At 39.1% G+C, this 288,358-nt stretch overlaps 1 protein-coding gene and 1 long non-coding RNA gene across 2 annotated transcripts; one reads left to right on the top strand and one right to left on the bottom strand.

Annotated features, from left to right (window-relative positions):
* Nucleotides 1–64,395: 64,395 nt before the first annotated feature.
* On the bottom strand, nucleotides 64,396–236,243 carry Fshr (follicle stimulating hormone receptor). The gene is made up of 10 exons (XM_046422258.2): nucleotides 236,089–236,243; nucleotides 157,840–157,911; nucleotides 111,706–111,780; nucleotides 109,504–109,578; nucleotides 88,200–88,271; nucleotides 86,639–86,716; nucleotides 82,936–83,004; nucleotides 82,751–82,825; nucleotides 70,190–70,375; nucleotides 64,396–65,803 (listed from the first exon to the last, which is right to left on the bottom strand). Exons 1-10 carry the CDS (start codon nucleotides 236,241–236,243, stop codon nucleotides 64,570–64,572), a joined length of 2,091 nt encoding a protein of 696 aa, XP_046278214.1. The 3' UTR covers nucleotides 64,396–64,569.
* Nucleotides 98,489–105,599, top strand: LOC124080011 (uncharacterized). Its single transcript, XR_006847553.2, has 2 exons — nucleotides 98,489–98,554; nucleotides 104,816–105,599. It is a non-coding gene; the product is annotated as an uncharacterized LOC124080011 (long non-coding RNA).
* Nucleotides 236,244–288,358: the final 52,115 nt, after the last annotated feature.

The raw sequence follows: 288,358 nt of genomic DNA, 5'->3' as shown, positions 1-288,358 counted from the left end.
AGATTAGGTAGAGGGAAGTGAAGGGAGGGGAAGGGAGAGTATGTCGGGATAGGAAGGACAGTAGAATGAAACAGACATTATTACTTTATGTATATATGTGACTACATGACCAATATGATTTTGCAATATGTTCACTCAGAAAAATGAGAAATTATATCCCATCTATGTATGATATATCAAAGTGCATAAATGCATTCTACTGTTGTGTATAACTAATTAAAACAAATAAAAAATAAAAAAAAATACTGCATGGTAGCCGAGTCTCAGTTTACAAAAGAGAAACCTGCGGTTAGGAGAGAGTGAGGGGTTTTTTTGTGTGTGTGATCAAGCAGCGTGGCTGGAATTCAAATATTCCTCTAAAGCCCCTAGCTTTGGACTCCTGACCACTTTATTCACCAATAAGTGAAAACTTTTTGGCTGTGTTTGAATTTCAATGAATTCAAAATTAATCTCTTAGATAAATTTCTTTCTGGAAGACAGTTGGGAAAGGGAGAAAGTGAAATGATTGTTCCTGGAGCTTCAGGCAGCCAATTAGGCTGGGGCTCTAGGACTCATTCATCCATATCCATCACCTTCTAGTTTTTCAGATACAGTGTAAAGATCTTTTCTAGTTCTTACAGTCTAGGTTTCCATGACTGAAATCTCTCAAGTCAATGCCTTCCAGGATGTGACCTTTATGTTCCATTCAGGGAGGGTATGAGCTGAGTGTGTGCTGACCATCTAGGATTTTTGATTTGTTGGAGCTGGCTCTGTACCCAGCTGTCCTCCTTCCTGTGGAAAGCCTCAGTCACAACTTTCAGAGAATTTCATGCCCTCAGCAAATCCTGCTTGATTTGGCTGAAAATCCAGAGTGTGGGGCATGGGTTCACACTCTCCATTTTATCTCTTTTAGTTTTCCCCTCCCTCTCCATCTCTCATATTTTAGATTTCTCGGATTTGAGTTTCAATGATAGTTAGAGGGTACTTTTCCTAAATACTGGAAATTCCTGATGGTCTGGAAAGACCTAGTGTACTTCTCTAGTTTACTCTCTTCATATATTGTCAACTTTCTTGCCTGTCTTCCTTTTCTTTCCATCATCCCTTCTTCCCTCTTCTTTTCATTCATCATTCATGTGGTTTTTATTGAGAGCTTTCCTTTATTGTGGTCCTTATTGGAGGAAGTGCTAAGCAGGATGGATCATGGGGTCATTCTAGGGGCCATTCTGATATTTTTACAGCCTGTACTCAGTGAGGTTCAGAAATGTTGGAACTGCTAACCTGGGGTGAGCTGCTCAATTTCTTATTTTCTAGGAGAGTATTTTCACTATTATTATTAGTATTCTTATGTTCTTTTAGCATCAGCATTCCTAGCTCCAGGTGACTACCTGATTTATCACCAATATTTTACTTTTAGCCAATTCTGCTATTTCTTTGAGCCCTAAGTCAGCATCCCAAGTCTCAGTATCGTAACTCTGAGAAGAGACGGTGTAGGACATAGGCCCAGGATTTAAGATGGCTGGTTTAACTCACAGGAATTATTCTGTAAGCACTGAATTGAATCTGCACCAACACCCAGCCTCCAAGGTCCAGGATAGAACAGGTTTTTGGCAATGATCATGGACCTCAGACAATAACAAGCTGCCCAAAATTTCAAGGTGGGGACAAATACAGTCAATATATGGCTTTGTGAAGTATTTACTGAGTTTTGAGATACTCCAGGTCAGCTATTTTTCTTTATTTTCCTTAGAAACCCTAGTGTAGAGCTCAGTACTGAGCGTAGAGAGGCCTGAAACTTTGAGTAGCATTAATGAATAAATATGTGCATGGCACTGATTGTCAAGAGGAGAAATCACAGGCTGGAGCATTTTCAAAAAGCTTTTGTAGTACTGAGAAAAAATGACATGGAGATTGATTACATATGGAGGGAAGGAAATAATAAACACTGATTTTAGGTTTATTATTAAAACTTTGGAGAATGAAGTGATTAAGTCTTTAAATAAGAGAGCAGGATTGAGGTGGGGAGGGCCATTGCCAACATTCATGTAAGCTTTGAGATTAAAGTGATACTGTGGCATCTGGTGAACATACAGAGCAGGCAGCAGAGAGAAGACAAGAGATCATGACAGAGGTCAGCTCTGGGGATGGGAATGTTGCAGTGTTCTACTAGTAGGTGATATTTGCTGTGGGAGAAAACTAGATATCTGAGGGAGGGATGGATTTCAGAGAGAATGAAATAAATGACTGAAAAAGTGAATTAATGAGAAACTAATCCTTATATGGAGTTTATGGGTTTGACTAAATAGTTGCATAAAAATCTAAATTAGTTATGACACTAATTTCTAATGCCATATTCTAACTCCTAATGACAATTATTTTAAAATGTTACAGACTGAAAATCATAAATGATTTTTTTCTATGTGGCATAGAGATCCACCAATTCATACTCTTACTTATTCATCTACTTATTCATCCACATCCATCTGCCTCTCCATTCATCATCCATCCATCCGTCGATCTATTCATCCATCCATCAATCAATCCATCTATCCATCCTTCCCCCAAAAACCTCCACTACTCACCCAGCCATAATTGCTCCAATATATATATAGAATGGCTATTCTAGGATAGGCCAAGGAATGGTGATCTTATCATCTTAGCAATGATGATAAATTTAATACCCAAGTCATATTAAAGAGAAATTTTTCTTGGAGCAAAATCGACAATCAACCTTAAACTCTGAAACTGCTATATGCCCTTCCTACTTCTATATCCCTGCCCCCAGGGAAATAAAGCTGAAATGGGATTTTAGAGCCTTCAGAGATCATATGTCAGTTTTGAAAATGTTTTGTAAACCTCAGCAGTGAGCTTTAGGCACTTCCGTCTTTTTTTTTTTTTTGCTCAGCAAATTCCATCCTTTCCTCTTTGTCCCCGGAGTCTAGAACTGTTCAACTCCCGATCCATGAGAAATACAGTGATTGATATTTTTAATATGAGTGGGTAACCTATGAACATGGGAGTCCTATTGTAGTGGTAGGTGGGGAATGAGCTGTTTTATAGGTAGAGTTTTCTTTCCAGATCCTGAAGAGGGTCATATAAAAATGTGCAGGGGTAGGGGCATCAAAACTTAAGGAGAAACTCAGTCTGGTCTCTTACTCAGGTCTGAGATGGTGGGAGGGTTTCGTTTTCTTCCCTTTTTCTTTCCTCTTTTCTCTCTCTTTACTTTTCCCCTTATTTCATCTTCTAATCTCTTTCTGCTGAAGTCAAATCACTGGCCCACTTTAGTTCAGACTTCTTTGGGGCTCAGGGTCAGTTGTGTCCTCTCTTTGATGAGAATGAGGATTGGGTCAGCTGGGTCTCCCCTGTGACTCTGGTTCCTGTCCTGCCACAAGAAGGGAAAGTTTATTATGGTCTGTGCTTATAGCATAGTAAAGCTCACCTTTTCCCTCCCTGCCAATCAATTTAAGGAACTTCCATGGGGGCAGTTCTGTAAGGGCCACATTTATAGTCAGCACATATATGTGTCCTGGTAGCATCAACCCCCCACCACCTATACCTCCTTTTCCTTCCTTCAGATCCATACTGACAAACATGATAGCTCACCATCTGCAGTACCCTTGTATTAAATTTTCCATCTGTAACCATTTCTTCCTTAGAGCCTTCCTACTGGTAGCCAGTGTAGCTCTGTCCAAGTCTGATCTTCCCAGATGATACCTTGGTCTCCAGCACAAACCTCCAAAACTTAGAGTAATGTCAATATCTCCAGAATTCTATTCTCTGGTCATCCTTTTACTTGTTGGCCATGTGCTGATTAGTCAGGGAGGTTCTTATAAAAGGAGTAGACAATGAGCTACTTGACCTTGAGGGGCTAATAGACACTATGATTGAGGCAGCTGGGAGATACTTTGGGAAGAGGCTATTCCCAGAGACCCTCCTAGCTCTTTGTGATGCTTCCTATGGCGATGTTAGCCTTCAAACAAATTATAGTGGTTGAAAGCATGGACTTTTGAATTGAACAGTCTTGGTTTCAATCTGACTTTGTCGGTTCCTGTCTGGGTAACTAGATAACTTCTTTTGCTTCTCTGAGATTCTGTTTATGCATTTCCCAAATACCATGGTACCTGTCTCACAAGGCTGATGTGAGGGTTCAATGCGATGGTGATATCTAGCCAAGGATGCTTAGTGTGTACCAGAAAATGAGTCTAAGTGGTCCCTACAGGAATTGCATCCTTTAGTCCATACAATAACTATATCATACCCATTTTGTAGGTGAGGAAGCCAAAACTGAGAGGAGGTAAGTAACTTGCCCAAGGTTTCATCATTAGCAAGAGGCACAGTGTGTGAATCTGATTCTGTAGTGGTTCTCTCAACCAGTTCACCATATTGCCTTCCAGATTATGGGAGTATAGCCCTTGTTAGTCAATGTTAAATATCATGATATAATCACCCCAAAGCATGAATTTATTCAGCATTTTAACTCATTTATTTACTTGTCCAATTTCCAAAAGGTAAGCTTCATGAGGACAGGGATAGGATTTTTGTCTGCTTTGCTTACTGTTGCAACCCTAGTACCTAGAACAATGTTTGGAATAGAATAGGGGCTTAATAAATTAATAAATGAATGTATCCACTCTCTCATCCATCCACAAATGTATTGAATATCCTACTATGTGTCAGACTCAGTGTCAGATGCTAGGATAAGATAACATCCCTGACCTTGGTGTGCTCATAATCTGGTGAGGGAAACAGATTTGTGAACCAGCAACTCAATTTCTGTATGATGTATCTAAGGTGTTATCAAATTTAGGGCAAAGGGAGGGGACAGCTCTCTTTTCTTTTGTGCTGCTGCCTAATTTCATCTAGTGCTGCCACCTGATATCCTTCTAGTCAGCACGTTCCTGTCTACTAGGATTAGATTGCATTCAGCTGGATGAGGTATAATTTCCTTCCAAGAGGAGGAGATGGCAGGGCTTTGACTGGAAGTGTTTTGTCATTCAAGCTGTGAACTGCATGACTCCAAGGGGTGCTGTTAATGTAGACTGTGATGAAAATGGTGCCATCATGGTCCTGCAATGTGATAGTCCTATGATAGCTGCTTTTAGGTCATCTCTGAATCATTTAGTTCCAAACTTAGGAGATTTAAGATGACTTACATAAAGCCTTTGAGATCCCATTCAAATGCATTTGCCGGGTACCAGAAACCTGGGTGGAGAGCCAAATGTGGTCAGTTAACAGTTGACTGCATTGCTACAGGGAATGAGCTGTGTTGGGTCCTGAGCTATTTAAACCTAGTTGAACATGGGCCACACTGATGTTACCATCAATATGATTGTAATGGTTGAAAGCGTGGACTTTTGAATTGCTCCTTATGCAAACTTGGTCCCCTCTTGTCTTCCATATAATCTCAGTTAGTACTATTTTGGGTTCTGACAAGGTAGGTGTCAAGTTCAGCCCTTGGGCAACTTTGTGGAGTTGAAATTAGGTTTCTTTTAGTTGTTGTTGCCTTCTCTTGTTTCCCAGATCTCTCCTAACAGGGTAGGAAAGTGGAAGGGCTGGGAAGCTTCTGAAACTCATCACCTTGGGATGGCAATATCAGTGAGAGAGAACCTGAGGTTTTAGCAGACTTTGGAAAGCAACAGTGCTTAGCCCCAAGAGGAGGTGGATGCTTCAATAACAGAATTTAATTCTTGCTGACCAGGCTGTGTCCCTTACATTAAAGCATATGGAATTGCCTGGTTTTGGGTATAGGGGCTCCTCCTGACCCCTCTGATCCAGGAGCTAACTCTTCCATACAGGATTTTAAGTCACTCTCAAAGCCTGGCTAATATTTCTCACTGGGCTCTCCCCCCTTTCTTCACATTTGGTTTCTCCCCTACAGCTAATTAGTTCCTGTCTCTTATGTTGGGACTCCAAAAATGGGTCAGAATTTCAGGGTATGGTAAAAAGAACAATGCCCTGGAAAATTAGTTCTCATCTTTGGCTATACTCCTTATTATCCTCCTAAGCTTTGGGAAAGCTAGCTTCCCTTTCTGGGCCAAGGTTTCTCCATCTGTTATTAGTATTTTCCTATCACTTAGGAGAATGTCCTCCTTTTAGAGCTCTTGTGAAGAAAGGTGCTATGGTCTGAATGTATTCCCCCAAAAGTCACACGTTGAAACTAAATCCCCAAAGCAACCGGGTCAAAAGATGGGGCTTTTCAGAGGTGATTAGGTCATGAGGGTTCCACCCTCACTAATGGGATTAGTGCCTTTAAGATTATGCTAAGTGAAGCTAGCCAATCCCTAAAAAACAAATGCCAAATGTCTTCTTTGATATAAGGAGAGTAACTAAGAACAGAGTAGGGACGAAGAGCATGAGAAGAAGATTAACATTAAACAGGGATGAGAGGTGGGAGGGAAAGGGAGAGAGAAGGGAAATTGCATGGAAATGGAAGGAGACCCTCATGGTTATACAAAATTACATACAAGAGGAAGTGAGGGGAAAGGGAAAAATAATACAAGGGGGAGAAATGAATGACAGTAGAGGGGGTAGAGAGAGAAGAGGGGAGGGGAGGGGAGGGGAGGGGGGATAGTAGAGGATAGGAAAGGCAGCAGAATACAACAGACACTAGTATGGCAATATGTAAATCAATGGATGTGTAACTGATGTGATTCTGCAATCTATATATGGGGTAAAAATGGGAGTTCATAACCCACTTGAATCAAAGTGTGAAATATGATATATCAAGAACTATGTAATGTTTTGAACAACCAACAATAAAAAATTAAAAAAAATAAAATAAAATATTTTTCATAATATTAAATAAAAAAAATAAAAGAAGCCCAAATGTGCTAGCTTACTCCGCCATGTGAGGACGCAGTGAGATGGTCGTGTGTGAATCATAAAGCAAACCCTCAACCAGACTAGTTTGCTGGTGCCTTGATCTTGGATTTTCCAACTTCTTGAACTGTAAGATAAATTTTTGTTTTTTAGAAGTCACCCAGATTATGATATTTTGTCACCAGTACCCTAATCTGACTAAGAGGAGACACCAAGAAAATGAATGAGGTATTTGAAGAGGCCTTTGTGTTAGGGGAATGTGAAATATGTTTGCTTGTTTGCTGTTTCAGCACAGTTTGGTTTGGTTGGTTATTTGTCCCCAGAGCTGTGGATATAGAGAGGTGCCTTTTAGTTTCCAAACTCCAAGGATTGACCTCTCATCCTATGTCAAAGTAGATAGTACCAGCAAAGGCTTTATGTAAGTCATTTTAAATCTCCTAAGTTTGGAACTAAATGATTCTCCTTTGGGATAAAGATAAAGATGTTTCATTAACATTGGATTCATGATGGGCTTTGTTAGAGTAATACTGTCTGCTGTAAAATATAAATTCCCAAAGTATCAGTAGCTTAAAATAGAAGTTTCTCATTAACAGTCAAATGTCTGTGTTCCTTGTCAGTAAATAGCTATTCTCCTTGCACTGTTTAGAGACCAGGTTTCTTCCATCCCCCAAGGGCAGTGGTTTTCAATCTTGGCTGATCACTTGAACCATGTATGGACACTTAAAAACTGATGCCTGGATCCTACCCCAAGATTCTTATTTAACTGAATTCTGTTGTGGCCCTTATGTTGGGATTCTTTTTTTTTAAAGCCACAAATGTGTTTAATATTCAGCCAATGCTGAGACTCACTAATGTCTTGAGGTCACAATGACTCCATGCTATAGAAAGGAGACATACATTTCAGTCACTTATACATCTGTGTTCTCAGGGCCAAGAGGTTGAGTTCTTTAGGGCCGAGGACACCTGACCTCTGGCACACACACCCGGAGTAGGTGTTGATTCAAAAGCCTTTTCTGGCCCCTGGGAGAAGAATGGATCTCACCTGATTACTCTGGATTTGGGAAACCTGGCCACTCCACATTCCCGTCTGCAGCTTGGTAGTAATGGGCAGTTTGTTATTTGTTGCAATATAGTGCTGCTGACTTGGCAGGCAGGCAAACTTGGTTATGGTACCAGCAAAGAGCATCTTAAGTCTCCTTTGGGATAAAGATAAAGATGTTTCATTAACATTGAATTCATAATGGGCTTTGTTAGAGTAATACTGTCTGCTTACTAAAAATGCCTATCTTGCCTTAAATAAGAGAAGGTTGGTTATGGTGCTGGAAATGACAGGCACGAAGCAGGAGTGGGATAATTATCAAATATCTCACCAAAGGAAGATGCAGAGGCTCTTCAGTGGCTGGGATTAAGTGAGTGAGAGAGACTGTGTTTCACCAAGAGGCTGAGAAATAGCCCTAAGGCCACACTTTCCTTATTAAATTGGACAATGGCACCGTCTTCCCAACAGGCTGGGACCTCCTACAAAGTTGAGGATCAGTCTACTCTAATGAGTCCTGGGGCATCAAATGGTGGGCTGCTCCCTCTTTCCTCTGTATCTTCATTGTCCCCCAAGTAAGGAGAGCACCCTGCAGTCCTGGGTGAGATGTCCCTTTCCAGAAATAGGACAGGACAGGGGCCCATCTGGGCCTGGCTGGAGGCCCCCACTGGGGTGGCTGAGATTGCTGATTAGGGCTGTTGATAGGGGAGATGTCAGAGATGTAGGAAGCTTTCCTGTTAGTATCAGCGAAAGAACAGCTGGGTACAGCTAATGCAGACTGTCAGTTCTTAGCCTGGAATGTGACAAGACTGTCTTTGTGTGACTCAAATTAATTCTGCATGTGTCTGGTGTTGAGGGAACAGTGGCAGCAGGAGGAAGGAGAGGCAGGGACAGGACTGGGAAATGGATAAAGATGGTCTGGGGACTTCTCCATTCCCTCTATGCCCCTGCCCTCTTCAGGTACTTAGTACCTTTGGACCCTTCTCCCTGGGGGACCTGCATTGAGGCGGGGACTGGGTTACTCCAGAGTCTTCTGAGTGATTGTCTCCTTGGATACCAAGATGGCAAAGGTGAAGCAGCAGCTGTTGAGGGCACTGCCTACAGCTGATGCTACAGGTTTGTCTGACACTCCAGGCAGATGGCAGCTGATTACATCATCATCAGTACCCTAGGGGAAAAGCCTGCTCATCTTATGATTTATCTTTTGGGGTCCTTAAGCCCTCATCTTTTTGCTTCTCTTGGCATGTTGGAGTCTGCAGGGAAAGCTTCTATCATATGAATTGCTGAAAATATCAAGTGCCTAGTGTGTGCCATGTACTCTGTTTGACACATTTTCTAGTGATGGTTCAAGCTTCACAGCAGATACTCAGGGTATCTATTTTTGTCCCATTTTTTACAGATGAAAAAATAGGCTCAGAGAAGGAAAGGAATGTGCCTAGGGTCATGTAGCTTGTTAAGAGGTGTGAAACTGTCTGGTTTCAAAGTTGTCTCCCGCCTGCTCTGATTCCCAGCTGGTTTTCTAAAACATCTTTGTAGATGAACAATGAATTATTATATATAAGAGATGAGACGCTGTTTTATAAGGCAGAATTTTGCAGTCCTAAATCAAAACACATCATATCCTCTATCCTTTTGGGAAAAAGAAATATGGTTCTGTATCAGTGGCTAGAAAATGAAATCCTAAGATCCCAATGCTCCTACTGTGTCTCCTTGGCCTAGATGTCACCTGTTATTTTGGTATAATCTTCAGCAAGCTCTTTCTCCTTCCTCTTTCCTCTGACCAAGCAATACAAGGCGATTTTATCTTTTTTTGTTCTTAAACTATGCCCTCAGCCAGTTCTAAGATGGTATTTAACCAAGAGGATGGTGGGTGAGTGAGCCCTCAGAGATGCAATGGTCCATATTTCTGAACAGCATGATACATTTTTTAAAAAAAATGAATTCAATATTGTAATTTCTTTGATTTATTTTATTCATAATACATAACTTGTGATAATGTACGTAATATTATAGGAATATATATCAAGTGATTTTTCAGTTGAGAAACATGGTTTACAATTTTGGGAAGTATAGAAATATTCAATAAAGTGTGAAAGATGAATATAAAATGTCCCACCTTTCCCAGAATATTTTAACATGTGGCTATGACAAAGGAATGATGAGATTTCTATAATAGGCTAGGCCAATAGGAGAGATGGAAGAGGAGGAATATTAAGGGTAAGAGGGCTCTTCTCAGCACCTCCAAATCATACTCCATGCAGCCCATGAAGGTTTGGAAGCACATCAGGGAGACTCAAGTTTTTTCTGCTCTCCTTGATCCTCCAGCTGGTAACTGACTACATGAATGCTTTTTGCTTCTCAGGCTGGTATGTTTTGGGTGGAGATAGGAGGAGTATGAATGAGAGAAGACCTTATCTAGCATGGGCCCTTTTGTTCTAACTGTCCAGGAGCACTTGATTGGACCAGTCATTGTGATCATAACCAGTATGGGACATGGACCTTTTTTTCCTTGTGCTACTGGGGAAGTGAACCCAGGACCTCACCCTTGCCAGAGAAGCATTCTACCACTGAGCAGCAGAGCCCTATAACCAGCGTGGAAGAAGCAGAACTTGTGTGGGAAAGAGGATAGTACCTTCTCTATACTTAGATTAACTCAGTGGGAGATCTTTCTGTACATCTGCAGACTCCATGGCCTTTCTGCTCATCCTTAGGAGATAGTCTTAGGACCGTATCAGCTCCAGACTAGAGTCAGGAATTAGAACAGCCAGTCCAAAACATGTGTCAAAATTCAGAACTGGACCAACATGAAATACTCCCCACCCCACCCCCAAGAGCAGAGCTGCCTCACTCTGAAAGTCTTTGAGGGAAAATGGGGCTTTGATCTCCGTTCCTCTTCCTCTCCCCCTCCAATCAGTTTGCAGCTATTTGGATCCCCTCATGGACTGACGTGAAAGGTGAGAGAAAATTAGACAGTTTTTATTGGCTGGGAGACTGCATACTTTCCGAGCCTGAAAAGTGGTTAAAGGAAAGTCTTTTTCTATTGAGTCTTGGGGTTTCCCTGATAGTTTCCTCTCCCTGTCCTGCTCTTCCAGGTATTCCCTTGGGATTTCTTACTCAGCCTCTGGACATTGGGTACATCTCTAGTCTCTTATAGGCACCCCCCTCAGGGCCCACAGTGACTTCATGTCTGTTGTCTTTCCTGGATGACTTACATGTGGTCCATGAAGAAGTCTCCTACATCCCTCAGGTATATAGACTCATCTCTGTGCAGCAGCCTCTCAGCTACCACCATGTAGTTGCTCTTTTCTAGACTTGTACATTTCCTAGGAAGCAGTTAAACCTCGTATATGGAGCTTATGATGTTCCTGAGACATGAGCCATGTACCAGTCCTCAATCCCTCTATTGCAGAACTCAGAAGTCAGAAGCAGAGCATCCTGAGGACTTGCCTTGAAGTCCCTTTCTGGGTGAGTTGTTAGGGGTAGTTCATCCCTATCCCTGGAAAAAAAAAGTGGAATGGCAAGTCACAGACTGCAACCATTCTCCAAAGAAATCTCCCAGTCAAGTTCTTTTAAAATCCTTCTTGGCTATAGCCTTGTATCTTGATCTGGTTAAGGGTCCACACATGATGGAACAGGTTCTCTTTCATTCCCTTTGTAAATTCTTACACTGTGTGCCTGTGCCTGGAAGGCCTACCTCCTGCTTCCTTTGATATCCTAAACCATTGTTTTGGTGCTCCCATCAAAACTGTAGCAAGGTGCATTCCGTTCTAACATTCTGAGCATGAGCCATCTGACCTTGGCTGTCAAACTTCAAGAGGAGACATGGCAGACTTGATAGCAACGGGTGCCAGGATGCTCATCACACCAACCATAAAATAGTGGGGCTGGGAGGCGACAGCTGAAAAAGACCAAGGAGGGTAACGTGGGGACTGGGAGATAAGAGGATGGAGAAAAGGGCTCCTGTTATCCCCCAAGAGGATAGAATCCTTTGCATGAGGCTTTGACCCCATTTGAGCTGACAGTATTTTCCTAGGAACAGAATATAATCCTTGTATCCACATCAACCCAAATCCCCATCCCACAGACACTTGGCGAGGACAAACTGCCCACCTAAAATAAGCAGGAGGGAGCTTTCTGTGATACTGATGCTTTGGCTCACACTGCAGAACCTCCAAGCCCTTTCTTTCTCCCTGGCCTAATTTAGCCTTTGCTCAGCTTCTTGCTGAGGTATAGTACTGTATTCTGTTAAAATCAAGAATAAAGATGAACTGAGCTGCCCAGACTTATGCAACTCTCAGGGGCAGGGCCCAGGAAAGAGTGCAGGCTGCTTGACTCCTAGGGCTGGAAATCAATCCCAGGAGATGTTTCCATGGCCAAGAAACGCCTCCCACATTACAGGCATTCTTCAGAGTGAAGGGCTCTGATCTCCAATTAGAATGAGGACCTGTGTTGGTGCAGAGCTCCGGTGGGGCTCGTAAACTTCAGAACATCAAATCTGGGTTCTGCTGGCTCCTTGTGGTGGGAAGCAACACCACACAGTGGTTGGGAACCCTGCCCCTGGAGTGAGGAGACCTAGGTTTGAATTTCTATTGTTGTAATTCCAAATTGTGTAACCTGTAACAGGTGATGTTTTTCCTGGGCCTTGCTTTTCTCATCTGTTACATGGTTGTAATAGAACATGATTAAATGAGATAATCCATGTAAACCACAAGGCACATAATTATTTCTGTAACCATTACTCTTATTAGATTACTGTGACAGCTCACAGAAGGAAAGTACATACTTGGCACTCAAACTCCTGTTTCTGAACTCTTGTTGTAGGCCTCCTATTTCTTCTTTTTCGTCCCTACATTCTCTTTTCCCTTTGGCCTGCAAACCTATTGCCAATGGGTTAGTGGAAAACATTAAATTATTTGGACTGCTAAAAAAAATTGAAAGAAAAAAAAGTATCATGTTTATCCCTCAAAAGAAGAGAACGTATATATATACACGCATGCACACAAAACACTCTATAGTGACTTGATAGTGTAAGATAATCTGTCTTGGGGATAGTTCCTTCATTTGACAACCACAGAATTAATATTCATGCTCTCATGGTTTTAATACAAGGAAGCTTTGTCCCATTGCTTCTGAGTACATATTTTTCCATCTTTCTTGGAATTGCATTTCCCTAAAAGTCACCTGGATCAGCAAGCAAGGAGTCATGACAGGAAATCCCACTTAACTGGACAATCTTGTTTGGGACTCAGACATGGTTATCCTGGCTGATTTCCTTTCCCCAATCCCTCAACACCATCTTGTTAATATATACAGTTGTAGTTTGCTGTTCCAGTAGAAAAAGCCAGAAGTGCCCATGAATTGCCTCATAAAAGAAACTCCATTTAGAAAGTCTTATTCACTAAGGATTTATTAGCTCTTTACACTCTGGAAGGCTGGAGTTTTATTTTGACTCAGTGTTAATTTGCACCCAGACTGGCCAGGGTAATTTCACTGGCCTGGAGACAGCAGGCCAGTTAGAGGTAAGAGCTTTTCAGCTGCCAGCAACTTCCTCTTTGATTTAAGGTGACAGAGGTTATGGGTGTGCATTTAGGGTGAGGGGTCCTATTTCTCCAGGTTACACCCACCCAGGCTTGTCCCTCCACCCAGGCTAAGCCAGAAAGTCCTAAATTTTAACTACTAGAAATAGTCGTTGGGGGTGGGAGTGAGACAGACCTTTTATAAATTCACTGCCCTAGAAAATTTACAGGAAAATGTGCAAGTAATGTAAGTTCTGTGCATGGTCAGAGGGAGGGTGGAATAATGAGGAAAGTTCACATTTGGATTGAATGTCAGCAGAAGGCAACCTTGCCAAGGTGGCCTCAAGGTCGCAGGATCCGTATCTGTGAGCAGAGTGCAGGCAAGGACAGGTCAGGGTGTGCTGGGTTGCTTAGGAAAATCTTCATGAAGTGACAGGACTTTGACTGGGTCGGCAAGCATGGGCTTTATTTGGACAGGCCAAAAGGAAGGGAGACACTGAGGATTATTAAAAAGACCTCCCTTGGCTTTGGATTTCAGCCAGGACTCGTCTGCCATTGAAAAGGGAGACTTGTTACAGATTGCAGAGCTATGCTCAGGCTTAGCTGCATGGGACTACGCTAAGAATTTGGGAACATATGGAAAAAGAATTGCCGGGTATGACTTTATCTCCTCCTACTTTTTGCTCTCCCACCTAAGGCATAAGAACTAAGTAATTAATACAGGAGAAGATGAAAGGTGAAAGTTATTTTTATTTAGTAACAACCACTTCGGGTATCCCCTGAATTTTTTTATGGGGAGGGGGACACTTAAGCAATCTGGAAAACATTCACAAATATGGAAGTCAGATCAAAGACCTCTGAGGATGAAGGAGAGGAGCTGCCACATGCCTGGAACCCTCATTCTGCAGGAGACAACAGCAGGGGCATCTTCTGGCCAGAATCTATTTTGAGTTATAATTTTGTGAAAATTAAAGTTTGCTGAGGCAAAGCCCAAGGAGGAGAGTTATGGGGAGGGCAGGAGAATATGCTGCTCAGAGCTGACACTTGTTCCTGAAAAGAGGAAGAAGAATGAAGAATCAATAATAACCTAGAGCAATGTAAAAACAGTCTTACAGCTTAATTATGACCCTGGGATATCGAGAAAAGGCTGAAAGATGTGATTTCATTCTATTTAATAAGTGAAGGAAGAATCTTATGAAGACTTCTCTAAAAATTGGCCAATGTCCCTGGCGTGTCAAAGGGTGAGTTTAGATGTCCACATGGGGCAGAAGGGAGCAGGTCTCTCCCCATGCTCTCAGCCATTGTGATGTTCATTTGGTCATCTCAGCTCTGGTAAGGTTTTCTTATTCCATTTTTCCTTTGGGGAAACTGAGAGATTAGTTAACTCATTTGTAGTCACACAATAGCTGAGGAAGGATTTGAACCCATTTGTTATGCCACTATAAATCACAACACCATTTATATAGCAACCTTATTTTCTAATAATGTGCATAGCACACGTTTTATTATTCTACTTTGTAGGTCTTTTGCCAGGCTGCCTGAAATAAAACCATCTGAGGACAGGCACTGGCTTGATTTAATGTTAGGAATTGGTACCTTATGGTACTTGATGTTTAATAAGCATTTTTCAAAGCTGGAAGGAGGATGAGATATGGTTATTCATAGACAGTGCCTTGCACATGACAAGAATTCAATACATGTTATCTATCATGATTATAATGATGATGATAATGAAGATGATTAAACAGTCTCTTCCCAAAAGGATTTCCTGTGACAGACTATTGATTTCTGCAAAAGAATCAGCCTAATAGAATACAGATTGTCATCTCTGCATCATTAATTATGAAGCACTTATAAAATGCAGATGAGGACACAGGCTCTGGCTCCCAGAGCTTAATCCGCCTTCTATTGCCTCCCAATGGTGCCAGAGGGCTCTGGTCCTAAGCAGTGGAGGACAATGTATGTTTAGGTTTTGGTTTTGTCAATGAAAACATTAGAGGTTCCTCTTCTACTAGAGCTAACTTGTTGTGGAGGCTTTCCTTAGGAATATACCCAGCCTTCTCTTCTGAGTGACAGGAGTTCTCCTAGCCAGTAGCTAGCTTTCTTTTTTGCATATCCCAGACCATCTCCCCTTGACCAGGCTCTCCTTTCCCTATGTAAAGACAAGATGAGGAAGACTCCGTTCGGGACTAAGGGAAGATGAGGGCACAGCAAATAGAAACACCAAATGGGGAGTTGAATACCAAATACATTCTGCTACAAATAACTGCTAGCAGGCCTCAGGAGGAGGAGCAGGAATTTGTGCCTGGGTTGGGTGGTTGGTGGAATAGTTTTCTTAGAGAACAGGGCCCTGAACTGTTGGGGCCCCAGCGAGTCCTTAGGTACATAAAAGCCAGTCTGTTTAGCTTTGAATCTCAGCTCCACTACTTTCTAGATATATGATCTTGGTAGGGTTCTTCATCTTTTTGTGCCTCAGTTTCCTCATCTATAAAATAAGAACAATAAGAATATCTACCTCATAAGTTGTGAAGGTTAAATGAGTTCTCAAGCACTAGGAACAGTGTCTGGCACCTGGATCTCAGAGACAGGAAAGAGAATTAAGGTCACATTTATGCTTTCTCCTAGCCAGGGCAAGGTCTGACTCATCCCATTTTACTGGTGACATGGCCCAAGGCAAAATGTTTTCCCACTGACATGCCTGAAAGCACATAAGAGTGGCTCCCTGGGTGGCTGCAATCTGGAAAACAATGTTCTGAAGGGCTTAATTTGCAATTTAGGAATATATTTGGGCCTAGGGAGATGTTGGCCCCAAGGGGGAAATTTTTGTTTCTTTTGGAAATTCAGAAGTCCTGTGCTTGGCTTCCCTTTAAGTGTTGCTGGAGCTCAGCCACTGGTTTATGTATGAGCTTTGCAGGGAAGACCTGGGTCTCACCTGAGGTTGCATCTGTTCTTTTCAACAGTCATTAGGCATTTATTGATCATCTTCAATGTGCCATGTTTCTGCCTTTGCAGAGCTTACAATTTATTAGCTGACACAGATGACTAAAGAGGTAATTGCTCTATACTGTGGCAATCGCTGTCCTGGGGGAAGTGGAGGGCTCCTTGTTCGCAAGTGGGAGGAACTAAGCAAATCCAGTCCAGGAGAGTGGAAGGAAGGACATGTAAATTAAGTTCCAAAGGAGGAGGAATTAGTCTAGGGTTGTGGGGTTGGAGGTGAGGGTGGGAGTGATCTGACCTATTGACATGGGCAGAAGATAGTACCATGTACGCACATGTGAAAGTGGTGTGTGTGTGTGTGTGTGTGTGTGTGTGAAGAAAGATGGGATGCAGTAGTCAGGAAAGACTTGAACTGGACTAAGGAGAGAAATAGTTTTTGTAATATTTTACCACCCAACTTTGGGCAAATTATCTCACCTGTGTGAAACTTAATTTCTTCATCTGTGAAATGGAGATTATAATAATATGAATTTGGCCTACTTCCCAAGGCTGTTCCACAACAGCCTGAAAGGGTTTAAACCCATGGTATTCCATACATTCAGGGAGTTGTCTTTGTAATCTTTTGATTTTATTTAGGAAGGTAACTTCTCATAAATTCACAGTACTAGGAGGATGTGGAAGAGATTAGGATCACTACTATGAACACCATCTTTAACATTTCCAGAGCAATCATTAGAGACAGAGCAGTGAAGCCTACTTTTTGGTGGTGATCCTTAGTAGATAAACTAAATGGTAAGTGGCCACCCATGCTGTCCACCCCCACCCCTTCCTTACAGCCCTTCCCCACCTGCTTTGGCACAAAAGGTGGTAACTGACAATATACAAAAAGATGGCTCCTCTGTCTCTCTAAATCTCAGCTGCAAAGCATTCTTTCTTGCTGTTACTTTTCCATTTCTTATTTGTAGTGATTATTTGGTCAGGTGGGACAGACAATAGTGAGAATGCTGTATTGTGGAACAGTATGATGCTTCAGGGGCCTTCTTACACTGCAGAGAGTTGATGGGGAGGACTTCAGACAAATGCTCTAGAGAAAGGTTGTGAGAGTGGCAAGCCCAGTGTAGTTTAGAAAGTTGGGTGGGGGCTGGGGCTGTATCTCAGTGGTACGGGGCTTGCCTAGCATGAATAAGACCTTGGGTTCAGTTCCCAGCATAGGTCTTCCATCCTGATCCCCATTTCAAGTTCACTGTGACCTCAGTAGGTTACTTTTCTTCCCAAAGCCTTTTTTTTTCCTCTTTGTGAACTAGAAAGAATAATAGTATCAGTTTTATAGTGGGGAAATATATATGGATGCATATATATGGATACATATATATATATATGTATATGTGTGTGTGTATATATATATATGTATTAAAATCATGACTTAACAAATATAAACGAACATGTGTCAAAGACTTTATGTAACTCATTAGTTAATAAAGGAACCTGTGAGATGACATAACTGGCTTAAAGGGGAATTTAGAGAACCACAGCTAATGTAGACAATAAGGAACACTGAAATTGTCACCATAAGGGAGATCAAGGTGGCCTCACCAGAGGCAGAGGAGAGTTGTACTCAGAACTTTCAGGCTTTTGATATCACAGAGTGAGGAACTGAAGCTCCAAACCTGGGTTCTTGTGTCCCGACAAAAGAAAATTTAAAGTCAGACATGAAAAGTCAAGCAAGAGAATTTTATTATGAGTAAGGCTCAAGCAGAGACCATGTTGGGGGGTGGGTGAGGAAAGGGGAGGGAGAGAGTCATTTTCAAGCAGAGGATGACAAAGGAAATAATGCTACTTCCAGATTTATTACTGGTTGATGGACTGGGGTCCATTTTTGTCATCTTTATCAATCAGATGTTTAATTGCTCCTCACATCAGGAGGGGAATTCTTGATCATAGTTGGTTTTTTTCTGAAACTCTCATGGGGACCATTCCATTGGGGGTGGGGGTTCATCTTGAAATTCTATATAAATGCAGGTGATGGGGTCAATGATGGGGCAAACTTCATCTTAGTGTACCTGTGCTATTAACAAAAAATTCCCCTCCTGATATTCAGTGGAAAACCTTTGGCCATAAATTGTAACTTTACAATGACCTTAAGCAGAAAAGGTGGTGTCTAACAATATACAGGAGTTAGCCCCATTGATCTTTTTGCCTTATTTTTAATTGGTTCCCTTTGTTTCCATGTAGTAACTCAGTGTTAGTACACCTGTTGTTCTATAAGTCACTTGATTGTTCATTAAAGGCAATTACCAAGAAACCCTGTGGCCCTGCCATGTTATTGGTTCACATTTCACTGCCCATTAGTACTACCTACCACTGACACATCACAGAAAAGAATTTAAGGATGTATCAGGTTTTAGCAAAGAGGAAAGAGCTTTATTAGACAGTGAAAGTTGAGCTAGAAACCTGTGATCCCAGTGACTTGGGAGGATAAGGCAGGAGGATCGTAAGTTGAGGCCAGCCTCAGCAACTTAATGAGCAAAACTTGGACTGGTGCTGCAGCTCAGTTCAATTTTTAGTAGTGCACATATAAATTAAAAAAAATTGGAGAAAAAGACCAATGAAGTTAAAGATACATATTCAAGATACCCAGAACTTTGAGAGCGAGAAGCACCTTTTTGGTGATTTAGGCGTTCATTTTATTTTATTTTTTAAATTGTTGGTACTGGGAATTGAACCCAGGGGTGCTTTACCATGGAGCTACAGCCCTCCCCCTTCCTTTTTTTTTTTGGGGGGGGGGGATACCAGGGATTGAACTCAGGGCACTCGACTACTAAGCCACATCCCAGCCCTATTTTGTATTTTATTTAGAGACAGGGTGTCACTGAGCTGCTTAGTACCTCACTTTTGCTGAGGCTGGCTTGAACTCATGATCCTCCTGCCTCAGCCTCCTGAGCCTCTGAGATTACAGGCATAAACCACTGTTCTGGCTCAGCCCTACTCCTTTTTTTCATTTGTAATTTTGAGACAGAGTTTCACTGAGTTGGTGAGTCTGGACTTGAACTTGTAATCCCACTGCCTCAGATTACAGGTGTGTATCACTGTACCTGACTCAGACTTTTCTTTAAAAGGACACTTTGTGAGGGGTGGGCATGGGGAGGCATGTGAGATAAACTCAGTTTTTTTGTGCATCATAAGATGTTTGCTAAGATCTGGTCTCTTTCTTTTCTTTTTCTTTTTTAGGATCTTTAGGTTGATGTTTTCTGCTCTGATTAATAGATAACTTTGGGATGAACCCATATCAGGTTTCTTAAAATATGTCTCCCTTTGTTTTATCTAATCTAAAGGTACATTGTGTAAACTAACAGAGCTTGTAAGCAAGAAACAAAGCAATTTTCATATATGAGTGAACTTACAGTAAATTTAAGATTTATAGATTTCTCAAGAATTTCAGAGTGACAGCCTAGGAAGAACAGGCCAGGGAGACCCTTGGGGATTTTAGATTTAAAGGTAGACTCCTCTTCCTTTTCTCTCTTTTCTACCTTTTATTTCTTCTCTTCTTCTTCAAAATGAATTTACAAATAGGTGCAAACTACATGTATTCAAGAGGCAATGATCAAGTGCATTCTATTGGCCACATTTCATTTGGATTTCAATGAAAGTTATTTCCAATGTTAACAATTTCTCTTACTTACCGAGTTATACAATAGCTCCATAAATCATAACCCAGAGCATGCCTTGTTTTCCACTCAAGGCATCCAGTAATCTTCTTAGTCTATTTCAAAGTCTTTCCTACATTTTCCTCTCACTTATGTAGAGAGAATGTATACAGAGCACTTAGTAAAAATTAAGTGCTCAATAAATGCTCACTATTATAAAAATTATTGAAATTAATAGTAACAATAACTCTGACAGCAATTTGGATTTTTATCTTCCTGAAGTAAAGCTTTGATTATGATATCCTTTTCAGAAAGTCTCAATAAGGCAACATTGTTTCTGAAATAAATTCTTAGCTAGACATTTAAGGCTCTTTGATCTGTCCCCATCCAAACTTATCAGTTTATTTCCCACATCTAACTTCCTGCAAGGTCTGTCAGGATGCCTGGAATTTCACTTTTTTTGGTTGCGGGGATTGGTTACTGGGGATTGAACTCAGGGGCACTCAACCACTGAGCCACATCACCAGTCCTATTTTGTATTTTATTTAGAGTCAGGGTCTCACTAAGTTGCTTTGTGCCTTGCTTTTGCTGAGGCTGGCTTTGAACTGGAGATCCTCCTGCCTCAGCCGCCTGAGCTGCTGGGATTACAGGCATGTACCACTGTGCAGGTGTGGAATTTCCCCTTTAAGGACGAATCTGGTTTGATACTGAAGAGCTTTGGTTCTCTAAGTACTTCCTCTGAAAATGCAAATGGCATCAAGGGAGGTGTCTGCCTAGACAGAATTTGTAGCAATACAGTTGTCCAGAGAGCAAGTATACTAGTGTGCTCAGGTTTCCATAACAAAATACTGATAGGGGACAGACAAATGAGTGGTGGGAATATGAGGTTAAGGGAATGATTCTATAAACTGGGCCTGCTGTGCTGACTCCCACATGCTCTCACCTTTGAAAAGCAATTTAACTGCAGCCCAGCCAGGCTTAAGTCAACAGAGTATGTTACATTCCTCAGCAAACTACTTGTTGTCTACAGGAGAAATGTTGATTCTGAAATGTCAATGAGAAGCATACAAGTTACCCTGCAATGTAGGGGTACTTTATTGACCCTTACACAGACCAGATCTGGAACTTAGGGAGATAAAGATATTCCCCCCAACCATAATAGCTGTAAGAACAGGTTCCAATGAGAACAGATCGGCATGGGCTAAATCGACCTAGAGTTTTCATGGCTGTAGGAACTCAAAAGTCCTGCAGTCAGTCAAAAGCCAAAAGGTGGACCTGGGCAGGACCCTCTGGAAACTGTCCCTCTCCTCTCTGAGAGGACCCACTCTCTCCCTTGAGAGTACCTACTTTCCTATCCCTTCTAATAAACTCACCCCTGCTACTTGAGTGACATGTCTGAAATATTTTTTTGACTTGATCACAAGAATTAGGGTTTGAAGGGGGTCTTTCTGCTGCCTGTTTCCTGGAAGGCCCTGTAACAATCCCACAGGATTGTTACATCACAGACAGAGACAGACATTTTCTCACAGTTTGGGAGATTGGGGAGTCCGTGATCAAAGCATGGGTGGGTATGTTTTTGGTGCTGTCTTCCCAAGCCACCTTCTTATGTGCTCACATGCTCTTTCTGGTCAATGTGAGGGAGGGAAAGACCTCTGGTAGCTCTTCCTCTTTTTTAAAAATACTTTTTAATTATAATTAACACATTAATGTGCAAATTAAATGAGATTCAAATTATAAAAATTAATGAGATTCACTTTATTCTTTCCTTATGTGCATGTGTCATGCATTCATCTTATCCATCCACTCTTCCATCCCTCCACTTACCTTCCCCAGTCCTCCTAATAATCCCTCTTCCTTTTTTTAAGAGATGTAAGATTTATTTGAGGATAACTGTGAAGAAGCAGCGGGGGCATGACAAAGACATCTTCCCTAGTAATCTCTCTTCTGTCAGGTACTTAGTTACAGAAGATAGCATTGTGTTCTCAGCCCTTTTGCTTTTGTGTGAGAAAATTTTAGGCAAGATACTTTGGTAAAAAGTATTGCAAAGTTTATTAGAAAAGAAAGGAGAAGGAAAAAAAGACAGTATCAAGGCAGAGAGTGGGTCCTCTCAGGGAGGAGAGTGACTAGTACCTTCTTTCTTTCCCAGTTTTATTGGGGTCTTAAGGAAGTTTTCTAGAGATTCCTGCTTAGCAACCACCTTTCAACTTTTGACTGACAGTAGGCTTGTATCAGGTTTTTAATTCCCTACTGTTATTGTATGTTTAGTGGTCTTTACTTTTAATTATTCTGTCTTTCTGAGTCCTGAAATTTTTGGTCTGTAAAAAGGTCATGAAAATCTCTCCTTCAGAGTAATTTATGTTCTTATTGGCAGGGAGGACCTGACAGTAGCTGCAGATAACAGGTTGTTTTTGATGAGGAATATAGCATATCCTATTGACTTAAGCCAGGGCTGGAGTGGCTTTAGATAAATTGACCCCCCCCCTCTTTTTTTAAAGAAAGTATGTGAGGGGGCCAGCATGGTACCTCCCTTACAGTTTCCTGTGGCTCATGTCCATCTGCTACCTATTACTTTCTGTGTCTGGCTTATCTCACTTAACATGGTGACCTCTATTTCCTGCAAATGACAGAATTTTATTCTTCTTTATGACTGAATAATACTCCATTTTGCATATGTGCCACATTTTCTTTACCCAGTCATCAGTTGATGGACACCTAGTCTGATCCTATGTCTTAGTTTTTGTGAATAGTGCCAGAGTAAATATGGATATGCAAGTATTTCTTTTGTAGGCTGACTTCATTTCCTGACTTTATATACTGAGGAGTGGAATAATTGGATTATATTATAGTTTTGTTTTTAGTTTTCTGAGTAAACTCCATACTGTTTTTCACAGTGACTGACAGTTAATATTTGGAATATATAAAGAACTCAGAAAACTTAACAGAAAGTCAATCATCCAACTAAAAAATGGCCAAGTGGTCTGAATAGAAATTTCTCAAAAGAAGAAATACAAATGACCAAAAAAAAATTTGAAAAAATGCTAACTATCATTAGCCATCAGGGAAATTCAACTTAAAACTACAGTGTAGGGCTGGATAAATAGCTCAGTTGGTAGAGTGTTTACCTCACATGCACAAGGCCTTGGGTTTGATCCTTAGCAAACACCAAAGAGGGTAAAATTCAGTGTGATACCATCTTACCCCAAAGAGAGTGGCTATTATAAAAAACAAACCAATGCTGGTGAGGATGTGAAGAAAAAAGAATACCTTTGTTCACTGTTGGGAATGTAAATTAGTACAGCAACTGTGGAAAACTGTGTGGAGACTCTTAAGATTCTCTAAGATTTCTCAAGTCCTATCAGATTAGGGCCCTACCCTGGGATGTCATTTAACCTTAATTACCTCCCTAAATGTCCTGTCTCCAAATGCAGATTTGCTGGGGCTAGGGTTTTAACAATTCAGCGCATAAGTCAAAATATAAGATAAGGGTAATAAAAAATGAAGAGAAAATGTGATGTCTCCTTGTGTTTTTAATTTGCATTTAAAACATGAAACAGTTTTTCATATGTTGAGCAGTCATGTGAATATCCTTTCTGGTAAGTTCCTTATCTATTATTAATTTGGGGTTATTATTTTGTCTTAATTTATATAAATTCTTTATCTATTCTTGATATAAACTTTGCCAGCACTTTGCCACTATATTGACCCCGATTTTCTAATTCCTGTCTTCTCCTGTTAGTGAATTCTCTTTCTAGTCTCCTTTGGTTTATTTGGCTTTAATTAATTTCTTGAGTTCAATGTATATTTCATTTATTTTTAATCTATTTTGCCTTTTTTAAAGTAAGGCAGTGATTATTCTGAATATTATATTTGCTTTTCTTTTGGTTCATATGTAGTGTTTTAATCATCATTATTTTATTTTATTGATTTTTATTGCATTGGGACCTGAAAATAATGTTTGTAGTACCTCTTTTCTGGAAATTTATTGGCATTTTCTTTTTTATGTAATAGATGACCATTATTATATATCATAACCAACAGGAAAAAGAAAGTTGGTGTTCAGAGGAATAACCACAGCTTTATTTATTTTTATTTCTTTATTTAATATTTATCCTCAGACAAGGATAACTCTAGTTATTGCTATTATCTAAATGTTTGCATTTCCCTAAAATGCATGTATTGAAACCTAGTCCCCAGTGTGATAGGATTTAAGAAGTGGGGCCTATGGGGGCAGATCGTGATGAATGGGAGTGGTGTTCTTATAAAGGAGGCATAAAGGAGCTTGTTGGCCCTTCTACCATGTAGGGATACAATGAGGAGCCACCATGCACAAAGCAGAGTCCGTCCTTACCAGATGCCGAATCTGCTGGCAACTTGATCTTGGACCCTCAACCTCAGAACCATGAGGAATGAGAAATACATGTCTGTTGTTTATAATCCACACTGTTTATGATATTTTGTTATAGCTTCCTGAGTGGATTGAGACAGTGGGCTGTTTAGACATGGGGCATCTTATGTGATTGGTTTGGGAGCATATTTGGCCTTTCAGGTTTTCCTAATTGGAAATGGAGGCAAAAATTAAAGATACTGGTGGTTATTGATCCATTTTGTGCCAAATGCTACAGGGGCTGTTTTTTGCTCTTCTGGATTGATTGCTGCAGAGTATGGGTCTCCCAGTTTTTATTTTTCCCTTATTTAATTTTTTTTTCCTTGGGAATTCTCATTATGTTTATTCTACCTATCTATTACTTGCCTTCCATAGAAATTATCTTCTCTCAAGTCCTTTTAGATTTTATTTCCACTTAACTTTTCGTCAGTTCTCGTTATGTACCATTTTTTTTGTTTACTTGTGTTTCTTTTCCTCCTTGATCCTTGATTTTTCTGCTATTTCTGTAGTGGATTTATTTTTATTCTTCTACTTCTTTCCTAATGCTTTCCTAATGTATGTAAATCTCTTCTCATTTTGTTTATATCCTTGAGCTCTTGTATATGTACTTTGTGCTCATGTTTAAAAAAAGAAATTGCTTTATTAAATACATTTAAATTTCCATCACAGTTTCCATTTTATTCATGGCAATGCTGTTGTGTTCTTCATAGCCATTTACTTTTCTTGATACTTTCTTCATTTTTAAACTTTTATATCATTTTTTTTTTTTACAATGAGAAACTGAAGGATTTATTCATTCTGGGAGTTAAATCTAAGCAGAAAATGAAATGTCATAAAGAAAAAGAATTAATCATTTAATTATGTATTTAATAATAAGATTTGTTTTACCCAACAAATTCTAAATAACACTTAAAAATACAATCCCTAGTAATAGATAATACAATCATTAACAATTTTTTTTGCAAATATTATGCTGTTTTTTAAAAAATTACTCAACTTTGACCCATTAGGTGTTTAAGGGAGAAACCAAAATAATTCAGAATAGCTGAATTTTTTGACCCAAGTTTTGTATGTAAGTTCATTTAGATTTTAATCAATAAATAGAGTCATATCTATTACTTTTTATTTATTATTTATTTACTACTATTTTAAAAGCATTTTTTTTTCTTTTCCTCTGATGCTATAGATACAGATTGATAACATGGCAAAATCAGCCTCTTCTGTTTTTTGGATCTCAAAGTGTACTCCCAGCTTTGATAGTTCCTTTCTTCCTGTTAAAAACTAAAATTTACATCACAATATGTGCCCCTCACCTTCAAGGAACACATTTTGTCACAAGTTTTGGAAGGTGCAGTTGAATCTTTGTCCCTAGAATCTTTTCTACCCTGCTCCTTCCTGTATGGATTGTAGCTATTGTGTTTTTGTGTGATGGGGTGGGGCATGGTGAGGGTTGATATCTTTGTCCATTTGAACTATTATTGCAAAATACTCATGACTGGGTAATTTATAAATAGATATTCTCTCATAGTCTGGAGCTAGTCAGATCTAGGATAATTTGTAAGAGTTCAAGATCATGGGCAGATTTGGTATCTGGTGAAGGCCTAGTCTCGGCTTTCAAGATGGTACCTTGATGGTGTGTTCACACATAGTAAAGGGGCAAAAAGGGTCTAGCTACTTCCCTGCAACCCTGTCACCCTGTCATAAGGTTGCTAATCCCATCTACAAAGGAGGGGACCTGATGACCTAATCACCTCTTAAAGGTGCTGCTACTTAATACTATTGCATTGGAATTTAAGTTTCAACGTGCATTTTGGAAGGGCACAAACACTCAAACCGTAACACTGGGGATTGGGATTTTAACTGTCTCCCAGTCTTGCTGAAAATGGAGCTTGTCTTTTTCTCTCTGTTCTTGCTGCTTTTAGATAATTTTGTGTCATTTTTTCAAGAAAATGAGAGGGAAATGTTGATTCTGTGCCATCATGTTCAAGTCACTATTCAAGGTTGCCTCATGGAAGCACAGGGAACAGTAGCATCTGGCAGTGACTGGGAATGATCTTCAAAATTGCTGGCTCAAAAGAAGGGAGCCTACCACTCTGTGAACAGATGAACCTATTTCTTACTATCATCTGTGCCTGCACTTCAGCTGGCTATAACTGACAATTAAGATTTTTAAAAGTAATCAGATCTCTATTGTTTGCCTCTAGGAAAAAAAAAAACTAACCTTTTATTGTCAAATAGTACAAAACAAACTGCAAATTAGTGTCTGAGCTAGTATTTTAGGAAAAAATTGGGAAATAAAATTCAAACTTTGGTCATGCTTAATTGGTAGTATAGTAGTGGAAATATTTTATACATTTTTTCTTTAATTGACTTTTCTTACAAATTATCCTAGATCCAGCCTTACAAGAAAGTTGAAAAGAAAGATGAAAGTAATCTCTGGGATATGATTTTTAAAATTTGCTCTTTTTAAATATACATATCAGTAGAGTGTGTTTTGACATATTATGCATACATGGAATATAACTTATTCTAACTAGGATCCCATTCTTGTGGTTGTACATGATGTGGAGATTCACTGGTTGTGTATTCAAACATGAACATAGGAAAGTTATGTCTGATTCATTCTACTGCCTTTCCTATTTCCACCCTCCTTCCTTTCATTCCTCTTTGTCTAATCCAATGAACTTTTATTCCCCCTCTCATTGTGTGTTAGCATGCACATATCAGAGAGAACATTCTGCCTTGTTTTTTGTGGAGGGGGGGGATTGGTTTATTTCACTTATCTTGATAGTATCCAGTTCGATACATTTACTGGCAAATGCCATAATTTCATTCTTCTTTATGGCTGAGTAATATTTCATTGTGTCTATGTGCCATATTTTCTTTATCCATTCATCTGTCAAATGGAACTGAGATCAGTTCTATAGCTTAGCTATTGTGAATTGAGCTACTATAAACATTGATGTGGCTGCATCACTCTAGTATGTTGACTTTAAGTTCTTTGGGTAGAGACCCAGGAATGGGCTGACTGGGTCAAATGGTGGTTACATTCCAAGTTTTTTGAGGAAAGCCCATATTTCTTTCTAGAGTGGTTGTACCAATATTCAGGATCCCACCAGAAATGTAAAAGGAAACTTTTCCTTCACATCCTTGCCAACATTTATTGTTACTAGTATTCTTGATAATTTCCATTGTGACTGGAGTGACATGAAATCTCAGTGTAGCTTTAATTTGAATTTCTCTAATTGCTAGAGATGTTGAACATTTTTTTATATATTTGTTTATTAATCATATTTCTTCTTCTGTGAAGTACCTATTCAGTTTCTTATCCCATTTATTGATTGGTTCAACATACAGAATCAATAAACATAATTCATCACATCATAAGACTTAAAGACAAGAATTAAATGATTATCTCAATAGATGCCCAAAAAAGTATTTGACAAAATACAGCATTAATTCATGTTCAAAACACTAGAAAACCTAAGTATAGTACACACAACATTGTAAAAGTTATATATGTTAAACCCAAGGCCAGCATCATTCTAAATGAAGAAAAATTGAAAATATTCCCTCTAAAAACTGGAACAAGACAATGACAAGTGGGGATTGAACTCAAGGCAGCTGAGAAGCTGCCTATTTGCTTTCTTGGCTTCATGCCATTGAGTATCCAGGAAAGCGACCTTTTCTATTCCACCATCTTGAAAAAGCCTTCTGGGGTATGATTTTTGATAGTTTCTGGAAAAATCCCTTTGGGGGAGGGGAAAGTGCCCAATGGACTTATGGGCTTTTCTTCCTGCTTGACTTTGCAAGATGGCAATGAACTCCTCTTGAGGCCTGTCCAAAATGCAGATTTCCACAGGTGAGGTAATGTACCAAAGTCTCATTTATCCAGCACTGAGGTGACCTTGGGTGATTCTTCTACTCACTTGATTCTCATCGCAGTACTCTGAGAAAGAACTCCCTGATAATTTTCTGCCTTTTCTCCCATGGGTGATCGTCACTTGATCAATTTTAGATCAAGCCATCAATCCAGTGGATTAAGCTAAACTCAAAGTATGGCAATGAAGGTAGAGTTGTATACTTCTGCCTCTCTCCTGGTCAGGCCTGGGACTTGAAGCCCAAACCCTTTTGTGAAGGATTGGTCAGAACATGAGCCTTTAATTAGGCTTCAAAGGGGAGCTCGGAGAGGTTGATTATGCCTAAATAGATCAGAGCCCAGTGTTTACCTTCTCTTTTATGAGATCAGGTTTTTTTCTCATTCCCAGTTGACATTTATGAACATCTTTGATGCAATATTTAGAACTGAGAGGGAGGAAGTAAAGGGCAGACTTCAATGTGACCTTGAACTCTTAGGAACTTGATCTCTAATCAGACCTATGCACAGCATATCGCATACCTGTGTAGCTAGGAATAAAATGGTGCTGATTTCCATCCTGCATTTGTTCTCCGAATTTCTCCCTAGAATTTTGCTGGGAGGGGATAGGGTGATTAACTGGGCAAAGTTAGGTCATTCTTTGAACCCTGGCCATAATAGCATCATAATGATACCTGGCTATTCTGGGTCTCTTATTTTTCCAGATGAATTTCATAATTGCTTTTTCTATTTCTGTGAGGAATGCCATTGGGATTTTGATCGGAATTGCATTGAATCTGTATAGTGCTTTTGGTAATATGGTCATTTTAATAATATTAATTCTGCTTATCCATGAGCAAGGTAGATCTTTCCATCTTATAAGGTCTTCTTCTATTTCTCTCTTTAGGGTTCTATAGTTTTCATTGTATAGATCTTCCATCTCTTTTGTTAAGTTGATTCCCAAGTATTTTATTTTATTTTTTTGAGCATATTGTGAACAGGGTAGTTTTCCTCATTTCCTTTTCAGAGGATTTGTCACTGATATACAGGAATGCCTTTGATATTTGGGTGTTGATTTTATATCCTGCCACTTTGCTGAATTCATTTACTATTTCTAGAAGTTTCTTGGTAGGGGGTCTTCTAGGTATAGAATCATATCATCAACAAATAGTGCTAGTTTAAGTTCTTCTTTTCCTATAGTTATTCCTTTAATTTCTTTTGTCTGTCTAATTGCTCTGGCCAGTGTTTCAAGAACTATGTTGAATATAAGTGGTGATAGAGGACATCCTTGACTTGTTCCAGATTTTAGAGGGAATGCCTTCAGTTTTTCTCCGTTTAGTAGGAAGAGTGAAACAGGTGGTATCACTATACCAGATCTTAAACTATACTACAGAGCAATAGTAACAAAACAGCATGGTACTGGCAACAAAACAGGCTGGTAGACCAATGGTACAGGATAGAGGACATAGAGACTAACCCACAAAATTACAACTACCTTATATTAGACAAAGGTGCTAAAAGCATGCATTGGAGAAAGAACAGCATTTTCAACAAATGGTGCTAGGAAAACTGGAAATCCATATGCAACAAAATGAAATTGAATCCCTTTCTCTCACCATGCACAAGGATCTAGGAATTAAACCAGAGACTCTGCGTCTAATAGAAGAAAAAGTAGGCCCTAATTTCCATCATGTGAGGCTAGGACCCAATTTCCTTAATAAACACCTATAGCACAAGAATTAAAACCAAGAATCAACAAATGGGATGAATTCAAACTAAAAAGTTTTTTTCTCAGCAAGAGAAATAATGTATGAGATGAATAGGGAGCCTACATCCTGGGAACAAATTTTTACCCCTCACACATCAGATAGAGCTCTAATCTCTAGGGTATACAAAGAACTCAAAAAGCTAAACATAAAAAATAAATAAATAAATAACCCAATCTACCTGGCACTCTTAACTTGTAAAGTAACCTCACTGAAATGTTGTGAAGGCCAGGGGCAGTGACTGCTCTGTAGAGATGAGGTACAATTCACCAGCTGAGAGAAAGAAAGTCCTGGAACACATGGCAGAGGGCCAGGAGAAGTTCTGGGACAGGGGATTTGGTGACAAGACTTTTTAAATTCACTGAATGATCTGGGGAAAGGAAAAAGCCCACAGGTATACCTATTTTGTTTATAATTATTAATGCCTCTTCACTGCTTTTTTCTGAGGGGGAAATCAAATCCTTTTGGCCTGGAACCTCCATCTGATGTGGACCTTGTCTCATGTCATATCACACCTTGTGTCAGTTAGCTCTCTGCTGCTGTAACGAGTACCTGAGATAATCAACTATAAAGATAAATGGTTTATTTTGGCTCAGTTTTGGAGGTGTCCTTGGTGGACTGAGCAATTGCAGTTAGGCCTCTGTTGGGGGAGCAGTACATTGCAGTGGGGGTGCCTGGAGGAGCAAAACTATTTACCTCATAGCTGTGATTTGAAGAGAGAAGGAGGGGATGGGGGTGCCATTATTCCCTTTAAGGGCACCCCTCAATGACTAGAAGTCCTGCCACTAGGTCCTACCTTCTAAACTAAATTTCTACCACTCCCCAATAGTGCCAAGCTGGGGGCTAATCTTGGCACTATTGGGGAGTGGTAGAAATTTAGTTTACAACATTGGCCTTTCAGGGATATTTCATACCCAAACTATGGCACACTTCACCCTGGGCATACAGCATACTGACTTTTAAGTTATTAGGCTAAGCAAGTCTCCCAGTGTTTCAGGGCTTCAATCTCACTTGTGTTGTTTCCTCTCAGAATGTTTGACTCGCCTGGCAGATACCACCTTATCCAGTTATGTCCTCACTTAAACTGTCACTTCAGGGAAGTATTGCAGGTATTCTGGGTTTAAAACAAAACTCAGGTATGCAAAAGAATACAAATATATCCTGTCTAGTGACAAGAAAAAAATACTGTAAACTTGTTAATCCATTAAGCCCAATTGCTTCCAGAATTTTCTGTTTCAGAATTAGATTATGTCAATTTGGATATTTCCCCCACCTTTGGTCTCCATGAGGATGTGTCTAATTTGTGAGGGTGCTGGAAAGTTGTCAAGGAATTTGGGAGGGTGTCAAGTCTTTGGTCTCCAATGTCTGTTTCTGTCACTGCCTTTTGCCTCCTCTCTGATCAGGAGCCTATCCATCAGTCTTTTGTCAAGGTGTGCTCTCTTTTCTGGATGTGGGGGGTTCATTATCAAGAGAATTAACTATGTCCTCATGCCATTCATGGAAAGACAGTCCACCACCCAACCTCAGCTAACATGTGGCTTTTCCTGGTCCCAAGACATCCTTTGGATGACCTAACTTTCTCCCTCCCAGCTAACTCCTAGGATCACGTAAATATGTAAATAAACTTTTTAGTTATCCTAGTTTGAAGAATTTTCTTGGAATAATCTGATATTCTGATCCTCAATGTCTTGTGATTGATTCTCAAGTCCAGGCTTATAGAATTCAAAAAACTCTTATTTCTCAATAAGACCAGCCCTTGCCAATGAAAGCTTTAGCTTTCAAGTCAGTTTGCTCTAATAGCAGATTTAAAAGTCTATTTTGAAACTTAAACACTGCAAGTGGACTATTTTTTTTTCTCTTTATATTCTTGCTATAAAAATTGCTTTGTTTTTTAAGAGTATCAAATACCTCTAACTGTATAGGAGTGAACTACAGGAAATTGGGGGACATGGAGAGAAGCAATTTTTTCAGGAAATGAATTCACTATAGAAATATTCTTCAACATCTGGACCAGATCAGGAGCCACTGCTGAAATTATACTAAAGTGACTTGCATCTCTATCAGTGTAAGGTTCATGTGTCCCACCAAACTCTGAGCTTCATGCAAAATCTGAGACTGTCTTGCTGACCACCAAAGCCTGAGCTCTAAGCACAAGACTTGGCCACAAGTCCCCATTAATGAATGAACAATCTGGGGAGATACTGAGAAAACAGTATGGTTCTGACACCCAAGGCTGGGGCTGCTGAATGGACAAAAGAGGCAAATGGCTCCACACTAGTTCCTCTTGATTAGTACCAGTAATGCTTGTAGGAGCAATGAGAGTTTGAATATTGTATGGACCTCTTGGTCCAGAATCTTTGTACTCTCCATAGATTTCAAGTTGATGTTGAGTTCAGTTAGGAAGAAATTCTGGTTTTACATGTAATAAAGCACAATAGGGAAAAACACCCCATCTATAGGTAGGTAGCACTATTTGCATCCAAATATAGAGGCTCCTTATGTGATTCTAACACTCATCCTGTCCCTCCCTCTAAACATGAGCTGCATGTAATTCTGGCTCTCTACAGAAGAGGCTCTGTGTTACCATGGTGAGGACAAGGCTTTGTAAAGTTCTGCACTCCTATGCCTGGCTCTGGGGTCAAAGGTTCCCTGTGGAACAAGCAGACTTGCTTGAAGAAAACAAACATGGTAAAAAAAACAAGCTGGTAATTTGCTTTCTCATTTTATCAGGTTGTCAGGATATGTGTGTGCTGTATATGTTTTTATAATTTGAAAAGCATATCTGAATCTTTCTTGTCAGAATTGATTATTTTGGGACTTTAAAGGCAATACATTAAATCAGGGAGCAAAACTATGGAAATTCCTGACTTGAAAGCAGATGGCGAAATTTCTTACTCACTTGGCTTTTGGGGGAATCCTGGCATGTTGTTGGTACTCTAAAGAAAGGGCTAACGTCATTAGGGTCAGTGTGTCAATTTATTCTTTCCCAGAGAGGGACACAAGAGGAAAATATAAACAAGGCTTAGCTAAATCTCTGCATGACCCAAGATCCAGAAGTTTGGTGGCATGGTATTGGATTTGGAGCCTGATGTCAGAGGGAATACTTTTATAAAATGGATTCAGAGACCAGGAGAAGACCTCTAAGATCAATGACCCATATCTTACAGATATGGAAGCTGGGGCCCAAATATGCAAATCAACTTGCTCAAAGTGAACTCATTGTAATATTTTACTGCTTCTTCTTTTAATTAATAGGCTAAATAACATAACACGTGTTCACTTTATATCTGTGCAAAAGTTGCTTGATTAGTGGCAGGGCTGTGATATGATCACTTTAGTCACAGCTTCTCAGACATTTTCATACAAATCACACGAGGATTATGTCAAGAATGCAGATTCTGATTCAGGAGAGCAGATACATGGTCTGAGCATTTGCATTTCTAACATGCTTCCAGGTGATATTGATATTCCTGTTCCCCGGGGCAACACTGACTTTAAAAAAATTGGGTAGCAGGAACCTAATACTACACTACTCCGGAGTACTCCCCAATGTGGTTTCTCACTGAGGTAAGTTCAATAGAGGATGATTTGTAAGTCAGGGAAGCAAAGTCTGGCTTATATGGCTCTGTTCAAGTTCTTTTTCAGCCTTTTATTGTTGATTCTCTCACTGTTTTCTTGCTTCTCTCCTGACTCAGGGTCTTACATGTTAATCATGTATGAAAAAAAAATTATGAAAGACTTTGCAATGTCTCCCTCTCTTCTACATGCCCTCCCTCCTGACCTGCCCCTCCAAAAAAAAAAAAAAAAATTCTGTAGATTTCTAGGTGTTGCTGCATATCCCCCTGGATTATCTGATTCTTATGGACTGCTCTTGTTAGGGTCTGTAAACAAGTCAAGATGGTGCCTGGCATTTTGCCAGAGGGAGTGGTTTGTGAAGTAACGCCAGCGAGCCATTAAGTGTGAAGATTCCTTATTGGTTGACTGCTGTATCTAGTTTATGTTAATTAAGATAAGCTGTGTGGAATGTATATATACCCCTCCTGTCCTACAATAAACGGCTCCCACTCCTGCTGTATCAATCTACACAAGTTGTTCGTCACCCCCCGGTTATTTTGCTGCAGCCGGACTGCGGCATGCTCTTCTAATTTTTTTTGAACTTTTTTTTTTGTGATACTGGGGAACTGAACCCCAGGGGTGTTTTTACCACTGAGCTATATCCCCAGCCCTTTTAAAATTTTTTATTTTGAGTCCAGGATCTTGCTAAGTTGTTAGGGCCTCACTAAGTTGCTGAAGCTGGCCTTGAACTTATAATCCTCTTGCCTCAGCCTCTTACATCTCTAGAATTACAGATAGGTGTCACCAATAGTTTCTCCAAAAGAGGTAAGATTATCTCTGATTTTAATATGAAATTTTAGAATTAATGGCTCAGTGACATTTATTGAATCCTATTTATGAATCCAGCCTTTTTGGGGAGCTGTGGAGTATACAGAAATGCAAACATCCTCATCCCTGCTTTTGCTGAATGCACAGTGAAAGGAGAGGATAGTAACAGACCTTGATTTATTTTCAACATTTCATGAAACACTAGTGCCATGGTATCTTGTGGAAACTGAAAGAATCCAGAGTCACTCATGAAGCAACTAAAAGTTCAGGGACGTGAACAGCTTTGCCTAGAGGCACATGGCTAGGATGTGGAGCAAGGACCGTGTTTCCTCATACTACCTTTTAATGACTTGTATATTTGAATGACTTGGGTCTTCACTCAGTGAGTTGGTCAATGATAGGAGGAGAGTATACATGTAAGTGGGGCCTGTTGGAATTGGTGCTCTTTATCTGGTTGAGGAACCCTTCTAGGAGTCAATGAAGAGTCAATGAAAATATGTAGGCTTATGCTTTGCTATGGATAGATTGATATCTCCTATGTCTACCTTGATCTTTGAGCCTGCAGATACAGAAGGAGACCACAAAATGTCTCTCTGCAGATAAAGAGCTCAAAGCCACTACAGATGAGCATGGCTATGTGAAGTGGTGGTGGTAGAACACATATAGAAGGAGCATGTTTTAGAATCAGATTGACTGAGTTTAAATTGCATTTCATCACTAACAAGATGTTTACCCTGTGTTGAGTACCTGACTTTGCTCTCATCAGAACCATATGTCAACTGCATCCTGTATCTCATCTCCATAAACAACCTCACATCTCCTCTCCTTAGAACTTAGCCTCCTTGGAACCTAAAAAAAAAATCTATAAAACAGGCTAGCACAATATCATAGAATTATTTTTAAAAATTAATAAGATACTATGAGAAACACAATGTAGATCCTAGTCAGTATTCATCAAATATTATTTCCTTTCTCTTCATTTTTGCTTCTTTTTAAAAAGAATTTTACCATTTACATTCAACTGTTTACCCAGAAGAGAATTAATGGCTCAGTGACATTTATTGAATCCCTGTTATGAATCCAGCCTTTTTGGGGAACTGTGAAGTATACAGAAATGCAAATGTCCTCATCCCTGCTTTCACTGAATGCACAGTGTAAGGAGAGGATAGTAACAGACCTTGAGCAAGTAAAACATGAATACAGTCGGAATTTGGGGAAGTGAGGCATAAGCAATGGTTGGCAAAAGTGATGCGGGCATGGTACCATCAAAGGCCGGGTGGTAGGAAGGAGCATGTTGTGGGGAAGGAATGGCTTAGCCCTCCCAGAGGGTAGTGTCAAGGAACAGTGGGCCAGATAAGGAAAGCAGGCCTATTCTGTTCCAGAGAAGACCTGTTCACAGAGCTAAGCAGTTAGGGCCCAATGACAGCAGCAGCAGCAATCTCCAGTGATTGTGGAACAGAGGACTAGGGGATGCACTTTGCAAGTCCCTCTGGAGTTTCTCCCACGTGCTCTATTTGCTGCCATTGAGCTCCTTGTGTCTCTGCTGGAGGTTGGAGACTTCACTTGCTCCTCTGAGACTGATTCTGAGTTTGCCTCTGAGGAATGTTGAACACAGCCTTCGTTGTGAGAAGAGATGACAATTTCCATGTCATGTGGAGGCAGCTCTCCCAGATTCCTGCATGTCATGCTTCTTTCTCTGAGTGTTTGTACTTCTGATTACTGTGAATGGGAAGATGTCACCTGTAATCTTTTCATCGTAAGCCTGTTTAATAATAATAATAATAGTAATAATAATAATTATTATTTTGCTCTCTGGAGCCTCAGTTTAATGAAAAGGTACTATTTTGACTGACTGCTAAAAAATTGGGCTTTGCTGTTCTAATCAATATATTTCGTTACCATTGTCATTTCTGGACAAGCCCCTTGGTAATGGAATTGCATATGATGATTTTGACAAACTTCCACTCAAAACCAAGGCAATTTCAATGTCTTGGGGACCAGATGCCAGGGGCCTTTGGGCATAAGGGATGGGAGCAGCCTTCTTTACATGGATGCATAACTTCCAAGGGTTCAGCTATTGTGGGCAGATCATCATGACCCTGTACTCACATTCATCAGTGACTGAAGGGGAGGACCTGATCCCTGGAGAAAGGCAAGAGAGGAGACATACATCAGCCACCTGGGAGAGGAGATGTGAGGTCATTTATGGAAATTAGATGCAGGATGTCACTGATATATGGTTCTGATGAGAGCAAATCCAGGGCAGCTACCAGTCCCTACAGTGACCACCATGATAATGAAAAATAAAAATAAAAGATACCCTGGTAGAGTATTTTACATACACTATTTCATTTTTATTCTCACAGTAACCCTGAAAGGTCGATTTTATGAATCTTATTTTATAGATAATGACAGATTCAGGATTAAAATCCTGGTCTTTCTGAGGTTGGAGACTGAGCTCTCCTCAGCACTGTACTACCTTCCAGGAAGACTGCTAAGTGGAAGGGATCTCGGCTGGAGGTTAAACTGTTCTTACCCTGGATTTAGCATCCCGAGGAATGGTGGGCTGTGCTTGCCAACACTCTATTTGCACAGGGGACAGGGATATAGGCAAGAGCTTCTCAGCAAAAGAGAGAAGTCAGTTCTGTCATCCAGGATGGTTGTCTTCCAGCTGAGATTTGGGACTGATTTGGAATGTGACTAGCAACAGAGAGTCGGGCTCCACTTCAGTGCAGTTCCCTTGTAATAAAATCCAGAAGTTAGGAATCAGGGTGACCAAACAGGCCTAGATGTTTGGGCTGAACAGAAAGACTGGGAGAGGTATGTGGTAAAGACCACCATAAAGCAATGAAGGAAATAAGGGGTTCCAGATGGAGCTAGGAGAAGGGTTTTATGAAGAGCATGTGGTTGAGAGATATTAAAGGAACCTCAGGTGTGAGGAAAGTGGTTGTTGTTGGAGAGGGGACTTCATGAACAATTTTGCCTTTCAGATTCTGATAAAGGCAAGCAAGGTTATTTTGAAAATATGTTTTGGTTTGTTGGACTAAATCTCTTGATTGTGATTTCTCTGGAATGTCTGCTGGGTTGGTGCTGGTTTTGTAGTTTTTAGACCAACAAACTTGTTATTGGCCATGAGAACTCAGGATGACCTGTTCATTACACACTTTAGAATGAGCCAGTATTTTTTATCAGGAAAATGGGCCAGTCCTTAGTTCAAAGAGTTGGAGATGTGAAGTCTCAGCAAAGTTTGGAACACGGAAGTTTTATTCTATTTAGCTTTCAGCTCCTCATTTCTCATTTCCCTCTCATTTCTAATAGTGATGGTAGTTGATGTTGCAGTGCAGTAACACATTCTAGATGTTTGCTGCTGTTCTGAGTCCATTTAATTGCCGATTTCAGTAGCCTCATGGTTCTTGCTATAGATATTACAGATATGAGGAACAGTGTTGTCTTTTTCTTGGACTAACCAAAAATAAGTGAGCAGGACCAGTTCTTTCCAACCTGTTTTCTGAAAGACTTCTAGGTCTCTAGAAAATATAAACTGGACCCAAATAGAAAAAAATTTAAGAGATGCTGGAAAAAGCAATCCAGTATCCATAGCCATGTCTCCATCTGAGCACAAACTTCTGTATTTCTTGACTACATGTCAGGGGCCACTTGTTAGACTTTTCATAAGTAACCACATCAAAGGCAAGAAGAGACCCTGAAAATCATCAGAAGTAACTCCCTTTGGGACATATTTCTGCTTATCATGTATGGTGTTCCTATTGTGACAAATATCCTGTGTTATAGTGAAATATGTAATTTGGGTAACTTAATCTCCCCTAGACCTTGGTTTCTTTATCTAGGCTAGATGATTTCCAAACTATTTGTGAACTTTAATGTTCTGAGAGTCCATGGATTTCAAGCATAGGCAATAGGCAATGAAAGTCTCCCCCATATTTTCCCAATTTATGGAGATGAGATGCAGGATGTCACTGATATATGGTTCTGATGAGAGCAAAGCCAGGGCAATTCTAGACCTGGTCTTGAATCTTCTATTTAATGGAAAATCAAATTAACTTGAGTGAATAGTTCTCCCCCCCTGGAATGTTAATTCTGGCTAAGATTTTTCTGCCAAAACATCCAACTTCCTAAATCTCTCCTGAAACCCTTATTGGGTGGTCACAAAGGCAGGGCAGGTCAACATTAGTAGAATTTAGTGGAAATGATGGGAAATGAGGAGGTCAGCTATTGGTACAGGTTAACCCTGGTCAGTTTCCCAGTAATTCTGGAAGTAGCATAGGAGCAGCACAGAACCAAAATAGTAGAACACATAGGCACTGGGAAGCTGGGATGGGAATGGAGATATCACCAAGGGTTCAGCAAGAATGCAGATAAAGCTGCTGAAGGCAAGTGTGTCTGCTTTCTGCTTTCCTGCCTCCCTGAGGGATAGGGTAACAGTGAAACATAAGCTGGGGTAATTCTGGCCACCATAATTGGTCTCTAGTCTCTCCAGATTAGCTCTACCCATATGGAACATGGGGACAAGACCAGCTCTTGGTTACCTTGAACAGGCTGACACAACTTCTCTTCCTTAGCTCTATGGTGGTCACTAAAATCTGTCACTGGGATACTGAGATGTATAAATGTTGTTTGAAAACTAACACTTATTTTCTGGTGATAAAAGAATTGCCTTTCTTTCATTATTGTTCCATCAACTCCAACTCGCACAAGGGCTCAGGTTTTGATGCACACTTGTGTAATTGCCTGCTCCAGCAATAAAAAAGTTATATTCTCTTCCGTTGTGATGGCAACAGAACATTTTAGAATTTCAGCTCCCCTCTGGCCTCTCCACCTGTGATGTGCTTGTTGGGGGGAGGGATGCCGGATCTGCTTCTTTGCCCATTTTCTAAAATCAAATTCCCCTATAAATTTGCTCCAAATAATTGAGATTAAGGGTGAGATCATATAAACAAATAAAGGGTTGTAATCCTGTGCCCACTGGTCAGCAGTAGTGAAACATCTCTTAGTTTTGCAGAGGGGCCCTTTCAAACCACTTTCTGGGAGAGAGAGCTCTCCAGCTTGGTTTGGGATGTCAGAAACACTTCCCTCCTCTCCCTTCAGTATTACTCTTCCTGTTTGTTTCCCTAGACTGCCAGGGTCTGCTCTCAATTTAGCCTGCCAACCTTCGTTCTTGTGGGTCTACCCTTCAGGAGCAGGCTGCACCATTGCTAGCCTTGAGACTTGGCTAGGTTCCTTTTATTGTGGAGAACAGGTAATTGGAGGGAAGTGGCCTTCCTCTCCTCAGGTTCCTCTTTCTTCTGAGTTCTGCCAGAGAATAGAGAGATCACATAGCTTGTCCAAAATGGGGACAACTTTTAAAATTCCATGTAAACACTATGGATTTACATGGAATATTAAAAAATGTTCCTTTATAATTTATATTTTTACATGGAATATTAAAAATGTTCCTTTTTATTTATACGTGACAGAATGTATTTTGACATGTAACACATACATAGATGATAACTTCTCATTATTGTGTTTGCACATGCTGTGGAGATTCACTGGTTGTGTATTCATATATGAACATAGGAAAGTTATCTCTGATTCATTCTACTGTCTCTCCTATTTCCATGCCCCTTCCCTTCCTTTCATTTCCCTTTGTCTAATCCACTGAACATTTCTATTATCACAGGAAGTCCGCCTGATGGCCCTGACCAGCTGTTTTGTTCTCATGGGATATTTGGTATCAGTCTGGATTGAGGCATGAGGAGTTAGAGTTGTTTGTAGTCCCCACAATATGCATGTGTCAAAGTTTGCTTAAAGTATAATCTATAGATAAGGGATTGAAAACCATTTTCTGTAAAACCCATATAATACATTTTTGGCTATGTGGCCATATGGTCTCTGTTGTGACTATTTGATTCTGCTATCATACCACAATAGCACCCATAGACAATACAGAAACAGCATATCTGTGTTTCGATAAAACTTTGTTATAAAAACAGGTAGTAGGACAGATTAGGCCCACAGGCTGTAGTTTGTCACCCCATGACTTACACAGCCATCTATTTTTTTTTTCATGGAACTTAGACATATATTTTTGGAAAATTCAATTTAGGTACATTTTAGAATGACCAAATTCTTTCTCTTTTTAAAACTTCAGTATGCAAGACTTCAAAACGACATGAAAGTAAAGAGAACAGTATAGTGGATCCACGCATTCCCATCACCTAGTTTCAGCAATTATCAATAGAAGGCAAACATTATTTTTGATGACCCCCCTATTATACAATTTTTAGTGCATGAGACTATGTGTCAAAATGCAGCCCCATTTCAAAAATCATTTAATAAAATAGATCTTTTAATCTGTGCAAGTCAAACATTGGATATTTTAAAAAACAAGCATATTTTAATAAAATTTGACAATCATCAGTGACTCCTGAGAGTCATACATTCTAAGCTCATGCTCTAAAGCATCTCGGCTTCCCAGGAGGGTGGCTGTCCCCACCTTGGTTGTGTGAGGTGGAATTGCACACTATGGATTTACATGGAATATTAAAAATTCCACAGGCTGTGTGCAGCTGTGGCAGAGCGCTTCTGCTTCCCGGTGTTCTTACAGCCCCTGGGCTATTCCTTAACAAGCCCTGTCCTTGTCTTCAGGGAGTGACAGCTGTGGACTGCAAGGCTGGTGTGAACTGAGCAGATGTTCAGATGCAGAACATTCTTCTCCCTCTCCTTGGCCCTTGCCACCCCCACATCTGCTGGGAGAACTCTCATGGTGGGCTTTGTTCAGTAAATAGAAGCTAAGAGAGTTGGAATGGAAAAGGGCCTTCCTGAGCATGTAGTTCAGCTCTCATAGTTTACAGGCAATGAAGGAGAGAAGTGAATGATTTACCCAAAGCCACACAGCTAGGTTGCAACAGAGCAGACCTCCATACTGTTCAGCATTGCAAGAAAACAAAGTGGGGGAGGGAAGTCCTGCTCCAGATCACCAGCTGATTCTTTCCTCTATCTGAGTACTCATTTGGGTCCAGCTAACTCACCTTGCTTTCCACTGATTATTGAGTAACTAATCTCTGCCTAAAGCATGTCACCAACTCAAACAGCCCTCAGAGAAAATCGTTTACTCACAGAGGAGGCTTTGGCATAAAAATCATGCTCTGTACTAAGTACCAAGCAAGGCCTTTGCTTTCATCCTTCCTTCTCACAGGATCTTTCTTGCGGGCTTAGGCCAAGCTCTGTGATTGGAAAACCTACACCTTCCTCCCCAGCATGTACACATACAGACACTGCCCCACTGCTTGAAGTTGAGGAAGCTTCTCCCAACCACAGCATAAATTGTTTCCCAATGCAAATCCTCCCCTCTGCCCCCCAACAGCTGGTGCTTCTGGTTGATGTCACATTTAAACTTCAACCCAAGTGCTTCTTCCTTTTCTGGACTCCCATTTTATCAGAGAATGGATCAGTGAATATGATGATCAGTAAATATGATGAGTGATTCCCAGCACCATGACACTTCTCTGCTTCAGGCCTTTTGAAGGCTTCCTGTTTGCACTGGAGCAGAAGGCAAACTCCTTTACCCTCCTGCTGGGCCCTGCCCACTTCTCCATTTTTCTCTCATTCATTTTCTTCTTTGCAATCCATCTTTCTAGGGACTGACAGGTGTTCCCCATCTCAGGGACTTTGCACGTATTCTTCATCTATATAGAACACTGTTCTCTGACTTGATGGACTAATATCCCTTCTTCAGGAAAGTCTTGATTGCCAGATCCAGAGTTAAGCTGCTGTTCATTGGGCTGTATAAAACATGTGCCCTCTGTGCCACTCATCTGCTTGTTTGTGTTTTTCTCACGTAACACCCTTACCCCCAGACGGTCAGCTCCACAAGGAGCAGGACCACACTTTATGACTGAATACCTAAGCCTACCGTTATGTCTGGAATTTGGGTGTACCTAATAAATATTAGCTAAGTATATTTTTCTAATTGTCTGTGTCCATCTCTCTCTACCTATCTAAACATTCTCTCCTTCCCAGTTTGAGAATTCTGTGTTTAGGAACCAAGATTTCTATTCCTGTTTCTACTATAGGAATCATTCAATAATTATTCACCCAGAACACTGTTTTCATACAGAGTGGGGCTTTTAGCTCAGTGAGAGGTTGTTTCTCTAATTTTGTGTTTATTTTTTTCTATTTAGAATATAATGTCGTTTTTTTAATAGACTTTTTTTTTTTTTTAGAGCAGTTTTAGGTTCACGGAAAAATTGGACAGAAAACACAGAGCTCCTATGCCCTCCCTGCCCCTGCAAACCCAAAGCTGCCTCTACTACCAGCATCCCATCTCCCACCAGAGTGGTACATTTGCTATACCTGATGAACTCACATTGACACATCATTATCACCCACAGTCCATAGTTACATTAAAGTTCACTTTTGGTGGTGCACATTCTATGGGTCTGGACAAATGTATAATGACATGTAACCATTATTATAGTATCATACAGGGCAGTTGCATGGCCCTAAAATTTCCCCATGCTCTGCCTATTCATCCTTCCTTCCCCCTAACCCCTGGGAGCCATTGATCTTTTTACTGCCTCCACAGTTTTGTCTTCTCCAGAATGTCACATAGTTGAAATCAGATAGCACGTAGCCTTTTCAGATTGGTTTCTTTCACTTAGTAATGTGTATTTCACTTTCCTCTGTTAATATGCTTTTAAAAGTTATAAAATGATCTAACCCAGTATTTTTTTTAAAGTGTATGTTTTATGGAAAGTTCCTGAGCCTTTAGGTGAAAAAGTGACTCATGGCCAATTAGATTGGCACCCCTGACTATCTGCTCTTCTTTGGGGAGGGTCAAGTTCACGATAGCATTATTAGCATTGTTGAACCCACTGTTGCTTCCATTTTTCTGGAAAGAGCTATTAATTATTTGTCACAGGAAAGAGTCCGTGTGGTCCTTATCTAACACAGTCCCTCATTTTACCTCCTCTTCTGTTTTAATTCTTATTCAGACAGCAGCCCTATTACATTATCTTTAACTGCTTTGGTGAAAATAGTACCAGAAAGCACCTCATGAAGTAATATTTTAGCAGTACCACATGTTATGTGCCAAATTTATCCATCCAAATGTTGCTGTGGTAACAGCACAAACAGCTGAATACTAGATAACACAAACCTGTAAGCAGAACAAAAATTTCTATTAATAAATTCATGGCTGCTTGGGAAAAACTGGTCACATTCATGATATGTTAATTTAAGGCCTTAGAGGAGTTGTGAGAGGGTTAAAGGAAGAGTCAGTAGTTGAAAGTTTATCAGCAATTAATGCTTTGGAGTAGATCTGTGCATATGTTTATCCATATTGTCTGTATGATCTTTGGTCATTTGAGTACATGTCAAACAAACCAGCATCGGTAACTGGCCAGTGTCTGCTCATTATGTTCAAGTACAACACCATATTGAAGCTTCTGTTTATTTGATGACTAGCTCATTCCACTCTGTTATCTGAAGTAGGGACTCTTTTTATGTCATGTTCTAGAAGTTGCCCACTGGATAGTATCATACTTAGCACATCTATTTCTTTATGTCTGTAATATCATTCTTCATCTTGACTGAAAACACTCATCCTTCAAGACCCAATCTAGTTACTCTTTTGGTGAAGTTTTGCTTGATGCCTACCTGTCCTATTCCACAGAACCAGATCTGAGTTTCTATTTATAGTGCTAAAATCACTGTTTCATAATTCCTTGTTATGCTAAGATACAGATTTCTTAAGGATAATTATAACATCATCTTTCTCTATGCTAAAAACCATCCCATGTCTGGCCCATAGTAGACATTCTATAAATATTCTATGAGTGAATGAAAGAAATAATGGATGAATCAATCACTTAGGTACCTAAGACCTTCAAAATCAGCAGTTAATATTGGGAATATGAACAAACACGAATCTTGTTGATTGCTTTTTAGGCTCCATGAGCATCAATTTGATAAGCTAATTCTTCCAAGTATAATAAGCATAATTTAGATTTTTTAGGTTTCCAACAAAAATGATCAAAACTGGGATGCACTGCTAATTTGCCTCCTAGTAACAAAAACTGGTAGTTTCACAGTTTTTGCTATGGCAAGGCACATGTACAATTTTTTGCCTAATTAACTTCATCTACCCTCAAAAGTTTAGAAGTTGTTTCTTAATTTATGAAAATGACTTAAAAAGTTCAGCAAAGATTTGAGGTTTTAGAAAACAATTTAGGCATTTTCTTTCTTTCTTTTTTTTAATGCCACCAACTATGTTAAATGTCTCCCATTGTCTGAGTTTCATTACAGTTCACTTCCTGGGTAGTCCAGAATAAGATGTGGGATGGGGATAGAGCACTGGGTTCTGTTGAATAAAAAAGAAAAGGGTGAGAAGTGAGAATTCAGCAATTTCTCTTTACGATGTTCCTCATTTCATTGATTTCTCTTTCCAACTCAGAAACCCCATCAGAGCAAGACTGCTGTCTTGTTCGGCCCCTGCTATAGTCCCCGTGCCTAATTAATGCCTGCTCTGTGATAGGTTTTTGCCAAGCCTATTTAGAACAAAAATATGCTGAAATGTGGTCACAATGGGAGAGAGTGAGAGCCTGAATAGACCCTAGAGAGAGACGGGAAAGTGGGATGACTAGTGTTCATGCAGATGCAGAGCCCACTGCCCTTAGATCTGACTAGGAAAAGGGCATTGGGAAAGGAAGGAGTTAAACTAGCTGCAAACTGTGGAGTCTGATGAGTTGAAGTGGTTAATGGAGAGGAGTGGAGTTTGGAGGTGAAGTTGCTGACCTCTGATTTAGGTAAAAGGAAATTAAATTTGAAATTTCAATGAGTGATAGATTCTAGGTAGTTAAAAATATGAAATAGATCTTAGAAGAGAGGCTTCCACGGGCTAATGAGTAGTGGGCAAAAGCAAAACTGCCAGAGGACTATTCAGTGCTTATCAAGGATCCATCATATTATTATTTTTAGTCTTCAGTAGGCGTTCAATAAATACTTGTTTGAAAGAGAAATCAGAATTTGTGTCTTTTTTTAGAAGCAGCTATTTTTGCTTGAGTTATACTTCTTCAATTACCAGACAGTTGCTGAGATTGATCCTACACTAACTTCAGTGAAAGTCTATGGTTACCTGTAATTATCTACAAAGTGGTTCATATTTGGTGTTCACCTGGAAGCTTTAGGCTGCTAAGAGCAGTCTGTTGGCAGGGTAGCACACCACCTATATATGAATCTAGTATATTGACTTAGTGGATGCCCAAATTTCAAAATAATCTTAATTTTTTTTTTTTTGTAAAAAGGGACACATACATTTTGTGGCACTATAAATTAGCATAACCACTGTGCAAATCAGTATGGGGTTACTCAAAAGAATGGAGCCACCACATAACCCAGTAATACAACTCCTTGTTATTTAACCTAAAAAACTGAAGTCATCATACTATGGTGTTACATGCATACCCATGTTTATAGCAGCCTAATTCACAATAGCCGAACTATGGAACCAGCTTAAGTGTCTCTCAGTAAACGGATGGATAAAGAACATCTCACAAAGTTTTATTCAGTCATAAAGAACAAAATTATGTTGTTTGCAGGCAAATGAATGGAACTTGAAAGCATTATGTTAAATGAAACAAACTATACTCAGAAAGTTAAGAGTCATAAGTTTTCTCTCATATGTGTAAACTAGAGATTTAAAAAGGGGGAAAGGGAGAGGGTCTCATGAAATAGAAGGAAGACCAATAGAGTAATGTGTACAGGGGCAGGGAAGATATAAGGGAAAGGTGAGGTATTGAGGCATGAAATTGACCAATTTGCATTACATACCAGTATGAATGTGTCACAATGACCCACTACTATGTATAATTAACATGCATCAATAAAACTAACTATAAAAATACAATTGATTTTTTTATATATTAGAAGATTCTTGATTTCCTTAGAAAAATTATTGCTGGATATTTGCTGAAAACTTAGCTGGGGTAGGGACCAGGGGGTGGGGAAAAGAATCAAGGACGTGCTGCAGTTACTACTTTTACCACTAGATGGTGATCTTGTACTGATTTGGTGGGCCGCCTATTGACCAAGGGGGGCCTTCTGCCATTCTAGGTGATTGACGCCCACTACGGTGAAATAAAGAAGCTTTTTTGATGTAAAATAAGATGATCGCTAAGATTTGAACCAATAAATACTTATTTATTGAGACTTATTTATACAAAATACGATGAACTGAGAATACTGAGCATCTGAGTACGTGGAACGGGGTGGTGAATACTGTTTTAGGAAGTAGGAAGCCTGGGTTCTTGTTCACCTGTTGCCACTTGCTTTTGGTAAATTTGGGAAGCCATTTAACTTCTAAGAGTGTCAATAACTTCATTTGTAAGATGGGAGATGATAAAACCTAACTTGTCATCAGCTGGGCTAATTGTTCCTACAAACTCTCTTGTCCTCTGGGATGGGGAAGGAGAGGTAGAGATTTACCGTTTCCTCAGAGGAAAGATGGCATCACAGTGGCTTGTTATTGTCCACTTAAAAAAAAAATTTAACTTTTTTCTTGGTTAGGTGGATAAAGGCTTAGTAGAAGATATTTTCTTTGTTGGGAAAACCATGAGTCTTTGCTATAGAATGAGAGTACAAAGGGGATGCTATTGTCATTTGTGTGTGTCTGCTTGGGTCCAGGACCATAGACAGGTGGAGAAGTAGACACTATTAATTATCATTGGGAATTATGATAACATTATTGATTTATCAGGACACTCTTAATTGTCACTAAATCCTTACAACAACCCATGATGGTTGAGAGATTTAAAGGAGTTCTTGTAATATATTTTTATTCAATGTTAAGAGCCTATTTTGAATCTCATCATCAACATAATTTATAATGACTGTGTTTTTATTTCATGCTTAATCAAAGGACCTTGCATATGGGATACCTTATCCATTTATCCAGAAATGATTTGGTTTTTAAATTAATGCTATTCCACCAATATGTCTCTAACAGGGCAAACTTCTAGGAGACTCAAGTTACTACAGTTTTTCTCAGTTTTCCACAGGGTACTATGCAAATGCTGAGTTGCATTTGGCAGAAAGAAGGAGCTATCCTAGAGAGAGGGATTCTATCCTAGTAATCCAGAAATTTCCAAAATTGAGCCACAGAAAGTGTCTTGCTGGATCTCAGAGTATTTAGTGCTTACACAGAACTCATTGAAGGAATGAAATAATAAATTTTCTGGGATGTAACCCATGGAAGTGTTTTAGATTAACTGTTATCTGGATCTTCTTACTGGAACAGAATAAATAAAATTAGAGTAGGGGAGGGTTTGCTTTTTGGGGGAAGGAAAGGAACAGATAGGGAGCTATGGAAGTTTGAAAAGATACACTACAAGAAAAGATGAATTGGATGAAGTAGTGATGTTCCTAGAGGGTATGTGTCTATCTGTTCAGTCCTCTTAGGAGTTACTGCCTTTGAGCAATTTTTAAAGGTAGCCAAATATTCTCTCTCTAGTGTCCCTGGTGAGCTTTGATCAAATTAAATTGATTCTGAAATTCTCTCTTTGGTGCGAGGATGGTCAGGAAAGCTGTGTAGCCTGAATCAAGAGTTAACAGTTAATTTAACTCTGCACTAAGTCACAAATACCCTCCTTCGTAGGGCTGAATGTAAAAAATTTTTTTCCACACAAAGTTTTTATTGTGTACCCTTAATATTTCTGGAATCCTATATGGTCCAGTCTTTGCATAGTAGTGTTTTTCCTCCCTCTGAACCTAACAATAGAGATGTCATAGGGGAAAAAAGTAAGATTGATAAATTTCCACCATTTTTTCATTAACTAACACAAAAATGTGAGAACCCTCAGGGAAACGAATGTGTTTGGCTGCCAGGGTGGAAGGAATGATGAACTGAAGAGGAAGAAAGCCAGAGACGTCCAGGGGATTGACCTGCTGAGAGTTCTCCAGCGTGTGTGTGCTTTCTTTTCCTGTGTTACTGTGGGTGTTGACCCCTTGCTGTCTCTGGGGGTGGGGAAGCTTCAGCACCAGGCAAAGTGGCAGGGTAGCTTCAGGGCAGCTCTAGAAGCCAGTAGTGACAACACCTGGATCCCTCCCCTCACCCCAGCATTCTCTTACTCTGGTTCTCCTTCATTTCAGAGTTGATTACAATGGAGCCTGAGTATTCTTACTGAGAACATCAGACTGGGCAATGAGAGAGGAGGGGAACACTTGGTGGTGGCTGGGGGATGGTCGAATTCCAATTGCAACTTTTGAGGCTTTCTACGTTGAAAACCAGCTTCCTTCCACTCCCTTGGAGAACAAACAAGGCTAAAGTATGTCCCTTCTCCAAGGTAGAGATGATTTGCAAAAGCATTTGATATTCCTAAGGGCCTAAGAGATTAGCTTAGCCCCCCCTTCCCGCCCCCAAAGTGTGATACTTGAGAGTAAAATTTCCATGGGAGAGATTTAACAATACATGTTAAACCAGAGGAAATAGATGAACAATCATTAAAAAAAATGTAAGAATATCAATTATCCTTAGAAAGATAAAGGAGAATATTGAAAAGTTAAGCAGGGTGAAATAAACATGAAGAGAAACCAATTAGATACACTGGGTTTACATATAATTGCAGAAATAAAGAACTCAATGGATGGGTTGCATGTCAGGAGTGGCCAGCCAAAGCACATGCTGGTGGACTGAAATCCCAGAACAGGGAACTTTCTTAGAATGCATTGGAAAAGGATAGAAAAATGTAAAGAATATGTTTGTGAGATTGAAGTAGAAGAGTAAATATCCCCCTAATAAGATCACAGAAAAAAGACCCTGAACTGAAAGGATATAGAGAGTGCTGAACAGGAGAGGTGACCCCACACAGATATTCTGTAGTAATAGTAAAGGATATCAAAGAAAAAAAGAGGAAATTCTACACATTTTCAGAGATAAAGAACATGTTACCTAAAAGGAAGAAATTCAGATTACAATCATATGTTTCAATAGTTATTCTAGAAATGGGGAAAACAGTGAATTAATAGCTGAAAGTATTGGAGGAAAAAACCCAGTAAAACTAAAATTTTATAATGGGCAAAATTATTATTTAAATGTGAGGTTGAATTAGAGACATTTTGGGGCATCTAATGTCTCATAGTAATCGCTACCAAGGCATCAATTTGAAATTATAAAATTTCTGAGAAATTAATCTGGGAGGAGGATTCAATGACTCTAGGAATAATGCTAAATAAATAATGAACAAGGACAGAATACATGTTATTTTGAATATACAAAGATTACTTTTTAAAACCTGACAGCAAAGTTAGCTCACAAAGAATTTATCATTAAATTCCCAGGATCCAACCTCTAAACTACAAATAAACAGTTTAGCAATCAGAGATAATTAAGACCAACTTATGTTTTTATTGATATTTCCTAAAGAATGGTACAGTAGTCATTTTCGTATATGTCATCTTATGCATAAGAGAACGACTTTTCCTTGGAGTATGTTCCTAAAGGGTTTTTATTTTTTTATTTTTTGCCATTGTGACCAAAGGACATGACAAGAACAATTAGAGGAGGAAAAGTTTATTTTGGGGCTTATAAAGGTCTCAGAAGCCTTTTATGGTTTCAGAAGACTCAGCCCATAGATGGCCAACTCCATTCCTTGGGGCCTGAGATGAGGAAGAACATCGTGGCAGAAGTGTGTGGTGGAGGAGAGTGGTTGGGAACATGGCACCCAGGAAAAGGAAGGGGAGGGGGAGAGAGGAGGGGAGAGAGAGAGAGAGAGAGAGAGAGAGAGAGAGAGAGAGAGAGAGAGAGAGAGATATCACACTAGCTGTCCTTGTCACTATGAAATATAAATCCCCTAAAGGCACCCCCCAATGACCCACCTTCACCAGCCACACTCTACCTGCCTCTAGTTACCACCCAGTTAATCCCTAACAGGGGTTTAATGCACTGATTTTAAGGCTCTCATAACCCCATCATTTCACCTCTAAACTTTCTTGAATTGTCTCACACATGAGCTTTTGGGGGACACCTCATATCTAAACCTTAACTGTGGGAATTCTAAATCTATGATACATGCATCTTTATTCACAACCAAATTGATCTCTAAAGATTCATAAATCCCTGCACATAAATTAAAGTTGGGAATTTCATTGAATTTACACATTCTTTTGAGAGTGGATTGTTACCTTTACAATACTGAAACTTCATATGGATGAATATATTTAATTCCATCATTTATTTAGATTTGTTTTCAATAAATTTTATAATTTTTTTTTGTCTTGCAAAGTCTTGGACTTTGTTATACTTCAAAATCCCTGGTAGTTTTTCATTATTGGTATGAGAGTTTTTCCCTTCCTCTACTATAATTGTGAATTATTAGTAAAGGAACACAATGGATTCTATGGATTGAAAAAATATACAGATATAATTTACATACAATAAAATCCATAGATCTTAAATGTTCAGTTTGGTAGTTTTTTATGTGTGTGTAACCAACACAAAATGTAGTTACTTCTATACCATGGAGATCCCTTTTCAGTTAACCCACTAAACTAGAGATAACTACTTTTTTATTTTTTTCAGACTTTAATTTTTTCTTGTCTTTTTTTTTTTTTTACTTTATATAGGTGGAATTATGCAGTATTTATTCCTGTGTGTCTAGTTTCATTCATTTAACAATATTTTTAAAGATTCATTCACCATTGTTGTGGTATATTATCAGTAATTTATTAATTTTTATGGCTGAATAATATTCCTTTGTATAAATACACCACAATTCACCCATTCACTTGACATTTAAATTACTTGCAGTTTGGAGTTTTTATGAATAAGGCTGCTATATACATATTGTTTTGTGATGTGTTCTAAATTTTCTCTTATGTAAACTGGAGGCGGAGTCATACAGTAGATATATTTGCTCTCCCCTTTTTATTTGTTGGGTTGTTTATCTTTTTATATGTTAATTTGTAGGTATTTTTATGTGTTCTGAACACGAGTCCATCGTCAGATATGCCTTGAATGTTTTTTCCTCGGGGTTTGGCTTGTCTTTTCATTTTTTTTTTTCAGAGTGGAAAATTAGAAGTTTATTAAAGGACAGCAGAAAAGACTTCTCCCGGAGGAAGAAGGGGACCCAAGAGGTGGAATCCCGTCTTTTCATTTTTTAAATGTGTCTTTAAGTGGGTAAAATATTTAACTTTAAGGGAGTCCAATTTATGTTTTTTTAATGATTAGTGCTTTTTGAGTCCTGACTTGAAATTTTGGTTTACCTAAGGTCATGAGGACAATTTTATGTTTCACCTAAAAGTTTTTATAGTTTTAGCTTTTATTGCTTTAATTTTTATTTTGTTTTATGTCTAGTCAAGGGACTGCTCTTCACTGTTAGCATATATTCTTTTTACCCCTTTTTTAGAGAGGTGGGTACTGGGGATTGAACCCAGGGACATTCTACCATTGAGCTACATCCTCAGCACTTTTTATTTTGTGACAGGGTCTTGCTAAGTTGCTGGTTGGCCTTATAATCCTCTTGCCTCAGCCTCCTAAATTGCTGGGATTACAGGCATGCCCTGCTGTGCTTGTAACATAGATTCCTTTTGTTTCACATTTTTAAATTGATGCATTATAGTTGCACATAATGATGGGATTTGTTATCACACATTCATATGTGTCCATAATATAACAATATAAGTTGGCCAATATTCCCTGAAACATATATTCTTAAACTAAAAAATGTCTTCCATGTCTAAAGGTAGTTTAGTTTGACCATCTTGGTATTGTTTTTTAAGCAACTAAAAATATTTATTTCTAAAGAGTCGGTAGTTAATTGCATGTACCCATGTTATTGTTTCTGTTCTTAGCATTATGTGGCTTTCGTCCATTTCCCTATGGCCTTGTTTTCCAGGTCTGGGGCAGTGGACTCTTAGTCACTGTATTCCAGAAAGTCTGCTCTGACTTCCTAGTGCTGGCAGAAAGAGTTCACAGCTGTGCATTCTGGGTTGACAGCCAAGAAGGCTAAGTTGATTTCTGTTGATAATCATGCTTTGCTGGTGGTTCTTGAGACTGACTATTTCTCAGCTGGGCCCTGACTGTCTCCTGGGCTATTCTGTGGTGCCTGAGAAGTCCAAATTATGTGACGTGGACTCAACTTCTCTTCATTTTATTTTGTCTGTCTTCTCGTGCAGCCCAAAGCTGTAATGCTGCCCACCTGAATGCCCTGTGAGCTCCAACTCCACTTGGTTCCACCCTGGCTCTCATCACCCTGCCTTTCCTTCCTGCACCGCACGAGCCATGTGCCTCATTTCCTAAGGGTAGAGCAATGGCGGGTGGCTAGAGCTCAGCTAATGAAGCCACATTAGTAACTTTCCCAAGCAACCTTTGCCTTTCAGCTGGACCAGTATTCATGATTGTGTAGTTTCTGACATTCTTTCACACACTAACTCACATGCTTTTTAGATAATCGTGCATTTCCCCAAATTTACATGAGAAGAAAGTGACTTCATCAAGGTCACCAAATAGGTAAAGGATGAAGTGCAAACTTCAAACTAGGGCTTTGGATGTGTGTGTGTGTGTGTGTGTGTGTGTGTGTGTTTGTTTTCTTCTCATCACAGTGTGATTGATAGGGTAGTACCATACCCTTTTGGGTTGAGTGTCTCCCAAAGCCCCATGTGTTAAAGGTAAAGGCTTGGTCTTTAAGGTAGCATTACTGGAGATGGTGAAACCGTTAGGAGGTGATACCTTGTGAGAAGATCTTGGGTCATCGGGGGTGTGACCTTTAAGGGAATTATGGGTCCACTGCCTCTTCCTCTAAAAAAAAAATTATGTTTTGATTCCTGGTTCATGAGAAAACTGCTTGTTTTCTCGGCTACACATTCCCACCATGATGTGCTTACCTTGTTAGAGGGCTAAAGAATTATAGCCACCTGATTTTGGGATGGAATCTCTAGAACCATGAACCAAAATATACCTTTTCTCTTTAAGTAAGTTGCCTCAGGTATTTTGTTATAGTAATGGAGAGATAACTAATTTAAAGATAATATAAAGACACAGAGTTCAGGTATTGGAGGACACTGATAAGGAGAGTCTGGATTTGGGGTGAGGGAGAGAAGAAAGCAGAGGGAGAGGGAGCTTTATTCTCTTTCACATTAAATCATGGGACTGCAAGGGATTGTGCATACCCATTGCAGCCTGCATATCACAGTGACCTAACTAATTTATCCACTGTCAGTGGAATTAATCATGCATTTCCTTATGATCCCTCCTCTTTGGTCATACACCGATACACACACACACATCTCTTTTTTATTCTAGGGAAGGTAAGAAGAATTTTATGAATTTTGCAGTATTTTAGGAAAATAATCTGAGGGTCAATGGCAACAGTAAGCTTTGCAAATATTTTGCTGGATTTGCAATTAGTGATAGAATATATGGAACCAGAGTTAGTTGCCACATAAACTGAAGAGAGATGCTAGAGTGACAGAAGGAATTGTGGAAAGAGCTGTGCTTTGCCACCAGACAGAATCTTGACTGTCCTGTCTCAGATAACATCCACCCCCTTCACAGATCCACCCCATTACATTTTCTATTCATTTATTTTTAGCACTGTTCCAATATGTTATGTTGCCTCTTTATTGACTTAGTTGTTTGTTATCTGTCTTCTTCATCGGAATGCAAGCTCCATCTGGGTAGTAGCCACCTTGTCTATTGTGGGTAGGTCTGTATCCAAGGAATCTGGCATACTTAGTCCACACGAGGAGCTCAATAATCATTGAATGAACAAATGAATGAATAAGAGAATCCTGTTTTAGCTAGTTACCAGCCATTTAATGTTGGGCATTTTTTTTTTAAACTTCAGTTTTTGCATCTGTAAATTTGGATGATACTTAAATACTTGCCTTGCAGAATTGTCGGAATAATGATTTGAAATCATGGTGTGAAGTCATAGCATGACATCAGACATATTAAGAGCTGAATTAATATTATTTCCTAAGGCAAACTTCTGTTCAAGTGGTTTACCAATAAAAGAAATCAGATGAGATGTTCCCATTTGGCAGAGAGAGAGAGAGAGAGAGAGAGAGAGAGAGAGAGAGAGAGAATATGTGTGTGTGTGTGTGTGTATGTGTATGTGTGTATACGTGTAATTTCAAAGAAGTAAAACACCAGACAGTTGTCTTTCTCTTTTACTGGACATGGTTTCCTGCCTGGTAAAATTGAATCTGGTAAAACAACAACAACAACAAAAAAAACACCCTCTGATCTAAATGTCCACATAAATGAAAATATGTATTTACTTGTCTATTTCCTGAGCTAATTTCTGTGGGGGAAGGAAGACATTCTAAGTTTTGTGATACTGCTTCCTAGTAAGTGCTTAATCAATGTATGTTGAATTAAAAGTGATGCTTGAGCTGTTTTCATAGATGCAGAAGCTGTCTTGGCAGACAAATGTAGGGAGGGCCTGCTGGGCAGGGGCATGGCATAGCCGGGGGATGAGACATGCTCCTGTAGGGAAGGTGTGAGAAAGTCAGTGAAGTAGCTGGAGATTTTGGGAGGAGAGGGTTTCTAAAGGGAAAGACTTCAGAGGGGTGAGGGTTATTTTAGAAAATTTGAAGATCAGCCTGTGGTTACAAGTTACCAAAGTGCATGAAAGTGTATAACACCCTGAGAATGAATTGGTTCATGCATTGCAGGGCTGAAGTTGAGTCTGGCTGAAGGACGTGGAGTCACTAGGTACAGAAGTGGGGAAGGACATGGAGACTCAGGTGCCAATGTGTGTGACTCAGTTTTCTGTCACTATAGCAAAAAGCTAAGTTAGTCAACTTATAATGAGGAAAAGTTTGTTTTAGCTCATAGTTTTATAAGTTTCAGTCCACGATTGATTGGCCTGTTACTTTAGGCCTGTGACAAGGCAGTATATCATGGGTAGGAGCATGTGGCAGAGCAAAACTGCTCATTTTGTGTCCAAGGAACAAAAGAAAATGAGAAGGGGATGGGAGTCCCTCAATCTCCTCAAAGGCATGGCCCCCAAGACCTCCCATTAGGCCCCACCTCTTAAAGTTTCCATAGCCTCCCAGCAGTACCTCCAGGCCTTACCACTTGGGCCAGGGGGATACTCGAGATCAAATGGTAGCAGATGGGTTTTGATAAATATGTCACAATGAGGTAGAGATGGTGAGATGATCTGGAAGACAGAGCAGGGTCAATGTGGATATGTCCCAAGTTAATATGACAACCCAAGACTGTCAACTGCGCTTGGAGTGATTTTTCTCAGCAGTGGCATTTGCAGGACACCAATTCAGTAGCACTGCTTCATGAATTCCACCACTGACATTCACAGGGCTCAAGGAAGTGCTAACAGAAGTACTGGCCTGTCACACCCCCTCCTTTCCACCCTAACTCTATCGAGCATTCATGAGGCCATTCCAGCCCGCATCTCTGAGACCCAGTAACACCCTACAAACAGCCATCCATAGGCCTGCAGTGTGCATAGTGGGGGTGCCGCCCTCTCTGCACATGACAAAACAGACCTTGGGTATGTAGGCAGATTTTGTATCAGTATGTTCAGTGTGGGGTTGGGTCATCATGTCCCTTTGGCTTTGTGGGCTCCCAGACTCCTTGCTTGTGTTTAGAGCCTGGCCAAAGGGCAACCAGCATGGGCCCTCTGTGCTCAGGTCTAAGGACACTTCTGCTCTTACATTCTTTCATTACCAAACATTATTCATTTAAAAATGATACATTGCTGCAGAAAAATATGGTCAAGTCCATGCAATGGTCTTATTCTCCTCCGACAAATGAGCTCTTTCAGGGTTGAGCAGAGATACTCTTAAATTAAAGGTTATTCTCCTCTTGAGGGAACACCTAGGAGTTTTTACACTCTTAACCACATCGGCTCACTGCCAAGATTGGGCCATGAATTAGGGATCTCTTGGGCCAGAGTACACTTTGTGGTCTTTATCTTTGTCTCTCTCTGGCTTTTACTGAGTTCATCCACATGCCAGCCAGGGGCCCCTGTGCTTAGGATCAGAAGGAAAAATGATATTCCAGGGAGTTAGTAAAAATACTGCTCATCTGAGTGCTGGGTTGTGCTTTGTGACTCCATTTCCCCTGTTCACTCGATGAAACATACTATCAAGGCTCCGTCTGACATGATCGGCGAGTGTCTGTTGTGTGAGTGCCCAGCAGCTGGCCAGCTGTGGACATGTCTTGCTGCCAGAGGGGTCTGATCCAGGCCAAGGCCCTTTATTCTTGTGGAGACTGGAATTTCCAATAGCTGTACTTTTCTTTAGGAGGTGGATGCATTCAGTGTGACAATCATTTAAGAGACAGTTTGAACTGGAACAAAGGGGTTTGAAATCTACTCTCACTCTGCCATTGAATAACTGCATGACCTTGGATTGGTCACTTGACCTTTTAAAGGCAATTTTTTCTTCTTTTGTTTTTCTTTTATTGATTTTTTTTAGTTAGAGATAACATTAGGATATGTTTTGACACAATCACAAAAGCATGGAATATAATTTGCTCTAATTCAGTCCCCAGCACTCTCCCTTGCTTTCTTCCCTCTACTCTACTGATCTTTCTGCAAGTATAGTTTTTTTTTTTTTTAAATCAGTGTCTTGTGGACATACTTGATGTTGAGATTCTCTGTGGTATATTCACATACGTACATACAAGAGTTCCATCAGAGTCATTCCACTGTTCTTCCCTTTTCCCGTCCTCCTTTCTTCCCCTCAATTCTCTTCTTCTATTCTACTGATCTTTCCTCTATTTTCATGAAATATCTCCCCCATCCCTTAGTTTGGATTAGCATCCGCATATTAGAGCAAACATTCGACCTTTGACTTTTTGGGTTATTCTACCTCACAGGAATGTTTTGAGGATCTAATGAGCCAGTGCAAGCCCAAGTCTTCCAGAATGTGTAAAAGCCCATCGAAATGTAAGAGATTATTATTACTGTGGTGTGAGTCATTTATCATCTCCTTTCCAAAATGACAGCTCCACAGGAGAGCGGCTTTGCTGTAGGGAGGCTGGAGGGTTGACTACAGAGGATTAGAGTGGGAGCTGGGACCTCAGGATGACAGGGAAGGGGACGATGAGGCAGAGCAAGCTGTTAGAGGAAATGAAAAGTGACTGGAAGTGACTGGAATTCAAGATCTCCTAGTGTTAAATACTAGGCTACATCATCAGGGTGTGTGTGTGTGTTTCCACTTAGCACCCACACTTTTAGAAATAAGGACATCCTTATTTCTAAAATGTCTTCCCGTATTTTTTGTCTTGCTCTCTTACTACTCTCCCTGACCCACTTTGCTGGGCTCTAGCCCCATGATGTTTTTCTGGAACAAACCAGGCTCACTCAAGCCTGTGAACTTGTGCACCTGTTCCTTTTACCTGGGACACCCTTCCCTCCACATGGGCATGTCTCATTTTCTGCTTCTTCAGGTCTCTAGTCTAAATTCACCTTCTTAGGGAGGCCCCTAATTACCCCTTGATGTTTTATATCACATCCCTTTGCCCTGATTTTTGTCATCAGCACTTGTCACTGTGTAACATCAATGCATTTTACTTATTTATCTTGTATGTCATTTGTCACCCCCAACTAGAATGGAAAGTCTTCCAAGTTTTGTCTCTTTACTACTGTATTTTCAGCAATAGGAATTGTGCTTGGGTTATAGTAGGCATTTGGTGAAAATTTGTTGAATGAATGAGTGAAGTGGAAAAAAGAACTTGTGTGGGCTTCTTCAGAGTTAGATTTGATTTCTGGAGGTGGTGACCAATGATATAATTTATTATAACACCAAATATTTGCACAATTCCAAATGTTAGCCCTTATGTCTTTAGATTAGATTCCCTCCCATAAGTGAGTTGGTTCTTGAATTTTGACCTAAAGCTATTCACTGAAATACATGGAAACCCAAGCTGGTTTGAGCATTCCAGACTCCTAGGAAGGAGCGCTTGGCACAGCAGCCTGGTTAAACCACGACTGGTGTTCCAGCAGATCAAGGTGGATGGACATCTACCTGGAACATTTCCTGAATTAGTACCTTGTATTGTGGTATTAGGGGCCCAGATGGAAGCCATTCATGCTGCACAGAGAATAGATGGGAAGGAGGATTTCCTTGGTGATTCTGTAGGGACATGGTCTATGAAAGGTTTCCATCACTCCATAGACAGAGACAGTCTATTCTTCATGGTATTTTTCACCTTTTCTTTTTTCTTTCCTTTCCTTCCCTTCCCTGCTTCCTTCCTTCCTCCTCTCCCTTCCTCTACTCAATAAAGGCCAGGAGTGTCCCGTGGTGGTCACCTGAAGTCAGTGCACCTAAACTTCCCTCTCCCACTGGAGAATTTTGAGCCACCAAAATGGAAAATGAATACAAACAGAAGAGGAAGAATGTGAATTCTTATAGCTCTTTGACAGTCTTACAAAACCACCCTTGGTATTTAATTACCTAGAGTGGATGTTTTTTAGGCTCGACCCTCAATTCCAGGAGGCTGGCTATATAAGTACGGGATATACTTGTGTCTGCGCATGTCTTTGGGGATGCTACTAAGCCCCTTGACTTAGGACATTAAAAGGAAGAGCTCAGGCCAAATTCCAGTCCTTGCTGTGAGTCATAAAACCTTGGAAAAGTCACTTCCCCTCTTTGTCTTCTCATCTTTGTGTGCATTGGAGAGTACAGCCAGACTGTCCTGGGTAGTGTTTGGGGCTGGTAAAATTCTCACATTTCACAGGCCATCCTCCAGCCTGAATTGTGAGGACAGACAAGAACAACTCTTCCAAGTTCTGGAATACAATCCCTTCTAACTTGGTAAATTGCAGGAAGCAAGGAGTTTTTTGGGTGGCCAAAGTCTCACCAGAGGCCCTGGGTACCCTTCCCTTTCGCCCTGTCCTGACTGCCTGGTTTCCATAATAGGAACACAAAGTTGTTTTATAAATTCACTCTTTAGAAATAGAAACCCTGTGGTATAGCTTCTGCTGTTTGTAAAGCAATTTAAAATCATCTCTGGCCAAACTATATCCTTATACAGCTCATTAATACCTGGCAGTTTAAATGGCCCTCACTAATGATACATGGGGGGAAAATTGCCTGAAAGTTCTCTAAATGTAGAGCCCCAAATTTTCTTTGCATCTTATTATGTGGTGAATACCACAAAAATAAGATGACTTTTGTTGGTATTCTCCTTTTGTATGTATTTATAATGTCTCAGGATTCAGAGAATACTGTGTTGTAAAACAAAAACAAACAAATAAATAAACAGAAGAAAAGGATACGAGACCACAATAAATACAATAAATAGAGCACCTTACAAACCATGGGATTCTATTCATTTTTGAGGCCTGCCTATCACAGAACAGAAGGAACAGGGGCTGTGGCTCATGCTGGAGAGAACATGATGAAGATCTTGGATTATGAAAAGGAAGAAGCCATCTTTACATTGTCTGATGTCTGAGGTGAGGAAGCTTTGAAGACCTTCGGAAATATTTTTCCGTTACGTATCCTTTAAACTAGATCTGGAGACCCAGATGTTTGTATGTGTAGCCCTGGGAAACCTGGGGATGCTGGGCCTTTCTGCTGGGATCTAAGCCTGAGCTCATTCATGGTTGACCTCCTTGCATCAATTTTGCAGGCGTTTTCTTAAGACAAAGATGCATAAGTACTAGCATAATAGGGAGCAGAATCAGGGCTTGGTTTTCTTCCCATGGCCCCATTCCTTGATTTGTCTTGCTCTTCTCTCTCTTTTCTCCTCATTGCTTCCCTATCCCCCTGCTAATCCATTTATCTTATTTATTATTCTCCTCCACCTCTCCTCCTTCCTCTTTCTCCTTTTCCTTTGCCACATTTTGCCTCAGATGGAATTTCCTGGGCAGTGTCTACCTCTAGTGGTTGTCTTCATATCTGGGTTTGTTCTAGAGAAGGATGGAACAGAATAACACAGGGAAGACCGAGCTGGGCTACAGATACTAGGTGGAGGGAAAGGGGAGAGAAGGTGTGAGCGTGCCATATGTATCTTGACCTTGCATCCCTCTCTCTCCTGACTTCCTCCCATGGAGGAGGATTTGGTTTGGTTCAGATTGGAGGATGAGGTTGACCACCCAGCCATATCTCCTAATCCAGCTCCCCCTTCTACCTTCGTAATGGAAGAGCCTGCCTCCCACTGGGGGCTGAAAATGGCAGTCTCACTGTGCCACTTCTCTTGTATCCAGGGCAAGAGTCTTAGATAATGAGTAGGAAGGAATGCTTTTTTAAGGGTCTGAGGGGAGAAATATTCTCCCCATTGAAAAGGTAGATGCATGGAAGGAAAGATCCCTCTTCTTTGTCTCTGGATTTGATCATGACTGCATGTGGCATCGGGAACTGCTAAAGTAGCTTTGCTACCAGGAGGAAAGACATGGTAGAACACTCTGGGGATGGCAGGGCAAAAGGATGGAAAGGTCCCGGGTCCTTGAGATCATTAAGTTTTCAATCCAAGCCAAGAGCATCTTATGTAACTGTCCTTATGTTCAAATTACTTGCAGTTGGAGTTTCTGCTGCATGTAGCTGAAAGCATTTTGATGAGAACCTTCGAGCACAACCCTTATGGTTGGGCTGTATTTTGTGCTGACTCTTAATTTAGTTTATTTACTAGACTAGGTTATATTTTCAACAAACAAAACATTCTATATATTTGTCTCTTCTCCCCAGTGCCCTTCTTATGCAGAAGCTGAAAGTTCATTGCTTGCTTATGCCTTTATAAACTTCCCTAATAAAACACTTTATGAACCCAAAGCTTGAGGCCAAAAATTTCAACAATCTTTTTTCTGATTTTCTAATGAATGTCCTTTGATGCTGGCCTAAATAAAACACAGTGCCACTTGTAAGAGCCGCAGCCTCCTGGTGGTATAATATTTCCTTTGGTTTTCTTCCTTCCTCTATTCAGACTTCCCAGAGATGAGACCCAAATACATGGAGCCCATGGGGAAACAATGCCCTCCAGTGCCCTAGCCCATCTGTCACTACTGCTTCTATATGTGGCAAGATAAAAATGGTTTTTCAAAGTGTGTACCCATTTCATCTCTTTACTTTGCCACCTAGGAACTTCTAGATTTTCCTATTCAGTGTCTTTGTTCCAATCCCTCTAAGAAGGATCCTACCTTGTCCAACTACTTGTTGGGATTCAGTAAGGAAATATCTGGAGAAAAAGAGAAGGGAGGGAGGGAGGTAATAAAGAGGCCAGTCAGGATAGGGCTGAAAGAGTTTATGGGGGTTAATATTTGAAAGAGACAAGCTCACAGTCCATGGTGAGACCAGGGTAGGGGCATCACACAGGGCTGGCATTTACCCAGTTTGTACCATGATGGCCAAATGGAATTCTCACAGCCACTATTCATCCTGAGAGATCAGCACCTGGGTTATACAAGCAGCTGATGTTTTAAATATTTAAATATTTAATATTATGGAGACATAAGTATTTTAAGAAATCTCTGGTTGTTTTTAGTCCTCATCATGGTGTTTGAGATTTGAAATAAAAGCTGAAAAGAAAAAAAAAACAGAAACTAGTATTATTTTGAAACTTCTTGTGCTTGTGTGTTTATGTGTGTGTGTGCATGCATGTGTGTATATGTGTGTGTTTCTATCTGGTTCAATATCAGGACTGGCTCCGCCACTCTGGGGTCACTACTTTGACTGTATAACCTGAATAATCACACTTAGGGGAAGTGGGATTGATATACTGGATTCTAGCAGGTTTTATCGCCAATACAGGAGGTATAGGATATGTTTCTTTTCCTAGAGACTTATCAACAGGGTTTACCAATCCTGAATTAAGTTACCCCAAAATATGTTTGCTTATGTAAGAAGAGTTTCGTCCCTTGCCTGGCAGCATTGTAGTGTCAGAGTGATGGGTAGAATATCTTCTGAGCTTCTCTTGGTGTATATTTGTCTCTGAACATATTTTTGCTTGTCAGAGTCAAAATCTCTTAAACCAGTGTGTCATTAGCAGCTGTGTTGTGAGGTAATTACTACTCAATCATATTTACAATTTAGCTTCTACTTGCTTTTGAGTCCAAATTCAGAAATGTGTTGCCTCTGGCCATAAACAAAGAAGAAGAGAGACAGAAGATGGAGCTGGGACCACCCAACAGTGCTGCAAACTGGAGTGCAGAGGCTGGGGAGGAAAGTGCTAAATAAAAATCCTTTGTTTGTTTGTAGAGCTTTAGATCATTTCTCTCCAATAGAAATGTAATGCAAACCACATATGTAGTTTTAAATTTTCTAGTAGCCACATTAAAAATGTAAAAAGAAAGAATGGAAACTAATTTTCAATGTTTTATTATGTCCTAGTATGTCCAAAACAGCATTATTCCAGTACATAATCAATGTAAGAATTATCAAGCTCTTTTATATTCTTTCTTTTTTCCCCATTTGTATTAAGTACTTGAAATTCAGTGTGTACTTTATACTTATAGCAAACATCAATTCAGGCTAGTCACACTCCAAGGGCTCAGTAGCCACTCGTGGCTGGTAGCTACTGTACTAAACAGTGGAACTCTAGACTATTTACAAGGAAAATTATTTTTCACTTGATGCTCACAATATACTGAGATGTTGCCAAGTCATATGGGCAGAGATGACTTTTTTTCTGGCTCTATAAAGACTTCCTTCTTAATGCATTTGGGATCAACTTTTGAAATGTTTGCCAAAGGGCAAGAGGAGGAAGGACTGGCTTTGACATTGAAAGACGATACTGAGAGAGGAGACTCCGAGCTTTATGGGCTAGCCAAGGCACAGTGCTTGGTGAAATTTATGGTGGATATTTATGATTCAATTATTCAGATGGGGTCATTTATGAGAATAGATGTGGGTAGTATGGTTATTTATCAGGCGCTATATGCTGTAATGGAATGAATTCTAGACTGAGGGTCATGACAGCTGGTTATTAGTCCAGGCACTGGTCTGCGAGGAGAGAATGAACTAACACATACCAAACCAGTTCCAGAACTACTAGGTAGGATGTAACCATTTTCTTATCCACTCATCATCATGGACCCAAAAGTTAGTTAGATACACACACACACACACACACACAGTCACACAAAGAACCTGAGCTTGAAGAGGTCGAGTCCTGCCTTATTATGGAGTCTGAATAAAACCTCAGCTCTGTCTGATTCCAAAGCTGATGATAATGTTCTTAACATTATAATTCATATGCATATCAAATATTAGGTATATCTTCTGTTGGGGCTCAACTAGAAGAATCAGTCATATATATGTATGTATGCATATATACATAGGTGGTAAATATTTGTTACAGAGAATTGGCTTGTGTAGTTGGGGGCTGGATGAGCAATCTGTAAGAATGTTATATTCACAGCTCATGCCGGTGCTTAAGTCCTCATGGCAGGCAGTCATAAAAGACAGATCACGAACATGCTAGAGGCCACAGCATAAGGTGCAACCTCATGAAGACAAACTGGGTCCTGTTTCCATTCGGATTGCCTCCGAGCTTGGCAATGAAAGAATCCTGAAGAAGTCAGGCCCTTCGTCATGGACCTAAACCCACATGCAGGGCCCGGGAGTCCAACAAGAAGGATCCATGGGAAAGTGGAGCAATTATAAACCCAGCTGCTGCTTCAGAGTAATGAGCTGAGTCAGCATCAGCAACAAAATATATTGAATTGCAAAATGACTGTTTCTTTCTTCTGACTTCCCATTATCTCAAAGAATTTCCTTGTGACCCACCCTCACTGGAAATACATGAGAAAGAGAATTCTGGGAAATGCAGTTCAGTCTATCCAAGTTGATCTATTACGAAGCCATCATGGGTGCTTAATGAACATTTTTTGAATGAATGAATGAATACTGTGGTGCATCCCTCCGAAGTTCTGTGGGAGTCACAACACCTAATCCTGTCTCTACCTCTTACAAGCCAAACAGTCATGAGTTCTTTGAGTCCTGATTGCCTTATTTGTAAAACTCAAAGAATAATCCCTGTCCTGCCTGTTTAATAGAATTTTTATAAGGATCAGTTGAGATAATCTGAACAAACCACATTGAACATTATAAAGCATAAGACAAATGTTATGTAGTGTTGTATTTTAATTTTTATTACTAATAATTCAGTTTCCTAATGTGTCACATGAAATTAGTAGTTCCTGACCCATTTACCTTACAGGTAGCTAGGAATTCAATTAGATGAAACATGTAGAAATGCTGATAGCTATTCCTTGGCCTCCTTGGTCTTCAAAGGAAAATGTAATTGTCATGCATCAGGGAGATACATTTTCACATTGGCTTTTACTTCTGGGCTAAATGGCTTAGAGGGACAAGAGTGTAACTGGAGCCATTGGCAACTCTTGGAGCTGAAGAGCAGTGGCCATTCCTTGGATGGCAGTTGTGGGCAGTGGAGGAGGTTTCTGTCCTGTAAATTTGGGCTTGCATTTCATAACAGCCAAACTTGCTCAGTAGAATAAAGAAATCCCTTCGAAAATTCTTAGTAAAGATGGCATAAAGGAAAGGGTTGGCACATGAGTTGATGGGGTAGAACAAGACCAGGAGGATCTTTGCCTTGGACACAGTGATGAGGGGTACCTTGAGGGAGGCCGAAATGGCAAAGAAAGAAATGGGCGCCATGCAGAGGAAGTCGGTGAAGATGAGTGTGGCCATGCGCTTGGCAATCTTGGTATCGCTAGAGGAGGACACAATGTTAGGATTCCTCACTGTGAGGTAGATGTGGGTGTAGCAGCCACAGATGACCACAAAGGCTAGAACATTGAGCACAAGGAGGGACATGACATACAGCTGTGACAAAGGGCTGTCAATATCCATGGGCAGGCAGATGCTTACCTTCATATAACTGCTGATGCCAAAGATGGGAAAGAGGGCAGCTACAAAAGCAAAGATCCAGCCCATCGCCATGACACTGGTAGCATGGCGGAGCTGCACTTTGCAGTCCAGTTGCATAGCATGGGTAATAGTATGCCACCTTTCCAGGGTGATGGCTGTCAGAGTATAGACTGATAGCTCACTGGCAAAGACAGTGAAGAAGCCAGCAGCATCACAACCTGCTCCAGTTTGCCAGTCAATGGCATAGTTGTGGTATTGGCTCTTGGTGTGGATATCAACTGATGCTATGAGCAGCAAGTAGATTCCAATGCAGAGATCGGCAAAGGCCAGATTGCACATAAGGAACCGGGGCACTGTGAGTTTGTACTGGCTGGTAGTCAGGATCACCAGCACTATGATGTTCCCAGTGATGGCCAGGATGCTAATAAACCATATCAAGACTCTGAGGATGTTGTACCCCATTATATCTTCACATGGGTTGAATGCATCTGGCTTAGGGGAGCAGGTCACATCAACCACTTCATTGCATAAGTCATAGTCAAATTCACCATACATCATGTCAAATCCTCTGCCATAATTGGACTCATCATCTTCTGTCAAAGAGACTCTCTGACCCCTAGCCTGAGTCATATCATCAACTTCTTGTCTTAAAATAGATTTGTTGCAAATTGGATGAAGCTCAGAGCTAGAAATAAAAAAAGGAATAGAATCAACATCCTGGATCCAAAATGGTAAATATATCACCATCTTTGCACAGGGTAGAAATAATGGGTTTTCTTTTTGAGATTGTTTTTCCTTCTAACATTTGTCTGCCCTTGAGGCTGAGCTCATGGGTTAATGCTGCTTACTGTAAATGAACAGAACAACTTGTATATATATATTTTCCTAGAGTTGGATGGCCCACGGGGGAAACCATCTGGCCACAACCTGAATGTGGGGAGGAAGGCGCCTGGGACTAGCTAAACCTTGCTGTTAAGTGCAAATAATTTACAGACTTGGTATCATCTCTACCCTTTTCCTTCTTTGATCTCTATTCAGCTATATATTAATATGCCAGAGGAGGACATACTCTTATTACTCTACTCTATATTCCAATCACTGGAAGACCAGGTTGCTCTCTAACACAAATGAGAACTTGTTTGCTTGTTTTATATACACAAATTAGAGAATCAGAATCTGTAGTTAGTTCTCAGTCAGCCCCATCCCTTAGCTCATTGGTACTCAGGCTACTGGTAGGCTAGATAATTTGCCTGAAATGTTACCAGGATCCTGTTCTTTATTATCTCTCTCCCCAGGGACCACAAGAAGTTTCAGGCTTGTGTTTGTCCTTCAAGGTAAGCCTAGTTCTCTCATGTTAAATTGTTCCCTAGTGGATATCCAACAGAGCAAAAGAAGGTTGCAAAGGGGCCTGGTTGATTTCAAGATTATAACATTTCACAGGGAAGCTGGCATTTCTTGGGCTCAATATTCTGCCTTGATTTTCCCCTCAAACCCAAACATACAAGAGTTCTTGTCAACAGGACAAAGGCACTTACACAAGGCTTTGAATAAAGTCCAGAGGATAAATATTCAACCCATGAATATATCAGTATATGCATAAATACTCTACCAATTCTCTGCATGTAGTACTTCTGTTTTGAAGCAAAGGTTTAAAGGATGAATATGGTTCATGTTGGAAGTATTTTTTAATGGAAAAAAAAATTACACATGTCTGTCCCTTCTTCTCTTTCCTGGTTGGGGGATGTTTACAGCAATGTTAAATGATGCATTTTCTCAAAAGCGAACATAAGTTCAGCTAGGATATGAGTATTAAGACCCTTCATAAAGCCCTCAATGAGCAGGAGACAGGTGACTGGAAAAGTAGAGGAGACACAGACTCCGTTTGCTTCTACAGGAGCAATGCTTGCTAAGTGCCTGACACACACAGACTGCACCTCCCCGCCTCAGCCCCGCGAGAAGGGGCTTTAATAGGGAGAAAAATCTCTCTCCTCTCCTCTCTCACCTCTGGGAAGTGAATTGAATCATCAGGAAGTCATTATCTCTTGGCCCAAGGGATTCTTTTTTTGTTTGTTTTTGGCTGAAGAAAGTGCCATCTTTTAGTTTATAAACAGTTAGGGTTTCTCAAATCAGTCACAGGTTGCACTAAGCAGGCTAAACATGCAACACATAGGTAGCTAAAACTGAACCACAGTTCAGAAAATCTTTTGGTTCAGCCAGAAATCTTATAAGAAAGTGAATCAAACTCTGAGATGAGCCCAGAGGGGACAAGAGGGCCATTCTGTGGTTCTTACTCTAACTCCTAAATCTTGTTCCTGATTAGCTACAGCCCAATTCTAGGAACAGAAAGTAAGTAACCTGTAGCTTATTGTAATTTGGTTCATTGGAATGAGATTTGACTTAACTATCTAGAGACAGCTAGCTCTAGGGGCTCACGGTTGGCTTGTGTGAAGATTCCTACTGTTGACGCTGCAACCAACATATTCTAGATATCGATACTTCCTGTTCCTGAAATGGAAGTGACTCACTGACATGAGGTAGGGAGTAAGGTAAACTATGTGTGTTTCTGAGATCAGAAACAAAATTGGAAGCTGAGGGAAATATAGTCTTGCCTGTGCAATACCTTGGTAAACCCTAAGCATGGCAAAGAGCTGGAAATTCATCTCAGGGTCAGTTTGGCATTTGTGAACTACAGTCAGTCAATGAACAGATGCTTAGAGGGTAGCATAGCCAGTGTTCCAGAGCCTCAGTTTTGGAGACAGAAAGAGTAGAGGGTTTGGATATAAGTTTGGTTGGTGATAATAATTTAATCAAGTGATTTAATATCTCTGAGCCTCAATTTCTGCCTCTTTGAGAAGCAAACGATATTAATAATGATAATGATATTACCTTTGTAATATGAAATGAGCTAAGTGTGATTGTATTATGGCACCTGGCTGTGAATACTCAGCCGATGTCAACATTATGAAGACAGATGATGGTGGTTACTTATTGAGTTCTCGTTGGGGTCTCAGCCCTGTGCAGGTACTTAGAAGGATATGCCACAGTACATCAATTTAAAATCTAATTGTGAATAATTGGAATAAATTCACAAAAAACTGAAGAATAAAATAAAAACAAAATGATACAAGCTGAATATAGAACTATGATAAGAAAATATCTGGTTCAATGACAAATAAGGGGTGTGGTGGATCCACCTAGAGTCCAGGAGGACCAGCAGCCAAACCTCACAGTAACAGGGGCCTCCTGTTTACACCATGGGCATTATTTCCAAATGAGGATCAGGAGAACAATCTTATCTTACAATTGTAAACTTGAATCTCATTACCAACCATACCTCCTATGGTATATAATGAAACGACACTAATTCATGAATAAACCCCAGGATTCTCTTTTGAAAAGCATAATTATTTTATATCAGGTTTGTGCGTGTGGATTTGTTAAAAGTAAAAACCAAACCCCACATTTTGGTATGTTGTAGAAGAAATGTGGGTCTCCCCTGGCTGTACCTTGACAGGCTCTGATGTTAAGTTCTACTAGGGACCTAGAGGATAAGGACCAGCTGGTCTGGAGGGATCAGAGAAGGCTTCCTGTCATGAGACAGTGTAAGGCAGAATGGAGAATTCTGGTTGGGAGAGCCCTGAGGCTACGTCTACACAACCAGGAGGTGGCAAGACCGGAGAAATCTGAGTAGCATGGTAAGATGATAGGTTTACTGTAGCATGTGGGCTCAGGGCCAGGCAGCAGGCCATGAGCAGCTCTTACAGTGATCTTGACATCCTTTGAGTTTCCTCCTGAGAGGTATCCAGTTGCAGGGTCTTGGCAGCAAATTGGAATCATTTTTTGGCCTGACTAGGATAATTCCTGTCTGGAAAATAAAAGAGACAAACCTTTTGCCCAAACCCAGGCTCTTAAGAATTCTAGTTGTCAGGAAGAAATGCTCTGGCTTTTTGAGCTAATCTGTGAGGACTGCCCGATTCTGGAGAGTTTCCAGAACTAATTCTGAAAAGCAGCCCTGTTTTTCTGCAAATCTTTCAAGTGGGTCTGAGTGCTCCTAAGTTACTTTGAAATATTCTGGGGTATGGACTGCTGTGTTGCTTTTTGTTTTGTTTTGCTTTTGAGCAGGGGGTATTTCCACATTTGCAGCTCAATATATGTTGAAGCTTGAATTATTGAGGAGTCTGTTAAACAGTGAGATAATATCCCAGGGCAGCTGTCTTAGTTCTGGGCTACTGTACCAAGAATAGTGAAAAGGCATCATTTGATTGAGTACAACTACAGGGTGTGAGTTTTATCAGTGAGCTCGGGAGAGGATGAGAGCTTTGAGAACTGATATTCAGTGAGTTCTTACCTCCAATGGGTCCTTTAAATGTCTGAAATGTGTGTAATCTCCAAAGTCACTGCTCTGCTCTCTCCAGATCCTGTCTATGGTTACCTCAATTTTTTAACCAGTAACCTACTGGGTCTTGCCTGTGTTTAGGTTATCCTCTTTAAATTGCACTTCCTGAAGCTGCTCTTCCTTGAAAGCCTCAGTGAAGAGATGTCTCCATTTTTGTCCTCTCTGTGAGTTGCTAAGATCTGTAGGTGGGTTGGAGAGGCTCAGAGTGGTCGGAGTGTGTTACAGATGTGCACATTAGTCTCTGGTATGGCATTTTTGCTTCTCACCTCCAAAGCTGATTTTGATGTTAGCAGGATGGGACATTATGGGGTACAGAGTTTGGGACTTGAAAGGTAAATACATATTGGTACAAAGAGAAAGAATATTAAGCATCTATTATGAATCAGGTGCTATGCTTGATGTTTTTCATGTTTTCTTATTTAATATTTGGTAGATGCTCTGTTATGTGGCTGACCCTCTCTTATGAGCCCATTTTCAAAGAAATTATGAGTCCAGCCCTCCCTAACCCTCCATGAAACTGAATCTTTCATCCGGAACATGCCTCGGGACTTTAGTCAGGGAGCTCTCTGTGTGCATGGATTCTCTTCATGTCACAGACAGGTAGAAGGTATGGACTGCATTCTACTCTGGGGAAATGCCCAAGCCAGGCTCCAGGGATGGACACAGAAGACTCACATTTGCCGTCTCCAGTTTGCAAAGGCACAGCAGTGGCTGGGGTAGGTGAGGCTGGCCTCCACAAGGGCAACAAACTTTTCCAGACTGGGAAGCTTTTTTAAGTTGTAAGCGGACCTGGCCCTCAGCTTCTTAAGATTTTCTAAGCCATAGCTAGGCAGAGAGTGGATCCTTGTTCTCGAAATATCTCTACAAGAAGAAAAGGTAAATATAACATGATTACTATGGGCCTAAGTATTTCTGCTCTCAGCAGGCTAAATAGCAGACATTCTAGTGTAGTGATATTCTTACGTGGATGAGAAGGAAGTTTATCATACCTACCTTGGTCAGATCAATATGTGGCTAACAGGTTATCTGGTTTGGATAGGATCTCTGATCCTGGTGGGAGGAGTTAGATAACAGGTTGCCCTGCCTCCTGGATACACTTGCTTCCTGGCTGATTTGGGGCTCAACTCTTGCTGGTGAGTAGAATCAGTCACCTTCTCCTCTGTCATCTGTCTGTTTGTGTCCAGGGATTTACACAGGTCTGACAGATTGAGGCCATTCCCCTCCCCCATAAAACTAGCTATAAAAATCTTTCCAGTGAATCATGATGAAATCTGTGGCTAAATTTTAGAAAAAGGTGAGAAGAGAACATACCTAATGGGAAGAGGAGTCTGGAGGGCAGAAGTGGCAGATAGAGAGGTAGTTAAGAGTTTGGCCTCCATGGCAGGCTTGCCTACCTAACCTATGCCTGTTAGATTTGTGACTTTGGTCAAGTTATCTCACTTCTCCATGTTTCAAATGTAAAATGAAGGGGTAGAAGTCATATTTACTTCAGAGGCTGTTGTGGAAATTAAATGAATTAATGAATATAAGGAACTTCCAAAGATAGTACTTAATGATTGACAACTATTATTAGTAAACATCTCACACAGGGAGATTGGGGTGAAAGATGGGAGAAGGGAGAGAGGGGAGGAATGAATGATTTATTTATAAATGAATGTTTAGGGAGAGGAGGACAGAGGCAGTTGTATGGTGCATCAGCAGAGGTCTAAGGGGAGCCAACACAAATGCACAGTTCATCTGGGTCCCAGTCCCTGCAGGGATCTGAGTTCCATTCTTTTTGGCAGCAACACCATTGATGCGGGTACTTTTCTGGCAGCACCAAAGGCAGCTGCAACCCTCAAAACTAAGACCAGGTGTTGAAAATGAGAATATTTAAATGGTACCACCTTGGACCTGTTGGGGCCAGGATTTGGCTAAGAGTGGGTGCTTCTGATGGGGGTGGTAGCAGGTGAGTTCATTTAAGCACCCTTAGATATACTTGAGGAAAAAGAATCTTTTAATATTGGCTTTCCCTGTAAGTCAAAGCTGTAGGCACTCAGGGCAAATGAACCTTGGGGGTGTGAATATATATCTTCTATTCCATATGTTCTCACAGTCTGGTGAAAATTACATTCTTCAAACCTTTTTTTTTTTTCCCCACTGTCATTCTCTTGCTAAAAAGTTGATCATGGCTTCTTACTGTCCACCCAAATCCTCTTTAACTGTTGCTTTCCTTGTCTGGAATCTAGAGGGCAGAAGTGTCAGTTAGAGTAAGTTTGGAGAAATGACAATTTTAAAGAACAGATAGAAGAGATGTGAAAAAAAAATCAGAAAGAAGTCAAAGGAGATGTCAGAAAAAAATCCAGAGGAATGTGATGCCAAGAATGAGTATCTCAGAAAGAAGGGGTGTTTTACCTCATTTAACCAAACTTACACTGGTATTCCATACATCATATCATTAAATTCCTCATCTCAGAATCCAATCAAGTTGCTCCCCAGCCCCTAGAGGAACAAGGCTCGCTATGGCCAACTCTGGCTTCTAATCTTGATTTCTCAATTATACTGCAGAGGTGAAACACCCCTTCTTTCTGATATACTCATTCTTGGCATCACATTCTTCTGGATTTTTTTTCTGACATCTCCTTTGACTTCTTTCTGATTTTTTTCATATCTCTTCTAGCTGTTCTTTAAAATTGGCATTTCTCCAAACTTGGGTTGTACATAATTTTTCCAGGTTTTCATACCTATTTCCTGTGTTTCAGATACCAAGCATATGCTGATGGTTTCTAAATATATATCTCAGTTCAGGTCCTATTCCTAAATACCATGCCAGATCATTAGTTGTCGACTGGGCCCCACCATTGATGACTTATGCAGGCATCAAAACTGAACCTATCTTTCTTATAAATGTTTCCTTGTTTTGTTTTCCCATCTCAGCAAATGACTCCCACATTATTTCCCCATTGTTCATAACAGAAGACTTGGAGTCATCCTTGATTACCACTTTCCTCCTCACAGTCTCTTATCCTCTCAAGTCTTCTTTTAAAAGTTTCAAATCAGTCTATTTCCTTCCTTCTCTGTTACTTTAGTGAAGGTCACCATAATCTCTGCATAGATAAATGTAATAGTCTCATAACTTTTCTTCTTATGACCATCTATTTCTTTTTCCAGTGCCATCTTTAAACTATAGGTTGGGTGGTGTTTTAATGATGCCAATCAGATTGTGACTTCATGATGAAAATCCTTCAATGATTCCCCCATTGCTCTCAGGACAAAGGACAAATCACTAGATATGGTGTGCAGGTCCTTTGCCTGGTTTCTCTTGCATTCATTCCATGTCCTTATTATGTTCTGTTCTGTATTGAAGGAGGGATAACTCTTGCCAGTTCCACTTCACAGGTACCACTTTGTTAATCAGCTTCTTCAGTTGGGTTTAGCAAATGGCACTGGTGGGAGGTTGGAGTATGGGAAAGGGAATTTCTCATCCCTCCTCTGTCTTACACTTCAGCTGAATCTTGCTGTGGCCTTAGCTCTCATTGGACAGATCTGCCAAAATCCAGCTTCTGTAAGTGCTTGGGCTTTAGTAAGACCACTTGTTACTTGCTTCTAGAGACCTCCAGTTAGAAGTGGTTATCTGACATTGCTAATCTCTGGACAACTGATCCCCTGTTTGATACTCAGGCAGATTTATGTTTTAAGAATTTATAATGGCCTTCATTAGTACCTATAAATATTACACTTATTGCCTTCCTTGTTAGATGTCAATTAGATAAAATTTGTTCATACTAATTAAAATCTTCCATGTACTTACTGATTTTTTTACTTGTTCCGTCAGTAGTGGAGAAGTACATTAAAATCTCCAACTATGATTTAACCAACTATGGTGTACTTTTAGTTAATTTTTGTCTATATATTCTTAATAGCATGCTTTTAGGCCCATAAAATTTAGAATTTTTATAGCTTCCTGGTGATTTTCTTCATATCTACTAATATTTATCTCCTGAATCTTTGGAAGTTTTCTGTTATTTTCTAGTGCCTCCCTGACCTCCAATGGTTAGGAATACCCATGGTACCTTTGCTTCTTCTCCAGTACCTGTGCTTCTTTTCTTTATTTTTTTTTTCACTTACTGTTTAGGTAAGCTCATACAGTGTTATGAGCGAAATACCATTTCTATGGTAGAATTTTTTAGTTCTAGTTTACTTCTTTCCCTTGAATTCCAGACTCTTCTATTCAACCACCTCATTATATGGACACCTTCACTTAGACACCTATGAGGCAGGTCAAGTTTTGGATACAAGAAATTGAACTATTGCTCTTCTACAAAACCCTTTTCCACCTGCAGCAGGTTGGAGCTTGTTCCAACCAGTTGTTCATGCAACAAATTTGAAGTCATCCTTGATTCATCTATTTTTTTCACACCCCATAACCAAACTCTTAGCAAAACTTTGTGGCTTTAGATACCAAATATATATAGATTCTAACTCCTCATTGCTAATCACAGGGAAATGCTTCTAGTGTTCCAAGGTATCTTTTCTAGTTTCCTTCTATGTATTATAGCCTTCAATCTGGGGTCCCTGCAAATAAGAGTCTGTTCCATGAAATCTTGTGGTGAGTGTGATGAATCTACATTCTCAGCTGTTCTGTTCTGATCTATACTTCCCATTGTTCCAGAGTTTCCCAACTTTCTTCTTTGTTGTAGGAGGTCTTTCTGGTTTCTCATTTCAGGCAGTCCCTCTTCTGGCCAGTTCTACTATCAGAATTCATCACTTTCTTCTCTGTGACCAAGTTCACACTTCATCTGGCCTTTGGGTTCTTCTTTTTTTCTCAAGTGTGAAAAGAGCACAGACTGAGATCCAGCTCCCTGTTTTGTCTACAACAGTTCAAGGATCTCCTCGAGGAATGAGATCAAAGAATTTTAAAAAGTCCTTCAGGAACACTTTAAACCAAGGCAATAACTACCTGTCATGAACATTTTTTTTTAAAAGCAAGCAATACAAAACAGAAGACTATTTTATCTTAATTATGCTTTTCCCTAGAGTTTAGAATATATGAAAAAACAATAGTATTTGAAGATTTCCAGAGAGAAACAAATTTTCATATGGAATACCATCCTATTATTTAACATACTCTGTGATGGATTATAGATGACTGGAAATTCTTCAGCACTATTTCCACGGAGGATCTGTTTGCCCTCCCCTTGAATCTGGGCTGAATGGTGATGTCTCTGGGAAGCAGAATATGAAGGAAGTGTTGCGATTTGAATTCTAGGTCTAGACTTTAAGAGCACTGACAGCTTCTATATGGATCTTGTAGAGTCTGAGTTTCCATGAAAGAACTCTGAATACTTTGAGGCTGCTGTGTTGGTAAAAACCTCAGCCATGTGGAGAGGCTCTGGAGGATAAGATGCCATGTAGACAGAGAGACCCAAGACTTCTCACTGCATTGTGTGCACAAACACTCCATTGAGCAGATATGCCAGGCAAGTGAGTGAAGGGGACAACTTGAAAGAGGATCCCCCACACCCAGCCACCTGATCTGACATCCCATGCATCAGTGACAGGCCATCCATATTCCTAACATGAAATTGGAGCAAAATAGAATGAAAGTTTTCAGCAACTAAGTTTTAATGCAACAAAAGAGAACCAAAGAAGATTCCAGTGAGATTTCTCTGTGACTTCATCTCCATCATTTCTTTAACAGTTATAGAGGTATTTTTTTCTTGACAACCATGAAGAGTGCAAAGGCATTATATTCTGTATACTTTTTGCTTTTCTCACCACATACTCTTTTGCTTTGTGTCCTAGCTATTTGTATTTGCATTTTCTCTCTCTTTGAGTGTTGAAGACTCTAGCATTCTTAGCAATTTGCACCCAGAAAATTGTTGCTTTATTTGATTATATGTTTTGGAGTGCCACTGGAGAAGAACTGGAAAGGGAATAGATCCATTGCCCCAGTCAACCATGATGTCCTCTGACCTCCAGCAGTTTAAAAGAAACTTGTATCTGTGTTACCTTTTCTATTATTTCAAATTGTTTGACTTTTCATGTGTTTGTTTCCTCAGGCAGATTTCCTATGCCCCAAGAGCAGAGATTATTAAGACACTTTGGGGTTCTACATCATTTCTGGTACAGGGCAGGACTCATGAAATCTACCATTTTCTGATAATCAGAGATGCTTCAGCTCTGTGATAAAAAAGACAGGTTGAAGCAAGTCTTATAAGAGAGCTGATTCTGAAGGGAGAGAGGCACAAAGTATAATGAGAAAAAAATCAGGATTTAAAATGAGCTTACTGAAATGATGCTTCTGCAGTAGACATTATATGTGACTAAGAATATCAAAGTTACCAAATGAGGAAGTAGCCTTGGGCAGAGTTCACAAGGAGATAGTCATGCATTTGGAAATAAGCAGAATGATGTGTTGGGTGGAATAACTTGAATGCAACCCAATGTTAGATTGGGAAGCCCCCTTGGAAACTTGTTCCATGTTCTGGAGCTAGTTATTTTGTATTCCTCTTTATCACAGATACAAAATATGTTGTACCGTTGCTCTTTGTACAAGATAGCTTTGCAGCTGTGAGACTAAGTAAGGCTTCTTGTCAGTATATTGGGATCCAGGTTTGATGGTGGATGATGATGAAGGGAATGGTTGATAGGAGAGAGATACAAGATCACTTAAAATTCAGTAAAGCAAATTCTTTAGCAGAAGTGGTTCCTGAATGACAAGGAAAGAAGTGTTTACTTAAAGCTTACCATATATACTTGCCTGAACGACTAAACATATAATCTGTTAAGATTTCCAAATTCTAGATTGGCCAAAAGATTATTCCTCTTGTATTTCCGTGGATTAAGAAAAATCCATAGTAATTCATATCAACAGGAACCAAGATAAGTTGATCTTGTTCAGTGTTGAGATTTAACTACACTACTATTCCCATTTTTGTTCTCCTCTCCTCTCCTCCACTCCCCTCTCCTTCTCTCTCTCTCTCTCTCTCTCTCTCTCTCGTCTGTGGCTATGATCCTTCTGCAGGTCCTGGAAATATTTTGTTTGATTTTATAACTCCTTTAAATAATACTCTCTGTTCTTATAATGCAAATATCCCTGGAAGTGTAATTTTTAAAAAAGATGTTGTTATTCATTCACATCTTTATGAAAGTAGGTCATTATAACTTTGATTGTTAATTTTAGGTGTCAATTTGGAATTAAGGGATACCCAGATAGTGGTTAAAACATTATTTCTTGTTGTCTCTGAGGATGTTTCTAGAAGAAAAACAGAAGAGATTGACGCTTGAATCAGTGAATTATAAGGAGGATCTGTCCTCAGTGTGGGTAGCACCATCCAGTCAGCTGGGGTCCTGGATAGAACAAAAAGGGAAAAGGCAAATTCTCTTGCTCTTTCTCCTAGAACTGGGACATACTTCTCTTGGACTTCAAAATTTTGGGTTCTTGAGCCTGTGGACTCAGAAACTTATACCAGCAACTCCCTGAGTTCTCAGACCTTTAGCTTTGGACTGAGAATTATACCAGCAGCTTCCCTAACTCTGAGGCCTTTGAAATTGGATGAACTCACACTACTAGCTGCCAAGGTCCTGTGGTTTGCAGATGGTCTATCATGGGACTTTTTAGCCTCCATATTAATTTGAGCCAATGGCCCTAGTAAATTCCTTCTTGTATATCTCCATCTATCTTTATCCTATTGGTTCTATCTTTTTGAAAAACTCTGACAAATATAGTGACTATTGGATACATCTGGGCTTGGATAGAGGTGTAGAGCACAAATCATGGCACAATGTTGAGTATTTAGAAGTTATTTTGGGCAACCATATTTTGAGAAATAAAGAGAATCATGGGATGGAATTTGGTCTCTGAGTCTTGAAAGTCAGTCAGAAGATTTTAAAATTTATATGAGCTGAAGAATGACTTATTGCGATCTGTATTTTTGTAAGATTAGTTTTAAAAGCCTTGAGACTTGGGCTGGGGTTGTGGCTCAGTAGTATAATGCTTGTCTGGCATGTGTAGGGCCCTGGGTTTGATTCTCAGCACCACATATAAATAAATAAAGATCTGTTGACAACTAAAAATATATATATATTAAAAAAAAACACATGTCCTTGAGACTGACATAGAGTAGGTGCTCAATAAATACTTGTTAAATGAACTGGAAGAAAAAGAATTGAAAGTAGAAAAAGGATGAGTGGCTATTACAGAAATGCAGGTCTAGGATGATAGACTCTCTTCTTCCCATAGTGTAACTCCATCTGTTAAAAGTCATCGCATCACGTGATGAAACTGATGTATTGGGTATCTGCTTTGAGTTACTATAGCCTCTGAAAATTCCTGCAGTGCTTATTGTTGTGGGTGATAATGCTTATCCCACCACCAGATATATTAGGTCAGGCACTGTTTTGTTTCAAAGTCTCTTACATCTTGCCTGGTGCCAGACACATAGGTGTCTAAATGTTCACCGTGTCAGGCTCCATGTCTTCAGTGAGCAGTTGAGAATATTTACTTGATTTTTCTCTTTATTCTTGGAGCTAGTGTGTGGACAAGGGGGAAGGGACAGTTGTGGGCTGGTGTTTTTAATCCTCCTCTTGGAAGCTGGTTGGGTCTAATGACAGTGACCTTTCTTTGTAAAGTATCGCTCCAGTTAACATTTCAACACATGCTGTATTCTGGAAGTGAGTGGTTTTGAGAATTTAAATCCTGAAAAATACCAATGGAGACACCACGGGCTGATAGTTGGCTCTGAAGAGATTTAGTAATCCTAAATGGTTTCAACATTGTTAGGCTTCTTGGTGTGGAGTTAGAGTGGCAAGGAAGGCAGCAGTTGATAATGACAGAGTTAGGCGAGGCAGGAGTTAAATAGCGCTCTGTGCCCTGTTTAATAAAGTGTGTTATAGCCACTGCCACAAATTTGATTTGAACAATTTCTATTTTTCCCAGCAAAGATGTTATTACAGGTCAATCATTTCCATAAGTGAGAGCACATTTCTGGTGTATGCTACACTGACAGATGGCTAGAAGACCTCTCTTTCATGATCCCAGGCGGGATAAAAAGGCAATTTACTATCTATAGGACTGTGGGTACACTGGTAATGGAAGAGAATCATTCTTATACAAATAACTCAGTGTTTGAATCTGAACTATCAAATGAATCTGAGCTATAGCCAAATCAATTTGATAAACCATCAGAATATGATTGTACTGGCTCCAGCCTGCAAAGGCAATGCATTAAATTTTCCCCACAGGAAACTGTTTCCCAAGGAAACGGCAATTGCTTGATTGCTTAAAAAAAAAAAAGTTCAGTGAGTTCAAGATATCAGGTGAAAACTTAGATGGCTGCTGATGTTCAAGGTCAAGACTCACGAGAGGGAAATGAGGAGGCTGGGCCTCCCCTCTGAAACTTCCTGGACCTTGTCTGCATGCCCGTGGCTTCTCAGCATCACTTTCTCTTTACAATAGAACCATTCATTCTTGTGTTCTCAGGTGTTCTTCACTCCCCTAGAAATTTTGCCTTTGGGAAAGGAGCGCTCATCAGTTTGGATGCACTTCCCTGACATCCAGTAGAATCCCATGTATGTGTGTGAGGGAGACAAAGGATGAACCTGTGGGGGGGAAGAAGATTCTTCCTTGTGGAGGAGATATTTTGGAGCCGGGGCAGGGCTTCTCAGCTCTCAACATGGAGAATCTCATCTCTAGAACCAGAGTTCTCTCTGGATCACCAGCATGTGGTTATAGACCTAAGCCCCTAGTACTGACTCTGCTGATCAAAAACTCTTGTGTTGGGATTAACAAACGGAGGTTTCAAAAGCCCTCCAGCTGATTTTGAGGCCCAATCAAATTTAGGACCACTGCTCTAGGCAGCTGAGAGTCACTCACACTAAAGTGGCACTTAGTTGGCTTCTACTCTGGGAATTATCCAAGATCGCCTCCTTCCTGGGGACAACCTAAACCCAATGTCTGTTTACATGAGGGCTTGGCCCCTGCCTTAGTTCAGGACAACTTTGAAGGCTTATCTTAACTCCAGAGCTCCCTTTGGGATCAGCTGAGCCTTCTGTTGTAAATGCAGTATGGGTTAATTTCCCTGATAGCCTGATTTTGCTTCTGTCAGGCTTCCTCCACATGTTCTGAGAATATCTTTCGTTAAATCTCCTGAATTCATATATCTCTACTAAAGTCTTATCTGGGGGGTTAGGATCTGACTTAAAGCACAGACATAGCCCTGGTTCAAGCAGCATCTGTTTGGGGCTGGATAGTCCGCACAAATTCCTAGTCCTACCGGTTCACTCATAGTACCTGAGGTTAGCTGGTCCTCTGCACACCTACACAAGCATCCCTCAGGCTGGGTTTAACTGAGTTGGTGCATCAGGTTGCAGAAGTGGGAAATGAGATAGGCCATTCATCAGACTGCATCCCAGGTCAGCAGGCAGCTTAAAGGGCATTTGGACTAACCTGAAATCTCCAGAAGGAGAAACTTGATGGTAAAGTTATCGACTTGCCCCCAAGGTGAGAAGAATGAAACTAGCAATTATAGGCTGGGCTTCTGGCCAGGATCTTGCACATATATTCTCATGCATTGAGATGAAAAGATGTGAGAAGGCATTATTACTCTAGACCTTTTGAGTTACGAGTGGTATTTTTTAATTCCATTGAATTTTCTATAATTTTAATTCTGGCCATATATGTTTCTATAGTAAAGGGGATAAAACAAAGAGCCTGTAATTAAGGACCCCATAGAACTGTGTCTTGCCTGCATTCACAGGAAGGCTGGCTGGGAGACTTGCATGTTGAGTTTTTCTCTTAAACATTCTGATGAGATACATTGTGTAGTGCCTTAGCCTGGAACCCTGGAAGCCAATTCTGCAAACTTAGGAGATGTTCCTCTGGGCTGGGATTATGTATTCCTGACTTGTATTCTTAGGCTGAGAGGCTGGTATAATAATTATCTTTCCCTCTATTTCAGTTCCCCACCAGTTGCAGGGGGCCTTAATGAATAACATTTAGATGCAAATAGATGTATTCACAGAAACATGGTAGGGTGGAAACATATGGGAATGTGAGGCAGAAGAGCTAGTTTCTGAAAGGAGCTCTGTTGCTCTGAGCTCTGCAGTGTGATCTTTAAAGGGTCACTTCCTTCCTCTGGGCCTGGATTTCTCAAATGGATAGTGAACCAGTGGGGGATCTTGTCCAATGTAAACATTTTCAGGAGCACACAGTGGGTTAAGGTGCTCTAGATTCAATGTTATTCCTGTCCCAGGTCACATATGGAAACAAACATACTCCATAACTGTTGTATTCTGAACAGTTAGTGGTGCTTATTTAGGAGCATCCAAAACTCTTAGGACTTTTTAGCTGAGTGAAATGGATAATCTGCTCCCTAGCCAGAGTATATCAGAAGCACTTTGTCAAAGTCCATTTGTCTCCCAAGCACTCTAAGAACAGGGAACATTAAGCATTATAAGCTTTAAGTACTTTGTATATTTGAACACTTGGACTGGATACCTGGCACTCTCCATTTGTTAGGCCTGTGTACTGCTTTCTATTTCATACTGCATGTCATGATCTGATATATTAAGTTGTATATTTAAATTTTTGTCTGACTCTCCCTCACCCTATGAGAATATTAGCCTTCTGTGAGAAAGAACTTCCTCTTGTTTCCTGCATTAATGTATAGGGTACACATGGTACAAAGGTGGCACTTAAAAATCTATTCAATGAATAAAAAAACACACATATGGACACACACTGTATATATATATATATATATATATATATATATATATATATATATATATTTAAGCTTCAGACAATAATAGAAAATAGATATTACTGTTTTTGCCAGTCTTTAGGAGGGGAAACAGGCTTACAGAGGAAAAGGACCTGGGTTTGATCTGAGGCTGCTGCTCTGGCACTTCTTTAATCATGCAGACACAACCTCCTTTTGCATATATCGCTGTCTCCAGCCAGGCATTCTGGAGTAATCTTTGAACTTGGTCCGAATGATAAATCTATCTTAAAACACACACACACTGCTCTCTTCAAAGGGGCAGAGAGCCATGTATGGGGAATAGCACACTCTTTATCATCAATAATTAACATTTGTGGAGTTTCTGCTCTGCCATGCATGATTTAATTCAAGAGATAGATTCCAACCTGAAGGAGAATATAAGATATTTGGTGAAGACAAAAGTGATGTTGATAGATAGTAGATAGAAGGATAACCAGGCATGGAAGCCCGTGCCAACTACTAAGAGGTACAGTGTGCGCCTCTCAAATGCCTGCATCTAGAAAGCATGTTTATTTCTTAGCTCACCATTCCTTCTTGCACCTCATTCCTCCTGGGTGCTATTATTCTTCTTGAAGTACATTCTACAGTAAATTCAGTAGTTTTTGCTTAGAGCCCAGGAAAACACATGTTTAAAAAGCCCTTAGGTAATTATGATGCAGGCACCTCCTACTTCAATCCATAAAGGCTGCTGAAATTGCAGGAGGAAGTCACTAAAGTCTCAGGTCATCAGAGAGACTTGAAGAAGAGATGGGTCTCAGAAAGATCTTTAATGGAAAGGGCAGCAGGGATAAGAAAAGCAGGAAAAGTCATTTTTGGCAGGAAGAATCAGGAAGAGGATGTGCCAATAGGAGGAGTCATGCTGATGCAGGGCTGAGGGGCACTGAACGCATCCCAAGGGATCTGGAAATAGGATCCAAAAATAATGTGTGTGTATGTTGATCTCACTGGATTGAATAGTGTGTATCCACAGGTCTTTTAGGTGTTGAGGGTAAGGAAGGAGAATTGTGCTTTTTCTTCTAGGATAGACACATAACAGAGTGGTTAGTTTGTATCACGAGTCAGAACAATTCGGTTTTAAATCCCTGCTATTAAAACTTGCATGATCTTGAGTGAGTTAGTTAATGCCTCTAGGAAATTCAGTTTTTCCTTCTCTAAAATGGCAATAATAGCTCCCACCACAGAGGGTTATTCTAAGGATTAAATGAGAAAATGCCTCTTAACTTCTTATAACACTTGTCTGGCACTTGGTAAGTGCTCATTATATGTTATCATTATTGTTGCCATTTTATTGAAAGCCAGACTGCAGATCAGCCTTAAATTGTCCTTATAAATCTTTGCAGATGACATGAATAAGAATCAACCTTGACTGTTAGTCCTATCTTGGAGCTTTTTTGAGATGGAGAGAGTGAAGTTCTAGCTTCTACAAACCGAGCTCTTCCACGAAGATAAGAAAAGAGGGAAAGTTACTCACAGAATGACTGGTCCAGAGGCTCCCTGGAAAACATCATTAGGCAATTCTTCCAAATTATTGTTATCACTTAGATTCCTGGGGATGGAGTTAAGGAAAGAAGAAGGGAAACAGAAAGCTACATAAATATCACTGTTGTAAGAGCCATTTCCCTCTAAATGGTCTGGAAGAATAGCCAGGCTACTTACAGCTCATCTAGTTGGGTTCCATTGAATGCACAGTTGTGTATTTCTTGAATTCCATTCTTATTCAGCCATCTGAAATAAAAGGCCCATTAAAAAACCAATAATGTCAGATTCAAACAATACAGGGGTTTCATAATTGGAAGCACTGGGGCAAGATCAGACAGCACAGGTTAGTGGCATAAATAAAACACCACCCTTAAAGCTCAGGAATAGGGGCAGGAGGGAGACTGATTTGTCACTGTATAACCTTTTGTAACTTTTAAAGTTTATTTTATGTGTGTATATTATCTATTCAAAGGAATAAGCGAACTTCATGTAGAAAAAAGGAATAAATAAAATTTAATTTCAAAAAGGCACACTTAGGCACAGCAGTCTGGATCCTGTAACTATAAGGTCTTTGCATATGTCTCCCTTGGTGGAGAAGATACTAAGGGATAAAGAGATGAAGATCTTTCTTGTTCTGAAGGACAGAAATCATATAATTATTGAACCAGTGTTTCTAAGACAGAGAAAGAACATTTTGTGCCACCTTTCTCTAAGGCCTTAAGGCTTTCACCCATGCTTACCCATAGCAGCTGCCTGACTGTTATCAAAAAGTGATCTAATTAAGTTGTCATAAAATCTGAACAACTCCTGTGACCCACAGGGACCTGGTTATTGGAGGCTTGTGGGAGTGACTCTAGGTTAGCCAGATAGGAAGAGAAATCAATTATAGAGACTGTGGCTGCAGCAGGGCGAGGTGGTGTGTGTGGGCATGGGGAAGGCTCTGGGGGATGTTGGGGGTGGGTGTGGAACAGTTTGCTCACTGTGTGAAGGAGCAGGTTTGCCTGGGCTGAGGAGCCCGGGGACACTGTGGGCTAACAGTTCTGCTGTTGGGAAAGGTTGGGGGAAGTCAGCTCAAAGGGCCCCGACCAGCTCTCTTTTTTGTGTGTCAGTTTCTTTTCCCTGAGTGGCTTTACAAATAACACTGTTGAAAAAACTGACCCAGAGAGGCTCCTGTGTATCAGGACTCAAACTATTTCCTGGGCTATAGCGGGTATCTAGAAAATGCTTAAAATCAATGCAAAACAACTGCACATCTTTCTTCCCCTCCTCTGTAAGTCCAGCTGGCTAAAAAATTCAGAGGAACAAGGTACATCTTTCAAAACATTAGCAACCAGTTAAAAGGTTCTGTTGACAAAGCTGTGATTGAGCACTGTATCCTGTTCACCATGCCCAGGAGAAGGTCTTTCCCGGGCATCCAGACTCCTGACTTGTCAACCTGGCCCAGAGTAGTCAGTACTGGGGCAGCTGTCCCTAACCCATGGGAGGTACATCCCTAGGGGTTTGGGATGAAACACAAGAGTCAGCAAACTCTTTCTATAAAGAGGTACATAGTACATTTTAGGTTTTATGGGCCAAGAGGCAAGATTAAAGATATCATATATAAATATAAGTTCTTATAAAACAATTTTCACAAATTTTTATTGACCAAATTCAGAATTTAATAGTTTGAGTTCAACTTTTCTTTCTTTTGTAATATAGGTCTACTATTGAAAAGAATAGAATTCTGTTTTTGAGAGATATGATGTTTTGCTTAATTAGGTTCAATGTTAGCATTCCTGATCACAAAAAAAATATGATCTTAGCTCATAGGCTAGATTTGGCCTGTGGATAGTAGTTGGTTGATCCTTAATCTATTCCCAGGAGTGTGAAAATCCATATGGGCTCCTCCTGTTTGTCTATAGACAAGATAATTTTTCCTGCTCATATATATCCTGCAAATAGCTATTGCTATGATTGAAGCGTAGGCTAATTTAAAATAATTATTGTTTTCAAAGTAGAACTTTGTCTTTATGGATTTCTCAATCAATAGATATCATCATGTGGGGAGGGGAATAGTATTTTTTTTTAATTTCAATGATGAATCATTTCACAAAAAACAAATTATGGCCCAAACTCCTTAATTTGGTTTCTGTTAGGCTAAAGTGAACTCCTAACAAAGGGAAGCCAACATTTATACAGCTCACTCCTAGTCTCTTAAGATAGGAGGGTCCTATTTTGAAATCTGTTGGTGACAGTGATGATGATAACTACCTGCACAGCCTAAACCCTCTTGGGTCCTTAGGGACAAGACCATGTACTCTCTCAGCAGAGGCTGCTCATCTTAAAGAGTGAAGGTAAAGGGGGAACCTGGTCCATGAAAACTCACTGAGGGAAGGTAAGGGAGATGGACACTGATGGAGGAAGGGAGAAAACACATGAAGGAAGCCTCTCCAGAGGCCAGAGTGTGCTGGGAGCTGTCACATGTGTCATCTCACTGTGTTTCTTCTGAATTAGGCCATTCTTCTGGCCAGCTATAGCTGAAAGAATTCAGCCCCATGAAAGAAATTATGTTTATATCATCTTGAATGTCTCTGGGAGAGAGTACAGAAAAATTAGCTGGGTGCTTTCCCCATGTAGATTCTCTGGTGTGATGGCTTGTGAGGGCGTGGAAAGGCACAAAGGCCTCCACACTATGGACTTTCACTGCTCATTGCCCTGAGTCACAGGCAAGGGTCTGATAATCCTTCATTGCGTGTTTGTTAGAAAGCTTTCTCTGACTTCAGTGCCATTTGCCATGCTTTTCTCCCTATTGGGGGAAAGCACCTCTACATTAGATAAAACACCCAAACTAAGAACAATTGGAGACTTAAACTGCATTGATTATGAATCTCCTGATTCTATTATCTATAGATTAAGGATCAGCCAAGGTAAGAACTATAGATGTTATCCTCACAAGTGTGCAAGTGTCCTTTAGAGACATGTCTGAAAAGTGTGAGTTCTAAAGGTAAACCATCCCCTCTTGAGAAGTGTGTCCCGAAATTCTGGGGGAATTCACACAGTGTCCATAAGGAGTTAGAGAAGGATAGAAAGGAACTATATGTTTCTTTTGTATCTTTAAGTTAAATATACACAATAAGGTTCATTTAAAAGAAAACAAATTATGAGAAATCGTGTCACAAAAAACCCACTAAAGTTATAAAAGGGAAAGATAAAATATTTTTCTTACAGATATAATTGCAATTACTGGTTCCTTAATGTCATTCTGGGCATCTAACTTTCATGGATCCCATGAATGCTCTGGTAGCCCAAAACAGGCCTGTTTTTTTGGCTATCTTAGAGTATGAGTAAACTACCATGCTAGATATCGGCACAAAAGATTAGAAGGCTGTTCATTAATGATGCAGAGCGCATTTAAAAACTTGCCCAGAAGTCAGAAGGAGTAACTTGAGCTCATTAAAAAACGTGATCATTCCAAGAAAATGAGAAGTCATCTTTTGCTCAGCGTGGGCCTGCTTAATATGGTTAGGAGGGAGTAGCCATATCTCCCCAGTCCGGCCTCCTTCCTGGTCTTTTTCTTTAGGCAACAGAAGCCTTGCCAGGCAATAACTAGCTTTATTGATGCATGAGTTATTCTGTCCTTTGGAACAGATGTTGCATCACAGGAGACCATCATTCAAAGAGCAATTTTAAATACTTGAATCACACCACGGCATCATAAATTATTAACATGACTCCATGTTGTGATTCTGAAATGTAAAGATGAGAGGAAAACACAGAACCAGAGAGAGATTTAAATGGTGAAATGCCAGTTATCCAAACAAAAGCAGAGTATCCCATTATGAGAAAGATCATTAAGTGAAAAATCAAATGTTACTCTGTTGGATTTCTTCCCCTTACTTACAGAATCACACTCTCGAAACTCAGCCCCATGAAAGAATTTCTTTCAACCATGTGGATGTTTATGTTATCTTGAATGTCTCTGGAAGAGAATACAGAAAAATTAGATACCAGCATTGGCTCCACTTGGGAAACCTTTCCTCGTTTAGTTTACTGGGAAGGATGTGATCTTCAGCTGAGGTAATGTTTTAATATAATTTTTGTTTGGAGGATAATGAGTTCAAAGTTTGGGAAACAAATGGTTTCTAATTTATCTTTCATATGTCAGTTCTTCTTGTAGGTGAAACTGCAGATGTGCAGTGTCTTCTCTCTGAAGGGTTTCTTAGCTAATGTCACTGTGTTCTAACACACTCATTCATAGCCTTGTTTCCACAGTTGATCTCTCTGCTCAATGTGACAAAGACACTAAAACTGACCTGCCACCTCCTACCAAACTTCTCTGTTCATCTTAGGTAGGTCCTCCAATCTGAATCCCTTTATTACACTTTTTTTTTCTTCTGTTCATTCTCCTTGGTTCCAGAACAATTCTTCTCTTTTCCTGAATTAAAGGGTAGGTAAATCTTATATCTTTCTGTTTGTATTCCTTAACCTGTTGTCAAACTTATATAGTAGGTTTGTTCTAACATATAAATATAGAAGTAGCAAACAGCTTGAAACAATTTGAGAAGTTCTAGAAGATTCTTTCTCCACTCCTTACACTGCTTCCTAATTTCTTCCTTTGGAGTCTGTTCATATTCTTCTAATTTTACTATTGCAAATTAAGCTGCCATTATACCTTGATTTCCCCCTCCATTTTTGAAATACAGGTGCTTTAGGAAAAAGCAAACACACCAAGTCACTAATACTTTAGTATGAACTTGTCAGTTTCCTTAAGGATAGGGCAGCACAGGAACTCTGGAGGGAAAAAGAGGGGATGATGGAATACAGAGGGAGTTTCAGGGGACAGAAACAAAGCATCAATTAGTGAAAAAAGGAGAGACAGTGATTTTGCTACGAGCTTCTTTTGTGTTGATAACACTTGTTGAGGAGTCTGTTGACTTCCTCTGAAATGAGATTGGCTGGCCTGCAGGTAACACCAAAGACCTTGCGGCTTGGCTTCTGACCTCATTTGGAGGTACACAGACTACATAATACATATTAGCAGCCCAGAAGGCTATTGAGTAAGACCACCACTGAGTAGAGTTGGCTAACTGCTTGCTGTGGTTTGGATCTTGAGTGTCCCCCAAAGGCCAATGTTTTAAAGGCATGGTCCCCAGCTTGGTACTGTTGGGAGGTGGTAGAAACTTTAAGAGATGGGGCATAGTGGGAGGCCTTTGGGTCACTGGGGATGAGCTTCCTTGTCCTCTCTTTTGCTTCTTGGCTATGAGGTGAGAAGTTTTGCTCGACCGTGTCCTCCTGACATGATGTGTTGCTACAAGCCCAAAGCAACAGGGCTACCTCATCATGGACTGCAATCTCTAAAACTGTGAGCCAAAATAAGGCTTTTCTCTTCATAAGTTAATCATCTCAGGCATTTGTTATAGTGACAGAAAGGTGACAAAGATACAATTTAGTGAAAAACTTACAGTAAAACCTTTTGGAGAGATTGAATCTTGTGAACAGCTGGCAAGTGCTTAATACCTGTATTTGATATTAACCTAGAGAGAGACAAAATGAGAGGTAAAATGAAACTGCTATTTAAACAGTTGTTAGAGTATGAACTTTCCAAATTCAAAATATCAATTTTGAACTATCAGAAAAATCTGCCAGAAAAGCTCATAATAATCCTAAATTATGCTTCTGTTCTTTATTTTAAGAATCTAATCAGGATGGAGTATACTGTTGATTCCTTAGAGCAAAGAAATTTACACTTTGGTCACAAAGAGCCACAACACATTATTTTTAAAGATTGATAAGTTAACATGATCCCCCAATAAATTCCAAGTAGGTAGCAAGTTTTTTGTAAATTATTTCCAATTTCCAGCCTTGGCATACTTTTTGAAGCACTGTCCCTTCCCCACTCCCAGTGATTTTTTTGGAAGTAGAACATCAAATTCCATGCCATTTGACCTCATACGCATGTGACCTAAACCAAGCAAATTTCATCTCCTGGGAATGATTGGAGCTCAGTTAAACCTGAGTCTTCTGCTGCTAACACCCTAAGGGATAGTCCATAAATTTCTAAACCTGACAATTTCAGACCTATCCTGGCTCCTTCCCAGGGCCTAGTTGTCTTGGCTTGGCTTGCTCAGGAAGTAGGGCCTGAGAGCCTGAGATGAAGGCTGGCCTGTTTGTAATATAATTGGTTATATGAGTCAGAGCATCCACGACAGGAAGTGTGAAACAGGGAAGGAGGAAAGCTAATCAATATCAAGATGAATTATCCAGTTGGCTACCACTACTGGTGATTGTTCCTTAATCTCAAGGACTTGATTTAGGAGATTTTCAAAACGTATATCAGACTTGTCGATCTGAGTAGAGGAGGGGAGTGAGGGGAAGGATTTATTCATAGACTTCAATTTCCTATTGGTCAAAAGTGACACCGTCGTATTAATGCCCCACTTCTGGCTTGGATATTTGTGAATACCTGTGAGTCCTGATGGGCATCTTTACCATGGTACAGAAGAAGCCCCAGAGCAGGGAGTGAGAAGTATCACACAAAGCCAAGCCAGGTGTTGTCCAGTTACACCTACAGTAAGCTAGATGAAATCTGCATAGAAGTGGCTGCCACAGCTGTGGTTAAGGTCCCAAGTAGCGTATGAGAATTGTCTGACACGCTGTTCTTCAGCATTTCCCTCGCTCCTGTGAGCTACTCAGAAACTTTTCAGTATCTCTCTATTCCCATTTCCTTCTGTGTGTGATTTATATAAACTAGAGTTGGTCTTTGTTGTTTGAAGTCTACAGAACCCTGATTGATATACTCATCATTATAAAGGACTGTGAGCTTTTTGGAATTTATGACTCTGAAGTGGACTTTGGTGTCTTTTAAACAGTTTTTGTATCTAGAGAGTCAGTGAATTCTGTTTGAGTTCTCTGTAATGATTCTCAGGTGTTTTTTTTTCCCCCACTTGGTTCCCAATGATCCATGTAGAACCCATCTTGGGATGGTCTCCTTCTGCTTTTTAAATTGGAGAAAGAAGTTTTTAATATACTCTTATGGTTGATTTGTTGCAATGTTATTTATCTTTGAAAAAATCTATATGCATAAAAATTAATTCCTTTTGGCATAGAAGTCTATGGGTGAAAACAAATGAATGTAGCTGTGTAACCACCAGCACAACCCAGATACAGGACAGTGCCGTCACCCTCCAAATTCTTGTATTTCCTCTTCGTATTTAACCTCTTTCTATGCACTTGATTACTGACAACCAGTGATTAATTTTATATTCCTATAATTTTGCCTTTCCCCAAATGTCATCTCTGTGAATATTTTAGTGTGCAACTTTTGAGACTGGCTTCTTTCACTTAGAATAATGCATTGGAGATTCTTCTGTGTCATTGTGTGTCAATAGTTCATTGTTTTCTATTGCTAAGTAGTATTCCATGAATGTTCCACAGATTTTTAATCCATTCTCCAGTTGAAGGCTACATATATGTTATTTGTGTGTGTGTAAAAAATATGTATTATATGATTGTGTATATAGTATGTGTATGTGTATATATATAATGTATATATATATATATATATATATATATATATATATATATATATAAAACATATACACACATACATACATAAAATCTGCTTTAAAAGTTTGTGTCCATTTTCTTTAATGAGAACATGGTTTTTCTTTTTCCTGGGCAAATTCCTGGGAGTGGGATTACAGGCCATATGGTAAGCATATGCTTAATTGGAAAACAGTTAAGAAGTTTTTTTTTTTTTTTTTTTTTTTTAACAAAGTGATACCATTGTGCATTCCTACCTACTCTTACTATATAAGAGTTGTAGTTACTCTGCTTTCTTGGTTATTAAATATATATATATACATACACACACATATGTATATATATATTCTTTGCATATAAAAGTAATATTTATTTATTGTAAGACTATTTATTGTAAGACTTATTAAAAATACTAAAGAATCACCTATAATCTCATTAGCCAGTAGTAGCTTCTGTTAATATTTGAAGTTTGAAGATTCTGCAAAAGAGCTTTCTTGATTACCCTCCATTACCCAATATTCTCTTCAACAGAAACAGTGCCATAACTTTAAATACCCACTGACAGTCCTATTGCACATTTGTTATATAATCAGATCCAGCCTTCTATGATCTTTTGATCTCTTCCCATGTGTTTATGTAGTATTCTTTTAATGAAACCTCAAAGCAGAGACCATGTTTAGTATTTTATGACTGTATGTATGTAGGTTTGGAATGCAGAATGTACTCATAAAATACTGGGTTAATTGCTTGATGTTTCTAAATCATTTCTTGCTTCTGTCACCAGAATGTATCAAAACCCTGATTTAGTTAATTTTCTTGTCAGGTACCACTGCTATATGGGGTAATTAGTCTTAAACAGAGATAGGGAGGTTAGGAGGCCAGGAATCAGGAGAACCTACACACACCAACTCTGACATGAACGAGACACAAGCCACTTCATCTCTCCAGGGCAGAAAGAATGTGGAATAGGAAAGTTAAGGTAGACATTATCAATCACCTCTGTATTCTTCTTCACCTCCTCATTGTTCAACTTTTACTCTAGCTGTTACCATGGCAATAGATGCTATCTGATTTTACTTGGCAGAAGCTTGTCTTAGCTATACTGGGTATCTCTTTTTCTGTTCTGGACTTTTCCACCAACTTCAAGTAAGTTATAGGAACCCATTTAGCCATTCTGAGACCTTTGCAAATGGGGAAGTAATAGGGATTTAACACCTACAAGGGCAACTCTTGACTAGTGCTGAACTTCTTTCTTTTATTTCTTGGGCAAATAACTCTGAATACATTATATGTGATACCTTAGAGGACTCTAACATGACTGAGCCCACAAATAGCTGGTTGTGTTCCTCCTGATAGTACATTCTTTAGTTGACTTTCTCTCCTTCTGTTTCCATCTTCCTAGCCATCCAAACTCTTTCCCTGGGTTTGGATACATAAATAAACTACTTGCTTGTAAGTCTTTGCTCAGACATTTTTTGGAGAACCTAGACTAAGTCAGATACCCACTTGCACTGAGTTTGATATTTTACATAGATTTATTGACAGTTTCTATCTTCCTTTATTCCATGTCTGTCTCTAATTGCATTGCAGCCCAGTCCTATTTCTCTTGTTTCTTCTACAGGAATGTTTTTAGAATATCTGCAAATGCTTTCTTCATCTACTCTTACCTCATTTACCTTCAACCTGCCTTACATCTATCTTTCCATGCTGCATCTCTTCAACAAAACTGTAATGATCATGCCAAAAATCTACCACCCAACTAACTACAAATCTAATAAACATGTAATACCTTTGTTTTTAAAATTTGTTTATATATGGTGCCTAGGATTGAACCCAGGGCCTCGAATATGCTAGGTGAGCTCTCTACTGCCGAGCCATAACCCCAGTCCAACATTTAAAATTCTCATTTTATTGGACTTTTCTGGATCATTAGAACTCTCTCTTCTATTGCTTTCTTACATGTTGCACTCTTCTGTTAAACCTCCTCCTCTTCTAGTGTGCTTTGTTTGTTCCCTGTCCTCTCTTTGTACTCGGGTCTCCCCCATTCCCTTTTCTCTATAATCTCAGAGCCGTGGGAAGCAAGATCTACCTACCTAAGTCGTGTGGATTATGGTGAATCCTAGACTATACTTGTCTTAAGACCTTTCATCTGATTAAATCTCACTCCACATATTCTCCTAAGTGTTTCATTGACATAATCAACTAAATTTGTTCCTTCACTATCACCTCTACCAAACCATTCCTCCATAATTATTCTCCATGAATAGTAGTGCCATTCATCAGTTGTTCGATATAAGTGTGACAAGCTTGGCTGTTGCTTCCTCATATTCCAATATCCAGTCCATCTCTGTCTCTTTAGATTCCATTTCCAAAATGGATCTTGATTCCATACACTTTTGTCCATCTGTACTGACACCATTCTAAAACAAGACATCATCCTTCCTCTGGATTTCTGCAACAGTCTCCTCCTGTTTTCCACACACTTAATCTTGTTCTTTTTTAATCCATTCTCCATATAGCATGCAGAGCATTGTTTTAAAAACTGTAAATCAGATGGCTTTACGCCACTGCTGTGAGGGATTTGGTCCTTTCCCATAACACTCAGGGTAAACTTGTAGTCTTTACTGCCTATTCTTGCACCCTCATCTCATGCTATTCTGCAGGACATGTTAGCCTCAGTGGCTCTTTCTCAGCTCCTTAGAGCATTGAGTTCTTTCGCAGTCTCCAGGTGTTTGGGGGTGCTTTATCTGGAAGTCTTACACTCAGTCTTCACCTGGTCAACTGAGAATCAACCTTCAGGGTTTATTTACAAATGTCATTTTTTTTTCCCAGAGAGAAGCTCCCTGACTGCCAATCTAATTATAGTTCCTGATTTTTTCCCCGTATAATTATATTCTTTTTGGCACTTTTTCTTTTTAGTTACCCATTACAGTTAAACTCTATATTATTTTGTATTCATTTATCCAGTGTCTGTCTCTTAATTCAGATTTTGAATGGTATGAGGGTGGATTTATATTTTTCCTGAAGACTCAGTATTGGCACAGTGGTTGGTGCTATGCTTACCAAGCTTTTTAAGCCAGGTAATGTGCTAAGAGTTGTCGAGAGATATGCACACAAGGAATTATGTACACACAATTGATTTGACCTAGCAACTAGCTCATATCTCTGAGTGAAAGGATGTGAGTTATTGGAAGGAGGAAGACTTCATGATTTTCCAATGAGAATGGTATAAATGCATCATTTAACTAACATGGATAGTATGAATTTCCATAGTCATTATACTTGTGGAATGAATATCCATAGACATCTACGGAAGCACATTGAAATCTTTGGTCTTTATATAAAAGAAAAAATGCTGCAAAAATGGCTAAAATTATTCCTGTAGTGCTGAGTTTAAGACACTTTTAAAGATCTAGTGACCATCCACTGAGATGGATTATTGGTTATAACTCTGTAGCTGAGACTTTCTATAACCCCAAGATAACACAGGAAATGGAGTTCGGATGAACATTTAGTTTTCAATTCATTTTTCCCTTCTGATCAATAAATTTATGTCTGATGGAGACTGGAAGTGGGTAATCAGCTAGGAGCTCTATGTCTCAATAGGTTTGCTTTGGTCAAATGACTGTTTGCTGCAAAATTATTTTGATTCACTCAACTACAGTTTATCTTCAAAAACAGTTAAAGGCCTGGGGGTAAAATGTCAGCAAATTTAAGTTCTGCAAATAGGTCTTTTAAAGAAAAGTAACTGGCTCAGAGCTCTCTTTTGTCAACAGCCAGTTTCACATTCTAAGCTAGTGTTAGCACCTTTCATGCCTGATTGTCCCTAATCTTTAGGTTACAATAATGACCTTGAGCACTGCTCCTGTAAGAATAAATTTATTTGGGTCCTTACAAAGGCCAGGAACTATCCTACCTTCCTGCCACAGGGTGATACATTTGCCTTTCATGAGCAGGTGTCCCTTTGGCTCTGAGGCTCATGGCATCATTATTGCTTTTATTAATCTTCAATAGTAGCAGCACGTTCTTATTTTTTCCCTTAAGTTAGTAGGGTCTGTTTGTTTGTGTTGTTTGTTTGTCTGTTTGTCTTAGCTCTTCTAGTCTAACTCTTGAGGCAGCACAGAGTTCATGCCATGGTTTGAAGTGACCATTGAGATGCTTTAGGAGAATTTAATTTAGGGAGGGGATGCCACCAATTGTGTGGCAAGTATTGACTTATGGTTGCAAATGAATATTAGCAGGTCGTGAATTAGAAAATATGGAATGTGCAAAAATGAGGATCAAGTGTATGTAAAAAGTCTTGTTATTTTATGAGGCCTGCTGATAGAGATTTTTATTAACTACAGATCTTTATTAACTGTGAATTTGAGTAGCTCTATACAACATGATAAAAGATGCTAACATATGCTTCTTGCTCATTAAATAAGGATTAGTCCAGGTATAGTAGCACAGAAACTTGGTTGTAGATGTCAGTGTGTAAGAAACTGGCCCAATGACTAAGACCTTAGACATGAAGATAGACCCTGGATTTATGTACCCTCTTTCTAGCTAGGTGAATGACACCAAACAGTTTACTTGCCTTTTGAGAATCTCAGTTTCTTTCTTTGTAAGATGATTTTGTGTAAGGAATTTCATGAGACAGTAGGAGACCCTCATTTCCTGCCTTTCCAATCTCATACCTTCAAAGCTAGGACTATTTAACTGTCCTATTCAGTTCAAACTAATCTCAGTCTCCATGGAAACCAGACTCCTTAATAATCAGGGGGAGTTTAATTAGCCCAGGGACAGCATTTCCGAGAGCTCAGTTCTATCTGCCCTGCCAGGTTGCAGTTCTATTTTGACCCAGTGTGTGAATTTAGCAATAAGCTTCTGTTAAAGTTGGCATGTAGCATAGCTTCAAAGGTAATGATTCTAGCACCAGAAAATCTGGGTTCAAGTCCTGGCTGTATCATTCTTTATGATGTGCTTCTTGGCTATTTGTTTAAGTCTCAAGATCCTTTATTTTTTATCCAGTGAAATGAGATTTATCTTACAGGGAAACTGAATGCCCTGTCTGGGCCCCTTCACTGCCCTGGTCATGTTCCAACCTTCTATTCTAGTTGCTCTAACTGTGACTATGTTTGATTTCCCAACTCTGCTAGGCCTAGGTCACAGCTTGCATTTCCCCATCGCTCTTGGTTGCTGCAGTGCTATTTTGGTGTTTGAGTTGCTGTTGTTCCCGTGTGACCTCTATGACTCCTAAGTAAGAAAGCCACACCTGAATTTCCCAGATTCTTCCTGGGCTTTTCCTCTGATTTTCCCTTGCTTTCTTTTGATAAACCTGCCTGGACCAGTCTTCTTACCTGATTCTGTTTAGTCTCTGAGTCCTAAATTTTTCTTGTCAGAATCATATTATCACTTAGAGGTTTGTTGGCTATCTCAAGGAAAATTACAGAGAGTTGACAAAATTAGAGATGACTTACATATTTTTTTACAAAAAGACACGTGATCCAAATTTGACTTTTCCTGTGATGACAAATGGCTAACTGAAATAATGCTACAAATCAGATATTTTCCTACTGGACACAATTATATTGTCTCTTTAAGGGAAAGGTGCTATATTAATAATGAGGTGGGGTACAATAGCATTTGAAGAAAAATTTATGCTGTGAAAAGAGCTTTTGGAAACGAGTACTAGAGAAAACATATATGCAAATGGTTATTTTATGGTTGAAAATGATGTAAGTTTGTCAATATGTGTGAAAACTCTTACACTGCATATTTTAAAAAATCAGGAAATATGTATTTCTAATCAGTTTTTTTATGGGATTTTGAATGTTTTCATTAAAAGTATAAAAATGCAACATCTTCCAGACAGTTTGTAAGAGCATCTGATTGACATTAAGGAAGGAAAATTACTAGCTGAATTTCATAAAAATATTTGTATAAAAGGAACATAGGATTGAAAACCAAGTATCTATGTACGTAAGGAGTGCTGTTGCATTGATCTACCTATTTTTGTGAAGTTTTGTTTTTAGCTTTGACAGCCATTAAAATATAGTATTGATATGACCTATGAATAGCTTTTGTAAGTGATAAAAAGGATTAAAAAATACTGAAACACACCCTGTGACCTTGCTTTTTCTAAAATATTGTAGTTAGAGTAAAATAGATTTTTGGATCCATGTTAATATATAATAAGAGGAAAATGTGGAAACATTATTTATAAATTGTTGTTTAATACTGTATTTTGTATGTTTATAATATTTGCAGTACTATAGTTGTGTGTATGTGTGTGCATACTTTACAATTAAATCAACTTATTTGGGAATATGCAGTTTTTTTTTCTTTTTTGCATAGAAGGGTGAGGAATTAAGACCATACTGTTCAACAAGTAGGATATTTTTCTTGGGAAGAGCAGTCCACATTTCTGAAGAGCTGCCAAGTGGAAATGGTAATAGATTTGTTGTGCTGTTCTGGAAAGTAGATACAGGATTCATAATAATAATGGTCAACATTTATTGAACACTTCCTATGTACCATGTACCACACTGAGCACTTACCATTGATTATTTTATTTATTTCTTGCTACCATATTAGGAGACAGGTATTACCATCTCAGAGTTGAGAACTGAGAGAGGTCCAAGAACTTTCTCAAAGCCACATAAGGAGATCTAGAGCCAGAGGTTGAATCTAGATCTTTCTGAATCTAAAGCTTGTGCTCTTACCATTATTGGGTTACCATGATGAGATTCTCACTGTGAGAGTTGCCCTATACAAGAATGAATGGGTTGTGCTGCGAAGATAATAGTGTCTCACCTCTAGACATGTGCTCAAGTAACTGTGTGGAAGAGTGCCTTCCTGAGGAGGGAATTGGACTGTGACCTCTAAGACCTCTCAACTTAGAAACCAAGGACTTCTCTAGAAACACTATTTATAAAGGAGACAAATGCTCTGTTTAAAAAGGAAAGGATGTAATAGCAAAATAAACTTGGGGAACACTAGGTTCTTGGGGCTAAGCAGTCTCTTTCCTTTAGGATTCTCAGAGCCTTTACCACAATATTACCCATTGTAAATGTCTAAGAGAAGAAAGAAGTATGCAGGCTTTCCCAAACATGTCCCTGGGCTCCATCTTGATTGTAGAGTATCTCCTGAGTTTGTTGCTTCCTAGTCAACCTTGGAAGCCCTGCTACAAGCTAATGCATTCATGCCATTTCTGTACACTAATTACAAAAAAATGGACATGGTTGATAAATCTCTCTTAGGCAGCACCCTCCATTATGCTACCGTGGTACAAATAAGATCTGTGTAGTTCATATACTCAGATGCAGATAAAACTTGGGTTCATTTTCTATTAGCACCTTTCAGATCATTTTAGGGTAGATTATTGTAGATTATAATCAGGACAAGTAAGGCAAAAAACTGCACAGCTCATCTAGAGTTGCATAGAATACCAGCCCCAAGATCTGCTATTAGCCCAATAAATAACCTCAACATTTATCTATGTTTGGGTCAAAAGAAATCATTGTAAAGTGAATCAAAAGGAAACCTAACTGAATAGACATATTTGACAAAATGAACCTGACCTCAATGTGATAACAATAGTAGTAGTAATACTAATAAGTCTATAAGTGTAGCTCTCGCCGTGACATTATTTGTCCTTTTAATTGGGAGCATGCTATAGGATGCTTTTGTGGATGAGCAGAGTTCAGTTGGAGTTTCCCCTGAGACCCTGAGGTCTAAGAGCTGTGACATTCCAGGTTTCTAGAATCTGGTTATGTAATTCTTAGCCTTTCACATATGTCACCATGAACTGATGCAGAGTTAAATCTGGGGGAGAGCTTGTGAGACAGGCTTCTGGAGACAGCTGTGCATCTGTCCTTTTTGTTCTCCCACTTTAGAAAGGGTGTAGGCTGCTGGCTGATCCACTTAGGTTGAAAGAGATGCTTTAAGAAGACAACGTGACAAGCTTCATATCTGTCCTCTCCATCTTGGAGACACAGTGACTGGTGTTTGACTTTGGTCTGAATGAGAGGCTAGCTAACGTGACCACAGAACAGAGGCTGCTATTTTGGAAGTAACTGAACTCTTAGAAGCTGGTTACATGAGTCACAGAAAATCTTCTGATTTCTCTCCTAGGAAAAACTGTCTTGGAGATAGTCCGGCTTGTTATTTGCATAGCATCTGGGCCTGACAGACTTATTTCATATTATCTTACTAGGCTTCTAATGGACTTCTAAGACAAGCATATTTATGACTCTCATCTTTTATGGAAGAGAAGCAAGGCTCACAAAAGGTAACTGACTCTTCCAAACTTATAGACTTGAACCAGAAAGAATAGTTAAGACATGTCTATTCTATTACTACATGTTAAGCACCACTGTAAATGCTTTACACAAATTGAAATCATTGAGTCCCGACCACAATGCCATGCCAATAGGCGATGATGCTTTTCCCATTATATCACCCTGGCTGCATAAGAACTTTCAAAGCCTAAAGACCTCTCTACTTAGGCTCATGGCTAAAAATGTTGCCAAGTCATAACTTTTTAGGCCCTTTTTGGATGCTGTTGTTAAGAATGACTTTAATCAAATCACCAATTTGTGTCAAGTGGTAACTTTTAATTACATAGTGGGGGATTGCAAAGAGTTAATATTTTAAGCAGTTTGAACATCTTTCATTGCAACTCATCTCCAATATAGATCTTTTAGAAAGCTATTTCTTAGTTATACTTCAGTGTTGCCTGGGTAATGATCACAAAATCCAAATGGCAAATGTCTTACTAAGGTGACCACATTGTACTCTGAATACTGGCCATATTTGCTTTCTTCTACATCCTACACCTCCCTGCCTATGGTGTGCTGGAGAGCACAATGAACTGGTTGAGTTAGACTTTTCTGGCCTCACTTCCCTATTCTATCAACTATATAATCTCTGAGTTTCAAAATCCTCATCTGTAGATGGGGGAAAATACCTATCTCGCCATTTTGGAAGACGAAGAGATGAGCTAAACTGTGTGAACAACATGTCTAGTTCTGAATCTGCCCCATAATAGATGCTCAGTTTTCCTGGGCCTCCTGCCCCCAAAGAATTGAGCTCAGGCAATTCAATCACCATGTCTGAACCTCAAACTTCCTATCTGTAACATGGAGCCCTCACCAAATATTCCACAGGGCTTTTGAAGACAAAAAAAAATTAATTTCAAAGCAAAAGTGCTTTCTAAATTGATTCCTGTTACCCAGCAACGCTTTGTGCAACTACCAGTCCTTGCAGTTGCTTTTTACTTTTAACTTGAAAAGCACCCCATACCCTGTCTTGTCTTATTCTGTTTCTTCTTTCCTTTACAGAAGACAGAGCAGTGATTTTTCTCTCCATTTTTTTCTTGAGGCCCAGGGAAGTTATTTTTTTTCTGACTTGCTTGCAAATTCTCACAAGCAGGATCAGGGCTGGAACTGGGCTCATGAACTGTCCCATAAGGATAAGAGCTTCTCCTTGGTGTCTTACTGAGTGAATCTGAGTCCGTGTGGCACTGTTGGGTAGTGCTGGATGAACTTTGCCAGTAGGGTTGCTTAGTTGCTTCCCTTGCAGGTCTCCACCCAAACATCTGTTCTCTCTTCCAAGTACTGCTATGTCCACATCCCAAGTGGGTAAGGGAATAGCTCACCAACCCTTGAGCTAGACATTATTTGCAGGCTGATCACTGTGGGTGAGCTTGTGATTAAACTACAGCAGAACATTTTTGAGATGTCTGCTGAAGAGGAAAATATTCTTTCTTAGAGCATTTGTCACTTTGGTGTTCACACTCCATAACGCCCCAAGATATTTCTCTAAAAACAGCAGCTGCTCCCCTCTCTTTACTCAAACAGAAGGCTCCCATGCCAGGACCATATTCTCAATAAAGGCCTACTGTGTGCAGACTTTCATTCTGTGTGGGCCCAAGATGAACTGGACATAGCCCTTGCTCTAGATCTGGTGTCAGTGGATTCTGGGGGTGATATCTTCTGCCAATTCCTTAGTCCCTGGTCCTGGCTGACTAGTGAGTCCCCAATATGTGTTCCTCCTGTGGCTGTGCTCTGGGGAGGGCAAATCCTTCCACAGATAAACAAGACAAGCAGTTGGGTGTTCAGCTAGAGCATGCATGTTCCAGGAGCCCGCAGCCTAAGAACACACATTGTGTAAGATAAGATACAGGAGATGAATGAATGTATGGAAGCAGGGAGAAAATACATCTCCTTCAATAAATATTGCAAACTGAGGTGAGAACCAGGACCAAAAGGTCTAGATCACAGCCAGGTTGCTCTAAAAGAGAAAATGAGCTTCCCTCCTCTGGCCCCTCTGCCCTTCCTTCTTTCTCTGCACTACTCCAGGGTGGGGATCAGGTTTTCTTTAGCACTATGTCCTCAGCACTTGGGGGTGGTGAGAAAAAAGAGTTGATTTACTTGCATAACACTTGCCCTGTTCTCCATGTCCTGCCTACTTTTGCTGCCCACAGTCACCTCTGGCTCATCCCTAAGGAGATGTGTGGTCTCTTCCAGGGATAACTGCAAGTCTAAGTAGTGTACTAGGACAAAAATGCCCTTTGAAACTCTCAACACTGATGTTGCAATGGTGCAACAAGAGGTGGCAGTTTGTTTTACATAGAGCAAGGCTTTCCCCTACACCCTTTCATGTCCCACTGTCCAAACTCTCATTCTGTCTGTGCCTGAGGCAGGCCTTGCCAAGGATCTATCCCCCCAGGAGAGCTGCAGTGGCTGCTGGGTGCTGTATGCCTCTTAAAACCTATACCCATATCTAGTGTCTCTCAGGCTCTGCTAAGGTAGTGTGCTCATTTGTGAGGGCTGAAATGACAGGAATGCATCCCAGGACTGTCCCTGTATTTTCTGGACTCAGGACAGGTAATGACACCGAGTCCCAGATTTGTGTAGATCACAGTTCAGAAGCCAAGCACTTGCCACCTAGAGGAGATCTTAGGGCTGTAGAGTTCATTTTTCTCCTTGAACTATAGCTTCTTGAAGCATATTTTATTATTTCCATTTTGCAGATGTAGAAGTCTAAAGGAATTAGTACATCACTGGCTTCATGGGTGTGTGAAGCTGATACTAACAATAAGGAAGAAAGCAGAGCTGATCTTTACTCAACCAATCTGAGACTTGAACCCAAATTGTATTTGATTTCTAGTTATGACAGAAAGATAGGCCTTATTTCATAATTAAAGAGATAAGGATACAAGTATCTTGTAAGAACGAGTATCCTATAAAAATAACATTGCTCAGAATGTGCAAATGGGTGGCACAGATGGTTAACTATGTGCTATTTGAATGACTCCTGCAGAGATTTTCTCTTCTTGGGAGCCCTTATTCCTGGGAGTCCAGCATTATCAACTTCTTAGTTTATATTACCTTTTCCAGGTTCCTGTTTTACAAATGCAAATACTCCTGGGAAGAAAAATCTCAGGACCTGAACACATTATGTGAATCGATATATTGAATGATTTCCTCATTGGTAGAAAGGACTTGAGGTTATTGCAGGAGAAAACACACTGGACAGGCAAGAGAGGTTAGCAGCATAAAGTCATTACCATCTTTACCATCAAGAGGAAGTCCTTGCCCTGCCTGGAGTGGACATGCTCAGGTTGAAACCTCACCTTGAACATCAGTGTTCCAGAAGGAAAATCTGGCCACGTTTTCTTTGAGTTGACAACAGTGGGAAAGTTGGATCTGCCAGACAGGTTACTGATAAAAGAAGCAATTGTATACTCTCCATTGTGCCCAGACTTCCTCGTAGTCATGGCAACATCCTTAGATACTTATGACACTGACAACCAGGGAGATGGCTAATATTTTTTTTTTCCTCCAGCAATCACAGTCTCTGTGTAAGATGACTCTATTCTTGATGAGTACCATCTACAGGATGACTCTGAGTGGGAGGTGCTTAGTGGAGGCCTTAGGGGTGGGAGTTTTTTGAGGGTGTCTGGAGGTTAGTAGGCAAAATCAGTGCAGTCACTTGGATCCATTTCTGACCTGGAGGTAAAGCATATGCCAGTCATTCTTATTTATTTATTTATTTTTCTGGAAATATGTCCTCCATTGAACCATACCTTTCTGTTCTTTTTGGTGCTATCATAACTGTAGCCCTGGATTGTGGCAAATTTCATTTAGCAGCTCTCCCTTGAGTATAGTGTACATCCTAGTACTAATAAATCTACAGTCCAAATCATTGCCACAAACTGAGTATGGACTCAGTTCTTCTCATCCTCTGCCTATTACACAGTCCTCTCTCTCTCTCTCTCTCTCTCACACACACACACACACACACACGAAATTTGTCTTTACAAACATATTCATCCCTCAAGTTACAGCTATGCTCTCAAGTTTTCCCTAAGCTAACCCTCAAGAAGCTTTCCCTGGGTAGTCTGATCCAGGGTACTGGGGCACTGCTCTCATCCATAGCCAGTGCCACACAGCTCCACAGATATAGGTTACTTTTGGGGAGTTACTTGATGATACTCTTTTTCTTCCCCTAAAAGATGGAGCCACTTAGATGGGAGCTGTCCATGGATATCTGTATCTATCACTGGGCCATTTTTGCCATCCTTAAACGTTAATCACTACTTTCCTGCTATATTATTCTACCTTGTTTCTATCTTATTTCTACCTTATTCTACCCCAACTAGAATGCCAGCTCTTTGAGGGCAGAGGTTTCATCCATTCTTTCACATTTTATAAGTTCTTACTGATTGGCCAATTTAGGTCCAAAATGATGGAGGACAAATGGAGAAGCATCATTTCTACCAAGCATGGGGTAAGGGGAAAGAGACATTATCCCCACCACCACCATGATTGTCATCATCAAATAAGAAGCATTTATTTTGCTTCCATATTTTATAAAAATGAGCCTTACTATGGCTCTTTTTATAGCCCCTAAAGAGAGGAAAACATGGATGAGTACCAAAAGTATCAGAGTGATTCACTCTGTAGGAAAATTGCATGTTTCTGTCAGAAAAGCCTCATAACCAAGGACTATAGATGGGTCAGTTTACTTCTCTTATATCAAGTATATAGGGCTCTGACCACCTCAGGGAATACTGTGATGTGTGAGTGAGATAAAGTATGATAAAAATGCTGAATCATAAATCAACAAATAAGAAGCATTATCCAACCATCTGTTTGAGAATAGAAAATGAGCTTGTAGATCACAATATTGAAAATAAACATTAAACGGCAGAATAAAGAGGTCTCTGTTAGAACCGTTAAGGGTATTTTAATTTTGTTTGTTGGAAAGACCTTTCTGGATATGTCAGAGGTTCTATGAGAAGAATGTCTTTGTCCTTTGAGAAATACAAATGATATATTTTCTTGTTTAAAGGCTGGTTGATGTATTCTGTCTAAAAGAAGCAGTTAAAGAGGCCTTCAAAATCTTATAATTATTAAAAGGGGAAAGAGACATTATCACCACCACCACCAATGATTGTCACTATCAAATAATAAGCACTTATTTTGCCCCAAAGATATACAAGAGGCTTTACAACCAGTATCTCACTTATACTTGCACCATTCTTAAAAAGTAGGTATTGTTATCTTTCATTCTTTAAGCAGAGGAGAGAACTTAGATTCAAAAGATGAACTCCTTTGGGCAGTCCTAGTCATGGACAGGGTCCAGGATTTAATAAGAATTGCTACCATTGAGAATTTTCAAAATGCCAGTCAGTTTTCTATGTAGTTCATTTGACTGAACTCTTTTAATACAATTTAATAATTCAGGCAATGCTAACATTCCTATTTTATAGAAGGGAAAACTGAGACTTAAGAGGAGCTAGCCTAGCTATCCAAGTTTACATGGTTAGCAAGGGAATGAATTGAGACCTGAGCCCAGACAGGTGGCACTGGAGTCCATGTCCTTCTTCAATACTCTAAGTGGTCTCTTGAGTCCCTGCCCTCTGTCCCTTTACCATGCTACCTCTAACAAATGATTTAGCTTTTACAATCACAAAAGCTATTTGCATTATTTTCACTAAACCACGTGAAACAGAGGAAGTCAGAAGGGAGAGAGAGAGACTTAGCTGAGGGCTGGGGAAGAAAAGGCTTGGATTGCTAAGAGTACCAGTAAAAAACCTCCTGGAATTGTCTCCAGTTGGAAAAAGCAGATGGCTTGGCAGCCATTATCAGGCATCATAAGGAGGTCTAATGGGCCACATCTGACTGGAAGATGGTTTTCAGTGGGGGTTGTGGGTGGGGCCCACACAGCTGTGTGACATGTTTGCTAAGATGGAACTATGGTTTATTGAGTAGCAAAGAGCAACACCCAGCTGCCTGAGAATTACATTGACAGAATGCAAAGGCAAGAGAATATTGTGTAAATCTTATTTACAGATCAATAGATAATCTTTCATATACAAAAGGTCAGCTCCAGGAAGGCAAAGCAGTAAAGAAAGAAATATTGCAGGCAAGTACAATATTGACTGTAAAAATTCCACCCAGATGAATCCTTTGATGCATATTCTGCTAAAGAACGTTTCTTTATTCATGAGGTTTTTTGTTTTTTTTCCTAACCACTTCAGGTTCCTCGATGAAGCATGAAGGCATTGATGAAGAGCGCTGATTTCTGTTGTCTTGAATTCTGTGCCATCAAATGAACAGCATGAAATGGAATCAACATGGAGAACTTGAGTACGACATTTCTGAGTATGTGTGTGCAGCAATTAGGATGCTGAAGTCAAATAGCATCTCACTCCCACCCCCTTCTAATCCCCTGCTTTGGTGGCTTTGATATTAAACATTTATTCTGGCTCAAGATAAAACAAAACAACAACAACAAAAACCTAACAACCTCTACTGGTCCTCACTGGATTCCTTAATTCACTTTGTGATTTTTCTTTGCCTAGAAGGAAGTAGTTCATTAACTCAAAGAATATCTGAAATCACCATGCATTGACCTGGCTGCTATATCATGAAACTATTATGACTGCTGCTCAGACACAAACATGGGTGGAGATGTGCTATGGACTGAACTGTGTCCCTGAAAATTCGTATGTTCTTAAGGTCCTATCTCAACATAACTATTTGGAGATAGGATCTAAGGGAGATAATTAAGTTTAAGTGAGGTAATCCATGTGGGACTCTAATCTTATAGGATTAAGAATAACATCAGAGACTTGTTTTTGCTCATTCATTCTCACTCATTTGAATGATCTCTGATTTCTGTTCTCTTTCTTTCTCCCTCTGGCATCTGAGGACACAGGGAGAAAAGGTGGCCATCTGCAAGCCAAGAACCTAATCAGCCAGTAACTTGACCCTAGATTCCCTAGTCTCCAGAATGGCCTGAAATAAACTTCTGTTGTTTAAGCTGCTTAGTCCATGGTATTTTGTTCTGGCAGCCTGAGATGACAAATACAAGATAGAAGCTTAACTGGGCATTGTTTTCCTGATATAATCTTTCAGACTGAGAACTGACAGTGAATTTTTCATGATCCTCCTTAGCAGTTTAGAAAATATTTCAAAATGCTACAGTCTGAGCCCCCAATAGATGTATTGCTGATAGAAGTGTCATTGGAAGGCAGGATATTGCAATCTCCAGGGCCACCACGGAGCACATGCCAGGGAGGAATGCACAACTTAGAAAGGTTTAGTCTGTGAAAGAAATGAGAAGGTTTAACATAGGTTACTCCTCTTCTCAACTTCCTGACAGTGGATTCATATTGCAGTAGATGTTAAAAGAGTTTGTACAGTGGAGAATATATCACTGCCATGGACTGCATATTTGTATCATCCAAGATTTATATTTTGAAACTCTAATCCTCAAGGTGATGGTATTTGGAGGTGGGGACTTTGGTGGTACATGTGAGTAGGGTTAGGTAAGGTCATGAGGTTGGGTCTTTCATGATGGGATAAATATTCACATTAAAAAAAAGTAGAGGCATGGTTATCTTTCCTTTTCTTCATATGTATATTCCATATAAGGGCATCATGGGAAGAAGACTGTCTATATATCAGAAAGAGGCCCTCCCCAAGAACATACCCTGATATCAAATGTCCAGCCTTCAGAACCATGAGAAATCAAAATTTGTTGTTTAAGCTACCCAGGCTGTGGTGTTCTGTTATAGCAGCCAGAACTGACAAAGACGATAGCATTATTTTCAGAGTATTAAAGGAGAGTCTTCTTCCCAGCAAGAGAGTAGATTTAAAGTACTCTGAGAAATAACCTTCTTTTGGACTAGATTATGGCTGGAAACAATCACCTCCAGCTTTCTGTCATCTGCAAAGGGGACAGGTGGGATTGAGGACTACTCACTTAAAGTGAGAAATGGATATGCAAGGGAGGTGGAACTCAAAGACAGATGACACAGATTTTGTCCTCTTCCAGGTCCAAAGCATAGCTTTGTCTCCCCCTATCTTTCTCCCTGCCCAAATCCTTCTGAGTTCCTCCCTTACTGAGGGCTCTCATTATGAAGAATGGACGGTGATGACTACGAGAGGTTGGCCAGTAACAGGATCCTTTGGTTTCAAGTTTGCAGTGGTTCCTCAGTCCTCATTTACAAGCTCTAGTCCACCATTTTCATAGGCTATGAAAATGTGTGTGAGGAGACAGTTTTCTTCATGAGCTTATTCTCTGCAGGGGCAATTGACACTAACCCTATGTGATAGCTTGTGAATTGAGGTGCATCCAGGGATTCCTTCGTACCTCATAGAGCGTTTTTGTTCTTTTACTGAAGGGCTCTCTGTACCCCCATATTCCTCTCAGGCATTTTGTAAGAGGAAAGGGAGACAAGGAAGAAGGGAGGGAGGGAAGTAAGAAGGGAAAGAGGAAGAGAAGAAGAAAATAAGAAAATCTACCGAGTAAAAGGCACTAATCATTTTATATTTGTATATTTATTTATAGTTTTTATAGTGCATATTTTGCAAAGTGTTTTTTTTATAGGCATGATCTTATTTGGTTTTCATAACCACCCATTTTACATATAAGGAAACTAAGTTTTACAAGGTAACTGGGTATGTAACTAATAAATGTCAGTGTCCTATCTGGATTTCAGTCCTTCTGGATTCCAATATAGTTTTATTTTCTCTTTCTTTTCTATGCTCCTCCATTAAGTGCAAGGCATATTCCACCCTTCTCTTTTCGAACCCATGCCAGACACTCTAGGTAACAGCTACAGGTCTTAGTGGTCACCATAACACTCTACTCAACATTTACAGGAATTTTCCTGAGGATAGATGGGTGACTAGAAATAATCATTCTGATTAATTCTTTTAGCACTTGGTAATTTGTAAAATATTTTCATATGTAAACATTTTTATGTATAAATTTCACTTGAGGCTCATACAATCCACGTACATTTTAGAAGTTCAGTGATTGGCCTAAGATTCTCAACTGGCATATGATAGAGTCAGATTTTCTGATTCTAAGATTCATGCTTTTCCTATTACCACATATTTCTTCCACTATTGTGTTAGCCTCTGCAGAGAGTCTCTGCCCCTTAAGGAACAAAAGTTCACTTAAGGAGTCATAATCCCAAGCCTCAACCTAAAAAAGACCATGTCTTCTGAGCACACTAGCTATTTAATTTGCAGAGTACAGTTTAAGGTAAAAAGGCAGGGTCCCTTGCTTAAAAATGCTCAGACATTTAAATCTTTCAAAATGGGGATAGCTGAGAGTTGAACCTAGTGTTAGACCCTCTAAGAGGGGGGCCCTTCATGGGTGGTATGCCCCTGAACCCAGCCCGCCTCCGACATGAACGCAGGATCAAATTGCCTTCTTTCTTTGTCAGACCCTTTCTGGGACTCCTTTCAGAAAGCAGGATGCGGACTCTTCTAATAATTCCTCGGCCCCGATTCAGAGAGCTGATGCACACAATGGTCCAGTGTCCTTTATTATACCTGTGCACTCCAGTTCTTAATGACCAAAATTTAGAAATCAAGTCATGATATTTATTGAGCACCTGATGTGATAGGTACTGTGGAAAACTTTCTAAACACTTTAAATGATTGCAAATGTGGTTTCGGGTCTATATCCTTCCATATATTTACACTGCTGTATTGTGACCATGCAGATGCTTCCATCAAGTAGTGGCATTGATTTTTTCATCTCTGTAAACTAGACTGTTCGGTGACCTTCTTTGGCTAACAAAAATGCATCAGAAGAGACCATGTGCTAGTTCAGGGTGTTGGACCAAAGAGGCTTGCACTCTTCAGCTGTCTTTCTTGGAACCCAGGGTTACAGTGGAAACAAGCCTATGCCAACTTGCTGGAAAGGCGCATCACTGGGAGGAGAGCTGAGTCATTCCAACTGAGACCTTCCACAGGATCCAGCCCCCAGCTCATCTGCCAGCTAACTACAGATGCATGACTGAGCTTAGCTGAGGTCAGGCAAACATAGTCCAGATCAGTAGAACCATTCCACTGACCAACACACAGACAGGAGAAAATGAATGGCTGCTGCTTTAAGTATCTTTAGGTGGTGGTTGATCATGTATCATTATTATGTTAGTAAATATACATATGCATCATTATTATTTTCATTCTTTTGACGTGGAAACACATTTTGAGAAGCTAAGTCCTTGCTTGTGATTGGTAACTAGTAAATGGATATTTGCAGAGAGGCTCTTTGTTAATTACTTGATATACTAGAAAATGGATCCAGAAAATTTAGAATCCAGATTCTGATCTATTATTTTGTGAGGCCCATCATAACACTCAGGGCTCTGTCAAGTCTTCTGCTAATTTGAAAGCCATTTGAGTAGAAACAGAGTGTTTTTGCCAATGAGATCAGGCCCAGTGGATGGAGCTCAAAGACCAGAAGTCTCTCTACTGATAAATACCATATTTGTTATTAACCAAAACTTACCAAATGAAACACTGCAATCTCTCAGAGAAAGGAATACATGTATGCAAAACAAGAGAGATAATATCTTTGAGGTCAAGATCACAAACTGAATCATAGCAGAAATTTTGGTTGCATCTCACTAACACTAAATTCTGATTGAGTTTTGTAAGAGGCCTGCATGACGTTCCCATTAATGCAAATGGCATCCCTTATTTCTGTTTTTAAAATGAGAAACAAAATGCAATTATATTAGTGAAATTTGCTCATTAAACTAACATCTACACCAAGTGCCTCCTTACCTCTGCTTCTACCCCCCACCCCATCTGTGATAAAAAGCCGTTATGCCTCAGAGTAGCACCTGGGCATTGTGCTAAAACAAGAATACACAATTTGATAATAGAGATGGTGGTGGAGTATATGAGTTCTTACAGATATCGAAGGTTGGGAAGGTTCTGGAAGGCCTCAGGGTCGATGTACAGCAGGTTGTTGGCCTTTTCAATTCTACTGTAAAAGAGGAAAGTACATGCAAGTGATGTAGACAGTATTTTTCATATTATGCTGAATACATCAATAAATCATTTATCTATTCATTTGCCTACCTATCTATTGTTTCAATAAATATTGAGCAAACTGCAGTGCTTTTTGTTATATTAAACTGTGCAAACTACTAACCCCATCCTATTTAATGCTCACCATTTGGGATCTCCACCAGAGTCATGTCACCCTGAGCAGAGCTGAGTCTTTAACCAGAAAAAACCTCCCCAGGCCAGAGGAAGGTAAAAGGGTGGTGATGATATTAACATGGGAGAATTGAATTTTGGTCTGCAGACAAGAGAGGAGGTAAAAAGAGGGTGTAAAGAAGATGACAGAGGGAGAGGAGGAGAAAGAATGAGGCAGGAAGAGGAGACAGAAATAGGGGTGAAATGATAAAAAAAAAAAAAAACTGATTGAGAGGAAAAACCCAATTGCTATTGGTTGCTATTTGTTGTTAGCTGTGAACTTCAGCAGGGAATAGACCAGTGATTCCTTTCCTGCTACAGACAGAGGCTGTTCTCTCATGGCCCCTGGGATGTGGTGACTTCTGCCCTGTGTTGGCCTGAACTGTGTCCTGATCAATAGTTGGGAGGTGAGCATGTTCATGTTTGGATTTCAACAGAGAGCACACATCTTGTCCACATCTTGCTGGATCAATGTATATCTGCAGAGAGGCTCTTTGTTAATTACTTCCTCCCTGTTTCATTAGCTTTTATGTTGCAGTAACCTGTAGCTGCTTGGATCCAAGTACCAGGCAATTAATCATTTTAAACACAGTCAGTGTTGCATGGGGGTGAGCACCTCTCGATGCAAGGAGGAGATGAAAGAGCCATCTCATTAGCTCCCACTTCCCAGTGGACTGTGTGGAGGGATGACTGCTTGACCATGTCCTGAGGGCTGTCTGCCCTTTGGTTCATTTCTCTGATATGCTCCATGGGTTCCAAGACCCTGTCAGGTCTCCTTTCCCAACCAGGGCAAGAGAAGTCTAAGCAGAGAGAGAAGAAGAGAAGAGGCATGAGGGTAATAACAATGAGGAATAATTAGTGTGGGAAGTAAAGTGGGTCGGAGGAAGAAAAAGGGAGGGAAAGTCTGCCAAAATGGGAAGGCTGATTGTCATTCCTAATCAAACTCTTCCACATATAACAGATGATATATAATATGTATGTATATATTCTATTTGGTTTTGTCCCCTATTGGTATTTGAAAGATCCTAAAATCCTTATTTTTAAAGAATATACAAAGGAGCAAAGATATTTATGATGAAGTCCTTAATCTGCTGTGGATTTGGCTGAATGGCTTTAGACAAACCTCACAACTTCTCTATGCCTTTCATTCCTCATCTGTAAAATGAAGAGAGGGGCTCATTGGCCTTCCTAAATGTGTTCCATGGGAATTTATGAGAGGTTAATAAATGCTCCATGAAAGAAACCTTTCTAGCAACATTAGTTCAGAAACACTTAATACATAATCATCTTGGAGATTCCAAATGTATACTTGCATAAAAAAACTTATTGAAAAGTTTTCCTAGTGAGTGAACTCGTATTATTTGCCTGTGTTTCCTAATCTTATTTGATCATAGAATAATTTTCTTTATTTTTTTTCTTGAACACCTAACAATATGCACAATTTACTTTGGAAAATTTTAGACTAGTCAGTCTCTAAACTCCCTCATGGCCTTGACATTTGACTGATTCTATGAATTAATTTATGATAACTATAGACTGGAATGAAACAGAAGTGGACCAGTGTATTGCTATTAAACTGGAATGTCAGCAAGAGAAAGTAAATTTGGGATATATGTTTGGACTTGGATGCGATGGAGGCGCATTCTCGTAGTCATAGGGTAAGGTTCTCAGGTCTATAATTCAAAAACCATGGGAGGCAGTGAGCCAAGATATTAGGCTCTGGACTGATACCTGGACCACCAGGAAAAGAGACAGAGCTGTACATTTTCAGTTGACTTGGACATATTTTATAATGACAATCTAGAGATATAAGGCAGAACAGAGTCATAGTGTCCCAAGAATACAAGAGAATGCTAAGGCTGTTGCCAGTAATGGCCATGAGATGCCCCCCACCCCTAACTTTCTTGCTTACATTTCATGTAATTTGGGCAGGTTGGAGAATACATCTGCCTCTATCACTTCCAAGACATCATTCTGAGAGATCTCTCTGCAGAGAAAGAAACATAGGTTCAGTTATACTCCATGTAGGTTTTTAGGGTTCAACTAGAGCATTCATAGGGAGGATTCATGAGCTACACAAAACTCCTTTCCTGTCCTCAAAGAAAGCTATAATAATGGAACAAAATGTACTAGATGCTAAGAGTTACAGAAAAATGGGAGAAGGAGTTCAAAGCAGGGGGGCAATTTAGAGATTGTATAGTGTGCAGATATAGAGCCTGAAGCCCTGAGAGGAAAAGAGAAGCCATAGATGGCAAATAAATGGCCCGACGGGATACCAATAAACCTTTATTCATACGAACAGGTGGTAGGCTGCTTTGACCTGTGGTTGTATTTCAATGACCATGCCCTAGACCATGGAGTCGAATCTTCTCTCTGTTAATCTGGCTTTAGAAAATGAGAACTTTGATTTGGTCTCTTCAAACATAGATTTCAATCCTTTTCACCTCCATGCCTTTACCCTAGTGGAAGTTTTGATCACAAGGTCTTTGACATTATTTATGTCTTGGTCTAAAATACCCAGAAAAGATCCTTCAGGTCCCAGCTTTTTGTCTCCTGGAGTAGCTTGAAGGCAGTGGAGAATCAAGTCTACAACATGGAAGCCCAGAGCTTATGAGGACAGAGGGCGGCTTAATCAGTTAATATTTATAAAGCGTCTCGCAGATGGAACGTGCTATTATTAGGCCCCCTGAGAAGACGCTCAGGCAGTTTTAATGCGGCTGCTGAGTGTCTCAGGGACTCGCACAGGCAGTGTGCATCCAAACTGGCTGAAGCATAAGCCTGTCTGCTGGCCTGGGATTTAGCTGAGAGTTCTAGAAAGGCTCAGGAAAAGTCCTGCAGGGCAGGGAAGGGAGAGGCTGGATGGAGGGAGGGTGAGTGAGACAGTGAATAGCAGCCATCTCAGTGAGAGGACTGGAGACACCTGGGACTTGTCAACCCGTGGTGGCAGGGCCCTTCTCCACAAACCCTGTGAGAGAGAAGACAATTTGTGTGACAAAATCTTCTCATATTCTATGATAGCATGGAAAAGACATTTGTTTGAACATCTAAAGGTGCATGGGTTGCATGGGTTGAAAATACAAGGATGGTGGAAGGCAGGGTTTAAGCAGAAGTGACGCCATATTCTATTTCCAGGAGCTATTTCCAGGCTCACTAACAATTAGCCATAGATTTAGTCACCATTCATGGTACTATTTCTATATAGGACATTTCTCTTTACCTGCATTCATCTATTGAGATCACTTACCTGGATTTTTCTTTTCTTTTTTTGGTTCAAATAAACTAGAAAATATTAAAGCAATCAAGAAGCACTTCTAATTTAAATATTTCAGAAGGTATTTTAGAGTCTCAACTTCAGACACAGGAAGGATGGTTGGGTTGGCAGCAGGGCACCTTTGTCCTTGGTTGGGGGAGCAGACACAGGGTGTAGCCATGGAAAGTGCTTTACTGGGAAATTCAGAGTTCTCATTCCAGTTTAATCCAGTTTTGTCTCCATTTCTGTTACCTTTTATTGGGTGTTTACTATTTATCAGTCACTTTACATACATCCTCTCCAATCCTTTGGACATGCCTGTGAAGTTGGCATTTTGGTGTAAGTCAACGGCCCTGCCTATTTGCAGAACCTACTCTGGCTGGCATCAGGGCTCACACATTGCCTCCTATACACTCTGCCTTTCTGAACCTTGGATTCTTCATTGGAAAATGAGGGGATAGGTGAGATGATTTGCCAAGTCCTTTCAAGAACAGTGCAAGGGACCTATGTCCTTCAGGACAGAAGCTGTGCCGAAGGCTTGTTCCCAGAGCTAAAGCTCTCCTTATCTTCTAGGATGGAGCTTCTCAGTCATTAGCACAGCACCAGTCACCTGGGGACCTTGCCAGAATGCTAATTCCCATGGTGAAGACGTGAATGGAACCTGAGGGTCTGCTTTTCTTACGGCTCAAGTCTCAAGACTATCCTTGGAATAGCAAGGTTTTTCAGGGGAATAATAATATCCTGCCAGACTTTTTCCCAACATGTATATCCCTAAGTGGATACAGAAAGCATGGCCAGCAGTCTGGGGACATCCATTCAAGTGGAGTGAATTATTTAGTTTAAAAAATATCTATGTTCTCTCTGGAAACCTTTTCTTTGTCATTACAAAACTTTTTTTTTTCCCTCAGTTAAAGCAGTTCCCACATTGTTTAGTCATTGCTTCTTTCTTTCCTCCCTCTCCTCCTACCTGCTCTCCCTTCCTTTTATTTATTTATTTTTTTAATGTCCCAACCTGACTTTGGGTTCCTAGGTGATATCATATTCCTCTTTATATCTCAGCAATTAGTGGTGAACTATTTTGCATTTAGGGCTCAATAAATGATAGGTAGGTGGACAAATGGCTGATGGTGGGTGAAGGAAGTGTCTTCAGTCCTATGAATGGCATCTGGTAAACTGCAGAGGAGATAAAGTCTGTCTGTGGTACTATTTTATGCCCTTTTTGTTGGCAACATGTCCAACTCCAGCAAATGACAACCAAGCCTAGCTTGTCTATGACTTAGGCTTCTGTCCCAAGGCATTTTATTGTTATCTTTTAATATACAACACACAAGGAACATACACAAGTATTTGAGCTGTTAACTAATAGAGGGATGCCTCTATCCCTCCTTCTCTGTGGTACTGCCTCCCCAGCCCCTTTGCCTGTTAGACAAAGTCCTTGAATTGACAGGGAAGCCACAGAAGAGAAAGGAGGGGAAAGGACTGGGCAGTGAAGGATTTATAAGGCATTTGATTGGGGATTAGAGAAGATGATTTTAAAGGCTCCTTGCATACATGAGATTCCTTGTTGGCATGATGGAGGGGAGAACGTGCTTGCATAAGGTCCTAGGGATTGTGAGGGCATGCTCTCTGGAGTGGATTTCAGGGAATTACGACACTCTCCTTTAGGTTTACATTCTTCTCATCAGTGGAGTGGTATTCATACACAACACAAGTCCATTAGGAAAAGGAGTGGGGTGCTGTGTTTTCCAGTAGGGAGAACGTTAGGGAGTAAATGATTATTTGTAGTATGTAGTCAAGGCCAGCATAAAGTTTCAACCTGGACCAGAGTGATATTAATTCACCCACCATTATAGCTGGTACTCATTTACAAATGCTGGGACTGCTTCATTTTGAGCGGAGTTGCCATTGGTTTTACTGGATAAAGGAAAACTGAAGGGCTCTGACCAGTGGCTAAAGGCCTCATTTGCATTTCCATGACATGAGTTGCAGAACAAGATATAATAAAATATTAAATACTGCTGAGGGTTGAGTATGGTATAGATGTGTCCCCCAAAGCTACCTGTGCTGGAAACTTGGTCCCCAGGGTAATGATGCTGAAAGGTAGTGGAATCTTTAAGGGATGGGGCCTAGTGGGAGGCAATTGGGTCATGACTTCCTATGTGAAGGGATTCATGCTGGTCTCAAAAGGTTGGTTAGGTCTCACAGGAGGGGATTAGTTCTCTGAGAGTAGGTTCTTATAAAACACTGAGCCTGGCCCCTCCCCCTTGTTTCCTTGCTGATATACATGCTCCTTCTGTACATGGCCTGTTCCCTTTTTACTTCTCTGTCATGTTGTGACACAATCAGATGGTGGTGCCATGATATTGGGTCCTTCCAGTAACCAGAATCATGAGCCAAATAAATAAATGATAGGTAGGTGGATACCTATCATTCTTTTCTTTGTATGTTACCCAGCGTCAGGTATTCTGTTATGGCAACACAAAATGGACCGAGACATTCAAAGACACTTCTTTGTGTCCTTTCTGATGTAGAAGATATTCTCCAATCATATGTTCCCCATATTTTTCCTTCTCCAATGCCTCTATCTTTACAGAGCACTTTCCCCCAATATAGTCATAGATTCCTCCCTGACTAGGTACATTAGGGGATTCAATTGCTTTAAAATATTTTTAATATTCACTGAATCAAATTTCTTTCTTTTCTTTTCAATAATCTCAGACTAAATTTAGTTGACTGTTTTCCTTCCCTGAGTCCCTATAGTCTAGCAAACCCTATACTCTATCATAAGCTGTCACATATTACATTAGATTTGCATTCTGGAGATGTACTTTGTAGTTCAAATAAATAAATCTTCCTCTCTAGGCAAGGAACTTCTGGAGGACAGTGACACTGCCTTTCATCTTAGTATTCCTGTTCCCAGCCAAGTGTTTGCTAAGTGAATGAATTATCTTTGAAAGATTATAAAAGATTTTCCAACTTTGTTTTTGTACAATAAAGCTGTGTTCTTGAAAACTTGCAGTAAACAGAGTCTTTGCAAATCAAATTGTGTATTAACACAGGAGGGAAGCTTCTTGTTTAGCAGAATCTTGGAGAGAGATTTTAAAAGAGCGGAGAACTAATTCAACAAATGTTCAACAAATTTGGATTAAGCAGCTTCTGTGTTTTGGGTACTGAGATCAGTGCTGGGAAACTAGAGATGAATAAACTGGGTCCTGAGTTTATCAATCATCTCTAACTCAGAGTCTAGTGCTCTAGGTTTCCTTAATGTGGACTACCTTTCTTTGCTGTGCTACAGTGAAGATGCTGGAAATGAGAAAATGGATTTTTTGCTTATCGCATTTTAATATAATGATATATATATACATATATATGCCATTATAATATACATATATGTATAATATATGGTTTTCTGTATTTCTACCATATCTAGTACTTCAATTCTTCTGGAAATGTGATATATAGTTTTATATATTATTTACACATACAAATATATGGTATATACACATATATGTTTTATATATATGTAAAATATGTAAGTATATACTATTTATATATACATATATGGTATATACTTATATATAATATGTTAATGCATGTAACTAGCTAGTACATTTCCAGAAGAATTGAAGGACAAGACATGGTTGAAATACAAAAACTCACCTATTATACATATATGTTACAGATGTATATATTATAATTATAAAATAAACAATCAAATATTATAAATATATAATACATGTATAATCTATAATAATTATAACATATAACATATAACATGGTTCATTACCTATTAATGCATATGTACTATGTGTTATATAATATATGCATGTATCTTGTACATGATAACACATATATAGTATATGTATAATTTCTTATACTTCTACCATGTCTACACATCAATTCTGGAAATATATAGTTTTAAGTCAGAAAAGAACTGATGAAAATATATCCCAGAAAACTTCATGAAGCTCTGCAAATTGCTCTCCTACTCCCATTTAAAATTCCTTACTGTTAGATTTAGAGACCTTACTATAAGAGTCATGAATTTGAATTGTGCAGCATTTGTCACTAGTTCTATGACTGTTCAGGTTACCAAGCGTCTCTCTGCTTCACTTTCTTTTCTGCAAAATTGGAATGATAACCACTTCACAGGGCTGCCAAAGGGAATAAATAAGGTGGTATGTGTGAAAACACAGTGTTCTTTTTTTTTTTTCCTTTTTTTTAAAATTTTTTATTGTGGGTTGTTCAAAACATTACAAATTTCTTGACATATCATATTCCACACTTTGATTCAAGTGGGTTATGAACTCCCACCTTCACCCCATACACAGATTGCAGAATCACATCAGTTACACATCCATTGATTTACATATTGCCATACTAGTGTCTGTTGTGCTCCGCTGCCTTTCCCATCCTCCACCCTCCCCCCTCCCCACCTCTCCCCTCCCCTCCCCTCCTCCCTCTCTACCCCCTCCACTGTATAACCTTGAGGGTCTCCTTCCATTACCATGCAATTTCCCTTCTCTCTCCCTTTCCCTCCCACCTCTCATCCCTGTTAAACGTTAATCTTCTTCTCCTGCTCTTCGTCCCTATTCTGATCTTAGTTACTCTCCTTATATCAAAGAAGACATTTGGCATTTGTTTTTTAGGGATTGGCTAGCTTCACTTAGCATAATCTGCTCTAATGCCATCCATTTCCCTGCAAATTCTATGATTTTGTCATTTTTTAATGCAGAGTAATACTCCATTGTGTATAAATGCCACATTTTTTTTTATCCATTCATCTATTGAAGGGCATCTAGGTTGGTTCCACAGTCTTGCTATTGTGAACTGTGCTGCTATGAACATCGATGTAGCAGTGTCCCTGTAGCATGCTCTTTTTAGGTCTTTAGGGAATAGACCAAGAAGGGGAATAGCTGGGTCAAATGGTGGCTCCATTCCCAGCTTTCCAAGAAATCTCCATACTGCTTTCCAAATTGGCTGCACCAATCTGCAGTCCCACCAGCAATGTACAAGTGTACCCTTTTCCCCACATCCTCGCCAGCACTTGTTGTTGTTTGACTTCATAATGGCTGCCAATCTTACTGGAGTGAGATGGTATCTTAGGGTGGTTTTGATTTGCATTTCTCTGACAGCTGGAGATGTTGAGCATTTTTTCATGTACTTGTTGATTGACTGTATGTCCTCCTCTGAGAAGTGTCTGTTCAGGTCCTTGGCCCATTTGTTGATTGGGTTGTTTGTTCTCTTATTGTCTAATTTTTTGAGTTCTTTGTATACTCTGGATATTAGGGCTCTATCTGAAGTGTGAGGAGTAAAGATTTGTTCCCAGGGTGTAGGCTCCCTATTTACCTCTTTTATTGTTTCTTTTGCTGAGAAAAAACTTTTTAGTTAGAGTAAGTCCCATTTGTTGATTCTAGTTATTAACTTTTGTGCTATGGGTGTCCTATTGAGGAATTTGGAGCCCGACCCCACCGACTGTAGATCGTAGCCAACTTTTTCTTCTATCAGACGGCGCGTCTCTGATTTGATATCAAGCTCCTTGATCCATTTTGAATTAACTTTTGTGCATGGCGAGAGAAAGGGATTCAGTTTCATTTTGTTGCATATGGATTTCCAGTTTTCCCAGCACCATTTGTTGAAGATGCTATCCTTCCTCCATTGCATGCTTTTAGCCCCTTTATCAAATATAAGGTAGTTGTAGTTTTGTGGATTGGTTTCTGTGTCCTCTATTCTGTACCATTGGTCCACCCGCCTGTTTTGGTACCAGTAACATGCTGTTTTTGTTACTACTGCTCTGTAGTATAGTTTGAAGTCTGGTATCGCTATACCGCCTGATGCACACTTCCTGCTTAGCATTGTTTTTGCTATTCTGGGTCTTTTATTTTTCCATATAAATTTCATGATTGCTTTCTCTATTTCTACAAGAAATGCCGTTGGGATTTTGATTGGCATTGCATTAAACCTATAGAGAACTTTTGGTAATATCGCCATTTTGATGATGTTAGTTCTGCCTATCCATGAACAGGGTATATTTTTCCATCTTCTAAGATCTTCTTCTATTTCTCTCTTTAGGGTTCTGTAGTTTTCACTGTATAAGTCTTTCACCTCTTTTGTTAGGTTGATTCCCAAGTATTTTATTTTATTTGAAGATATTGTGAATGGAGTGGTTGTCCTCATTTCCATTTCAGAGGATTTGTCGCTGATATACAGGAATGCCTTTGATTTATGCGTGTTGATTTTATATCCTGCCACTTTGCTGAATTCATTTATTAGCTCTAATAGTTTCTTTGTAGAGCCTTTTGGGTCTGCTAGGTATAGAATCATGTCATCTGCAAATAGTGATAATTTAAGTTATTCTTTTCCTATTTTTATGCCTTTAATTTCTTTCTTCTAATTGCTCTGGCCAGTGTTTCGAGAACTATGCTGAACAGAAGTGGAGAGAGAGGGCATCCCTGTCTTGTTCCAGATTTTAGAGGGAATGCCTTCAGTTTTTCTCCATTCAGAATGATGCTAGCCTGAGGCTTAGCATAGATTGCTTTTACAATATTGAGGTATGTTCCTGTTATCCCTAGTTTTTCTAGAGTTTTGAACATAAAGGGATGCTGTACTTCGTCAAATGCTTTTTCCGCATCTATCGAGATGATCATATGGTTCTTATTTTTAAGTCTATTGATGTGGTGAATAACATTTATTGATTTCCGTATATTGAACCAGCCTTGCATCCCAGGGATGAATCCTACTTGATCATGGTGTACAATTTTTTTGATATGTTTTTGTATCCGAGTGGCCAGAATTTTGTTGAGGATTTTTGCATCTAGGTTCATTAGAGATATTGGTCTGTAGTTTTCTTTCTTTGAAGTGTCTTTGTCTGGTTTAGGTATCAGGGTGATGTTGGCCTCATAGAATGAATTTGGAAGTTCTCCCTCTTTTTCTATTTCCTGAAGTAGCTTGAAAAGTATTGGTATTAGTTCTTCTTTAAAGGTTTTGTAAAATTCTGCTGTATACCCATCCGGTCCTGGGCTTTTCTTAGTTGGTAGTCTTTTTATGGTTTCTTCTATTTCCTCAATTGATATTGGTCTGTTTAGGTTGTCTATATCCTCCTGACTCAATCTGGGCAGATCATATGATTTAAGAAATTTATCTATGCCTTCACTATCTTCTAATTTATTGGAGTATAAGGATTCAAAATAGTTTTTGATTATCTTCTGTATTTCTGAAGTGTCTGTTGCGATATTGCCTTTTTCATCCCGTATGCTAGTAATTTGAGTTCTCTCTCTTCTTCTCTTCGCTAGCATCGCTAAGGGTCTGTCGATTTTGTTTATTTTTTCAAAGAACCAACTTTTAGTTTTGTCAATTTTTTCAATTGTTTCTTTTGTTTCGATTTCATTAATTTCAGCTCTGATTTTAATTATTTCTTGCCTTCTACTTCTTTTGCTGTTGTTTTGCTCTTCTTTTTCAAGGATTTTGAGATGAAGTATGAGATCATTTATTTGTTGGTTTTTTCTTTTTTTAAGGAATGAACTCCAAGGAATGAATTTTCCTCTTAGAACTGCTTTCAATGTGTCCTATAGATTCCGATATGTTGTGTCTGTGTTTTCATTTATCTCTAAGAATTTTTTAATTTCCTCCTTGATGTCTTCTATAACCCATTGATCATTCAGTAACCTATTGTTCATTCTCCAAGTGATGTATGCTTTTTCCTTCCTTCTTTTATCGTTGATTTTCAGTTTCATTCCATTATGATCAGATAAGATGCATGGTATTATCTCTACTCCTTTATATTGTCTAAGCGTTGCCCTGTGACATAATATATGATCTATTTTTGAGAAGGATCCATGTGCTGCTGAGAAAAAAGTGTAACTGCTTGATGTTGGGTGGTATATTCTATATATGTCAATTAAGTCTAGGTTATTAATTGTGTTATCGAGTTCTACAGTTTCCTTATTCAACTTTTGTTTGGAAGATCTGTCCAGTGGCGAGAGAGGTGTGTTGAAATCTCCCATGATTATGGTATGGTGGTCTATTAGACTCTTGAACTTGAGAAGAGTTTGTTTGACGAACATAGCTGCACCATTGTTTGGGGCATAAATATTTATGATTGTTATGTCTTGTTGGTGTATGGTTCCCTTAAGCAGTATGTAGTGTCCCTCTTTATCCCTTTTGATTAACTTTGGCTTGAAATCTATTTTATTTGATATGAGTATGGACACTCCTGCTTGTTTCCGAAGTACATATGAGTGATATGATTTTTCCCAACCTTTCACCTTCAGCCTATGTATGTCTTTTCCTATCAAATGCGTCTCCTGTAGGCAGCATATTGTTGGGTCTTGTTTTGTGATCCATTCTACTAGCCTGTGTCTCTTAATTGGTGAGTTTAAGCCATTAACATTTAGGGTTATTATTGAGATATGGGTTGTTCTTCCAGCCATATTTGTTTATTTCTGTTACTAAACATGGTTTGTTTTCCTCTTTGATTATTTCCCCCCCCTTTACTGTCCTACCTCCCACTGTTGGTTTTCATTGTTATTTTCCATTTCCTCTTCCTGTAATGCTTTGGCGAGGATGTTTTGAAGAGATGGTTTTCTAGCTGCGAATTCTTTAAACTTTTGTTTATCGTGGAAGGTTTTAATTTCATCTTCCATCCTGAAGCTTAATTTCGCTGGATACACAATTCTTGGTTGGAACCCATTTTCTTTCAGTGTTTGAAATATGTTATTCCAGGATCTTCTAGCTTTCAGAGTCTGTGTTGAAATATCAGCTGTTATCCTGATTGGCTTACCCCTAAATGTAATCTGCTTCCTTTCTCTTGTAGCTTTTAAAATTCTCTCCTTATGCTGTATGTTGGGCATCTTCATTATAATGTGTCTAGGTGTGGATCTCTTATGATTTTGCACATTCGGTGTCCTGTAGGCTTCTAGGATTTGGGATTCTGTCTCATTCTTCAAGTCTGGGAAGTTTTCTCATATTATTTCATTGAATAGACTGCTCATTCCTTTGGTTTGGAGCTCTGTACCTTCCTGTATCCCAATGACTCTTAAATTTGGTCTCTTAATGTTATCCCATATTTCTTGGATGTTCTGCTCATGGTTTCTTAACAGTCTTGCTGAGCTGTCTATGTTCTTTTCCAGTTGAAATACTTTGTCTTCATTGTCTGATGTTCTATCTTCTAAGTGTTCTACTCTGCTAGTAGTATTCTCCATTGAGTTTTTAAGTTGGTTTATTGCTTCCTGCATTTCTAGGATTTCTGTTTGTTGGTTTTTTATAACCTCTATCTCCCTGTAAAGTTGATCCTTTGCTTCCTGGATTTGTTTGCGTAATTCATTGTCGAAGTGATCTTTCATTGTCTGATTTTGCTGTTTAATGTCTTCCTTGATACTCCAGATCATCTGAAGCATGTATATCCTGAATTCTTTATCTGACATTCCATCTGCTGCAGCTGTTACCTCTTCTAAAGTTGCGTTGACCTGCATTGCTTGTGGTCCTTTCTTTCCTTGTCTTTTCATACTGCTTGCGTATCTTTCCTGCAGGCGCGGGCGGCGGCTCTGCTCTCTCCTTATTCCAATTGGGGTGTCGTGACTACCACGCCGGCAGGTCACTGGGCCTGTTCTGGGCGCTGGCGGCGGCTCTGTTCTGCCCCTACTCCAATTGGGGTGACGAGTGTACCACGCCGGCAGGCCACCGGGCCTGATCCGCCGGTCAGTTGCAGGTTTGCCTACCCTGCAGGCGCGGGCGGCGGCTCTACTCTGCCCCTACTCCAAATGGGGTGACGTGTCTGTCGTACCGGCAGGCCACTGGGCTTGTCCCGCTGGTCGGTCGCAGATCTGCCCACCTTTCGGGCACGGGTGGAGGCTCTGCTCTGCCCCTACTCCAATTGGGGTGTCGTGACTACCCCGCCTGCAGGACGCTGGGCCTGTTCCTGGCACGGGCGGCGACTCTGCTCTGCCTCTACTCCAATTAGGGTGGTGTGTGTACCGCGCCGGCAGGCTCCTGGGCCTGATCTGCTGGTCTGTCGCAGGTCTGCCTACCTTGGAGGCGCGGGCGGCGGATCTGCCCTGCCCCTCCTACCACGCCTGCGGACCCCTGGGCCTGCTGCAGGTTGGTCACAGGTCTGCTCACCCTGCGGGCACGGGTGGCGGTTCCGCTCCGCCCCCACTCCAATTGGGGTCACGTGGCCACCACACCGGCAGGGCCTGATCCGGGCGTGGGAGAAGGATCTGCTCTGCCCCTACTCCAGTTGGGGTGACGTGTGTACCACACTGGCAGGCCACTGGGCCTGACCCGCCAGTCTGTCACAGGTCTGTTTACCTTGCAAGCGCCAACGGTGGCTCTGCCCTGCCCCTCCTACCACGCCCATGTACCACTGGGTTGCGGGTCTGCCCACCTTGCTGGTGCGGGTGGCGGCTCCGCTCAGCCCCCTCTCCAATTGTGGTCACGCGGTCACCACGCTGGCGAGCCGCTGGGCCTGCTCCAGGCGCTGGCGGCGGCCCGGTTCCTCCCCTCTGGCTTGACGACAAATTGAGGAGACTCGGGTGTCTGTGCCTCACCCCCCCACCAGGAGACCAACTGTTTCTGTCGCCGCTGGTATTGATGAAGTTCTCTCCTCCGCCGCTTTCTGATGACATCAGATCTCTGCCATGTTGGTATCCTATGCGAATGGCAGCATTTCGTTCCCCTTGCCGGGCAACCAAAGCAACGGGTGAGTCCTGACCGGCCCTCAGCAGGACCCGGACCGAGAAGCAGTTTCCCACAGTGTTCTTCCATGGTAAACACAGACATAACTGTGCCTGCCCGACGGCCTTCCTTCTTGTCTTTGTGGAGTTTATGGCTGAGTTATCAGAAGCTATTGGGCTGCATAGCCAATGTACTGGGGAATAACTGTGCTAAGTGAAGGTCCTAAACCCTTCTTTAAGCTTTAAACAGAGGAATTCAGGTTATTCCTCTTGTTTAGATCATTTCAATTCTTCAACTGGGCTATGGTAGTATCCCATAGTGACCCCATTCTGAGACTTGCAGTAAGACTAGCCATCCATGTGTTCTATTGGCCATAACGATGAGAGCAGGCAGAGCACATAGGTGCCTCCTGGATCATCCCACCACTGAAGTCAGAACCTAAAGATCATGCTGTTCCTCTAGGAAAAGGGTCAATACAGGGTGGGACAAGTTGTCAAGGTGTGGTAAGAATATTGCCAAAGGGCTCTTCCCACCTCCCAGTTGGCAGAAAGTCAGTCCCTTCCTTTTCTAGAATATCTGAGACTGTTTTGCCTTCCCAGATCTGTTTCTTTATCAGGGGCAAGTGAGTCTTTACTAAAGATGCTCTAAAGATGTCCTCCAAATGACACAGAAATTTCTAATCAGCCACAGTGTCTAAGCCTAACTCATCCATCTGAATTTAACTCATTATTTTATTAAAAATTTGTTCTACTTGTATATACATGACAGTGGAGTGTGTTTTAACATATTATACATACACAGGATATAACTGCCCATTTTTGTGGTTGTACATACGTGAAACCTGATATGAAATACTGGTTGTGTATTCATATATGAACATAGAAAAGTTATGTTGGATTAATTCCACTGTCTTTCCTATTCCCATCCCTCCTCCCTTCCCTTCATTCCCCTTTGTCTAATCCAATGAACTTCTATTGTCCCCCCAAACCCCTTACTGTATGTTTGCATACACATATCAGAGAGAAATTTGGGCCTTTGGTTTTTTGGGATTGGGTCTCATTCACTTTCAAATACATCAACAATGAACTATTGTGTCCATTTTATTTTTATCTTGATTTGAATACTAAGTCATCTTCATTTTTAAAGTATTTCCCTTGTTTCCCCCAGCAAATGAAGAAAGGGACTAAAAATCACTATCATAATAGCTAACATTTATTAAGTACTTACTATGACAGGCAATTTTTCTGTGCTTCAAATTTATTAGGTTGTTGATCCTCACAACAGCCCAATGAGGAAAGTACCATCTTTAGCCCCTTTTACAGAAGAGGAAAAAGAGATACATATAGGTTAACTAATTTCCCCAATCACACCCAGCCACTGTGTGAAGTCAACCTGGAATATAGACCTATAATTTGGGGAATCTCAAAAGGATGGCAGAAATCAGCTAGTTTTTAATGACTAAAAAAAAAAACCAACCAAACAAAAAACCAACTTCCATTTCAGAGAATCCTGTTGCTTTTTTAAAAATTTCTAACATGGTAGAAATCTTGGGGAGCAATATTCCCACAACTTAACTATACACACCCCTCCCTCCATGATGCAGAGTACTTGAGTTCTGGCAAGGCTTTTATGTGAGTTCACATGCAAATTTACCTTCTTCAGATAAATCAAAGTTCCAAGCAGCAAATCATACAATAAGTGCCTTTTTAGCACATTTTAAGTGCAAGTATATAGCAGATAAGACAGTGAAAAGTACTGCTCTTGCTTTCTAAGACTCTGCAGTTTAGTTGCATAAAAGTCACATGCATGAAAAGTTGAGAATGCAAAGTCAATAGAACAGAGTGGGGGAAAGAAGAATGCCAAATGCCAAGCTCAGAGATGGGTAAATAGTTGGGAGTTGACAATTTTATTATTTTTCCCCCTCATGCCCTTTGAAATTATCATAATCATGGCTCTTTGCAATTTCTGCCAGACCAGCAGTTCTTAACTGCTTTAGCATCTTGCAAGCTTTCCTGGTTGAAGTCTCCTTATTCCCAGACCCCTTCAGGTAGGACCTCTTTGCTAATGAATCACATCACCAAAATAAGCTTCCCTCTTGGATCAGAGTCCCATGTCTGTAGCTGCCCATGGCAGCCTGTCCTGTGAACTCTTCATGAACAGCAAGTCCAAAGCAGGCAGATTGTTTTCCATGCCTACCATTTTTCCTTCCTTGATCCCAACTCCATGTCAACAGCGCCATCTGACATCTCTGTTGATTCACTGGACCAACTCCAGTGTTTAATCCTGAGGTTATCTCTGACTTCTCTTCATCATTTAGTGTCCGAGCAGATCCTAATTCCTCTCAATGACTTTTTTTTTTCAGGATTTCTTGCAAATGTCCCTTCAATTCCAACCATCATTATCATAATTATGGCTTTCTGAATTTCTACCAAATCAGTAGTTCTTAACAGTCTTTTGGTGTCTTAGGAGTGATTTGATGTGGGTCATGGGTCATTGTTTTTCAAACAAATTAAGTGCCCCACTGATTTACATAGAAATTTGGAATAGTTTCTAGGTTAGGTGTACAATACGTGAGACTATAAGAACAGAGTGGTGTGCAAGTTGGTGGTATATGAGTCCATGTCTGCCCGGTACTTAGGCTTGGCAGCTATATGTAAAATTGTCATTTGGGAAAACAAATGGAATTAAAAGAGGATGATAAAAAGGGAAGTGGGGAGAGAGATTTTCTAGGGGTAGAACCAGATTAATGTTGGAAGCTAAAAAACGTAGACAGTTGTTTTGTTAGTCTATGTGTGCTTATCAGAAATTGTTTAAACAAGAATTCTCTGTTATTAGTAATGAAAGATGAGTTTGTAAGGTAGCAAGGGAGTGATTGTTGTAGATAAGAAAGGAAAGCGATGTTAATTGGGTCACTTGGTTTCAGAGTGGCCTATCTGCTTTGGCAGAGGTCTAAGAAAGGGAAGTGGGAGTATAGAGCATCTTTTGATACATGAAGGATGGGTAACTAACTGTCTATAGGCTCAGGACACTTGTAAGCTTGAGCTGTGTAATTTGAGGCTGCAGGAATAATGATGATGGTGATAATAATTAACCTTTATTAGACATTTGCCATGTAGTAAGCATAGTACTAAATGCTCTTTGTGAGTAATCTCACTAATGGTCTTGTTTCCTCAGGACTCTGCTGATTTTTCATTTTGTCTCAGTTCATGTTCACATGTGAGTGGCAGCATGAACCTGGAATTTGAATTCAGATTCAAATTCTAGCTTTATCATTGCCTGGTTTTATGACCTCAGACAAGTCAATTAATACTATGATACTTGTTTATTTTAATGGGGTAATTATATCTACCTTTTAGGGTTTTTTTTGTTTTTTAAAGAATTATGGAGATAATATATGGCATGAAAGAGATTTACTTGTCTTCCAAAAATCTATTTTCTCCCTCTCATTCCCGCAAGCACAGCTAGAGTATGTTTCTTAGCCAATTTTGCTGTTAGGTTGTAGTGTGTGAGAAGAAAGCCTCCTTCCCTGTGGAACGTGAGCAGGAGTGATGTACTACCCCTGTGCTTCTCTGCACCATCTCCCTCTATAAGCTGTCCACTGGAAGTGCTTGAAAGGCAGAATTGAAGATGGCAAAGCTGCTGTTGTTCTGAGATCCTGAATAGAATGCAGAAGGATACTACCCCACACTACTAGATGAGAAAAAGAAACTTATTCTTTAAGTCCTTAACATTTTGGAGTTTGTTGTTGTCATCTATCATACTCTCAGACTGAAGAGTCCAACAGCCTACATAGTAACTAGTTCTTCTCCACCAATGTCCTTCCCAAGAGGACAGGATAAGAGTTTCATACCTACCATCTTGTAAAAAGTGAGCATGTTGGGAAGTGGGCATGTTCTTATTGGCTGTTTAGTTAGGAGTCATAGAGGAGTACTGCTTGGCCAATTACAAGAAAACAAATAACAGTAGCAAAAAATAATCCTTTTGAAACTGAATCTCTGACTCATTTAGCCACAGACCATGCTTCCTCCAAGACACAGCGCTGGCTCCCTGTGATGGTATCACCTGGCTGCTGTGGTGAGCTGTGTGGCTGCTGATCATTAATATCTGGGCTCTTGACTTCTTTTCTTCCCTTTTCAATTATTTCATGAAAAAGAAGGAAAACAAAACAAAACACAAAAACCTTCAGCCGGCTGTAAAGAACAACTTCTTAATAACGGGACTTCTGAATTCATTAGCACACACAGCTTAGGAGGGAGTTCAGGTTAAGAAATTCCAGTAATGCAGAGCTGCATGAGGCAAGGTCTCTTAAATGGGCTACAGGGAGCCCTTCATCACTTTGGGCAAATCACTGGAGCTGTCTGAGATCCATTTTCCACTGTAGGATGTTGCTAAGGCCCTCTGTCCCTCAGTACACTGTGTCTTCAATCCTGTGTAGTTGGCTGGGCTGTTGAAGATTATATGAATAATGCATGTCATACGCTGGGGGAAAAGCACACAGTGCTATGCAAAGGTCAGGTGGCTTACTATTATTTTTCTTACTTCATTGGAGTCAGAAGACCTAGGTTCTAGTCGTGGCTCTGCCACTAATTAACCATTCTCCTTGAGTCAAATCAGTTACCGTCTCTGGGCCTTTGCTTCTCATCTATAAAACAATACTGCTGATCCAAATGATCTCCAGCGTCCTTTCTAGCCCTAGAATTCTGTGATTTTAATTATTTCTGTGATTCTGTTTTTAGAAGGCAGCCAGCCACATCATAGGCAGTGCCCCGTGACAGCTAGCTTCCATTTCTAACAAGCTGGGGCAGGGTGAGGCTCCACGAAGCATCTTTTCAAGACACTGTGACTATTCCTTTGAGAGGCAGCTCTGTGGCAGACCCAGCAGGGACTGGCAACAGGGTAGCCTACAGAACCATTGTTTCTAAGCCCGGAACAAAGTGAGAAAGTACCCCAGCCTGAGCCATTATCCTCTTGAAGGTACTGTGTATTTTATTTGTAGATGGCTTATAGAGGCTTATAGATGGCTCATAGCTTACAGAGGGCTCCATTGGTACCTCCTATAAGCCAGTATTGGTTTTCTTCTTCCTTGACATGTGTCTTCAACCTCTTTGCCAAAGAAACAGCCAGTGTGTGTATGTGTGAGAGAGATTACAGGCCAACCTGCCCACTGCTTTCAGCCCACAGCACCCCAAAACCTGCCTCCATATTTCTCTTTGGGTTTATTGTGCCTTATCGCTAACCTCACCACACCTATAACATAATCCTCCCTCCCCCACCTGCCTTTCCTCCTCCTTATACCTTATAAAAGCCTCTCTTTTTACTCTGTAATTCATAATTACTCCATCTTTTATGCCCCTCCATTTTCCACCTCATTAACTCTCATTCTTGGCATGAAAGTGTTTCCTTTATGAGCCACATCGAAGGAACAACAGGAGCTCACATTTGGCTGCTTCTGAATTTAAGTCACATGGATGGCCTTGCCTTCCTCTTTGGAATACTTGAAGGTAGCACCCTTATAAACACCTGGTTATGGAGCTGTTGTTTGTCCTGCCCTTTGCGAAATGCAGAAATTTGGAAGACGTGCTCGCTGATACCACATCTAATTGACTTCTCTATCTGTTTTTGAGCAGTAGATTCTCCCCACCCCACCCTTCCTTGGTAGCTCTAAGGCCTTCCTCTGCCTCATGTGGGTCCCAAATTGTCTACATTTTTATGGCAAAAGGACCCGCATACTCAGGAAGAACACATGAAAGGTTTTAAAACTTCCTATTTTATGAGACTTTGTCACTGTCTAGAGAAAAATGTCATCAATTGAGGGAGGGATATAGGGAGGTATGAGAAGAATAAATTCTCTTTAATATGATTCTTTGAATTCAGCTGATTAAGTCTACCCAAGATGCCAGAAATCATCAACCTAGTTCAGTATATGCTCAGGCCTTTTGTGTGCTTTGGATCCCTTTCTTTAAGCTCAGAGAATAGCAAAACAAACCACAGAGTTGTTCCCATTGAGGAAGGAGGATGCTGACCATGTGGGGACAAAAGGCCCAGATTCCCTTCCTGGTGTCTTCTGAGTATCTGAGGGGCTCTTCTGTACTGCTCTGGTTGTGCATAATGTAATTCTCAAACACACACTTGGCCTTTGCCAAAATACTTCCGAGTAATGGTGATCCTGTTAGAAAGAAAATTTTAAAAAATTTTTCCAATGCTCCTAAAATTAGAATTTCAGATAATCCACAAAGGAAGGGAACTATCAGCTATCTTCCAGTTTTATTTTCCTATACATGCCTCTTTTTTTTTTTAAAGCAAAGTGACAAAGTCATAGTAAACTGTAATTGCATGGCTAATTAATAATTGAGTCTGTCTAGGTTAACAGGCTCTTTACCTTTGATAGTAGAAGTGTGTTTTCATAAATGCACCAAAATTTCATGACATGAGTCTTCTTGCTGGAGCTGTAGAACCAGTGAGTTAAGGCTTGTACTTCCAGGGAAAGGAGGGCCTAGTTTTTGAGCCAGGCAGAAGAAGGGCAGCATCGAAGACCCACATAAATACTCACTAGCTGTGTGAAGCTGGCAAAGCTACTTAGCCTCTCTGAGCCTGTTTCCTCATCTTTGAAATGAGGATAATGGTATTTACCTTGTGAGAATTATGTACATTAAATAGTTATGCGTTAGGTATCTGAAGCTTAGGAAGTACTAAAGAACTGGCTCTTATTGTCATTGTTATTTTCTACTAGAGACTAATCTTTGTTACATTCATGGTTTATATAAGCCTTCAAGAAGCTTCTAGGAAATCGTACAAAATTTTCTGCGATGCATTGTAACCAAAAAGACCAATTTTCAAGGTTTCCTGGAATCTGCCTAGAACAGGGTAGGTAATCTCTAAATGATTGTTGGTAGACCAAATGAATAAAAAAAGCTGTTATTTCATTTACCAATGAAGAATGATCATGAACATAAAGGCTCAAAAAGCAGAAAAGGTAGTTGACTTACCCCAAGCCACAGAGCAAGTTAAAGAGAGAAGGAGGAGTAGTGGGTCTGCCACCTCCGTGCTGGTGTTCTTTCAAGCACAGGATGTAATGTCCCAGGTTATGGATCCCATCCATACCTGATTTCCAGCTGTGAATAACCACCCCATTCCTGCATATGCTTGATACATTTTCTTTGTTTCTTTTTTTTCCCTAAGAATATAAGTATTTTTTGGGAAAGAAATACATTCTGACCAAATGTGCCTCTGGTAGAAATTCTGGGACCAGTTTATTACATCAAATCCTTATTTAGATTTCAGAATTCATTTGAATACATTAGTTTTATAATTTGCATATCTAATTATGTTTTTCTCTGTCACAACCACAAGCAATTTCCCTCCTTTTAGGATCATTGTGTCTTTAAATGTAAGACATAAGGTACAAGAATTACCATAGCAACTTGCTTTCCAATTAGATTGCAATTGCTGACAATCAATATGATTAGACAAGGTCAGTGACTGAGTAAGCCCTGTAGTATTTAAAGAGAGCCAGGGATGTGCGGGGACAATGGGAAACGAGGAAACTATTGGAAATCTCTCCCCAGAGTTGAGTGTGGTTCCTTTATTGCTCATTGCCTGTAAAACCTGAAGTATCTTACTATAGCAAGAGTTTAACCCGCCAACAAGAACCTGGGAGGGGAGGAGGCTGGAAGCTATTCTGTTGGGGTGGTTTTGTCTTTCATCTAGTCCCCCAAAGCTTTCCAACACTTAAGACTGAAAATCACCAATTTGAAAGTGAGAATAAATAGTAGCTGAAGGGGGAGTTAATGAAGAGGTAAATGCAGGAGAGTTATTTGCAGCTCAGGGAGGAAACAAGTTTCTTTGAGAGCAAGTGGGAGGGTCTGTACAAGCTTGCCTGTTCTGGAGGCTGTGTGCAAGCCAAAGCCTGGCTCAGGGCATCATGGAAGCACAGGTGGCCTTGAACCTTGCATTGCATGGGCCCCTTTCAGGGTCCTCCTCTTTCCCTCCACTACTCCCTTCTCTAAAGAATTCATTCACATCAAAGTATCAAGTGTCTAGTGACTGAGTAAAGTCCAATTGGGGGGTGGTTTTACTTATTCACAGGGTGCAGGGCTTGAATAAGAGTCCTCATGAATACTGGACACAAAGAAATAGGTAGTTGAGGTGTTTGGGGTAACTTTGGGCCTTTCTGGAGCCCCTGATGTCACATCTGTGACCTACTGAGATTGCAGAGCAGGCTGGTTATAAATGAGCCGTGGGTCTTTGCCACTGATGGAAAGATAAAGCAGGCAGTTGTTCTAGTGGCCAAAGTGTAGATGCCTCTCAGGCACAATGCAAGGGTTAGACCTTGTCTAATCATATTGATTGTCAGCAACCGAAGAAAGCAAGCAGAAAGCACACTGTCTGGGAACATTCGTGTTGAGCAGACAAGACCCTGAGTCTGTAGGGCTCAAGTGTTTGATATCTAGTAGAAGTTAGGATGATTGACTTTCTGCCTGACTGTCCCTTTCCTCCTCCCTCTTTCTTTCCCCATTTATTCTCAACTTGAGGGCTGAGTGGGAGGAAGTGGTTCTAACATGGGAGAGGATGAGGGCTGGCGAGATGGACCTTAGATTATCACAGCATTGCCTGACCTCCAACAAAATCCTGAGCAGTTAAGGAAAGTCTGACCTGCCAAGTCTGTGGTTAACATCTCCAAATATCGCTCCCTCTACCAGAATCCCTGTGACTCTGCAGATACCTTTAGGATAAAGCAAAGTGTGTTGAAGTCAATATCTGGAATCTGGTTTACATTTTCCACTTGCTTATGGTGTGGCCTGGGACAAGATCCTTCTATTCTTTAGATCTTAAAGCAATTTCCCTCCTTTTAGGATCATTGTGTCTTTAAATGTAAGACATAAGTGAGTAAAATGTAAGGCAAAGTGAGTAAAAACTCTGTTATCTACTCACATGATAAAAATTAAATGTCTGTGAAAACATTTGGTGAACTATAAAGCAACAAACATATAACATATTTTTGGAGTGATTGGAACAATGATTAGCATTGCTATTTTAATCTCCCTATCTGTAGGGGACTCTCACAAGACTTCCAGTGGATACCTAAAGCCATGGATAGTACCAAAACATATATATATATATATATATATATATATATATATATATATAATTTTTTAATGTATATATACCTATAATAAAATTTAATTTATAAATTTTGCATAGAAAAGTATTAACAGAAATAATTAATAATAAAATAGAACAATTAAAACAAGGTAATTTAATAAAAGCCATGTGAATCTGTTCTCTCTTTCTCATGTTGGTGCATCAGCATAACAGTTAATCTCTAAGATAAGTGATGAAGGGGTAGTGTATACAGCATGGATACACTAAGCAAAGGGATAATTCACATCCTGGGAGAGATGAAGCAGGATGGCATCAGATTTTATCAGGCTACTCAGAATGGCATGCAGTTTAAAACTTATAAGTTGTTTATTGATAGAACTTTCCATCCGATGTTTTCAGACTGTAGTTTACTGTGGGGGATGATTGTACCATTATTTTTCTCTGATGACACCTCCATTCCCAGACCCATTCTTCACTCCTTTTCTTCCTTTCCATTATACTTTTTCTCCAGACACCCCATTTTTGAGGTGAAACTCATAACCCACTTGATAAATTCGTACCCCAGAGCTATTTCTATAGACCTAGTATTTCTCTTCCCTGGAAAAACAGGAAGAAGTGTTAGATACAGGGGGATGGTTAATGCACAAAATGATGTCGGGAGGAAAAATTTAGGCATTAGGAATAAAATGAAGGAGGTGTTTTATTTTAAAATTCTGTTTTGTAGCAATGACCCCCTTCTAGGGCTCCTCTCATAATTCTGCCAATGCAGCTGCTTCCTTTACACACAAGTGGCTACCCACTGTCACATTTGGCCTGTTTCAGTGTGTTTAAGCATCAAGGTGTCTTTTTAGGCTTTATACTTTAAACAAAGCATTACTCTTTTAGAAGTTAGGGCATGACTATGTTAAAAAGATAAACTGCTTTCTTTAATGCTGTTGAAAAGACACATCGCTGAAAATTATAGGAGAGGGAGGGGGACAGAAATGCTAACAGTGTCCTGGGGAGGTCCTCATGTGCAACTTTCTCCAGTTGGCAGAGTTTTCTCAAGTATTTTATTGATTTTATTCTGCCTTTTGTTTTTAAGGAGCCTGGTGACAGAAGTGGCAGAAGGGACCAAGGAAATTGAGCATTTTATATACATTAATATTATGTCCAAAGGAGGGCAAAGCTGTGGAATGTTACTACTCACCAGCACCTTCTCCTCTGCCCTCTGCCAGGGAAGTTTGTAACCAGAGGCCTTCATGGCTATGCCTGTCTTGACTATACCGTCCCTCCATGCCAACTTTCCCAGATGAAATTAAAGGCTCTGGATCTACCCTGATTCTAAGTCCTCCAAGACTTACCTGTGAAGCCATGATATTCCAGAATTACTGAACAACTCTGAATGTGTGGGGAAACCTCAGAGATGATTTGTTCAAATTCTCTGAGGAATATAAAGCCACAAGAAAGAAGTGACTGGTCCCCAGCAGCTCAAGACACTCACGGGTGGTGATGGTTTATATGTTATTATTTCTAAGCAATAACTTTGAATTTTAATAAAGGTCTGTAATTCTTAAGCAATGAGCAACATTAGAATTTCCAGCACTCTGGCTTGCCAATAGTAGAGATCTTTGAGCAAACAGAGCTTTAGATGTGTATTCCTTGGATCATAAGTTATAAGACTTGATAAACTTTTCATTACAGTGAACATTACTAACAAGTTCAAATTTTATTTGAAAAGTTAATCAATGCTTCTTTTCATTCCTCTCTTTTTTCTCTCCCCATCTCCATGATTAATATGTGGATAGGTAGATATGAACACTATGTATGCTGGTTTCTAATGAAAAGCAAAATAGATATGTGTATCATACATTGTAGGTTCTCTGATATGGTTATTTAACCAACATCTTTAGCCATGTTTATTTCCACTACATGGACACACATCAAGGTTAATTATTGATCATATTTCCCATTGGAACTATGTCTAGAAGTTGTGATGGAAAGAACAGTGGCTAATACTTTGCAACTTGCCTCATCTTCTCAAGTGGGGTTTGAAGCTCCAAGACACAAGCGTTATGCCAATTGAAAATTTTCCTGGGGCCTTTGGCTTCAGTGTACATTTATCATTCTGAGCATGTTGGGATTGGCTAAGTGCTTTTTAAATGTTTGACATATCTTATTCAGCATTTCTATATATGTAGAGGTAAAGAGGCCCTCATCTCAGACTTCTGTATTAGCTTTTTTCTTCTTTTGGGACCTGAAACATCCCAGCTAAGGAAGGATTAGACTTGTTAGCTTTCATCTGTCTTTATCATCTCCAGTCATCCTTTGTTTATGTTAATTTTTGTTTGTTTACTCTCTACCCTACACTTAAACATTGCACCATGTTGAAGCCTTGAGTGCTTCCAGAGCTTCATTCAAAAAAAGCCTGGATAGACTCTCTTCCTAAGAATTCTGCTGCCGGCTATCAATTTAACACAATCTGATATCGAAACTTCAAAAATCAACTTCTCAAAAGCTGTTTGAGCACTGAATTTTGTAGATTATCATGGTTCTATGAGTCCAAAATATGATTCTTGAGGCTTTTCTTTCCCAAGAGGCCTTATGAATGTAACACCCTTAGAGCCAGTGGGAGGAGAAAGCTAGGACAGGATTGATGCTGAGAAAGGCTGTCCTGAAGGTCAAGCTTAGAAGAGCAACCATGTGTCAGATGTCCTGTCCAGTCTCTAAGTCAGCTTCTCTTCAATGGTGTCTAGGTGTAAACTGGTAAAGATAGTGTAATGCTGGGTGCTAGATACAGAAAAGGGTCAGGAGTCAAGAGAAGCCATTGGCCCATGGGATGCTACATTAAAGGAACTGTAAGTGGGTTCATGATTTATGTGAAAATGATAACGCCCATTTCATCACTTTTCTAGGATGATGAGATGATCAACTTAGCAATAAATACTGAAAGGGTAAGTGAACCGTAGGTAGGAAAGGACTTTGAAAAGTTAGTTTATATTTTTTACAAAGGCAATCACATAACTAATACAGATATCATGTCATTACCTGGTTGTAGCACTGTGATGGTTGTATGAATTGCTTAGTTTATTATCTGACTTAGTTCTCATTCTTAGATTCATTATTCCAATCTACCTTCTTATTCCATAGTTTGAAGATATTTCTCTGTCTAGTGGTTTATGTTCCCTCCTAGACTACATATCAACAACAGGATTTAACTTATTCAATTTCTGTTGTTGAGTACAATCTTTGATGTTTAGGTATTGTTTATATCAGAGTTTTGTTTTCATTCATATATTTATACATACATTTCTATGTTGAATATGGATATAATGTATATTTTTATATGTATTTATATGCCCATATGTTTATCTGCATCTGTCCCTCTCTCTATACCAATATATAGGACACAGCCAGATCTGGATCTTCAGACAAATTAGACTTTGGTATTTTTGGCATCTTATTTCTAGAAATTCTTCTCTCTTTTTACTATTTCTTCTTTGCCTAGATTCTTAGTGCCATCAGGCAGCTCCAACTTGTAGAAGATAGTCTGAACTATGGATTCTAAGAAGGTACTGGTTACCTCCCTCTGGCATATTTCTATCTTCAAAGGAGAAAAGGAGAGGGCAATGCACTATCACAAACAATGATGTTAGAATTTCTGGCTAATACAGAAGTCTGAGATGAGGGCCTCTCTATCTCTACATACCTAGACATGCTGAATAAACGTTTAAAAAACACTTAGCCAATCCCAACCTGGTCAGAATGGTAAATGTATACTGAAGCCAAAAGACCCAGGAAAAATTTCAATTGGCATAATGCCTGTATCTTGGAGCTTAATAACCTACTTGAGAAGATGAAGCAAGTTGCAGACTCTTTTGTCTGGGGGGAGCTATAGCTGAATCACCTGCATAAATCAGAAATCAGGAAGGCATTCCATCAGTGACCAGGGGAAACATCAAAGGAGCAACTGGACTTGGGTGAAAATAGTCACCTACTAGTATTTATAACACCAGGCCAGGTACACATGCTTATCTTGGGTAAGATTCACAGCATTGCTGGGTGCAATCAATGACCTCAAGCCAATAATCCAATAAAAAGATCATCACAGAACTGAACAAAATGGAATTGTTTGATGGCAGCAAATGAGAAACTGGGATGTTCCATATTAGAGCATGGGATTCTCACAAATACAGATGTCTCTTAAGATGGGAGATGAGGGTAAGTGCCACAAACCACACAAGAAAATATCGTAGTAGACATGGCATTTATACCTCAAGACTGGGGGTTAAAATAAGACTGCAGGAGATCTTAAAATAAGTATTTTAAAGTGATCAATGAGATAAAGATACATAAATTACAAGAGAAACAGGACACTCTGGGAAAAAAGATTTGAAAAAAAATGATTGGTAAATACAAACATAGGAACACATAATCACAGTAATTAGATATCAATAAATGGATTGAATAATATTATGTATAATACATAAAATTTAAAAATGAATGAATTAGAAGATAGATGAGTCATTGATTCATAATACACTATGTAGAGATAGGAAAGACAAGTGAAGAGACATAGAGGATAGTATAAGAAGTTACAACACAGGTCTTGAAGGAGAAAAGAAAAGTGAAGATGGGAGTAGAGATAATAAATATTCTCTGGAATTAGGAAAGACACCCTTTGTTTGAAGAAACCACTAAGTCATAGCATAAAAAAGTAGGAAAAAATCTGCATCCAGAATAAAATTATAGACAAAGAAAAAAATCTGAAAGCCTATCAGAAAGAAAGGACAGATTGCCAGAAATTGACTGAAACATGACTTCACATAAAGCAACGTATGTCTACCAGAAGATAATAGTATTTTCTGCTGAACGGAAATTATGGTCAACCCAGATTTATAAGCTGTTATAGTTTGGACGTGAGGTGTCCCCAAAAAATTTACATGTGAGACAATGCAGGAAGGTGTAGAGGAGAAATGATCAGGCCATAGCCTTAACCTAATCAGTGAGCCAATCTCTGATGGGATTAACTGAGTGGTAACTGGAGTGGTGTGGCCATGGGGTATATAATTTGTATCTGGAGAGTGGAGTCTCTCTCTCGGCTTTCTGATCAACATGTGATTTGCTTCCCTCTGCCACACTCTTCCGCCATAATGTTCAGCCTCGCCTTGAGCTCTGAGGAGTGGAGATAGCCTTCTATGGACTAAGCCCTCTGAAACTATGAACCTCAAATAAACTTTTCCTCCTCTACAGTTGTTCTGGTCAGGTTTTTTTTTTTTCAGTCACAGCAGTGAGGAAAAGCTGACTATTACATAAACTTATCTGTTAATAGTTCAAGAGGGAAGAGAAGATATTTTCAAATATACAAAGACTGAAGAGAACTTATCATTCATAAGACTTAATAGAAAGAAAACCATTTTCTTCAACAAAGAATAAATTGCCCCCAGAAGAAACAAGAAGAGTTCAAGAAGCAAGATATCTGGCAAATGTTAGTAGTACTAATTAGATTGAATTGAATCCTTACTTAATTGAATAATTATTCTAATAATCTAATTTTCTAGTTTAGAGGAATTTAGAGACATGATAGAACTAAAATGCTGGTCAATAATGACTTGACAAATTGCAAAAAGAAGACCAGAATTAAAAGATTCTAAGGTTCTCATGTTGCTAAAATCGAGCAAAGTGATGTTGATTAATTTGGGGGCTTCATAAATCTGTTTTTAAGAAATATAAAGTAACTATAAATAATATAGATAAAAATATATCTTCTGGAACAGTAGAAAGGTAGGAAAAGGGGGACTAAAGAAATTATAATGGTGACATTTCAAATTTTGCCAGTAAAAGTTTTATTGTATATTTGTGTGTGTGTGGTGTGTGTGTGTGCGTGTGTGTGTGTGAGTGTGTGTGTGTGTGTGTGTGTGAGAGAGAGAGAGAGAGAGAGAGAGAGAGAGAGAGAGAGAGAGAGAGAGATGTAGGGTATGTGCTGAGTACTAGATGTTCTTTGCTTGCTCAAGAATCAATTCTATTACCACTACACTCTGCACATGTCTTAATTAAATCAAATGCAGTTTTTATACATTCATAGACCCAGACTGACAATTTTTGCAGATTTTTGGTTACAACTAATACTATTGTACATGCAACTTTGGTCAATAGATTTTTCATCTTTGTGAAACCAGATGAAACTAGACTGCAGGTACCTCTAGGGATGCTTTTACATCTTTGTTTTCTGGTCAGTTTTTTTAAGAAGCCCAAGGTCGTCTTTACTCTTGTGTTGCTAGGCTTGTATTCTGGGGATCTGACATCTTTTACATTGATTTCCCTCTAATGACATTCAAAGTCCATTGACTATAAAGATAACATACACCAAAGCCCCCTTCAGAGAGGGTTGCATCTATAACAATGTCTAGACTCAGCCATCCTGAAGGAGGCATAACCATTTTGTGAAAAGGGAATTGTCCCTCTACTTTACTTTTGTTGACCTTCCGAAATGATTAGCAAATATTTACTTTCCTCAGAAAAGTGCCTTCTTTTTTGGGGGGGCGGGGGGGATTCTGCAAAACTTTGTGTTCAGAGGTGACATGTTCTTTATGGCCTCATACTTGTCCCTGAGCTGGTATCTGACCCCTTCCACTATCACAGTCATTGGTGCACTCCAGTTTTCTTGAACTGGAGATTCTCATTCATAAATCTCTTTTAACACTTTATTGGCCATCTATTTCCTCTAGAGTTTCTTTTTTTGGCAGCATATAGTGAAAAAAATAGGTTATAAATGAGCATGTATATTATAATCCTATTTAATTTTTTCTTAAATGATGTGTAAACAAAGAAAGTTTATCAGAAGTTTATCAAAATATGAACCATGGATATCTAATTGTGGAGTTTTTTTAAAAATAATTTTCAGCATTGCTTGATTTTTTTCTATAGTAAGTATTCAATCATTTTCTTAATCATAAAAAAGTTCCATCTCAATTGTAAGAAACAAAACCACAAGCATTTCTGTCAGGGACAACTTCCCTGGCTCCACAGCTGGAGAAGTCCATAGGTTGTCAAAAAGTACATAGTCAGAAAGGACACCATGTTCTGTGGGGCAGTACACACTGGAGTTTGGAGGAACAATTGAAAAACAAAGTTGATGCCTGCTTCATTTTCCCCATTCAGTTGCATTTAGGGAACTTTATTTTAGGAAAAGACCTAGTGAATTTACTGAAGCCATGGAGATACTATGACCATCATGAAATTAGACTCTTGTGGACCATATACTTCAGACCAGGGCAATACGACTTAGAAGAGGAACTTTCTATCTCCTTTTACTCTGCACTAAGTTTTCTCTCCCCAACCCCAGAACTTATCATCTTACTCTCTAAATCAGCTCTTCTTCTTCTTCTTCTTTTTTTCCTTCCAAAGGTTTATTATCTGTCTCCCACTCCAAAGATCTAAACCCCACGAAGGCAGAGATCTGTGTCTGTTTTGGTCAGTGTTCTCTGTAGCATCTAGCACTTAATAGGTACTCAGCAAATATGTGTGGAAGGAAGGAATAAATGCAAAATGGTTATGAATATATGGAGAATGTGGCATATTGTGGTAAGGGAATGGCATGAGTTGAGAAGCGTGGGTATGAGGCCCCAAGGAGTCTCACCAGGCTGGCTGTGGGTGGGGCGGGGGTCCTTGGAGAGGAATAGTAGCAAACAATGTTAGATGGTTGGGCTGGGTAAAGATGATAAATGGGGCTTGAAATAAAATGGGAGAATTAAAGGGTGAGCACACTCAGGATGTGCGAGAGCAAATGCAGGACTTCTAATGTGGCCTTAAGTTGGCTCCAGCATTGATACAGAGGGGGTCATCTCTCACCCCATTCACAGTAAAGGGAAAAGTGGACACTGGTACAAAGTTTAGGAAAGAAACAAGAATGCTGATTTCTTTCATTGTTTTTCTGTGGTAATACTACCTGAGTCAAATATTCAGGGTTTAAAGGCTTTGCATTTAGAATCATTTTCAATTCAAACCACCTGATGATGCAAGACAGCTATACTCATGCAGAAAGAGAACACTTAAGGAGATACAGACCTTTTTCCTTCAGGCTTCTCTGAAGCTCTAATTAAATGAAATGGATCTTGTGCTTAGCTCTGATTTTTTTCATACAGTGCATTTGGGAGGCACACCGTGAATATGTATTTGAGCATTTTGGTGGTGCTCATTTGTGATGAGTATGAATAGAAATGGAATTCACTCAGTATGAAATGTTTACATGCTACAATGAGCACGCCTTTGCTATTTCTGAAAAGAGACAGCATGCCTTTTTGCTTAGTCCAGCTTCTGAGAATGACATGTCAGGGAGCTCCTCCTGCCATGCGGAAATCATGAATTATACTAGAAAATGGAAATTGTAATTAGGATGGGCAGAACTGAGACCTTGTCTTCTTTCCAGATATGTGCATATCTGCTACAAGATTTCCAAACTGCATGAAGAATCATTTCTGTCCTCATGTTGTTTGATTGATGGCCAGGAAGGATTTTATTTTAATATGTCTAGATTATTCTGAAGATGACCCAAGATAAGGGTCACTGGGAAACATTGCAATGGAATATTCTAGAATTGAAATGGAATCTGAGGAGGTCTAGGCCACTCAGTGCATTGTTTCCTTGAGATTATCCCTTTGATATCCTCACGTGAAAGGAAGAAAATAGACGCTCTCAGCTGCAGAAGGTGCTTCCTTCTCATCTCAGCATGGGGCAGTTACTTTTTAGAAATGAAGGAGAAGAAAGCACAGGAAAGAAATGGTGCAATGATAGTAGCTTAAAATACCACCCTCCCGCCATGTACATAACATTCTTTTGGAAAACGTTTCAAGGGGCACAAGCAAGTCAAGTGCATGTTCTTCCATACTAAATTTTATACTGTACCATCCACAGTTGGGAATTATGACGTTTTACCATTTACATTTACCCAATTATTGTCTAAGTGGCCTAATTCTGGAACATTTACCGTGAGACTCAAAAATGATCAGCCATCCCTTTAAGAACTATTTGGAGCGAGAACAAGACTAGACTAAATGTTAAGGGGGGATGGTAGAGATTCTGGATGCCAAAGAAGGGATGATAGAAGAAGAGTAGAGAAGTGCAACAAGTTGACACTAGATCATCAGAGTGGCGATAAGTCTCATGTGGGGACAGATGAATTTAACAAAGGCAGAAGTCAAAATTTACCATTGTCCTTGATAATGATCTAAAAATTCATTACTCTTATCATTTTTTTCTCCAAATATGATGATTGCAGAAACTTTACTGAATCTTCTGAAGTCTTTTGTAGTTTTGATTTTTTATTTATTTATTTTTTAATTCTAGGACTGGGGATTGAACCCAGGACCTTGCACATGCTAGGCAAGTGCTTTACCACTGGGCTACACTCCTTGGCTTTGTAGTTTTGCTTTTAAGCATATATTCGTGAACACAGGAGCAGAGGTTTTCTTTTTTTCATGGCTTCAAATGTGGCATATGACTCTTGCAAGAGCCAAGTGTATATCTGTAAGGTTGATCATTTCTATGCTCCAGGGACAGGAGCAGTTAGAGCTGAAGAGACAGAGTTAATGAGGAAGGTCCAAGGATGTGGCATATTTAGTTCAGTCCAATGCTGCCATTTGCATTGTTCAAATAGAGGACTGCCAAGAGGCAGAGACCAGCTGTAGTGTTATGCCACCCATGAATTCACTGACCAGACAGCCTGTTTTTTTTTTTAATGTCTGACACTGACAACAGTTTATGAAAAAGTACAGGACATAATAGACCCTAGAGCATTGTGAAAATTATGCCAAGCCCTTTCCAGATTCCTACAACTTAGCAAACCAGGCTTGAAGGTAGTGAGCATTCACTTAATTGCCTCCAAAGGGGAGCAGGAAAACGTTGTTATTGTTCTTTGGATAGGAACAGAATATTTCCATTTCTGCTTTCATTCTTGCCCAAGTTTAGTGGGAATTGAGGAACACTACTTTATCTTCATAAAGGAGAACTTCCACTTAGAACTAAAAGCCCTAGTTGCACTAAACATGGTGTGCTTCTGGTGGGTGGGCAGGGTTGGGGGAGAGGTAGTGGTGTGCATGCTTATTACTTACTCAGTGAATGTAATCCACAAAATCAGAGAAATTAGACAATGAAGGCTCTGAAGTAATTAGGCTGAGATAAATGAATACATAAATATCTTCCATTTTCTTTGGTCCTTATAAAACCAGTCTATGAGATATATGTTCCATAGACAGATGACTTTCTGAACACATGGTCCCCTAAATCAGGCACTTAGCACTTTTTTAAAAAATTATTTGTTCTTTTCAGTACTTGGCACTTTTTGATGTTGTGTATTCCACAAAGATCTCTACACTATCAGGGCATGGATGGACAAAATCCTCATATCTTGCTTACATAATTAGGGTGAAGCATAAGAAGAGTCAATATTCTGGTGGATTTAGATTAGTTAACCCAGTGCATGGATCTTCTTTTCTGTTTGAACTTTCAGAGCTCAGGGGGAGCCTTTTGTGAATAATGTGATCAAATGACATGGACTGTGAAAGTCTATAACCTTTTTAGGGAGGCCTAAAACCCCCATTATAATTCTCAATGTGTTTTAATACTATCTGCCACACAGAATGCTTTCCTCTCTTCCTTCTGATTAGGGAAATTCTGTGGTCTACATAACATTTCTTGCTTTTCCATCTCTGTGAATACTTCAGCACCCAATGCCTGGACAGTAACATTTAGAGGTTGCTTGTGTTCCTATTTGTATCTTTTCACATGAATTCTGACTTCTGTAGCTATATTACAGATTCCTTGATTTAGAACCAAATTCTATCTTTTCTTGTAACTCCTAATGTGAAAGACTGAGAAATGAATGGATAGATTCACAAAAGCAGCTTAGGAGGTACTAATAAGAATGAATCTGAGAATTTAAGTGATGTGCCTTTCTTTCTGTTTATACAAAGTCATAAACAGGTGGGGGAGAGTCACATTTTCAGTTGGCAATGAGCACCTATTCTGTTTATTACTGTTCCCTCTAGGAACCCTCTCACCCTCCCACCTCCCCTCATTCCCTTTATACACCACACTTAAAATTGGAGGCATAACCTTGTTCAAGATTGTGCAAAACAGGAACATGGTAATGAACTCTTGTTGCTGCTATAAACTTGATGAATGGCTTGTGGAGGAAGGGCATTAAATGGCAATCTCAGTCCAGTGATTAGCTCTGTGGCATTCCTCCTTTGGCACTCATGCAGACCAGCATAGATTCATTCTGCTCTAGGTTTTCTGTGGGCTCCATTGGGTGTACAGGAATGTGACTGGGTCTTGAATGAGAAGGGAAGGAGTGGAGACGTTCTCTTCATTTCATTTCAGCATTCCCACTGCCTTCCTCCATCTTGCCTCTCCCAACCCACTTTACTCATACACAATTGTAGCTGTTTGGCCTGGAAGAGTACTTCTAATTTGCCTACCTAAGACTTCCAGGACATAAATGCAGGTTTTCTGCCACAAGAAGAAGTGCTCAGGCTCAGTTTGCCTAGATGAACCATACTATGGGTCTGCTCCTGAAACTGTTGTACATAGATTGCATTTTTCAGAGTCCAGTTGTGTTTCCAGAGCACCAACAGAGAGGCTTTCAGAAACTACAACAGTACTTTCATAAGTGACTAATTATACTCAAAACTGAGGACCATTTTAACTTTTACATGGGATCTGACAATGACAAAGAGAATAAGAAAAATTTCCACAATCTATCATTCATTTGACGAATAGCAACAAAGCATGCATTGATGTGTACGTTCTGTGCTTTTTTTCCTAATTGTTTCATGTGTGCATTACCAACAATTACACTGGAACAGAGGCCATGAGCCATTCATCTGTACAGCTCCTAAATAGCACCTGTATTTTGTAGATCTTGTAACTCACCATGGGCTCTAGACCTGTAGCATTGGTATAACCTGGCAGCTGCAGAATCTTAAGTACTACTCAGACCTACTCAATCAGACTCGACATAGAATTAGATCCATAGGTGATTTGTCTGCATATTAAAATTTGAGGTGCCTTAATGTAGAAGACACTGAGCAGACACTCATGAAAGGCTCACTAAATTCAACCCTCCCCTAAATAATCTTTTTATACAGAGAGAAAAATCCTGTATCTTGGTTAAGAACTTCTGGTTCAATCTACTCGTAACTAGAATGCTAATTTCAAGAGGTGTTAGACACAAGTAGGCAAAAACCAAGAAGAAAGAAAGCCAACACATCTAGTAGAGTTAGAATGTTTTCTTTAAAAGGATATGTTTTGCTGGGACAGCTTGGGCCAATTTTTAATAGTGGATGTATCGTATTAGAGCATTTCCCCTTTGGCATGGAAAAGACCAGTTTTGCACTTGAATTTTTCACTGCTTGGATCAGATACTCTTCCACTTCAAAAACATCCCTCTTTTCCACTGCCAAGTGCTCAAGACTCTCTTAGAAGTATAAAAGTGGGAAAGGCTAACCAAAAGCACCTGCATGTAAGGTTACCTACTTGATAGAAGTCTAAGGGCTACTCTTTTCTTTTGACTCAGACACTCTCTTACTAACCTGTACTGACATGACCATAAGACTCTCAGCATCTAATTTCTTTTTTTGATAGATGAGAGGCAACCTGGCAAGTAAAGAATTATATGGAGAAAATGCACAGAATATGGTGTCAGAAGAAAACTTTCTCCATGATTTCCTTGCTGTTAATCTCAGACTAGTTACCAAACATCACTGAGCTTCATTTTCTCACTTGTGAGGTGGTCACAAACACTTGCCCTAGTTTTCATTGAAGAGTTGATGTGGAAGATTAATATGCTAATAGTTATAAGAGGCATTTTGAAAGCATATTATAGGATATCAACACAAAGGTATTCAAGTTACTAATATAAATCATATGGAAAATAACTCCATGAATTTGCATCTATATATGTCTGTTTTCTCAGCTTTCTTTTTTTTTAACCACTATGACCAAAAGACCTAACAAGAACAATTTTAGAAGAGGACAAGTTTAGTAGGGGCTTACGGTTTCAGAAGTCTCAGTCCACAGACAACTGACTGTATTGCTGAGGCAGAACATCGTGGCATAAGAGTGTGGTGGAGTAAAGTGGTACATAGCCACCAGGAAGCAGAGAGAGACAGATCTCCCCTCATCAAGGACAAAATATAAACCCAAAGGCATATCTCCAGTGACCCACCTCCTCCAGCCACACCCTACCTTCCTATGGTCACTACCAGTTAATCCCTATCAGGGAATTAATAACACACTGATCAGGTTAAGACTCATAACCCAATCATTTCACCTCTAAACTTTTTTGCATTGTCTCAGACATGAGCATTTGGGGAACACTTCATATCTAAAACATAACAATGTTCTATTTTGTTCAATTAGAGATCAAAGTTATTACCCTTCTACATCATGTATTATTTGAATTATACTTCTTACATTCAGTTATCACAGATTAGTAGGTTGCTGCATGCGTTTTGTAGTAATAATGCCTAGGTTCTTCAAGTCTTGGCTTTACCACTTATGAAATGTATGATATATCAACTTCCTCACTGTGAAATTGAGATGCTACTTATACTGTTATGATAATTAAATTATAAAGTGCTTATCTCAGTTTCTGGCACAGTAATCACTGGACAAATGACAGTTGTGATTGTTGTTATTGTCAAGCAATACAGGAATTCCTTGAGAGCTAGGACTGTATATCTTCATCTTTATTGCCCATGTAGCTCTGACTGGCACATAAGCATCATCAAATTATTCTCTCATGTAATTAACACCCATTTTGTGGTGCAAGAGGAATTTTTTGAATTATTGATTAATATGCTTCTCTTCGTCTGCGTGGTTTCTTTACAGTTGCTCACCAGTAGAACAGAGCAAACGTAGCAGTGCATATACAAGTCAGAAGGAGATGTACCCAGCTTTAGGAAGCTCATTAGTTCTGCAAGCCTTATCCTCACAGATGTACAGGGAGTGATGGAAGTCACAATCATTTACTCTATAAACTCTGATAAATCACTTGATGGATTAGCTGGTGTCATCCATCAGTCTGCACGTGTCTTGAGTATTTGACTGAAGTCTATAAATCTCCCTTTGGAAAGGTTTAACCAGTAATCTCTGTTTTGGCTTCACTTCCTTAAAGTTAGCATGGAGCTTACTCTCTATGTAGGACATTCTTATTGTTACGGGACTTGGTTCTGCAGTAAACCACCATTCTTTTCCCTCAAAGCAAATGCTTGCTTTACTAAATAAAAAGTCACATCTTAACTGTCTACTTGATTGGACTAAGAAGTCATGTATTTATGTGAAGAGAAGCTGGGAAGATAATTTAAGGGAAGGTAGTATGTGACCCCATTTAAAATTTTAAATAACTATGATAACTGGCACCAGGCAATGAGGAACCCATTCTTGAAAGTACTAATGTCAATGTGATTGCAGGAAGATCATTCTTTCCCAAATTTAAGTTCATGTATACATGGGCATTGCAAGCCTGAACAGTCAAGATTTAGCTTTTCATGTATTAAAGCAAAACTTCTTAAGCACATGTTACACTTTGACTAAAATACCACTATTAGCAATTCAACTCTTCAGGTTGGGCATTAACCACTTCATGTTTTTTAAAAAAGACAAATTGTCTTAGAGGATCCAGTTCATGAGCTCCTTAGATTTTGGTGTCATTAAGTGCTTCAGATGCTTTTATCCTTACTGAGAAAGAAGAATCAAGAACAAGATGTAAAAAATTGAGAACCTGTTTTAATAAGAATGAGGTGATATATGCGTTAATTAGGTTGATGGTGGTCATCATTTCACAATGTATACTAATATATCAAAGTGTAACATTGCATATCTTAAATATATATTTCTTACTAAAATATATATTTAATTTGTATGTGTTAATCATACTTCAATAACACTGATATAACAATATAATAATAATAATAAATAATGGAGGTAGTTTTCTTATAGAAATAAAAAAAGCCCAGAGGTTGGGAAAGAAACCAAGAGAGAGCACTGACAAATTCAGAGACTCTCTCTGCCATTATCATTCCACTGTGCCCAGTCCTGTGCTCAGTGCTTTGGAGGAATACAAGAAGAGCAAAAGGTAAAATTAGTAACCAGTGTGTGGTTGGGCTGAAACACTATGAATGGGAATCACAACAAACATGCTCTCTTTATTATTCATTACCTTACATTTGTGTGGTCTTTTAACTTTGTAAAGCATCCTCACATCCAAGTGAAAATTACATGTTTATAAAACATTTGGCATCAACAATCGCTATCTCTGTGCCCAGAATCTCAGACCCACTGGGATGGTTAAGTTGTACTTTATTCATTTAGGCTTTTCTGGCACTTATTTCTCACTCTTACACTTTTCCTCTCTGCCTATTTAACTTCTGGAATCATCTGAACTCTAAAAACACATTTGATTTCTGTGTAGACTGGCCAGTGTGGATCTGATCTGAGTACCGAAGGGGAACCTCAAGAAATGTAAGATTCAGGTTGTTTATTTGTTGACAGGGGGTGAGCAGGTGAGTGGGTCCATATTCTATTTGAGTCTTTTACCATTTTAAGCATCTTATGAAGTCATAAATAGCACAGATGGATGTGGTTGTGATGGGCATGGACTAAATGAGGAAATAAAAATAAATAGTTTGTGTATTGATTAGAGCTTGCCTTTAGATTGCATTTTTTATTTTAATACCATTCTTAAAAAAAAAAAAAACCTAGCAAGAGTCCTCCGAATAGAGCCAGGAGGATATTTTAAACTTGAGTATTACGCTGACTTAATTATATCTTCTCTGGGTAGACACACACATTGAGTTACTGGCAGGGAGGGAAAAAGGCCAGTTCATTTTCCTGTACATCTGTGAGTGCTGACACATGCAGCATGCTGGAAGGTCTCTCCCATGGTTTGGCTTGTCAAAAAAGGTCAGAAGGGAAAAGATACAGAGGGTGGCCTCACCTGGAAGAAGATTGTGTATGATGGCGAGTCTTATCACACCTCTATCAGTCTTACCACCTGGAAGCCTTAGCTGCTCCATGAAAGACACCAAGCAGAAATCACCAGAACTAATATAGCCATGGAGAATGAGATGGCCAAGATGGCAGAAGATCTTAGTTATGAAAGGACCATCTCTAACTCCCAGCTTTATGACTATAAGCTCGCCCCTTCACAGTGTGGCTCTTACCTGTATCCCTCCTATTTTCTTTTCCTTGTAATGCTTTCTGGTCAAGGACACCCTATTATACCTTCATGGATAAAGCATAAGGTACTCAGGTGGGGAGAGTTTTAATGAATAGAGGGTTGGAGGTATCTATAAAATTATGCATTTCAGGAACTCTGTTTCCTTTATCAGACTCACCCCTCACCCCAATAAATAAAAAGAGATCAAAGCAGAAACAAAAGAAAACAAGAAAAAAGCCAAGCATATAATTACAAACCTAATAAATTATTCTCTTTCTTAGCTGGGCAGCTCTTAGATATTACAGAGTTTATTTTAAGGACCCACCTAGAAATGGTTGAAAATAACGAGGCTTAATGCAAACAGTAAAACCACATTAACACAAAAATTGACAAGAAAAAGAGTTTGTGTTCCTGGTTAAGGCAATAAATACAACAAAAATACTTTTTTTCAGAATATTTATGGAGAATAGGAAATGAGATAAGGACTTTCGCTTTCTAGACACTAACTCATGCCTGACCTGGGTAAATAATGACAACTTAATTGGCCCAACTTTTACATTTCCCAACTGCTGACTAAGTTATTTTGCAGCTCAACAGGCAGCTCAGTTTGCAAACCCTTGGACCAAGACTACTCTTAGCAGGAGCTTTGCCCAGAAATGAGTTGGCACAATGGTACTTCAAAGCAAAAAGAGTCTAAGAAAAGGATTCCTTCTCTCTGTGACTGGAGCAATAGAAAATGACTCCAGGTTCTCATTTCTGGAGGTTCCAAGTGCTTGAGCATAGAATCCCTCTTTTCTAATTATAAAAGACACTAAAGGAAGTTTTCACAGCCTTCATCTTCCCCTTGGTCCCTCTTTTATTCTAGTAGAATAATTCTGCAAAATGATAGATTTCCATCAAAAGGAACCCAGTATAATAGGAAGAACCAGCCTACTTTGGACTGCCCCACATCTGGGTGTTGATGGCTTGCCCTTTCCGAGTGTCAGTATCCTTGTCTGGAAAGCATACATTAACTGAAAGCATCTGGCTCATGATAAGTGCCGAATAATTATTGGTACAAAAAATCAAGTTTGTTAAAGTATGATTTAACAAATAAAATCCAGTCATTTAACTATTCAATGAATTTGTACAAAAGGATGCATTCTGAAATTATCACCACAATTGAGATATCAATTATTTCCACCATGATAAAAAGTTTTCTGTTTTCTTTCCTTAATAATCCAAATCATCATCCTGGGCTGCTTTTTGTCATCATAGATTAGATTTTTTAAAATATGTTTATTATTAAATAGAATCATATATATTATTTGTGTCTGGCTTCTTTGTTTAGTACTCTTTTGAGAGATTTATCCACGTTGCTGTATGAAAATTAGCAGTTTTTTTTTTAACTAATTGGCATTCTATTGTATGAATGTAACAATTTATTTACCCTTTGACCTACTAATGGGTATTTGGATTGTTTTCAGTTTGGTGGTACTATCAATGAATCTCTCATGGATATTCTTAAACAAAACTTTTTGTGGAGTATGTATTTATTACTTTTGGGTAAAATATAAGAAATCAAAAGAATTGTTTTCCAAAGGGGTTTCATTATTTTATATTCTCAACAGAAATGTAGAATTCCTGTTGCTCCATAATCTCACAAATACCTTGCATTATCAGTTTTGAATTTATGCTATTCCAGTGACTATATAATGTTATTTCATTATTCTTCTAAATTGCATTTCACTAATGATGGATAATGAGCTCTTTCCCCACATGCTTTCTGTTCGTTTGCAGATTTTCTTCTGGGAAGTATCTAGATCTTTCTCCCATTTTTAATTTGATTGCTTACTTAGTTTTAACTCTAAGAATTCTTCATACATTCTTGATACAAGTCCTTTTTCATATTTGTGGATTGCAAATATTTTCTTTCAGTCTGTGATTTGGTTTTTCATTTTTTGATTGTATCTTGAAGAGCAGAAGTTTTTATTTTGATAAAGTTCAAAATAACACCTTTATTTTATGCTTTCTTGCCCTGTTTAAGAAATCTTTGCCTATCTCAAGATTATAAAAATTTTTTTCTTATGCTTTTTTCAAGTTTTAAAGTTTCAGCTTTTTATATTTGAGTCTATGATCCATTTAAAGTTAAATTTTGTATATCACCACCCCCCAATAGATATCAAGTTGATTTTTGTGGGCAAAAATTATTCTTTCCCTCTTAAATTCTATAAAACAAATTCTTTCAGGATGTAGCTAGTGAGGAGGTTTTGCCTAACTCATTTTTAAACACAAGTATCATAAAACCAAACAAAGAAATTATATGAAAAGAAATATGTAAACTAATATCCCCACAAATATAGATACAAAAATCCTTTTAAAATGTCAGCAAATAAAATTCTGTATGTGTGAGCAATCTTTAGCAAAAATGCAAACTAGATACTTTCCCTTGGTTGCTCAAGAGCATCCTGTTTAAGTTTCATCACACTATGATACCTAAACTTGTCTCTATGACCTACAATGTGCTATGACTTCACCCCAGCTTCTTCTTTAGCCAACTTCCCGCCAACAACTTCTTTATTTATTCTGTTCTACCTTACCTACACTGTACATATTCTTTAACCAATTGGATTCAGACTTAACTACCATCTACCTTAGTATTTTTGGACACTGGAATCATCAAGAAAGCTTTGAAAAGTGATTTCTGCTTGTACTGCCACCCCTCCCTCCAAGAAAGGAAATTTAAAAAGTCTCTGGGAGTGATATTCAGGCATGATAATTATTTTAAAACTCCCTGGGGGATGCTAAAGTACAACCTGAAATGAAAACCACTGAACTTCCTTATCCTTGTTCTGCACAGAGACTCAGATCCCTCTTCCTGTTTGGTCTAACCAGCATCTAGCCTGGCTCTCAGCTGCTGCTTCTTGCTTTACAGTAAGTGGGACTCAAGGTTCCTTTACCTATCACCTCTCAGAATCCCAGAAGTTCTGTGTAAAAGGAGCTCAGGTCCTCTAACCAGGAAGCTGGAAAAGGCAAAGCTAATTTCTTTTCTCTCTTCTTCTTTTCTTTTTATTTGTAATGAGTGGGCCCAAAGAACTGAGAATTTGGAGGATCCTCAACTTTTTAATTGCATTTATAGGAGTTCTTACTCAATAAATCTCTTCCTCTGAAAGTCTGTCTGCTAACTTTTCTTTCCTGTGTGATCTGGGGTGGAGGGTGGAGTGTCAGACTAGTGTTCTCATTTTTATATGCAAATAAATCACTTGATTATATTTTTTGTCCTTATGTTATCATGAATATTTCAAATGAATTTTATATGGTTCATATTTATGGTGTGGGAGCTAGTTCACTTTTTGGCTTGCTGCCGCCTCATCTGCATATACCATATCTCAGCTGATGTTGATTGGTCTCATTTACATATTCATCACGGTCCTATTTTCAATGATATTTTGTTATAAACTGGCTTTTCTTCCCCCTCCAGTGTTATAATAGCACGTAGATGTGTTTTTAAATTGTACTCATTTCCATACATAATTTTTCTGGTTACCATAAATCACCACATTGTCACTTACTTCCCCTACCCTAGTCAGTGTAATCTTCACACTTTATACCAAGCTGACATATGGCTCCGAAGTAATTAAAGACAATGTAAACAGTTTACAGTGCACTTTGCAAAGCCACTTCACGTTGCAGAGAGCTTAATGATTTCTTTTCTTCCCCAGCAAGTCCCAAAGCAAGGAAGGGTAGGGAGGTGTGAGGTAACGATGTTGACTGACAGAAACTAAGATGTGGACCGTGGCCATTTCATTTCTAAAGGAAAAGCTTCTGTTCCAAGTTCTACCCAAAGGACACCTTTCCCTGTTAACTTATGATAGAAGGAGAGGGAATGGGTTAGGCTGGGCTAATGAGCAAGGAAGAATTATCTATCTGCAATGGCTGGGGCATGTACTTTCAGTCATTCTAACAGGAATAAAGATGAGAAGTGTGGAGGGGGGAGAATCGAGCTCTTCAATGCCATTATTGTGCCACTGAGATTAGATATTTCTGTTCCTCGATAACCCTGTGAAATAGGCCATACTATTAATATTTTTATAGTTGATGCAGATGGGGCTCAAAAAGTACAACACAAGTGCAGATCTGATGGGAGAAGGAAATAAAGAGGTCTGGTCTCACAATCTAAGAAACTAGTCTGATTCCATGCAGAGGAGGCATATTTCATTCTGGAATATCTTTTTCTGTTGCTTATACTCTGTGTTACTTGGAAAGGGAATTTGGTCTCTATAACCTGTTTCCTTGTCTGTAAAATGTCACTACTGATGGGACCTACCTTGCATGTGACTAGCAAGATGAAACAACTATAGAACTTGGTAACAGTGACAGTCTTCTACTTGTGCTGCCTTGGTCCATGATCCTGCTTTCCCCTCAGTCCCATCCATGATCAACACAGCAACTAGAGTGCTCTTCTGAGTTCATATCTGATTGTGTCATCCTTCATACCTTCCCATCACCCCAACATACACACATATACATTCTTTTTCTCTCTCTTTCTCTCTCTCCATGCTTTACCACTGTTCTTACCATAAAAAAAGGAGATCCTTAACACAGGTAGGGGTGGAGCCCCACATAGCTGAACCTCCTGCTCTCATAGCCAGCTTTCAGTTTATGAAACATACCACGTTATGCAGCCCACCAGGAGCCCTGGCATATGCTATTCCTTATGACTGGAATGCTCTTTTCACACTTGCCACCCTCATTTAGTTGGCCACATCTTACCCTTCAGATTCCTGTGTCAATGTCTCTTCCTCAGAAATACCCTTCATAGCCTTGCCAGCTAGAGCAAAGTCCAGACTACATACACTCTCAAATCACCCCCAGTGTCTACAGAGTGACTGCCGTTTTAGCAATTTTATTTTAATTTATGTGATAATTTAATTTCTAACCACACTATTGGACTTTAAATTCCAAGAGCATAAGGGCATGTTTGTTTTTATTCAGTGTTGAATCCATACACTTGAATTGAATTGAATCCATTTAATAAAGCATCGAACCAGGGGCATACAATAAATATCTGACAAGTGCCTGGATAACAATGAGTGAGTGAATGAGTATAATTAGCAGGGGGACAAGATAAGATAGCTCAATGTAAAAATAATATACTAAGTAATATGAATAACAGTGATCAGTAATGTAGGAGTTGATAGGCATATGAACCCTGGCTGAGGATATATTCTAGGCAGTTATATAGTTATAAATTAAAATATATAATAAAATGTCTGAGAAGTATGTACAAAATAAGTGATATGAATATTATATCTGTTTAGACTCTTTGTGCTGTGAGAGGCTAAAGAAAATAAACTCCCAACAGGCTTAAAGGGGGAAAATGGATTTAATGGCTCATTTCACTTGATGGCCAGAGAGGAGGAATGGCTTCAGAAAGAGTTCTATTCAAGTTCCAGTGTCCTCAGGATTTAGGCTCACTCTTGCATGTATTCTCTCTCTCTCTCTCTCTCTCTCTCTCTCTCTCTCTCTCTCTCTCTCAGAGATTTCCCTCTTGTTAGTTCCATTGCTCATTCCCACCCCTGGTGGGAAGATGACAACAGCAGTCCTGGCTTCAAATCTTCTCAGGGTTCTATTCAGAAAAAAAGAGGTGGCCTTTTCTTTACCCAATCTCATAAAAGCCTTAAGACTCAGTCTTGCTTACATCACACACCTGCCCCTGGTAGATCCACTGCAGCTAGGAGAATGTGGTGCTTAAACTGGGTTTCTCCTGAGTCATGGGCTCCATTCCTAGAGTTGGCGATACCCACCCCAACTTGGAATGAGGGAAAAAGGCCCACAAACAAAATTTAAGGACTGTCTGACAGAAGATTGAGGGTGGGGGAAATGGAGACCAAATCCTGGTGGTTGGGCAAACAACTAGTGTCTCCAAAGAAAATTAGTCCTGTTATCATGTGGGAGAAATTTAAAGGTCTCTGTGGCCTGGGTAGTTGAGGAAGGCTTTTGGAATCAAACTAAGACTTGAAAGATGAATAGGATTTCTTTTTTTTAAACGTTTTTAAAAATTTTTAATTAGTTATATATGGCAGAAGAATACATTTTGTTTCATTGCACACAAACAGAACACAACTTTTCGTTTCTCTGGTTGTACACGATGTAGAGTCACACCATATGTTCAGTCATACATGCACCTAGGGTAATGATGTCCTTCTCATTCCACCATCTGAATAGGATTCTACTAGCAGGACTTCTAGTTAAACATTTATTGAGTGCTTACTGTGTGCCAAACACTGATAAAAGCCTCTTATGTTTATCAGTTTTTTTCCTCCCATCCTCCCAGTAGGACTCATTGGATTTGGCAACCATAGTATTGTTGGGATCTTTGACAGACTAATTGGATAGTGTTGAAAAACAAGTGGGCATGGGCTGAGCAGTGATTGAAAGAAAATCAGGGAGGCAGTGAATGCAGGCTGTTCTTTCAGAATAATGACCTTAATGAAGAAAGAGGAAAAAGTAGCATGGTAGGAAGGCAGAATTTATACAGAGAGCTTTAAAAAATATTTTGTAAAGTATAGGATAACTTGGTCTCATGGGCAGAATGAATGAAGACTGTGATTCGTGAAGAGGGAGATGTTGAAGGTAAAGTCAATATTTTCTAATTCTGGAAACTGGTTAAAAAGTAGAAAGAAGGAGATAAATCTAGAAAGGAGATGAGAACTGATCAGCAACCAAGAATGTGAAGGTGAGACAATGTAGTGAAGGTACGTCTGGTGACTAAGGGATACAGACAGTTTCCTGAGAGTTCAATTCATCCCCTGCTAAAGGATGCCTTAAGATGAAAAACATGCTAAAATAAGATTATTTTATTTTTGCAATCTCATTGTGTCAGTGCAGGCTGATTAATAAAGACATTCAGTAGAAATGGACAAGCTGTATCTGAGGAATTTCAGTTACTGAGCCAGTCACTCTGGCTCTTGGCTTATTGCTGCATCAGCTCAGCTCAATAGTCACACAGCTACAGAGAGATCCCATGAATGCTGACCACCCAGTGAGGATCAGTCACACTTTCTGGATTGAAAATTTTTAAGGTGGATTATTTGCCAAATCTGATATTTCTGCCTTTATATTATGTCTCTATGAGATTATAGGGATGTTTGGGGACCCGTGAGTGTTCATTAGCCATCCAGTCTGTTAGCAGGGCAATGGGCTAATTAATCCAGGAACATGCCTTCCTTCAAAAGTTCTCCAATTCTGTGGTTTCCCTGGTGAGTTCTGTTAAGGTGAAATCCCTGTGAGTGTTGAGGGTCCTTAACACAAGGTAAGCAGGTATTAAGCTGGGCTCCCATTTCTGACTCCGAGATAGAAATTCCTGATCACATAAGCCCCCTTTGAAACTTCTCTCGTAATACACAGATGGGGAAGCCAAGCCCCTGAAAAGTAAGGTGATTTAATCAAGGCCACGCAGTAAGTCTATATTAAAACACTCAAACTCAGGATTCTGACCACTCTCCTCTAAGCGGGTGGCTTAGTTGCTGAAACACATCGCCCTCTCTGCACTTTGTGCTCCCTTTGTTAATGGATTCCTTTCTTGATTCCCTAGACCTCAGCAAGTAATATTCTTAAAGGGGGGTAAAAGAACTAAGAGGGAAAATTGAGTAGCTTCAAAGTGGAGAAACAAATGAACTGGAGGGTTGCTTTCTCTTACTGCAATAAAAATTATTTCTTTCTGAATTCTGTATCTGTTCTGCACTTAGTGGCATTTAAGTTCTGAATCCTGAATCCTGAGAATTGAGACACAGTAAAGAACCATCTCCCTCTTCCTATGGAACAGGAGAAAGGACCAGAAGCCTTCAAAAGGAGGACAGGGTACTTTAATTGTGGGTGAATTTGCTCTGTTCTTTACTGCTGTAACCCACTATGAGAAAACCTTATCTAGGTTAAACCCTAAATTAAACGAGTCTAATAAGAAGTAAATGTTTGAGGTAATGAAGTAGTCTTCTCTTTCCAAAGGAAATCTCTGTCAGTGCTGTAAAGTTGCCTATACTTTTAAATGTTTATGACAATTACCACTTGCCTGTGTGCATGGCTTGGGAACAAGAAGTCTAGAGAGCACAAATGTTTGACCCTGCTGTCACTTATAAATTATCTAGAAATAATAGAACATATCTCCAAAAGAAAAAGGAAATAAGCAGAAGAGTTAGGCTTTAGTATATGAACATTCTACTCACAGGGACTTTGGAAGCAACCCTTTAAAAAGAGAGAGAGAGGTGGAGGGAGACAAAAAAGAAAAAGAACACTTTTTGGGTAGACTTTTGTCAGTTTCAATCAATGGCCATACCTGGAAAGCTTCCACACTATTGCTTAGAAAGCATGGTAAGGAAATTAAATGGGAAGAGATGCATATGGTTTGCTTGGCACATCAGTTTGACTTCTGAGTACATAAGTCCCCATGAAGGATTGGTTCTAGGACCCATCTGAGGTACTAAACTAGGGATGCTCAAGTCTCTCATATTGGTGTAATATTTGCATATAATGTATGCACATCTTTTAATATACTCTCATATACTCCCATATAAACTATCTCTAGATCACTTATAATAATATATATATCTATGTAAATAGTTATTATACTATATTTTTAGGGAGTAATGACAGGAAAAATTATGTACATGTTCAGTAGACATATTTTTTTTTCAAAAAAATTTTTAATTTGCAATTGGTTGAATTCACTGATGCAGAACCTGTCAATCTGGAGGGCCCACTGCACAGAGTAGCATAGTAGATCTGATCTGAGATTGCTCCCTAAAGCCCACATGAGGCATTTGCACACAGCAGTGCCTGATACATACATTTTCTCCAGGTCCCCAAATCCTGCAAATGCTCCTTTGGGAATGACTTGAAGCTTGGTGAGGACAAATCTCCTGAAAAGAGAGTGTATATAAAATATCACAACTTATGCATTAATAAGTAATCAAGTGCCTATCATATAATACCGGTGAACAGCCAAGATTTACCAAGTGCCTGCCATTGTGATTGAGATTGCCTTTATATTCTCTCTCTCTTCATCCTCGCCACAAAGCAGTGATGTTAGCACTCTTATTCTCCCCATTTTTCATGAGAAGTGTTTAGGGAAGATAAAAATCTTATTCAAGGTCACATGGCTGGTAAATGGCAGGGCTGGGACATGAGCCTTGCTTGTCGCCTCTGCTCTATGCTATTTCCTAACCCCATGTGAAGCTGCTTCTGTTTCTCTATGTCAACTTCCAATACCTCTTCCTTCATTGTCATGCTCTACTGACCTTGCATCCTATTCTAAAGGGAAAATGAAAACAATAGAAGAAAACGTCCTCATGCTCTTAAGTGGCTCGCTGTCATCAACACTCTATACTCTGGCCTCTAATACCATGGAGAACTGTCCAGGGTCCTGATGGAGAAGAGCCCTCGCTATTCATACTCTCTTTCCTTCTCTTCTTTCTAGTTCAGGTAACCACTATAGCAATTTCCCTTTCTTTCATTGATTAATGATTTTATTCTTCTATCTTCCTTCCACTACTGAATTCTGCCCATTAATAGAAGAATATTTTAAAATTTCTTCCATCTAAAAAAGTCTTCTATTACTATCATTCATCTTCAGTTTTGCCATTTTCTTCTACTTAAAAAACTTGTCTCACCCTGCCAAAAAATTCCATGCAGTAGCTCCTATTTCATGCAGGGAAAAAAAATCCAAATTGTTTATCGTGACCTTCAATACCCTGCAGGAGCTTCTGGCTCTCTAGTCCTCTAACCTCAGTTTTTTTTTTTTTTTTTTTTTTTAAGTTTGGTAAACATTATAATTCACTCTGATAAGAGAGTGTACAATGTATGCTTTAAATAATATTCCCAGATTCATCTCCACATGTGTGTATAATCTCCTAACAGTAAGGCTTAAAATGCAGTGGTTAGGCTGTCCTTCCAAGAAGCAGGAAGGAACACTTCATTACAGAGTTCGCTTTTCTTATCCTGCTCTTGTCACAGAACCCTCTTGCTATTCCTTGGTTATAGCAGGTTCCTAATGATTCTGCATTTGCAATTCTCTCTGTTTAAAACATTCACCTCCCAGATATCTTCATGGCTTGTTCCCTCAGCCATGCAGTTTGTTCTATTGCCATTTTCTCAATGAGGCTTTCCTTTACCACCTTATTTAAAATGACAATTAGCCAGGCTTGGTGGTGCATGCCTGTAAACCCTGAGGCTTGGGGCTGAGGCAGGAGGATCGTGAGTTTAAAGCCAGCCTCAACAACTTAGTGAGGACCTAAGAAAATTAGAAAGACCCTGTTTCAAAATAAAATGTAAAAAAAGAAAATAGGGATGCGGTTATGGCTCAGTGGTTAAGTGCCTCTGGGTTCAATCCGTGGTACCAAAAAAAAAAAAAAAAGACATTTCATCCCACATGGCTTCTGGCCCCTTTACCTGCTTAAATTTTTCTTCATAGCAATTCTGATAGTTCTAAATTCTGCTTCATATATTCTTGTATTTATTTCTCTGTTTTTCATAACTAGAATGTAAGCTCCATGAGGGCAGGGATTTTCCTTTGATTTGTTACTGCTGTAACACAGTGCCTGGCATACAGCACTAGCTGAATGGCTAAATGATGGCTATGATACAGTCTAAAACTTATAGGCTCAAGGGTGAAATTACAAGTGACCCTTTGGGAATCTCTACAATGGGAATACTATTCTTTCTGTGTCTTTCCTCCCTTTGGCTTTGTCTTGCTTCACAACTGATTAACAGGGATTTAGTTTATTTCCCATTTTAACTCTACCTTCCATAAGGCAGTCTGCAAGCAGGAACTGTAATGAAACACTGTGGACTAGGACAGCTTCATAAAATTCACTACTTTAGTCTCCTGTCATCTGCTGGTGTTCATGAAACCAGTTTCAGATAGAGCTGCTACAGAGGCAAACTGTTTTTTTCTTCCCCTTTGTCTGCATTTGGCTATCATGTGCACCTGCTGTGAGGAATCATGAGAGAGGATGCTTTGTTCTGCTCTGCTCTAAAGAAATTTCTGTACTTGTTGAGAAGGCAAAATCAGACTTTAGGACTGACAGGAACCAGTTTTGTGCTACAGTTAAAGTAATAATTGTAAGTGTTACTCAAGGGAAAAAATGAGAAAGGACCCAAAGTACGCAAACATATAAAAGAAAGGTTAGCTTTTGAGCCTGGGCCTCAAAACTACCATGTTATACCAAAAGTATCATCTCTATAAAACCATTTAAACGAAAGTGCTATGATTTAGAATTAGGTGTAATGGATCTGGAGGAGCTCCAAGACAGCCACGTGCTCAGGAGGGTGCACAGCTGCTGTTCTACAGTGTGCATTTTTCCAGGGTATCCTGGGGTGTTGGTTCCAGGATGTCCCTACCCACAGGATGCCAAAATCCATGAATGTTCTGGTCCCTTATACAATTTGGTATGGTGATTGTGTATTGCCTATGCCCTCCTTCTGCATGCTAATGTATAAGTCATCTCTACATTACTTATAATCTAATACAATGCAAGTGTAATGTAAATAGTTATACTGTTTAGTTTAGGGACTAATGGCCAAAAGTCTGTACATATTCAATACAGATGCAATTTTCAAAAAATATTTTGATCCACAGTTGGTCAAATCTGTGGATGTGGAGGGCTGACTGTACTATGTTGCCAGTATTTGGGTTTAGATGCAGATATTCAACAATTTATTATAAAATAGTCTTTGTATTAGATGGTTTTGCTCAACTTTAGGCCACTGTAACTGTTCTGAGTACATTTAAGTTAGACTAGGCTAAGCTATGATGTTTAGTAGATTAAGTATATAAAATACATTTTTGATTATTGATATTTTTAATTTATGGTGGGTTTATCATGCTGTCAATTTAAAAGCATCTGTATGGTTTAAGTTTAATTTACATTAACTTTTTATTTCACAATTTCAAGTTAACTTTCTGCATACATTTATGCTAAGATAGACAAGGAATTTTCTTGTAATATTGAACAGTTTATTAGAATAATTTTAAGAATGCTTGCAATTTTACCAGTAAAGATGATTATTTTTATTGAAAGTTATGTTTACTTGAATGTTTATTGGAGAAAATTAAATTTTCTACTCAAATTTGTATACTCTATTTATTACACAAGGTATATTTTAATCAGCAACTTCCTGATAATGCATTATAACGTTGATGATCTAATTGTAGTCAACTAATTCGAAGGATGGTTTGCAAACTTCCTTTAAACTAAGAACATAGGTAAAGGCATCATCTTGATGAATTTTCATTTTAGAAACGAAGTAAATGAAAGTCTAACAGATTAACTTTAAAATCACATTGCAGCATTTAAGCCTGCCTTGCGAGAGTAAACCTAAATAGAATACAGAAAGACAGCAAAGAGGATCTTTGGAAAGATTAATAGAATGGAAGAAAATCTGTCCATATTGACCAAGGGGAAAAATGAGAGAGAGAGAGAAACAATGAAAGGCATGAAAATGTGCTCAACTTCAGGTAGAACAGGTTTTAAATTAGAGAATTCTGATAATTATTTATAACATTAGATTTGAAAAATAAAATAATATGGATAATTTTCAAGCTGGGTGCGGTGGCACAGGCCTGTAATCCTACTGGCTGGGGAGGCTGAGACAGGAGGATCGGGAGTTCAAAGCTGGACTCAGCAAAAGTGAGGTGCTAAGCAACTCAATGAGAACCTGTCTAAAGAGGGCTGGGGATATAGCTCAGTGGACTCATTCCCCTGAGTTTAATCCCTGGTACCAATATAACAATAAGAAAACAATTTGGGTAATTTTCACAGAAATATAATTTTCTAAAAACTGACTCAAGAAGATACAGAAAATTGAATAGATCCATGACTATTAAAAACTGGTTGGTACTTTAAGAGCTATCCACCAAAAACCAAGTTTAGAATAATATGATTTTAGAAGTTAATTTTAAGGAATAGCAAATCTAAACTTCTACAAACTATCTTAGAGACTACTGTTTTAAACAAAGAAATGCCATCCAACCTAATTTTATGTGGATTGTTAACATCAGCAACAAAAATAGACTAGAACAATAAAAGAATTAAAAAATTAGGCCAAATACACTTATTAACATAAATGGAAAATCTAAAATAATATAGGGGCAATGTATATTCAGTTTGGGTTTGTCCTGGAATTCAAGGGCTGCTTGATGTTATAAAACTCCCTCAAAGAAGTTTTTATATAAATAAATTAAAAGAGAAAAACCACATGTTTTAATTAATAGGCATAGAAAGTGTACTGATAAAGATGATACTCATCCATGCTAAAACTTTTTGACAAGAAGGAAAAAGGAATATTTTAAATCTCAAAAAGAGCAAAATCTATCACATATTAAAATATCATGCTCAATGGTGAAATACTAGACACATTCCATTTAAAATTGGAATAAGTCAAGGATGCCTGCCATTAACTCTTCTATTCAATATTGTTCTAGATACTCCAGCCTACACAGTAAGAGAAGAAGAAAAAGAAATATCAGGATTACTGAAGAAACATTTTTCATTTTCCATAGAAAAGATAACTGTGTACACATATGAAGAAATTCTACTGTATAACCATTTGAAAGATCACTGTTAGAACTAACAAGAATCTAACAAGGTAGTTAGGTGTATGATTAGTGCAAAAAAACTGATTTGCATTCTTTTGTTCTAATTCTCCCACATTAAAGTAAATCAATTAAATGTTACATAACTTGCACAGTATGAAGAAATTAATATAAAAAAGACTTAAGACTTTGGGAGAATAATCAAATATTTAATTGCAAGAAATAAAAAAACTTGAACAAGCAGAAATAGGAGGTTTATACACGAGAAACCTCAATATTGTAAATAGGTCCATTTCAATCTATTTTAATATATATAAACTCAAGCCTGACCTGTCTAAGTTAAAATAGTTCTAAAGAAATTGGAATAAGATTGGGAAAATCAGCATGAAAGGCAATATAATTTTTATAACAGTGATTAAAATACTCTAGTATTAACAGGTATTCAATCAACTAATAGAAGAGAAAAAAGGGCACAGTAACAGACCACAAACAAAAGAATATGACAAATGACAGAGTATCATTAGAAATGAATGGAGGAAGGTAACTAATCAGTAAGGGATGATAGAATTATTGATTATTCATGTGGAAAAATAACATAAGACCTCTGATTGTTACCATATTAAAATCTCAATTCCAGGTATACTAAAGATCTAAATGGAAAAATGAACACTTTAAAAGTTTTAAATAAAAGGTAACAATGTCCTCAGAAGACATTCTCTTAAAAGGATACAAAATTAGTGTACCAAAATGGAAAATTTAATAAATTTAGCACCATTAAACTTATAATTTCCATAAAGAAAAGACATATAAATCAAGAAGATAAGCTATAAACTGATGAGAAATGTTTTTAACACATACAAATAAAGTATATTGAGTTATGAGGAACTTTTCAAAATAATAAGAGATATACAGACAACTCAGTAGAAAAATTGACAAAAGATATGAATTGGCAATTCATGGAAGAGAAAATGCAAAATGGCCAATAAACATAGGAAATATGCTCAACTTTCCTAGTAATCAAGAAGATGCAAATTTAAACAGTAATTATATACTATTACATAGGCAAACATTAAAAGGAAAACTTCACAGGATCAGTGTTGGCAAGGCAATGGAATGAGAAGACATTTTTACACTCTTGATGGAAGGGTATTTTGCTACAAGTGTTTTCAAGAGCCATTTGGCAATACGTATTAAAGTGGAAAATACAAATGCCCTTAGCATATTTATGCCATTCTCTATCTCTGCCACATGTGCACATGGAAACAGGTGAAAGATTAATGATTGCAGCAACATTATGAATGCCAAAAGACTGAATTCTTACATGTTCATGAATAAGAGCACGAATAAATATTAATATACTGTTGTACATTGAGACAATGCAAAATTATAAAGCAATGGAATGAACTGACTATAGCTGCATAGAATAATTGAGATAAATTTCCAAATCATATGTTGAGAAAAGAAAAAAAAAGGTTGACAAGCTTCATGTAGAATGTGAACGGTATGATAAGAGTTTTATGAAGGTTAACAACGTGCAAAACAATACAGCATACTGTTTTGTATTAATCTTGTATTTTCATTTTGTAGTTTTGATGCTCTGATTTTGAGGGGCTTTGCTCACCCTGAAAGAACTGTAAGCCTACCTTTTATTTGCAAACCAACCAATCTTTAGTTCAAACCTCCAACCACCTCCTTTAGCAAGCTTTTGCATTCTGTGTCACTATCCTCTTGCTTTTATCACCCCTGGGGTCAGACATCTGGGACAGCCCCTTTCATTTTCAGAGACTGAAGTTATTCAAATTAGCCTATCTCAATCTGTTTACCTTGTCTGTCCCCTAGCTTGCCCAGGTAAAGTTTTTTGACCACACTATTCCCTTGCTTCCTCTATCTCCTAACTGACAGGGTGTTTCCCTGTGTGTCCCCTACCCTCCTGTGGTGTGATCCCATTTTGGGGGGGTCATTTCTGTGAGTATAACAAAACAAACTATATTTTCAGTGGCACCTGACTCTTTTTTTTTAAATTTTTTATTGTTGGTTGTTCAAAACATTACAAATTTCTTGACATATCATATTCCACACTTTGATTCAAGTGTGTTATGAACTCCCACCTTCACCCCATACACAGATTGCAGAATCACATCAGTTACACATCCATTGATTTACATATTGCCATACTAGTGTCTGTTGTGCTCCGCTGCCGTTCCAATCCTCCACCATCCCCCCTCCCCACCTCTCCCCTCCCCTCCACTCCTCTCTCTCTACCCCCTCCACTGTATAACCCTGAGGGTCTCCTTCCATTTCCATGCATTTTCCCTTCTCTCTCCCTTTCCCTCCCACCTCTCATTCCTGTTAAATGTTAATCTTCTTCTCATGCTCTTCGTCCCTACTCTGATCTTAGTTACTCTCCTTATATCAAAGAAGACATTTGGCATTTGTTTTTTAGGGATTGGCTAGCTTCACTTAGCATAATCTGCTCTAATGCCATCCATTTCCCTGTAAATTCTATGATTTTGTCATTTTTTAATGCAGAGTAATACTCCATTGTGTATAAATGCCACATTTTTTTTTTATCCATTCGTCTATTGAAGGGCATCTAGGTTGGTTCCACAGTCTGGCTATTGTGAATTGTGCTGCTATGAACATCGATGTAGCAGTGTCCCTGTAGCATGCTCTTTTTAGGTCTTTAGGGAATAGACCGAGAAGGGGAATAACTGGGTCAAATGGTGGCTCCATTCCCAGCTTTCCAAGAAATCTCCATACTGCTTTCCAAATTGGCTGCACCAATCTGCAGTCCCACCAGCAATGTACAAGTGTACCCTTTTCCCCACATCCTCGCCAGCACTTGTTGTTTGACTTCCTAATGGCTGCCAATCTTACTGGTGTGAGATGGTATCTTAGGGTGCTTTTGATTTGCATTTCTCTGACTGCTAGAGATGGTGAGCATTTTTTCATGTACTTGTTGATTGACTGTATGTCCTCCTCTGAGAAGTGTCTGTTCAGGTCCTTGGCCCATTTGTTGATTGGGTTGTTTGTTCTCTTATTGTCTAATTTTTTGAGTTCTTTGTATACTCTGGATATTAGGGCTCTATCTGAAGTGTGAGGAGTAAAGATTTGTTCCCAGGGTGTAGGCTCCCTATTTACCTCTCTTATTGTTTCTTTTGCTGAGAAAAAACTTTTTAGTTTGAGTAAGTCCCATTTGTTGATTCTAGTTATTAACTTTTGTGCTATGGGTGTCCTATTGAGGAATTTGGAGCCCGACCCCACCGACTGTAGATCGTAGCCAACTTTTTCTTCTATCAGACGGCGCGTCTCTGATTTGATATCAAGCTCCTTGATCCATTTTGAATTAACTTTTGTGCATGGCGAGAGAAAGGGATTCAGTTTCATTTTGTTGCATATGGATTTCCAGTTTTCCCAGCACCATTTGTTGAAGATGCTATCCTTCCTCCATTGCATGCTTTTAGCCCCTTTATCAAATATAAGGTAGTTGTAGTTTTGTGGATTGGTTTCTGTGTCCTCTATTCTGTACCATTGGTCCACCCGCCTGTTTTGGTACCAGTACCATGCTGTTTTTGTTACTACTGCTCTGTAGTATAGTTTGAAGTCTGGTATCGCTATACCGCCTGATTCACACTTCTTGCTTAGCATTGTTTTTGCTATTCTGGGTCTTTTGTTTTTCCATATGAATTTCATGATTGCTTTCTCTATTTCTACAAGAAATGCCATTGGGATTTTGATTGGCATTGCATTAAACCTATAGAGAACTTTTGGTAATATCGCCATTTTGCTGATGTTAGTTCTGCCTATCCATGAACAGGGTATATTTTTCCATCTTCTAAGATCTTCTTCTATTTCTCTCTTTAGGGTTCTGTAGTTTTCATTGTATAAGTCTTTCACCTCTTTTGTTAGGTTGATTCCCAAGTATTTTATTTTTTTTGAAGATATTGTGAATGGAGTGGTTGTCCTCATTTCCATTTCAGAGGATTTGTCGCTGATATACAGGAATCCCTTTGATTTATGCGTGTTGATTTTATATCCTGCCACTTTGCTGAATTCATTTATTAGCTCTAATAGTTTCTTTGTAGACCCTTTTGGGTCTGCTAGGTATAGAATCATGTCATCTGCAAATAGTGATAATTTAAGTTCTTCTTTTCCTATTTTGATGCCTTTAATTTCTTTCGTCTGTCTAATTGCTCTGGCCAGTGTTTCGAGAACTATGTTGAACAGAAGTGGTGAGAGAGGGCATCCCTGTCTTGTTCCAGATTTTAGAGGGAATGCCTTCAATTTTTCTCCATTCAGAATGATGCTAGCCTGAGGCTTAGCATAGATGGCTTTTACAATATTGAGGTATGTTCCTGTTATCCCTAGTTTTTCTAGAGTTTTGAACATAAAGGGATGCTGTACTTTGTCGAATGCTTTTTCCGCATCTATCGAGATGATCATATGGTTCTTATTTTTAAGTCTATTGATGTGGTGAATAACATTTATTGATTTCCGTATATTGAACCAGCCTTGCATCCCAGGGATGAATCCTACTTGATCATGGTGCACAATTTTTTTGATATGTTTTTGTATCCGAGTGGCCAGAATTTTGTTGAGGATTTTTGCATCTAGGTTCATTAGAGATATTGGTCTGTAGTTTTCTTTCTTTGAAGTGTCTTTGTCTGGTTTAGGTATCAGGGTGATGTTGGCCTCATAGAATGAATTTGGAAGTTCTCCCTCTTTTTCTATTTCCTGAAGTAGCTTGAAAAGTATTGGTATTAGTTCTTCTTTAAAGGTTTTGTAAAATTCTGCTGTATACCCATCCGGTCCTGGGCTTTTCTTAGTTGGTAGTCTTTTTATGGTTTCTTCTATTTCCTCAATTGATATTGGTCTGTTTAGGTTGTCTATATCCTCCTGACTCAATCTGGGCAGATCATATGATTTAAGAAATTTATCTATGCCTTCACTATCTTCTAATTTATTGGAGTATAAGGATTCAAAATAGTTTTTGATTATCTTCTGTATTTCTGAAGTGTCTGTTGTGATATTGCCTCTTTCATCCCGTATGTTAGTAATTTGAGTTCTCTCTCTTCTTCTCTTTGCTAGCATGGCTAAGGGTCTGTCGATTTTGTTTATTTTTTCAAAGAACCAACTTTTAGTTTTGTCAATTTTTTCAATTGTTTCTTTTGTTTCGATTTCATTAATTTCAGCTCTGATTTTAATTATTTCTTGCCTTCTACTTCTTTTGCTGTTGTTTTGCTCTTCTTTTTCAAGGATTTTGAGATGAAGTATGAGATCATGTATTTGTTGGTTTTTTCTTTTTTTAAGGAATGAACTCCAAGCAATGAATTTTCCTCTTAGAACTGCTTTCAATGTGTCCCATAGATTCCGATATGTTGTGTCTGTGTTTTCATTAATCTCTAAGAATTTTTTAATTTCTTCCTTGATGTCTTCTATAACCCATTGATCGTTCAGTAACCTATTGTTCATTCTCCAAGTGATGTATTCTTTTCCCTTCCTTCTTTTATCATTGATTTTCAGTTCCATTCCATTATGATCAGATAGGATGCATGGTATTATCTCTACTCCTTTATATTGTCTAAGAGTTTCCCTGTGACATAATATATGATCTATTTTTGAGAAGGATCCATGTGCTGCTGAGAAAAAAGTGTAACTGCTTGATGTTGGGTGGTATATTCTATATATGTCAATTAAGTCTAGGTTATTAATTGTGTTATTGAGTTCTATAGTTTCCTTATTCAACTTTTGTTTGGAAGATCTGTCCAGTGGTGATAGAGGTGTGTTGAAGTCTCCCATGATTATTGTATGGTGGTCTATTAGACTCTTGAACTTGAGAAGAGTTTGTTTGATGAACATAGCTGCACCATTGTTTGGGGCATATATATTTATGATTGTTATGTCTTGTTGGTGTATGTTTCCCTTGAGCAGTATGTAGTGTCCCTCTTTATCCCTTTTGATTAACTTTGGCTTGAAATCTATTTTATTTGATATGAGTATGGATACTCCTGCTTGTTTCCGAAGTCCATATGAGTGATATGATTTTTCCCAACCTTTCACCTTCAGCCTATGTATGTCTTTTCCTATCAAATGCGTCTCCTGTAGGCAGCATATTGTTGGGTCTTGTTTTGTGATCCATTCTACTAGCCTGTGTCTCTTAATTGGTGAGTTTAAGCCATTAACATTTAGGGTTATTATTGAGATATGGGTTGTTATTCCAGCCATATTTGTTTATTTCTGTTACTAAACATGGTTTGTTTTCCTCTTTGATTATTTCCCCCCCCTTTACTGTCCTACCTCCCACTGTTGGTTTTCATTGTTATTTTCCATTTCCTCGTCCTGTAATGCTTTGGCGAGGATGTTTTGAAGAGATGGTTTTCTAGCTGCGAATTCTTTAAACTTTTGTTTATCGTGGAAGGTTTTAATTTCATCTTCCATCCTGAAGCTTAATTTCGCTGGATACACAATTCTTGGTTGGAACCCATTTTCTTTCAGTGTTTGAAATATGTTATTCCAGGATCTTCTAGCTTTCAGAGTCTGTGTTGAAAGATCAGCTGTTATCCTGATTGGCTTACCCCTAAATGTAATCTGCTTCCTTTCTCTTGTAGCTTTTAAAATTCTCTCCTTATGCTGTATGTTGGGCATCTTCATTATAATGTGTCTAGGTGTGGATCTCTTATGATTTTGCACATTCGGCGTCCTGTAGGCTTCTAGGATTTGGGATTCTGTCTCATTCTTCAAGTCTGGGAAGTTTTCTCGTATTATTTCATTGAATAGACTGCTCATTCCTTTGGTTTGGAGCTCTGTACCTTCCTGTATCCCAATGACTCTTAAGTTTGGTCTCTTAATGTTATCCCATATTTCTTGGATGTTCTGCTCATGGTTTCTTAACAGTCTTGCTGAGCTGTCTATGTTCTTTTCCAGTTGAAATACTTTGTCTTCATTGTCTGATGTTCTATCTTCTAAGTGTTCTACTCTGCTGGTAGTATTCTCCATTGAGTTTTTAAGTTGGTTTATTGCTTCCTGCATTTCTAGGATTTCTGTTTGTTGGTTTTTTATAACCTCTATCTCCCTGTATAGTTGATCCTTTGCTTTCTGCATTTGTTTGTGTAATTCATTGTGGAACTGATCTTTCATTGTCTGATTTTGCTCTCTAATGTCTTCCTTGATACTCCAGATCATCTGAAGCATGTATATCCTGAATTCTTTATCTGACATTCCATCTGCTGCAGCTGTTACCTCTTCTAAAGTTGCGTTGACCTGCATTGCTTGTGGTCCTTTCTTGTCTTTTCATACTGCTTGTGTATCTTTCCTGCAGGCGCGGGCGGCGGCTCTGCTCTCTCCTTATTCCAATTGGGGAGTCGTGACTACCACGCCGGCAGCTCACTGGGCCTGTTCTGGGCGCTGGCGGCGGCTCTGTTCTGCCCCTACTCCAATTGGGGTCACGAGTGTACCACGCCGGCAGGCCACCGGGCCTGATCCGCCGGTCGGTTGCAGGTTTGCCTACCCTGCAGGCGCGGGCGGCGGCTCTACTCTGCCCCTACTCCAAATGGGGTGACGTGTCTGTCGTACCGGCAGGCCACTGGGCCTGTCCCGCTGGTCGGTCGCAGATCTGCCCACCTTTCGGGCACGGGTGGAGGCTCTGCTCTGCCCCTACTCCAATTGGGGTGTCGTGACTACCCCGCCTGCAGTTCGCTGGGCCTGTTCCTGGCATGGGCGGCGACTCTGCTCTGCCCCTACTCCTATTAGGGTGGTGTGTGTACCACGCCGGCAGGCTCCTGGGCCTGATCCGCCGGTTTGTCGCAGGTCTGCCTACCTTGCAGGCGCGGGCGGCGGATCTGCCCTGCCCCTCCTACCACGCCTGAGGACCCCTGGGCCTGATCTGCAGGTTGGTCACAGGTCTGCTCACCCTGCGGGCATGGGTGGCGGTTCCGCTCCGCCCCCACTCCAATTGGGTTCACGTGACCACCACACCGGCAGGGCGAAGGATCTGCTCTGCCCCTACTCCAGTTGGGGTGACGTGTGTACCACGCTGGAAGGCCACTTGGCCTGACCCGCCAGTCTGTCACAGGTCGGTTTACCTTGCAAGCGCGGGCGGCGGCTCTGCCCTGCCCCTCCTACCACGCCCGTGTACCACTGGGTCGCAGGTCTGCCCACCTTGCGGGCGCGGGTGGCGGTTCCGCTCCGCCCCCTCTCCAATTGGGGTCACGCGGACACCACGCTGGCGAGCTGCTGGGCCTGCTCCAGGCGCTGGCGGCGGCCCGGCTCCTCCCCTCTGGCTTGAAGACAAATCGAGGAGACTCGGGTGTCTGTGCCTCACCCCCCCTACCAGGAGACCAACTGTTTCTGTCGCCGCTGGTATTGATGAAGTTCTCTCCTCCGCCGCTTTCTGATGACATCAGATCTCTGCCATGTTGGTATCCTATGCGAATGGCAGCATTTCGTTCCCCTTGCCGGGCAACCAAAGCAACGGGTGAGTCCTGACCGGCCCTCAGCAGGACCCGGACCGAGAAGCAGTTTCCGCGGGCTCCTAGCCCTGGGCCAGTGCAGTTCCGGGAGCCGGAACTCGGCCGCTCCGTGCTCGGTGTATGCTCCGATAAGAGTAGGCTCCAAGAAGCAGTCCCCACGGGCTCAGTTCCGGGAGCCGGAACTCGGCCGCTTAGTGCTTGGTGTATGCTCTGATAGGAGCAGGGTCCAAGAAGCAGCCTCCGCAGGCTCCCCAGCCCTGGGCCAGGGCGGTTCCGGGAGCCGGAACTCGGCCGCCCCGCGCTCGGTGTTCGCTCCGAAGAGCAGGTTCTAAGAAGCACCCAGGCACTGAGCCTGAGCAATCTGTCTGCAAGCCGCAGGCGAATGGCAGCCTGAAATTGCCTGTTCTATGGCTGAATGAGCTGCGGTCAGTCGAAAACAGGGATGGTGATGTCAGCTTTCCAACATGGTGGCCGCTGGCCTCCTCTGTGGTCTGAGCGGTGTGGAGAACCGAGATGGACCGCTTCCTTCCCCCATCTCGAACCCAGAGTTCAGCCCTGAGTATGGTGCTTGCACGGCTGGCAGAAACTGCAGCGCTGTATCCCTGCGTCGCTATCTCCTCGTTTCCCAGCGCGCGCTGCAGACTCTAGCCGCGGGGCGATTTGCTGAATAAGCAGTGTTACCCTCCGTGCGACAAACCTCTCGCGTTTGAGTCCCCGTAGCCGATCCTCGTGCGATGGAAATCCTTCCTCCAGGTTCCGGAGCACCCCACTATTGCTGGAAATTCCTAACAAGATAGCCTTTAGCCGTCCTGACTTGTCATACTCCCACACAGTGAAGCAGCATACGGGGGCAATGCACTCCCCTCGCCGCCATCTTCCTAATCCGGCAGCTGACTCTTGATCTCTTGGCTTCACCATACCTGAATAACAAAGTCTGTATTTTGAAACAAGTACAAAGATGCATGTATGCTTATTAAAAGGGAAATAACTTCTGAGAATGGCTGGCACTAGAATCAACTAGTATTTGCCAACAAGAGGAAAAGGAGTGGTATGAAACAGTATCTAAAATATTCTGTTTTTCTTTTTAATAAAAGAACTGAACAATTATGACCAAATGTTAAGATTTGGCTGAGTGATATTATATGGATAATTGTTATTCTGTATAGTTCATGAAATATTTCATAAATTTTTCAAGATTAAAATTCTCACCAGGCCATATCCCAAGTATTCTTTATTTGTTTACTTGTTTTTAAACAGAGCTGTTTAAAAGTTATCATCATACCATGTTAGTCAGATGGCACCTTTACCCCACTCTCAGGGACATAAAGCACATGAATGGTTTATGTAAGTATGCACAATTCACCAAGATGGCTCTGAGAATTTTTTTCTGGTTTATATTGCAAGTTACTTAATGTTTCCTCCATGATAAATGGGATGGGTGGGATTTGCTTTTCTCTTCCCTGAAATTGGGAAGCTGTAGGATTCCCTTGAACTCTGTCTCTGTTAGAAGCAATTCATATTTTGGGCAGCCCATTCACCCTTGGCCAAATTTAATTTCCCTGTCTGGCTTACAGGAGAATGGTTTAAAAGATTCCATAAAAAGCTTTTCTGGCAGCCTGGAAAATGGCCAATATTCTTTCTGAGAAAGCTGCCTTTTTATGATGGCCCAAGTGTAAATGACACTGTGCTCAGTGTTCTTTGAATTTCACACAAGTTTAAAAATTAAAGTGAGAACAGCTTGGCAAAGGATATACAGAAAATAAATTGATCATCTTCCCGACCTCAAAATGCTGAGTTTTTGTGCTTCATCTTGTTCAGGTCAAATTCTTACCCTAATTAACTTTTGGGGATTGTGTTTAGGAAAATTCTCCAGAGAAGTAGATGGAATTGAATAAACAAACCATATAGGAAAAAAAAAAAAAAAACAAAACTAGTCCAGGTAACTAGAATTAACTCTTTGCCATGCTCCTGCAGATAAACACTCCACTTTCAACATCATTTGGGATCTAACTGGTTACATTTCTCATGTTACAACACATGGGTTTGTAGCTAGGGGGAGGTGGGAGCAGTTGTTCCATAGGAAGAGGTGGTTTCAATATATAAATTGACCTTAAGTTAAACATTTTTAAAAACTTCTTCACATTTTGGCTCAAATCCTAACTGTCTAGGTCATTGTCAAATACAGAGAAATTGATCCAGCTAGCATTAGCCCATCACTCACTTCCGGCTTGTAAAAGTTAAGGGCCAAGGATTCATTGGGGGTTATAAAATCTCCCAGTGAGGACATCTTGGTACAGAAGCATTCGCGTTCTCGGTATCCCTCTGCTATGGTGTGGGAAGGATGCTTGTTCTTCACATGAGCTATTTGAAGGGATTGTCATGCATTTTCTGCATTTCGGGGGAAGCAAAGATTAGAACATGATTCAGGTGTTATGTGTAAAGATAAAGGGTGACCAGTGGCTTTGGGAGAGAGTTGCAGATCCATAGACAATTAGGCAAGGGTGTAGATTTCTTGATGAGCCAGACCTGGACCCAGCAGAAGGGAACAGCTTATCCTGAGAAAAAATGGATTTGCCTGTATAGAGAACTGACACCAAAAGAGAAGTGGACACTGAACTCAAGACGGAGTCAAGTCTCCAGTAGGAGGGCACTGCCAACCCCACGGGATCTCCCATGAAGAATAAGCATTAGCATTTGGATACCTGTCACACTTCAAGGGTCCCAAGGGCTGATGGCCACTGTGCCATTAATGATAAATCCAGGTCCTTTCTCTCTAATCTCTCTCCCTGCAGGGCCCAACCTAGTTGGGACCAGAAACAATAGCAACTGAAGAAAGAAATGAAATAAGGGAGAGAGAAGTAATGTCTTCCTCACCAATTGTGGGTTTTCGAGCCTGAGGAAAGCTCATACTGTGGAAGACTGCTTTAAATAGGATGAAAGAGTGAAGCTCTGATACTAAACAGTGCTGGACTTTAATTATATTTATGCAACTGGAACAGCTGTGGGGCCTGTCCATAGCTTCATCTGGGGTATAAAAAAATGAGTCAAGAGTGTATGTTTGCCTCCATCTTGATCAATACATTATGATTTCTGAGTTGGTGAAACCCCCCCAAGTCATCCTTTGTGATGCTCCATCTGTGGGCAAAAAAAAAGTGTTATGAACTTAAGGGGGAGAATGAGTGGAAATGCAAGCAGAGCCTTTTTATTTAGCTCTTATGATCTGGGATGGTGAGCGATTTAGGACAGAGAGAGCAATTTGGCTTTATCTCTTGGCACAATTTAAGATAGTCAAGAAACAACTGCCAGTCAGATGCCAATGGTGGGGACTGTCTACCTGATACCAGAACAGCTGAAGGAGGGGAGACTATTTATTCAGGTAAACTACCAGGTTTACCTGATGAGGGAAGACGAGGCCCTTGTGTTAACTCAGCCCATAATGCCAGAATGAGTTGTTTAGGGAGATTTATTAAAACCTCACTAGATAGAAACTCCAGTGAGGTAGGCACCACACCAGTTAAGCCTCCAATCACACCTCATTGTCCTCTGATTCTCTGTGGCTTCTCCTCAACAACCTTTCTGGAGTGATGATTCTTCACTTTTATCATCTCCTTGGGAGCAAGTGCCTTCTAGTAGCTGTTTGAATCTGCTTTCCTTTTACTTCCTTTTATGTCCCCTTATCTCAACGTCTGTGCTGGGCTGATAGAAGGGACAAGAAACCACTGCTTACTGTGTACCACTCCTGACTTACCTCCTCCTTCCTGCAACCTTTCTCCAAGGTTGTGAGACTTTTCTTCCTAACTCTGCCCTCCCTTGTTTGCAGTAACTGGTCACAGAATTGCTCTTCTCACCAGTTTATCACCTGCTCTCTTTCATCTTCTTACCTGAATATGATACTTCATTTATGATTCATTTTCATACAAAATCTTTGGATGAAAAACCAACATGACGAAGAGAAAACATCACTGGGGTCAAAATTAGAAGTTTGAACCCTATTCTGGCTCTGCTACAAGGTACTTAAATGACTGGGAAAAGTCAAGTCCCATCTGTAAAACCGGACAAGTTGCACCAGTTGATCTCTAAGGCTCTATAGGTAATTTTTACAATGTGGTTAACAGTGGGATTCTCTTCAAGTCAGAGACAATTTTATATTAAGTACTCAACACAGCATGAAGCTCATCCTAGGGGATTAGAGAACAAGGGCTAGCCTTACTTTTTCTTGAGTCAAGGTCAACATCTCTTGAGCCTGCTGCTTCTTCCCATCTCTGCCATTACCCAGGACCTGTTCTCATCCCCTCATGTCTGTAGCCCTGGCTGTGACAGTAGGTCAGGTCCTCCTCCTCTGATCTCTAGTGTCCAACCTGGCTCATTTATGATCAGAGAGGTCCTCCTAAACACTGCTTACCATTGATGTTCTCCCCCTCAAAAGCAAGATAGAGCAAAAGCCAACAAAAATTAAAAACAAAGCCCTTCCGTTGCTCACTGCTGCCGAGTCTCCATCAACCACTTGAGGCTTCCACAATTTGCCTCCCCTTTCTTTTTTCTTTTGGTACCTGGGATTGAACTCAGGGGCACTTGACCACTGAGCCCCCTCCCTAGCCCTATTTTGTATTTTATTTAGAGACAGGGTCTTGCTGAGTTGCTTAGCACCTCATTTTTGCTGAGACTGGCTTTGAACCCTCAATCCTCCTGCCTCAGCTTCCCAAGCCACTGGGATTACAGGTGTGTGCCACCTGCCCCTGCACCCAGATTCTGCCTCCCCTTCCATTCCAGCTAAAAGCTCTACTACTTCCTGCAGTTTAACTCAACTCTCCAGACTTTTACCACTTGATGGTTTGTGTTAAGTTTTGTTCTAAAGTAGTTCAGGTCTAGATCCTCTCTCCTAAGCATATGGGATGGTCACACAGAGTAGGAACTTGTTTGGATTCCATAGAGCTCAGTCAGTGCTTTGCACATTTCACGTATTCATACATGTTAGTAGATGGGGAAGAGTGATGTTTATGCTGGAAAATGTTCTTAGTTTCAAGGCATCTGAGTATCTCATACTGTAAATCAAAGAAATTTTCAGTCCATTTAAAATTATTCTTCCCATACTGATCAGTTTTGTTCAAAACAGCATCTAGAATATTTATGAATTATAAATAAGGAATCTAAATAAGAACTTAACACAGACATGGTGAAAAATGTGAAAGTATTTTTTATGATCTGAGAGAGTAGTTGGTGTAAAGTAAAAACTGCAAATCATTGGCCCATCAATGAAATCTAGCCCAAAGCAGATTTTGTTCAGTCCACATATTATTTTAAAGAAATTTGAGTTGGTTGCCAGCACTTCAGATTTGTGAGAGTTCTTCTAAAATTGTAGATTTATAGCTAAATTTGTAGATTTATAGCTATATAAATGCAGCAACACTGAGTTGCATTCCCACATAATCACAATTGGCTACAGTTGAATTATGTGTGATACCTTAGATGTGGCACGAACTGCCAGCTGGCCAGAGTCTTCCTGGTATGTTTTGCTGTTTTCTACCTTAAGACTTTGAGACTGGGATTTCTGGTATCTGAAAACTCACATTGTGAATGGGCTTGAACTCTCTAGAACCCAGGGATTCTCTCCTGGCTGCTTATCATCATTGCCTGGGGGAGTTTTTACATGCTCTAAATCCCTAAGCTTCATGCTGGAAGGGGGTGGGCCATAGGCATCCTTATTTTAAAAGCTCCCCAGGTTATTTTAATGCATAATGAGGTTGAGGACCCCCTGCTTTGCAGCAGTAAACTGCTGTGATCAGTAGTTAGTTGGCAAGCACCTGTGAGAGTGATGGGACAGGTTTTTACAAAGCTGCTCTTTCCTATATCTCTCTCCTTTCTGCATGTGGTTAAGGCATAATCTAAGCTGTTCCTGATAACCTGGGAAGAAGGAGAAACCCTAGATTAACACATTGCTATGATTTTTTTTTTTTTGGAATAACAACATAAATAAAGAGGTATATATTCCCTCGGAGACCTCCTTCTTGGATCCAAAGAATTCAAGTATTTGGGTAACTTGGCCTGGATCTGAGTGGGGAGGACTCTACCTCAGGTATATAGTGCAATGAATAGGAGAATTGTGCACCCTAATAGAGAAGGAGAACATTGGGGTGAGATAAAACAGGCCAGAGGAGAATGCAGGGTTAAGAGCAGCTGTTGAAAGTCAGAGGGCATCCACTTGTTCTTTTGACAGATATTTGCTGTGTTCCTATTCAAATGTCAGACATTGTTTTAAGCCCTGATGATACAATGGTAAAGATATAAAAACAAAAACCAAGTGTCTGCCATAATGAGTTCTGTTCTTCATGGAGAAGTGGGCAATGAGAAAGAGTTTGATAAAAAACAAGTGTAGCTATGGGGCAATTAATTGGATTGAAAAGAGGATCAAACCCACATAAAATAAGGGGACAAAAAAGAAATATCCATTTAAAAATTACAAACATACTTACATATGTATAAATAGATGGATGGAAAGACAGGGAAGGAGGAAGGGAAGAAGGAATGTGGCAAGTGTAACTACCTTGTATAGTTATTCATTTACAAATCATTTAGGCAGCATTTACTATATGACACATGTATCTAGAGTTTTGTTAAAAACAGTGGTGAACAAGATGTATTTTCTTCCCTACCAAGTTTAATTCCATTGTGAGAAACACACACACACACACACACACAGTATCTAATAATTATAGTTCAGAATGTGTGTGGTGGTAATGATGACGATATTTTCTGTGTGAGGCACTGTGCTAAATATTTCATTTGCAGCATTTACTGTAATCCTCAAAATCACCTTATGAAGTGGGTAACTAAACTGTGTCCAGTTATAGAGGAAGGCATTGAGTGGTTTACTAACTGATCAAAGGCACAGCTAGTAAGTGGTAGGTCTGGTTCTCAAACTTGGGTCTGACCCAAATCCATGCTCACAAGCCTCCATATATTTATGGTGCAAAGAGATAGGAGACTGGGACCCAGGGCTGGTAGTTTTAATGAGAACAAGTGGGATGAATGATAACAAAACAGGCCTGGAACTTAGATGTTTTATTAGAAAGCAGGCAAACTGATTCAAAGGGAGACAACTGTCATGGAGGTTGTGGTGTGAATTTGGGGAAACACGAAAATATTCCAAGAAGGTGAAAGGAGAGATTTGACTGCACATTCTTCAGAGGCCCAATCTATTATCAAATTAATTCAGAATTGAGTTTTTGTTACTGAAGATTCTGAATCTTGATCTGGATAGAATTCAGTTCCCTCTTCCCTATTACCCTGCTTTGTCAGAGTGAATAAACAGAATTCCACTTTAATGACTCACCATTGTTTCAGACAGTATGTGATAAAATGGCAAATATATTATGCCTCTAAAGCAGTTCTTTCAGTCCTCTTGGTTAACATCAACCTGATTTAAATGTTACTTTTATTGACAACATTTAGGTCAAGATGCAATAATGAAAGACAGCTGTCACTTACAGGTCAGTTTGGGAGTTACTTCTGCTCAGATAGGAGAAGATTAGCTAGGAATAAACTCCCTTCTAGAATCTACGAACTCTGGCAGTCTGACAATTACCAACAATGAGACTAGAAGAAAAGCTGATCACTGCTCCATGAGTCAAAGATTAATTTACCTCTTTCATAAAGCACTTACAACTACTTTGTTTTTATTTACATGGTTCACACATTTAATCAGAAAACATATACATTGAATAATCATCTTTACTGACTATGAAATGCAAATGTAGAATGTTCAAATGAACTCTGAAACAAACAAATGGATAAATTTATTTAAAATAGATACAAAGAAAAGTGAAAAAGATTTAGTGCTCAGAATGCAACCTTGTGTCCAAATTTACTTCTAAGATAAAAAAAAATTGTTATTATAGGATTTTGAAGAATGACTTTTAAAATTATTTAACTTTTCTGGTGATAAACTGGTGATATCTATATCTAATTCTTAAGAAACTACATATGTATTGACAGAGGGAATGATTCCCTGAAAAAATTAACTTTCTCTGGTAATGGAAAGCATTTTTTTTAAAGCATTGGTTCTTTCAAATATGAATCAGAGATTTACCAAAAATCAAAGTAAATAGTTCTGCTTTGCATCAGAAGAACACAAATAATTATCAAGCATGCATTCTATTTTTCAAGATACCAAGTGCAAAGCCCAAAGCAGGTCCTGAATAGATAGTGCATACACTGAAGTAGAGGAAAAGCAATAATGTTTGTCTTTCATAATACTTAATTAGTGGAATTAATTACCAATGATTAACCAAAACACAAGAATTATTCATTAAAAAGGGACTGAAATCTACAAATTATCTTCTCTAGAGAGTAACTGTGTGTGACACAGCAACAGCTCACCAGGGCTGCCCTGCAACAGTGATATAACCATATCAATACTTTGCATTTAACAAAGAGCATGTCTTCAATTTCCAGAAAAAAGGAATATATTTCATGTTACTCCAAGAATGAGATCTGTGTCTTGACTTCCAACCGTTTCCTATTTTGACAACATCCATTGATCTAAGAAATGAATGGATATGTTAAAAGAATCTTTTGCACTAACTTTACTCCTGAAATGCGGGAAGCAAGGTGCTGAGTCACTGCTGGTGAGGATCCAGGTTGACATGGCCTCCACTGGGCTCTTCTCGTTCTAAACTGTTCAAAGCACATGGATTCTTCTACTCTCCCCACTGACCACTTGAAAGGGGCTTAGCTTTGGCTGAGAGGAAGAAAGAGCCAGGGAAATGAACATGGATTGAAAGGTCCTAGGATGTATAGTTATTGGTCGAAGCTGTTTACCATATGAGGTCCCTGTTAATTCTCAATGCAGTGTTGCAAAGCAAGATTAAAAAAAAAAAAAAAACATACAGTAAAATTGTGCATGTGTATGTGTGTGTGTGTGTGTACACACACATAGATCCATGAAACTACCACCACAATCAGATGTGGAACAGTTCTATCACTACAAAACTCCTTGAGGACACACTGTCCCCACTTTTAATACCTGCCCCACCTCTGATATCTTCCCTGTCACTGTATTTTCACCTTTTCTAAAATGCTACCTTTGTGGGTTTTATACAGTCTCTAATCTTTGAATCTGGCTTATTTTGATCATTACAGTTCATTTGAGATTCATCTATTTTGTTATGTAGGTCAGTAAATTGTTGGTTCCTTTCTGTTGCTGAGTAGTACTCCATGATCTGGCTATACCATTATTTGCTTACTTCTTTTCCTGCTGAAAGATTTTGGAATTGTTTTCTTTTTGGGGTGATTATGAACAGAGTTTCTATGTGTATGTTTTCATATGAATATAACTTTATTTTTTCAGAATGAGTACTTGGGAGTGAAATCACTCAGTTATACGACAAGTTTAACTGTACAAGAAAGTACTTCAGTGTTTTCGCAGAGAAGATGTACTTATTTACTTCTCACCTGCCATATTAAGAGTTTCAGGTGCTCTGTGTCCTTCCCAATACTTGGTGGTGTCAGTGTTATTGTATTTGCATTTTTAGCTGTCTTAATAGCTGTGCAATTTTATTACATTATGGTTTTAATTAATTCTTCAGTGGCTACTGATGTCGAACATCTTTTCATGTGCTAATTGTCATGACTTCTTGGGTAAAGGGTCTGTTTAGTCTTTGCTATTTTTGTTTTTTAATTTCCTTGTTTTCTTTCTGTTAAGTTTTGAGGGTTCTTAAAATGTTCTGGATATAAACCTTTTGTTGATGTGAGGTTTATAAATATTTTCTCCTAATCTGTGGTTTGTTTTTCATTCTCTTACTGGTATCTTAGAGCAAAAGCTTTTAATATCGATGAAGTCTATCTTTTTTATGTATAGTGTTTTTGATGTCATGTCTAAAAATTCTGCTTAACTCTAAGTCATGGAGATTTTTCTTGAATGTTTTCTTTTAAGAAGTTTATAATTTTGTTTGACATTCGGATTTGTGATCCATTTTGTGTTAATTTTTGTATAAGGTATGAGGCTTTTGTTGTTGTTGTTGTAAGTACTAGGGATTGAACTGCCCAGAGGCACTTAAGCACTGAGCCACAACCCCAGCCCTTTTTAGAAATTTTTACTTGAGAAAGGGTGTTGCAAAGTTCCTGAGGTTGGCTTTGAACTCACAATTCTCCTGCTTCAGCCTCATGAGCCACTGGGATTACAGTTGTGCACCACCATGCCCAGGCACTCTCTAGTTTTGATGTCACAGTAATGCTGGTTTCATAAAATAAGTCAGAAAATATCATTTAGATTCAGTTATCTGATAATATAGCATATTATAAATGTTTTGAGAAAAATTATAGGTATTGATACCTATCATAAAAGAAGAAAGGTCTCTAGCCCATAACCTAAACTTCTACAATAAGAAATTAGAGAAAGAGAATAACAGATAATAATAAAGATAAGAGTATAGATATATGAAAGAGAGAATAAAACTAGGGGGAAAAATCAACAAAACCCAAAGTTTCTTCTTAAAAAAAATCAGTACAACTTGACAATTTGACAAAACTTTTAAATGACCAAGAAAATTGGGAAGAGACTCAGATACTAAAATTAGCAACGAAAGATGGGACTTTATCCCTTACAGAATGAAGAGGATAATAAGTTATGCTGGGTAGTATTGTATGCCAACAAAGTGGACAACTTAGATGAAATGAACAAATTCCTAGAAAGACACAAATAGAAGAAATAGAAGATCTGAATACATTTATAGTAAATTAAGAAACTGAACTAATAATAATAATAATAATAATAATAATAATAATAATAATAATAATAAAAACTTCTCACAAAGAAAAGCCTGGAAATTCACTGGTGAATTCTAGTGAATATTTGAAGAATAATTTAATAGCAATGCTTCATAAAATCTTGTAAAATATGGTAGAGAGTCTAATATTTTCTAACTTATTTGGTGAGATGAATGTTATTCTGATACCAAAATAAAACAAAGACATCATAAGAAAACTACAGACCAATACCTTTTTAAATACAGATGCAAAAATCTTCAACAAAATATTAGAAACCCAAATTTAGCAATATATTAAAATGATAATACATTATGATTCAAAAAATTTATCCCACAGATGCAAGGTTGGTTTAACATGTGAATGTCAATCAGTATGCAACACCTTACTAATGGAATAGAGGACAAAAGTGATATCTCAGTAGATACTAAAAAAGCAGTTGGAAAAAATTCAACAATGCTTCATAATAAAAAGTGCTCAATAAATTAGAAATAAAACCAGACTTCTTCACCCTGATAAAGGGCCTCTGCAAAACTCTCATGCTTAATGGCATAAGACTGAAAACTTTCCCCCTAATATCAGGAATAAGACAAGGAGTTTCACTCTCACCATTTCAATTCAATGTGAATCTGGAGGTTCTAGCCATAGCAACTGGGCAACAAAAGATAAATAAATGGCATCCAAGCATAATTACCTTTATTTTTAGATAACATGGTCTTGAATATACAAAATTCTAAAGCTCTCTCTGTCTCTCTCTCTGTCTCTCTCTCTCTCTCTCACTCACTCACTGTTAGAGCTAATAAATGAGTTCAACAACGTTGCTGAAGATCAATACACAAAAATCAACTCTATTTCTTTACACATGCAATAAGCAATTCAAAAACAAGAAAATTCCACTTACAATAGAATGAAAAATAATGAAATACTTAGAAATAAATTTAGCAAAGTTGTAGTAAACTTAGCACTCACTCTGAAAAACTATAATACATAGTTGAAAGAAATTAAGAAAATCAAAATAAATGGCAAGATATCACTTTTTTCCCCTTTGGAGTGGAAGACTATTCATTGATAAAATAGCAGTACTCCCCAAATTAATATTGGTTTGAATGCAATTGTTTGTTTTAGAAACTGAAAAGCTTATCTTAGAATTCATACAGAAATTCGAGGGACTCATAATAGGCAAAATAATATGTTTTTAAAAAGAACAGATTTTAAGGACTCACACTTTCTGATTTCAAAACTCATTACAAAGTTATAGTAATGAAGATAATGTGGTACAGACTCAACGATAAACATGTGGGCCAATGAAATAGAATTGGGAGATGAGAAATAATCTCATATATTTCTTGGAAATTGATTTTTGACAAGGATGGTAAGACATTTCAATGAGAGGACAATAATATCTCCAACAAATGGCTCAAGGACATCCAGACAGACTCATTCAGAAGAAGAAAATTGGATCCCTACCTTACATCATTTGTACAAATTAACTCAAAATGGATCAAAGAGCTAAATATAAGAGCAGAAACATAACTCTTAAAGAGAAAAAGAGAAGTAAATCTCTCTAACCTTCAGTCAGTTAATTATTTCTTAAATATGACAACAAAAGCACAAAAAAGAAGGATCAGATCAATTAAAATTCATAAGAAATTGTGCTTCAAAGGACACGATCAGGAAATTGAAAAGATAAACCACAAAATGGGAAAAAAATAATCGAATTCATGTATGTGATAAGTATCCTCTCTCAGGAATACATGAAGAGCTGGGCACGATGGCACACACCTGTAATCCCAACTACTCAAGAAGTTGAGACAAGAGGATCATGTTTGAGGTCAGCCTGAGCAACTTAGAATTTGTCTCAAAATAAAAAATGAAAAGGGCTGGGGATGTAAGCTCAGTTGTAGAGTGCCCTTGGGTTCAATTTCTACTACTGAAAGAAAGAAAGAAAGAAAGAAAGAATATATGAAGAACTCAACAATAAAAAGACAACCTAGTTTAAAAACTGGCAACAGATATAAGGATGTGTTTCCACAATGAAGATATACAAATGACCCCTGGGAATATGGAAAGATGCTCACCATCAACAGTCATTAAGGAAATGCAAATCAAAACTGCAGTGAGATGCCACTTCACATTGACTAGGATGACTGTAATAACGAAGGCAGACAATAAATATAAAGAGAGGAGAAATAGATAAGTGATTGCCAGGTGTGGGGGTGAGGTAGTGGGGAGTGGGAAGGAAATGGAGAATGACTTCGAATGAGTATGAGATTTCTTTTGTCAGGTGATGGAAATATTTGTGAATTAGATACTGGAATGGGTGCAAAACCTAGTGAATGTACCCAAAATCACTGAATTGCTCACTTAAAAAGAGTAATTTTTATGGCATGTAAATATCTCAATCTAAATAATAACAATAATAAAACAATAAAATGTTCTACTTCTTTCTTGTGCCCATAAGTTTTTGATTATAAATTCATAGTCATTTGCATTGTTGTTCTCTTATATGAAATGGGTGGGTTTTTTTTTTCTGCTTTCAGTAAATTTTCTTGACATCAGCTTGATTATTTTGTTCTGGAAATGGATTTCTTTGATTTTTTTTTCTGTTTAGAGTTTTGTAAGTTTCTTTCTTTCTTTCTTTTATATGGTACTGGAGATTAAACCCAGGCATGCTTAACCACTAGGCCACATCTACAGTCCTATTTTATTTTATTTTTTAAATTTGAGACAGAGTCTCATTAAGTTGCTTAGGGCCTCGCTAAGTTGCTGAGGCTGGCTTTGAACTTGTCATCCTCTTGCTTCAGCCTCCCAAAATGCTGGGATTACAAGTGTGGGCCATTATGCCCAGAAATTTTCTTGAATTTATAGATTTATGTCTGTTATAAAAATCAGGTGAGATTTGGGCAATTTCTATTGCTCTATTTTTAAGTTCACAATTTTTTTGTGTGTCATCTTCGTTCTTCTGGTGAGTCTACCAAGGAATTAAAAAAATTTTTTTTCTGCATTTTTGAGTACAAGGACAAGATGAACCCCTATCCCACCGCAGGGAACAAGGAATAAACTATTCACAGAAGGAGAAGAGGAGAACGTGGTTGACTTTGGATGAACTGCCAGGAGTAGAGAACTAAGAAGGAACCAGGTGAAGGTCTTCAAATCTGCTGAGGTAGCACTAGCTTGCATTTGGAGCCAAGACCCATCTTGAAAAATACACCTCTGAGCAAGGTCTGGAACAGAATGAAGTTAGGACAGAGGGAAACAGCCAGAGGCAGACAATCCTCCATCCACCACTGCCCTGTGGTAGAGGTGCCAATTTCTGAAGCTTAAGATAGGTCCTGGAGAGCAGAGTAGAGAGGGAATTAGAAAAAAAAAGTATACTATGAACTAAATTTTAAATTTTAATTGATACATTGCTAGACTGAACTAAGTTTTCATTTTTTTTTTCTATTAGATGTAGAAATTCATAATAGAGAACAAACTTTGTTTGAAGAATAATGGGAAGCTGGACACGGTGGCGCATGCCTATAATCCCAGTGGCTGGGGAGGCTGAGGCAGGAGGATCATGAGTTCAAAGCCAGCCTTAGCAATAGTGAGGCGCTAAGCAACTCAGTGAGACCTTGTCTCTAAATAAAATACAAAATAGGGCTGGGGTGTGGATCAGTGGACAAGTGCCCCTGAGTTCAATCCCTGGTATCCATCCCCAAAAAAGAATAATAGGAAGTACTTTATTTTTATACTTGTATTTTACAAGGTGCATACATTTGTGCTTATACCCTCTGCCAAAATTTTCTTAAACTTTTTTATCATTTAGTGTCTACTATTACAATCTATACTCTCGTTCATTCATCCAATAAACATTTATAGAAGTCATATTTTGAGAAATATGTAGCTAATAGTGTTACTAACTAGAATATAGATTGCTCAAATAACTTTTTTTTAGTTTAAGTGTACCAACATATTTTGTGAGGTATATTTGCATTAAGATATTTTTCTTGGTTTTCCAAAATTAAAAAATTGAACTGCATATTCTATATTTTTATTTGCTAAATCTGACATGCTCAGATGGTCTCCAAGTTATAATGGTTTGATTTATGATGTTTTTGGCTTTATGGTGGTGCAAAAGTGATACACAGTCAAAACTGTACTTGAATTTTGATTTGATCTTTTCTTGGGCTAGCAATCTGTAATACCTAACTCCCTTGTGATTCTGGACAGTGGCAGGGATGCCCAGGCAGCTTGAAGGCAAACAACTGATACTCTACAGTGTATTGTATTTAATAAACTAATGAGATAGTCAACACTTTGTTATAAAATAGACTTTGTGTTGGAGCTGGGGTTGTGGCTCAGTGGTAGAGTGCTCACCTAGCATGCATGAGGCCCTGGGTTTGATCCTCAGCACCAAATTAAAATAAAAATAAAGATATTGTGTCCACCTAAAACTAAAAATAATTTTTTTATTATTATTGGTTGTTCAAAACATTACAAAGCTCTTGACATATCATATTTCATACATTTGATTCAGGTGGGTTATGAACTCCCATTTTTACCCCGTATACAGATTGCAGAGTCATAAATATTTTTTAAAAAGATTCTTCTTTTTTTAAAAAAATAGACTTTGTGTTGTATGATTTTTGCCAAACTGTAGATTGACATAAGTGCTCTGAGTGTACTTAAAGTAGGCTAGACCAAGCTATGATGATTCGTAGGTCAGGTTAAAAGCATTTTCAATTTATAATATTTTAAATTTATGATATTTTAAATTTATTATAGGTTTATTGAGGTGAAAATCCATCATAAGTCAAGGAATATTTATTTGTATTCAAATATGAAGAAGAACAAGGTACATCCTCTGTCTTAAGGAACTCACAGGTAAACTGAGAAAAGATGCACAAAAGTAATTATAAAGGCACATGATAAATGCAGTGATGGAAATAAGTATAGGTTTTTATGGAAAAGGTGAAGGTCAATCTTGGAGGGTAAGGTGAGGAGAGAGAGATGGTTCCCTAGGGAAGTGTTGCTTGAGTTGGGTCACAAAGGGTCAGTAGATTTTGACCTGATGAAAAGGAAAATGGAGAAAGATATGTCAGGGTATGGGAACAATTTTGGGGAGGAGGAACCAGTAAAACACAGGTACCCAGTTCTGGAGGACCTACATGGATGTCAGGTTATAGAAATCTGATTTTGTCATTTCAATGGTGAAGAGGAACTGAGATGGAATAGAGCAAATGCAGAAGGGGTTAAGAGGAGTCAATTGTGTGTGTGTGTGTGTGTACACACGTGCACACAAAAATGTGTGTGCAAATGCATAAATGTGTATAATATATGTGGCTATACACATACACATTTGCACACACATGACTCAGCCGGACTTGTTGATTCATTTGAATATGGGGAGCATGGGACAGAGGAGAATTGGTATCTATTATTATATGTAGGCTACCTCCGTGAGATCTATTGGAAGTTGAAATGCATTCCCTAAATAAAATACTATCCTCTCATACTAGTGAATATGACTTTATTTGAAAATAAGGTCTTTGCAAATGTAATCAATTAAGGTTAGCTCATATTGGATTAAAGTTTACCCTAATAGACAGAAAAGCAACCTAATCCAACATGACTGAAGTCCTTAGAATAGAATAGAGACATAGGAATGCTACGTGAAGATACAGACGTACATACATACAGGGGTAAGGACCCTACAAAGCAGAGGGTGGAGTGAAGTATCTATAAACCAAGAAATGTCAATGATTGCTGATCATCTGCAGATGCTAAGAAAGAGGCATGGGACTGAGGTTCTCTTAGAGGAGTTTCTCAGATGAATTCTAGCCCCCAGAACTATAAGAAAATAAATTTTGGTTGCTTTAATCCACCCAGTTTGTGGTACTTTATTGTGGTAGCCTTAGGAAACTAACACATGTAGTGTCCACTGAGCAGTTGGCTACAAAAGTCTAAGAACCAACTTGGAAACTACCTTGAAGCAAGGACTGACATAGGATGAAGTTCATTATTGCTTTCCAAAGAAGCTTTTTTAGACAGATATCCCCTCCCCCCTCCCCTGGAATCTTCTCCTCCCTGTCCCCATGAAATTTTAATACCATAGGTGTATAGTATACTTGTTTATGTACTATATATAAATCTATTCTTTATACATAAAAGGAGTAAGAACCATTTCTCTCTCAACATAGAATCAATTTTTGCCTTCTTGAGGACAATATTGCCCCACTGAGAAGTAATGTTCTATGCGAATAAGTTTGGATTTTACTTGGGGGGAAATGGGAACCCTGAAGGATATCTGGGAAAGGATTGCTATTGAAATGTTTGTATTGGTTCCTCTAATAATTTGTCAGATCTTCTATCCTAAAAAAATTAAATGACTGTAAATCAACTCAGGTTCACATCAAAGGTAGTGTTGGCATTTCTCTTACAACAGGATCATAAAACAAGATTTAGAAACTAACATCTTGCTCCAAGGAGGATTCTAGAGGTTGCCTTCTGCTCTCCCCCAAAGCCAAGAGCTTAGAGTTGACTTTGCAGAGCGCCTCATGAATACCAGTGGATCTCAGCCCAGATCTGGGGCAGGGGCCAGATAGTACCTGGCATCTTAGGACAAAGGGCACATTCCAAGATGGCATCTTCCAGAACTGGGGGCCTGCCTGTGATATCTGCTCATCAGTAGAGGGAGACATTTCCTGTCTTATTAAATAAGGATAAAGGTCTATGTGTGGATGGAGAAGGTGGCTGAGGTCTCTAAGCAATTCTATCTCTCTTATTCTTATGCAATACTAACTCCATAAGGGTCAGGTTCCCCTCTCATGATGTTACTGACTAGAAACAAGAAAGCCCACACTCTCACTCAATGCGTAGAATGAAAGTGGAGTAAAGACAGATCATCAGCTCATTCAAGTCACCGGCAACAGCTGCCTGGTTTTCTTTTAGTGTGACTGAGTCTGCACTAGTTTTTCCAAAGCACAAGTGCCACGGATTATTGTGACGAGATGGGATGTGCTTTCCTTATCCTCTAAAATAACATTGGAAGAATTCACCATTATCATTGCAATTTCAGTCTGTAAAGGCTCGGGGGAGATGATAGTATCAGTAATCATGCCAGAGAGGAGAATAGGAAAGCCAGGTCATTACCTAGCAAACCTTTACCTGGAAGAAGATTAGAGTAGATTTAATCTTTGTAAAAATGCCCCACAGGCCGAATGACCCCTCAGAGAAAAGGGTAGTCCTTGAAACTGGCAAATTGCTTTTCTCCAGCATCCTAGGGACTGGTGAGATGAATAGGCACCCCTTGGCTTTGTGGTCGGTCATTGCCATATTTTTCCAGCAAAGGGAAAGAACTGTTTTGTGTTGGGAAGAAACAGGTGGTGATATACAGAGGCCACATGAATGAGAGCTTTTTGCAAAGGAGGGAAAGTCCTTTTGTTTAGTCATACTTTGTTCTTTCAATTCCAAAAAAATTTGCCATGGAAAGTTGTTCCGAGAGTCATTCTGTTTCTATTCTCTTGTATCCATCAAGGCTTTTCTTTTAGATTGAAAAAGAAAAGTTTAAGAAAGAGAAAATGTTTCTGTTCAGTCTTTCCTTTGCATTCTAGTCAAACTATGATTTTGCAACCCTCAGGCTGATTTGCAAGGTTAATGAGGAAAAAAGCAGTTTACAAAGAGATACTCATTCCAAAGGGCATGTGGCATGGAGTAAGAAAGGGATGGGAGATGGCAAGAATGTAAAGAGGACCTCAATGGCTTCAACTGGGTCTTTCTTCTTGCTCTGTTCTCCTTCTGTCATCCCCAGAGAGCAGGGTAGGGAGAGAAGGAAGCCGTCAACTCACAATAACTAACTCAGCAGGCCCATCTCTGATTGGCCTAGAGGTGTGATTCCCTTTTGGTGTGGGGAACAGAATATACCTATGCCAGAGAGGAGGCCACCTTCTAAAACCTACTTGGGGCACGTGGAAAGTGAGAAAGATGAACCTATAGAGACTCAAGAATTAAAGGGAAGAAAATCCAGGCAGTGGATAGAAATACCTGTTTTGAGTTAAGAAGTTTACAGGTACAAAAACTTTGGGGTAGGAAACTCAAGCCACAAATCCTGGATAAGCCATAATCCACTCCTGAGACTGGATGCCCGATTTCCAAAGTTCAACAAAAAGGTGATGGTTCCAAGAAAGCTCTCTGTAAGTCACTTCATGTGTTAGAAAGCCAGGCACCTCCTCTTTTGTGCTTAAAAAGCAGAAATCGGCAATGAAACCTCAAGATCTAGGAGGCTAAGTGGAAAAAAAAGTGGAAAAGATTTAAACAGGGAAAAACAATGGAAATTTCAGCTTTCTCAGAAAGATCCAGCTCTGCCAGCCGACTCCTATCATGTGCTGTTGGTTCCCATCCCCCAGATGGCCCATCTCAGTCTCAACACTGATACATCAGGAGTTTCAGGACAAAGCACCACTGTCCTTGTGAGCTGTGCTCCCCTGCCAGCCAGCTGGGAGCTTCCCAGCTCAAGGCCATGGGGCAGACAGACTGGGCTCTGTGCGGAGGTGCGCCTGGGTATGTTGACCTTGCTTTACTATGTCAAACTGGCTAGATGTTCTAATGAAGTGGAAGTCGAGGAACCAGGAGTGAATCAACAGAAGAGTTTCACAGTGAGCTGAAGCAGCCCCCTTGCCCCAGTCAGCAAGCTGGAGCAGACTCCAAAACTGAACCTTGTAATCTGAAGCAAATCAAGCAACTCTTCTGGGTCTCATTTTGCTGCTCTATAAAATGAGCGTACGGCCACTTGCTCTGGATTCTGACCAGGGTTAGGAAGGTCAATGTTGGCTATATTTGGTAGCTTTTGGAGACATTTTCCTAGTGCGATGCTAGGAGTGTGTAGATAAGGCACTCTGCTTGCACACCTGTCCTTCCTGAGCCCTCAGGCCTGGAACACCTTTATCAGGAAGCAAGCCTTAATGTTAACCTAGATGCCCTCTGAAGCCCAAATAATCCAGGGAGAAGGTGACCAATGAGAGAGTTACACCTAGGGTGAAAGACTACATCAGAGATGTGTCAGGAAGTCAGGTTTGTTAGAAGAGAGCAAGGGAGAGCTCTTGCACTGGACCACAGATAGGGGAAGTGTGGTGTATGGTAAGGATAAGGAAAGGGGGAAGGCAAGAGCCCCAGAACTGAACCACACTAATCTGATAGTTTGGCTAATGAACTGATCTGGCTATTCCTCAAAGGTACAGACCCAAATCAGTTCCACAAGAAGGAAGACATATTTTACTCCATCCTGCTTGTTAGGCAGTTTTAGACCCCGTAAAGAGACATCTTATTAAATGGTACCAAACATCAGGCCCATGGGAATGGAGCAACATTCTTGACACTAAATCTGTGTCACTGGCTGTTACCTGCATTTTGCTCATTAGAACTCCCCCTGACAAATGATTTCAGTGTAGTTTATTCCTCAAAACACTTCTTGCCTGATGATCTTGCCAGCCTCTAATCCAGAGTTTCCTTGCTTTATGTCCCCCCATGCTGGTGACTACCATAAGATTATGTATCACAAAACTATGACCCCCCTTTAGCCCTCTAGGAAGCTCTGAGAGGCCTGGGGAAGTGCCAATGCTGACAAGAAGCCAACCTTTAATACCCTATTCTGCAAGTGCCACGATGTAAAAGAAAAAAAAAAGTTGGAAAGCATTATTCTGATGCACTTTCTGCAATATCTAAAGAAAACTTTCTAAATGTAAATCCTATTTAGTCACTGCCTTTCAACAATTGCTTATGACCTCTACTATAAAGTTCAAACTCCTCAGGATGGCAGTGGTGAACAAGTCCTTTGTGACTTGGCTTTGGCTTTACTCTTTAGTCCTGTCTTCTGGTCACCTCAAGCTTCTGGCTGTTTTCTGAATGTACTATGTTATTCTCATATCTGCTTTTTGCCTACAATGTCCCTTTTCTGCTTGAAGTGGCCTTTCTTCCTGGTTCTCATGGGTTTTTTTCCCCCTGGCTTTGAAATTCCTCTTCAATCTCATCTCCTCTGGGCAAATGCCCCTGAACTTCTTAGACTCTGAGAAACCTTTCTTCTTCTGCAACAAGCTTGGGTCTTGCATTTCCTGTCTTATAACACTTATCTCACTGCTGTGATGATTTGCCAACCTGGCTGTTTTTCTACATTATAATTAGCCCCAGGAGGACAGGCTCTGTATATCATTCATCTTCTATCTTGAAAATTATAAGTGTTTAATAAGTACTTACTAGGGAATAATTGATCCTTCTCTGATGGTATAAGAGAAACTATCTGGTTATAAAATGCAAACAGATGGACAATGAAGAATTACAAATTAAAATTATCACCGCCTTTCACTGGGAATCAACTGTGTGTCCAGAACTACTAAGAGGGTTGGTATGCCCACTTGGTAGTCTTCTTAATAATGATATAGAATAAGAACTGCTACTCTCAACTTTATATAAGAGAAAAATAAGGTTGAGAGAGACCATATGATTTTCCAAGTTCATACAATTTCTTAGCAGAGATGAGTTTGGGGCAAGTTATTTCTTTTTCCAATGCTAGAGCTTTCTTCTCCACCATGGTTTTCAAATGCCCATTGAGATATTTTTTTTTTTTTTGAGTACCTGTTCTTTACCTGAACACATCGATACAGTTGTGGTTAATTTAATGTGTCAATTTGACTGTTCAAAAAAAATTTGTGTGTGTCTATGAGGTTGTTTCCAAATATGATTAGCATTTGAATCTGTGGACTCAGTACAACAGATTGTCTTCCGTAATGGGAACAGGCATCATCCAATCCATTGAAGGTCTGAATAGAACCAAATGTTAGAGGAAGGAGAATTCATCTCTTTTCTTTATTGCCTGCCTACTTGAGCTGGGATATTTATTAGCCTTCTCTTAACCTGGTTCTCTGGATTCATGATGGAATTCCACCACTGGCTTCCCTGGGCCTCCAGCTTGTAGATGACAGATGATTGGACTTCTCAGTCTCTATGATCGTGTGAACCAATTTCTCATAATAGATCTCTTTCTATAATAGATCTGTTTACATATAATATGTGTTCATATTCTTACCTGAGTGCATTTGCCCTCCGAGTTTTACATGTCTTTTGCTTCCTTACTCTGGCCGACCAAACCCATCTTAGATTTTTGGCCCCTTTGGATCTGGTTCTAAAGCAAGCAGAGGGCTGGGGACTAATCAGGTGTTGACTAAGTCTCATTTATAATTCTGTCAAGAATCTCTCATGAAAAAGCTGAGCATGGGCATTTTCAGAAATGGAAGCAAAACAGAGCAAATCAGAGTGTAAAGGGAGAGTACCGAGACCTTCACTACTGTCGGGTGTGCTTTTGAGAATACTGAGGATGAATTGCAGTCTGAAGAGGAAGGAAACTACAAGGATACGAGGGATGGGGATAGTTTGAAAGGTCACAAGTTTGATCTCAATAATTTGAGATACCTTAATAATTTATTTTATAAACATATATAACTTAATGTGTCAGGAGGGGGATGGGGGGACAGTTAGAACCAAATTCCTGCCTTGGAGGTACTTATTGTTGAGTAGAAATTCTCTATCTAAAAAGATGGACAGTGTGTTTTAGGTGGAGGGAAAAGCTGAGAGTTTTGATGAGCCTGGGGAGCAAGAGAAGCTTGGTGTTGGGGGAGCAGAGAGTGCATGGGGACTCCGAGTAGAGGCCAGAGAACTAAGTGGTGGGAAGGGCCTTTCATGCCCTCCTCTGGACTTTATTCTGTGAGAGATGAAGTCTCATTTGAGGGTTTCATGGGGGTCAGTGAAAGTGCCATTTATACTTTTTTTATGCAGATCATTCTGATCACAGTGTCAGAACAGACTAGAGTGGGCAGAAGTTGCATGGTGAGAGAGCATCCCTTGAAGTCACACGTGTGGAGAGTAGTGGTTGTACCTTCAGGTGTTGGCCTGGGAGGATGGGCTGTGGTGGAATAGAGCGAGTCCAGCTGTGGCTGTTTGGACCAGACAGATGACTGAGAGATGGCCAAATAAAGAGACAATCACCTGCCTTGGAAAGCTTCCTGTCTCTATCACCATCCGGCACCACTCAGGAGCACTACTAAGAACCCTCTCCAATCCCTCTGGCCTTAATTGCTTTCTCCCTCACATACCATGATAGGGAGAAGGAAGGCAACTTGGCCACACTAGGAAAATGAAAAAAAAATAATTAGAAAAAAGATAAGATGTCCTTTAGGGAAGATACATTCTTTTCACTTCTCCTAGGATTTCAAGACAAATCCATTTCGGTGGGACCAGTGTTAAAAAAAAAAGTAAGTAAAAGAGGTCATCTGGGATGCGAGTGTGGATCACACAAGTGGCAGATCACCTGAGAGTACCCGAGAGGAGGGGACAGTTGCTTGAGGGTGATAGGAAGAGTACATCTGGGAGCATGGTTGGCATGGCGATAATTCACAAGCTGAATCATGCAAGAATCGTCATGTTGTTTACGCCTTTTATATTTCGGACATCATTTCCCAGGAATAGCAGCCAACATTAATGTAGGGCTTTCTTTGTGCCAAATATAGTTCTAAGTATTCTACCTTTATTAACTTACTTAATCCTCTCAACAACATGAGATAGGGACACTCTCCATCCTATCTGTATAGGTGAGAAACCAGAGGCCTGGAACAGATAAATTCTGGAAAGCGACAGTCTCAAGATTTGAATACAGGCAGTCTGGTTCTAATACTGACTCTCTTAATCACTTAATTTACCGCCTCTGCACATTCAGTTCCTCAATAAAACTTTCTTTGCAGAGCCCTTGTATTTTAAATCATTTATTTCTAGATGGAAATACGACATTCATCAATATTCCATTAAAGGAAATTAGCTGGCACTATTCAAAGAAAAAGGAATGGACAGAGGTTCAGCTTCTAGTCAGTGGTTAGTTGACTGCATATTTGTCACCCTCCCTAGGTCTTCAGCCTCTTAAAGTGTCCCATACTCTGTGTTTCTGTTATAAAAGCTGGTAGAGGTTTTTGTATAAAGGAGATACAAATGCCTATTAGTCAATTCCTTAATATACTTCCCTTCCCAATTTAATAATCCTAAACATAGCCAGGATTTGTCAGAGTCCTCAAGCTGCTCCACCTGCCACCCTTCTATGGTACAGAATTGTCACTGGCAAGTGGCTGTCCAGCCAAGGACATTGCCAGCCACCTTGCATCCTGGTGGGACTATTTGAAATTCTGGCAATAGAAGAGAGAAGAAGAGTTACTCAGACTAATAGATTTTACTAAAAAGAACATAATTTGTGTGTGTGTGTGTGTGAGTGTGTGTGTGTTTGTAAGCCACGGTGACTTAGGGAGGTTGCTTATTATAGAAACTAATCTACCCTTATGAATATATAGTGATTTCTTTAAACAATAATAAAAAAGGGCATCCTGTTTCACAAAGGACCTGTGGCCGTGTAGCTTGACCCGAGGCAGAAACCCCCTCGGAACTTTTCTTTGTCCTGATTAGTTCAGTTGTCACCATCTTGTCCTCATTGAGCAGTTAGGACACATGAGAGCCCACATTCTGAATGTCAGAGAGAATGGCGGCCCCAGAGTGCTTCTCTGACAAAGGGCCATTGTGTAACCAACCATCATTCCATTCCTTCCCAGTGCCCGTTCTGCCTCTTGTTCTTTTTTGGCTGGCCCTGTGAGGGAAATTTCTGTTTAAATCCACTGTCCATTCTTCTCCCCAGGTGTTTTTGCCTTTAAAATGCATTTGGTCTTTGAATTCAGACCGATCATAGTTTTTGCCCAAAGAATAATCATCTACTTGCGGCTCAGCTGGTCACTTCATTTCTCTGGCTGGCTGAGGAAAGTATTATTATTAGACAATTTTTCTTCTCTCTAAGGGGAAAGAGCAGCGATTTGTTCCTCTGTTGAGGTCTCAAAAGAAGGTGAAAAATATACTTTTTCTGGTGGCTTTTGTGTCTGAACGGCCCCGCACAGTGGAGGAGGTAGTCGTCATTGCCCAGGATGGAGGGTTTATTGATGGAGATCATATATGAGAGGCCTCTCCTGACACAGCTCTGCAGCTGGTGCCCTCCCTGGCTCCTCAGCAAACCTCCATTATGAGCTTTCACAGAAGGCTCCAGGAACCATAACAACAGAGTTGGCAGGGAAAATCTCCCTATTTTTTACGCACTCCTGCTGAGCTCCACTTCCGAAATGGGTCTTTCTTTTCCCCCTCAGTAAGTATTTCTTACACTTGAACAGTACATTGTCTTTACAAAGAGATCCCATGTTCCATGTGGATCATCCCATGGGATTTTCACAAAACCTTAGCGAAGTCAAGAGGGCAGAAATATTTGCCCAACTTATAGAAGGGGAAACTGAGGAAAGATAAAGCAACATACTTAAGGTAACATAGCTTCCAAAATAGGGTAGCAACTAGAATCTCTTATACCTTCTTCTCACTTTATGGTGACACTTCTCATAGAAAATGAGATTAAAGCTTCAGGTATGTGTGGGCTTCCTTAAATCAGAGTCCTCAAGCTCAACAAAGAGAAAAATCTCATTTTAATCATTATATTTCCATTTACAAAAGTGCAACTAGGTATGCCTGAGGCGCTTTGGAATCATGTTATATATATTGTAATAAAATGGTGAAGCTGGGTAAGGGAAATGTCATCTTTTTTCCTAATAGAACATACTTGAAAGTATAGATGAACTAATAATATCTGGGACTTGCTTTAAAATAGAGGGGGAACGTGGTGGACATCGCTGAAATGAAATTAGCCACTTATTGATCATTGCTAAAGCTGAGTCTTAGGTACACTGGGTTATGTTGCTTTCTGCATATTTTTAAATATTTAAAACATTTTTAAACAAAATCATCAGCATATGAAGATATATTGGTAGGTAGAGAAGGCCTTATCTTTGGAATTTTGAAGCAGAAGTCGTAGACCATTTGGTGAGCAGATTAAAAACAGCATCAGCTGCAAGGATTCCTGTAATCACTGGCACCAATACTGACTTCCGTTTCATTATTATTTGTGGGAGAGAAATTTCCCCCTATTTAACTAAGCAAAGTGCTTCTTGCCCCTGTAAGTTTTCATTCTTGCTAACAACATTTAATTTGGTTTTTAAGTTACACCAAGACGTTTTGATGAGCTGGTCATGGGCCATTAATGATCCAGCCCTCAGAACTTGAATTCCTGAGACAAGTTGCAAATGCCCTGTTGGGAGAAAGTAATTGGAGTTAAAAGAAAAGCCCCTATGAATGTTTAAAGGAAGGAAATAGGGCCAGTTAAGAGGCCCTCTTCAAGGAGCAGGAAGCCGGAGAGCCAGGGCAGGACTCTGGGAGCTATTTCCAGAGGGGAAGGTGGAGACACCAAGGCCCTTCACCATCAGCCTTAACTACTGGTGACCTTGAGCAGATGCCAATGCCTCCAGACATGTGAGGCTCAGAGCTCCCAGAGCCAGCTCTGCCAGACAGGACTAAGCCATTTTATCACATTGCTTATCTCATTGACAAAAAACAGGTTGGAAAATTCTGCAGGTGTTCTCATGGGCTCCATGCAAGGGTGGTAGGTACGGGGGGTTGAGAGGCTGCACCCTAAAAAAGCTACTTCTATGAGTTTTTGTTATCCTCAGTTCTGGAATTTAAAAGGATGATTATTTATAAAAACAGTTCATCCACAACATCTCACCTTATGTTCTGGGAAGCTGTGGATTCTCAGACAAGGTGTGCACGGATGTTAGTTAACTCAGCAGGTTAGGAGGCGAGGTTTAAATTGAAAACCATTCAAGACTTTTTTGTTTTTCTTTTGCCCAAATGCATGTTTTCCTTTAAATTAAACCTACGAGAATGTTATTCATTCTTTTGTCTCCCCCTTCTCCCCCAATAGCTAGTTTTAATATAATTGAATAGTCCCACTAGAGACAGATTCTGGTTTCCTACTTTGACAGTGACATTTTGTGGGAGGTAGTTTCTGAATTGAAACTGTAGGAAAAGGCCTCTGAACTCTTGGAGGGAGGCCTTGGCACTCAGGTACCTGGGCCCTGACAGATGCCAGACTTGTTGGCAGTAAGTTCTGTGTCTCTATTGATTAGATGCAAAGAGCCTTAAATGCATCCACACCCATTATCTCTTGTCATCCTCAAGTGACCTGATATTATCTCAAATGAGCCTTATCACCCCCATTTAGAAAATGGAATAATGAAGACTTACAGGAGTGGCAAGTAGCCAAGAGCTCATTTCTCCAGCTCCCAGGTCATACCAGGAAGCACGCTGCTGTTCCAATCTGCAGGATGGTTGTCCTCTCCTGCCTCTTACACTGCAGACTTGCTTTCCAGAAAATCCATCTTTTTTACTTTTCTCCTTGGTTACCAGAGGATGACAAAGAGACGGCTCTGCAAATGAATAACTTTAGAACCCCAGCTTCAATATATCACCAGGGTAACCACCTGCACTTATGGAATCTTTGCTGAATTTCATGTCCCAGGACAGGGTGTTATCTAAATGCCAAACATGGTGATTGTGGAACAATGCACTCCTCATCCCAGGGAGCTTCTGCAAACTCACATATTCTTTCTAGACTGAGAAAAATTCTCCTAATGCATCACTTGAACACAACTTGTCAACAGTCCACTCTATTTTCTTTTGTTCACAACCCCCAGAATGGCCTGGGGCGGGGGAGCACTTCATAGCAAAAATGAGTGAATGGGAAGATTTGAGCATTAATTTGAGTCCCATGTTCAAACATTGGCTCTAATATTTAACAGTTGAGCAACCCTGGGTGAGTTATTCTTTCCAGGTCTCAATTGCCACAACTGTAAGAAATTAAAAGGAAAAAAGAAGGGAGATCTTGGGAGTAGAGGAAAGGAATTGAGGAGGGAGGGAAAAGGGAGGAATTGGATAATGGGATTGAGAAAATTACGCTGTGTATGTATATGAATATACCATAGTGAGTTCTACTTTTATGTATATTTATAAAGCACCGGATTCAAAAATAAATAAATAAAAGGAAGACCAATAGAGTAGAGGAAGGGGAACAGGAGGAGGGAGGAGGAGGGAAAGAGAAGGCACTGGGGACTGAAATGGAGCAAATCATATTCCATGCATGTATGATTATGTCAAAATGAACCTCACTATTATGTGTAACTACAATGCACTAATAAAAACATTTTAAAAAGAAATACAAAGGAGAGTAAAAGCCTTAATGGGGTTGCTATGGTACTTAAGAGGGGCAAATGTGTGAAAAATACCTGTATCAATGTAATAAAAACAATAGTGACGATCTCAACACTTTCATGTTTTTGAAGAAGTCGCACATTGGATGGTTTCTCTCACTCTGCCTTTGGGAGGCTGAAGCACCCTGAATTAAAATAAAAGCAAAAATCTTCTTGAGGGGTGAGGAGGGAGTTTTAAAAACATACTTGGCTCAGAGATGAATATTGTTATAATGATCACAGAAACCTTTGATTATGGGAAAAAATGACTGTGACATGAAGGAATAAGGATCCTTGGAAAGGTAAGAAGGTTTGAAAAAAAAAAAAAGACTCGTTGCCTAGTGCTAAAATACTAAGGGCTGGAATTTGGTTTAAGTCATTTAGCTGAAAAATTTGGCCCCATCCTTGTCTTAAGAGAATGATCCAGTGTAAGACTGATCTAGGGGTCAAGGTGTACATGGTAGCTGGCTCCTTCAGATGCTAGCATAGAGAAAATGGCTTATGGAAGGAAAGATAGGCATAAAGATTTGGCTACTCTATGACCTCTTGACCACTGAGGGACAAAAGTGGAGGCAGCATTGTAGCTGGACACACCTCTTTAATATCTTCAGAAATGAATGCTTCAAGCACCTCCTCTGAATCCAGCATTTTAGACCTGCAAAGCATTATGTGATACTCATTATCTTACACCAAGGTCAAGTTCACTCAACTCACATTGATTGAGTACCTTCTATGCACCAGGTATTATTCTAGATTTGTAGAAAGAGAGAAGCACAGGGCCAGCATGGTCCTTTCTGATTTTTATGAACTATGCAATCTGTTAGAACAATAATTGTCATTTGGGGCTAGGGTGCAAACAAGTATGAGGCTGTTGCTGAGGAAACGAGAGAATTGCAGGGAAAAACTTCTTTTGGCAGTGGCGCATTTTAGGGAAGTCTTAGTGATGGAGTTCAGGTTTGAACCTAGGGGGCTCATGCTGCTTGAGACACAGGCCCCTCAAATTATGCTGCAATTGATCACGAAAAGGGTTAAGAGGTCATTCTCTCATTGTCTGCTGGCCTTGTTGTTTCATTAGCAAGAATCGCCTGTAGAGCCAACGTGTCTCCACTCGACTGGTTTATGGAAGGTCTGATTTATGCCAGTCTTGGTGGTAAATGCTGGGGCTAAAACAATGCACATGATACAGTCACTGCTTTCAAGGACCTCAGTTGAAGGGTAGGAGGGAGAATTGCAGTTTGGTGTTCTATGGGCAGTGACATAGGTGAAGGTGGCTGTAGGAACCTAGAGAAAGGGAGCAGTTAGCTGAGCCTTGTGGGGCCTCAAAGACTTCTGCGAGGATATGAATCAGTGCCCGGTCTCGTGGGTGCATTGCATTAGAAAAAAAAAAAACACTAGTGGATTATTTTTGGTAAGAGGAGTATCTCCTACCAAAACCTGCAAGTAAGAGGAGTTTTGCTATTTTCAATCATCTGCGGGGGGGTGGGGGGACAAACAAACCAGGGGTAGAGCAAAGACATGAGGAGCTTGCAAAAACAAAGTTTGATCTGTGAAAAGTCCAAAAACCCTTTATTGAACCCAAATGGGGAATTTGGACTTTGTCCTGGAGGAAAACAGTTTAAAGCAAGGTGGGTCGGGGGATGGAGACAGAGGCAGATAATTTCAAGAGTCTATGGTGAGGTGGGGGACATGGACTTTAGCATCAGACAGATTAGGGTCCCTGTCTTTGCCAAGCTCCTTATAGGCTACGTGGCGTGACCTCTGAACCTCAGTTTTTCCCTCTGTAAGATGAGGATAAAAACAGACTTCCTCATTAGGTTGGTGTGAGTATTTAATGAGATAATACAAATGCTCAGAAGTTCCCACCACGGTGCCTAAGACAGTTAAGTATTTGATGAATAATAGATGAAAAAAATGAGCTGGAATTTTCATCACCTCTGGTTAGGTTAGCAACAGCTTTTTATCCACCCACACTTTATTATCATGTTTCTTAGAGTAAGTAACGTTTTTAGTTAGAAATTCCAGTCTCCTTCCCCAATATCTGCTTTGTTGGCATAATTAGAAGGTTAAAAGAAAACAAGGGGGCAGTCACCCTGCCCTGTTCTATTTCTGTTGGAGGCTGGGATAAGGTGGAAACATTTTTAGTCCTGCCAACTCTAAGAGGAAGAAAAATGTGAGAAATTAGAGCCTGGGCAAGGGGAGGACTCGATTCCTTCTTCATCTGTCGCTGTGCAAAACACAGCCCTGGCACTTTGTAAGCATCCATCAGTGTTGGCTGGGATTGTCATTGATCTGGGAGTGTGCAGAGGCTGCCAGCCCAACAACAGGCCAAGAAAAAGGCTCACAGGAGAGATCTTCCTTTGTTTTAGATTTTAAAAATATCTCCAAGGACAATTATGAACTGCCCAACTTCTGTGTTTAATGCTCACCAGTCCAGGCATCTGGCATGGTTTTTCCAAATCAAAGCAATGCCTTCACCCCTCGCTACATGCATCTGCATCTCTTGTGTATCCTTAGTGTCATTAGGGGGAACCCTCTAGGGAAGGGGACACATCAACTAACACCTTTAATCCCACATGGCTTACTCTGGTTCCATAGACTATCTGTGTAATAATAGTTTATTGACAAGTTAGGAGAAAAGAAAACTGAGTTTATAAGTGGGTAATCATTTTACCTTTCCTTTCTCTGGAACTCAATCTGACTCATGAAAACTAGCAGCTGCTCCTATTTATGTTGAGGATCAGTGTGAGCCCTAAAGAGTAGGGTTTTATTTTAGATGAAAAGAGTGTCCTTATTAGAGCATCAAGCAATGCAGCTGAAGGGAAAGGAAAAAGTTCAATAGCATCAAAAGCTCAATATGTTATGTACTCATGAGTTAGATTGAGTGTAGCATCCAGGAAAACATTTTAACCTTCTTGTTCTTTCTTGTCCTTCTTATTCTCAAACTCCTTTCTATATATGTTCCTATCTCTAGCTTCATTGTTTATTTTGCTTGACTTCTTAAAAGTGAATTGTTTCATTTCAACTTTTTTACCTTATCTCAGGTTACCATTTTTATGTAATTTCCATGGGCTGCATTTTGTATCACAGTGATACTCATTTTAGCAAACAGGTAGAAAATACAACACAAAGGAAAGTTATGGGATTATTTTAAGGACATATAAAGTGGAACCACAGATGAATTGCTGAGTAAATATGACTGAGCAATGAAGTAGGAACCAGAATGAGATACAGAGGCATGAGATCCAGATGACCTTGATATTTGGAGACTTACAAGTGATCAGCACAGCTGGTATAGCCTATAGCTCTGGGGCATCTCTTTGAAAATTGCATTTGATAGTGGTTGGGTTCAGAGAAAATGCTCCTAGAAAATGCATGATTTGTATAGGGGGTGACTGGAAGCAAATTGAGCCAAAGAAGAAGCCAGGAAGATGTGGAGTTGTAGATCCACTCCCAGGCTGTGGGCCTGGGTCTAATTCCCCTGCAGAGAGTGGCCTGAGGCAGAAGGTGAGGGGGGCAGTTTCAGTGGAGACAAGGGGCAAGGAGGGAGGACGGAGGGGGTTAGGGAGGGGAGGGGAGAGGGGGTAATTTGGTGACACAGACAAAGCAGGAGACTTACTGTGAATGCTGCTTGAGCAGGACCAATGGGACCCACTTCTCGGTCTCAAAAGAGGCACAGCACCAGTTGTGCCTTGAGTGACAGTCTCCTGCACCCCTGCTCCTCTCATGTGGCAGCAGTGGGATTGGAGAGGTATCATGTGAAATGGCTTCATGGGCTGTGAACATCATTGAAAAGGATAGGAATGCTTCTATACGCATGTGACACATCTCCAGGAATTTTCAGTGTAACTCAAGAGCGAGGTGAAGTCTGACATTACTGGGGAGTGGGGCAAGAAGCCATGAACTTTGTAATATACTGTTATTTCAGAGTGATTTGTTGTTACTATGGCTGCTACAGTATATGGATTGGTAACATTCCAGAAGGAAATAACACATAGTTTGGCCAAACATTGAGACAAGAAGCATAGCTTGGTTTGTTTAGGTTTGTTTTTTTTGCTTTATAAAAAATTTCCAATCATCTTTTCTTCTTTAGAAACTTCCGTGCTGGAAGACAAAATTATTCCCTTAATTTCCCTTTCAAACTCATCGATTAAATTTACTTCACCCCCTGCACACCCCTTACTTTCAAACTCATCGATTAAATTTACTTCACCCCCTGTTTCTTTTCTTTTCCTTTTTGTGCAATGACACTTTTTTAAAAAAATCACTGGTTGGTTTTGTTTTGTTTGACCAAATCTGTTAGCACTGAATTACCTTACAGGAGTCTTGTGCAAATATTATATAAACATTTATAATAGATTGCCCCTAAAATACCAAATAGCATTTATCATCCTAGGACTTGCTCCCTTTGCAGTTATGATTTTTAAGAGGAAATTCTCAATCTGAAAGAAGGAGACAGAAGTATTAAAATGGAGCAAGGATCCCAGCAGGGTTGTGTCCCATTGCACACAGAGCTATATAAGCCTGCATGTGGCACAACCTGAACCTCAGTCTCCCCATTAGACTAGAGCTAATGACAGTCTCTGTCATAGGACACTATGTCATAGGACACTATGTCACTGTGTCATAGGACACTATGAGGGTTACATGAGAGATGTGATCATAGAATGTGGCAGTGGCAGGTATCTAGGGAGGTTCAATGATGACTCTTAAATGAGCAAGGGAAGGGTTATAGTCCTGTGCTCTAGGTTCAGGTTTTAACCTCCTAAATCAGGATGGAAGTAAACTTCATTATAAATCAAAATTGAGGGGAAATATATTATGTTCCCCTGTGGATGATACAAATGAATTTTGGTTTCTGTCCATAGACAGGATGGTCTTTTAAGCTGAAACTTCAAAAGTCATGGGAGAAACCAACACTTCAAATTGTATGGATCCGGTGATGTAACATTATGTTTTTGAAATGCCGAGAATTTGTTGGTTTTAATTGCACTCCGCTGCAACACTCTAGTCATCTCCAGAATCAAGAGATCCTGTGCTATTGTTGAAATAGGATAGGCTTGTAGCCTGACACACTTTCTGGCATCAAATCCTGCCTTGGTGACATTATCAGTTATATTTTGGAGATAATTTAAGACTTTTCTGAGCCTCCCTCCTTCTGTACAAAAGAACTGCAGTGCCCACCACCAGCCCCTACCTGTCTTACAGTTTCTTTGAAAGAGCCTATCAGAGTTGCTGGCCTGTAGCAGATGCCAAGTACATTCTGGTTTCCTTTACATTTACATATATATATAATTTTTTTTTTTTGGTGGTGCTGGGGATTGAACCCAGGGCCTTGTACATGCAAGGCAAGCACTCTACCACCTGAGCTATATCCCCAGACCTCCATTTCCATATTTTAAATTCTAAACCATCATTAAGGCAGACTAATCAGGTATTAGTATTTGAAGGTGCAATGCATTGTGACATACTAAGAGGACACTTGGGAATTTGGGTTTTTCTTCACAGTGTCATAAATGACCAGGAAACAGAAGTTCCTTTGAGACTTTCAGGCAGTGAGAGATAATGCACCAAATCATTCTGTGTTAGGTAGTCATCCTTTGAAGGAAGAATTGGTAAACCTGGGGCATAGTTTTGGGGACATAATATCAGTGGAATGCTTGTGTGTTGGGAAACAAGATGCTGCTATTTACTAAGCAACTTCTATTTTCCATTCACTGCCAAGTGATTTCTGTGAACTAGTTTTGGTTTTCATAGCAACCATGGATTCAGAGTCTGTTTCATCATTTATGAAGTGTACACTTCTGGACAAATCATTTAACCTCTCTCACCTTCGGTGTTCTCCTCAGTATAGAATAATAACCTCTTCCTTATGCATTGTGAAAACCAAATGAGATAATGCCAATGTGCTTTATCAACTGTAAAGTACACAGTAAATGGTACCTATTGTTATGAAAGAAAATAACTCACAGGCACAGAAATATGACCACTTTTGATATTTCTAAAAGCACCTAGCACCATGTATTTCTATAGGAAAAGTAGTGTAGAAAGGGGCTAATTCATTTATTGGGCATCTACTATATTTCAATGTTTTGTGGGGTCTTTCACTATTGACAGTGTATGAGTGGCAGATTCTATAAAACTGTATACCTTCCTGTTCATGTTGTCATCTTTAATGCCACAGTACATAAGAAAAAAAGAAACTTGAGAGAGATACTTGCATAGCAATCTTAACCCCAGCATTGGAGTCTGTTTTAGGAAGGCCTGCAATACTACATCAAAGTCCCCCCAATTTTTTTCTTATGAAAAAAAATGTTCATAAGGTAATATCTATTCTCTGCCTCATCCCTTTATGATGAAGACAATAATAAACACCCTTACACTTGATCATGATGTTTTTCCATTTATTTATTTATTTGAGAAAATTCTCCTCCAAAGCACTTCAATCAAATCTCCTTTTGTATTTCCCCTCCCCAATGTCTACTCAGCCAGGCGACACGCATGCCACCGCAAATTGCTCATATCTAAAGAATCAGAACACTTGCTGTAGCTTATTTTCTTTTATCCACTTTTTGGTGCTTTCAAAATCCTAGTACTGATGGCATGAGAGGTGAATTTTTTCTTTCTCAGCTTTGGGATAAAATATGCTTTGCCTAAAGCATGCTCTGAGCATTTTCCTTTGTACCTTCAAGATGGAAAGAAAGAGTGGAAACAGACCGACAGACCCACCTGAGCACGTTTCTGGTTTATAGGGAATGAGCTAGTGACTCACTGATTTTGCTGACAGAACTGTCACCTTCCTGATGCACAGGCGGGAGACAGCTCTGGCTGTTTCTAGGAAGGAGTCCACAGGGTTACCACAAACTTGCAAAGCAGGGAGTCAGCGTTTGTGGGCACAACAGTGGGGGCCTGCTTTGACTTATTTCTTGTTCTCAACTCTCATTTCCCCAAATCTGATCACTTCTTTCTTGGAAATATACCTTGGATCCAACTTACTTCTCTATTTCTTGTTTTATTCTGGTCCAGAGACTTGTTTACCTCCTGATCAAATAACTACAAAGTCTTCTATTCTGTCTCCCTTTCACAAATATTTCCCTTTTCAAATTTATTTTGGACACCTACCTTCAAGAGAATGCTCTGAAAACATGACTTTCCATTCCAGTTCCACCACTTTCTATGGCTTCCCATTATTGATTATATAGAATTTATAATCCTCTGTCTTACTTTTAAGTAAAGAGGGCTCAAATCTGCTAAAAATTAAGTTCCAGTCTTGGGTTTCATTCTTGGCCTTGCCAAATCTTGGCTCCGTGTCTTTCGGAAGGTCATCTCCCCTCTCTGGATCTTCACTTCTACATTTATAAAATGAAGGTTGTCATAGACACATTGGGCTCTATGTGCCTAGTTCACAATGATCCTCTTTTCACAAAATCATAACATCCACCTCTCCCCACTTCCCTATCTCCTTCTCTCCTTCCTTCATTTTCTCTATGTTTCAATTTGAGTTTTAAAAAATTCTGGGAATCATAGAAGTTAATGGCTCACTTGAGTCATATAGTCTGTTTTCCCACATTATGTCCATCATCTCTGATTTAAAAGGAATCAAGTCCCCTCCAGCAAGATTCAGATACCAGAGACCTCCATCCAGAGTTGATTTCTGGGGCAGGGTGTAGGAGGGAGAGAAGGGAACCAGCAGAGACACTGGAACTGTACCAAAGAAAGCCAAGAAGAAGGACACAGAGTGCTGATGATAAAATAAACAGATCCGGCAGGTATTAGGGAAGGGAGGGTCCTTCCCGTACCCTTGCTAGATGTTCTGGGGTACATGGCTTTTAGTGTAACATTCTAAGGGCAAAAGATGAGCAAAAGTTTAGTGGGAGTAGCATCAGAAATCAAGGGTGTCATTAAATACCCAGATAATAACTGTGGCCTAAGGAATAATTTTTGAAGACTTAAAGCTCTTTCTTCCCTAGGGTTTAGTCTAGCTCATGGTTTTTATCCTGCTAACCCCGTGTGTCTCCTGGATTCTTTCTAATCCTGGTAAATAGCAACTCCATTTTTCTACTCATTCCGGTTTATAACCCTATAGCTATCTTTGACACTCTTTTCCCCTCATACCCCACATGCAATTTGTCAGCAGTCTTGTTTTCTATACCTTCCAAATGTACCCAGAAACTGACCTCTTCTTGTCACTTCCACTGTTGTCACCTTCATGTGATCCATCATCTCCTCTTCAACGGATTATTTTAATAGTCTCCTAAATGGTCTTCCTGGATCTGTCATGACTTTCTTCCTCTATTTTTAATAATAGTTCTTTTAAAGCATAAATCGAATTACATCCTTTCAATGATTTCTCATCTCACCTTGAAGGAAATCTAGTGTCCTATTAGGGGCGACAAGCCCTTCATTACACTCAACCTCTTACTCTCCGACTTATCTTACACTGCACCCTCTTCATGTATGTTTCCCTCATAGGATTCTTTGCTTTTTCTTGCACATGCAGATGTGTTTCTACCCAGAATTTTTGCTATTGTGAATTCTTCTCCCAGGACAATCTTCTCCCATATGTCCCATGATTTATTCCTTCACTGTATTTAGGTCTTTACTGAGTTGCTTCTTTCTCTGCTAGCCTCCCTGACCAGCAAAATCTACCATGTCTCACAATCCTTAATTTCTTCTTTGTCTTTTTTTTTTAGAAGAATATATCACCACATACCACATTATATATCTGATCCATTTTCCCCCATTCATTATCAGTCATCACCTGTAGGATGTAAGCTCCATGAGAGCTTATCATCTCCTCCTGTAATCTGTCTTGTTTTCTGCTGTGTCTCCAGCATATAGAATAATATCTGGCAGATAATAGGAAATTGATAATTACTTATTGAATGAATGAATTAGTTGGTTCCAAGCAATATTTGCTTTCTTCTTTCCTTAGAATATAACTCTGAATTACTTAAAGGCCTTTGCTGCCTCAAATTTGGCTTTAAACATTGGACTTAGATAAAGAAATCCAGGAATGATCCTACACTTCCATTTGAAGTGAACCTCACTCCCTCCCCAGTCTTGACACTGGATGAGTGATGCAGATGAAATGTCAGTTGCTCACAGACCTACAGACTAGAAAACTGTGGATGGCTGATGAGCTCAGTTAACCTCTGCTCTTTGTCCTCTCTGAGCAGTATCTAGAAAGCAAGCTGTCAGAGAAAATACACTGGATCCTCTGGCTTGGTTCTGCTGCCTCTTATTCGTAATAAGCTAGAAGAAAGGCATCAGAATGAGAAGCAGGATTTTCCACTATCCATGGGGTATCCTAGAATCACAAATAACAGAGCTATAAAGGGCCTCTTAAAGTGGTGAGCTGGGAAAAACATTGAACTAGCCAGGAAACAAGTTCTAATATTAAATGGTTGAATGATCTCAGACATTGCTTATTCCTAGGACTCAAGTTTTCCCTCTGTTTAGGGGGATGGAAGGGACTTTGGAGAATCATTGAGTTCAATTCCATCATCTTTTTTTTTTCTTGCAGAGTTCTAGTTTATCACCTTTCTTTCTTTCTTTTAATTGCTTTTATTTTTTAAATACATGACAGTGGAATGCATTACAATTCTTACTACACATATAGAACACAAGTTTTCATCTCTGTTTGTATATAAAGTATGTTCACACGAATTCGTGTCTTCATACATGTACTTTGGATAATGATGTCCATCACATTCCACCATCATTGCTAAACCCCTTCCCCCTCTCTTCTCCCACCCCTCTGCCCTATCTAGAGTTTGTTTATTTCTCCCATGCTCCCTCTCCCTACCCCAATTCCATCATTTTATAGAATAACAAACTGAGGCCCAGAGATGATTTTCCTAGATTGTATAATGATGTACTGTGAATGCCACAAACACACCCAGGTCTTTTCACTCACATTCTTGGCTCATTCCACCAAGTTGCTTGACCTTCTTGCCCTAGGACATTCTACTTGAGACAGGATGATCTCCTCTAAGTGTTGGGCTAGGTGAAGGTATTCTGCCATCATTTACGGGAGCACCAAACCTGGAGGTGGGTGGGCCTCTGAGTGTACAAGGCAGGAAATTAGCCCTGTGTCATAACTCTTGGTCGTTCTGGAGATGAGGATACAGATGTGTCCAGCACTGAGAAGCAGCTCTGAGCCCAAGGCAATAACTGACTATTTTAACATTAAAGGGTTATGTTTTGAAATGAAAGAATAAATATAAATATGAGATGATGTATCATTTTTTTAAAGTTTTTACCTTATGGTATTCCCGTAAATATAAATTAGACCCTCAACACAACTTCTAAGGCTCTGTATAATGTAATCTGAAAGCATCTACTGAGGCTGAATTTGAGGAAACTGAGAGATCTATAATCTGGATATTTTAAAATAGTACTTCAGGAGATTGGAGTAGTTTATAATTTTAAGTTCTCAAAAGGGGAAATATGCCTTTCTTCTGTTTCTCCATTTTCTTAAATGTTGTTATTTTTCTTCATTATAAATTCTTATTTAAGCCATATCATCAACTCTTTTCCTTAGCTGTCCATGATGTCTGAAAATGGTAAAGAAATACATCTTGGGGTCTTGCTTCCTGTGTCCAAATCCTAGATGTACCACTTGGGTTACTTAATTGCTTCATGCCTCTGTTTCTGTTGGCATGAAGCAATTAAGCAAATGGGTCGTTATCAATCCTCTCATTGAGGAATCAATGAGATGAGGCAAGTGACATTGGAGCTCTGCCTGACATACAGTGTGTACCCAATGTGCCTGAGCCCAATAGGCACATATTGTCATGTCTAGAGTCCCAGCTGTGCTCCCTTTTTGCTATCTGTCCTTGAGTAAGTCACTTAATTTCAGTTTTCCTCAATAGCCAGGAAGCCTTGACTCCCTGATTATTCCAGCCTTGATTATCTGGTGAATGGAACACCTTGGCCTTCTTTCTGGCTTCTTGACCACCACCTGTCAGTTCACAGATGCTCTATTCAATGTAATTCAATTCAGTTCAACTCATCAATTTAGTGCCCATTATTAATTATAATTATGGAAAAAGTATCTCCTGAGGTCTAAGACATGCATAACACCCAGCAGATCTGAGACAAATAGAAAGGAGGCATGGGGATCCCGGTTTCTGAGGTTCTTACATATTTGAATGCTTTCTATAACTGTACCTCCTTTCTTAGTGGAGAGAAAATAAGAAAGACTGTCCTCTTAGGGGCTTAAAGGACTTTTTCTTTAAACAATCTTGAGAAAAACAACGTCTAGCCAGTTGCTGAGAAATGTGCTTGTGATAACAAAGTGGTTCTAATTATTCCCTCCTTGAGGGGGAAGTTCCTAAAAGCTGGCAAGCTGTCCCCCTGAGGCTGCAGCAGACACACTACTCAACTTTGGTTGAAAACAAGAGGGTGGCTGTTATGGGGTTCAAACAGCAGCAAAATAAACAAAGCTCCAATTATGATTCGAGGGAGGTAGATGGGCTTTTCTATCTAGTCAAAAGGAATTGATTTCCCCTGGAGTGTCACTTACACATAATGATTATTGGAAAGGAGACAACTTAAGGAGAGCAATGCAAAAATGAAATGAGGTGGGCTGCAGATCAGTAGCTGATCTTGACTGCTTTCCCTGAAGGCAGAGTTAGAAAAATACAATAAAAGGGGAGGCAGGATATTTGCAACATTTTATTGATATTCATTTTTTATACTCATTTTTTTTCATTCATTATTTTTTTCTTTGTTTAAAGAAAGAGGTGAACTGAAGACCAACAAACAAAATGGTAAATTTCAAGTTAACTTTGGGGGAAAGTTATCTATATTTAATTGGGGCCTATTTATTTCTATGTGTAAAAGACTAAATTAACCCCATATTCAGTTAAGTTTCTCCGAAGGAATTCTTTATTTTGGAAATCATGTTGCTTCAGATTCAAAGATTTTCTAGGTGTATTGTGATCTCAGTCTATCCCTTCTGAAGGCAGTTAAGATAAATGAATGAAAAATCTCTTCTATGCTAAACTATTTCTAGTGACTTAAGTCATTTATTTTTCTCAATTGCAAACTAAGGCAGTATCTGATTTGTTCTGTATTTAGTCACAGACATTTTTTAAAGCCATTCATTGCACTTCACCAAGTTTCTCTCAAGCTCACCTTAGTTCTTTTTATTCAAACCTTCACAAACCTTTAAGAGAACACCTTTGTTTCCTACTGGATAATCTTAAATTAAAGACCTGGAATAGAAATGCTTCAACTTTCTCCCTTTAACCCATGTGCTATACTTGGTACATTTCTAGAAATGAAGTTGACAATTCAGAAGTAATGCTTTCTCATTCAGAAGTAAAAGTTATTTCTTTGATTTCCTGCTATTAGAATAGCTCTCTAGGTGTTAGTTCTGCCTATTGCACAATTGTCTCACAACCATATATTTAAATCCCTTTATACCCAGCACATGTCTCACCTTTTTCAAAGAAGTGCTATACTATATTTATTCTAGCATAGGTTCCTCTCCCTTCAAAGGACTTCTCCAGAACTCAAATATTGCTCCTCTCATCCTATCCTAATGTTATCACATGATACATTAGAAAGTCTTGTTCTCTTTTTCTATGTTTGTGCAAATGTGTGCCTACTCTCTTTAGCTGCATTAATAGAGTCTATGTCAATGGTGATGAATACCTGTAACCTCAGCTACTCAGGAGGCTGAGGCAGGAGGATTGCAAGTGTGAGGCCAGCTTCAGCAACTTAGTGAGACTCCCAAAATAAAATGAAAAGGACTAGGGATATAGATTAGTGGCAAAGCACCCTGGGTTCAATCCTCAGTACTGGTCAGAGGGTGTGTGTAGACAGAGGGTATGTGTGTCAGGGCTTGCTCTTATATCCTAGAGAATTGCTGTGCACACTGAAAGTGTTCAATAAAGATGTGTTGCCTGTAGTTATGGGTTTTGGATGATGTATGGCTTTTGTTTAGAGTCTCGGTGATTTGCTGTTGAAGATGCTGAACTCGGGATTTTGATATAACTTTTGACTTGTTTTCCATTTGGTACAACTGTACACTCTTTGTTGCTGAAATTACTTCAACTGAATGGTCAGGACTGTAAATACCCAGGGAGAAGTTCATTTTGTCTCTATTCTGGTCAGGAGAAAATAAATCTGTTCTTTTCCTTTGTTCTAACAAACTGAAGCAACCCTGGAAAACATCCTTTCAGTCGTAATTCCCTTTCCACGTGCTTTGCTCACCATGTCACAGTGTTTAAGAAACTGCAGTGCCTGCCAAGAAGAGCAGTCAGTGCTCTTATTTTGTAGGTGATAGTGTCATTACCATTCACTAGACCAATATTTAGGACGTGTGTACTGAATTATTTAAAATGAATAACGCACAGGGAAAACATTAAAATAAAAAATGGGGGCCTGCGACCCACCGGCAGAAGAGGAGCAGCGGCCTGCTGAGAGGCAGAGCCGCACCCTCCCCCTGCACCGGCAAGGTAGAGGGAACTGTGACCACGCACAGAGCAGGCCCAGCGGCCTGCTGAGGGGCAGAGCCACCCCCCATCCCCCGCGCCTCCCAGGTAGGTGGAACGGTGACCACCGACAGAAAAGGCCCAGTGGCCCGCGGCGGGACAGAGCTTCCAATCACTCCTGCAAGGTAGGCGGGCCTGTGACCCACCGGCAGAAGAGGAGCAGCGGCCTGCTGAGAGGCTGAGCCGCCCCCTCCCCCTGTGCCGGCAAAGTAGAGGGAACTGTGACCACGCACAGAGCAGGCCCAGCGGCCTGCTGAGGGGCAGAGCCGCCCCACACCCCCCGCGCCTGCCAGGTAGGGGAACTGTGACCACCGACAGAAAAGGCCCAGTGGCCCGCGGCGGGACAGAGCTTCCAATCACTCCTGCAAGGTAGGCGGGCCTGCGACCCACCGGCAGAAGAGGAGCAGCGGCCTGCTGAGAGGCAGAGCCGCCCCCGCCCCCCCGCGCCTGCAAGGTAGACGGAACTGTGACCACCATCAGAACAGGCCAGACCTGCAACCCAGAGACAGAACAGGCCCAGTGGCCTGAGGAAGGGTAGAGCCGCCCCCCCCCCCCGCGCCTGCAAGGTAGGCGGACCTGCGACCCACTGGCAGTACAGCCCCAGAGGCCTGCAGAGGGGCAGTGCCGCTGCCTGCGCCTGCAAAGTAGACAGAACTGTGACCACTGACAGAACAAGCCTAGTGGCCCGCAGAGGGACAGAGCCACCGCCCGCGCCTGCGAGGGAGACTTTGCAACTATACAAGACCAATATAAATATATAGGGGGAAAATTCAATAGCACAACAGTTTCACCAAGTAGAAAGGAACGCGAACAGTATGAAGAGACAAGGAAAGAAAGGACCACAAGCATTGCAGGTCAACTCAACTTTAGAAGAGGTAATAGCTGCAGCAGATGGAATGTCAGATAAAGAATTCAGGATATACATGCTTCAGATGATCTGGAGTCTCAAGGAAGACATCAGACAGCAAAATCAGACAATGAAAGATCACTTCGACAATGAATTACGCAAACAAATCCAAGAAGCAAAAGATCAACTATACAGGGAAATAGAGGTTATAAAAAACAAACAAACAGAAATCCTAGAAATGCAGGAAGCAATAAGCCAACTTAAAAACACAATGGAGAATACTACCAGCAGAGTAGAACACTTAGAAGACAGAACATCAGACAATGAAGATAAAGTATTTCAACTTGAAAAGAACATAGACAGCTCAGCAAGACTGTTAAGAAACCATGAGCAGAACATCCAAGAAATATGGGATAACATCAAGAGACCAAATTTAAGAGTCATTGGGATACAGGAAGGTACAGAGCTCCAAACCAAAGGAATGAGCAGTCTATTCAATGAAATAATAGGAGACAACTTCCCAGACTTGAAGAATGAGACAGAATCCCAAATCCTAGAAGCCTACAGGACGCCGAATGTGCAAAATCATAAGAGACCCACACCTAGACACATTATAATGAAGATGCCCAACATACAGAATAAGGAGAGAATTTTAAAAGCTACAAGAGAAAGGAAGCAGATCACATTTAGGGGTAAGCCAATCAGGATAACAGCTGATCTTTCAACACAGACTCTGAAAGCTAGAAGATCCTGGAATAACATATTTCAAACACTGAAAGAAAATGGGTTCCAACCAAGAATTGTGTTTCCAGCAAAATTAAGCTTCAGGATGGAAGATGAAATTAAAACCTTCCACGATAAACAAAAGTTTAAAGAATTTGCAGCTAGAAAACCATCTCTTCAAAACATCCTTGGCAAAACATTACAGGAAGAGGAAATGGAAAATAACAATGAAAACCAACAGTGGGAGGTAGGACACTAAAGGGGGGAAAATAATCAAAGAGGAAAACAAACCATGTATAGTAACATAAATAAACAAATATGGCTGGAAGAACAACCCATATCTCAATAATAACCCTAAATGTTAATGGCTTAAACTCACCAATCAAGAGACACAGGCTAGTAGAATGGATCACAAAACAAGAGCCAACAATATGCTGCCTACAGGAGACGCATTTGATAGGAAAAGACATACATAGGCTGAAGGTGAAAGGTTGGGAAAAATCATATCACTCATATGGACTTCGGAAACAAGCAGGAGTATCCATGCTCATATCAAATAAAATAGATTTCAAGCCAAAGTTAATCAAAAGGGATAAAGAGGGACACTACATACTGCTCAAGGGAACCATACACCAACAAGACATAACAATCATAAATATATATGCCCCAAACAATGGTGCAGCTATGTTCATCAAACAAACTCTTCTCAAGTTCAAGAGTCTAATAGACCACCATACAATAATCATGGGAGACTTCAACACACCTCTATCACCACTGGACAGATCTTCCAAACAAAAGTTGAATAAGGAAACTATAGAACTCAATAACACTATTAATAACCTAGACTTAATTGACATATATAGAATATACCACCCAACATCAAGCAGTTACACTTTTTTCTCAGCAGCACATGGATCCTTCTCAAAAATAGATCATATATTATGTCACAGGGAAACTCTTAGACAATATAAAGGAGTAGAGATAATACCATGCATCCTATCTGATCATAATGGAATGGAACTGAAAATCAATGATAAAAGAAGGAAGGGAAAAGAATACATCACTTGGAGAATGAACAATAGGTTACTGAACGATCAATGGGTTATAGAAGACATCAAGGAAGAAATTAAAAAATTCTTAGAGATTAATGAAAACACAGACACAACATATCGGAATCTATGGGACACATTGAAAGCAGTTCTAAGAGGAAAATTCATTGCTTGGAGTTCATTCCTTAAAAAAAGAAAAAACCAACAAATAAATGATCTCATACTTCATCTCAAAATCCTTGAAAAAGAAGAGCAAAACAACAGCAAAAGAAGTAGAAGGCAAGAAATAATTAAAATCAGAGCTGAAATTAATGAAATCGAAACAAAAGAAACAATTGAAAAAATTGACAAAACTAAAAGTTGGTTCTTTGAAAAAATAAACAAAATCGACAGACCCTTAGCCATGCTAGCAAAGAGAAGAAGAGAGAGAACTCAAATTACTAACATACGGGATGAAAGAGGCAATATCACAACAGACACTTCAGAAATACAGAAGATAATCAAAAATTATTTTGAATCCTTATACTCCAATAAATTAGAAGATAGTGAAGGCATAGATAAATTTCTTAAGTCATATGATCTGCTCAGATTGAGTCAGGAGGATATAGACAACCTAAACAGACCAATATCAATTGAGGAAATAGAAGAAACCATCAAAAGACTACCAACTAAGAAAAGCCCAGGTCCGGATGGGTATACAGCAGAGTTTTACAAAACCTTTAAAGAGGAACTAATACCAATACTTTTCAAGCTACTTCGGGAAATAGAAAAAGAGGGAGAACTTCCAAATTCATTCTACGAGGCCAACATCACCCTGATACCTAAACCAGACAAAGACACTTCAAAGAAAGAAAACTACAGACCAATATCTCTAATGAACCTAGATGCAAAAATCCTCAATAAAATTCTGGCAAATCGGATACAAAAACATATCAAAAAAATTGTGCACCATGATCAAGTAGGATTCATCCCTGGGATGCAAGGCTGGTTCAATATACGGAAATCAATAAATGTTATTCACCACATCAATAGACTTAAAAATAAGAACCATATGATCATCTCGATAGATGTGGAAAAAGCATTCGACAAAGTACAGCATCCCTTTATGTTCAAAACTCTAGAAAAACTAGGGATAACAGGAACATACCTCAATATTGTAAAAGCAATCTATGCTAAGCCTCAGGCTAGCATCATTCTGAATGGAGAAAAACTGAAGGCATTCCCTCTAAAATCTGGAACAAGACAGGGATGCCCTCTCTCACCACTTCTGTTCAACATAGTTCTCGAAACACTGGCCAGAGCAATTAGACAGACGAAAGAAATTAAAGGCATCAAAATAGGAAAAGAAGAACTTAAATTATCACTATTTGCAGATGACATGATTCTATACCTAGCAGACCCAAAAGGGTCTACAAAGAAACTATTAGAGCTAACAAATGAATTCAGCAAAGTAGCAGGATATAAAATCAACACGCATAAATCAAAGGCATTCCTGTATATCAGCGACAAATCCTCTGAAATGGAAATGAGGACAACCACTCCATTCACAATATCTTCAAAAAAAATAAAATACTTGGGAATCAACCTAACAAAAGAGGTGAAAGACTTATACAGTGAAAACTACAGAACCCTAAAGAGAGAAATAGAAGAAGATCTTAGAAGATGGAAAAATATACCCTGTTCATGGATAGGCAGAACTAACATCATCAAAATGGCGATATTACCAAAAGTTCTCTATAGGTTTAATGCAATGCCAATCAAAATCCCAACGGCATTTCTTGTAGAAATAGAGAAAGCAATCATGAAATTCATATGGAAAAACAAAAGACCCAGAATAGCAAAAACAATGCTAAGCAGGAAGTGTGAATCAGGCGGTATAGCGATACCAGACTTCAATCTATACTACAGAGCAGTAGTAACAAAAACAGCATGGTACTGGTACCAAAACAGGCGGGTGGACCAATGGTACAGAATAGAGGACACAGAAACCAATCCACAAAACTACAACTATCTTATATTTGATAAAGGGGCTAAAAGCATGCAATGGAGGAAGGATAGCATCTTCAACAAATGGTGCTGGGAAAACTGGAAATCCATATGCAACAAAATGAAACTGAATCCCTTTCTCTCGCCATGCACAAAAGTTAATTCAAAATAGATCAAGGAGCTTGATATCAAATCAGAGACACGCCGTCTGATAGAAGAAAAAGTTGGCTACGATCTACATACTGTGGGGTCGGGCTCCAAATTCCTCAATAGGACACCCATAGCACAAAAGTTAATAACTAGAATCAACAAATGGGACTTACTCAAACTAAAAAGTTTTTTCTCAGCAAAAGAAACAATAAGAGAGGTAAATAGGGAGCCTACATCCTGGGAACAAATCTTTACTCCTCACACTTCAGATAGAGCCCTAATATCCAGAGTATACAAAGAACTCAAAAAATTAGACAATAAGAGAACAAACAACCCAATCAACAAATGGGCCAAGGACCTGAACAGACACTTCTCAGAGGAGGACATACAATCAATCAACAAGTACATGAAAAAATGCTCACCATCTCTAGCAGTCAGAGAAATGCAAATCAAAACCACCCTAAGATACCATCTCACTCCAGTTAGATTGGCAGCCATTATGAAGTCAAACAACAACAAGTGCTGGCGAGGATGTGGGGAAAAGGGTACACTTGTACATTGCTGGTGGGACTGCAAATTGGTGCAGCCAATTTGGAAAGCAGTATGGAGATTTCTTGGAAAGCTGGGAATGGAGCCACCATTTGACCCAGCTATTCCCCTTCTCGGTCTATTCCCTAAAGACCTAAAAAGAGCATGCTACAGGGACACTGCTACAGCGATGTTCATAGCAGCACAATTCACAATAGCTAGACTGTGGAACCAACCTAGATGCCCTTCAATGGATGAATGGATAAAAAAAATGTGGCATTTATACACAATGGAGTATTACTCTGCATTAAAAAATGACAAAATCATAGAATTTGCAGGGAAATGGATGGCATTAGAGCAGATTATGCTAAGTGAAGCTAGCCAATCCCTAAAAAACAAATGCCAAATGTCTTCTTTGATATAAGGAAAGTAACTAAGAACAGAGTAGGGTCGAAGAGCATGAGAAGAAGATTAACATTAAACAGGGATGAGAGGTGGGAGGGAAAGGGAGAGAGAAGGGAAAATGCATGGAAATGGAAGGAGACCCTCAGAGTTATACAAAAGTACATACAAGAGGAAGTGAGGGGATAGGGGAAAAATAATATAAGGGGGACAAACGAATGTCAGTAGAGGGAGCAGAGAGAGAAGAGGGGAGGGGAGGGGAGGGGGGATAGTAGAGGATAGGAAAGGCAGCAGAACACAACAGACACTAGTATGGCAATATGTAAATCAATGGATGTGTAACTGATGTGATTCTGCAATCTGTATATGGGGTAAAAATGGGAGCTCATAACCCACTTGAATCAAATTGTTAAATATGATATATCAAGAACTATGTAATGTTTTGAACAGCCAACAATAAAAAATTAAAAAAAAATAAATAAAATGAAATAAAAAATGGGATGAATAACTTCATTGTGATAACATTTATTTCTTCCTGGCTTGCCCAACTGCTTTTCTTTTTCTTTCTTTTTTTTTTTTTTTTTTTTTTGGTGATGTTCAAGGACACACCAAGAACTTCAGAGATGATCATTCTGGTGCCTGACTACTCTGCTGTTTTCGGCCACAGCCCACTCTGCCTCTGCTTTTCTTGGTCAAGAACATGGTGGTGGGATGGACTTCCAGCATGACAGTGTGAAGAGACCTGTTGTTGGGCTCCATAGTGAAACTGATGAAAATCATAAAAACAAACATAAAACCCATTCAGAGCTTCTGGAAATGGCTCCCCAAAGCAAAGAGTTTTCCAGAATTTAGAAAAACGCAGTAAAAACCATAAGGGTCTGTCTATTTGAACCAAGGCCATTGCCTCATCCTCCTCTCTGACCTCAAATAAGTGGATACCCAAGTCCAGACTGCTGTCCTGTTGTCAAGAACTCAGGGTTTTCTCTCTCCCAGCTCCCAAGAGGGCCAGCTCATTGGCATTTCTCATCATCCCCCTAATCCTGTTGGGGAGGCTAAGTTTTGGACAAGTGTGGTTAAGAGGTGGTGACTCACTTTCTTTTCATCTTGAGTGTGGCCTACTGAAAATACTGGGGCCCTGAGAGCTCTTGCCCCCATTCATGGTACAGGTGCTCCAGGCCCCGAGAATCAAACCAAAAGGATCTTGGGCCCCGATCCCTGTTCACTGAGCACTCAGCTACTGGAGTGGTGGTATCAGAGAGAAGCCTCTTATTGAACTCATCCCCCAGATTCAGAGCCCTGGTTCAGAGAGTTTACCTCAAGGGAGAAGCAGGCTATAAAATAGATAGTGGTACTGGTCCTTTAAATTTTTTTTTTTTCCCAATGCAGCTGACTTCACGCACATAACATTTAAAAGCCTGTAGAACACAGTGAAGTTTAGCCTAGGAGCACTCTCAGGTACAGTGAAGGTTGTGGTGAGAGGCACTTGGGAGATTCATAGAGCTAATGGAACTCTAGTGCAGGCCAGTTTGTAGGATGTGACTGGGAAAACAAGAGAGCTAGCAGGAGCCATTGTTGGGTCTGAATAAATATCAAACTCTTGACTTTTAAAATGGTCTCTTTGATGGAGCAACAATCTGATTGGATTATTTTATAGAGGAATTTATCTCAAAGAATTATTGAAAGAATAGCACAATATGCCTACAAATACTGAAGTTTGACAGTGTGGATGAACCTTGAAAATATTATGCTAGGTGAAAGAAGTATGTAATGAAAGACCTCATATTGTGTGATTCCACTCATGAAAGTCCAGACTAGAGGAATCTACAGAGACAGAAAGTAGATTAGTGCTTGCTTAGGGTTGAGTAGAATGTGGGCAGGTTGAGGGGTGATAGTTAATTTGTATGTTTTCCTTTTGGACTGCCAAGAATGTTTTAAAATTGACCATTGTGATGCTCATACCTATCTTTGAATACAAAACCATTGAAATGTACACTTTAAATGGGTAAATTGTTTGGTGTATGAATTATGTCTCAATTATTTTTGTTTTTAAAAAAACAAGCTACATTAAAAACAAGTCAGTAGTGGAGTTCTCGTGCTCGTAATGTCCAGAAAGTGTTTTTGTCTTTTCTTTTTTCAACCTGGGGATCGAACCACCCAGGGCTTCACACATGCAAAGCACATGCTTTACCACTGAGCTACAACCCAGCTCATACCTCAGAAGCTTGGAAATTGCAGGCTTAAAGTTCTTGACTTTGGAAACAGAGGATAGGCAATGCCTTTAGTGAACCATATGACCTTAGACAAGTCATTTCATCTCACTAGTCTTCATTTTTCATTTCTAAAACAAGGGGAGGGAAGTAATATATACTGTCTCAAGTTCATCTAGCAAAATTTCTCTGATTTGAAGAACAAGGAAGGTTTGCAGAGGAGACTTGGCCTATCTAGGATTTTAAAAAGGGATTTTTGTGTCTATGACTTATTTCTCAATGTACATACTACCTTTATTTGTTAACACTTTAGTTCCTTTGGGTACTTATAAAGTCCCATTTGCCAAAATATGTTCTTAGTTAATCAGTCACCATATCCATTTCTTGAAGTGTGTTTTATAAAACATGGATTAGACAAAGTTGGACAGCCTCTGAGAGTCTAGAACTGGGGCTATACCATGCAGCATTTTCCAAATTCCTGATTTCACCATGGAATTATGTTTTTATGTAAGGTCTTACGTAAATAGGGCTGTGAGGAATGCACATTTTTAAAAGCCAGAGCATAGGGCTAGCTGTTAAAAACCTGGGATCCAATCTCACCAGTAGGATTTATATTTCAATTTCAGAGACTTAGAAATTAGAGAAATCTTTAAGGTTCTGAAGATAGTGAAGGACCCCAAGGCCCCAGGCCCAACATTAGGGAATCCAACCCCTGTGCCCTGAAGCTGCAAGATGTTCTCTTACACAACCCCCATGTCAAAACCCCACCAGCTACACGTAGCATTTCAAGTCTTGCACAATGCCACCACAAGATGTTCCATATAGATAACCCCGGAAGGGCCAAACTTGAGCAAACAGGGTAAAAACAGGAGCTAAAAGGACAGGATGCAATTTTATGGTTTTTCCGAGAACAGAAAGTTAAAAAACAAGTTTACCCCCTAGGTGACCCAACTGTTGGATCCAGAGGGACCAATAGAATGGCTGTTGCTGTGCTAAGCTAAAACTATCCCCTGCTCCCTATAAAAGATCTGGACCCCTAAGCCCGGTGTGCCAGTTCACCGAAGCTCCGGCTGAGGTATAGCTGTGCACCCGCAGGCGCCTGTGTGAGAATAAACGCCTCTTGCTTTTTGCAGCCAGTGTCTCGCGTGGTTCGTTCCGGGTTTGGGATCTGTGGATCTTTCAATAGATTTATTAACGATGGTATTGTGACAAGTAGTAGAAGAGATATTTTCAGGCAACTGAGCCACCTTGGTGCCTCTCATATGGTATTATATAGCAAGCTGTGGTCTTGTTAGAACAGCCTTGGCCGAAATGTTAAATAACAACCAAAGTGAGAAAATAGGGATACAATTCTCCAAATCTAGAAATATGTTTTAGAAAAGAGACTGTAAAATCATGTTATATCAATATAAACTTTTTTTCCAGAACTCTATGGAGTTCTTGAAACATCATCATCAAGGTTCATCTCATTCAATGAGGACCATTTAGGGAGTATGTACATGACTTCTGGGTCTCCATCAAGCCCTCTATTTCACACAGCGTTCCTTCTGCTAAGCCTCTGCACCTGCAGAAGATCAGCTACTCAACCTGCCGAGCGTTAGCTATTTCTGGGGAGCTATCTTCATAGAAAAGGTGTGAAAGGCAACAGAGAGTTGGAGCCAGCCTGTCAACTGCCTCTTTCACAGGCATATAGATGCTCAAACAGCTCCTTAACATTAAATGATTTCAGATTATTTTTTATTTTACCAATGGAAGCATGCATTGATATTTACTTTTTCATCTTCATCCTACTTATTCATGACCCCCTGAATCACTCTTTATCTGTATTATTGTCTCCTCCTTATTGGCTGGTTACGAAGTACCTAACCTGGCTGGGTGCAGCAGAGGGTGCAGTCCTAAACCTCACTTTGTTAGATCTGAGGGGCAGGATAATATGTAAATTTTGTATTATAAATGACTCCAGCCTCACACATATATAAATCCTCAAATGAAAAATTTAGACTAGTTCAGAGGAGAGGGAGATCCTCTGTTCTTTCTTCATGGTAAGCACAAAAAGGTACATTTTTAAATCAGCTCTTTCAGGAATGTAAATTTAAATTGTGAAACCAAGAAGTTGGTGACTTTGGGCTATTCTTCTTTGATTTCATTTTTTTCTTACTTCCAAAATTGGAACAGTGAAAGCTGTAGTACAAAACTATTTTGTAAGACACTGAAAGGGCATATAGCATAGTGACACAGTAGGACTAGGTGTATATATATGTGTCATATATATAATACATAATACATAATATATAATATATATGTAAGGTTTTATGTAAATAGGGCTGTGAGGAATATATAATATGTGTATCATATATATATACATATATATATCACTCAATTTTCCATTTTAAATATTTACTTGAGAGGGCTTTTCATTTATTCATTCAATGCACATACATACATGTTGAACATGTACTTTGTACCAGAAACATTTCAACATAGTGGAATTCTTACCATCACACAACTTTAATTGTAGTTTATAGTGGCTGGGGGTGGGGAAAAGAAGATATCAAAAAAAAATAACATTCAAGTTGCAGTAAATTTATGAAAGTAATAAGAGCATTACATGCTAAAATAATGGATGATGGAATTATAATACATTGGACAAGAAAGGCCCCTCTGTTGGGGCAGCATTTGGTGGAGACTGGAAAGATGAGAAGCCATGTAAAAAAGGAGAGAGAAAAACATTCTGGACAGAAAAAAAAAAACAAGTAAAAACACCTCAGGTAGAAAGAAATTGGTGTACTGGAAGAGTAGTAAGGGGTCCAGGTGGGTCCAGGGTGGCTAGAGAACGGTGGTGATAGGTAAGCACGACAGCATGAGCATTATGGAAAGCAAGCAAAAGCCAGACCAGGGGATGATTTGTTGTCATGGAAAAGCACATATGCTTTCCATATGTGAGAAGAATTTGGTCTATTTTGCTCTCTGTTAAATCTCCAGTACCCAGAACACTGCCTCTCATGGTAGGTGATCAAAAAACATGGGTTGAATAATTTTTATTCTAAATGAAATTTTAAGTAATTGTATGCCATAGTGTTTTGGAAAGACACTCTTGCTGTCACATGGGGGGATGGGCTGTAGATTCAAGTGAAACCAAAATATGGAAAGTGATGGGAGCTATTGCAGTCGCCCAGATAAGAAATGATTGTGGTCTGAGCTAAGGTGGTTGTAGGGACAATATGGAGAAGTGCAGATTTTAGAACTGTATTTTGGTGGGCTAAATCCTCAGAATCTGGCCATGGATTGATTTGAGGGTGAGGATTTGATGACATATGCATTTATACAGATAGCAAAGACTAGGAGAAAAGTGTCTATAGGGCTTGGGAAAGGAACATTTCGTGCATTATTTTTTGTGTTGTTATTGTTGATTGTGAGAGGACAGTTAGGGATTCAAGTGAAGATGTCAAATTTTGAGTTGGATATTCCATGTCAAAGGCTCCATGGAGTGGAAAGCCATGCCATATACATTATGAATGTAGGTTATATTTTAAAACATGGGACTGGATGGGATCATCTTACACAGTCCAGATACATGAGAGAGGAGGGTCCAGGGTGAAGCCAGGCCCTGCAACACTCAGAGGCTGGCTAGCAGTACAGAACTCAGAAGAGGAGATCAGCCTTTGGGATGAGACGTAGGGCAAAATGTAGCGTGGTGTCGCAGAAGTCTGAAGTCAAAAGGAAAAAACAGAGCAGGTGGATGGTCAGCTACATGGTGTATTCCTGAGAATGTGTAATACGTGAAGAGAGAAGAGACCACAGCATTTGTCATATGAATTGAGGGTATTCCTCTGCTATCCAAACTTTCATGTTTTTATTTGAAAAATAATTTAAGCAAAGTATAAAACATACTGAAAATAAAGAGGTTTATTGACACTTGTGACAAGAAGAATTTTCATTGGAACCCATAGAGACAGAGCCTGATTGAGTGGGTTGAATAACAAATGGGGATTCTGGGTAGGGAGGGCATATTAAATATAAAACTATTTTTTTTTCCTCCTGAAACCACACTGAGACAATAGTAAGGGACTTTTTTTTTAAAGGCATAAAACCACAAGGAAACAAGAATAAGATTAACAAAATATTAGGATCATGCAGGAGATGGATGAATGTGGATTTGAAACTAGCACTGCCAACATTGCCTGGAAACTGGTTAGCAACGTAAACTCTGAGGACCCTCCTGAAGTTTATTGAATCAGAACATGTATTTTCACATTATAGTCCTCTCATTTGCATGCACATTGGAGATTTGAGAAGGGCTAATTTGACAGACTCAAGAAGATCTAATCCTAAAGCAATGTGATTTGTACTACACCATCCTTAATATAACTCAGGAATTGGAGCCACTGGGTACCTGTATAAGTGGGGCAGGAGGTGGAAAGGAGGTGAGATGGATAATATTAAAGAGCATTGGTGCAAAATTTAAGATGCAGCCAGATTTCCCACTCAGAACAGTTAGGTAAGAGGTCTTACCCACCTCAGCAAAACACTAAAGATGTATTCTTTAGAGACAGTAAAATAGAGTTCCTGGGCTTCAGGGTTCCAGGCACCACTTGTAAGTGCTGGATATTGAGACCATACCCCCCACCCCAGCCCTCTTCCCAGCTACTAGAAATGTCAGAATGTTGGCAGGGAGCGCTTCACCCTCTAGGTAGGAGTTGGGAAGCATCTTCTCTAGGGAATTTGACCAGCCTGAGTCAAGACCTGAAGATTGTGATGCAGAAATTCCTGACTTAATGACCCAGCTGGTTCTTTTGCTGAGGTCCTTGTAGCTTCTGTTGCTGTTGTTGCTTGTCTACTTTCTCCAGGATCTTCCCTGAGAGATCTGCTTCTAAGAGCTGCTTTGTTGTTTTCCTATCTGGCTACCAGAACTGTTTGTTCTCTTTCCACTTGTCTCTAGTATTTGTTTGGGGGAATTAGATGCCTTTCCAAGACTGTGCGTTCTTATTGAAGGGGTTCAGCAGATTTTCACAATCAGAGGCATGATAAGCAATTTTGCTGCTGTACATAGTATCCCCAGTGACCTCTTTGCTTCTTCATAATTCTTCTATTTTCTTTTGTTGCTTTTCCAGTTTGTTTTCTATCTTAAAACTGTCATGTGTTTTTCCCCAATACCTATACTTAGAGAAATGCTGCAGTGCTTGCCCACAAACAAATTCTTATTAAATGAAGATTTCTTCCATTTCTGTACTAATCAGAAATCAATCTTGGTGGTCAAATGACAGTGACAATGGTTTGGGGCTGAGTGCTGACACCTGATCAGGCTGTGATCTGTTGATGGATAGTTATCATTCTACATTTAATTTGCTTTTGTATTCTAAAGCTAACATAACTTTCCAAATAGTTTGAAATTTAGAGGAAAGGGAAGTAATCTATAAGTTCAACAGAATTCAATAATTCCCTATTAGTGTCCCCCAAATGCCAAAGCAGGTGTGTCATTTTCAGAAGCCTAAGGGCTTTGTTAAGGCAAACTCTATGTAATTACCAGTTTCAAAGACTATACCCTGCTGCTCTGGGGGGGAAGCTGGCATACAGGGCCTATTGACAGGCAAACTCTTACCCATAATATCATTCAGGAACACAAGTGGCTTTAGGAAAAATTATGAAGTTGGAAAAGCAATAGAGTAACTTAAATTTCCCCCTTTGGTGTATTTTCTCCGACTTCTCTATCAGTCCCTTTCATCCAAACTCAAAGGATCCAGTCTCTTGGATTTTCACAGTTTGAAAACTTCTAGACAAACTTAAATATTTGGATATCTGCCAGTTAAACTCTATCATTTATTTACTGGTGTTCATTTGTCATTCTATTTTATTTCAAGGTTTGTAAAGCCGGTATTTGGGAAGTAGCCCTGCCCAGCTCCTGAAATCAACACTAGAGGAGGCAGAGGTGCAGGTCTGGATGGGACAGGCTGATGCCTGCCTTCTCATCAGCTTTCTTCCGGGATCAGACAGACAGCTACCCTCTCATTGGCTTTCCCTGGGCATCCGTTTCTTTTAGCTCTCACAGTCTGTGATTCACATCACACAAAGCAACATGCAATTAATTGTCAAATTAGTGGTTTTGACAATGACTATTCTGGGTTCCAATGGAGATTTTGATTATTGTGGGTAAGAGTGAGGGAAAACATTATCGTTATTACTTTGTTTGATGTTCTTTTTTAGCAACTTCATAAGAGCAGGGACCTTGCCTCTCCTATTGATTGTTTTCTCCCAAGTGCCTAGTATAGTGTATTGCACATATATAATCAATACGTATTTGCTGTTGAAAGAAAACTTCATGAAAAATGAGCCTCTCTACTGTGGTCTCAAAGGTGAATAATACTGGAGTAGGAGAATATATTCAGTTTGGAGAAAATAGGACAGACTCAAGTTGAGAATATAAAGATGTACCTGGGAGCCACGGAAAAGAAAGCAGTTTGTAGAATAAAGGGCCGAGAGCATGGGAGATGAGAGAGGAGATACAGGAGTTTATCGGATACTGAAATATAAAGGGTATCAATGCCAAATGTATGACTTTAGCTTTTTGTCCTGAATATGGTCATTGAAGTTCAGAGTAGGGCAGAGCTCAGGACAGGAATCTGGGAGGGGAGAAGATAGAAGGCTCAAAGAGCAATTGAGAGGTTAGAAAAGCACAGTAGAGGTAACACTCTTTTCTAGGGATATGATCCTATATCCTGAACCAAATTTTCATGAACTATTATAAATTTAAACTAAAGCCACTCATGAAAATCTAGTACTCAAGGCTATGACTCATCCATCTCAGAGATCTCTGTCTCTCATGCCCTTCTTATTCCAAGAGAATACTAGAGGAGGTGCAGAGTTCAGTGTGACCTGTCAGCCTTTGTTTATTTAAGTACAAAATAATTGTTGGAGCTGGGATTCCTCACACATTCTTTTTTTTAAAAATCCCTACCAAACTGAAAGTAACAGGAGGGCTGTTTGTATGTGGGTTTCCATGTTGCTTTTCAAAATAGCAGAACTGTCCATTAAACCAAAGGCAAATATCCTCACCTCCTAAGTCCCACAGCTGTAATCACAGCATTGTAGCATTCAAAAGCTGCTGGAATCTGAGGCCTAGGAAAAGCCTATTGGTTTGGAGAAAGTTGGTATTATGGGCCAGGCTATGGGCAATAACCAAACAGACTCCATTTTACCCTGAGACTCCACGTCATGTGAGAAAAACTTCTCCCATGAGAAAACTCTGCCTTTGCCAACCTGATCCTGCTTAGCACACCTTGCTTAGAAACGCAAATGTTTCTGTTCTTCTTATGCAGTGTAAAATTGTTCTCTTTTTGGTTCTCATTTTTCTTGGACAATGTACTCTGTCAGAAAATGATCGTCTAGATATTAGTGACCATTATATAACTTGTACTCAACTAGGATCATTTTGACCCACTTCCCCTTCTGCTTATGATTTTAGATCTCATGATGTTTGTTTGTGGTTTTGAATCATAGCAACAGCCACTTATGATTAGTGTGCTTTTGGACTATAAAGGTGTACTCTAACCCCTAAAGAGGTGGTTGGAGGGTGTAGACTTTCAGACTGCCCTTTGGTCTGCAAGTTGGTGAATCCGGACTGCTAGCTGGTGAATAAATGTGCCATCTCCCCTTTTAAGATCAACTTGGTGATTTATTGCAATCTCACCATAACATTTATACCTGAAGATGTTTGTGAAGTCAAAGCTTTTTAGAATTGAAGTCAACAAAGAATCACTTTGCCTCAATCTTTCAACCATCATCTCATAAGTTTTCTCTCTGATATCCTTGGCTAGCTGACCTTTATGCTTTGTTGAAACTTAAACTTTTGGGATCCCTATTTTGCAGGGGTTTTCACTGAGCTAGGCATTAGGGAGATGTTGTGTCTTTTCCTCTATTTCTAACACAGGATTCTGTGATGGTTCTGGGTTGGTTCTTGCTGAAAGAGGTATAGGAGAAGACATGAAAGAAAGTAGATTCAAATCACTCATAGACTAAAAGTATAATTGAGTTCAAATCCATGACAAGGGTTTGGTTGCTTTTTGAAATAGTTTTTTTTTTTTTTTTTTTGCAAGCCCTCATGAAGATTTTCAGATCAGCTGGCATATTCCATATGAAAGACCAAAGTAACGGCATGCTCAGGTCAGAGATATGAAACACACTGTGAGATACTTCAGGGAGAGGTCAGATTAAGAACCAACATCCAAATCTCATTATAATCAGATCCTAGGCAATTAAAAATAATTACTCTTTTTCCTAGCTGACCTTGTGGGATATATAAGCTAGATCTAGTCTAAATAAAGCTAAATTGGAGAGTCTACATCTAACAGCTTTAAAAAAAAAGCATAGTCCAATCAACCACAGTAACTAGATAACCCAATTAGTGGCTTTGGAGAAGGATAATCAAAAGTTAAATGGTTTTCCCATTTTCTGCCATGATGTCCTGCTTCTGAAGCTCAAGTTTCTTTAGTAGAAGACTTGGATGAGGAAGGACAGCAAGAACCTTTAGGTAAACAAGGAGATTTTATCATTACCAAGTGAGTGCAGTTCTGTACTTTCAAACCCCTACTTTTCAATTGCTGATAATGACTCTGTAAATTATAGCTCTTAGCCAATTCTCAGGGTAGAGTTCATCTTCTACTTTAAAAGATTCTTTCCTTACAATGTAATTGCCACTTTTTCAAGGTACTGCATTTCTATAGCTATTTCTTTCGTCATTTTTTTTTTCTGATTTCTCTGTGGGGAATAGAAACCTCTCTTTCCCCTAGCCCAATTAAATTCTAAATGTTGGACATAGGCATATCATTTCTCACTAAAGTAGAGGATTTTGCATTAAGAAAAGGTATTATGTATTCATTAGCATGAATGCAGTGCTATTTGTTTCTTTCTTTTTTTTTTAATTTTTTATTGTGGGTTGTTCAAAACATTACAAATTTCTTGACATATCATATTCCACACTTTGATTCAAGTGGGTTATGAACTCCCACCTTCACCCCATACACAGATTGCAGAATCACATCAGTTACACATCCATTGATTTACAAATTGCCATACTAGTGTCTGTTGTGCTCCGCTGCCTTTCCCATCCTCCACCCTCCCCCCTCCCCACCTCTCCCCTCCCCTCCCCTCCTCTCTCTCTACCCCCTCCACTGTATAACCCTGAGGGTCTCCTTCCATTACCATGCAATTTCCCTTCTCTCTCCCTTTCCCTCCCACCTCTCTATTTGTTTCTTTCAAAGAAGTATCTAGACATGGAGACAGGAGTGTGTGGACTTGGATTCCTAGGGCAATCTGAACAGTGGAGTTTTTGGTTTTGATAACCAGAGAGAATGTCCACAATTAAAATACATCTAGGGAATATAGAAAACCATTCAGGTGCGCTCTGATCCTAATTGGCAAAATTATTTTTCTTTGAACATTTTTGCCTGGTTTAAATTGATTTTGTTTAAGCAGTTTCATTCATTTTTTTTCTTGCTAAGTAGAGAGAAGCAGATACTATTATTTAAGTCAAAAGAACTGAGTGACGTGCCTAGAGTATGGAATATTCAACTTTTAACCTAGGAGACTTGTTTCTGTCTTTCTGAATGTATTAATAAATTCTGGAATAACACCGGCATTTTCTTAAAACAAACACATAAAAAAGCAAGGGAAACAAGAAAACTATCAAATCCTATAGTAGTTCACCACAGGAGAGAACAATAACCATCTTTTATAGAAATCTTTTCTTCAATACTGAGAGCAGAGCAAATAAACAGATGTAATTCCCCCTGATTTATTAAATCATTTGTTCTACACGTAATTGAGACCCTGGAACATACATTGCATTGAACCAGGCACAATAAGCAGTACAAAGGAAATTTTCACTGCAGTTGAAGAAATAAGACACACATGAAAAATTAAATGCAAAGCAAGATTAAGTGTGAAATGCACTGCAGCAGGGTTCAGATGATTGCAAGATTAAGTAAAGACAGGCTGATAAGGGATGACATAATGAAAGAGACAAAATTTGAGTGAGATTGTAACTAGCATGCATGGCAAGAGGCAAAGAAGAAACTTAGGACAGCACAAGCAAGAAGCGTACCATAGAGATACAGGGAGATGAAATGCACACACAGTGCTTAGAAAGTCCACATCAGCCTGTGGAGTAGGTTCCTCCTGAGAATGGTGAGAGGTAAGTCATAAAGGTGAGCTATTGAGCTATTGAATGATTTCGAACTAGGGCATCATAACATGGTGGTAGTGGTGTTTTATAGAGGAAATGGAATGATGGCATGCAGGTTGGTTTGGAAAAGAAGGTTTGGTAGGAAGGAGATAAATTAGAAAGTAATTAGATGGTCTAAGCCCAAGCAAAGACAATGGCAATGAAAAGAGAGAACTCTTGCTATCAGCAGTATGATAGGATTTTGTGAAATGATTAGACACGTGATTGGAAAAGTTTGAAACTTACATGACATTAACAAGTAACAGCTAGTTTCCTAATGGCTGTAGTCAATACTTTAGAATCATCTTCTTTATGAGAATACAGCACATTCTTTAACAGCTGCTTCTCAGGCACAAAGCAATGAAAACCCACTTATGGGTCCATCTCTAGATATTATTGAGAACTGAATGGGGAGTCAAGAGGTCTGGTTGTGGTTCAGACTTTATGAAGGATTCTCTCTGAGGTTGGATATACCAGTCTTTTAATCTTTCCCAAAGTATGTTCTGTGACATATTATCCCCAAAGATGTTCTTAGGAACAACATTCCACAATTAAACCTGTTTGCAAACATCAAAAGCTCTTTCACTTGGAGATCACACAATTTACTGGCTCCCCCTTTTGCACAGAACACTGATACATTGCTCAGAACTAAGGGCCTACTAAGGACAGACTATAAACTAGACACACTATTGAGCTCCTAAATAAATAATAATCTTGGGTCATGGAGTATGGAGAATGATCTAAACCAAGACAACACCACAAGGATAGGAGGCAGAGAAAGAAAATAAAAAGGGAAAAAGATTACTAGATAATTCAAAGTGCTCATCAAATGAGATTGCAGAGAGGTGTGGGAATGTGCTGTGGGAATGTGCTGCAGCCTACAATACAATCCCTGTGCAGATCTCCCTAAGCCAGGAAAGACCACCAGTGGACCCTTCTCTTCTTTGGTGTTATGGTCATCTGACCCTGCTGAATAAAAAGATGGTTGTAAACATGCAATTGCCTTGACTTAAATTTTCAGATTTAGAATGGGTGTTTACATCTCTATAGGAATTCTAACTCGAGAAAGAATAAGGCAAGATTAAAAGGACCTTTCTAGATTCACTGACTGCCTCCAGATGAAGCAGTTTTGGCAACAATTCAGAAATCAAAATTCTTTTGACAATGGTCTGAATGAAGCTGTTCCCTGGGTTCTTGGCAAATATTGACAACCTTAAGAAATATATATATATATATATATATATATATATATATATATATATATATATATATATAACTCAGAAAGTAATCGCATGGAGGTTAAGAGCTCCAGCCAACTGGGAAGAGAAGATTATTCTTAAATAAGAGGAAGATTGCAAACTTTCTCAGAATTATAAAAAAATCTTTATATCAATTTTCCAAAGCAGTTTCATACCTCTTGACTGATTTGCTCCTCATGAAAGCCCTGTGTGGTAAGTAGCTTTTGCCTAGTTTTTTGCAGGTAAGAACACTGCCATAATCACTATCAACAGCATGAAAGACTTTGTGCAAAGTGTTTTACCTACATTGTCTAATTTAGTCCCCATAGCAATTCTGTGAGTTAGGCACACAATGTAATTTCCATTATACAGCCAAGAGCCCAGAAGACAGAGCCAAGACTTAATGGCAGAGCCTCAGTTTAAACTCAAGTATATCAGATTCTAGATGCTGTTCTCTACTATCTCTGACTCATCAGAACCAGTTAAAGGATGACCTGGAAATATTGCCTCTGAGTGGCCCAACTCCTGACCTACTCACCCAGTGTATTGCTCTCTCCGTCTGCGTGTCATCTCAGATCCATTCTCTCAGGTATAGCCTAAACCAGAAGTGGGTGACATACAGCCTGTGGGCCAAATCTGACTTGCTTTACGATTTTTTTTTTATGGCCCATCAGCTAAAAATCTTTTCCATTTTTTTACATGGTGCAAAAACTCAAAGGAATAAATTTTTGTGATGGGAAAATTAAAACCAAGTTTCAGTGTCCCTGAGGTAAGTTTTGCTGGACCACTCTATGCTCATTCATTTATCTGTTATCTATGGCTCCTCCATGCTGCCATGATAGAGTAGTTGTAAAAGAGATTCTATGTCCTAGACAGCTGACTTTTGGTCCAAATTCCCAGGACACCACACTAGAAGAACCCAAGTCATGCATAGGAAATATAAATACAGATTCAAATCCGGTTCCCTGTTCTGCTATCCAGGAGCTTCAGGGTTGACTCTGCCCACGTTATTCAACTTTTCTGTGCTTTGGCTTCCTTCATTTGAGAAACAGAGCTGTCTGTAATGCCATATTTGCAGTACTACCGTGAACATTTCATGAAGCAGTATGTACAAAGTATACAGAAAGTTGTAGGTGTCATTTGGTAAATGGAATCCACCTTGGTTGGTGATGCCTCTGCATTCTTACCAGTAGGTGCAGATCGTAGGGTATTAGAAATCTTTGGTGATAACTGGCAGATATATGAAATGAAATGAAACTGCTATGAAGTATACAGAATGATAGGATAACAATATATGTGGTAAAACATAGGAGTTGTTTTCCTAGTGGGCCCTCAGTTATAATAAAGCTTTTTCATGTAGGTGCATTAAGCACATGCAATCAATGAAACCCAGATATTCCATCTACCTGCACCCTGACTTGATCATCATAAAAGCCAAGACCGAAACGTGGAAGACTGCAAGGTGAATTAGAAATATTTCTAATTGAACAGCACTTTCAGCTCTCTTCTGCCAACATTCCAGATAACCCTGATCCAATCCTTTTAAGGAGGAAAAATAAAGTAATTTTTCTTTCATAGTAACAGGATGTTGAGTTCTAGTTCACTCAGCATTTAATCTACTCTTTAGTGATTAATACAATAAAAAACCTCTCAAATAATTTCCCTATTTTTTTCCTTTTTAAAAAATATTTGTTGATTGACCTTTATGTATTTATTTATTATATGTGGTGCTGAGACTCGAACCCAGTGCCTCATGCATGCCAGGCAAGTGCGCTACCCCTGAGCCCTGCCCTTTCCCTATTTTTTTTTCTAATAGTCAATGCAACATTTTCTCTACTTTCCCTCAATATACCTTACCAAGAAGATTGCCAAGCCAAAGTCTAGGTTTGTCCAACTCAAGCCCTACTGAGCATGCAGACGAAACAATCTTCTAAAGATTAGGCACCTGGGAGACCTTTAGTACTGGGAGCTCTCAACCATACTCATTCCTCAGGTGGGAAAAATGCCAACAACTGGCAAGTACTTTCTTATTCCTTCCTCATTTTATGCAGCTTTGTCTTCTATTGTACTGATGTAACACCTGACCCAGAGCCACGTGTAAGGAGCATGAAATTTGTATCTGGTGCTCTTTCCAACACTCTCCCACAATCTCTGTCTATAAAATTTAAATGCCTTATGCTTTCTTTCCTCAGCTAAAAAAATGCTTTTGGACAGATATGTATTTTGGTTATTTGTGCCTTAGTATAATGTAAAAAGAACACACTCCTGCTCCTTCTACACGCATTCATGCACACACACTGGGGATTTGGGGTGTGGGAATGGATTTTTCCTTTCTTTCTCTTCCTCCCCCTTTCCCTCCTTCCCTCCTTCCCTCCTTCCCTTCCTTCCTCCGGCCCATCCTTCCTTCCCTCCCTTTTCCACCTATGTTTCTGTGAAGAATGAAACAAAATTAAAAAAAAAAAATACTCTCTCTTCTGGCGAAGAGATTTCAGATAGGCAACAGACTGCTGTGGAAGGGAGTTTTAGGGGGTAGAGGACCTCTCTTTGCAGCTGCCTCTGGATAGGAACCCAAGACTGGAGGACACCAAGGGGAACCTGGCAGGCCGACTATCACGTTATAACCATTTGTCCCTGAGTAAAAATCTGAAATGTGGCACCAACATGTGGAGTGGCATTATGGCAATTGGTGAAATGAAAAGATGACTACCTTCTACAATGAAATTTGGAGGTGGGTGTTTGCTTTAGCAAGTGGACGGCACCACTTGACCCAAAGGGAAACACTGGAAGAAATAGGGAAGGTCCAGGAGAGATGGGAATTGTGGGTAGGGAAGGAGGAGAATCTATACCTTTTAGTGTTCAAAATAATGCCAACTAGCAATGTATTAAAATTAGTTTAGAAGAGAGGAAGCTGTGGCTCAGGAGGGGTTAAGACATTGTTCAGAGTCACTTAGGAGCAAGTGACTTCTTTTAGGAGACCAGGTGCCTTGGTCTTCTCTTGTGTTTAGAATGACCCAATAAGCCAGACTGTCTTTGTGCATAGGTTTGCTCTTCAGCATGATCAGAAATAACTGTCTCATCTGAGGCGGTGGAGCCAAAACAGAGCCGTCCAGTTATTTTTCCTGTCTCTGCAGCTTCCTCTGGATAGGAACCAAAGATTGGAGGGTGTCGAGGGGAAAGGGGCAAGCAGACAACCATGTTGTAACCATTTGTCCCTGAGTGAACGATCTCACCAACATGTGGAGGGTCATTATGGCAATTGGTGAACTGAAAAGATGACTACATTTTGCAATAAAATAAATGTCATCGATAGCTCTAGGGGACAAAAGGTGAAACACACCTCCATCCAAAATAGTGGCTGCTGTTTAAAATCCTTGGGATAGAAACACTGAGGATGCAGAGGGGTAGTAATTTGATCATCAGACACCCTGCCTGGTGGTGGGCTTATGTAATCAGGCACAGGTCCTGGGGGAAAGAACTGCTTGTGAGTTGAAGGGCTGATTTCCAGATTAGGTTCTGCCCCAACTCACTGTGAGAGTATGGACAGCAGATTCCTAATTTCCAAGACGAAGAGGTAGAAGAAGAGGATGTCTCAGTTGGTGCCAGGCTCTAGGAGACTGATCTACTTACTTCCTGTTAAAATGGTTTTATAAAAATTGAAAGTGGGCATCCTGTGTTTCTCCCTCCCTTTCTCCTTCCTTCCTTGCTTCTTTCCTTTTCTTCGTTATGCCTTTTACCCTCTTCTCTCTCTCTCCCATTTTTCCTCAGGAAGCAAAATCTCAATGCAGGAATTATCTGCTGGTGCCTTCAAAGACAGAGACTCTAACATTCATGAATTCATTGTCCTCAGGAGAGACACATTGTTTACTCAGATTACATCAGCCATCTTTCTGCCTCCAATTCTCCGTCTCCTAAGTTTTTTAACGTGGCTTCTGGTTTTGCTTTTCTGGCTCCACTAAAGGGAACATGGAACCTTCGAGTAAATGTGTCGAGAAAAGACTAAAACCCCTTCCCTTTGCCTTGGGATTTAGGTTTCTACACCGCCCTTCCCTGACGAATGCTGGAACAAACTCTCACCTAAGCTCCTTGGAGAGCCACAGGCAGGAGTTTTGGGCTGGGGGAGTTTGTTTTATTCAAGCCTTTGGTCAAAGCAGAAATATTTCAGCCCAATCGATATCGCCTCATGTGAAAATAATAATAGTACTCCACACACAAATGCCCGTGATGCGGCTATTCCCGCTGATACTCACAGTTCAACTGCATTCCGGGGGAGGTCGGAGGGAATCTCTGTCACCTTGCTGTCTTGGCAGAGAAAAACTTTGTTAGAGCAGTGACAGAGCCGATGATAACATCCGGAGCCCAAGCTCAGGAATGCCAGCAAAGAGACCAGGAGGAGCAAGGCCATATTTATTTATCCATCCACCTGTTTTCTTCCTGCATTGGCAACAAGAAACTGCCTCCGATTTCAGGGAATCCACAGAGTGTCCTTCTGAGAAGAGATCTGCTTTGAGAACTTGTGAGGTCATGTGACCCACCAAGGGATGCTTTTTTTTTTTTTTTTTTTTGGTCACATCCAGTTGAGTAAAATTCCTCTGTCCCAGTAGTGATTTCTAAGGCACATAAGCTATACCTTTATCCTTTGAGATTGGGTTTCTTATAGCCTGACCCAAGGAAGGCAGTAAATAGAACCTTGATGCCTATCTAGAACAAGTTCCTGTTATTTCACTGCAAAAGTGTCCCTGCTGCTCACTATTCTCTTCTAACAAAGTGACATGATCAACTTTCTCTCCAAAAGACGCAACCATAAAAATGACACATCACTAAGAGGGGTACTGATGTGAAGACGGATGGGTCTTATTTCAGTCTTCAGCATCAGCTTCTTCCTCTGGCCCATCTAATGTAAAATTAGACCATCTGGATTGAAGTCATGGATCCTCTTTCTCACTGTAATTAATGACATTACTCAGACATAAATGGGAGGGTTAGCAAACCTCTGTAGTTATCTACAGAGATAACTGTCCCATCCGAGTGATCTAAGGTCTGAGCTGTTACTGGTGGGAATTTTGTAAATACCAACATGCTCCACTCCTTCCTGCATGTCCTTTCTGAATTCTCTCATTTCTAGATTCTGAAGATTGCCCTTGACTTTTAGCAGTTGGCATAAATGAACTTATTAAATCTGTACTTTTAGCTTTAAGATATTTCCTGTAGGTGACAGCTTGACGCTTTATTTGGCATTAGTAATCTCCTTGATGGTGAGGGATATAAGGACTATTTGGCAGTGCTTTTAGTAAAGTGGTTTTCTACTTTCAACTCCAGAATCTATGAAGATGAAAAGACACGAAAGTCTCTAAAATCATGCCTTCAGCTTATTACCTGCTAAAATTAGTTTTAACATCATCTTTAGATAATTAGTTGCACAAAATTGAGTCTCATGAAAATGCTAAAAATATATATCTATCCCCCACTTCAGTCTCCCTGAATGGATTAAATTATCAGGAAGAAAACAGAAGTAAGTGATTTTGGGGGTGAAGTTTCTCCCTAGCTTTTTCTGGAAACAACTGATTCATTCTAATTCTGGGATTGGAAGATAAGAACAGTATTAGTATGGATTCCATATTGCTAACAATTTTGGCTAACATGAGCAGTTAAATTAGTTAACTCAACAATAGATCCAAGGAATTAGTCTTTCAGATGCAGAATGTTGGATTTAATTCAATCAGTCAACTAACACTTAAGATTATTTTAAAATAGTCATCAATATAAAAAGGATTTCTTCCTTGTTCTTGAATAACTCCAGTGATGAAAAACATCACCAACTGAATCTCCACACCCATACCTCTGCCCCAAAAACCCTCAACTTAGATTTTGGAGAGCTTCAATTATAGCTAAATTAGTCTTTGTACAATGAACCAAAATATTTTTTTAGTTGAAATTTTTATTTTAAAATATATGTCATGCTGGATGCAATGGCACCACCTGTAACCCTAGTGACTCAAGAGGCAAAGGCAGGAGAACCACGAGTTCCAGGTCAGCCTGACCAACTTAGTAAGACCCTATCTCAAAATAAAAAATAAAAATGAGAAGGGCTGAGGGTATGACTCAGTGGTAGAGTGCCCCTGCATTCAATTTCTAGTATCAAATAAATACATAAATAAAATAATATCCATCATATTTACAATTTACAGATTATATGTATAACATACAATTTATTAAGCATAATAATAAACTGCTGTGGACTGAAGAGTAAAAAGATATAACCCACCTGGTTGCACTTACTCAGTAGATTCTCACTTACCCATCTTATGTTCCTATGCCCAGAAGTGACCATTACTCTGAATTTTGTATCATTGCTTTTTTTTAAAAAACATCATTTTATCACTGAGGTATGAATCTCTAAATATATGTTGCTAAACTTTTTACTGGTTGGATTTTGTAAATTATATCACTTTTTAAATAGTCTTGCTACTTGCCATTTTACACTAATTGACATTTCTAAGATTCAGCCATGTTGTTCTGGGTAGCTGTAGTTATTGATCTTCACGACTGTATAATCCACTTTACAATTTATGTTTTCATTCCCTTGTAATTTTTCTTTTTCCTGAGGTCATGAATCATGAAAATATGCTGTTATGATTTTTTCTAAAAGTTTTTTAGTTTTTTCCTCTGTGGATTTTAGTCTTTGATATAGTTGGCATTGAAATTTATGTATGGTGTGAGTCAGGGACTCAATTCAGTTTTTATGTAATAGCATAATTGTTTTTATCCATATGAATTTATTGAATACACTGTCCTTTCTCCTCTAATTTATAAAAAATAACTTTCTTTATATCTCAAGTAACTATTTTGCAGGTTTGTATCTAACTAAGCCTTTTCATATTCCATTGTCTTTTTTATCTATAATGCACCAATGTTATACTGTCCTTAATTACTAGAACTTTAAGGTAAGTGTTGATATATAGTAAGAAAATACCTCTAACATTTCTTATAGGATAGGAGTATCTGAACTATTTTGGACCTGTATGAAAGAATTTTAGAATCAGCTTATTAAACTCTTTGGAAAAAAAACAATATAATTGTATTTGGATGGACTTACATTGGTTGTCATCTTTAAGATATTAAGTCTTCCTATACATAAATATGGTGTATCACCATATTTTGTAGGCCTTCTTTGATGTCATTCAATAAAGTTTTAGACTTTTATCCATGAATGCCTTAATATCTTAAACTTGTTTCTAGACATAGCATATACAGGTTTTAATGCTATTGTTAATGTTACCAATATTTAAAGTCACATTTTATGTTTATTGTTACATTGTAAAATGCAACTGATTTTGGACTATTTATCCTTATATCCAATTATCTTATTACATTTTCCATGTAGACTATCATCAACATCTAAATAATTCCGTGTGTGAACATAATGAAAATTTATTTATTTTTGATTCCTTCCAATGTCCTTTCTTCCCTCTCTCTCTTTCTCTTCTCATCCCTTCCCGCTCCTATGTCTTCTACATCTCTCTCTCTTTCTTTATGACAATAATCTTATACTATTAAACTACTCATATTCCTGGTATTAGCAAACTGGGTTATGAGTTATTGTTATTATGTACAGTGAAAGATTTGATTTTATGTTTTATTTAGGATTATTGCACCTATGTTCATAAATAATTTATAATTTAGCAATGAGTAATTATTTTAAATTTTATTTCTAATTTTCCTTTCCCATACTCTCCTTATATGGTTTATTATCAAGATTATATTTGTCTTGTAGACTGAGATGGGGAATTATCTCTTGCATTTTGTCCCCCCCACCACACAAAAAAAAACTATTTTAGATTGGATTAATCTATTCCTTAAAGGTATGGCTATATTTGCCTGTAACACCATTAAATCCTGGTTTAATGTATGTGTATGCATGCACACATGCATTTGAAGATTTAAATATTAATTCAACTTTTAAAATTGTTATCAGACATCTTTTATTTCTTCTTAAATTCATTGTTCCAGTTTTTCTAGGAATCTCTCATTTTATTCAGGTTTTAAATGTTGTCATAAAATTTTTAGTATTCTCTTTTAAAATCCTCTCCCAAACTATTTCTAATGTTGTTGAATTCTGTCTAGTTTCTTTTTATTGATTAAGCCTATCAGATTTCCTTTATTTTGTTTGTCCTTCCAATGAACCGACTTTTGCCTTTACTGATCCTATTCTATTTTTGTTTTCTTTCCACAATTTTTGTCTTTTTTCCCCTTTATTTTCCTTGTTCTTTGTTGCATCTCTTATTTGAATGTCAGCTTAAAGTTTTTAGTTTCTCCTCCTTTCTAATATATACACTGTAATTTGACTGTAATTTCTGTCTGAGCTCTATTCTTCAAATGTTGACAGTTAAATTTTTCATTATAGTTTAATTCTGACTTTATCTTAATTTCTTACTACTTTGATGCACAGATCAATTGAAATATGTATATTTGAATTTTAAAATAACAGAGATATTTTAATATCTTTTGTTATTGACCTCTAATTTAATTGCATGATGATCAGAGAATGTAGTCTATGTTGACTTTATTTTTTTCCTCCAAACATATTGAAAATTTTTATGGCTTACGACACAGTTAATTTTTGCAAATATTCAATGTGACCTTGAGAAGAACTAATATTCTGTTTCCTATTGTCAGGTTTTATATTAACCCAATAAATCCAACTAGTTGTTTTCTTAAAATCTTCTATGTATTTACTAGCATTTAAAATTTAGCTTAAATGATTGAGGTATTTCTACTGAAATTTCATGAGTTATATTTTTGTGTCTGTAGTCATGTGCATCTTATTTATGTTTAAAGTTTATTTTATTTGGGGAAAACATGTTTAGAATGATATTTCTGGTAAATTAAACCTTCTATCTTTTGTTGCACCTTATTTTATTTGGAATATTGCCTTTTCTCTTGAATTTTATTTTATCTGATTTTAATATAGATATGCCAGCTTTTCATTTTATAAATATATATTTATTTTTTTTGTCCTTTCAACCTTTCTGTGTCTTTATGATTTAGGCATGGCTTTTACAACTACTTATCAATTGGATTTTGTGTTTTAATCCATTCTTAAAATCTCATTATTTTTAACAGATGAGCTTAGTTATTTATATTTTATAAATATTGATTGATGTGGATGCCTTTATTCTACCATGCCACTTGCTTTCTATTTGTTCAAATTTTATACTTCATTTTTCTCCTTTCTTATCATTTGTTTTATTTGTTGAGTTCTTTGTTTGTTTCATTTTTTGCTCTTTTTGTTTTGTTTTCTTATTCCACTTTCTTCATCATTTTACAAATTGAATAATCTCTTTATAAATTTTCATGGTTACTTAATTTTTACCTTTGATTTATGCTTTTATTATATACATATACCTTTTATTTAAAAATTAATTTTATCAACATTTTAACTCCTCTCCTAAAAAAACACATGAACTTGAAATTGAAAGTCTAATCGGTGACCATATAACATGTATTTATTATTATTCAGTATTTTTTGTTCTGTCATCATTGAGTATCTTTATTGTTTTATTCATTCAATGTTTGCTTACACTCCCTGACACTTTTGATCATGGATTTTGTAGGAGTTTAGATTATTCTCATTTGCCTTTGTAAGTACTGTATTAGAAAGTTTTGAGTAGCACTGCTTAGAACCAAAAATAGTCTCCTCCTAAAGAAAAGCTTCAAAACAACCAAAGACAGCTAATTTCAGTGATTTGGTAGCAAGTGTTTAACAACCGGCTCTCCAGGAAAATAAAAGTACATATTTTGTATCATTTGTTTTATTTCCGTGGTATAAATTCTCCCACCATAGCCTATGTCAAGTGCACAGTGTGTTGTCAACCAACTTCAAAACTTTGACCATTTCTCAATCTGCCTAGATGAGCTGGTAGGGGCTAGTTCCTGCTTATCACTGGTTATTTTGTACTTCTTGAACCATGTTTTCACTTGTCTAGGCAACCCCCAAGTTCTTTAGCCATTCTTCATTAGACTTTCATGAGCTAGAGCTTATCTGAATCTTCACTTTTTAATAAACTCTAATGTAGGTCATTTTACTTTAGTAGCTGAAGCTTAAAATATAGTTGTGTATTTAGCTCCATTATGAGTTCTCTGAGCTTTATGAGGGTCTGGCTGGACAGAAAGTCTTTTAGGGTAGGGATATATGTGTTTGGGTCTTGGAAGCAGCTCTCTGGAGTTAAATGTTTCTTTTATAGCTAGGAGAAAGACTACTCATTCTATGACCAAAGATGGGCATAACCTAAAGAGAAATGAAATTATGGCATTTGCTGGTAAATGGATGGAACTGGAAAATATCATGCTAAGTGAAATAAGCTTTCATATTTCTCAAAACCAAAGGCTGAATGTTTTCTCTGATATGTGGGAGCTAACTCATAATACTTGAGGAGGTAGGGGTTGAGGGAAGAGTAGAAGTACTTTGGATTAAACAAAAGAATGAAAGGAAGGGAGGTGAAATAGGAAAGATAGTAGAATGAATTGGACATTACTTTCCTATGCGCATACATGATTACAAGACCATTGTAACGCTACATACTGTACAACCAGAAGAATGAGAAGTTATACTCCATGTATGTATAATATATGTATAATATAATATAATTTTAAAAAGTGGACATAACCCTTGAGACAACAATGTTTGACAAGACCATTAGATATAGATAGAGAGGAAAAAAACCCATTACTATAAAGGGACTCAGATGTAAAAAGTGAGATTAGTGGTGTAAACCTGAATTAAGTTTCTTATTATTAAATATTTCACCATGAAAAGTATATGTGTAATTCAGATCTTTTTTCTGTCTCTGTAAAAAAATCTCCCCTTTGACTTGCATCCTTTCTATATATTGTCACTAATGTCCTTGCCTTTCCTTCTATTTATTCTGTTTTAGGAACAGCTTTCTTTTGAGTCACTGCCAGTTCTTCCTTACATGAGAAGACCCCTCATACTTGGTTTGCTTTCAGGTTGCTCGGGATTCCACGTAGATTTCCTAGTTAGCAAGATCTATGCACCCATCAGGTGTGTGATCATAACTATGATTATGATGGTCTTAGGAATCTGTCTCTTAGGAATTCTACATCAAGGTCCATTTGGCTTCATGAATTCATGACATAAAGTTTCTCAAACATCATAGATCTCAAATCTCCATACTGAGGCAGAAGCCCAGCTTTGCCGTGCTGAACTGGAAGAGGAATGTGGTATCTTCAGATAGATTTTATTTCTTGGACTGTCTCACAAACCTGTTTGTCATAGGTCAGAAATTTGAAATGGTTTGTAAATAAATCTGAAAATTAATTTCCAATCCAAGTTTATTTTCCTTACTGGGAATTTTCTTTTCCTTGTTTGGAATTCATGTGAAGATAATGCCTCTGAGGTTGGTGGGAGAACACCTGGATGCTCCGTGGCTGGGAATAAAGGTGTTCTAACGGTAGAGAAAATAGCCACATAAAGGATAAAAATCTTACAGGTCTGACTGAAAAATGAGTTGAGGTAGAAACACTTGTACCAGGAACTCTTCTGTCAGAAGAAAACTAAATTTAAAGAATAGAAGATGATGTTGGTTTCTTTCTTTTGTATTAAGATATTAGATTTTGATACTTTACAAAGTACACCAAATCATTATGTCTTCAAACAATCACTATTTGTTTTATTTATTATTTTGGGTGTCAGCAACTTGGTCTGGGTTCAATTGAGTAGTAGACTTGGCCGGGTTCACTCATGTGTCTGGGGTCAGTGCTGCTGGGTGGACTGGGATCTGGCTGGTCCAAGATGGCTTCAGCCTGAATCCCTTACCTTGCTGCATATCCCCATCAGGCCAGCCTGGTGGCATGCACATGATAGTCCAGGAGGCTCCATGTTAGTGCATTGTTATGGTTTAGATATTAGGTGTCCCCCTAAAGCTCATGTGTGAGATAATGCCATAAAATTTAGAGGTGAAATGATTATGTTATGACAGCATTAACCTCAGCACATTAATCCTGTGACAGGGATTAACTAGGGTAGTAACTGTAGGCAGGTAGGGTGTAGGAGATGGGTCACTGGGGGCCTTCCTTTGGAGTTCATGTTTTGTCCCTAGTGAGCAGAGCTCTTTCTTGGCTTCCTGCTGCCATGCCTTAAGTGGCATTCCTCCACCACACTCTTCTGCCATGATGTGCTGCCTCACCTCGGGCCCACAGCAATGGAGTCAGCTGTATATGGACAGAGACCTCTGAAACCTTGAGACTCAAATAAACTTTTCCTTCTCTAAAATTGTTCTTGTCAGGTCTTTTGTTTACAGCTGCAAAAAGACTGACTAAAACATACACCCTAACATTTGCTGTGGACTATTAGTCGTATGAAGTCACAAGATCAGAGACAAGATTCAAGGGCTGGGGATGGGGGAGACAGAGACTACCGCTTATTGGGAGGAACACAATGTCACATTGCAAAGTGTTGTGCAGAGATAGAAATGACTGCAACCATTTTTACCAACATTTTATCATAGTACCTAAATATTTAGAAGACACCACTGTCCATGCTAAGTAATTTTTACTTTTTTTCCTATTGTTTTTCAAAGTACAAGTAGGGTCACCTGATTGAAATGCCAACAATGACAATGTTGAAGATTTATTTTCAGCTTTTAGTAGTTTGTGGAATTACTAACTATCATGCTGTTAACCAAAGAAGAAAAATAAAATAAGGTAGTCTTTTTAAAATTACATTATAAATTAGTCTAAGATACTTATTTTCTACTTAGAAAGTCTTATTTCATAGGTTTATATTTACTTAGTAAGAAACAAATCCCTTTCTACTTCCAACTGATCTACATTATCATCAAAATCACAATGTTGATTTGCTTTCAATATGCTTTTTTTTACACATTGAACTTTATTAATATTTTATTCCTCTATCATATTTATGATAAAAATCAGATGAGATTTGAACAAATAGGAGGATATTAAATATAAGCTTAGCATACCGGTTCCATCACCAGCCACACATGGTTGATGGGCCAAGGCACACCTTTTCCATACTGAAATGACAGTTAGTGTAAGCTGTAATGTTAATGAACTCTCTTGGGTGGGCAGGGCACAACCTACACACATGCACCTGAAGGTCCTGTATTGGGGGCTCAGGATGGGGGTCAGGGACAAGTGCTGGACCTGAGGAGGATAAATTCACTGGATGCCAGTAGTAGAAGCTAAGGAGAAACAATTGACAGAATATTCGGAGTATGGGGAGATGGTTGACAGGAGCATCCTTTAGGACCCATGCAGTTGATCATCCACATCACCCACTCTTAGGACCAGCAAAGGAAGGAGCAATAATGTGGAGTTTGGGGACCTGGGCTCTGGTCATCGTTTTCTTACTGCTATGAGATTTTCAGATATCTGTGATCATCTGGAAGTCAGATTCTTCTCAGGAGAAAGAGGTGTGAATACTTATCCTCCAGGGCTCTTGTGAAGATGGACTAAAATTAATAATAAAAAAAAGCACTGTGGGAGTGTCTGGTGTCAATGTATAATATTCTCCTTACCAGCTGTCATGAGAGAGAGAGAAGTAGCCAGCTCGTCACTACAAGGGTGAATCTTTTTGAAGGTAACTTCCAAGTTAGTTTATGTGATGAAAGGGTAGGCAGACAGCTTTGGTCAGTGCTTCTGTGCCACTGACCCTGCCAAGCCAGTTAGCAGAAATATACCATTGTTGGCATGTACCTGCACTTCCCCTTAGGACTCATTCTCCTAGTCAGGATGTGGGGAGGTCAAGGCCAACTTACTGTGGGCAGAATGAAGATATGCCTTCCTGGACTTGTCCTTGACCACTTCAGATAACAACGTATACAGGCACATTTGTATCAACAAAAATGTTACTAGGAAGTCTAATGATAGGTGGAAGGAAGGCATTTTTGGAAGCTTGTTTGGGGAATTGGGTGCTGCTTTTGAGTGAACAAAATGGATTTTGAAATTCTTTAAAATTCTGTGTCATTTAACGTGTCACAGAAAGACACAGAAAGAGTGAATCGGATCTCATTTTATTCATATCTTTTGGTCAGTGTTTTGATCCCCAACTTTCTAGGTTCAGAGAAAGAAGAAATTGAAAGGGACTGTGCTTGGGAATTGGGGTATTGTGATGTGAATGTCACAAGCTTTAGGTGTCCAGATGCCAGGAGCCTGTGGGAGTAGTGGAACAGTAGTTTTTGGTAAACAGCTTACTGTGGAAAGTTTCATAAAAAATTCAAGTCAAACAAATGTTCTCAGAAATGCTTGTGGTAAAGCTAAGAGTAATATAAATCTACACCCAATGTCCACCAAAGAGGTCCCTAGGAGTTGATATGTAGGATGTTGTCCCTGCCCTTGAGGAACCCAGACATTGACTTATGACAATGTAATGAAATATATGACAGACATTCTTTCCTTTATAGGAATATACTTGAATTACAAAATAGCTTCATACTTAGTTGTAAACCATGTATACCGCCATAGTGCTTAAGAAAACTGATTTTAAGCTTAGTCTCCATAGCAGTGAAGATAACTAGATTTTTAATTTTCTAGCTATTTGCTTCTTATACCAACTAGATCCATCAATCAAACTCTTAGTTAAACAGAATACTTTAAATATATATATATATATATATATATATATATATATATATATATATCTCCAACTTGTACATGTATTCAAAACATACCAGCATTTTGGGGCAGGGTCTTTGCTTGTGAAAATGTGAGCAATGATTCTCAAGAACACTGAGCTGCATATGAAAATCTAAGGCCTGTTCTCTAATGTTTTCTTTTGGAATGAAGAAAAATAATACTGAGATTTTAGTATTTGTGAACATATTATATGTCAAGATCATTGTACTTTCATGTGTAACTAATTAAAATAAATTTAAAAAAGAAAAGAAAAGCAGTGAAATTTTACTGCTTTCAAAGAATAATTCATTGCAATTCCACACAGGACCTTTTGCCTTTGCCTCTTAGCAATCTCCTTTGCCCTGTGGTTACTAAAGGCTATCCAAGTACTGTGCTCTGCTGGGCCCTGCCAGGGGAGAGCTGGAGGCCCCTGAGTGCCATTGTGCGCTGAGCTTGGGAGGTAGCTGATGAACTGACCTGTGAGCAAAGCTGGGATGTAAAATGGAGATTGTGCCCTCAAGATATTTACCATCTATTAGGAGAGATGAAAGCCAGCTATAAAAATAGGGACCACTTATAAGATGTGAAGAGTCATATACTAAACTGTTCAGAATTCAAATCTACATATGAAAACTGCTTCTATTTATCTGGGCTAACTTTGTGCTGCACTTCAGGATAAATACCTTGCTATATAATTTCTGATCCTTCTACCAATCTTATAGGGCAGCTCCGATTATTCTTATTTTATGGGGAAAGACTGAGGCTTACAGAGGTGAAGTGAATGTGCCCAAAGTCACATGGCTATTAAATGAAAGTCCAGAATTGAAGCACTAAAGTCAGCACCTTTGCTACTGAGAGGCAGCCCCATCCTGGAAAGCAAGGGCAGCCTGGGAGGGGGAGAGGGAGCAGCAGTTGATGCTGGTTGACTGGCAGGCTGGCACCTCTGTGGGCTGTGCTCAGTCGACCTTGCTGGGGCGACGAGCCCTTCTCTGTGTTGCCTTAGTGACCCTAGAAGACTGGATTCCTTAATTATTTCTGCCAGATAGTCCTGCTGAATCATTCCAACCTCACGGTGGCCAAATTACCTGCATCAATGCTCTATTTTTATTTGTGTGGTTCTGACTTAGCTGAAAATAGCTCAGTTTTAATACCAGTTTTGAGTGAGGTTTTTAAAATAATGGTTTAACTTATCATGTAAACCAGACAATTTTAAGAGTGAAAGGGCATTCTGGTAGAAATTATGCTAGGACAATCCAGGCACCCAGACTTGAGGGCAACCTACTAGCATGGGACCAAGGGATACAGTAAACATGGAGACAGAACCATGTTATTCAGAAGTGAACATCTTCAGGGCAAGGAGGAGCCAAATGGAAACAATCTTCATTTGCTATGCAATGACTGTCTCCTATCTGATGTCAGGTCATGGATTTGGGCAACTTAGTCCCTCAACCTTCACCCACCCCTTACTCAGCCAAGGCAGCTCTAATTTACTGTGTCAGGGTGACATGTGGAAACCTTTTGCTTACTGCCAAAGTTAGTGCATTTGGACTGGTTTAACTTATGGGGTTTAAAGAACTTCTTAATTCTCAAGAGCCTCTCAAGAGTCTTTTGTTTAAAATTTACAAATTGCACCATAACCAAAAGCATTCAGAGTTTCTCTTAACAGAAAACCTGGCAACAGTCTGTAAAATATCCCATACTATTGTTCTAGCCTCCCAAAAAAAAGGAAGGGAGGTGAGGAGTGAGGATGAGAATAGGAGAGGGAGGGAGACAGTCTAGGTGTGTTTTAAACCAACAGGATCCAGGAACATCTTCAATGTGACAGTGACCTTCTAACCCAGGCCCCTCCTCTCTTCATCCCTTACCCTCTTGTCATTTATTCTCTTGGAGCTGACAAATGGGTGTTGATTTATGACAGCATCATCGATCAAATGACATGCTGTCTTTTGTTACGTCTGGTAATAAAGAAACATAAAAATGCTTCTTGGAGTAACTTGACAGTATCAATTTAGATAGTAAGCACCAGTCCTATAACTGTCTGAGAATGACAGCAACTTCCCTTTGTCTAAAATATGAAGTTCTCTTCACTAATGCCAAAAATAATGCTTGCTTTGAGATGAGCCTCCTTGACAATTTCCATCAAACATCTCTAATGAGGGAGTTTTCCAAAGAGATCCCTAAGAAGGCCACCATTTCTATGGAGTCTCTTATATTATACGTGCATGCAAATTTTACATTCTACTTTACAATACAGTCACATTTACTTTACTATCAAATTTCTCAATATATTTTTAGTAAGAGTTCTGTGCAAAGAAGAAAAGATGTGCCACTTTTTACTCTACAGCTTCATATTTTCCTTTGGCAAAATGCCATATACTCCAGTTTAAGAATGTGAAGACTAAACCACCCCATAGCAACTGACAGAAGGGAAGGGGTAATTATTTCTAGCATTGCAGACAAAGAGTTTTGATTTTATAAAAGTCAACTAAAGATCTGGAACTATTTATTTTATTTCAAAACTTTTTTTTGAATAGTTCATTAAACCACAAATACAGTACCATACAGAGAAGTTTCTGTAAGGAATCAAGGGAGAGCACAAGAAAAATCACATTAAAGTCTTTGTATTGACCAACCTGGGGGAATCCAAGATGGCAGAATTGAGGTGTCCATTACTCACTTACTTAAAGAAGAACCAAAGCAACAAATGGAAGGCTACATTTTGAGGTGAGTAATCATGGGAAAATGCTGACCAGATAAGATGTAGTGACTCTCTTTTCTCAAAATGTTCTATTACCACTAAATATTTCATTGGTTTTTTTTAAAATCAGAATGACAATTTACAAATTATAATTTCAGGATACAGTAGAATTAAAGTCAAATAGCAATGTTTTATGGGGATCCTTAAGAATTCATCTGAATTTACCCTCCTCTTCTTGTTGATGGATATTTGTTTTTCCTTCTCTGAGGTAAGAACAGATAAAGATGAACTTTGGCATTCTTGAGACAGACTTTAAACACAAAACAGATGTACTTTCCAAGCTCATTTTGATTTTCTGATAAGAACAATTAACTTCAAGATAAATCTGTTAACATAATAAGGTCCTTCATTATAGACATTACTGTCAGCATCCTAAAATCAACAGCAGGAACAAACAGAAAACAAGCAGAAAAACTGAATTACCACCCTAAAACCAAAACAAAAGTGAAACTGAACATGTTGATAGTATGAAAGGTAAATGGCAAATTTGATTTTAGAAAACATTTGTCTATTTTCTTTAAATTTCAAGTAAACATTGATATAGATGATTAAATTTATCCTCCACAGTAAGAATCTTTTTACATTCTCTTACCCACTGGAATTCAGTCTTGATGTATGAGAAATTTTGATCCCAAAGAATGCACAGCACTCTTTTTCCACCCTCTGCTGTGAGAATGATTAAAAATCTAAATCCAAATCAGCAATATCAATGCTCTTCATTTATCCTGATACTGGTCTCAGAAATCAGGATCAGGGCCTCATTCTCCCAGTGTTGAAGACTAAACCCTTGAGGAATGCCAAGGCAAGAGTAGAAAGCAAGTTTTATTTAAGAGAGAGACAGACTTCTCCGGAGAGAAGGGGTCCCAGAACTGGTTATCCCTGGGTGGTCTTGTCTCTTTTATAGATCTCAGATTTCCTCCCCTCCACGTCCTCTTTTTACCCCGTGGATGTGTCCAAGGGCAGGAAAAGAGCTGGGGAAGGGGTGGGTGGGTTGAGGGTGGTAATCATTGGCAACTCCTTGTGTTGGGAGGAGTGATTCCCTGGAATTATTAGCAACCACTATGTCTGCTGGGGGTGTGAGGGGGAGGTTCTCTGGAGGGGTTAGCAACCAAGTAACCCATTTCTTTTTTTTTTTTTTTTGATAATTATTATAATTATTATTATTTTGATAACTAGCTCTCATCTTTCTGATGGATCTTTTACTATCTATGCTACCTGTCCTTTGTCCCTGTGTCAATCCTAGGAGACCTCTGTTATTGCCTCATGTCTTAGGGACAGGGCATTGTGCTGAATAGTTTAAAATGGATCAAATATATTCCCTGTTTTCTGACCTCACAGTCTAGAGTACAGACAAATAAGGTGTGCTGCACTGTGGTAGGTGAACTTGGCGAAATCTGGGAACTGTCTTTTCCAGCATGACCACCTTTACTGTTTTTGATAAAAAGAACTTGAGATTTGGTTGACAGAAATGAAGCAGAATTGATTGCTTTCACATGGTTGTCTCTTAAATGGTCAATGCAGAGGGATTGACTGGGCTCCAGCTTGTTCTTTCCTCCATGACTCCTCCAGGTTATCTTCAGACTATGGCACCAGCCTCACCACAGGTATTTGACTAAAGACTTTTGAATGCTGGTGCTCTGTTGAGGCAACTTTTTCCCCAGAAGGACAATTTCCATGGACTTCTTGGGACTGTTTCTGCTTATGGTCCCGCTTTAATGACTTCTTGAATTTCCTTCCATGTTCTCACTGACATAGCCGCACTTTTATTATAGGGCCCCTGAATAATGACTGTTTTTGTGACCCTCCACCTCTCCTTTCCAGGTTTTCTCCTCTTTCACTCCTTTCTTAATTGTATGAGATTAAACTCTTACAAAAAGTCCTTCATTCCTGTAATACTTATGGTGAATCAATTTCTTTGTTGAAAACCCATTCAAGTCACCCCATAAGAGGACATTATAATGAAGAAAAGTAGTGGGAACAAAGGAAAATCAGAAAGAAATGGCATCTCACCTAGACTGTGTGGTGCCATGACATGGTTAAAGAAGGCTTCAAGGACTGGGGAGGCTGAAAAACAGGGCAGGACATTCCAGAGAGATGACATGAAATATTTTAGAGCTATAAGTAAATCTCTAAAATCAGATCATAAGACACATGTTGAGAGGTGTAGTGAGACGTAACTTTGGAGAGGTTAGGCATGAGCCAGATCATGAAATTATTTTATGCCTGGCCAAAGAATCTGTGTTTTGAGGCCAATGGGGAACTTTGGAATGCATTGAAGTAAATAAGTGATTGATGAGATTTAGTTTGGAAAATTTTTCTGGCAGCTATGTAGAAGCTGAATTGGAGAAAAGTAAGATCAAAGCAGGAGGATAAAGAAGGAGCCTGTTGTACCAGTTCAAATTCCAACAAAATAATATAGACCTTATTCATACAGAGGAAGAAGAATCAATGAGAAAGAAGCAATACCACCATACATGAGCTGAAGGAAAAAAAATTGTGAAAGAGGTTGTAGGAAAATCAGAAAAGAGTGGAAGAAGAGGAGGGGAGGACACTGAAAGAGGGAAGTAGTTGTCTTAGTCCATTTTCCATTGCCCACAACAATGCTTGAACCCTGGATATCACATACAACAGTCATTCCACTCAGATAGTCCCAAAGGTTTAACTCCTTCCAGCATTAACTCAGTGGTTCAAAATCATTCATTTGAGACTCAAGGTCAGCTCCTTTCAGTTGTGATATATGCTTTCAACATACAGTGGTGGGACAGGCCCTGTGTGTATGTTCCCATTTCAAAACAGAAATAGAAAGTATTCCTCTTTTAAACGAATTAAATTTTAAAACTCCAATTAGCATCCTGTGCACATTGGGGTTCTGTTGGGCCCTCAAGGGCTCAAGCAGTTCTCCTTGCCATTATGGGTTCCTGGGCTTAATCCACACTCCAGCTTTTTTCATTTGGAGTCAAGACTATAGACTTCCCAGATTGGTGTGCATACTGGTTGTTCTATGGTTTCGGTCTCAGTGTTGGCCTTGCCTCTGTGGCTCTAATTAGTCACAGCCCCAGAAAAAGTGCTCTATGGCAGCTCCACCCCTGGGGCAGACCTCTGCCTGATCTTCTAGGTCCCAGGCTGCCCTGGGCAGTCAGCCTATGGAGAGTATCCCAGGATTCCCTGAAGCATTGTGTTCTTCTAGGCCATTGTGATAGGAGGACTCAAAGATTTCTGAGATGCCCTTGAGACCTTTATCCCATTGTCTTGGCTTTATCCCTTAATGTTGTTTTATCTGTAATAATCTCTTTGGCAAGCAATTGCTCGGTCACCTAGTACCTTACCTAGTACCCACCAAAGGTGGCCCAGGGCATCCATCACATGGTGAGAGACAATTATCTTTTGGTTTTTCTCTTTCTTCTTATAAGTTATTCTTATGAGTGCTCCACTCTGTTGACTTTATGAAATTCTAATTACCTCCCAAAGGATCCACTTCTAACTATCATGGCTGAGTTAACTGCCCTGCCCCCCAATACCTCACAATAAGAATTAAACTGCCATTCAGAGGGGACACAAACCATGTTCAAGCTATAGGAGTGCCCAATAAATAGTATAAGTAAATTAGGAGGATGAAAAATTGCCCATTCTATTTTAAAACCCTGTAGATATCATTGGTGAACATAGGTCAAACAGTACTAGTGGTATTTATTTTATTCTTTTACTGGTCTTCTGGACATAGAAATTTTTGAGAAAATTGTTTTATGTATATAATAAATATTTTGGTCAGCTTTTTCAATGCTGTGACTGAAAGCCCTGACAAGAACCACTTAGAGGAGGAAAAGTTAATTTGGCTCACAGTTTCAGAGGTTCAGTCCATGGTCAGCTGATTCCATATCTCTGGCCTGAGGTGAGGCAGAACATCATGGTGGAAGGGTGTGGTGGAGAAAAGCAGTTAGGGATCTAACAAACAGGAAATTGAGACCAAGCTCTGCTCACCAGGGACAAAACATAAATCCCATATTCACACCCACAGTGATCCACCTCCCCTGCAGTCACACTCCACCTGCCCAGTGATCACGCAGTAGATTATCCACTGATTACGTTACGACTCTCATAATAACCCCAGAACATTTCTTACATTGTCTCACACATGGGCTTTTGGGGGACACCTCATATCTAAACCATAGCAGCAAACTTCTACTGCTAACAGAAAAATGCAGCCTTGGCAGCCAGGTGACTTTTCTCCTTCAGAGGTCACCTTTTCCAAATCGAGTGTGCAGATAAAGGTCTTAGATAAAGGTCCTTCCCTCCCTACCTCTACTCCAAGAGAACTTGATTCTCACTCATGTATGTGGTAAGCCATGAAAAAAACCTTTCAATAACTTGTCAATAAATTGATGATGGCAGAGAAGTGGGAAGAGAAGTAGCTTTTTCTAACTCTGATAGATTGCTTTGTCTTTAATTCTTCAGTCAGAAACCATGTTTCCTGGTTTCTCTGAGTGAGCCACAATCATTCTTCATGGGACACAATGCAAAGGGTGATTCTCTATTTCTGTCTGCACTGGGAATCGTAGCTACTGCCCTCAGACCAGGTGACCCCAAGGTGGAAACTCATGACTTCACTACATAGATGGAAGAGGCCAGAGAGGACAAAATTCCTCGTACTGATCAGTAGATGGAGTTAATTATATGCTTACTCTGCTCCTCTTTGGCATTTGGTTCACAATGAAAATTTTTTTTCACTTGCATTCTCCTGATGTCTTCATAAATGTTAATGTTTTTAAAAAATATATATCTTTATAGTTTGTAAGGTGTGAGATAACTACAGCCCTGGAATAATCTTTTCCTCCTAGGAGTCTGTGACTGAGACGTGGCTTCTGCTCTTTTTTCAGGATTCATGCAACGAGACAGGGCCCTGGGGCATTCATTAGGAAGCAGTGTTTATTTTGTGCCAGCACAGACTCAGCAGATTCTCATCCAAAGGCTGAGCCCCAAACACAGCAGGGCTGTACTTTATATAGCTCCTGCTAGTCCCCTTCACCTTGACACCTTTACATATTAGCCCCTTTGTCTCCCTCTTTGGCAAAATACATTTCCTGTGAGTATTCTATACTATAATGCCATAAGGAAGTTACAACAAGCTGCACAGTTGCCCTGGGGTAAGGGAGGTTGGTAGGGTCATGCATGCACCTTGAATGTCAGCAGTGTTGTGCATGCACATCGAGTGTGACATTTTGCCTTTCTTTTGTCTGGGAGACGTATGCACACATGGTTACTAAAGGTGCCATGTTGTCCTACAGAGTTGCAGATGCACGCAGATACTGGCCTCACCATGTTGTTTGACAGTCGTGCATGCGTGCACAGATACTAGCCACTCTGTGCTGCTGTGCCTGTTTGGAGAGGGCTTCTACCATACTCTGCATGTGTTGTTTTTAGCCTACTGCTTAATTTAATCTGTGGCTTGTTACAATGGAGAACATTTTGAGGTACCAAATATTTTCTCTTCTGTAGACCAATAAACTTGGAAACAGTCAGTCATACTTTCACATTCTGTTGTTAGTCATCTTTGTGTTGCTGTGACCAAAATACCTGACAAGAACAAATTGAGAAGTTTATTTTGACTCACTATTTCAGAGGTCTAGTCTATCTCAGATGTTCTATTGCTTTGGGCCCAAGGTGAGGTGGAGCATCATGGCCAAAAGGCCCAGAGGATGAAAGTTACTTACCTCATGGCTGAATCAGGAAGCAGAGGGAGCTTCTCATCTTAATTACTAATGTTTATACACCATTCCAGGGCCTTCTCCTAGTTACTCACCTCCTCCATTCATACCTTACCTGCCTACAGTTACCACCCAATCAGTCCTTTCAAACTAGGATGGACACATTAGGTTACAACTTTCACAATCCCATCATTTTACCTCTGAAAATCTCTTCTATAACACAGGAGCATTTGGAGGACACCACTTATCCAAACCATAACTAAATGAAACTCTGTCAACTTGCCTACTGTCATGAGCAATCTATGCCATTATCAAAGACCAACCAATTTGTATCTTTCCACAATGTCAGAATTTGAATAACAATAAATTAGTAAACTACACTATTTTCAGCAGATATAATTCACTGAATATTCATGGGTCACCTGATATAGGCCATGCAACCACAGGTCCTTTTAGTCTCATCTTAATTACTAATGTTTATAACACTCAAGTCACACATATGCACTTTACATAATATATATATATATATATATATATATACACACACACACACACACACACACATTAAAAAAAGGCTAAGAAAGGGTTAAGGTGACCATAGGAGTTCCAAGGGCTGAATTGAGAGCAATTTGAATATGGTTATGCAAAGAATCACTGTAGGTGGTCGGATAATATTTTTAGCCTAGTTCTACAGAATTGTCAAGGCAGATGGTGTGGCTAGATGGCAGTTTCAGAGTGGCAGCTTGAGATGATATATTGGAGTGGGCAGGCTCCTGATGAATAACCAGATGACAGGATCAGTGTGCTACTGTACCCAATCTTGGGGTGCTCCTCTTATGAGTTTCAAATAAGGGGCTTGCTTTATTTGGTGGTCTGATATAATTGATAAGCTCATGGACCTTGTTTTTCTGATATTAGGCTGATACACCCATGTATCTGTATGCTTCTGATTGATTTGATAAGTTCACAGAGGTCATTTTTATTAGCACAATTAATTTATTTATCAGTATGTGACTTATGGTTGTGCTGGGCAGATGGTAGTTGTTTATTTACAATGTATAGTCATTCTACCCCAGCACTGAGTAAGGAGAATCCGTACTCAAAATGGAGTAACTCATGGCAAACTGCTGGTTTATAAAAGGAGTAACTCAGGGTTAGGCACAGCCTGAAAATGACTATTCTATTCATCATGGAATAACTCCAAGCAGGGTACAGCCTGCTGTGTACACCTCACCCTTACAACACACACACACACACACACACACACACACACACACATGATCACCCAGCAGATTTAAAATGCCTTGTTTACCTTTGTATGTCCAATTCCAAGCATTGGGTCTGGTGCTTATAAATGATAAACTTAATTAGAAATGTTACTTAATTTGCTTCTAAAATGAGTATAAAATATTTTATGACTGAAATTTTAGAAAAGTCAATCTTTCTTTCACATTTCTCTTCACAGTGGTCCCAAGTGAATGTTTAGAGGTTCTTCACATTAATCTTGATAGTCATTTGTTACTTTGTCTATCAACTCAGCTCCAAACCATTGCTTCCCCCTGTACCACATTATCATATTGTCTATAATTCACTCTCTGGGCTGCTGGCTCTCTCTGTGCTAAGAATGGGCACAATGTCTTCCTTTGTCTTCAAAAGCACAGCTAAGGTTAGACTCATTTATGGATTGCTAACGGAATAATAGAAGAACAGTCCCAAGTTTAATGTGCACTGTCACAGCAGTGGTCACTTCGAGGACCCACAGGCACTAATCCCTGAGCCTGGAGAAGGTTTTATGTCCTCTCCAATCCATTTGTTGAATGTGAATAATCAATTTGTTTCAGAGGAATGCTAGAAAAAGGCCATTGCAATAGTAAACAATGTATTTTTCCAAGTCTGAGATATTCAAACTTAAAAATGTCATTTAAGGAATACTAATTATTAAACCTGCTATTTAGAACAGTTATCTGAATCCTTAAAGGTCTAGGCCAGCTTACAAATGGGTGCACTTAGTTTACTCAACTGAAAAAAAAATGCAAACTTGAATCTATGCCATCTGTGTTTGTGAGGAAATCAGTTTTCTTTGGGAACAATTGTCAGCATTTGCATTATCTATGTAACTCAAGGATCCATCTTGTTAATTTCCCTCAAATCAAGAAGTCTGTTTCAAAAAAAAAAATTCTAATTATTCCCATTAGCAGTTTTCCATTAAAATAAAATTAAAACATTTAAAGTTTGTCTCTACTGGCAACTCATTACTTAGGTATTTGTTGAATTAACAAATAAATTTTGGAGTCCTGTGATTAAAAAAAAATCTACAATAATTACTTCTCAAATAGAGCAAATAGCAATGACCAGAGAAGTTAACCTAAAATTCTCCATGTTCAGCAGTGTTATTGTTTTTATCCTTAAAATAGGAGGTACTAATATTAAATCCTAGTCGAGTTTCAAATGGCTCTTGATTCTTCCTTTGATTTTGTACACCTTCTTTCCTCTCTAATCATGTTAAGAATATGAGAATCTCCTGCTTCTACATCTGTTACGAAGCAGTGTTTTTAACAATAAAAGCATGAACTAAGAAATCTAACTTCTCTCAGTGATTTTAGAAAAGTCAATTCTTTTGGTTCTTTCATATTTTTATTGGTGTATGATAGTTATACATAATGGCGGGGTTTGTTGTTACCTATTCATACATGCACACAATACATCAATACAAAGACAAGTCAATCCCTAGGGTACAATTTCCTCATATGCTCACAGAGGGTGATGAGCTTTATCTCCTTAGAAAACAAATCAATATGGAACTCAGAGCCATTATTTACTTATGGATGGACCTCTCTTGGGGAAATCTGGAGGCTGGGAAACAGGAGTTTGTATGCCTATAGGTAGGGCATATAGAAACAGGTGTGCAGGTCTGTATTTAGGGCCCAGTATAAAGAACAGAGCCTCCATGTATATTTGAGAGATGCCAGAACCAAGTTTTTGTTGTTGTTGTTGTTTTTAATAGTGGAGAATCCTTGGAAGAGCTGTGATACTCTTTACTAGAGACTGGCAAATCAGTAAACATGACTCATGTTCCTCAAAATGGAACCCATGGTCCAAAATGCTTTCAAGTCCAAATGCTTCATAAAAGAACTTTTAAAAATATGTGTTACATCTCACTGATGATCTGGCAAGTTATAGGCATCAGATCAACTGCTGTTCAGCTTTGATGTGGACATTCGCATTTGTTTTTAAAAACTTATTTTTACTGTGTGAAAGTCAAATGACTTTAGAGAGCAACACACTTATAAAACTATCACAGAAAGAAATGTGATGGGAAGGCTGTATCATCAGAGGGCAGAGGGCATCTATGCACATTATACTCAAGACAATATGCCTCTGGGTGGCAGCTCCCAAATTGTATAGATAATCTCTACAGGTCCCTTCTTTGAAAAAAAAAAAAAAAAAGAAAACCAAACTGTCTCTGCTCCTTTATTGTAAGCATGGCCAGACACATGAAATGAGACCTATTTCTGGCAATCAATATTTAGTGAATATTTCAATAGTGCTGCAATCATAACCTTTTTTTTCAAGTAAACAAGACAGCATTACAGAGTTATCAACTGACACTTAATGAAAATTGACATTTGAAGATTATTTGTTGGCAGTGTTTTGGAAAAACGTGAGGTCTATTTATTGTGAGCCAGCAAGTAAAACTTTGAGATAATTAATAACATACATATGCTAACAGGCATTATCTGAATTACTGAAGCCAAAATACAAAAGAATAATTCAATACAGAACCTGACCCGGGGCTCATCTTTCTCCTATTAAAACCAACACCAGTGATAAGTTTCTGCAGAACATCATTCATTATAGTGACTTAATGTTTTTAATATGAATTTTATTATCTTATAGTTTAGTTATTAAATGCTTTTAATATATATGTTTGGTTGTGGTTTAATGATATTTAGAAGCAGTTCGTAGACAGTTTTAATCAGCACTGGCTCACTGCTATAGGTATCAGGAACAGAGTTCAAAGTCAGACCTGAGTTCAAATTTGACCTCTCACACTTAAAAATTGTCTCAACTTGAATGTGTAACTTGATCTTCGAGAATGGGCATCATCATCATCATAATTATAGCACCAATATCATGTGGTTATTTTGTGAGGAATAAATAATCCTCAGTATAAGGATCTCTGACACATACTGAGTTATCATCATCATTATCATTATTACTCTTGGGCTGAGGAATCCAAGAGATGGCAGAGCAAAGCAAGGAAATAAGAGATGCCGTAAGAGATGCTGCTACGAGGCATTGCTTTCCATGGGAGAGAGCTAGAGTGGTCACAGGAAATACCATCTCCAGAGCAACTGAAGATATCAGACTGCTGACATTTCATCACCCAGAAGTCCCAACACTTTCTAATAGCCTATAGCATGCGTCACCTCTGGGGAGGAAAGTGGTGGTTTGATCCTTCATTTTAGATGGTTTCCAGAACTTTCTTGACATCCTCAGTAGGGCTGCCTGCCCTGCGCTTTCTCAGTCACTCTATGGCCCTTCATATAATTTTGCTGGTCTTGGTTCTTAATTTTCCTCAGGTTATACCTGTTGGTCATTCAGGAGACATCCTAGCCTCTCCTATTAGTGTTGCCTGGATCCTTGTGATTGTCTTTTCCTGTGGGCTTCCTCATCTTGCAATAGGGGAAACTCAACACTTTGTGTGGGAATAAGATGGCTGCTGGGCGGATTTCATAGAGTAAATTATATTCAACCATTGTTACTCTATTTCAGTGCCTGGAAGTTTGTTGAAGTATATCGCTAAGATATATTTCATAGAAATACAGATAAGATCCAGTGGGGCTCATTCAACCACAGTGTCCCTCCTGTGGTTGCTGGATCGCAAGTTTTTCAGATTTGGTTCAGGCCTCTCAGAGCTAATCCCAGTGATTCAAGAAGGCAGAGAGGGTAGGTGGTGAAAACATCAATCAGTAAAACTAACCTGGAGAGAAAGGAGATAGAAACCTACTAGGATTATTTCTTTCACTGGGAAGAAGCATTTAAGTTTGAATCCATCCCATTTTATTGATTCTTGGTTTTAATTCTTACACTATAGGAGTCTTATTAAGGAAGTTGGGGCCTAACCCAACATGATGGAGATTTGGGCCTATTTTTTCTTCCATTAGGTGCAAGATTTCTGGCTTAATTCTTAGGTCATAGATCCACTTTGAGTTGAGTTTTGTGCATGGAGAGATATAGAGGTTTAATTTCATTTTGTTACATATGGATTTCCAGTTTTCCCAGCACCATTTGTTGAAGGGGCTATGATTTTCTCCAATGTATGTTTTTGGCGCCTTTGTCTATATAAGATAACTGTAGTTTTGTGGGTTAGTCTCTGTGTCCTCTATTCTGTACCACTGAATGGTCTATAGGTCTATTTTGGTGCCAATATCATGCTTTTTTTGTTATTATTGCTCTGTAGTATAGTTTAAGGTCTGGAATAGTAATGCCACTAGCTTCACTCTTCTGGCTGAGGATTGCTTTGGCTATTCTGGGTCTCTTATTTTTCCAGATGAATTTCATGATTGCTTTTTCTATTTCTATGAGGAATTCCATTGGGGTTTTGATGGGATTGCATTAACTCTGTATAGTGCTTTTGGTAGTAAGGTCATTTTGACAATGTTAATTATGTCTATCCAAGAACAAAGTAGATCTTTCCATCTCCTAAGGTCTTCTTTAATTTCTTTCTTTAGCGTGCTGTAGTTTTCATTGTGGAGGTCTTTTGCCTCTTTTGTTAAGTTTTGAGAGCCTACAAGAATGGGAGCAAATCTTTATCACAAGTACATCAGATAGAGCACTAATCTCTAGGATATATAAACACTCAAAAACCTTAATACCAAAAAAAAAAAAAAAACCCAAATAACACACTCAATAAATTGGTTGGCCAAGGAACTGAACAGACACTTCTCAGAAGAGGATCTACAATCAGTCAACAAACATATGAAAAGATGTTCAACATCTCTAGCAATTAGAGAAATGCAAATCAAAACTACTCTAAGATTTCATCTCACTCCAGTCAGAATGTCAGCTATCAAGAATACAAACAATAATAAGTGTTGGTGAGGATGTGGGGGAAAAGGTACACTCATACATTGCTAGTGGGACTGCAAATTGGTGCAGCCAATATGGAAAGCAGTATGGAGATTCCTTGGAAATCTGGGAATGGAACCACCGTTTGACCCAGCTCTCCCACTACTTGGTTTATACCCAAAGGACTTAAAAATAGCATACTACAGGGACACCGCCATATCAATTCAATGTTTATAGAAGCACAATTCACAATAGCTAAACTGTGGAACCAACCCAGATGCCCTTCAGTAGATGAATGAATAGGGAAACTTTGGTATATATACACAATGGAACATTACTCAGCATTAGAAAAGAATAAAATCATGGCATTTGCAGGTAAATGGATGGAGTTGGAGAATATCATGTTAAGTGGAGTAAGCCAATCCCAAAAAACCAAAGGCCAAATTTTTTCTTTGATATAAGGATGCTGACTCATAATGGCAATGTGGAGGAGCATTGGAGGAATGGAGGAACTTTAGACAGGGCAAAGATGAAGAAATGGAAGGGAGGGGGCAAGGGGGTTTGAATGATGGTGAAATGAGTTAGACATTGTTACTCTAAGTACATTTATGAAGACACGAATGGTGTGAAAATACTTTGTGTACAGTGACTTGAAAAATTGTGCTCTGTATGTGTAATATGAAATGAATTACATTCTGTCATTGTGTATAACAAATTAGAATAAATGAATAATTTAATTTTTTTAAAAAGAAACCTACTAGGATAATAAGAAAGGAAAAAGGGAAGGCATCTTCATCCTTGCAGATAACACAGATTGTTCACTGTATGATGATTAAAAAAAAATGCAAAACTGGGGGAACTCCCTCTCAAAGCCAGCCTGATTCCTTATCACATGGTCTGTGGTGAGATTTGCTGATCTGGACACCTGGTTAGAGTTGTGTTAACATGTAGTATGCATAACTTTCTCTTTCCCAAACCACAAACCCCTGTGGACAGATTTTTCCCCCTTCTTTTTCCTAGAGCATCTCAAAGTCTTTCTGTGATCCCAAAGAGCATGAATTACTCACTATATATAGCATCAAGCTTCAAAGTATACTTTTTGAAAAGTAAAACTGCCTAAAACACCCAGTACTTTGCTTTCTGGCTTCACTTTCATTCACAGAACAGCATTTGTGGAATCATTGCCCATAACCCTTCCTGGCCTTCTTTTTGTGGGTCTGATTCTCTTTCCCACTTCATTGCCTGTCCCTCAGTAATACAACAAGGTTTCATCCTGTCTTTTCTCAGATTTGTCCAGCCCAAAAGTGCGGTTTACATATAGTCAGGCTGCATTTAAATGCATGGACATATATGGAAAAATAGTATCTCTGTCTCATTTAGTGACAGCCCAAATACAAATTCTATTGACACACGGACTGACCACCTACCTGTATCTCCTTAACATATTTGTTTATTTACTTAATTTTGTGGTAATAGAGATCGAACCCAGGGCTTTGAATATGCTAGGCAAATGCTCTACTACTGAGCTATGTTCCTAGCCCCTCTCCTTAGCCTTTATGAAGATTCAGGAAGCATCCATAGCTCAAACTGATATTCCTACTACCTAAATAAGCCACAGTGGAAACTTTCTGAGCCTCAGTTTTCTCATGAATAAAAGGGGATAATAACTGTTCAGCCATCTAGCAGCTTGGTAAAGTTTAGACATGTGATGTACACCCATCACTTAAATATAGAGAAAGTACTTAGTTAATAATTAATCAATGGCAATTGCTAATTTATTATCCATATTCCAGATTAATGACATTTAGTTCTGGTTCCAGCAATTGGGAATTATGTGAGCCCTCTCACATAAAAAAAATGGTATTTTCCTTTTGTGTTTAACACAGTACTCAGCATATTCTGAATGCATTCTGTAAGTAAAGAAGAGCCTAATGGAGCCTAGGGGTATGGCTCAGTGGTGGAGCATGTACTTAGCACATACAGGGCTCTGACTCAGTCTTCAGCATACACAAAGAAAAGAAGACCCAGGGATAATATAACAACATGAAAACTCAAATAGAAACATTATCTCTCAGGAGCTTACCCCCTTAGGCATGTTCACTCATCAAGTTTGAGTTCAACTCCTGCATTGGCCACATAACTTAACATGCAACTTTGGGCAATTTCATCAGCGAGTCATTCATCTCTCTAGGCTTACTTTCTCACACATAAAAAGGGAGCCCTTAAAAGAGCCCATCCAGTTGCTCTTTGTCATGACTTAAGCCAGATATTGGATATCAGGTCCTGAGTCCAGGGCTTGACGCATGATAAATGTTTGTTTTTAAACTGCAACTTACATATATTAAGTCTGCCCACGCTGTGCTTTCTCCCTAACTATACAGAAATGTTGAAAAATGTGTGTAGAGGGAGAGAGGGAAATGGCCATAGGCAAAGCAAAAACTGGTGTTTTTCCAGAATGAGCTCATTTTTTTTCTCATTTTTATTATGAAGAATTTAAGACATACAAACCAGTACATATAACACATGCAAGTTATGAATCAGAATAATAAAAACGTTACCCATGAAAACATTATTAAGAAAGAAAGGTTACTTAAACCCTTGAAACTTCTGTAATTTTTCCTGACTCTTTTTCCCTGCCTGCCATCAGATATAACTGCTTTTTCTCCCCCTCGCTTTTCTTTATACTGTTACCATGATATGTATATGTCCCTAAACACCATGGGGTCTAGTTTTCTTCCTTTTGAACTTTGTGAAAATGTTATACTGTATGTGTGCCTATGAAACTGTCTTTGGTTGCTCCACCGTTTGTTTCTAAGATTCATTCCTGCTGTTTGTGGCTGCTGTTCTTTCATTATAATTGCAGCATAGTATTTCCTCATATGAACAATCGATAATTAAACCAAACAGTCTCCTGCCAATGAGTATTTAGGTTGTTTTCAGGTGTCCCCTTTTATGAACAATACCACCATGAATATAAACATTGTTGTACATGCTTCCTATGATTTCTTTAGCGACAGCACCTCATATGCTAACCACTAGTCCACTAGTCATAATTGGATCTTGAGAACTTGAAAAATGGCTAGTCTGAATTGGTATGCATTGTAGGTATCAAATGTCCATCATATTTTAAAGGCTTAGTACAAAAAAATGTAAATATCTAGTTTAGTTTTTTTCATATTTTATTATATGTTGAAATGATATGTTGGTTATATTAGGTCAAGTAAACCATATGAAAACAATTTTAAGAGAATTTCACTTTTGTTTGTTTATTATTTTGGATATGGCTTTTGGGAAATTTTAAATTACATATATGGCTTGTATTAAATTTCTATTGGTCAGAGATATTTTAGGGTATAAAATGTATTCTTAAGAGTGAAACTCTCAGTCATAGGGTTAAGATCATCCAGCTTTTCAAGATAGTATCAATTGTGCTTGCAATCAGTTGTAGTAATTTGAATTCTCATCAAGAATGTATAATCCTCATTGTTCCACATTCTTGTTATACATGGTATTGTCTGATTTTTAAATTTTTGTTATATTGGTAACTGTACATTGTATTTCATTGTCCTTTTTTTGCAATTATTTTATTGTTATATACAGTGAATCTTTTTCTCACATATTTACTAGTCATTTGCTTTTCTTCTTAGAATGCATGTTAATATATTTTAGTCATTTTTATGTAAGCTTATTTGCCTTTTATTTTATTTTTTATTTTTTGGTACCAGGGATGCTTAACCACTGAGCCACATCACCAGCCCTTTTTTATTTTGAGACAAGGTCTCACTAATTTGTTGAGGATCTCACTAGGTTGCTGAGGCTGGCTTTGAACTTTCGATTCTCCTGCCTCAGCCTCCCGAGCTGCTGGGATTACAGGTATGTGCCACCACACCTGGCTTACTTGTTGTTGTTTTAAGAATTTAGAAGTGTAATCTTTGTTCTAAGCCTTTTCAAAGTTTATGTATTGTATTTTCATATTTTTCTTCCTTTAATATTTTGATGACGAAAGGTTTTTATTATTAATGCAGTCATTAACTTTCTTTTTAATCTAATAAAATACTTGCCTTTTATAGTCAACTCTTGTTTCTCTACCCCAAAATCATAGAGATGTATTTCAAAGTTTTGCTTTTTTATATTTAAATCTTCAATATATTTGAAATTCTTTTGTGTGTATGCTTTGGCCTTGGAGGTATAATTTCAATTTTTCCATATGAATAACCAATTTTTTTACCATCATTTATTAAACAGTCCCTCATTTCCCCCTGTGCAATGCTACATCCATCAGAATAATAAATTATACATATGCAGGACTTTGTTTCTGGAAGTTTTTCTCTGTTCCAATATTGTATTTGTTTATCATTGAGAAATTTCTCATTCTTTTATTTTCACATCTTTATTATGAATATTTTTTTCTGATAGAGCAAGACCCCCTTACTTAACAGTATCAACTCTTCTTGGCCATTGGTCTATCGTATATCTATTAGAATCAGCTTGTTCAATGTTTCTTTAAAAATTTCTTGAAATATTTATAAAATTATAGTAAGACTATATATAAATTTAGGGATAATTTAATGTTTTTGTAATGTTTAGCATTGAGTTCAAAATCATGGTACTTAACTGACCTCAAACATCATTTATTTAGCTCTTCTTTAATGTTTTTCAATCAAATTTCGTATTTTTTCAACAAATTATTTGCACATGTTTTGCTAATTGTGTTCTTAAATAAAATATACATATATATGTGATACATGTATATTACTGTTATTATTATATGACTACCTTTTAAAAATTGCATTTGTGAACTGTTGTCAATAGACAAAAATGGAATTGTATCTAATTTTATTTCAAAACTCTTACTAATTCTAACATTTTGTATGTAGAACTTTTTTCATTTTCATTGAAGACAATGATATCACTCTTTAGTAATGGAATTTTGTGTCTTCTATGCCAGTCTTTATAAATTTTACATTTTATTATTACCTATAATATCACTAAGATCTGCAACATAGTGCTTAATAGAATAGGTTGAAAATGAGGATTCTTCTTATTTTGTTTCATTTTAAGTAACATTCTCATGTATATTTTAATGTTATTTATAAAGAAAATATTCTAAGTAGAAAACTACTATACATTAAAATAGTTTGAATGGTCAAGATTTTAGAAACAACTGATTATAAAGAAATATTTGAAGGACTACAGTAAGAGCTATAATATGTAATAATCCAAGTGTAATATTATGAAAAATTAAGCAGGTTTAAATTCCCCTCTGCCATTCTCCAGTTGTGTGGCGTTAGGCTTACTTTCTAATCTCTCTTGGCCTCAATTTCCTTATCTTTAAATTGGGGTAGGACAATATTACATAAGATCAACTGAACATTAAAATAGCCTTGTCTTATTCTTTATTTTAAAAGACAATACACAACAGATATTGTATATTAAATATACAACAGATCATGGCTGGAAATTTTTTGGTGGACACACAATCAGTTTAAGGAGTGTCCAGTGTTTTATTAGTTGGGTAGATATTTTTATCATAAAGAATGTTGAATTTTATCAAATGCTTTTCTGCATTCTTAATATGATCATTTATTTTTTTCTCTTTTACTGTCAGTATGGCAAATGCCCTAATAGATTTTCTAATGCTACATTAGTCTTGCATCCTGGTGATAAGTCCAATTTGATCATGATAGGATTTCATTTTCAAACACTGCTGAATATAGTCCATTGTTACTTTGTTTCAGGTTTTTGGCCCTATATGCAGTTATCCATTCATCCTACTTAACCTATCAACTGCATTGAATGTATTTGCCACTCTGGTTATCTTCTCACATGTCACACCACTCCTCTGGCAGCATTATTATGTCCTTTTTACCTTCCTAATTTCAACTGTGAGTTGGCTCCAATATCAATTCTTGAATTCTCCTCTTTTGAAATCTGCACTTACTCCCTTGATATGCTCACTATTTCATGGTTTTAAAAACCACTCATATGATGACTGTCATGTTGGATAAGAAGAGTACCTCCAAACAGCTCATGTTAGAAAATGCAGCATGTTCAGAGGTAAAGTGAACAGACTAGGAGAGCTATAATGTAATCAGTAGATTAATCCATTTTGTGGATTAATAATTTGAATGGATTACTGGGTAGTAACTCTGGGAAGGTGAGGCATGGCTAGAGGAAGTAGGTCACTGGAGTTGTGCCCTTGAGGTTTTTATCTTGTCCCTGGCTCCTTGCACAATCTCTCTCTCTGCTTCTTGGCTGCCATGAGCAAAGAAGCTTTCCTCCTGTAAGCCCTTTGGCCATGATGTTCTGCCTCATCTCAGGCCCAGAGCAGTGGAGTGGACCAACCATGGACTGAACCTCTGACACCATGAGACAAACTTTTTCGCTTCTAAGTTGTTCTTTTCTTTTTATTTGTTCATTTGTTTGTTTATTTATTTATTTATTCTAATTAAGTATATATGACAACGAATGCATTTTGATTCATTGTACACAATTGCAGCACAACTTTTCATTTCTCTGGTTGTACATGATATAGTGTCGCACCATATGTGTAGTCATACATGTACGTAGGTAATGATGTCCATATCATTCCACCACATTTCCCGCCTCCAGTCCTCCCTCTCCCCCCACCCACTTTGCCCAATCAATCAAATAATTCTAAGTTGTTCTTGTCAGGTATTTTAATCACAGTGATCAAAAGCTGACCAGAACAACTGTGCTCCCAACTTTTGATAGACAAGAGCTGACATGATATCTCCTGAATGTCTATTCAACATTTAGAGTTTGACATATCTGAAAATAAAGTTTCTTCTCCCCCAACAGGCTTCACTTTTAGGAAATATCAATATCATCCTTACGGTCATTTAGACCAAACAACCTTGAAGTCTTGCTTGACTTTGATACCCCAAACCCACTATGTTAGCAAATTTCATTGATTCTGTTTCACAGTAAATCTAGAATATAACCGTTTCTCATTGCTTTGTATCACCCAGTCCCAAGTGACAATGATTTCTATCTTAGGTTTTAGAATAGCCCATAACTTGCCTTTTTTGCATCTGAATGTCCCTTTAGTCTATTCACAGCATGAAATCCAAAGTGGTTTTAGTAAAATACAAAGCATATCAAATCCTCTCAATATTGTCCTTTCTTAGTCATAGTGAAAACTAACATTTTCTTATAATAGCGTTGGAGCCCTACTTGATCCAGCATCCATTATCTCTGTAACTGTATATTTTACTATTCTCCCTTCAAGTTTATTCTGCTCCAGGCTTCAGCCACACTGGTCTACCTTGCTGGAACAACCTAGACATATATTAACCTCAAGCCTTTTTCATTTTTTGTTCTCTCTGCTTGGAATAATTTCCCTCCAAACAAAACATTGCCCCATCTGACACTTTCTCCTGCTCTTTACTCAAATCTTTCTCAGTGAGATTTACCATGGCCTTCTTGTTAGGAGACAGATGAGGATGGTGGGAACATGAGGTTAAGAGAATAATTCTATAAAATCAGCCCACTGTGATATCCCCACATGCTTTTTTTTTTTCTAAGAAGCAATTTACCTGCAGCTCTGCCCAGCCTAAGTGGACAGGATATGTCACATTCGTCAGCAAACTTCCTATTCACTGTAGGAAAAATGCAAGCCCCAAATAATGTTGATAAGGGAAACCCAAGTTACCCTGAGGGATACTTTTGTGATCAAATCCTGAAACTCTGGGAGATAAGGATAGTTCCTCTTAACCATGAAATCTGTAAGAATGTATGGTTAAGAATCCAATTAAAACAGGTCAGCATGGGTCAAGTTGACCTAGAGTGGCCATGACAGTGGGAACTTGAAAGTCTGATGTCACCCTACCATCCTGCTGTCAGCCAAAAGTCAAGAGGTGGACCTGGGTGGGATTCTGTCTGGAAACTTCTCTGGATTCTCAATAAAACTGGAGTGTAGGAGAGGCACATTGTCCCTTTCCTTTCTCAGAGGATCCAGTCTCTTTCTTGAGAGTGTCCCCCTTTTCTTTTACCCATTCCTTCAATAAACTCATTACTGTTACTGTGAATGACATGCCTGAAGTCTTTCTGACTTGGTTGCAAGAATTGGGGTTTGAAGAGGGGGAGTCTTTGCATTGCCTCAGTTTCTTGGAATGCCCCAGCTCTGTTACATACCTATCTAAAATTGATTCTCTTTCCCATCCTACAGGCTTCCCTCATTTCCAGGTTTCCCTCATTGTTTGTCAATACCCCATATATTATATAATTTATTTACTTATTTACTGTTTCTATTCTTCCAGGGGAATACAAGGTTGATGAGATAGTGGTCTCTGTTAGCATTTATGAATATTCCATGTGTACTTGAAAATGAAATACAACATTTTTTTATGTTTGTATTCCTCATTCTTTATATTCATTAGTTAGGCTTGATAATATTTAAATTTTCTTCATGCTTACTAATTTTTGGCTTACTTGATCGATAAATCACTCATACAGAATGTTAATATCTCCTACAAATTTATAGAGTTGTCAGTTTTTCCTCATCATTCTTTCAGTTTTTGCTCTAGATATTTTAAGGATTGAAGAGCTATGTAAATTTAGAATTATTATCTCCTCCAGAAAAATTGAACCTTTTTTCATTATGTTGTAACTTTCTTTAACTCTGCTTTTATATATATATATATATATATATATATATATATATATATATTTGTGGTAAAGCCTATTTAGGCAAGCATGAGATAAGCAGATCAGGTATCTGTGGCTAATATTTGCCTAGTTTGTTTATTTCATCCCCTATCCTCAATATTTCTGTCTTTATCATAAGGCTTATTTCCTTGGAAAGGTGTATATCCCCTCTTCTTTTGTAACCAAGTCTGACAGTTCATGATCTTTACCCAGAGAGTTCAGTTCATTCTCATTTACTATAGTTTTTTTTAAAAAATATGATTTATTTTGACCCTTATTTTTAAATAGTTATGAAATATTTTTATTGAACTCTGTATTGTTTTTGAGGGGCTGGGTCTTAAAATTGATGCATAATAATTACACATGATGGATTCATTATGCCTTATTCGCACATGCACAAAATGAGTTTTGATCAATCTACGTGTACCTTCCCTTTCCTTCCCCTCCTGCCCCCATCCACTTGATCTACTCTACTGTCATCTTTTTTCTTATTGTAGTCGTTATTATTATTATTATTATTATTATTATTATTACATTATGATTAGGGACATATAAATGAAATTCATTGTGGTATATTCATACATGGCTATGACATAGTTTGGTAGATTTCATTCCTCAGTACTTCCCCATGCCCTGCCTTCCTCCCTCCCTTTTGACCCCTTTCTTCTTCTCTATTGGTCTCCCTTCTATTTTTGTGAGATTCCCCCCTTTTTAATCTCTCTCTCTCTCTCTCTCTCTCTCTCTCTCTCTCTCTCTCCCACACACACATATGAAAGAAAACATTTGACCCTTGATTTTCTGAGTCTGGCTTATTTTGCTTAGCACAGTGTTTTCTAATTCCATCCATTCATCAGCAAATGCCATAATTTCATTTCTTTGTGAGTAAATCTCTGTTGTGTACATATATCACATTATCTTCACTTGTTCATCTGTTGATGGGCACATAGACTGATTCTATCACTTGGCTATTGTGAACTGTGCTGCTGTGTATCACTATAGTATGCTGATTTTAGTTCTTTTGAATAGATAGAAACTAGTGGGATACCTGGGTCGTATGGTGGATCTATTTTCAGTCTTTTGAGGAACCTTCATACTGCTTTCCAAGCTGGTTGTACTAGTTTGCAGTCCTACCAACAAAGTATAAGTGTACATTTTACACCTAACCTTTGCTAGAAATTGTTATTTGTATTCTTAATTACTATTCCAATTGGACTAAGATGAAATCTTTGTGTAGTTTTGATTTTCATTTCCCTGATTGCAAAATAGGTTGAACTTTCTTTCCCATATATTTGTTGGAAAATTGTATTTCTTCTTTTGAGAGATACCTTTTTAGCTCATTTATCCATTTATTGATTGAGTTGGATTTTTTGGTTGGGTTTTTGGTGTTACGTTTTTTGGGTTCTTTTTATATTCTGGATATTAATTTCCTGTAGGAAGAGTAGTTGCCAAAATTTTTCTCACCTTCTGTAGGCTCTCTGTGCTTTTGTTTCCTTTTGCTGTGAAAAAGCTTTTTAATTTGATGCCACCCCACTTATTGATTCTTGGTTTTAATTTTAGAGTTTTAGGAGTTTTATTGAGCACCAGTATGTTGGAGTGTTGACCCTAAGTTTTCTTCTAGTAGTTGCAAAGTTTCCAGTCTAATTCTTAGGTCTTTGATCCACTTTGAATTGATTTTTGTGCAGGATGAGAGAGTCCTAGTTTCATTCTTCTATGTATGGATAACCAGTTTACCCAGCACCATTTATTTTAAAAGTCTGTCTTTTCTCCAAAGTATGTTTTTGGCACCTTTGTCAAGAATCATATGACTCTGTCTATATGGCTTTGACTCTGTGGTCTTTATGTCTATTTTTTTATGCCGAAACCATGATAATTTTGTTACTATAGCTCTGTAATATAATTTGAGATCAGGCATTGTGATGTCTCTACCACTGCGCTTATTGCTCAATATTTCTTTGGCCATTCTGGTTCTTTTATTCTTTCATAAGAATTTTGGGACTGCTTTTCCTAGTTCTGTGAAGAATATCATTTGTATTTTGATGGGAATTATATTGAATCTGTAATCACTTTTAGTAACATGGCCATTTTGACAACATTAATTCTGCCTATCCATGAGTAGGAGAGGTCTTTCCATTGTCTAAGGTCTTCAATTTCTTCCTTCAGTGTTCTAGAGTTTTCATAATAGAGGTCCTTAATTAGATTTATTCCCATTTTGTCTTTTAGGCTATTGTGAATGAAATTGTTTCCCCAATTTCTTTCTCAGAAGATTCAATATTGGAGTAGAGAAAAGCCATTTATTTTATATGTTGCTCTTGTGTTCTGCTACTTTGCTGAATTTATCATTGCTAGAAGTCTGTTCTTGGAATTTTGGGGTCTTCTAAATTTAGCATTATGTCATCAGTACAAATAGATGATTTGACAACTTCTTTTCATATTTGTCCTTTTCTTGCCTGATATCTCTGCCTACACTGTCAGGAATTATATTGAATAGGAGTGGGGAGAGTAGACATCCTTGTCTTTTGTTCTTGATTTCAGAGGATATTCTTTTGGTTTTTCTCCATTCGGTATGATGTTGACTTTGTGTTTGTTGTATATAGCCTTTATGATGTTGAAGTAAGTTCCTTCTATTTCTTATTTCTTCAGTGTTTTCAACATAAATGGGTGCTGGCTATTGTTGAGGGCTTTTCTGCACCTAATGAGATGATCATGTTTTTTTTTTTTTCTTAATTCTATTTATGTGATGAGAGGCACTTACTCATTTGCATAAGTTGAACCAAACTTGCATCCCCAGGAAGAAACTAACTTGATCAAGATGTCCAGTCTTCTTAATGTGCTTTTGAAAGTGAATTACTAATATTTTATTAAGGATTTTTTGCATCTCTCTTCACCAGGGATATTGGACTATAGTTCTCTTTCTTTGACATGTCTATCTAGTTTTGGTATCAGGGTAATACTGTCTTCATAGGTTGGATTTGGGAGGTTCCCTCCCTTTCTATTTTTTGAAATAATTTGAAGAGGATTGGCATTAGTTCTTTAGTGGTCTGGTAGAACTCAGCTAAGAATTAATTGATTGACCCTTATTTTTAGGCTATTTGTTCTCCATTTTCATGTTTCAGATTTATCTTATTTCTTGGTTTCTTTGAATTGATTACCCCCCACCCCATTTCATTTTCCATCTCTCCTCATGCTTAATTTGAAGATAAGTACTCTACTTTTATTTTTCAATTAAAATATTTAACATTCACATTTCATATACTTAGTCTAAATTTAATTAAGAATTTTACTTTTTTTCCCAAAATACAAAAACCTCATAGTCATATTCTATGTGTTATAAGAAACAATTATAGAAAGAATACATGGACTGTAAGAGAGATGTGAAGGAATAACTGTGTCCCTCTTCCTTTTCCTTCTATATTTTCCTCCAAATTCTACAGGACAAGATTTTTTTTTTTTGCCATTTGCTCATTTTTGTTTAGTGTTTTAAATGCTTTTGGTTATAGTAAGTGTGTAAGTGTTCACCAAATGTTGCTAGGTGGATGAAGAATACTTCAGTTGCAAATATATAGTCCAAACCCACATGGAATTATTGCTCAGCCTTTTTTTTTTTGCTTATATTTGTTGTTTGGTTTTGTTTTGCAGTGCTAGAGATCAATTCAAGTCCTTGTACATGCTAGGCAAGTGGTCCACATCTGAGTGACATCCACAGCCTTAGGTCTGTAGATAGAAAACTCACTTTTTTGTGCATATATCTGAATGTATTTTTTTCATATTTGTTCTTATAAGATATTTCTTAATGGAATGCAAATAATTTTCCAACAATCTGAGATGTTTGAGGGTACTATTTTTCTACTCTGTGGCTACCCCCCCACACACTGAAAAGTTATGTTTCAATTTAAATATTTCTTTATATACATAATCTGTCTTTTCTTTGTAGTTGCCCTTAAGACCCTCTCTTGATCACTGGTGTAATTTGATTGTACTGGATCTAAGAATGGATTTATTGTATTTACTTTTCTTGGGTGTTTAATGACTTTTTTGATATGAGGGTTGACATATTTTAAATTTTGGGAAACCTCTCAGGCATTGCATCCCTGTAGGCTTCTTATCATACTTACTCTTCCATTATTTTCTCCAGTAGTTAGGTGGAAATTGCTCCTTTCTTTATATTCTTAACCTCTCTTCTACTTCAATCTCTTTATGTCTCAGTACTTTATTCTGCTGTTTCATCGTATTAAACTTCTAGTTACTTATTTGCTCTGTAACTTTGTCTGTCTCCTCTATTGTTTAACCCTCTGATTGCACTTGTAAATTTTCAGTGATTGTATTTTTAAATTTTAAGCATTCTACTTGAATATTTGTCAAACTAGTTGGCTCATTTTTGGTATTTACTTTTATTATTATTTCCTATTTTAGTTCTAAATGCAAAATCTGTGTGTATTTGATTCTCACTAAGAGTGTAAGAGACTTCTGCTTGTTGTGCTCCTCCTGAGAGACGTGCCTTGCTTCTGTAGGTCTCTAGGGATGCTACTATGGAACTCGATGTACTTTAAAATTCTTGAGTCATAGTCTCATAAATAAAAAATAAAGTGTAAATTCAGACCCAAAGTCATGTGATCTCAAGGGATTCAGAGTTGCAGGCAAGACAGATCCTTTTTTCCCCCCTTCACTGGTTAAGTTTTCTTCTGATTCACCATGTATACCCCTTTTATAAAGGCAGAGTCCACACTCCTATTCAAGGATGTCTGAGATTATCTTTAAGCACAGAGGAAAATCCACAATCTTTAAAAAAAAAAAAATGTAAAGTAAAAGAAACAACAAAGTGATAGTTAGCTGAATCCAGCTATTAACAATGTATTGGAAAACTGATCTATGTTACTGAGCGCTTCAATAAAGCAGTTCATTTTTCTGATTGAAGATTGTTTTAACCAAAGGCAGCAGAATACAACAGACACTAGTATGGCAATATGTAAATCAATGGATGTGTAACTGATGTGATTCTGCAATCTGTATACGGGGTAAAAATGGGAGCTCATAACCCACTTGAATCAAAGTGTGAAATATGATATATCAAGAACTATGTAATGTTTTGAACAACCAACAATAAAAATTAAAAAAAAAGATTGTTTTAACCAGCTTTATGTTGCCGTGACAAAAAGACTTGATAAGAACAACTTAGAGAAAATGTTTATTTTGGCTCAGTTTCAGAGGTTCAGTCCACGGTCAGCTGACACCATAACTCTCTGGGCCTGAGGTGAGAGAACATCATGGTGGAAAAGCATTTAGTTCTAAATGCAAAATCTCTGTGTATTTGATGATGAAGCTCAGAACTTGGTAACCAGAAAGGGGGTGGTGGTTTTCTCAACAAGAACAAAATATAAATCCCAAAGTCATGCCCCAGTGACTTGATTAGGTTACAACTCTTATAATCTAATCATTTCACCTCCTAACTTCAAGCATTGTCCATCACACATGAGGTTTTGGGCAACACCACATATTAAAACCATAATAAAGATAGTAGGAAAAAAAAAGTTTACAATTGCAAATACCACACAGAGAGGTACAAGATAACAATTAAAACATAGCTGATAATCATGCACTTAGAGACTAAATTTAAGGGAACACTAGGAACTTCAAAATTCTGTTAGGGCAATTTTAGTTTAGTCACAATATTTTTCATTTTATTTGGTTCTTTTCAAAATTAGTCTCCTGTCATATTTCCGATTCCTTCTTTTATTTGTAAAAATCATTTAAAATATTTAGTTTCATTGCCAATTTGATACCTCAATTATTTGAAGTTTTGAATGGGATCTGCTTCTGTCTTTTGGTTGGCTCTATTCATGCTTGGTTGTTTATTCATTTATTCTGCATTTTTTGAATTTGTGCTCATTCTAGAAATTTCTGTGGAAATCTTGCATGACCTGAGTTTAAGTTGTATCCTCTGGCATAGTTTTGAATTTGTTGGTGTCAGTTACCTGAGCAGCGCTATTGGCCTAAAATTAATTTTATGCAAATTCCTTGACTTCCCCTGTCAAGTTTTCTGCAATGTACTTGCTGAAGTGAGGAGGGAAATTATATGTCTGCAAGGAGAGAGAAGCTGGATAGTTGTGTTCTCGGAGTCACAAGCACAAAAGGAGTCCAGTAGGAGCCCAATGCTTCTGTGATGGTATACTTCTATCACTTTGGCACTTGCTAGAGATGCCTAGCAGAAACTCCTGCTGTGGCTGCATTTCTGTCTGTGTGTATTTCTGGTTCCACAGATCCTCAGGCACTGTTCACTAAGCCACTATTTCACCCAGGCATCTATCCAAGCCCTATCAGCTGATATGGCACAACATCTTGGTATACTTAAATGGCAAAGAATAAAACCACTTGCTGTGTCCCTTCTCCTTGTTGTTATCATATGTCCATTTGTTTTCTCCTGAATGGTAGCCAGAAGGATGGACTTACCTTTCCCAGCAACACTCATGGCCTTAAAACTACTCCTTAAATAGGAGGTCAGGGGACTCAAAATATTTGCATAGTTAACATGCAGTTTGGGCAATGGCTTGTTTTCGCTCTTTCACTCTCTGCTTATCAGCATGACTCCTGGATGTTTCTTTGCATGTCACAGCTGAGGTGCTCAGGATTGTATTTGACCAAAGTAAAGAGACAAAGCCATGTGGCAAACAAGCCATATGTTTATGACCTACAGCATAAGTGGCCAAAGTCCTTGGGTTCTCAGAGCTTACGGCACAATCCCCAGTGATAATTCAGTTATTTCCCAGGTCGTAGTAGTGAGAGACAAGGAGTGGCCATGTTTGTGTAGGATATTACCACCCAGGTTTATAACTGAAGGACCATCTCCAAAATTTAAACTCAAAGAAGAAAAACTCTCATAATTTACCTGAGTCAGAGGTTCATTGAGTCAGAATATCTCAAAAAGCAGTTGGATTGTTTGGTAGTGAATCTCTTGACTCCTGGGGATAGAGGAGTAGAAAAGAGAGTATCCTCCATGCTGTCTTCCTTGACATGCTTTTTATATGTGTGGATGCATCTTCTTCCCTAGTCACACAAAGCCAGAATGTTCTACGAAAAAGAAATATCAGATGCCACTGTATGTTTAATTTTTGTCTCTTAATTAAGAAAATCCAATTCTGCTACCCAGAGGATAAAAGAAATAAATACACAAAGCAGAAATGAGACCTAGATAGAAAGTAAGGAGTAGCTTATGAGTCATAGAGGAAACTAAAAATGTGAATAAGTGTGAATACTAAGTTGCAACCTGTGAGGTATATTACATCTGGTGAAAGTACATAAAGCATTTGTGTGTTGAACATGGGTCAGAAAGATGCAACACAAACACTATAACTTGCTGAGGAAAATGGAAAGCCAGGTAAATGTTAAGTATTCCAAAACCACAGATTATGTTTCCTCCAGTCTGCAGAATCCTTCCTGGTCCTGTTCAGTCTCTACTCTGCATGAAATCTTCCCCAACTACTCCAACCTACTCATTCATTTCTTTAGGGGTTCATTCTGTAAACATCCATACCTGAGTTCTTATGTACCCTATTCTGGCCCAAGTATCCTCTGTCCATGACATATGGTCTTTATGGTCTTAACTGTTTATAATGTTGGTGACCATTTATTGCCAAAGTGAGTAGAAGACTGGCCAGGAGTTGATCTTAGCAAGACAAGGTCATCACCCCTCATCGCCTCTCTTCTCTACTTGCTATATCCCAGATAGTTAACGTTCACTTCCATTGTTCTTCCTTCTCTAGCTCATTAGTAAGGAATTTGGTATGAGAGCCTGGAGTCAGACAAATAGGAACCTGGGGGTTGTATAAGGCCAAACATGTCAGATGTGAAGGTGGTAGATGTTACATATGCAGTCCCCCCAAACAGGTCTGCTTATCCCTGCTCTGTCTAGCTCAGCCAAGAGTTATGAACCTTTGAGGGGGGTTGGCCTGCCCTGCTGCCCTCTTTTCTGGGGAAACTATTCCTTACTCACTATATTCTGTGATTCTGGTGGGGTTTTCTGTCAGAGCCCTCAACCTCACTTGACATCGACATCGAGTTGGACTTGTGACCAAGTCTGGCATACTTTACTATAGTATCCATTATGTCTACTTGAACTGGAGAAAAGGGACCTGGTTTTGAGTTCACGGGCCAGGAGATATGGCTCTCTGAGATATGAGATATGAGATATGGCTCTCCTGCCATAGGAAATCACTGTCAGTAGAAGAAGAGAATAAAATCAGAGACAAGTAGATTTGAGAGACTGGTATACAAAGAAATGATGACGTCGGTGGCAGCTCCTTGTTCTAGTTCTATTTGGTCCTAGAGCTGCCCTTGCTCCCTTGATCTGTGTACCTTGGTTTCTGTGAGCCCCTTTTAGTTAAGTGACTTTGTTCTGAGTTTTTGTTATGTATATAAAGATTCTTGGAAAAACAGAAGTTAGCCTTTAGAAGTGGGGTATCAGGCTTTAAAATTCAGAACTGATTGATTTCAGGTACAGTGTGGTTGATGAGATTGCCATTGGGCAGAAAACGTGGAATTAGCTTGAAGTGATCCCATAGCAGGTGGTTGAATGCTTATCTACTATCTCTTGGTATCATAGACCAATTCCACATACCAAGATGGGGTCTTTAAGGATTTGGAAGACAGTTGTAAGGATATTAGAAGTTGTTGGCTTCTTATGATTATCAGAGGGTTCTAATAGAGTGAAAAGGCTTATTATATTCGGACATAACTAACATCAGAAAAGGAACAACATTCAGCATTGTTAATGGCAAGCCCTTTCCTCCTGTCTGCAGAATCCTTCCTGGTCCTGTTCAGTCTCTACTCTGCATGAAATCTTCCCCCCAACTACTCCAACCTACTCATTCATTTCTTTAGGGGTTCATTCTGTAAACATTCATTTACCACCACTGTGTCAGAAATTGGACAAGGTGCTAGACATTTCAAACTCTGCTAGTTTTTTGAACATGATATGTTAATAATACAGTTTTTTTTATTGATGTTGCTGTATAAAAACAGCTCAGAACTCTAAATCTATGGCAGTAAAAGGGGAGAAGTCATGTGATACTCCTACAGAAGGAACCACAAAAAACAAGAAACATATTTAGCAACAGAAATTGAATGCCTACTATGCAACTTTGATGTGACTTGACATGTCCCTGGGGAGTTCATAGATTCCTAGGAGCATTGTTAGAGTTACATGTAGGATCATGGTAAATTATCAGAAAACCCAGTTGCTGGGATTCTTTATATAGGGATTATATTTTCATTCTTATCTAAAATCAACTCTGGCCAAAGGATATGATGATATATTCTGAGCATTTGTACAAAAGCCAAAACTACAAAATCACATTATGAATTGGGAGAATTAAATGGGATTGTGCTGCTGAATGAAGTTCCTTACTTGGTGTTCAGATCTCTTTGCTACACATTTCCTGTTTGTGCTGTTACAATAAGGTTACTGAGATTTGACTCCCATCATCAGATGAATTTGTAAATGTATTATTGCATTCATTCTTTTGTTTGCTTGTTTGTGTTGATCCCTCATGCTATATAGCAAGTGGAAGGCCAGGTGAAGTGTTTTAGTCAGTTTTTTTTGCTGCTGTGACTAAAGGACACTACCAGAACAATTTTAGGGAGAAAAAGTTTATTTGGGGGCTCACAGTTTCAGAGGTCTTAATCCATAGATAGCTGGCTCTATTCCTGGGGGGCAGAACATCATGTCAGAAGCATGTGGTAGAGGAAAGTGACTCACCAGATAGAAAATATATATCCCAAACACACCCACCCTCAGGGATCCACTCCTTCCAGCCACACCCTATCAGCATACAGTCACTACTCAGTTAATCCCATCAGGGGATTAATCCACGGATTGGGTTAAGACTCTCATAACCCAATAACTTCTCTTCTAAACCTTCTTGCATTGTCTCACACATGAGCTTTTGGAGGGGCACCTAATATCTGAACCATAACGTGAAGAAAGGTGCAACGTAGAGCTTAGAGCGGGGAAACTTGAATACAATCCTGTTTTGCAAGCTGAGTGACTATAATCCTGGGTGAGTCATGAAAATGCTCTGAATCTCAGTTTTTCATTTGTGGAATGGAGATTAAAGGCAGCACCTCATAATTACAAGATGAGCCAGCAATATAAATGAAACAAATACTCAGGAGCCCAAAGTGATATAAATAAATTATCAAATAAATGGAGAAAGGAGAAGATCAGAAGAGTTCTAAATAATAAATGTAGATGGAGTTAGAGGAATAGAATCACCATTAGATAATTGCTGCATTCAAGATCCACAAGTAGATGCAAAATCAGTGGGTAAAACTTTAAACAGTTTATTTGCATAACCTCAAAGTATCTCCTCCCAGATATTTATTATATAAATTGGTAGTTGTAACATATCTACAAATTCTTTGATATTCTTCTTTCCATGAAAGGGGACTTAATTCCCCTGTTCTGGAAAACTGACTGAACTCAAAAGAGTATTTCTTATAAAGAATATGAAAAGGAAAAAAATTTTATAGTGGAGACACCTGTCAGACACCACCTTAAATCAAGTGACCACAGTTAATCTTGCCAGTAATAAGTCATGTTGATGTGGTATAGTCCCTGATATGATGCAATGAAGAGAGCACATATCCTTTATGGTATCTCTGTCCACAAATCCATAACCCTATCCAATCATAAGAAAAACATGAGACAAACCAAAATTAAGGAGCATTCTGCAAATGCCCAAATGGAATTCTTCAACAGTAGAAAGAATAAAAATGAAGAAACTGTCACATATTCAAGGACATTAAGAAAATTTAATGTAGTGTGGGATCCTAGATAAAATCCTGGAACAGAGTAATTAGTGGAAATGAGAAAATTTGGAAATCTGAATAAAGCCTGTCATTTAGTTAATAGTTTGGCACCAATATTAATTTATTCATTTTGCTAAGTATGCGTGAGTTATGTAAGATCTTAACACTGAAGAAAATGGGTGAAGGATATATGTGAATATCTGAAATATTTTTGCGACTTGTCAGTAAATCTAAAATTATGTCAAAATAAAAAGTTAAAAATCCTGTCTCACAAATTTGTTTAGAGAACCCCTTCAAAAGTATTTGAAGATGCCTAAAATGCATCAAGTAGCATACTTAGATTTTTTAAAAAAGAAAAGAATGTTCTTTTTACTACAAGGGAACAGAAATAGTAGAAAGTAGAAATGATTGCTGGGGTGTAAGAGATGAAGAAAAAAATTTAAATGACATTCTTAAAAGTTCCAAAATCAATGTTCCCTCCTGCTTATTAGAATGTCAGCTCCAAGAAGGGAGAGATTTTCATTTCATGTGTATGGGGTTGGATTCTAAGCCCTGGAATAGTGCTCAGTTCATAGTAAGTGCTCAAAAAAAATTGCTGAATCAAAGAATGAGTAAATGGATGAATGCTGTTTTACATTGGTCAGGAGGTGAGGCAAGATTGGACTGTGCTGTTAGAAGTGAAAAGCAATTATAAATCCCTAAATCATAGTTAAGATGGGAGAGAATAGTCTTTACACTGCTTGTTAAGGGTGAGGGCTGAGGACAAGGTTGGAGCAAAATGAGAGTTATCAAAGGCGGAGGGAAAAGATAAGGGAGAACCAGTATTTAAAGCAACCAGTAGAGAAAGAGCAGTTCAACTATAGTATTTAGCAGTTGGAGCAATTCTCATGACCTTTCACCTTTTCTAAAAGTTTAGCACTGTTCCTGACCAAGGTCTCAGTTCCTCTGAATAAGTTGAACAAAGGGCCTGAGTCTCTCTCAAGGGTATTCCGTCTTCTGCTGAGTCAAGAAAAGCTTGCTCCCTTAATATAAACAAAGTCCTCTTGTTACAGCTAGACAGCCCATGCTCAGGTCATGATAACCTTCATCTCAGAACAATTAGAATTATGAGTTTCTCAATCATTAAGTTGGCAGAAGAATTAAAAAGAGATTTCTCAAAAGACCATACACAAATATATTTGTCAGCACAAATATATTAAAAAACTTAGCATCCCTTGGAATCAGGGAAATATAAATCAAAACTACATTGAGATTTCATCTCTCTTCAGTTAGAATGGGAATCCTCAAGAGTATTAATGAAACATGCTGGCAAGGATGTGGGGGAAAATATCAAGTCATACATTGTGGATGTGACTATAAATTAGTATAACCACTTTGGAAAATAGTATGGAGATTTCTCAAAAGATTAGGAGTAGAAGCACTGTTGATAGGGTCACCCAAACCTGGGTATTTATTCAAAAGGACTAAAATCAGCATGCCATAGTGATACAGACACATCAATGTTTACAGCAGTGCAACTCACAATAGACAGTTGAGAAATCAGCCCCAGTGACTATCAACAAATGAATGAATAAAGAAAATGTGCTCTATACACACACAGTGGAGTTTTACTTGATCATAAAGAAGAATGAAATTATGACTTGTGCTAGTAAATGGATGGAACTGGAGAACATCATACTAAGTGAAATAAGTCAGACTTAGAAAGTCAAGGGTTGAAAGTTTTCTCTCATACATAGAAGTGAGAGCAAAATAAGGAGAAAAAAGGAAAACATGAAAACAGAGAAACTAAATCAGGGGAGTAGAGGAAGGGAATTAATGGGGAGGAAGAAAAGACAGGAAAAGGGAGGAACTGAGGAATAAAAATGGCCAAATCTTGGTATGTACATGTAGGAATATACCAGTGAATTTCACCTATATGTATATCTATGAAGCACCAATTAAAAAAATAACAAACACAAAAAATCCTAAAAGAAGAAGAAGAACAACAACAACTACTACAATGACTATGGGTTTTTGCCCCCAAATTGGGTTGCAGTTCCTGAATGGAACCATCTGTCAAAACCATTGGGGGATGAGTTAGGGAGTATATTCTACCTGCCTTCATATGGTTGTCTATTTTCCACATATCCCTGTGTTCTTTGAAAGTTCAAATGTGGAGTTTCATATAGCAAAATAAAGTTCAAGCAGGAATAAACACAGAATCCCGTGTCCTAGGCAGTTAATTCCTTGATTCCAGGCAGCTTTAGACCATGTTTTCTAGTTCTGTTTACCAGGGTCCCCAAGTTCATTCTACAGGCCAGGCATTTGTTAGGCTGCTGCCTATGGGGTTCCTTGGTGAAGGAGATTGCCCCCCAACAGAGCCCATAGCAAGGGTATAAGAAGTGTTGGCACCAGGATCTGAGATCCCATGGAGCAGAGCTTCAGCAGGAACTTCTTTTCCACTTATGTAACAGAATTAGGTCTTTCCTGCCTTCTACAGATCGATTGAGTTTCTCCTAAATTTCTCAGGATGAGCTCCATAATGTGGCCTAAAGCCAATTTCCAGGACAATGACCATTACTGTTGAGTTGCAGTTTCCAGCAAAAGTTAGTTTTTCCCAGAGTTGGTAGCTCAGCTGTTTCATATCATAATGGGGTGGAAAACTGGCAGGCAGGCTGTCAAACCTGATGCAAATGATATTTTATAAAAAGTGGTTTAAATTGGCTGACGCTGTTTTTAGACTGATCAGTTTAAAAAGTATGTAGGGCATCTTTCTGACTTGCAGGAACGCAGCTCCCAAGAATCAGATTTTTCATCATATACTTTGTGAGCATCTTGTAGAGTACAGTCTCCTCAGAAGAAACGCGTGAAGACTTGTTAATGGGGGAAATATGTAAATTGTATTTAGGCTGCCCTCAGTTAATAGGAAGAGACCTGTGCGCTAAATAGGGAGGAAGGGAGTCCTGTGGGGATGAATGTACCAGCATGCCCTGGAGAAATAAGCTTTGTTCTTTTTTCTCCCTGGGCTATTCCAAAAGTTGCAGGAATTCCACCCCAAAACACCAGAGGCAGGGTTCATTTTGCAAGTCAGGGTTATAATTGCTCTCATTTCTCACAGGGACCCAAGAGGCAAGTGATATTTTGACCCTTGATAAAGGGGTTTCAGGAGTAGCAGCCAGAAACCAGGGGTGGTGAGCTTTCTGATTACTGTGATAACTAGTTCCCCTGAGATTAGATAAGCCAAACTCAAAACTCCACAGAGGAATTTGGAGTTTGTGATTTATGTTAATATCAGAGCTACCCACAGGCTTCCTTCTCCTTCTTCCTGTTCAAATCTTACTCTCAGCCATTATCCTGGCTCTGGGCTAGTCTAGATGCAGCAAGAGGCTTTTCTCTCTGCAATTCTGTGGAGTACTGACTCTGCCTTGACTCCCCCGTTAGGTCCGTGGAATTAGGCTTTTCAGAGGTCTGGGTATAATTTAGATGAGATGTATTGACTGTTGTGTAGTGAACTAATCAATAAAATCAGTAAGAATGTAAGTTATAGGTTATAGCTGTGAACAATTGTAGTAGCTTGATCATGTAGACATAAGACTTATACATATCAGTAGTAAAATGATGAGTAAATGAGATAACTGCAAGTATCAAATAAGTTACTAGTACAGGGACAGCGGGAATAGAGTCACTATGGCTACAAGAACAAAAAAGTGTGGCCATAGGGACACCCTCTTAGCTGTTCTAGACTCCATCTTAGTTCTTCAGTTACTGCTCCTGTGAAGAGGGAACCGACTCATTTCTGAGAAAGAAAAATGAAAGCTATCTTCTTATTAAAAAAAAATGTTTTTCTGTACTTTGTACCCCACAGAATGTCCCCAACTGAGGATATGGTGGTGATCATGGTAAGCTATATCCTGGGTTTGAGTACACTTACGGGTCTGCATGACTTTGAAATAGAGTATCACCCCCCACTCAGCTGAAACTCAGGATACAGTTGTCTAACACTTGCTCTGACCCAAGATGCGGTTAACTAAATTGTAAGCTAACTGCTTTTTTTTAGTTTCTGTAATTTACTTGCTTGCATGACGCTGAGAAAAGCCCCTGAGTTGTAGTTTTTGTCCTTAAATTCTGAAGACATAGGCCAGGAAATGGCTGTTTTCCCATAGAGCATCAGTCTCTATGGGTGGGGGACAGTCCCTGGCCAGGTAAATATAGCTCTCTTTTGTTTGAATTCTGAGTTAGAGTGTTTTCTGAGGCTGCTCCCCATGACCTTGACCATAACTGCTATGATTTGGATCTGAAATGTATCCCAAGGCCCTTGTTTTAAAGGTTTCCTTCTCCGCTAGGTGGCGCTATAGGGAGGTGGTGGAAAGTTTAAGAGGTGGGGCCCATCGGTGATCTTCCAGTCTTCCGTGCTGTGCCCTTTAAGAGGATAGTGAGGCCTGGCTCCTCCTCTTCTCTTTTTGCAGGGGTGGTAGGGGGTGGGGAGTTCTGTTTCACTGTGTGTTTCTGTCATGGTGTGCTGCATTGCCACAGTTCCCAAAGCAACACTGCCAATTGATCAGGAACTGATATCTCCAAAACTGGGAGCCAAAATAAACCTTTTCTCTTTATCAGTTGATTATCTCAGGTATTTGTTACAGTAATGGAAAGATGAATAACACATACCCCGATACTCCATTTGATTCAGATACTCCATTTGATTCATCAAAGAGCCGATGTTGGAAATTTGTGTGAAAATGGTTAATAAAGGAATATGTAAAAAAATTTTTCCTCCTTTCCGCTCTTAAGAATTCCATATTTGTTTATTCAGTATCTCTCTGTGTCCACTCTGATTTCTTTTTAAGACTTAGGGGCTGAAGAATTGAGGTGATGGGGGAAGAAAGGACCAAAGGGAGAAAACAAGAAAGTTTTGAGGGACTGGCTTCAGGTACTTTTAAGGACAGGCCTAAGAGCAAGTGTAGTGTGTACAATTCTTGCACTGGAGAGAAAAAATAAATTAATTTAAAAAATTGGAGAAGTATTGTTGATTAAAGTACTTTTCATTGTGTTAGTTATTTTTAGAGAAAAATTAGATATTGGAACTGAATTATTCTTTATATTGAACATGGATCATGTTCTTTTAACTGCAAAGCCACTCTGGTACCACCCTAGATGTGCCACCGAATTATAAAGAATATGTTTGTTTTAATTAGTTGACCAATTCATGTGTGTCATTGGGTGTCTATTCTCTACATTCTTTAGGAGAAGATAATGTAAGTTGTGGCTTGAGCCTTGGAGAAATCTAAGAAGATAAAAGATGGGGAAAATTTATAGAAATGCTGGGTGTTCACTAAGGTGGTGATCATGAGTGCACTGGAATATGTTAATACGTTTATAAACTGAAAATTGCTATAGAAATAGTAGTGATTATTTTTGTAGTGACAGAGCTGTGCCTACAAGCCAATTTCCCTGACTTCTTCCTGCTCTATCCAGTATCATATATCAATCTGCTTCTGCTAAAATATTATCATTCTAGGTAAGCCTTGTCTGCCCAGCTTGATGTGGGAAAACATGGTTTATATGGAATCACTATGTGGAACCTAGTATGTAATGGCCACATTTGTTACAAATACCCTGTGAAATAATATATCATCCTGGTTTTTTTTTTTTTTTTTTTTTTTTTAACAAACGACACTAAGACTGCAGAAAAGTTTCAAACATTTACCCAAGGTCATGCAGACACCCATAGAGGCAGAATTCAAGCCCAGATCTGCTAAAACCCAAAAGCTTGCATCTTGTCCCTTTCTCTTTCCTCTTTATTATTCTCCTTGAAGTAGGAATGGTTTCTTGTTTTCTTCAACATTTATTCCATACTTGGCCACACTACCTGATCAAGCAGAATTTCTGCTTCATTGATAACTATGTCCTTCTTAGGAAGTCTCTATGAACTATTTTTTATGAACAATTTCCAGTGATAATCCATCCTACAAACTCTATTTTTGGATCATCTCTAGTCATTAAAAAAAAAAAGCATGATTAGGTTTTCAGGTTTAAAAGAATTTCATGTACTATGGCTCTCTTGAGAAAGATCTGAGAATTTGAGAATTTAGGTGGTTCTTTGAACTATTCAGTTGAAAATTACTCTTGAAGTATAAGGGACAATTCATCTTATTTTGTAAAGGGTGAACTCTGAATGATGATTGGAAAGCATAAAAATGGGGTGGGGGGGTGCTGTTATAACCCAAGCTGATGAGAAGATGAACTGCTTCCTGCTCTACCACATGGTTGTAGATGTTGACAGCTTCCTTTGGGACAATGCATAGACCACAATGACCTGAATATGGTGCAATTTTGTCTATTCAAGGGGATCTCTGCTTTCTAATGTCTTCCTTTCTCTCTTTAAGAGGACCCTCTTACTGAGCCTGGTCATTTTTTTTCTTTGGGACTGCATAGTTGCCTTCATGAGATGAGGTGTCCCACATGACCCCTTATGCTGAAATAACCCTCAAAAAAACTATTTAAGTTTCTATTTTAGGAAAAAGCTACTCTTTGAGAAGGCTACTCAAGGCAAATGCTTTAATTGGAAAGACTGAACATAATTTAGGATTATGCTAAATTATAATTAGGAGAGGCTGGTGAGAAGGTAGTTTCTGGCTGAGTACCTTCGGATTTTGAGTCGGGAAAAGAAAAGACTATATTTTAAAATCCTCTTAGTCTACCACAGTTTCCAGGGAGTGTTGTGCATGGAAAATATACCCTAATTTATAATGAGGAGACAGTGGCTGGGAGCTGGGACAGGTCAGGTGTTCACCATAAGACCAAAGTCATCTGCCACCGTGATCTGACCTCCTTTGTCCTCTTGGCACAACTTACTCTTTGTGGCTCTGACTTCATTTGCCTGATTAATTATCACTGTCACTGCTTAGCTGCAGCCACATATTTACCTGGTCCCTACATCATCATTCCTTTATTCTTTTTTGTTCTTTCTTTGATAACTACTGGTGAATGATATGATGTAACCTCAAATTTGTAATCTATACCTTTAGAAATGACCCTCAGGCATTCAATATACATAACAGGGTAGCCTTCAATTTTTACCTGTCACTACCTGTCATTTTCACCTAATGGTATGAGAGTCTATTTGCCAGACAATTGCAGTTTGGACTATGGTTTTGAATAATGTCACTGGCAGATGGGTTTATTCAGCCTCTGGGGATGGCATCTCTTGATGGCTCTCCTAATACCCTAGTGTTTATTCTCTTCACTGCCAAAGTGTGCTTCCATTCATCTGAACAGTCAACTTTCCCAATAACCTGTCTTTTAAAATAGCAACCATTGTTTCTCTATGTCCCCTGAGGACAGAAAGGTAAAAAACAAATTTTCTGCATCTAAAACATTTATATGCTAGGAGAGGAGTTCTTGACCAGACCGTCTCTCTGTCTAAAGTGATGTTTTAGAATTTTGGCTAATTAAAGATAAGAAGAAGCATGATAGTCACTATATTCTTTTCTTGGAAGTGGTAGGGTTTGTCCTCTTGACACCTGTCACAAGCCATTTATTTGCTACTGGAATGTTTTCTGCTCTGTCTTGAGTGCTGAGAGGCTCTAGAGCAACTTAAAAACATATTCTTACCCTTAAGTAGTCTACAATATAATTCACACATTCAAGAATATGTAGGCTGTCTGTTAACTACAACCTGATGTGTCAGGTTATTAAAGGAATAAGTTGTAGACTGTTTTCTTGAGGGATCACAACATCCTAATGATACAATGTTCAATTGATAAATGATAGGAGTGTGTATAAATGCCGAGGCAAAGATTACCTAGCTGTATTGCATCTATGCTGAATTTTAATGTCCAATAACATTCATTTTTCTTTCATTTTCACTCTTCCAACTTGCGGCTC

The sequence above is a fragment of the Marmota monax genome, unplaced genomic scaffold (assembly GCF_021218885.2).
Source record: "Marmota monax isolate L192 unplaced genomic scaffold, Marmota_monax_Labrador192_F-V1.1 WCK01_AAM20220418_F8-fsc00015, whole genome shotgun sequence".
Lineage (NCBI taxonomy): Eukaryota > Metazoa > Chordata > Mammalia > Rodentia > Sciuridae > Marmota > Marmota monax.
This window is presented reverse-complemented; position numbering and strand designations above follow the sequence as displayed.

Bases quoted from the DNA above. Each gene is read 5' to 3' on its own strand.
- Fshr (XM_046422258.2), bottom strand. From the start codon at position 236,243: ATGGCCTTGCTCCTCCTGGTCTCTTTGCTGGCATTCCTGAGCTTGGGC. The intron at 111,781-157,839 runs GTATGTATCAGG...CTTTCTCTGCAG, and splicing joins TTTGGGGACCTGGAGAAAAT to AGAGATCTCTCAGAATGATG. The intron at 88,272-109,503 runs GTAAGAACTCAT...GTCTCTCTCTAG, and splicing joins CTTCCCAACCTTCGATATCT to GTTAATATCAAATACAGGTA.